This window comes from Mustela nivalis, assembly GCF_964662115.1.
Source record: "Mustela nivalis genome assembly, chromosome: 14".
NCBI lineage: Eukaryota > Metazoa > Chordata > Mammalia > Carnivora > Mustelidae > Mustela > Mustela nivalis.
The window spans coordinates 58040948-58289797 of NC_139033.1; the positions used below are offsets into that span (position 1 = coordinate 58040948).

At 40.4% G+C, this 248850-nt stretch overlaps 1 protein-coding gene and 5 long non-coding RNA genes across 7 annotated transcripts; 1 reads left to right on the plus strand and 5 right to left on the minus strand.

The window, feature by feature from the left end:
• Positions 1 to 5101: 5101 nt before the first annotated feature.
• Positions 5102 to 16341, minus strand: LOC309848253. 2 transcript variants are annotated; one of them, XR_014302923.1, is made up of 4 exons: positions 16255 to 16341; positions 13921 to 14228; positions 6230 to 6409; positions 5102 to 5339 (listed from the first exon to the last, which is right to left on the minus strand). It is a non-coding gene; the product is annotated as an uncharacterized lncRNA (long non-coding RNA). The 2 variants fall into 2 exon arrangements; XR_014302924.1 differs by lacking the exons at positions 5102 to 5339; positions 6230 to 6409 and adding an exon at positions 7584 to 7659.
• Positions 16342 to 35090: 18749 nt separating this feature from the next.
• On the minus strand, positions 35091 to 40490 carry LOC309848250. Its single transcript, XR_014302920.1, has 3 exons — positions 40377 to 40490; positions 38094 to 38317; positions 35091 to 37043 (listed from the first exon to the last, which is right to left on the minus strand). It is a non-coding gene; the product is annotated as an uncharacterized lncRNA (long non-coding RNA).
• Positions 38634 to 134960, plus strand: KLHL14 (kelch like family member 14). The gene is made up of 9 exons (XM_082699601.1): positions 38634 to 38934; positions 39707 to 40699; positions 68332 to 68453; positions 114155 to 114244; positions 121760 to 121838; positions 127921 to 128111; positions 128193 to 128351; positions 131580 to 131737; positions 134667 to 134960. The coding sequence occupies exons 1-9, from the start codon at positions 38813 to 38815 to the stop codon at positions 134805 to 134807; spliced, it is 2055 nt and encodes a 684-aa protein (XP_082555727.1). The 5' UTR covers positions 38634 to 38812; the 3' UTR covers positions 134808 to 134960.
• LOC309848252 lies at positions 66191 to 72530 on the minus strand. The gene is made up of 2 exons (XR_014302922.1): positions 69532 to 72530; positions 66191 to 67515 (listed from the first exon to the last, which is right to left on the minus strand). It is a non-coding gene; the product is annotated as an uncharacterized lncRNA (long non-coding RNA).
• Positions 134961 to 162870: 27910 nt separating the features above from the next.
• Positions 162871 to 164580, minus strand: LOC309848254. The gene is made up of 2 exons (XR_014302925.1): positions 164120 to 164580; positions 162871 to 162971 (listed from the first exon to the last, which is right to left on the minus strand). It is a non-coding gene; the product is annotated as an uncharacterized lncRNA (long non-coding RNA).
• Positions 164581 to 182016: 17436 nt separating this feature from the next.
• Positions 182017 to 212698, minus strand: LOC309848251. Its single transcript, XR_014302921.1, has 2 exons — positions 212646 to 212698; positions 182017 to 186066 (listed from the first exon to the last, which is right to left on the minus strand). It is a non-coding gene; the product is annotated as an uncharacterized lncRNA (long non-coding RNA).
• Positions 212699 to 248850: the final 36152 nt, after the last annotated feature.

The following is a 248850-nucleotide window of genomic DNA, read 5'->3' on the forward strand; positions in this document are numbered from 1 at the left end:
TTCTGCTTCTGTACCTTCGCTTGCTAACCCATGAGGAGATGGAAAAATACCAGCAGACTTTCTATAGGCCCTCTGTAACCACACAACCCCCGCCCAGAATTGAACCTGGCAGAGTGGCCACTCCCGGACCCCCACCCAGCTCTGGGCCAAGAGATAACAGACGTCTGGCACCAGAGAAACCCCCACCCAGAATTGGATGTGACAAAGTGACTGTTCCGGACCCCCCACCCAGCTCTGGGTGCAAGAGATAATAACCATCTGGCGCCCTGCAGCTTGACAGGGAGACCCCGGCCAATCCTGAGGTGACACATATTCTAGCGGTGCCAACCAAGCAGTTTGAAGAATGACAGCCCTTTGACCTAACCAATTATCTGTTCTCAGCCTTTTCCCGCTCTGTAGCACGCCAGTCATATTATAGAGTTGCTTTTTGATTTTCCCGTGGTATATGGTGATTTGTTACAAGATACTATGATGTATGCTAAGTCCCTGCCTCCCCAAAAATAGTGTATAAAAGGTGTTGTGATCCCGAGCTCCGGACCTCTTAGCGTCACCGGCAACGAGTGCGCGGAGGTCCGGGTTCAAACTCATAATAAACGACCCTTGCTGTTTGGCTTTGACTCTGGACTCTGGTGGTCGTCTTTGGGGGTCGGGGTCTCAGAATTTGGGCATAACAGCCTCTGCCTAGAAGAGTCTTTTCACATCAACATGATTTTATCTGGAATCATGGAATCTATCTGCCCTGTTGCAAGTTCCTGCTCAAATGGAAAGGCTCATGACTCTTGGCTTCTCCAAATATGTCCTATGATGCTTCTATGGAATTTCTGTCTGTCTTGCTAACGTTGTATTTATGAATACAATGAATGCCTTCTCCCACTCAGAATTAAATCTCATTTGCAGCAGAGACTAAAATGTTTTCATTGTTTCCCCTGAAGTATTTTGTATTTGTAAATAGTTGTTGGCAAAATTTTGTATTTGTAAATAGTTGTTGAGAAGCCTAACTTTAATGAAGAGCTATATGGTATTCAATGTAAATAGAAGTGCGAGGAAATTCTCTCCACTTGTAGTTGTACATAGTACAACATACCAAAATCTGAAAGACATATAATAATAATTAAGATAAAGTATAATCACACTATAATTGTGTGTGAGTGCATATGCATGTGTATGAGTCTGTATGAATGTGTGTGTATTTGCGTGCATTGGTGGAAATGTTATCTTTTCCAGCTAACAGTGGACAGCCAATTGTTGTTTGTTAATTCCAAAAAATTCATGCTTCATTTGTAATTAGTTATGTTTATTTGTGTAACAATAATTCAGAAAAATCAACAAACATCTTGTTTGAGTTCCTATAATCCAAAACACTGTGTTGTGCATTCTGAGAACCACAAAGAAGTGTAATGTGTTAACCCTGCCCTCAATAGGGAACATTTTGAGAAGTTAAGACCGTAGTACATTAAAAATGGAAAATATCGATGAAGAATTTAAAAATCAAATTGAAGGGATGTCACCAAGCAATACATGATTAATTGCCTAATGAATTATAGAGGCAATCATTGCACTAGGAATTGGATGCAGTGTGAATGCTTCCTGGGGTGGCGGTGGACAAGGCTGCCACAGGCAGAATGTATGGGTTCTACACAAAAAGCTCTCCCGGCAAGGAGGGAGAGGGGGTTAGGAGTGGGGCAGCTGAAATTTAGCCCCACTTCCACTCACACTCTTTCCCCAGATACAGCCAACTTCAGACAAGGTACGATGGGCCTTTTATTAATTCACACAAAGGCATCATATATGTCAGGAGACTGAGGAATTTTATGAAAAATACAAGAGTTGGACAAGGTCTTGGAGAACTAGTGCCATTTTCCATAATTACAGCAGGTAAAAAGTAGGTTTAGGAGCCACTACTGTGGGGAGAGTAAAGTGTAGGGTGGGTGTATTTGCAGATAAGGAAACATACAGGGAAGACATTATACAAACATATGTATACATCAATAGCCTGGCATTCTAGGCTAAAGAGTACAGGATTTATTTACTATATATTTAGAGACAATAAAAGTTTCGAACCGGTTACAAGTGGTTGTTTTTGTGGTAATGTTTGTCTAATGCAATATATTAAATAACAGACAAGAGTCAGGGCATCTCCTTGGGGGGCTATTGTAATTGTCCAGGCATGATCTGGTCTAGAGTGATGGCAACTGTCATCAAAAGTAAAATGTAAGAGAAAAGCAAGATAATTGAAATACTAAGAGAATTGGGAAATTCTGGAAGAGAAGGAGTTTTATTTTATAATAAAGATATTTTAGTTATTAAAAACAATATTTCTTTTTAAAATAAGTTTAATATACCTTTTCCAATCCCAAGTTAATGTGTTCAGTGGTCTTCCTTAACAGAATTTCACCAGTCTCAAAGTTCTTCAAAAGATCATCTTTTAAGATTTTACTTAAATCTTGAGACAAAAGTAATGAGGTTGCAGTGTTTTAAGATGGCTAGAAGCATGTCCGCTGGGACTAGTAGTCTTCCTGAGTTCCTTCGACATTCAGAGTTCTATTGTCTCTGGTACATGACCCAGTTTCTCAGGACCTCAGCTTCACCATCTGCAAAATGGGGGCAGGAGTAGGACCATGTGGCAGTATCATGAGGAATGAGACAGCACCTGGCACTCAGTATCGACTGTTGTTTAGGTCATTCTTTTCCTTATCATTTCCTGCGTTACCTGGGCCATGTCAGTCTGGGGCTAAGAAAATGGTCCTAAGGGCTACAAAACAGCATTTCTCCAACTTCTCCAGCAACGCACTTTGCAGGAATTTCAATCTGTCTCCAGTTTCTCCACAGTTTCCACTGCTGCCCATCAGAAGCTCTGTCATCGTTGATGCCTGTGTACACCAGCAATGCTTCCAACAGTCGATTTTGAGGCCTCCAAAAACATGCCACAGACATACCATGATCAGTGCCCCCACTGTCTACCCCACCTGAATGACCATCTTCCAGGACAGCATAAGGCCATCCACACCTAGCTCCTGATATCAACACCGCTTATACCTTGTGTTCATACTATCCCTCAGGGATAGAGAAATTGTTCATTTCACTTTTACTTGATCTGCTTTTTTCATGTGCCTCACCCTAAGGACCCAAGTTTATGTATATCCTATAGTTAGACTACTGGACCCTTCACATAACAAGCATCATGCCATACTTAGAATCTCTCCTCCAACTTTAAGTTTACCTTTTGTTTTTGAACTTCCTTAGGATGGGTCTTTCTGAAGAGGTTACTTGATCCTAGAGGGTAATAGCCTGACTTCTAGAGGCGCTACCTCCAGGGGCATGTCAAAATCTTGGTGAATGCAACATGGGCTCAAACTGGGAATCCCTATCTACTTGGGTGGGGTGGGGGGGGGGGCCAAGCTACATAGAAAGACCACATTTCTGAAAAGGATGAAATTCATAAAAACAAATATTAATGTGAAGAGGTGTGTTTTTCTATAACAGAAAGCTAAGCAATGAACAGGAAAAAAAAAATGTGAAGGCATTAGAGAAATAAAAGTAGTCAACATGATGCAATTTCAATCCCCTGACAATGACTGATAGATCACAGGAATAGAGTCCGATGGATGCTTGTCTCTGAGTGCATTACAAAAATGTTCCCTCACACAGCTTGTGAAGCAATCAACAGGACCAGGGGCTATTCTGGACTTAGTCCAAGGAAATGAAAGTAGGTGAAATGAATATTGTAACATGGAAGCTAATAAACCCCTAGGGGAAAGTTATAATATCACCAGATTGGAACACACTTCTGAGAATATTTGTGAATGGTAATAGAAGTATAAAAATATTGGAAATGTGGAATGAGTTTAAAAAAAGTTGATTGGAATCAACTGTTGTGTCCTATAATGGAAAGGTATACAGTGCTAAGAACATATGACATTTGCTATCCTGAAATTCAATTCTAATAAAAGAAGTCAATGTAGTCTCATAAAAATGTAGTAATGGAAATCAAAAACAATTTCCTTATTTAAAAATACTATCAGCTTTGATATGGGATTAGATTCTGGAAATTAAAAAGGACGAGAGAAGTCACAAGCGAGCTTCAAAATGTATTTAAAGCGTAGTTTCAGAGGAAGCTGTATGGAATTGCAGAAAGAGCAGGGATTTGGGAATCTGACTGGCCTGAATTCATGAGGCTCCGCAAATCACTTCTCTCATTTCCTCTTCTACACAGAGGGTGTAGGAATACCAACTTTAAAAGAGCTCTGGTTCATGGAAGAATGTCAGAGCAGTCCTGTGAAAGCACTCCCAGGGTGCGTGGCATTGGATAGCTGCTCAATAAACATCACCCCCACTCCCTTCTTCCCCCTTCATCCATTGCGTTTCCATGGCAAGAGTGTACCAGTCATTAGCTCTCCTTTTTCATTTTCTTCTTTTTTTTTCTTTGATATGCTAAGTTTTTTTTTTTAATTTTTTATTTTTTTATAAACATGTATTTTTATCCCCAGGGGTACAGGTCTGTGAATCAGCACTCACCAAAGCACATACCCTCCCCAATGTCCATAACCCCACCCCCCTTCTCCCATCCCCCCTTCTCCCAACCCCCCTCCCCCCCAGCAACCCTCAGTTTGTTTTGTAAGATTAAGAGTCACTTATGGTTTGTCTCCCTCCCAATCCCATCTTGTTTCATTGATTCTTCTTCTACCCACTTAAGCCCCCATGTTGCATCACCACTTCCTCATATCAGGGAGATCATATGATAGTTGTCTTTCTCTGCTTGACTTATTTCGCTAAGCATGCTATGCTTAGCTAGTTCCATCCATGTTGTCGCAAATGGCAAGATTTCATTTCTTTTGATGGCTGCATAGTATTCCATTGTGTATATATACCACATCTTCTTGATCCATTTATCTGTTGATGGACATCTAGGTTCTTTCCATAGTTTGGCTATTGTGGACATTGCTGCTATGAACATTCGGGTGCACGTGCCCCTTTGGATCACTACGTTTGTATCTTTAGGGTAAATATCCAGTAGTGCAATTGCTGGGTCATAGGGCAGTTCTATTTTCAACATTTTGAGGAACCTCCATGCTGTTTTCCAGAGTGGTTGCACCAGCTTGCATTCCCACCAACAGTGGAGGAGGATTCCCCTTTCTCCGCATCCTCGCCAGCATCTGTCATTTCCTGACTTGTTGATTTTAGCCATAACCTCTTTGACCTCAACCGCAGCAACATTTTCATTTTCTTCTGACTTCCACCAAGGTAGTCGTGATCCCCATTTCCAAGCCAACTCTAAGTCTGATGGGCCCGTGGGAAAGATATAAGTGCAGAAATGGCCTTGAGAGATTTTGAGAGATAACCTGTAGATAAACCACATTGTAGGAAAGTAGGAAATAGGAAAGTAGGAGGTAGGAAATATATCTGCTTTTTTGGCCAAGCTCAGTTTATGAGATGTACTCAAAATGTAATTTTATCCTGGTGTCTCCTCCTTCTTCAAAATATACTCAGGAGAAGGTTTTCCCTTGCCATGAAGAAACTCCTTCAATGGGTTCCTTTAATTCCATGTTTATTGTTTACTAATAAATGGCTCCAGATTCACTTCAGGTTCAAAACAGTGTCACATCAATAGTCACATGCCCATTGCCAGCAATTATGAAAATTCTGAACTCGGTTTACTGTTCACTCCTCTCCTTTCTACCGGCTGGGCCAGTTTCAAGAGAGCTAGCTGCCTGTCACCTGGAAGGCAGGACACACATCTTCTCTGTCCTAATTATTCTACTTTTTCCACCTGACTCATTAGCTATGGTCTTTAACCCATCCTGGGTTGAAACCCAGGGAACTATCTGGAAGCAGAAAGGCAGGCAGGGAATTTTCTCATATAAATTGCTATTGTTCTAAGCTGATTTTATGGTACCTGGGCAGAGAAGACTGTTTAAGCTGACTCTTATGCTCATGGAGGTCTTAGTAGTGAAATTTGGAAGGCCTTCGCTGGTCCCCTCCAACCACACCTCTAGCCTCTGCTTGTCCTTCTGCTGCCCACCTCTCCCTTCAGCCTCTGTTTCTTAAGTAGCCCGTTCTGTGGAGACTTTTCTCTGCTGGAGTCCCATTGCCTTTCTAGGCCAGCTTCTCTGCCTGGACAAAAAGGAGCTTCAAGCCATTCCTACTTTGGATCTCTCCCTGGTACCTGGGTTTTGCGTCTCTGAAACCAGCAAGAGAGAGGAGTTACTTTCTGGATATGATGGTGACTCACCTCAGAGCTGTCAAACCAGCTCTTCAACACGTCTTCTGCTCTTTGATTTCCTGAGCGGAAGTCAGTCTCCCTTCACTCTGGTCTCAAAGCCAGAGGAGGAATAACTAGCTCTCTCAACAATTGTTGAAGTTCTTCCTTCTTCCGTTTGACAGAAGGCTGGGGTGTCTCCAGTCCTCCTCCCTTTGGGAAAAAAGAAGCTCTCGGTGCAGCTTTCCCTGTGCAATGGTCCTCAAATGCTTTCCCCTTTCCTTTCTTAACATTTTTACATCCTCCATTTGGGTCAGTGTTCCCCTAGTGTCAAGCTCCAAATTTGTGAAACCAGCTCTTAACCTTTTGCTTTAAAATATGCGCATTTTGATTCAGGGCCTTACTTTGGTGTGCCATATCTAGCGTATGCTGAAATCTTTCTCACAACTTAAATTTTAGCATGCTAATACATACACACAGACACATTTTTAAAGCATTAGATAAAGGAAAACATCCAGCATTTTCGTATGAGGGAAACATGGCACCGAAGTATGGGAGGCTATTCAATGACACCTGAAACTTGGGCCTCCACAGACTCGTTCATTCATTCATTTAATTCTAATTGAAAAGGCATCATATGCAGGCACTGTGCTTAGCTCTGAAAACACAATAGTGAACCAAAAAAGGCACGGTCCCTGCTAATGGACTATACCGTCTACAAGGAAGACATCTATCCCCATTTTTATTTGCCCTTTTTATTTTTCAAATAAAGACTTTATTAAACCCTGTACTCTTGGTTCAATATCAGAAGTGCTCCCCTTTCGTCAATGTCAGCCCGTACGAGACAATTAAATCAACGTATATATGAGACAGCTGGTTCTTGCCAAAAAGTGGCTGGAATATATGATATGAGGTTGTTACCTAAAGTCCTTGCCAAGGTTTTGTGTTATTGAAACCTGAAAGTGCGCTTAATCAGAAGTACTTCTTGGTTAGAGCACCATGGGTCAGTAGGTGAAGCAATGGCACGGAAAGGACTCTGGGAACATGAATTTTAATTTGGTTCTGCCACTGACTGCGACCTTGATCAAGTCCCCACACTTGTGTCTCAGTTTCCCTGCTGGAAGAGCAGGAGGGGGCTTGTAATAAAATTGGCTGAGTGTTGTTGTGCTCTGTTTTCTTTACATCTGGAGAAGGCAAGTTAGCACTACAATATCTGTTTTGTGGATATTGCAACTGAGCTCCAAAAAAAAAAAAAAAAAAAAAAAAATCCAAAGATATTTCTGTATTCACATAGTAAATGAGAAGTCATGTAAAAGTTGGAACTAGGAATCTGTAACTCCCCAATCTTTTATCTTGGCAGTGTTCTTCACAATGTTAAATATGAACTCGGTTTTCAGTGGTTCAGCTTCTGTTTCCTTTTCACCATCTTTCAAGGAGAGGCTCTATACTGACTCCTTTCTAACCTGTAATGAAAGAAATATATAAGCTGACTCTTGAAGCTGTATTTTTTTTTTTTTTTTTTACTCTGGGGTTTAATGAGGACATGAGCTAAATGAAACAAAGCAGGTACCAAGGCCTCACTCTGAGCCAGACAATGATAGGTACCGAGCAGACTAGACAATGTGGTTAATCAGAGCTCATAGTTGTTGAGCGCTTACTTCCTGCCAAGTGATTTCTGTGGATTTTTCTTTTAGTTATCAAAGCAAACCCTGTGGGGCAACAAACAGCCCTTTTCTAGATGATTAAACTGAGGCTCAGCATGGTCGAACGTCCTTTCCAAGATCACACAGCTAGTAAGTGGAGGAAACAATAGTTTGAACCAAACCTTCTAACTCCAGAGTCCATATTTTTACCCACTAACTTACTCTGCCTTCCAAAGATGAATAAGATTAGATAGAACCTCTTGTGAAGAAGGTCACGGATGAATGGAGGAGAAAGATTTATAAATAACTGCTATGGAAGTACAGAAAAATGTGCAGTGACATCTGTTTGCCGATGGAGCAAACGAGTGTGTGAGGAAGTGTTGCAAAGGAGACAACATATGAACTTGAAGGAAGCAAATGAGAGATGGAGATAGGCATTTCCGAGCAAGAGCGTGGGGCTAAGGCACTGGAAATCTCTAAGATGTCCCCGGGAAGGAACTCTGAGTAGCTGAGTATGGCTTGAGCATAATACCGTTGGCTCCTTTCTTTCTAGATGTCCATCCTCTCTCAGGCTTTTCAGTGGGTTCACAGAATCTGAATGTAGGCATGAGACTTCTCACTATTCTGTCCTCCTGCCCAAAGCCCAGGGGACAGGGAGAATCCACAACTGCAAAGATATTGCCAACATCTTACCAAACACTGAGAAAAAGTTCAAGTGACTAGTTTTATTCCCCAAGGGAAAGCATACAGTTCTGAGATACCCTTTGATGCGGGAAACAGAGGCAGAAGAAAAATTATTAAACTCCTTTACCCACTGACAAGCCCTTAAAACAGGCAGAGTGACATTCCTCTAGGGACTACCTCCACCTTAAGGCTTTGTGAAGGGCAAAGGTCAATCCTAGCCTGACCAACCCCTTCCCCCAACCAGGATCCTGTAAGTCTACTTTAACAATTCCTTTGGAAACTTCCTTTATCTCTAAACCCTCCAAGTAGTGTTGACAATCATTCCCAAGCATAAGGAGCACTGGTAAGGAGTCTCACAACAAAGGTTTTATTACTGGAAATGAATAACATTTTTCCCAAAAACATCTAGCCCTTCGAGGTCTTGGAAGCCTTGTTTCCGAAATTCCTTAGGGATTTACACCATCCCTGACCCCCTCCCAACTTACAAGTATATAATGGACCACTCCTCACAACCCTGGGGCAGCAGTTCTTTCTGCCCACAGGTCCTGTCCCCTGTCCCCGTTCTTTAATAAACCACCATTTTGCACCAAAGACATCTTAAGAATTCATTCTTGGTCACTGGCTGACTTCCCCACCGAACTTATATTCTAAGACTTCATCACCTTAATCTATGGATGAGTGAGTTTTTTCTGATTGTGAAGTCAGCCGCAGACTGATGGTAGCTTTTATGTCAATGGCCTCCTGTCCCCAACATCCAAGTTGATCCCATACTCCATGTGACACCAAAATTTAGGCAACACAAATAAGTTAAGTTTTGGAAATGGATGTGAATAACGTTATTGAAAATAAGGCAATGTAGGCGCCTGGGTGGCTCGGTTGGTTGAGTGACTGCCTTCAGCTCAGGTCATGATCCCGGACTTCCAGGATTGAGTCCCGCATTGGACTCCCAGCTCCTTGGGGACCCTGCTTCTCCTTCTGACCTTCTTCTCTCTCATGCTCTCTCTCACTCATTCTCTCTCAAATAAATAAATAAAATCTTAAAAAAAAAAAATTAGGCAATGGGAGGGCGTGAGTTGAGATGATTCCCATTCCCATTCCAAGAATGCCTATTCCAAGAAACAGGCATCATGAAGAAAGAGAAAATTCCATTCCAATACATTTCTGAAGAGCTTATGGTAGTCCAGGCTTGTTCTAGCCGAGAAAATGAGGCTCTTGCCCTTTATTTGATGTTATTTTAATATTTTAAATAAAGTACTATGGAAGCTCAATGTGAAGGGAAGAAAAGTTTTTTTTTTGTAATGTCATCCAACAGTTTCTGCCTCAAGAGTCTTCCATTTATGGCTGTTTGTCTTGTTTTGTTTTTTCCCATGACAATTCATGAGAAGTAGTTAAAATAGCATTTCAATTAAAACACATTCTGGACTATTCCACAGTCAAGTATCAACAGATGCTTAAGTGCTGGTTTAAGGATTGACCACACCCACAGCAGAAAGCCTTATTAACTAGGCTTCTTTGTAGGAAATTCAAAGAATCACATGGGAACTCATTTTTGTATGGTTTTGGAGTAGTGACCATGTAAAATATTTGCTTTGTGAGAACAAGATAGAGAAGGATTTATATTTGCTCTTCTCAGGCTTTCAGTCCCTCTCCTGGTGTTTCAATCCATGCTACTAGATGGTCATCTCTGGATAGAAGCTTGGAAACCATTTTGTGGGGAGGGCGGTGTTGAACTGTATTTCCTCATAAGCTTTTGTTATTTCTGCTTATCGGGACTAATAAAACAATAAACAGAGAGTTTTTGAGAGAAGATTGAGTCACTGGGTTAAAAAAAAAATCAGTGAGAATTGCCAAACTATTAATTTTATAGAGTACAGTACTTGTATTCTGAAAAGGAAAAGGATAGAATTCCTGAATAAAAAAAATCCAGATTTGTAATAATGAGGGCTATGATAATAATCACATTTACATCTAATAATTTTACATCTATTATTTTTAAATATTGAGATTATTTGGCACTCTTGGATAGGTGTCATTTTCATTTTACTCTTGAAGAAATCCTGTCTTTGAGAGGTTAAGTATCTTACATGAGTTCATATAGCTAATAAGTAGGATGACGTGGACATGGACTTGAACTAATATCTACAATGCTCAAGACCGAACTTCAGTGCTGTTTTACTGCCTAAATTAAATGGCATATTTAATGCTTAAAGAATATGTAAACTCAGAAATCCAGGTTCACAAACAGCTTCTAAATGTTCTATTTTAATGCTCTCACAACACGCTTAATTCTTTGCCCTATTCTTCATTTAATGGAAAAATTGCCTGCTTGTGCACCCTCCCCCTGTAAACAGCTTCCGCCCAAGTTCAAGAGCCACATCTAAGCACTGAGAAAAACACAGGATCACTCAATTGATGCTTTCTGTGTACATCCTATGCCTCTTACTCAGACCTTTTGAACAGCTCCTAATCTCTTGTGGTTGAGAGATTTTGACCTGGACCTATGACTCATGTTGCCAACAACTTCTTTTTCACCCCCTGACCCTGTGTGTTCCGGAATCCTAACCTCAGTATCTGATCCCTAATGCCGGTCTCCCTGGATTCTCGTCCTCTTACTTGCTAATCTCTCCCTGAGCTGACCTCTCTGGAATTAATCAATGATCTACCTGCCAGTACCTTTTGTGCCACCAAATTCCCAGTCCTGACCCTCTGGCCTTCTCTCAGTCCATTGTCTCCCAAGCCCTGTTAGAACGTGCTTTGAGGGAATAGTCTGATATACAAAGAATCAAAATTAGTTTCAAGATTTACAAAACATAAGCCTTGAAAATAAACATATCTCCAGAGACCCAAAATGGGAGGTATGGACGTGTAGATCACACGTCCACAGAGCATGGCACCAGTCAGGAGTCAAAAGAGGAAGGATAGCAGGAGGGAGTATAGAAATCAAGGAACTACTGAAATGGTATGAATTTTCAAATGTACAATTATTTATGTCTAGCTCATCTCTTCTAACTTACAGTCTCTTTGAAAACAGAGATCTGAGTTTTATTTCATTGTAGATCTCACACAGTGTTCGGTATAATACCTGGGCCTAGTTAGCCCTTATAGAGATATATTGAATTAATTAATTGACTAACACTTAATGCATTAACTAGAAATGCTCCTTTGATCCCTTGGTCCTCTAAGACTATCTTTAGCACCTCTATACACAAGTAAACAAGGCATGTCTATAACTCTGTTTATCAGTTTACTTTCCCTACTAGATGAGGATTTTAGGATTTAAGAAAGGACTGAAATTGTCTGTGTTGTGGTCTGGCATTCATCTGCATTTTCCAAAAAGAAAGAAAATGTAAATAGGGGCGCCTGGGTGGCTCAGTGGGTTAAAACCTCTGCCTTCAGCTCAGGTTATGATCTCAGGGTCCTGGGTTCAAACCCCATCTCACATCGGGCTCTCCGCTCAGCAGGGAACCTGCTTTCTCCTCTCTCTCTCCCTGCCTCTCTGCCTACTTGTGATCTCTGTCTGTCAAATAAATAAATAAAATCTTAAAAAAAAGAAAGAAAGAAAGAAAGAAAATGTAAATAAATAAAACGAAGACACGAACAAAAAGAATAACAGGAGTCCATGCTGTTCAGCCTCCTTTATAAGAAAATAAAAATATTCCAAGAAATAATTCAAGGTACATCTGTACCTGGACAGATTAGAGTAAGTTACAACCCGGGGCAAAATGAAAAGAGAACCAAACGTCCTACTCCTAACATATATTTGAGAACACATGGAAAATAACACTGGGACTTTGAAAATACAAGGGCTGGCCCTGAGGATTTCAACCGAACTGCCTTGCCTTCTGCTTGAACAACCGAACAAAGAGCTGAGGGGCCATGTTCCGGCCTGAGAGCTCCCCACGTGTTTGCATTAGTGAGGTAAGCAACTGCAAGGAGGGGACTTAAAAGAAGACTTTGTATTGTTCATGGAGCCTTTCAAGCATGGCCAGGGTGGAATTCCATCTGTTCAGCTCAGTCTGGTTCAGTGAGCCGGTTCACTTTTAATGGTTCACTGACTTGTGACACCTAGTAGAAATTACAACCAATGTTTTAACAAAAAAAAAAAAAAAAGAAAGAAAGAAAAGAAAACCTTTACATGATCATTTTTGAAACTGTGTGGCATTTATGAAAGTTTACTTTGAAGTTTTCGGCTCCGTGTGTTTCTGATCTGTTTCCACGACTTCTTTCTCCGGTGGGGAGAAAAAAAAGAAAAAAAAGCATTAAAAAATGCCGCTGAAAAAGAGGACTACATTTGTTGAGCTCTGTTTTGCACACTGGCTTAATTTGTGCTTGATTTCAGACAAACACAGGAAGTTACAGAGCTCTCACTCAAGGCTTGCATTCACCTAACCGTGAGCTCTTTATACGTAGAAAGAGCTATAAATGCCTACCAGTCTGCAGCAGCTTACCAGATCCTCTACCTTGAGGAACAGGTAGAATTCCACTCTCCTTGCTTGAATGACTCACTGAACAATACCAAGTTATTGAGTTTTTCAGGAGCGAGAAGGTGATGGGGGAGGGTGCTCCATCTGATACGTGCTCAGTGGCGTCTTACAAAAAGCCTGTGTGCTTGCATGGACCTTTGCAGGAGGCCAGGTGCTGATCAGCGATTGTGATCAGTTAGATCATCATTTGCACTTACCTAGAGGAGAAGCAATCAAGTGGTGCAGGGCTCTGATGATGTCAAGTGATGAATGGTTATTTGCCATGTATTTTGCAAATAGCACATTGGGCATGATGAAGGAGAACCCTTGTAAGAAGTTCAACAAATAACACAAGGCATTCCCACTACACTTTAAGAAACCAAAGCTGCCAGACCTATTTCTCACAAGGTGAAGGAAGCATGCAATCTACCAGGAGAAAAAAAAAAAAAACAAATAGAGAGAGGAATGCTTAAGGAGGATTTCCACTGCATGCACTGGAGATCTGAAAAGAATGAAAGCAAATCTCTAAAACAGAAATGTAAGGTAGAAGGAAATGCAAGGAGGCAGACCACATCAGGCACCAAGTCTGGCTGATTATGCCTTCATCACTGAACGCCACTGATGGTTTTGGCTTATCTAACACACATCGTACGCTTCAGTTGACTCCAAAAAGTAGCTCCAACATTTTCATCTGATCGTTGCTGAGTACAGGAGGGAACTGTAACACAAAACGGACAGGCTATCCCTGGGTGTCAACACTAAAGAGTTTCCTGTTGGTAGTAACACTTCATCAAGTAAAAGGATCCTGATTTGTCTGTCATCAATGAAAAGGACGCCATTTAAAGTATCTCCTTTAAAATGAAGCTTTTGCCATTTTTTGCTTCCTCTACATCTCTGACATTACTTCATTTTTTTTTTTTTGAGGTTAGCTTACCATTTTACTCATTCCAAGACTGTCCCTTTAAACTGGGTTCTTGCTTTTCTTCACAGTCACCTCCGGGATTGTCATTGCCAAGTCAAAGCAAGTGGGGCAGAGGAAAGTTTACAAAGGAAGCATCTGAAGCAAGCTTGCTTCTCTGAGGTCTACTCATATCTCTGATGAGATCCTTCCCTCTAGACTTTCAGGCTGTTAGTTGCTGGATGTCCTGTCTTGGCTTTGTCCCTTTGCATTTGTCTCAGACTTCAACTTCTGAACAGTTCTCATCATCTTCCATCAGAGTGAGTGGATGGCTCATTTCCGGCCTGTTTAAGACGGGTCGACAACATGCTATTAATACACAGAGCACTTGCTATTCTTGGTTTCAACCCTTTTTAGCCTAGTTTCTCTATACTAATCTTCCTTTCCAAAGCTGCTCATTTTGAACAGTAAATTCTATTGGTCAAATTAGTCTTTATTTGATTATTTTTCAAATTATTTGAATTATTTTTATTTTACTAGGTGGCCAAGGAGGCATCTAGTAGATCAACTCTGTCCACTTTACAGATCCATTTTTCTTCTTTTTAAAAGAAAAAAAAAATGCTATAAAGTGGTTTGCATGTTCATCCTCCCCCCAAAAAGTAAGCACACATACAACACACGAAACTGTAATTGGACCTGAGTTTTTACTAACATTTATAGAAAAAGGAAATGCTTCTCCCTAGAAATGAATATGAAAATAAAGAGAGGAAACTGACAAATACACTACCAAAAAAAAAAAAAAAAAAAAAAAGATGTTTCTGAGTACTCTCTGGAAAGTGCAAATCAGCTACTTGTGTGTCTGTGGGTTAAACCTTTCTTTGGAACTATTTCAGGGGCTAACCTGGGTGGCATTTAGAAAATCACAGCATGATTAAAGATTGCTGGCATGCTTTACAAAAAGAAAAGAAGAAAAAGAGGAAGGTCAGGCCTCACTAACTTCTTGGAATTTCTGGAAGACACAGCTGACCATGGAGACAGAGAGAATAGAATGAACACCCTATTCTTTGCATTTTTTTTTTTTTTTTAAGAAAGCTTTTGATACTGGTTGTGTGAGATACTATGAGAAGTTTTAAAACAGGTGAAATCATCAGGACACGGGGAAGAAGTGAAAATACGTAGAGTTGTACCCTGGAAAATGGGTTCATCTGCCCATTCAAAAGGTAACAAATACAAAAATGTGTGTGAAAAGTTCTAAAACATAAACAGAAAATAGACACTTATTGGACACCTACTGTGTCCGAGGCATGTCACAAGCTTGCTCTCAGTGGATCTTTGCTCAGCCATGCTAGGTAGATATGGCTGTCTTCCTTTACCACATGAGGAAACTGACTCTCCATGAGACTAAGTAGATAGTCTCAAATGACCTGGCTGGTGACTGAGTGGGGGAACAGGTATTCAAACTCAGGTGTAGCTGGCACCAACCCTCAAGGTCTTGTCACTACGCTGCATGGCCTCCTGGGGAGACTGATGTTGGCATCTCTGGAGCCCAAACCCTTCAGCCTTCTTTTTCCCCGGGAGGGCTCTCTGCTAGCCTCTTCTTCCAGATCCCCATTAAACGGATCCTGGATTTCTCCATCCACAGTAAGGTACAACAATGACGGTATTTGGATTTCCCATGTTTTTAGCCTTAAACGAAAGGGATTTTGTTCTAAGAGGAAATTCTAGCATTTGGGGAATGACAGGAGGGGAGGCTTCCCATCTCCTTGTGACCTGCTCCTGGCTCTGCAGAAGGTCTCCCCTGCTCATGTATACCTTTAAATATGAGTGTGTGCAATGCACCGTGCAGAGTTCAGCAACATCTTTTGGCTAACTAGCTGACATTTTGGTGCTTAATAAAAATGGACAGAGCCTGGGGGAGTCAATTACAATGAGGGTACTGAGCTAGAACCTCGCTGGAAAGGAAGAGGAAAAACAAAAGAATAAAGTGGCTAGAATTGAAGAAAAAGTTTAACAGGTGAACTTTGATAATGGTTACATTAGTTCATATCATGAACTTTGTCCCCATAACTTTAGGATGTCTTTTAATGTTCTAGTGTCCATACCTCTCAGCTAGTAAATATTAGACACTATGTATAGTACATATACACACTAAACACATACATATTTACACACATATATATTTACACACATACACACACATACATATATATACACATGCACACACATATCTCAAAAAAGCAATCATAAGTTCAATATTTATAAGGCTTTTGAAAATTAAAGCAAATTACAATTATTAGACAGTTTTTTTTTTCCTATAATTATCCCTCGAGATTATTTTTTACATCCTGGGGTATCACAAAATCAAAGTACCTTATGCTCCAGTGCAAGAAGTATTTTGGCCTTCAGAGAATAAATGCCCTGAGGAGCTTACCAGAGGGACTTGCTTGTAAGGGAGAGTCACTTCCTGTGTTTCTTCCGGAAGTCCATTAATGATCCACCCCCCACAGGAATCCCCCACGATAGGTAACATAGCAATTTTAACGTCGTCCTTTCATGCTTACATGTGGCATTTGGCCAAGATTGTTGAGAGCCTCCAAAGAGAGTATGATTAAGAAATCAAAATCTTACCAAAAGTTTTTTGTTGTTGTTTTCTCATAATCCACACTAGTGATTCTCACACCCCTTGTTTTAGGAATCCTTTACACTCTTAAAAAATATTCGGTACTCAAAAGAGATTTTAATTACATGGATTATACCTATTAACATTTACCTTGCTAGAAATGAAAAAGCAGACATTTCAAATATATATTTATTAATTCATTTAAAAATGACAAACCTATTACATGTTACAGTTGATCACAATTTTGTGAAAAGTACATATATTGTTCAAAACAACCCAAAATTAGGGAACTGTCTGGCATTTTAAAAATATGTTTACAAATCACTTCAGTGTCTGGCTTATTAGATGACAATTGGATTCTTATGTCTGCTTCTGCGTTCAATTTGTTATGTTGCTCTGGGAGAAGCATATGAAGAAAATCCAGACTCACACAGATCTATAGTTAGAAAAGGGAGTGCATTTTTGTAATCATTTCAGCTAATTATGGATATCCTTTTTTGATACTACACCAATACTTGACAGGCGGTAGTTTCCTTTCGATCAGTTGCAATGTGAACTATGAGATTATAATAATTAACTTTCTATACTCTGTTAAATTGAATCCATTGTTTTATCTTGCATGCTTTTCATGAATCCTTTGCCCATGTATGATTTTGTATGCCAAGTATCAATATTTGGAAAATATGGTTTCATCAAATTATGTTAAACTTCTAAGTGTTGACACATATCATTGTACAATATTTTAAAAAATTATCTGTTAATTGTAGTATCACCAATTTCATAAGATAAATGTTTAAGTCAATTTCATGGTGGTGAATGTAGTTTTCCAAAATTCTATTTTTCATTAGAAAGCTCAAATTTTATCATTGGCAGTAAGTATTGTCAATTGTTTTTCTTGAAATGACAGGATTCACTTTGTTGTCAAGAGAATTTCAGCCATATATCCATGTCTGAAAATACTTCTCAGTCATTCTTTCAAATCCTGTCACATGAAAATTTTTTAAAAAGGTTAGTTTAGCTTGCAACTCAAACAGTTGTATAAGAAGTTTTCCTTAAGACAACCATTACACTTTGGTATACTGGAACAATTCCTATTTTGTCACACAGAACATTAAAAAATACATATTCAAAATTAGGATGTAACAAAATTAAAATTTTATTTATTTATCAAAGGCATTCTTAAGTGAAATTGACAATTTTTTAAAACCAAAAGTACGTAGCATTTAAGAACACAATGATGCTTGTTTTGTTTGGTACTGCTGCCTTGAATCGTCCTAAGGCACCAGCAATTTTACCACCATTGTTTTTCCACTGTCAGTAAAAAGTCAAAGTGGTAAAAAGTTCAGATAACATCTTTATTATTGAAATAGTTTTGGCTTCATGCAAAAGATTTCAGGCACCTCCAAGAGGTCTATGAACCACACTTTAAGAACTATTGCTCTATATAAATAATCTCTTGTGCTTATAACTACAAAAACTTGAGCATCCTAGAGCTATTAGAAGCTCTGCATCCTTGCCTTTAGGCTTTTTCTGACTGGTTATCTGTGGTATTGTTGATAAAGTGTGGGTAACTATGTAAGTGTTGTCATGAAATTTCCTCAAGGTGAGTGGGTTTCAGTTAGTGCTTTGTCTGCTAGCTGTTTTCACTTGCCTGATTTTAGCCCCATATTCAATAATTACTCAGGTTTTTTAGATATCTGGCCTTTCTTTCATGTTCTGCAGAGCTGAACGGCTGAACTCTTCCAGAGCAGATATTGTATCTCTTCCATTTCTGAATTTGTACCACATGACACTTGGTAAGTGCTTGGGAAAGGTTGAGGTTCGGTGAATTAGAAGATGACAGGGTGGGTGCCTGGGTGGCTCAGTGGGTTAAGCCGCTGCCTTCGGCTCAGGTCATGATCTCAGGGTCCTGGGATCGAGTCCCGCATCGGGTTCTCTGCTCAGCAGGGAGTCTGCTTCCTCCTCTCTCTCTCTGCCTGCCTCTCTGCCTACTTGTAATCTCTCTCTGTCAAATAAATAAATAAAATCTTTAAAAAAAAAAAAAAAGAAGATGACAGGGTAGTTGTCTTGCTGGGGGATATTGTTCACCCTTATTTTATTACTGTTTATTTAGGGTAAGTGGTAGATGGTGATATGAAAATTACCTAAGAATGTAAGGCAGGATCATTTTTGGATACTGTCACTCACTTGGTCATCTTTATTTTTCTCCTTGAAAATTCAGTGCCACATTCATGTTACTAAAGAAGCTTGCAGGCTATCTGAATGTGCCTATCTAGTTCCTTGCCACACCAGAATTCCAGAGCAGCTTGCTTTTGAATTACTAGGAAATCGTGCATTATTTTCCCTCATACAAATTGATAGAAGACTTTGCTGTTTCCTCAGATTTTGTGTGTCTTTGGTGCACTCACTGAAGAAAGTCATGAAATCAAACAGGCTTGAATTTGCCAAGTGTGTATTTAGAAATAGTGATTCCCCATCTCTAATTGTTTCACTTTGTTTCTGCAAAAATTAATATATTAAACCAAAATGTATGCATCCTTTTATATTTTGTGATTTATTTCATGTACATTCACATTGTTATTTCACATAAAAAGAGCTATTGTACATCGAAGATTGTCTTTTTGCCGATCTCTAGACTGGAATCTAGAGTCTCTAGATCTAGAGATCTAAACTGCCGATATCTAGACACAGTTCTGGTTGATGCTCACAAAAATTCTGTGAGGCAAATATTTTTACCGGTCCCAATTTATAGATGAGGAAACTGAGGCTCAGTGAGATAACTAACTTGGACTTAGATCTACCAAGTTACAGAAGTGGAAATCTAGCCCAGTTCTCTAACTCCAATGCTCGAATCTTTTCCACTAAAGCACACTCCTGGAAGTTTAATTTTGTTATTCTTATTGAAAATACTCCAAATTCTTTATCAGAAATTTGCTTCGAAACACTTTGGTTTGGGATTTACTGTTTTTGGAAAGCTTAAGAAAAGATTAAGAGTCTTAGGATTGATATTATTTTTAAAAGTCTCAAAGCTAAGAGAGAATATTATCAAACCCTGAAATATTTGGTTAGGATGACAGTCTGGAATATTAGTAAAAGTACTAGGTTAATGCCTTTAATAAACTTAGTGCTTAGCTAAATGTTGAGTTTTATTTTGTTTTTTAAGTTCTTTGCTTTATTATAGCCCATTTTCAAAGACAATTCTTAATTTTTATCTTTAATATAATTTTTTTAAATACTATTTAACCAAATTTAGTAAACTAACAGAGAACAATTTTCCAATTTAGGTTACAGATATAATAAAAATGGATTTAAGAACCATTTCAGGGGCATCTGGGTGGCTCAGTGGGTTAAGCCTTTGCCTTTGGCTTAGGTCATGATCTCGGGGTCCTGGGATGGAGCCCATCATCCAGCTCTCTGCTCAGCAGGGTTCCTGCTTTCCCCCACCCCGCCTGTCTCTCTGCCTATTTGTGATCTCTCTCTCTGACAAATAAATAAATAAAATCTTTTTAAAAAAGAATGATTTCAATAATTTCCTAAATATTATATTTATGTTCTTGAAAAAATTATATTATCCCATCTAATAGTATTTAATAATAATACAGAAAGAATATTGGCCTCATGAGTGTGACCCAAGAGCTATTTTGAACTTGTGCTTTCCGTTGAAATTGAGACAATAAGTTAATTTCTACAGGGCATCTGTAAGTCAATGAGTATTAACCTTTGTCAAATGTCTTAGTGTCAAATATACAGTTACAAAATTGAAATGCTCTTCATAAAGTTCTCTCTCCTTCCAAATAGACCTGATATAAAACTCCATGGATTTTCCCCCTCATCCACTAGCAAATATTATTCAAATGGTACTGTTGAACGTTATTCATTTAGATGACCATTCATTAAATAACATTTATTTTACCAAGTGCTGTTTCTAATGCGGGAAAATCAGCAATATAGGGACAAAGAAAAGAATAAAACATGGTCCTGTAACGGTTTGTTTTTGTTATTTTTTCCAACAATTAAATTGCAATAACTCAGATGGTACATTTGAATCTGCTGCATAATCAAGTGAAATTTTAAATGTGTCAGCACCTGGAAGACTGAAAAAAATACTCTACATTGTTAACTGTTATTATTATTTGTGCTATTTTAGCACAAATTGAATCATCTTATTGCCTGGTCCAGTTATCTGTAGACTGAAGATAGATGAAATAAAAGTTACATAATTAAATGCTTCATCCAACTTATAGGAGTCTAAGATTTCACTTTTGTGGAAACATTAAGGAATAGACATTCAAGTGTTCTTGGTGGGTTGGTTTGACGATATGACTAGGCTCATTCTGGAACACTGGTTCTCAAACTTAAACAGGCATCAGAATCTTCTAGAAGGCTTATAAAAACACAATTTGCTAGGCCCTGCCTCCAGAGTTTCTGATTCAGTGGATCTAGGGTGGTGGGGTTCAAGCATTTGCATTTCTAACAACTTCTCAGGTGATGCCCTTGGGGCTGGCTGGTCCAGGGACCACACTTTGACAGTCCCTCTTCCAACATAGCTAGAGTCACACCAGATGTCAGAATGTGATATCTAATAATGAATTATTTGTGTGAGTGAATCTATAGCTATTCCATTAACATATCAATAAAGATAATCATGTTAAAGGTTGTAACTGCATTTGTGGTGGAAAAAGGAGAGAGAAGAAAAAAAGGGAAAAGGCCTCTAATAAATGATTTCAGTAACTGAGCCAGCATCAGTGAAGGAAATAGAGAATCTTACTTTGCTTGCTGTATTTGCACATTATCTTTAAAGTCATGACAGTAAGTGTTGGAAGTGCTATCCCGACACAAAGATCATGACTCGATAGCATCAGATTTGGGAACAGAAGAAATAAAAATATTAATGGGAGAAAAGAAATACAATCTTTTCCTCCTCAAGGTAAAAGGAACACTTTAAGTAAGCTTCTAATGTCTTTAAGACACTGCATTTCATCCATATGTAACAGGTCTAGCCTTAAGTCTGGTAAAGGTTAACTTCATGGAGCATGGAGGGCACCACTAAGTGATCAATTGCTTTAGCAAGCAATCTAGATTCCTGCATGCACGTCTGTCCTTGGGGCTGCTGCCCTCCCTAGAACCCCCGTGGCCAACTTGCCACTGCAAGCCCATCACCTTTCTGTGGACAACACCTAGAAGCACACAGACCTTTCTGAAATTCTAAGCAAGACCTGGAGTACCTCCCTGAATCCTGAGCCCACAGAAATGTAACAAAGTGACTATTATTCAGATACTCTCTCACTGTCACAGACAATAATAATGCTTGGGAAACGTTGGGGCCATCCAAAGAGGGAGAATTTTGTCTGAAGTAAACCCATTATCCTGAAGGGATCTGCACCAGTAACTCACCTCATTCAACTCTGAGCTATAGTGAATCCCACCCCCAGGAAGGGTTTAAACACACAGCTTTATTCCGTAATGGTAGGTAGCCCAGGACCAGTGGGGAGGTTTCATGAAATCATCAGGGACCCAAGTCCCTTCAAGTTCTCTGACCCGCCAATCTCAGATGTCAGTCATGTCCCCATGATTCAGGATGAGCTTCTGAGGTTCCCATTAATATGGGCTAAGCACACTAAAGAAAAGGAAGAGAAAAGGCATGGCCCAACCCTTGAAGGAAGACATTTTACAAATCCCACACAGAAGCCTCTCTTACATCGGTCAGGAAGGTTGAAAAATGATAATTGGACAACAAGGAGCTCAGATGAAAATTAAGTGTGCCTTATTAAAAAGAAAGAAAAATATGGATACTGAGTAACCTAATAATAATTTCAGCCATCAGGTCCCAGAAAATCAAAATTCTTACTTCCTTCCCATAGAAAGGGGTAATAAAGGGGGAAACATACCAACATTATGACTGAGTGTCCCACACTCTAGGGGCATAAAAGCTCCTTGGAGTCCTTGCTGAAGTTCAGAATGCTGGTGCCCAGGAGATGCTAAGTTGACCTTCTCGTTCAGTCATTGTGATCCTGGAGGTACCCAGGGCCACACTTTGAGAAATACTGCTTTGCAGCTTCATTACCATTTGTCAGCCTTTCACCTGCTGCTGCCTGGAATGCTCTTGGTCATCCCTTGATAACAAAATGTTTTGTTCCTTTTTAACTCTCTTATTCTCTATAATTAGATCATACAAATGGGTTGGACATACTCCTCAGAATAATAGTTCTGTTAACATGGCAAAGTTGGAAGAGTAATGACAGATGGGTTTGGGCGTTGCAAGAAGCCCCTCCTTGCAGGCAGGCAGGCAGGAAAAGTCTGCCCCAGGAGGAGCTAACCCGGGTCCCAGAGTGGAGAGGCAGGGCCAGGCCTTTTGGTGACTCTAATGGCCGGAAGCAGCCAGATCAAGCACGGCAGTCAATCTAACAGTGAGTGATTAATAGCCAAGCAGGATCTCTGGAGCTTTATTCCCCAGTCCCTGCTCCGCTTCCTCTTTAACACTCAGGTAAATGTCAAAAGTGGACCTAGGGATTATAGCTGACAAGGGGTAAATGCCTTCATGTTGTCCTCCAAAGGTTAAGGTTTCCCACACTCAGTTGGAAGCCCCAATCTCCAATAACCATTAATCCACTCTACACTGGTAGGAGTGAGCATATTTATGACTGCAGTCACTAAAGGGTGAAATAAAGATTAGTTTTTAGTTAGGAACGCAAAGCTTTTGAGATCAATACAAACTCACTGCTGAAATCAATCTAAAGTTTGGAATTTTTAAGTAAAGATTTACTGGGCTTCCCTGTACAGTTAATTTTCCAAAGGGAAAATAAACTCAGAAATGTAACATAGTAATCAAATTGAGTAAACACCAGTCAGTTTGTAAACTGACCTTGGTTATGTGCATAGCAAATAAGTGTGCAAAGCAATAAAAATGCCCATAATGTGGATTGTAAATTTGCCAATAAACAGGTAAAACCAAAATACACATATAGATTTACATGATAAAAATACTAGCAGCACATTTGCTTATTTGAAAACATAAATAATCAATAGACATTAATAATGAAGTTATTCGTGCATTTCCCCATTACTGTGCATATTAAGTGTCTCAATTATTTATACTTAGTTTGATAGATAAATGTATGGCTGTATTTTGTAAAAAGCCTTCGGAAGGGATATAGAATTGTTCTTGAAAACAAAAGCTACTGCTTGAATATGAGAACAAGCAGACTGGAAATACATAGCTTGTTATACTCCTCTGCTGTTCATGTTTGATGCATGTATACAATTTATTATGCAATTTCTTGAGATTTGACAAAGTAATTGTCTGGCAAACCATAGGTTTAATGATTTTTTTGTTTCTGTTTCATATGCAAAGGCTAGGTATTTTAGGAAAATGGTTTAATAGATCAGTGCCTATAAGCACGACTTTGCTTGTTATATATCTGTAGGTTGTGGAGACCCAGAGATATTTTAGGAGAAGTGTGATTCCATGTAGTAAATTCATTTTCTTCAGCAGAGTAAGTGCATGAAAGCTTACAGTAAGCTATAAGTTCAGAAATTATTTAAGCTACCCATAGGCCTTCATAGTGGAACTGCATATCTTCTCCATTGGTGTGGGGGGAGCAAACAGGAGAGCGTCTCCAACGCGAAGGGGGTCTTGGAAGACAGGCACAGCCTCCAGTTAATTTCTGACAGGGATATTGTAACCACAGGTTGGTGTTTTCTGCAGATAGTGGACGGTAAAATGACCAGCTTCACTCTAAATGATCTATAGCTCAGACTCATCGGTCACCATCTGCTGCCTGGATGCCAGCAATGGGCGCAGAAAGCCCTTCACCTGGAGCATATTCCTTCCATTTACTCCATATCACGGGGCAGAGCTGTAGAAAAATTTAGGTTCTGAGTACTGATGTTGTACTCTTTGAAATAGTTAGAGAGTAGAGTGAAATTTTTTTAGTTGCTTAACATTGGCATCTGCCACCTGGTGCCCCACTCTGGGGAAATACACAAAGCCACTGAGCAAATGTGTATATATTCTCAAATAGCAGAATCCACGTGGGTCATAGGAGACAGGTAATATTTCTTACTCCACTAAAGCTATTACATTGGTCCTAAAACAATAGCTTAATAAGTCATACCCTCTAAAGATGGGTAAAGCAATTTTTAAGCTTTACAAAGTGCACCTATACTGTAAATAAGTACACTATGTATATCTATGTGGGTGTAGATGTATATGTATGGGAAAATATAATTCATGTGTGCACACACATACATATCTGTGTGCTCCCGTGTTTATGTACAAGAATGGATATAAACATGCATGCAAAATTATCATATTTATCCTGGTAGAGAAAAGTGGACTACTTATATTGTTTTCAGATGTTTTGATCAGCAGTACATTATTTTCCCAAATAATGTGGTGGTTTTTAAGTTACTTTAATAAATTACATTTTTATTAAGAAATTTATTTAGTTAGCACAAATACACCCTCAGATTTCTGACACGTGCCATTAGAATAAAGCAATCTGGGGTGAAGGTTGGGGAACCACCATCGTGTATGTGTATGAGTTCAAGAAAAGTGAGATTAGGAGTTATGAAACCAGAAGAGTTTTTAGTCTCTGCAGATTTCAGAAGCATATTAAGTGACAGGGTGCTTAGATGGTCCTAGAGCACCAGTTCTTCCATTGCATAGACCTCAAAGCATTTGTTCTAAGAAACAACATGTGAGGACAAAAGTCATCTCACACACAGCATTAGGTATTTTGTTGAATGAATGAATACACGCACACATACATACATTAGTGAGACCCACCTGCATACACAAGGGAGACAAACAAGTCCAACTCTTCCAGGCCCAGTGGTGACCAGTTAACGGCTTAAGTGGCTCCAGGCAGCAAGTTGGGCCCTTGGGAGCCACAGGATTCTTCCAAGTCAGCAGGGAAGGAGGCCATACAAACAGAAGGAAGCTCTTAGAGCCTCAACTCTTCATGTCACAGGAATTCCTGAAATAGAAGGCTCTAAAGGGAAATCTATATTCAGCTCTGTATCTTTGTGCATCACAGAAATCCATCTACCTCCACAGCTACTTGTTACAGACTTAGCAGAATTCTTGAAGAAGAATACATGGTGTAGATACACACTCTCTGGTGCCTAAAATTACAAATTTCAAAAAACTAGCACTACCACAAACCTTGCAAAGTCCACAAAATAACATAATTTTAGCTAACTAACATATACCTCTATAATGCTCCTTTCCATGAAATTTTGACTTATAAAGTCTTATAAAGACTTATAAAGACCTATAAGTCTTCAAAATGTACGATGGCAAAACAAACAAACAAACAAACAAATCTTGTAATACAATTTTCTAGAGGACAAATAAGAGATCAGTGTTTCTAGTCTTTCTTCTGCCATGATTGATCAAAATTTGTTTTTTTAATTTTTGATAGCTTAGAAAATTTTTTTCAGCTTCCCAACATGTATGATAAATTTCTTTCATATACTTTCATACACTAACTATATGATTTCAATTTTCTTGTGCAGGGAATCATCTTAAATACCCCCATATTTTTCAAGGACTATTTCAAGAGTACATATTCATATCACAATAGAACTCCAATCTAATTTTTTTCCTTGACAGTGTGTGAGTCAGCACAGTGGAAAGCCAGAATATTCCTAGTAGTCATTCTTTCATTGGGGCAGCTAATAATAATCTAACTCTATGTGAAAGTAATTGTGAGCACATAAATTACATCCTAATATATCTTACTCGGTTCACATTACATTCTCTGTTCAACTTCTGTTTCACCAGTGTCTCAAAAATGTTTAGGGCTCCTTCTCCAACACCATCTGACATGAAAGAAGTTCAAGTGGAAATAGAGAGAAATTTTAATTGGTTACAATTAAAATGTCTTATTTTTGAAATTTTACACATTGCTGGGACCCCTCCCAGAGCCTTGCAAGTGAAGAAGCCTTCCAGGTTCAGCTTTCCCTGATCACTGAATTCAGGCATAATTTATCTGAGGCCCCTCATAGCTTGCTTGGGTGGCCCAATCCTCCTGCTTCCCAAATTCAAGAGAATTTACCCAAACTCTGTGTTATGATTTGGGAGCCTATATTCAGTGCTTCAGTCAACATTTCAAGGAAATAGAGATTCAGACCTGGAGATTTAGAGCTAAAAAGGAAATTACTCCTCTCTACTCCATAAGTGATTAAACTGAAATCTAAATGAATCCAGTTCTACCTACAAAAAAACCCTGATTCTTTGAGAAATTAGGTTTCTTGCCTAATTTTACACAGTTGGGAAATTGTGTAGTTGAGATTCTAACCCAGTCTCTTTCCAAAATCAACATTCTTGATCACCATGTTATATCATCCTCAGCTACTTACATGGACATATCTCCTCCTATAATATTTTTTGCATTGTTTTTATCAATTCAAAAATTATTTTCACATTTATTTGCTTTCTTGACTGTTATATTGCCCTTAAAATATAAATGGTACAAAATTATTATTATCCCCTTTTACAAATGAGAAAATTGAGGTTAGAGGCATTAGGATGTTTATGTTACCAATGAATGATAGAGGAGATCTTCAAATACTTTTCTTTCAATTCTAAATCCTGTGATCTTTTCTCCTGTTCCCCCTGGGCTTATGAACTATTGGATCAACTGTAGCTACAACAGTCCTATTATGGAATTTCCAGTGTTCATCAGGACCAATAGAAACAAGATCAGGCTAGGTCTGAGATGCTTTTCCTTATAGCTTTTTCTCAATAGGCCTGTGTTTGAGTTTTCCTCTGTAGTTATAGAACTCTGACATCTTTCCTACTGAAAAGATACTGAAAAAATATTGGACTTCAGTGGCAAAGTATTCATTTTCTGCATGTTACACATCTGAAGTATAACCCTATTAAATAATAAATCTGAAGACCATTACTCAATGGCTTGTTCCTCCATAATAGCACTTGTTTATATCCTACAAAAGCTCAGTGTACTCTTTGGTCTCATCAACCCCAAAGTAAGGACACTATTTTGCCTGTTCTTCCTCCTTTCATGTTTTTCACATGTAAACCATTTAAGTTGAAATCAAGTTGGTTGGTGATGGATGAAAGTTGGAGACATCAATATGAACTCATGGTTAGTTTATATGGATGCAGATGGTTCTCTATATAAACATGTATAGATATGTGTACATACATGATTACTATACATACATATATTTCCTTGTCCTGCCTGCTGTCAGGTCTAAAGGAAGCATCCCGGGAGCAACTAGCACACTCAAGGCTCACATCTTTATTTTTTTTTTTTCAGCTCTTCATTTTTAATACCATCTCCAATAAAAAGAAGCAAAATTCTTAGAGAAATGGTTGATCCTAAGACTAAAGCATGAATTATACAAAGTGAACCTGCACTATCTTGCCATGGCAGGAAGGAAGGAAAGAAGGGAGGGAGGAAGGGAGAGAGAAAGGAAGGAAGGATGGAAATGGGGAGGGAGAAAGAGAGGGAGGGAGGAAAGGACAGTAATGACAGGGAATATATCGAGGGATACAGGAGCCAGGTGAAAGACCTCCCAATGGCTGAAGCTGAAACAGTTCAAACAACAGAATAAACTAGTACTGGATTATAACCCAAAGAACAAAAATAAATATCCATGGGTCCAAACTGATGTAAAAAAAAGAAATGATTAAATAAATAAATAAATGGGGAAGAATATATCAAATATCCTTTGCCGACAAGTTCCAGATATTTTATGTAGATACTTCCACCTCAGGGAGTTGGAGCATAACTCTTCCATTCCTTAAGTATGAGCTGTAAATAACAACTTCTTTCCAAGGAGTACAATTTAAGGGAAAAAGTTGGGGGGGGGGCGCTACCCTCAATGTGTAGAAACCTAGCAAATACTACTTCAGCCAGGTGATCAAGTTTAACATCCACATTGATAAGTCATGTTGCTCACACGTACCCTTGATATTATGAGATTAAAATGTCACCTTGTTGACCTTCGTGGTCCTCCTCCTAAAAACCCATCAAGCCAGTCTCATCATGAGAAAAACATCAGACAATTCTCAATTGGAAGATATTTTTAAATTATCAAGTCAGTATCTCTAAAAACTCAAGGTCATCAGAAACAAGGAAAGTGTGAGAAACTGGACAGTTAAAACAAACCTAAGGAAATACGACAACAAAATGTAATCTGATATTCTGGGTGGGATTCTGAATAAAGAAATTAGGTTAAAAATCAAGTGAATTTTAATAAACTATGGACTTTAGTTAATAATAGTAATGTATCAATATTGTTTATTAATTGTAACAAATACACCATACCAACATAAGTTGTTAATAATAGGGGACACGGAATGCTAGGTATATGGGAACTCTGTACTATCCTTTCAATTTTTCTGTAAATCTAAATCTATTCTAAAATTTAAAAATTATTTTAAAAATACCTCTATAGGGGCGCCTGGGTGGCTCAGTGGGTTAAGCCGCTGCCTTCGGCTCAGGTCATGATCTCAGGGTCCTGGGATCGAGTCCCGCATGGGGCTCTCTGCTCAGCAAGGGAGCCTGCTTCCTCCTCTCTCTTTCTCTGCCTGCCTTTCCAACTACTTGTGATTTCTCTCTGTCAAATAAATAAATAAAATCTTTTAAAAAAATACCTCTATAGCTTAGGGGAAAAGAACAAAATAGAATATCATATTAATAATAGTTTCAAAAGAAAATAGACTTGGCAAGTACTAACAACTACCCATGCTGAGGAATAATAACTTTGGAGATCAACAGCAAATATACACACACATTTTTACCTTCAAAATTAAACACTGTACTCATTACCTAAATTCATTATATTTGAGCTTTTCCCAACCATCGATAGCACATATTCATTAAATAGGCAAATAAGCATTTACATATGAGATTCAACTGACAACTTTTACCCACTTCAGAGATGCCATAGAATTTTGGGTCAAGAGTACATGCATTTTTACATTTATGGAATATTACAATTGAAAGCCTTTCTTGAAGATAAGAACTGCAAAGAGTTCCATCTTACACTCACAAAGGAGTGTTCCTGACATTTCTTTTGAAGCATTTGGTTTCTTTTGACTACTGTTAGAAAGCCAAGAAAATTAATATACATAAAACAAGATAAAGCTGGATAAAATGTTCTTGCCGATGAGATTAAAGTGCCTACAGGGAACTTAAACCAATCCTTATCTCAACCCATGTTACTTTAATGTTGAGCTCAATAATATGTAATGTCAAAATGAAAAGGGTCCAGTCCAGATTTACCATGTTGTCTTAGCAGCGACTGTATGTTACCATCAAATTTTGAGAAAATACATCCTTTAGTTAGTTGGTTGTCTTTTAAAAAATAGAATGAAATGAAATACCCAACAGAATTCTTGAATTGTATGTCACCTCAACCAACCAACTCCCAAAATGTATCCAAACTGTCAAACAAAACTTCAACAGTATAGCGACATCAAGCCATTGACACTGAGCAATTCAAACTTTCTGAAGTATTGTGAAATATTATATTTCAAACAAACATAATAGAAGTAGAAATAGGATTGGGTGTACTAAAGTGGGGTGCAGAAGTGGTAGGCTATGGTGAAAAAATAAGAGAGAAACAAAGAAAGATTATTCTGAAAATGGACAATTGGACAAATTTGCACTAATATCAAAGAAACTGAGAGCAGAAATAAATAGATATTTTAAGGTATAAACAGCTCATCTGTAAGGGAAATTGGACCTTACTCAAGATGGTATGTCCTTGTAAATACAATAATATTTATTGATTAAGCATATAGATACTTGATTAAAAATCTTATATCACTGTCTCTTGATTATGAAAAATTCAATGGTCTGGTGAATATTCCAACACAGCAATACATATCTTCATTTTTAAGAATTGGTAAGAGAAAGAAAAAAATTGCCACAAATAAAAGAAACATTTGAAGGGCGCCTGGGTGGCTTAGTCTGCTAAGCATCCAACTCTTGATTTCAACTCAGGTCATGATCCCAGGGATCCAGCCTGTGGGCTCCACACTCAGTTGGGAGTCTGCGTGAGATTCTCTCTCTCCTTCTCCCTCCGCCCCTCCCCCGATCTCTCTTTTTCTCTCTCTCTCTAAAAAATAAATAAATAAATTGGAAAGAAAAAGATAGGAAGGAAGGAAGGGAAGGAGGGAAAGAAAGGAAAGAAGGAAGATAGGAAGGAAGAGAGAGAAAGAAAAGAAAATTTTGAGGGTGGGAAAGGTGATGAGGATAATTTGCAAATTTAGGTCACAATTCTTTGTGATAAAGCTGCACTGTCTTGCTCATAGGGAAACATTTCCATACCTTCCTTTATTCAACATTCAGAATATGGCATTTCTACAGTAAAACAAGTACTTTTCCATAAACCCCAACTCTTGGAAATCTTTGATGCATATAAAATGGTTTATTTGTGAGTGCACATAATTTCTGTTAATACACTCAAAATGCTTCCAATTGTTTATGGTTGTATATGACTATTTCCCCAAAGATGACTTGGTAAATACTCTGGCCTCAAGCTTCTGGGCAGTTTTCAGGAGTAGGATTGTTTTCTTCTTGTATTACTTAAACCTTCATCTTATTCCTCAAGTCATGAAGAAAAGTTCCCAACTGTTCTCTGAGGAGCATTCACTTTAGTTTTATCTCAATGCAGCCCCACATGAGTTCAGTGAAGGAAATGCTCTTTCCAAATACGGGAAAACTGAGACCTGGAGAATAAAAGTGATTTGTCCAGGGTCACAGATAATGTCAAAGACAGGGGCGAAAGCCCAGCGACCTCTTCTCTCATCTCAGTCATTGGCATGAAGGCCTTTTGCCAAAAAGCCACTTTTCAGAGTCAGGCATATATTCGACAACCTATCATCAAATTATTATTAATAATAAATGACCTTACATTTTTAGAATCTCATGTCTCCTTAAGACATGTACATAGAACACCAATGTTCCCAAAGATAAAAGAATGGTGATTTTTAAAACTATAGGAAAACAAACTAAAACATAAAACATTGAAAGAATAAAGTAAAAAATAATGGTTCTTCTTTTGTTAAAGTAACCCAGTTTTCCTGGAATAGAATTATGAATTATTGCAAACCTGAGAAAAGCAGATGTCTTTATTCCTTCTATCCCATATTTGTTGGGTTCTGGGCCTAGTGTGCAGAAAAGAAAGAATAAAAGGAACACTAAGAAGTCTTTAGCTACATCAGTGTATTTTCTTATTTAACAAACATTCACATGGCTCTGCCATGTGTCTGGAAATGTTATAAACACTTTGAGAAATATTGACAAAATTTAAGCATTATGAAATCCTAGAAGGCAGGTACTATAATTATCCTCATTCTTGAATGTGGAAACTGGGCAGAGAAATGTTATTTACCCAAAGTTGCAAAGATGGAAAATGGCAAAGCTAGGATTCAAATGTAAGTGGTCTGCTTCCCGAATGCAGGCTTAGAAACACAACTTTGTGCTACCTTGGTTTAGTAATTAAATCAGTATTTCCATAAAAGTAACTATTCCCTTCAAATTTTTAGAGCACTTTGCTGAGTGATGATTGCCATAGGTGAAGGATTTGAGGGAAACTCTCATGAGGTCCTATCAGACTCTTATCAATGAGGTATGAAATAAATGTTTATTTCACAATGTTAAAAAGATATTTTTTAATTTTTAGACAGTAGATCAGTAAAATCAAGAGACTGAGTAAGGTCACATAGTTGAATGCCCAACACAGTCCCTGATTATGAAATACTACCTTGTTCGTTCTGATGTTACCCTGAAAAATTTGAAAATTCATCTTTCATCATCCATCAATATATTTATTGAGTAATTGCTTTGAGCAAGGTACAGAGCTGTGGACAATGGGAGATTTTATCAGATACCAGGTTTTTTCTCCTCCAGAAGCTTATAATCTAGCTGAGATCAAAAATATATTGACCTAAATAAGAAACAAACATACAAAACAACATAGAAAGTGGTAAACAATAAATGTCAAAAGAGTATTACAGGTAATAAGTACTATAAGGAAGTTAGAAGCCTGTTCTTTCCACTCCAGTAGTTCATTACACATACTCTTTATTAGAGCAATTATCACACTGTAATTATTCACATGCTGTGTCTAATTTACCTGCCTGTCTCCTCCATTAGAATGTTAGCCCCTTGAGGGCAAGAATGCAGTTTTACTCATCATCATATCTTCCACGTTTAGCACGTTGTCTGGGATGTAATGATACCTTACATATGCTTGATGAATAAATGAATGAAGTTCACAGAAGGCAGGCACTTCTTTTGTGGCTAGTGTAGCCGAATGGTTCTTCTCTGGAGTCAAGTTGTATTAGTCTGGATCTTAGCTCTATCTTGGAAAAGCTGTGTGGCCCAGAAAATTTTACCTGATTTCTCTGCACTTCATTTTGCTTGTTGGTAAAATTAGAATAATGGTACCTTTCTTTATTGGCTAATTTCGGGGGAACAAGTCACCCCCAAGATTAATGGCTCGAAACAACAGCCATTTATTTCACTAAGAGCTCTGCGCGTTAGTAAATTTGAGCTACGTTCGTTCTTCTGTCCCAGCCGGGCCCATTCCTACATCCTAGGTCAGCTGGGATCATGTGGTATCTCATCTGTCACCAGGCTAACCTGGGCTTTTTCATATGGACGTGGACAGGACTCAAAGAGGGGAAGCTGAGGCATACAAGGCCTTTTAAGGCTCAGACCTGGAACTGGCACAAAGTTACTTCTGGCACATTCCATTGATAAACAAGGGACAAGGCCAGCTCACTTTCAAAGGGTGGGGAGGTAGACTCCGCTCTTACAGGGAGAACAGCAGAGCCTCTTTATAATGGGGTATTTATACCAGGAAGTATAGAAAATTGGCTCCATTTTTACAATCTACCATACTCTCTCACAGGATTAGCAAAAGGATTAAGAAAACAAACATCTAAAGGATTTAGGCTAGTGTCCACCAAACAAGTAATGAGTTCAATAAGAATTAGCTATGGTTATTCTGTCCCTAGTTGCCAAGAAGAGTTTCAAAGTGGAAAGAAATCTGAGTTTAGGCTGAGATTAGGTGGGATTTCTCTAGGTAGAAAACCAAGGCCTCGCCTAAGGATACAACATAAAGATGTGCTATGAGAGTGGGGTGTATTTCAGAAAGCAGACAATAACGGACTTCCCAGAAGAGCTACAACAGTACCTGGGGTACTGGCCAAGGACTTTGATTTGACCTTGGGACAAGAGTAAACCATTGACTTTGACTAGATGCTAGCCAATTGTACCATTTCTTATCTTTTACTGTTATTTCAGACTTTTTGTTCTTCCAGAAGCTTCCTGAAGCTGCTGGTTTTGCGATATTTCTGGCCATGCCTACCCAAGTAAAAAACCTATGATTTTTCTCTCTGTTTTGCCACTCCCTGGCTTGGGGAATCTAAGGGGTCCTTCTTTGTTCAATTTTATTGTAAAATGGAAGAATTCCTCCCTTCATCCATTTTACAAAGGTAACCATCATGAAGGTCAGCCCATAGGAAGTAGTATTTACTGACCAAGAGCAACACGGGACAGGTTGGGCATTGGTGTTTCTATAATTTGGTGGTCACTCCTAAATCTTAAAGCAGAAAAGTCAAGAATGAGGAAAATAAAGTTTCGGTGTGGCCGCCCCTTCATGGGAAGCAGCAAAAACCCTTCTGGAACTGTTCTGAAGATAATCTGAAGTTCATCCAGTCCGGTGAGGTAGTCCTGAGATATCAAAGCCACTGATCCCCCCTGGGTCCCTGCCACAGGGGAGGGCTGACCAGACAAGCTTTGAGCCAAAGCTGGAGTAGAATGCTCAGCGGCAGCAGTTCCAGAATCTCTCCACTGTATATAGTTTAAATGCAGATTCACTGATGAATAATTTTGATAATCCTGTCGAAGTATGAAGACTGCTTGAATTAGACGACTACAGGATCCTATTTAGCTTTTTTCTAAGACAATTCGGGCTTCTCTTATGCCATGTGCAATCCGTCCTGCTCAGTGCTCTTCACTAGTCACGTCCTTCCTGCCATTTTAAAAACAATAGTGGCAGAGATGCAAGCTGCTGATAGTGCTCAGCAGGACAGATCAAACACACAGATGCAATTTCTGTACGTAGAACAGTGAAGTAGGATAAAATTCAAATACTTACAATCGCTTAGTAGCTAACATCTGATTGCTGCAAATTGAATCTTTCATAACGGGATTTATTGTAAATAGTGTCATATCATTTGTGAGTTCTGCAATAATTTCAGTCAAAGCCAGTGCAAGATATTGGAGGTGTGAGGCTTACATGATTTATACACCGGTTTAAACATAGATTATGAAGGGATTTTTAATCATCAATGTTATTTTTAGTTGCTTACAAAACAGCCGTAATTGTCATTTTTTCTCTGAAATCTTAAACATTCTCATGCAGTGTAACTTTAAAATCCAGAAGAAACAGCCTAGCCACTTCCTTTCAACAGCTGTTTTAGAATTGCAAGACCCCAACCCAACCCTTCTCTTCCCCTTCCACTCTCATTGTTAAATAAGCATCAAAATTATAGTTAAAATTCTTAAAATGTGCATTTCATGTTGTTTGGGAGCAACAAAGATCCTTGTAGTCGTAATTAGTGATCAATATAGCCTATTAGTAAAAAAAAAAAAAAAATAGAAATTCAAAATCAAGTTATTTTGAGATCTCAAAACACATCTTACTTCCTTTATGAGAACTTGGAAAGATGGCAATAGTTTAAGAGATCAATACTTTTATTCATCTTTGGATTTAGTTCCAAATACTTCACTGGAGGCTCATAATAGGTAAACATCAAAGGCATATTATACAAATTATACAGTTAGTGTACGAGAATTTGGTGATACTGCATGTACTTGATAGCTTTCATTGCTAATGCACAGAACCCCTTCAAAAGACACTATGTCACAATTACACAATCTTCCTTTTCAAGACCTAAATAAGAAAGGAAAATTCAAAGAAGGAAAAATTCAAAACAAATAGTAGGGCCAGAAGATTTGGATAATCTGTTCCCTTTCTTTTCCCTGCTCTAAAAATAAATAAATAAATAAATAAATAAATAAATAATCCTTTTCTATTATTTTACCATGTATTTGAGCTTTGTGTTATAAATATGAAATGTGAAATGCAGCATCTCTGCAAGATCTGAATAAAGTATCTTACTCTCAGATAACCTAGGACCTTGATAGAGAAGGACCTTTGTGAAGAGTAAATGTTTCAGTTCAATCCTTCTTCATTTATTTAAGAGCAAATATCCCACATGCATGTTAATGTTTATTATTCTAAGTGGGGAATTCCCTATTTCTAAACCAAAGAATTTTCAGTTTTCTGCCCCTCTCTTAAGCAGGTGTCTTTCCATATCTCACAAATCAAAAGGGAAGATGAGAAGACAGCCTTTCAGTGGTGTCCTGATGTGTATATTAATAAGTTTACTGATCAGAGCACATATAAATTAAAATGAATCATATTCATATATTTAATAGCAAAGAAAACTCAATTTAACTCATGTCCAGCTTTCTTTCATGTTCATTTTATTCAAGGGCATGTCTTCCTTTTTTTGCTTTCTTTCTTTCTTTCTTTCTTGGACACCTCCAACCCCCATTGACAACCGAAATGTAGGGCTATAAATGTAAGGACGCAATACATCATGAGATAAGTCCAGAGAACATGTCCTCTACCAAAATGCGCATGAATCTCTGGTACAGTGAAAATTCCAGAATCGTTTGGGGGGTCATTTTGCATGCTAAGCAGGGTCAAAAACGTGAGCTTTATGTGGTCATCCTTCTATATCAGATGAAGTCCAAAGTTTAAAGGTGACATTTGTGAAATTGCAGCTGGATTTCCTAGCACTTGATTCTGGCTCCTGCAAATCAAAGACTCTTAATTGAAAGACAAAGCTAACAATATGATCATCTTTCAATTAAATAAAAATACGACTTCTGAACCCTTATCTGTTGAAGAGCTGACACAGAAGTTTGGAGATGGTTGTTTAACCAGACAAAATGATAGAGAAAATATATTTTCCAACAAGATCATAAGGCTTGACTAGTGCAGGGAAACAAATGTAAAGCAAAGGGCTGTCCTCTGGTCCCTCTACCAGCTCTAATTCCCCCACCCCCAGTTTGCATACTCAGCCACTCACCTTTTAGGCAAGGGCTAGTGTCTTCCAAATTAGACTCAAACCCCAAATACCAAGACACTAGAAAGTGGCATCTTGGCATACTTTGAGATCAGGCGTTTTCTGCATTTCATGGTGTGGGGGGGGGGGGGAAGCAGCATACCAATGTAGTGAAATCTGGAAACAACAGCATATATACAGACACAAAAAAAAAGTTTGCATATTGCACAGAGCGCTTGAAGATCATAAATCTATGCATGAGAAAGATGTAGTGGAAATTTTGGGGGGGATTAGAGTTTATTTTTGTCATCTCTGTGAGACAGCTACTCATTCATCCAGATCACAGCTAAGAAAAAAGCTGGTCACAGAAATTAGCAGTTTCAGCTCAGCAGCGAAGTCGCCAGCCTGTGAAGGCAGAGAGAAATTGACTAATTAGCAATGCGCACTAAAACTTGACGGTTCTTTATAGAGAGAGAGAAGAGAGAGGGAGAGAGAGGGAGAGGGAGGGAGGGGGGGCTCGCTTTTTCCCCTTCTTTCTTCCAAAGATGTTTGAAATCGCAGTCATTTACGCTCGACAATTTTTACAATAGCCTTGAGCCATAATTTTGCGAGTCTCTCCAGCATCCATCCCCCTGTATGGTCTCTCTCTACTGGCCAAGCACGACCGTTTCTCTCCCCAACCGTGGATTTCCTATTACTCTCGTTACGACTCACTGAGCCCCAGGCCCAAGGATAATGATGTGTTGTTTCTTGGTAGCATAATTTGTCACACGTACATTTTTTCTTCTTCTTCTCTTGCAGAAAGCTCTGCTCCCTCTCTCTCTCTCCCTCTCTCTCCCTCTCTCTCCCTCTCTCTTTCTCTCTTTTCTCCCTCTCCTACATTTTCTTGCTGTTGCTAATTCATGGTGATCAAATGATGTACGACAAAATAAATTGTAAAGAGTGACTGCCTGGAGTTGGGAACCAGAAGGTGTTTTCCCCCCTCCCAAGGAGAGAGCAAACCTTTAAAAAGGAAGGACAATTGATTTTTGGGGGGGAGCTTAAGTGAGCCTTGACTTTGCAGCTGGTTGAAAGCAGGTAAGTTTCTGGCCTTGTGTCTGCCTTGCGTGTATTTTGTTCTGTCTTTTGGGTTGTTGGGGGGGGGGATGGGGAGGGAGTCTTTGAGGGGGGCGGTTAGTTGCCTGGCAAACGCTCATAAAGAATAAAACTCCTATTGCAAGAAATAAGCAGATAAGGGGGAAAGGCAAAGGAGGAGAACAAGAAGGAAGGGGAACAGGAAAGGATGGGGGGGGGGGCGGGAGCGAGACAACGAAGCGGGGAAAGCGAGAGAGAGGTATGACCGGGTCCACTTAAAGGGAGAGACTCTGGGAGATGTTCAGGAAACCCAGATCTTTGGGGGCCGGTGGGGGAGGGGGTCCTGCCGGGGGAGGGAGCTCGAGGGAGGTTAGGGTCCACCTGGAACAGGATGGTAAAGTGAGTCGAGAGGAGCCCAGTGTGGTATAAATAGGAAACCGGCGATCCAGGACTGGCGCCAGGCAGGGCAGAGTGAGCCGCAGTGGAAGGGGCAGGTCCGGCGGGATCCCTTGGAGCCGAGCGGCGGCGGCGGCGGCGGCGGTGGCTCTCCCGGGCGGGCGGGCGCGCGGGCGGGATGTGGGCAGAGGGTCCCTTTCTGCTCGGCCCTGGAAGGTGCAATTACAGGTTAAGGACCTGGCGTATCGATTTCGCCTTGCCTCCCCCCCATCCTGCCGTCCTCCGCCTAGATGCGGGCGGTTCAGACTTTTTTTACAGAAGTAGTTCCAGGGCCAGGGGAATGGGGGTGCCCGAGTGGGGGGTCGCTGGGGGTTTTACCGAGGGGCTCGTGGGGAAGCTGAGGCTTCACGCGGAGATGCTGGGTGGGATGCAGAGACCCTGCACGGAACCTGCCCCCCCCCTCCATTGGACAGCCCCCACCCCCTCCCCCAACACCTGCCAGTTAACTTGAACTTCTCACAGTTATTGGAGTTAAAGCCACTGTTCCTGATGCCTTGGAGACAGAACCTTTCACGTGAATCCCTCCGGGCCTCTGGGGTCCTGCTCTAAATCCACCCCAGTGGCCCCACTTCCTCCCTCCTCGTCTCCCCGGTGCCGCCCCGAGAGAGAAGGGGAGATACACGTCTGAACTTCCGCGCTTTGAAATGCGGGGGGCGGGGGGGTCGGGGGTGGGGGGCCGAAAGGATTCTCCTGCCAGGTTTAAAGGCGTCTCTGGAAAATTAGCAAAACTGAGTGGTGACGGGGAAGCCAACAGTTTGCGAAGCAGGCAAGCAGGCAGGGCCGGGGTGAGGGAAATGAGCTAGAATTGATAAGGACAGCTCCCGCCTCTGCCGAGTCCACTGAGCTGGTCCTCACCGCGCTCCACTGCACTTTCCCGGGAGAAGAAAGGGCTTTATCTGCTACCTCAGACTATTAGCCTAGGAGTTTCTCGGGGCAGCACGGATAATCGAAGGGGTTCCCAGCTTTTGGAGAGCTAAGAATCGCCCACCCGCACGCTTGTCGGGTCCCCTTTCCTACCCCCCAAACTGGACCAACTGCGAAAAGCAAAGCTGCAGGCACAAGTTGACCTGGAACCTCTGCCGACGGTCGCCTCTGCGCTCTCCGGGAACCCCCGGCTCCCCACTCCCTGGCCTTTCCCTTTCTCAGGCCCGGCATGGACACAAGCCCACGAGGTGTCTCGGCCTCCGCCGCCACTTTGCCGTCGCTGCTGCCACCCCTGTCGCTGCCAAGAGCCGAGCCAGGGTGGTTTTAGGAAAGTGAGGGACGAAGTGTGTGGGCGGTGGCGAGAGGAGTAGCAGGGAGCTGAACCAGCGCCCCGACCCCAGACAGGGTTCTTTTGGTGGCGCTCACGGATTCAGCGCCTTCAGACCTTACTCCTAGGGTCGGGGTCCTGGGGCGCGCTGGGCAGGAGCCAAGCTGAACACTGATTGTTGTTCTTCGCCCTCCCCTCCCCTCCACACCCTTCCCCACCCCGACCACACCCCACCCCCTCCACTACCCTTCACCCCTCCCTCCCATCCCCCACCCCTGTCTGCCAGGTTGGAGGAGGGTTTAAAGCCAGGTGCGCCGAGTCAGCTCGCCATGTCCAGATCCGGGGACAGGACCTCCACCTTCGACCCCAGCCACAGCGACAACCTGCTGCACGGCCTCAACCTGCTGTGGAGGAAGCAGCTGTTTTGCGACGTGACCCTGACGGCCCAGGGCCAGCAGTTCCACTGCCACAAGGCCGTGCTGGCCTCCTGCTCGCAGTACTTCCGATCGCTCTTCTCCAGCCACCCCCCTCTCGGGGGAGGGGTCGGCGGCCAGGACGGCCTGGGGGCCCCCAAGGACCAGCAGCAGCAGCAGCCGCAGCAGCAGCCGCCACAGCAGCAGCAGCAGCCGCCGCAGGAGGAGCCCGGGACTCCTTCCTCCTCCCCCGACGACAAGCTGCTGACCAGTCCTCGGGCCATCAACAACCTAGTGCTGCAGGGCTGCTCGTCCATCGGGCTGCGCCTGGTGCTCGAGTACCTCTACACGGCCAACGTGACCCTCTCCCTGGACACGGTGGAGGAGGTGCTGTCGGTCAGCAAGATCTTGCACATCCCCCAGGTCACCAAGCTCTGCGTGCAGTTCCTCAACGACCAGATCTCGGTACAGAACTACAAGCAGGTGTGCAAGATCGCTGCGCTGCACGGCCTGGAGGAGACCAAGAAGCTGGCCAACAAGTACCTGGTGGAGGATGTGCTGCTGCTCAACTTCGAAGAGATGCGCGCCCTGCTGGACTCGCTGCCGCCCCCCGTGGAGTCGGAGCTGGCGCTCTTCCAGATGTCCGTGCTGTGGCTGGAGCACGACCGCGAGACCCGCATGCAGTACGCGCCCGACCTCATGAAGCGCCTCCGCTTCGCGCTCATCCCGGCCCCGGAGCTGGTGGAGCGGGTGCAGTCAGTGGATTTCATGCGCACCGACCCGGTCTGCCAAAAGCTGCTGCTGGACGCCATGAACTACCACCTGATGCCCTTCAGGCAGCACTGCAGGCAGAGCCTGGCCAGCAGGTAGGAGACAACAAAGAGGAGGGCGGGGGGTGGGGGGGAGCAGGAAAGGCCTGAGGGAGGGGAGGGGGGCAGAGAGGAGTGGGGAGAGGGGTGGGCTGCGTGGGAGGCTCTGGCGAGCTGAAAACAAATGCAAACAAACAATTCAGACTGTGTGGGGAAAGTTGATTTCGGAGTCTCCAAAAGGTCAACAGGAAAGTGGCCTAACAGCATCCCTGAGCGCTGGAAAGCCCACGTTCCCGACATCCCCAGAGAGAGAAATGCGGGACTTGGGGGCTGAAACTGACAGGCAGTGGGGCCAAAGGCCGGGGCAGTTCCCAGTGCCGCTCGGGGACCCTCTCTAAGCAGTCCTCCCTCCAAATCTCAAAATGAGCTTCCTCGAGGAAGAGGATTCTGCAATGACAAGTCTCCACCCCACTCCACCTCTTTCCTGCCGTGGGTGAGCAGGAACGCCCTGGCGACGCTCCACGAGGAGAGCTTTCATTCTTTCTGTCAGACACTCAAGGTCTGTTGTTGTTGTGTTGTTGTTGTTGTTGTTGTTGTTGTTGTTGTTGTTGCGTTTAGTGAATGAGTCTACTGCTCCCTTTGGAAGTTAGAGCTCCCAACCCTTTTGTCTATTAGGGCCACTATCGGAAATTCTGGCATCACAGATCCAGGCAAACTTTCTGTCTTGTGGAAAGCCTTTCTTTTTCACTTTTAAAGGGGAGCAAAGCAAGAGGTTTCAGGGTGTCAGAGTGAATCGTGCCTAGCAGCTCCCAGTTCTAAGGGGAGCGCTGCTGAAAACTAGGAGGAGGGGAGTCTTCTGCCTCTCCAGTTAGGTCCTTGTGCCGGCTCTGAAGTCTCAAAGAAGTTGGGGACTTGCTGTCGCTCTCTGGAATGTGCCTGTGTGTGCTGCAAATAGGGTTTCATGTCAGAGGGGAGAGGGAAATGACTTTTTAAAATGTGACAGTTGTTCGTTTTTTTTTTTTTTAGCTTTGGAATCGACAGTCCTGTTTTATTGGCTCCAATGTTAAAACCCGTTTTAATGAGCCCTAGCAGAGCATTTCTTTCTCTTTTTAAAAAAGAGAAGCAGTATCTTCTCAGTGTCTCATGATAAAACATCACGATTTCAGATGCCAGACCACCACAGTCTAATCCACTGGAGCGTTACATGGTCTAAAAATCCATCATGGCATTTTCCCACTCAAAAGGATGTCTAAAGTGGGGAAGGGGGGCTATTTCATGCACCTTTGTGGAATTAAATATTTATTTTTTAGTCATGATGTTTCTACTAGACCCAGGTAGAAATGTAAGAAAAGGAAGATATTCTGTACAGCACTGGTGTTCAGGTGAGGCCCACAGAGTTATGGGAAACCTTAGACTTAGAAACCTTCTAAGTTGATTTTCTACTCTTATGTGAGAGATGAGTTAATGAATTGTGTCCAGAAATGACAGTAGGACAATAGCACAAGCAAGAATTCAATCCCTTGTGTGCTTGAATAGTGAGCACAGGAGTCCAGGTGTGAAGAAGAACATGGAATGTACTTTTATTTTGTAAGAGTTTTTCATTTGCCTAAAGATCGAAACTTAGTGTAGTGGGCAAATGTCACCACGCCAATGGGCACTGGTGATTAATATTCTGTTCTTAACTTTTATCACTTTCAAATAACTTACAAGTATATTTAACTTAGCATATATTATACATATTCAGGAATATATATACATATTCAGGAACTCAAACAACACAGTTATAGTCCTGAACATACATTTATTTGTATTTTTAAAAACATGTAAAATCTAGTAGAAACTCAGAAACCCAGAGGGATAATTAGATTAAGGCTTAACTTGTTTTAAGAGTGATTTTGGGATACAAGCATTACAAATTTGATCTCATAAAGAATTTCTGAAGCCCTCAATGTGCTTGTACTTAAGTATTTTCTAGGGCTCAGTATTAGAACACAATATTAGAAGGCAATATTAGAATGCAAAATCCATTTTCCACCTTCGTCTGGATTCAGCATACCAGCTGGGGCCTGCTGGTTCTGTCCTGGTGGATGGCTGAGATACCAGGCTGCCTGGCTCTGTGATGACACCTTCCAGCTTCACTGGGCCATATCATTTGAAGGATATGTAGTGGCGTCTGACCACTAAATGCTTACAAGTGTCATGGATGCTGCAGGAATCTGATACTTCTGCGGTAGGAAGAAACCTGTATTTTTCTTTAAAAGCAGAAGATACACGGAAGAAAACAGTTCGTGTGAACCTGTTGTTGATCTCAAAGTAATATAATTTAGCTTTTGTTCCATTATTGGTAGCTGTGGCATTTTAATTTGGGGGGGGGACTAATTACATTACTCCAATCTTAATTTGCAGAAAAAATGTAAGACTAACCATCAAGATCTTAACTTTACTGTAGACAAAAATGCTGGAAGTTGTAACCAATAGTATCATGTTGGTCCATTTATTACAGCATCAGCAGAATATAAAAGTGTTCTCTCAGACTTACATGTAGTTTAACAGAAGGATTAATGTGCTAAACAATTGCTTATGCAAATGCACCACTTTTACTGAAGACAACTGAATGGAGAATCATTGTATATATTACTTTTTATCCACCTATAGTGTTAAAGTCTAAACATGAAAGGAGTCCTCAAATTTAGGCAAGGAGTTGAAAAATTAAAATTGATTAATCTGTTGGAAAAAGTACAAAATATAAGGAAATAGAATCACTTCAAAAAGAATTTATTTGTTTAAGAATACATGTTCATCTGTAGAAAGTAGGGCTTTAATGTAATAACAATATTTTAAATATTTTTGAAGATTATTAAGTAATTTTGAATTTTTATTACATCTAGAAAAATAAAGCAACCCAAGCCTGAAGACTTTATAAATACCCAAATTAATATTTAATTTTTGCTCTAGTTGCCTTAGTCTTTCTGAGTATGCCATTTATGCTTAGATTCATGTTTTATTTTAGCAAATTAAGTATAAGAACAATAAATTAAAAATAAAAGACCTACTATCTTATATTCAAATATATGCACAACTAATTTAAGAGAAAAGGACTTAAAATTAAGACATCCGAAGTCTTATTTCTTATTTTCTTTTTGATTTGTTGCAAGAAATATAAAACTTAAGAAATAAGTTTTATATGCACAACTAATTTAAGAGAAAAGGACTTAAAATTAAGACATCCGAAGTCTTATTTCTTATTTTCTTTTTGATTTATTGCAAGAAATATAAAACTTAAGAAATAAGTTCTTCAAAAGTTTCTGGAAGAGTCATTTTTAAAGGCTTCTAGAGCATGAAAATTTGATTTAGTAAGTGACATCACATGCAATGTTTAGTACATTAATAAGTAAATATCAGAAGACATACAGTCTAAGTTTAGCCTAAACAACCCCAGAAGTTTCTTTTTTATTTCTATTTTTAAAACTTTAGTGTATAATTTAGTAGTTGTTCAAATAAGTCAATTTGGCCTGGATTCATTAACTTCTTTTTTACATTTTCATTGCATCTCACATAACATAACAGTTAAATAAATGCTTATTGAAAGTTGAAAGCATTGAGATTATAAAATAAGAAAGCTTCAGTGTTGCACTTCACCAATATGCTCCTCGATTGCACATAACAAAAATCCACGGAAGCTTCTACAGGAACACACCTGTAATAGGAAAGCATTGGTGAAAATAATCATATTTTTAAAAACATTTAAACACCAGCTATTACAGTTCCATGTATAGTCCTATATTGAAGTGTAGTTTTCCAGAGATTATATTTTACAGAAGAAAGCAAGCTACCTTATAAAGATTTCACTCTCTAAAAGAGTCTATTTAAAGATTTCATATAAATTAATTTAAAAATCTACTTAAACATCAAGAGCACAATTATCTATTGGCTAAAATGACTTGTAATGATTAAAAAGCCATTAAATTTCCTAATACACAGATTTGATTCCTGGCTTTGGTGCTTAGAAAGCGTTTCTTTAAATGTAGGACTGTATTTTCTATCAGTTCTCTTCCTAAGGCCTGAATAACAACCTTAGCAAAGCAAACTAATCTTGTATCCATGTATTCTCTAAATTGTTACTTCCCTTTATGTCAATTTGATACCCTCAGATTAGAAGTTGTTAGGTAGTTAGATTTTTGTATCAGAAGTTACCCAACCATTCAGAATACAATTTGTTTATTATGTGAAACAGGACCATTGATTACAAAATTATATCACAGGTATGGGAGCCAAATAGTTATATCCTACAATCAAAAGGCAATTAGAGCAGATATTAATGTGTTGTATTGGCTTAGAGGATTTACTGACAAAAGTAGACATGTTCAAATTTTAAGGACTGAGCCACCCAGGCGCCCCTGACATGTTCAAATTTTAATTCATATCTTATATTTTTTCCGTATTTATGAACATGTTGAGGTTCACTCATTACCTTAGCCAATTTCCAAGTGTCTCTATTTTCTTAACTTAAAAATGCAGTAAAAAGTACATCACTTTATTTACAACAGCTACTTTATACCAGAGGATCTTCTAAGCATTTTACAAATATTAACTTATTTAATGGTCAAAACAGGCCTAATGGATGAGTGCCAGCATTAGCCTCATTCCATAGATGGAGAAACTGGTACACAGAGAAGTTAAGCATGTTGCCTACAGTTGCACAGCTGCTTAGGGTTAGAACCAAAGTCTGAGCTTGGGCATTGTGGCTCTGGAGTTTGTGTTCTCATCCACAGTTTTCTGCTTCTTGCTATGAGCCTCTCTGTGCTAGGATATGATCTAGTGATCGTCCTTCATATTATATATAGACTTTAAGGCTATCCTTTTGGAAAGAAACTTGTGAGGGTTAAATATTAATGTGTCTGACTTTAAAAGAAGTTAAGGAAGGGTATTTGTTCTAGGCCTGGAGTCAGACATTTTTTTCCTGTAAAATACCAAATAGTAATTCTTTTTGGCTTTAGGAGTCACACAATCTTTGTTAAAACTACTCCAGTCTTCCCTTGTGGCACAAAAACAGGACAATACATAAATGAATGGGCATGGCTGTGTTATAACAGGACATCACTTATGGGCACTGAAATTTTGTATAATTTTCACATGTCATGAAATATTCTTCTCCTTTTGATTTTTTCCCCCACTTTTTGAAAACATAAAAACCATTCTGGGGGGAGGGCATATACATAAACAGGAGGCATCCCAGATTTGTTCTGTGAGTCCTAGTTTGCCAACCCCTGTCCTAGGCACTTGGGATATATCAATGAGCAACACAAAATTTTGTGGGAAGAATTTCTGCCTGTGCTTAGAAAGAATGTAAGTCTCAATAATTCTACCAACTCCAAATTAGAATTTCAACTTTACATTATAAGGCTTAAGAATTTAAATAGCTATCTCAGGAAAGTAAAGAGTAATTAATTTAAAAAGTGAACGAGCTGCTCATTTTTTTCAAGTGTACGATAAAGAGAACCAGCTAACACAGATTGGTCATTATTCAGAAGAGGTTTAAATATCACTTGTATGATATTTTAATGATTCTACTAGGAAATTAGTCAGGTATATTTAACACATTGCTAAGATTGACAGACACATGTCCAGCAGACTAATCAAAACACATAAATGAACACATGAACAATTATTTTTCTAAATGCCATCCCATATCTCCAGCTGCTTTAATCAGGGTACGTGTTGTCAGGACTCCTGACTTCCAAGTGAGTTAGCTGGACTGAGTACATCTGTAGTACCTCCCTGCCTTCTCCAAAATGAGTAATCTCTGGAGGAACACTCCTGCTGTTGTAGGTTTGGTTTAGGTGTCCGTCTCCCTCAGTAGATCAGGTACCTGACCTTGATCTAGAAATGTGAATTCAGTTTGAATTAATATTGCTCTTAAGTATAATTGAGGTGGACACTTAGGATTTGGTCAGTTAAATGTGAATTGACAAAGCCAATGTTGAAATAAAAATGGAGGTTATTTTAAAGATGATCGACACACATACAGTGTTGTTTACCAACCACAATAGTAACTGTCACTGTTGAGTGACTTCTATGAGCTTGACATAAGCTTACTTACATATTCTAGTCCTTGTAACATTTTTCTCTTCTTTTTCAATATTAGAAAATTGAGGCTCAGGGAAGATAAATAATTTGTCTAATTATATAGATGGGATTGAGTTGGGAGTCTGTCATCATCATCTGAAGAATACTCCCTGATTGTGAGTGTATTTAATAGATATGGCTTATACAGAAAGCATACTCAAATCTACAACTTCCATATCTTTGTTTTACCACATCACAGAAGAGATTAAAAGCTACAACTTCCTAGTGTTTCTTCAAACCCACCGGAACAAAAGGAGTGAGAGGAATATTTTGGAAAGCCAAAATTCTTTGCCATTGGTCTACCATACTTAATTATTCGTTCTGAGATTCAGAGGCTATATAATGGGGTTGCTGAGATTTTTTTCGCTACAAAATTAACTTACTAAAAATATGTTGAGCCAATATATTTTAAATAAATCAATAAAAATAAGAACTCTCAATTTAACTATGGAAAATAATTGTGAAAATAAAAAAAACAAAAAACAAACAAACAAAAAAGCCTAGAAGCTTGAATTTAAACCAAGAGATTTTTTTCCCCCTAGATTTCTGTGCACTGGTGGAATACTAGAGTGGTATCAGCTTTGTTTATGGGAGGGCAATAGAAAGCTCTTCATGTTGGTGAAACTTACAGGTGATAAATACAACAGGTAGAAGCCGAAATTATAAAAATACCTGTATACTCTCATAACATAAAATAAGGTTACTCTAATTGGAAATTTATTGTTTATATTTTGTTTCAAGAAAATCATTTTAACAATTGTTATGTTTATACCTTCTGTCATCACTTAGAATTTCAGAAAATATATTCACTGTTATGTCCTTTCCATTAACTTCCAAGATAATTCATCATGCACGAATTACTAATGATGATTTCTTTTAAAAAAGAATACCTCACACACAACACTATTATGATATGGGCAGGAGAACGAGTTAACCAGAGGAAGAACCCTCAGTTGTAGCATAGAAGAAACAGTGAATATATCTATTTCACTGTGAATATTAAAACGGCCTATCTAGCCACAAATAATATTAATGAAAATACGGTTAGAACTGTTGGCAACATTAGAATTAAAGCAGAAAGGTACTAGAAAAAGCCTACAATCGTGAGGAAATAAAAATAGTGAATGTTTATGATGCAAAGAGAGAAAATAAATCATAGGGAAGTGAAAAAAGAAGAAAAAGCAGCAGTAAGGAAATACAAGGAAATATGGGAACTCAAAGAAATTATTAAAAATAAAACCATCTGAAAAAGAAAGAAAAAGAGGACTAACAGTACAGGAAGATGGGCAAGGAAATTTTAGAGTCTGGAGAGTAGGTGTTCAATTATCTGTTGTACAAAGAAGTACAAATTTAGAAGCATTTAAGTCAGTACATACCCAACTAATATAGTTTACAAGGTTATCGATGGTGTTCCATTGAAAAGAGAAAAGCTAGCCCTTAAAAGAAACAAAAAAGAATGTTTCCCCAAGGAAACGAAAAAGGCCAATCATGGTATCTTCACTCCTATAATTAAATTCAGTTCAGCAGTTACATATTTGTAATCTGAGTTAATTAAGATGTTTTATTAAAAACGCTGTCCTTAAGCTAGATAATGCAGGAGTTTCAGAAGTGTCAGAGTTCGAAGGGGACAGTCTGCTGTTCCAATAGGAGGAGATGAAAATATAGCTGCATTCCTTGTAAGATCATCTTAATTTTCAATATAATTGGAACTGGCAGTGAACCTGAGAAGCAAGGCGGGCTCTTCTGAATTCATGCCTATGACTGCACACTGCCCCCCACAGTGGGCACTCCGGACAATGCGTGGCAGTATACAGCCACAAGAAGTCCTGCTGTGAGCTATCCCCCACGTTTGTACTGAACATAAAGCTATCATCCACCAAGCCCTGAGCTAGGTTCTGAGATGCAGAGTTAAACAGGACAGAACACATTGCTGACTTTGTGTGGTTTACAGTGTAAGGATAAAGAATAAAGAATTGCACAAATCAATCAGACTGGTAATACATGCTGCGGATTAGCAAACTTCTGTGAGATAAGTATCCCAGAGTCTTGCAACCTCCCTGGGGAGACCAAAGAAAAGTTTCTCTACAAAGCAGTCTTGAAAGATGAGCTATCCAGAGTGATGGGTCTGCAGGAAGGCCAGGCGGATGCCCAGGGAAAGCACGAGGTGCGGTAGAGCGTGCCCATGGGCACCAGGCAGAGAAGAGTTTGGTACCTTCCAGAAACTGAAGGAAAGTGGGTGTGGCCAGGGGTTGGGTGGGAAGGGTTGTTGAAATCAATCAGGAAGTTGTAGGCTCTGCTAAGGATTACCCACTACATGGCTGAATTCCACAGTGGAAAAATGAGCTTTTTTTAAAATTTGAACTGAGAAAATAAGCAATAGTATGGTAGAAACACTGCCTTTCAAATCATAAACCTAACTAGGTGTCCCAAATTCACTTTCGCTGAGCCCCACATCAGTAAAATGGATTAATAATTAGAGTTCTACTTGCCAGGATTTGGGTAAGGACAGGCTGAGACAGTGAAGAAAACCATATACATAGAGAATGCTATTTAGAACTGACTTATTAATTTTCAAAGATACAATAAGTCAAGTTTACCTGAATACATTTTTGCCTATCGAGAAAACTCGAGTTATATATGCGATTTCACTGGAGCACAGAATTAGTCAGAGAGTTTTCAGACCAGATGAACCAAGTTGGAGGAACCCGAAGGTGAACACAAGGGCATTAGCAGAAAGTGGGATAATAAGACTTTCTGATTGCTCTCAGTAATTTATATATAATTCTTCAAAGGGAAGATGATGGCCTTTTTAGATGTAAAAGCCTTCCGTTTCTTCCATTCGTAGAGGAGATCCCCTCTTCTTTTTAATCTCACGAACTCTGGCTTTGAGGCTTCCTTTTTCAGGGTCCCCAAGCCCCTCACGTACATACGTCAGGTCCTGGGGCTCCCAGTGCTCCCGTGAGCGGGGTGGTAAATGACACCTGCGTGGGGACTCTCCGAGCTTCCACACAGCTCAGCTGGGGCCACCGTATGGAGACTGGCTCACCGGAGGCTGCAGACAAGTGAACTGAAGAATTACAGTCGGTTTCACTTCCCTGCCTTATGTGCCTTCAGGTGCCTCTGAAGACAGGCGAGGCCTGTGAAATGGAGAGGAGGAGGAAGAGAGACAGCACCAATGTTAGAGAAGAAAGAGTCCTTGTGAATGTGGGGGCCCTGTAGAAACACGTGGCTGGGTGGCTGTGTGTACATGTCTGCATGTGTATATCCACAGACACAGTGCATCCTGCTCAGTGCCCGCTTTCTGAGTTTTCTGTACAGTGATTTCTGAGATGTGTTTTTAGCAGCCAAAGATCTGTTTTGTACGGGGGAATGGGAGCGGGACAGTCAACAGTTCCCAGTCTGGCACTGAGTAAGGAATTACTGCATTGGGAGGGTCAGTTTTTCACCCGCAAGAAAATAATGGCATTGGTAAATCCCGCTTAGAACAAAGCAGCAGACCACTGTCTGGCCTGGATTTTTAGCCCCCCTCGAAACCAACCGTATCAGACCATCCAGGGCAAATGGAAAGGATGAGAAGCGAGAATGTAAAATCTGTGCATCTGAGACAGAAACTTTGAAGGAAAAACTTTAACGTTGTAATATGCACACGAGGACTTTCTCATATGTGTCAACAGGCGTTCGTTGATACTGTGAAGGATCCCAGACAATATTGGTGTATTACATGAAGGCAGAAGTGTGTACCTCGTAGCAGAGACCAATTGGGTGGATTGGTTACTATGACAACTGGACCACTACGGTCAGTGGCAATCCCTGTCATTTCAAGGTTTTCACAAGCATTCCCTCCAAAATGACATTTATAGGTAGGAACTACAGAGTGAGGCTAGGAAATATACACATATGAATAAGAGGAATTGGCATAAGGGGAGGTACCAACAAAGTAGTTATGTTATAATGCAAAAGTCTTAAACAGTTCTATGGCAGAGTAATTAAGACCTAAAGGTCACACTGATGTGGGTCAGATCCCACCCTGTCCACTTACAAGCTGGCTTTCTTTGGGTGATTTACGTAACTTCATTTTCAGATTGCTTATCTACAAACTGTACCTAATAATACCCACTTCATTCGGCCGTTGTGAATGTTGGAAGGATGTGCATACAACACTTCACATAGTGCCTGGCTGTGGATACTATATAATGGGTAGCATTTATTTTTATGGGAATAGTTCTATTTATATCTAATAGGCTTTTCTGTTCCCTTATTAGGACTCCTAATTCCACACGATACATTCTTTCTAGAGCTGGATTATCAGCATGAATCCCAAGCGCCGCTCCGATAGTGGTAATGTCTCTGCTGAAAGTTTCCATTTTCTACACTTTTGAGTGGACGACATTGCTTAGGCAATGTCGCTTCCATCCTCTTGGTCTAGCCATGTCAGCAGTTGGAAAAGTTAGAAAAATCATGGTGGATTCACGTTGAATGGCTTTATTGAGATATAATTTATGTAATATACAATTCCTTTTACGGTGTAAAATCCAGTCATTTTAGTATATTCACAGCTGTACAGCCATCAGCACAATTAACTTTAAAACATTTTTATCACCCCCTTCCCAAAACACCTGTCTTAAGCTCATCCCCCCAGCCCTAGGCAACCCCTCATCTACTTCCTGTCTCCAGAGACCCATAGTATTGTTTGTTCTGGGCATTTCAGATAAATTGGATCCTGCAATATGTGGTCTTTTTTCTGGCTTCTTTCATATAGCATCAGGCTTTCAAAGTTCATCCATGTTGAAGGAATGAAGTATTATTACTAAATAGTTTTCCATCGTATAGATAGGCCACATTTTATTTATGCATGAACTGATGGACATTTAGGCTGTTTCCACTTTTCGCTATTATGAATAATGCTGTTATAAGCAATTTCTCTACAAGTTTGGGTATGGACTTATGTTTGTTTCTTTCGGGGGATACACCTGGGAGTGGAAGTGCCGGGTCATAGGGTAATCAGTGGACAATGAACAAATGTTTCACCTTTTGAGGAACTGTCAGATTGTTTTCCAAAGCAGCTGCACCGCTTTGCATTCTCACCAGCAGTGTATAAAGGTTCCACTTTCTCCACTTCCCCACCAACGCCTGGTGTCTGTTTTTTGACCACATCATGGCCATGATGTGCTAGTTCACTGTGGTTTGCATTTTACTAATGACTAACGAGGTCTTTTCATATGCTTATTGGCCACTTGTTTCGTTTGTTGGTTTTGTTTTGAAAAATACCTAGTCAAATCCTTTGGCCATCTCTTAGGTGGGTTATTTGTCTTTTTCTTACTGAATTATGAGTCTTTGAAGGATTTTTAGTAGTGTTTCCTATGGCTCCTAGATCACAGCCAGGGCCCATCTTCTGCAGAAACTGGCTGTTGTAGCTGACAAAAATGAAAAGAAAATGCATGCAGATTGTACAGGGGAAAACTCCAAGATACTTTTGAATGACATCTATGTCTATTACTAAAACTCTTCAGTGTTGGATGTGACAGACCATACAGGGCAAATGGATGTGGTCGATATCTGTGGTTGATTTTGTTGTTGTTTTCTTCTCCATGTGATTACTCTGGCTTTATGTTGACTTAGGCATTATATTTCTCAACTGATAGTTGAGACTCAGCTTAGCAAAACTTTTATTTAAAAAAATCAATGACTTAAATAATTTATTTAAATTTTCTTAGAGGTATATAAGACATTTCTATTCAAATTGTGTTTATACAATATTTATTTTAGGGAAAGGAGGTAAAATTCTTTGGTTGCCAAGAGTATGGAATGAGGTGACATTTTTTGGTGTCAAGACAATGATAACTCATAATGGCCACTGCAGAAGAAGAAATATGTAAAAAGAAAACAAGACTGCAAAAACAGTTGCTCTCAATTGGAAGGGCCTGCAAAAGTGTTTTTTGTAGGGATCAGCAGGGAACAGTACAGCCCAGGATTTTCAGTCATGGCTGGGTTTCAGCTAAAGGCTTCACAACACATATCACCAGCGCAGTTTCTGCCACAGTAAAGCTAAATCTGACATGAGAATAACGTGCCCACTTTCATCCTCCTTTGCTACAGTATCCTGGCATTTTTCCTCAGGGATTAAAAAAAAAAAAAACCTGCTACTCTTGACAAGAAATTACCCTTATGACTCATAGTAGGTTACATAATATTATTTCACTAACTGTTCTTTTGAGTGTATGGATATGGAAGAACATTAAGCAAATCCCTTCCTGAACTTAATGTTTATGCTTTTGGATGGACAATTTCTAATCTGATTATGAATCTCTTTGAACAATCAAATGCTTGCTTTCTGTTAAGGTTTACAATCTCCCTTGCATAACAAAGGCAATGCCAGATCTACAACTCCATCATAGATCTGGGTGCAAAGTGGTAAGGATCTTAACGTGGATTTCTTTGATACAAAGTGTTATCAAAGGTATATGATAATTTTATAGTTTCTAGTATGCACTGCCAACAGATTCCAACACAGCAGGTAACCTCTCTAAATTAGTCATTGGTGTGATGTTTAAAAGGCAGGCATCTTCTTCCCTCAGTGGAAGTCGTACTCACATAGAGAAGGTACTAATTCTAGACAGTCACTTCAGTATTTCTGGAAGCTAACAAATTTTCACTGTCCCTCAGACATTCTTATATTCAAAACTCGGAAAGAGAGAAAGCAGACAAAGCAAAACTGAAATATGTAAACATCACTCTAATGCACTAAAAAAATTCAAGGTTTATGATTTCTCCAGACATAGAAATCAGCAAACTAAACCAGCAGCAAGTAGTCTAAGTAAAACTCTATTCCTAGGAAGGGGCACCCCCTGTCCAGAGAGGAGCCCCTCAAGCCTTCCATCAGCCTAGTCAAACTGAGAGCCCAAGTTCCAGAAAACGATAGTCTTTTTGACCTAGAAAGAATAATTCTCTCAATTGGAAGGGGCTTCGAAAGTGTTTCTTATATCAGAAAGATGTGTCTGGAAAATGCTTTACATTTTTTTTATGGAAGGAGACTGTAGAGTCTCAGAGCAAAAGAAACATTGAAAATTTGTGAAAGCACAAAGAAATTCATGTCTGTGGCTTTTATAGACACTAATTAGAGTCTGCCACAAAAGCGGATGTGAATCACTTCTCTCAATTAGCTGTGTCTGTTATTAGCCCTCCTGGTAGCCCTTCCTCCACTGGAACATCATTATCCATTACACTTACTCCAGACGTACAGGATTCGAACACCAAGCAGAGGAGGAAATAAGGAGCCTCCCTCCTCACATTCCAAATTCTCTGTATAGAGTGTAGATGGCAGGCTACTACAAAGGAGAGTTATTCTGTGGTAAAATTAGGAAAACCCTTTCTCAAGGTAGTTACGCATGTTTCACCATAGAGGGCTCCTTCTCAAGTGTCAGTTCTGGAAAGTGAGTGTGGGATTCCTCGGTCTCTTTCTGCCCTGTGTTCCTTTTGGCTGGACAGTTGTAAGGAAGGCTGCATTCATCAGCTTGAGCTGCCATAGTAAAATAACACAGAATGGATGGCTTAAGTAACAGGAATTTGTTTCCTCAGTTCTGGAAGTTTCCTCAGGCTGGAAGTCCAAGGTCAAGTTGCCAGCAGGGTTAGTTTCTGGCGATGCCTCATTTCCTGGTTTACAGACAACAGCCTTCTGTGTCCTCACACGGCCCTTCCTGTGTATGCAGAGACAGAGATTTCTGGTGTCTCATTCTTTTCTGATAAGGACCACAGTCCTATCGATGAGTGCCCCACCCTGATGACCTCATTTAACCTTAATTACCTCCTAAAGACCCAATCTTCAAGTATAGTCACAGTGTGTGGGGGTGGGTTTAAGACTTCAACATATGAATTTGGGGGAAACACAATTCAGTTTATAACAAGAGCTGATAATAGGATCCAGGAATTAGAAAACAGGTTAGGGAAGCTAACTGAATTGTTACTTTTCGACTAGCTCTATAGGGCAAAGTTATATAGACAGCTGAGCAATGATCCACGTCAGCAATATATTAATAGCTATTCCAGTAATACAAAGCTCGAAGAGAAAAATGTCCTCTTTCCTCGGCCTCATAAAGTCTTGCCTAAATCGGTAGTTCTCTTAAGAATCAACAATAGAGGGACGCCTGGGTGGCTCAGTTGGTTGGACGACTGCCTTCGGCTCAGGTCATGATCCCGGAGTCCGGAGTCCCGGGATCGAGTCCCACATCGGACTCCCAGCTGCATGGGGAGTCTGCTTCTCCCTCTGACCTTCTCCTCGCTCATGCTCTCTCTGTTTCTCTCTCTCAAATAAATAAATAAATTCTTTAAAAAAAAAAAAAAGAATCAACAATAGAGATTTTTAATAAAATAGATCTTCCCTAGCCCTACCTTAGAGATTCTAGATAAATTGATCTGGAACGTGGACCCAAGAACCTGCATATGTAGCCACATTCCAGGTAGTCTTGCTACTACTGGTGGTTTGGGTCCACACTTTGAAAATCGTGAGATTAAAACAAAAAATTGCTTCTGCTTTCCAATCTGCTACATATTGGTAGAAGATGGGAGAACATGCTAACAGTAATTTACTGAAAGACAAGTTTGAGGGAAGCATGTTGCAAAATTAAAAGAAATCTGATAAACTGACACGGGGAGGGAGGGAATGAGTCACAGGGAAAGTTACTGGAATTACCAGACTCTAAGGGATTTATTTCCTGATTATGGAATTGGGGTACCTACCGCACTAGAGAATTTTCAGAATAATGCAAGCTGCGCAGAAGAGTGTCCCCAGTTCAGCCTTGGAGAATGTGGTCAATTTTCCCAGCATAATTTGTTACTGCCTGACAAAGATCTGATGATTGAAACCGATATTGTCATGGATTGGTTGATGGAGGGGGGGGGGGGGGTCTGGGAGGCTTCCACACAGACAGATGCCCTTCCCAGGGGGAACGAACGCTGGGGAGCCTCTCAGCCTCCCAAAGCCCTGGAGTTAGGGTTTACTTAAGTATTAGCCCCTCCAGGGTTGGTGAAGCAGCAAAGAACAGAAAGAACAGGCTCCCCACAGGGAGGGAGAGGAAAAGAGGAGGAGAATCAGAAATTCCTGTTTCACCCAGAGCAGCAGGGTGTCCCTAAGCTGGATCCCACAAGCCACACCTCATTGTCTCCACAGCACACACACCTCTGGCCTGCCTCAGTCCCTTGCTGCTTATCTGTCCAAAAGTAAGGGTAACCTTCTTCATTTATCTTAGCCCCAGGATGATTTCATAGGCTTGTTCTTCCCCTCAAATGCAATTCTGGGCCCTTTCAGAAGGTATCAGCTGCAACTCCCTTTGCTTGAATTGAAGATGGACACTAATTTATTGCCATGAATATTCCAAGAGCAGCCCGGAATGATATATTCGGTTACTAACTAACTTTTCTCACTGTCTTCCCGCATGGCCACTCCTGCAGTGACTCTCCAACTGGAAACAGCCTGCTTGGCAGGAGGCTGGCTCCGGTTCCTCAGAACGAGCTTTCTAGTTTCCCCAGGAGAAATCTCTCCCTGGAGTTCAGAGTAATGGATAAAACCAGGCTCTAGATCAGGAGGTAGGATCTGGCCATGGTCCCCCTCAGCGTCATCCAGAATGGCTGGACTTTCTTTGGGATGCTGATTCTGTTAATAGATTGATTTGGACTGTTGTGTCCTAGACCCTCAGCGACAAGTCATGGTAGCGTAGTATGTGATATCCTGAACTTGAATGTTCAATGTTATTCTGTGATCTCTTGTCTTTCTGCACTTTTTCTTGTGCAGCAGGTATCAGTCTTCCCACGTCAGGAAGTCACTCTTATCTTTTCGAAAAGCCGGCCAGATGGGCGCTCGGAGAGAGAAAGGGAGAGAGAGAAGTCTCCATAATGAGATTAGTTCTCAGGGGGCAGCGTAGTCTAATAATTGAACTTTATTAGGAGTTCAAAGACGGGCATTACTTATGAGTCCGTCACTAACGTGGGAGTGCTGCTTTATCTCCTTTTGTCACCAAGCTGCACAGAGCTTCAGTGGCTCCTTTGTGACAGGCTGCGTAGAACCACTTCTCTCTTGAACTAGGAGAAGAGCTTTCTCCTATCGCGCAAACGTTGGTTGTCCCTGCCAGCCCGTTCGGTAGCAAGCATCTGTGCTAGTGAGCGGTGAGATCCCGTGTCCCACTTGCAGGCGTGAGGATTAGTCCAGGAGGTAATACTTGCCACTCAACTTCCTCACAGGGATGCAGGGAGGATTAATGAGATGCTATTTCCGTTGCAATTTATGCTCTTCAGAAGAAAGGCACTAAGTACTAGGTATTAGAATTAAGGATTATATAGGTAATCAAGCAAAGAAGATATTCAACTGCTTCTAGTTACTAAAGGAAGCTTTAATCTGGGTGGTGTGGAAGGAGGGGGGGAAAGGCAGTGAGTATAAACTTGGCCAGGAGCCATGGTCCCCCAGGAAGCAGAGGACCACGGATGGAGTGTGAAGTGCTCTGTACAGTATAAACATGGCCCTTTTGTGGCCCTGAAGGCTTTTGATCCAAAGGAGAGGCCTACGTTTCTTGGATTCAGATGAAAGCTTTCTTGTCACATCTACCTCTCCCATCATGAGCCAGTCTACCGCTTTGGTCTCAGGAGAGAGTGGCAAAAGCAGCAGCAGACTGCCCCAGCCACATACAGGAAGACACAGTCACATTTCCTAAGCGCCTGGAATTCGTACATACCAGGGAGAAATCACGAAAGACCCCGGCATGCTACAGGGGCTCAGGCAAGGAGTGAGGGGACAGGAAGATACTTAGAATTGTGGTGTGCAAAGGTGTGGTCCAGAAAGAGTGGACATCCTCACAGCCGGACGTAAGCGATAGCAGAGGTGGAACGCAAGATGGTTTTCAGAGGTTCAGTTCTTAAAGTCCAGGCTTCTTCCGCTTGTTATAGTGTGTCCTCAACTATGTTTGCCTTCTCGGGCAGGATGGGAGACAATTTCAGATAGCACACAAAAAACCATTTTTAAATTTATTGTAATAATTAAGTTAGGTATTAGATTCAGTTTGAGCATGTATTAGAAATAAACAATTAACCTGTGAAGTCCATAAGTCATAAATATGATTGCTTAGAGCAGTAATTCTCAATATTGCCTGCACAGTGGAATCGCATGGAAAGCTTACAAGGAAACAAACAAAAAAGAGCAAAAAAACAGCGCTGGGGCCCACTCTCAGTCATTAAACCAGAGTTTCTGAGAGCTTGTCCCAGCCTAGATACTTTGTAAAAGCTTTCCCAAGGGATCCCAAAGAGCCTCACAGCACCGGGAACCACTAAGACAGAATGGGGTTCATTTTTTTAAGTGAGCAGTTTTAAACAAAATATTAAATAATATCATAGTGTGTGGTAAACTTTCTATCTTGGGTAGCTCCCATTCTGTGAGACAATAATAATCCTGAAGAGCGAAGAGAAAAACAGGGATATCCAATAAAAATCATGAATCTGGTGGTGGGATGACAGCTAGCCTGATTATTTGTACCTGCTCAAGGGGCATAAAAGACAAAAGCATTGGGGTGGGGCAGAGTAAAGGTAGCAGGTTAGATTTGGTTTTTTTTTTTTTTAAAGATTTTTTTTTATTTATTTGACAGACAGAGATCACAAGTAGGCAGAGAGGCAGGCAGAGAGAGAGGAGGAAGCAGGCTCCCTGCTGAGCGGAGAGCGCAATGCGGGGCTTGATCCCAGGACTCTGGGATCATGACCTGAGCTGAAAGCAGAGGCTTTAACCCACTGAGCCACTCAGGCGCCCCTAGATTTGGTGTTTGTCAATAAGACTGTTGCCCAAAATATTACCCTCTGACTCTGCTGCCTTACAGTTCAGAAACTATGGCTTTTCCTCTTCCACTTTTGCCTTCTGGTGTCCTCACCACCACACTCACTAACTGAACCTTAAAACAAATGAGCCAAAACAAACAAAAAAGATGACAAAGAGTCAGTAATGATCTTTTGAAGGTGGGGTTACCAATGACTCTTTTCACCCATTCATTCTCTTATCACATTTTCATTCATACAAGAAGCATTTATTGACCACCTACTGTATACTAAGTCCTTTCTACTCTTCAGTCTAGTCAGGATTTTTCTCATTGAGCATGAATTGTCTTTACGATATGATCCAGACAAACCATCAAGTTACTTGCATCTTACAAAAATTGAATATTGTATATGACTGACCATTCTCCGGTCACCGCATAGCCAGGCTTGTGGTGGTAGGATTAGAAGCTAAGGCATTTCCAATTATTCCTGACTCTGAGAATCACAGAAAGGGGGTGCGAGAAAACCCTAGAGACATTTCCTTCGTGAGATAGAGGAAATAAAACCCATCCTGAGGCACTGGAAAAGACGCCCAAGCCCTTTTTCCTCTATTCTTTCATCTGTTAAATGGGGATAATGATACTTTGTGTTTACCTACCTCAGAGAGGCATTATCAGGTCTATTTAAAGGTTCTTCCGATGAAGGCTGCTGTGTAATTACCAAGAACAGCTATGATAAAGAAACCTAAATACAACAGCATATCAGCTGGAACAAATTCTCAAGGGAGTTTACTTCTCTGGAAAAATTTAAGAAAAGGGTAGCAGCTCTCCTCTGGGGACTTTTGGGTACCATTCTAGGTGGAAGTTTAGGAAAGGCTAGCTGATTTTCAAAGTCTCCTCCTGGCCAACCGTTCAGGATCTTCCTCTGCTTACTTTTCCCCATGGTCTAAGCAGTTTCCATCTGAAATTCCTCTTTCAAGTTTTTTCACACCTTAACTCAGAAACTCTTTTATCCCTGAAAAGAACTGCAAGCAAGGCATTTGCCTGTGAGAGAGAAAGAGCGAGAAAATGGAAGTTATAATGTGGGGAGAATGTGCACCTCATAAATGATAGGTAACAAGAGGGACTCTTTGATAGTTTTTAAAAAGAGGACTGAAGTTGATCAGTAATGCCAGACTTTGCTAAAACTCATTTGAAAAAGTTATGGAGGGTAGAGTCAAGGGAAGCAGAAGCACAAAAAACAGGGACGCCACTCCTCCATCAGCTCAGGAGAGAGCCAACCTGGCAGATTCAGGATATTAGCAGTTTGACTGGAATATAGAGATAAACTAAGGAAACATTACGGCTCTAGACTCCTATAGGACTTAGCAAAACATTGAAGATAGCAAGAAAATGGAAGAAGAATCAAGATTATCGTAAAACTTGGTGACTTTGATAAGGTTTGGCAACATCCTTAGCATCGAGAGATTGCAGCCCAGGGAATGGGCAGGTTGAAATTACTAATGAGATCTGAGTCCATACCATCGTAGGAAACCCAATGGTTTTATATTTTTGTGAAACTTACTCATGCGGTAAAGATTCTGACTATTTATAAATATAACCTATAGTTTCTGAAAGCCTTCTAAGCAATATCAGAAAAAGCCAAATTCCAATGAGTGATTTTCACATGAATGATTGGTAAGGTTAATAATTATGCATAATAATAATAATAATAGTTACTATTTATTGATTGATTACCATGGGAACTACATACATCTTTTCCATATGCAACCCAAGTGTCTGCTGGTGATCTTCCCAGATCTGGTAAAACTGTTCCAAATCCCACCAATCTCATGGTCTATGGAAATCCAAAACCCATCATCACATCTGCGAATCCCTAGGAGTTTGTGTCTCCCTGGCTTTTCCCACCTCCCAGACTGGATGTGAAATTGCCCATTCACTGACTGCTTGTGTAAAATGCCAAGCCATCATAGGCTTTGTGAAGTCCATTGAAATCGGAAAATGATGGGAGTGAGTCATAACGCCTTCCGATCTTCTCCAGCCTCTCTGCAATGGATTATGTCGGAGGTACCCAGTGTTCTCTCCTTTCACTGAGCAGAGGCACTCATTTCCAAGGAGGCAGCAGCAGCACGAAGTACTTTTCATTTGTTAAAGCGACTGGCTCTGGAAGGTGGTTTTATTCACAAGTAGCAACCATTCATTTTTCCATTGCACGTAACCCTCACAACATTCCCACTTTACAGATGAAACAACTAAGACTTAAAGAGACGGAATATCGGGCGCCTGGGTGGCTCAGTGGGTTAAGCCGCTGCCTTCGGCTCAGGTCATGATCTCAGGGTCCTGGGATCGCGTCCCGCATCAGGCTCTCTGCTCAGCAGGGAGCCTGCTTCCTCCTCTCTCTCTCTGCCTGCCTCTCTGCCTACTTGTAATCTCTCTCTGTCAAATAAATAAATAAATAAATAAATCTTTAAAAAAAAAAAAAAAAAAAGAGACGGAATATCAGCCCAAGGATATAAACCTATGAAGTGGCAGAAAGAAAATTTAAATCCAGGCCTGGTTGACTCTTACATTAAAATTAACTTGGTGTTTAGAGGAAGGGACAATGATTATCTACTACAGTTTACTTTGCCACTTCAAAACTGCTTAGTTTTTCCATCAAATATCTATATTAAAAAAAAAAAAAAAAGACAATATATTCTTAAAGACCGTATATGAGAAGCTCTAGAGTAAAAACCCCAAGGAGTCAGTACTGTTTCAGAGAGAACAAGTCAGGATAATTAAAATATGTAAACAATGGCAATGTGGCACTATTATTTTTAAGTAATAAAACTGAGATAGGGATATAGGCCACTCGCTTGTCAAACCTGCAAATTACACAAAGAAATAGCTGACACTAATAATGGCAATGAGGAGGAGGATGGTAATGATAGCACTAACCCAGCGATACGATGAATGCTTTGCAATATTATTTAATTTAATGGAAAAAAAAAAAAACCCTGTGCCTTGACTCCATCATTATCCCTGTTTTATAAATAAGGTTTAAAAGGAAAAAGAGCCTAGCCCAAGGTCATTCACTCAAAAGAGCTAAAGCCAGGAGCATCTGGTGGCTCAGTCCTTTGAGTATGGGCTGAGTTTGGGCTCAGGTCGTAACCTCAGGGTTGTGGGTTGAGTCCCACGTTGGGCTCTGTGCTGAACAGAGAGCCTGCTTAGGATTCCCTCTCCCTCTGCCCCTCTCACTGCTCACTTGCTCACTCTCTTTAAAAAAAAAAAAAAAGCTGAAGCCAGGGATCTCCCCTAAGTTGTTGGAATTACTCCCTTAACAACTTAACCCTTAATGACTTAACACTCTGAACAACTTAATTGCTTCTAGACTCCTGTTTCCAATAGATATCCCCTCTAGAATGGAAGTAAGTGCCATGAGGAACAAGGAATTTATACCTCTTGGTCCCACCGTTGACTCTAGTGTTTAGAACCGTACCTGGAACATAGTAGGAACTCAATTAATAACTGCTAAATTATAAGTGAAAGAAAAAAAATATCTAAATCAGTAGAGAATATAAAAACATTTAAAAATAGTCACATGCTGATGTTTAAAATATTTAACCAGAAGAAATGTAGGATAGGAAAAACCTGGCTTGAAAACATTTGTTTTTATTTTTTTTTTTTGATCTGTATTCATAGTCCTCTGGAAGCTGAAGAGGAACCCGACCCTGTACTATAACAACTAAAAGACTACTTTAATTTTAAAAAGCCTTAAAATATAGATTTTATAGATATACACTTACATATATACACATATACATTGTATCACATATCATATTTGTTATTTTGTGCACAATTCTGATCACGTCTTAAAAAGGGGACAGTGAAAGTCTAGAGATTCTCAAAGGAAGTGAGTATGACGGTAGGGAAAATGGAAACTTTGTCAGAAAGAAATGAGGATTTTCGACAAAGAAGACATACGGTAACTATCTTGCAATATTTAAGGTGCTGCCGTGACTCAGATGGCACTTGCTCTTCTTTTCTCTAGAAAACTTAGGCAGATTTTTCAGCTCAGAGTAAAGAGAAAAAATATATTTAACACGACTGTCCAACATCTTTCAACCATATTTCAAATGGATTTGAAGGGGCGCCTGGGTGGCTCAGTGGGTTAAGCCACTGCCTTCAGCTCAGGTCATGATCTCAGGGTCCTGGGATCGAGTCCCACATCTGGCTCTCTGCTCAGCAGGGAGCCTGCTTCCTCCTCTCTCTCTCTCTGCCTGCCTCTCTGCCTACTTGTGATCTCTCTATCAAATAAATAAATTTAAAAAAAAATGGATTTGAAAAACCAAGGTCCATTTTGTTATAAATTGCCAAAATGATAAGAATAATTACCTGTGGAAAAAAATACTAAGAAGATCTCTACATTATGGAGAGGGACCAAGTCAGTTAACACAAGCCTGGCTATATGCTAATTAGAATCAACCGGAAAACTGTGAAACCATTTTAATTTTTAAGGCATCATCCCAACTGAATCATAATCTCTGGGAGTGGGGACCCGAGAATCTGTATCAAAAATCTGAATTGTGTAATCCCCTCAGATGATCCTGGTCACTCGTCAGGCTTGGGGGTCACTGAACTAGATTACTTCAAAGTTCTTTTCTAACTTGCTGATTTAATGATTCTTATAAGATTGCAGAATGATTTCCTTAATAAATAAATGAAAAAGATCTGTGATCTGTAAAATGTATGTAGGTCACTATAAAGTGCCAGTAGACCACCTGATTCCTTCAACAGGTTAAAATTCTCCTTGCAATCTAGTTAGTGAAAACTTTTTCCATGTATCATAGAAAGGTAAATTTTATCTGGCCTGTTTCCCAATTATTAAAGTTCCAAACCACTGAAATATAAATAAATGAGACTTTACTGTACTTAGAACACCAGTATGATGAAAAATTTGTTTACACCAGGAGGTTTTAGGTCATCCTTCAGTCATTCATCCCGGGAACCAAAGTACCTATGCATGCGCGAGCACACAGACATACACGCACGTACGCACACACACGCGCATGTGAGCGCACGCGCGCGCACACATACACACACACACACGCACAAATGTGACACATGGTAAATGTTGGGCAATTACTGAGATGGAACAAAGGAGACCTTCAAATTCCATTGCCTTTTTAACCTTATATTTTTCTAGGCAAGAATCTGAGAAGCCAAATCAAAGGCATCTAAATAACGTTATTAATCATGACATACTAAGCTCTTTGTCTCTAATTCCTTGTCTTTTAAATACGTTATTTTGGAGAAAAAAATGACTTCGGTCTAGATGGTGCTAAGTTGAAGAGTAAAAAGGAGTATTTTAAAATATTAACAGATTTGAAGAGATCATATTCACCTTGGCTAAATCGGTTCCCTATGTAAAGAGCTTCTAAAACATATACCGGGTAGCCATTTGAAGGAACTCTAATTATTGCAAAAGAACTACACCTGTAGATTTTTTTCCTAATCTAAAATTAAACCTGTAAAGCTCTGCTGGTATCATTTAGGAAAGAATAATTGAAACCCCCTTCAGCAAGTTAATTCAGAATCTCCTAATTTTACTTTTCTGGTTCACAGGGTATCTTTTTTATCATGGTGTTTTCAAATTGAAGCTCACACACATCAAATAAATAGCATGATAATCAATATCCAATACACATTCGTTATTATCTGTCATTATTGTCAGTGTCACTATTATAATTGCACATGGTAAAAAGAATGGAAGCTTTTCCACAGGAACTATTCACGTGTATTACTTTCTAGGAGTAATTGAATAGTTGACATTGCATTTATATCCAAGTAAAATATGTGATGGTTTTCTCATTTGTTTTATTCTTAAGAAATAAGAAATATAGAGTAAACTATATTAGTCCCCTTTATTTGGATCCAGAAAGGTTCGGTTTTATGTAATGTCTAAATGTGTATTTTCTTATAATAAGGCTTCAAAGATATCCAATATGATTAAAGTGATAATTTTCTAAGAACATATAAGATAACAACTGGGTAGCGAAGTCCTCTTAATTAGCTTGTATTTATATACATGAACTCAACAAGAATCTCAGTAGAAAAGATTACTTTTCTTTTTTAACTATTTCATCAGGTTTGGTATGTTTAAATGAAGCCCACATTGTTTTGCCAATATCTACAGATTAATAATAATTTCCCTTAGAGTTTACATAGAACTTTCACTTTATCATTTTATGTAATCCTCATGACAACCCCTTGAAGAGGCAAGTCAGATACTATCAATCTATTTAAAGATGAGAAAACAGAGGCTCCAAAAAGCCAAGTAATTTATACAAAATTACTCTGCTGAATAGAAAACTGGTCCTAGAAGGGCTCTCCTGGGTGACTCAGTCAGCTGAGCATCTGACTTCAGCTCAGGTCATGATCATGATCGTGGGCAGGGCAGGGGGTGGTAGTGGAGGTGGGGTGTGGGGAGATGGTGTAGAGGGGGTGTGGGGGGGTTGTAGGGGATCAAGCCCCATGGTGGGCTCCACTCAGCGGGGAGTCAGCTTCTTCCTCTCTCTGCCCCTCCTCCTGCTGGTTTCTCTCTCTCTCTCAAATAAACAAAATCTTAATTAAAAAAAAAAAAAAAAAAAAGGAAAAAAAAAATTAACCCTGGAATCCTGGTCATCTGGATCTTTTTTTTTCCCCCATCTGGATTTAATTAGTTGTTATGGTGAAATAAAAATTTAAAAAATAAACGTGACTTTTAGAAAGATCATAGGCCTGGTAGCATGAAGAGGCCAGAGTCTGAACACTCTTTATGCCATTTTATTTTACTAGGGGAGCCTTCGAACGTCCCTTTAAAATGGAGTTATTTCTGTAGCTTTAAGGCTGTTTTGACAGTCAATGGAGGAAATGAGGAGAAAGACACGTGTTCCGTGAGTCTGTGCTTCTCTCTCTTCTGTCCTCTACTCCTTCTCACATGCTTTATCCTACTTTTGGTTTCTATGTGATTCACCTTCACAAAGTCGTTTTAAACTTTACTTAGACTTAAGTAATGTTGATACAGAGTTAGAAAATTGAGTGACACCAGCTTTAGAAACAAAATAATCTAAGGGAACTGCCGTACTAAGTTGAATGAATTATCATTCGAATTATCATACGAATATAGGAATGCAAGGCCATACACCATGACCTTAAAACACGGTTCCTCCACAGACAACACACAACCGATGAGGAAGGGAGGTAGAGTTTCCTTTCCTTCCATGTGATTCTTCATCACATTCCCTGAGGAGGCTGGATGGTTTAGAGATTTATCTTAGTTTATGTGGAGGCTTTCATGGCTGCTATGCTAGCTAGCCCTCTGAATCCTCTCACTGTTGGCAGGGGTGAAGGTTGTTTCCGTTTGCCAACTGTTCGGTGGCTTAGGTATCGGGAGTCTCCGGCCAGTTCTTAGAGGACAGATGGCAGAGAGTGGCTATTTGGGCAGAGAGAACAAAGACTCTAGCTCCTGTCCTCATCTCCAGAGATGGCCCATCTCATTTGCCGTTGAAAATCACCCATGTGGATTTGTCCCGGGAAGCTGGCCTTATCAATTAATGAAACAACCTTACCAGCATCATGAAGTCACTCATGCCTCTCCATCTGTCATTCATGAAACACATTCTAAAAGCAGTACCTTTATTTAAATGTCAAAACAGAGATTGAATTAGATTGCTTCGGTCCCACTATCACTGCCCTGAGTCCTTTCCTCTCCCGTCTAACCATAGGTATTGGCCTGGCCTGTCTGCGGCCTCCACAGTCTGGCAGCAGGTAGAGGTGTCATGGCAAAACAGCCACCCAGTGGCACCTTCTCTCTGAACAGGAGAAGTCTCCACAGGGTACCCAGTAGCAGCGGCCTGAAAAAGAGTACTTGCTCTCATCTTGACTTGTCTTAGACTCACCGAGTGGTTGATTGTTTGGATTAAAATGACAACAATAAAATAGTCCTCCATCAGTCCTGTAACCGCGCATTTAGGAAATTCCAAAGAACATCAATGACGTATGTTCTCATTTCAAATTAATAGAAAGCTACTTACGACACAGAGTTTCCATCACCGCTCTTAGCAAACCATCCCAATCACCAAAATCCTCAAAGTATGGAGCTCTCTGCCATTGGATTCCGGTTTTGTTTCCCAACCACTGATCTGTAAGGCATATGGGTACAGTTCCAAAGCACCTTAAATTCAAAGAAGCAAGGGGGCTTTTTGTGCATGACAAAATCAATATTGCAAACTGATATTACATTAGGCATCCTTCTGGAAGTCCAGCTCCCCCTCTCCATAATTCCCTGATAGGAGTTTCTCCAGAAGGCATTTTTTCTACTGAGGCATAGACAATGCATTCACTGGCACCAGAGTTTCATTAAAGGAATTCTCCTGTTCCCTTCCTTCACATGGAAATGTCATTAACTGTATTAAGTTAACTCTCCGAATGTTAGGTTCTTAACCAACAAACAGTGCTTCTCCACAAGGGCATACTTTGCCAAGCGTCCTGGAATCTGAATGACGGGCTGAATGTGTCCTAACAGATTCAGAGCCCCCACCGTGGGTCGCGATCGTATTTAAGAGGGACCTTTTTGTATTTATTGAGTTTTTTCCTTTCGTCATGGTCGTTCCCTTTCTTCCACCACCACCTTCAGCCTTTCAGGTAAATGAAAAGTTCAATTATATGTAAAGCGACCGTTAAATCAGCAGGCCCCTCGTGGGGGTCTGGGCCTCCTGTCCCCGCGCCAATCGCAAGTGTGCTCAATCCATTAGCCTTCCCGAGGATCGCACATCCATCAGGTCGAGTGTGCCGGCCAGGGTGCATCTTACAGCTTTTACTGCATATGAGACGTTGCAGGCCTGTTCTCAGGAGCTGCCAGGCAGACTGGGAATCACAGTCACGGTTAATAGCAGCGAATTGCCAGCTCTTGATGGGTGGGTAGTCACTCCTTTCAGTGGTTGCCCCCTGGGGGAGAAGGTAGAAAAACAGAGGGAGGGAATTAGAGTGACTTTGCACAGTTGAGCAGGTTCATGCCGCTGGATCAGTGGCAAGCATTGGCAGGGCTCCACTCTGGGGAGGCTCAAAACAACCTCACAGTCTCATTTTTACCAATTGGTGCTGCTGTGTCGCCAGTGGTGCCCAGGGATGGGGGCGTGGGGGTGGTGCTGGGGCAGGAAAGGGAGGGGGCGCTGGAAAGGAGATGAAGGCAGAAGTCTCAGCTAAATTAAACAAACAAAAAGTCTCCCTGATACTGGTTAACCTACCCCAGTTAGCCCTGTGCTAACTAATTGTACCAAACTGGTATTCGAAGTTCCCTGGGTGATTAAAGAGTTGGCTCACAAACTCTCTGCATAACCTTAATTTTTTCAAGGTTCTTTGAGTGGAGAATGGCTTATAATAATGATTTTGACTAATACGATTTTTGACATGCAACTTTAATGCTTAACCTTAGTACAACTCCAGAGCATTTCATGTGTACTCAGCTGTAAAGAGTGATGATTTAAAGGGATAATATAAGAAAAAGGTCGTTCTAGAATGAACCTCTAACAAATTGCATAAAGGGAGCTTATTATTCCATGAGTATGGGGATATGCTGCTCTTCTGATCATTTTTCTGCTTGGTTCAAAAAAATTGTTGAGACATGAATGGGAGAAGAAACAGGAAAAAATGAAATAGAAATCTGCAAGCAAGGAACATTCTTTTGATGGTTATGATTTCGTCGCCACTAAAAAGGCTCTACAATAATGTGGTTATTCATCTCCTCTTTTGTTTTGGGTGAAGAATTCGCTCTAACAAGAAAATGCTGTTACTGGTCGGAGGCTTGCCTCCCGGGCCGGACCGGCTCCCCAGCAACTTGGTTCAGTACTACGATGATGAAAAGAAGACATGGAAAATACTCACAAGTGAGTGGCCTTTCTCTCTTTATTTACTCACCTATTTATTTCTCTTATAGCTGTCTCCATGAATTTGAAAACATGGCTAATCAAATTAGACATTTTATTGATTTGTTACCCTTTGGAGGTCTGTTTATGTATCACAGGGGATTTGGAGTAAAAGACTAAATTAACATTGCAGAGGTGGCCCATTTGGTAGACGAACGGGCCTAAATGAAACTGGCCTCAAAGCCCTGCGAGAGTTTATGTCTCTGTGACACAGAGTGGGTGGGTCACAGAGATGTTCCAAAAGAAATGCCTCCGTTCTTTTTTTTTTTTTTTGCTTATCAAAAGTGGAACGTTGGTGAATAGCCCCAGTAAATTTTCTCACATCATAAGGGGTGTTTCATTCATTGTCTTTGTAACTAACATTCATGTTGCCTTTTAGACATTTTCTGTTCATTCGCCTGTAGTCTGTGGGACTGGGTCTTAGAGAAACCCGACCCTTGATAGAGCGGTAGCAACAGCCACACAGTGTGGATGGACAGACATCCGCGGCCTGTGCCAGCTTCATTCCACTGTGCTTGCGAACTTCCACCCAATGGCCTCTTCTGCCCCCCCTGAAAGGGTGATTGTGTTTTACAGCAAACCTCTTGCCTTGGGCGGTGAGATTTGGAACTTATTGTTACATCGGTTATGATTCCCAATCTGACTCAGTCATGGAATCAAAAATCATCATTTCTTGAGTGCAGCAGGCTGTGTGCTCCGGTCCCCTCGTGGGCACAGTGGCTGCACTGGTCAATAAAACTAAATTTTAACTGTCAAAATTGCCCAGAGCTGTATAGATAAAATAATAAATGAGTAATTTTGATCCATAAATCAAAGCCATACATTTAAAACCGACAAAAGAGGAAGTTAGATTTTCTTCTGGCATGTGTCTTTTAAGCGGTTATATGTTTTATCAGGTTTTTAAAAAATCATTTCCTTTCCTCGTACTAAAAGCCCTTTAAAGTAATACGACTAGGACAACAGTTTGCCCATAAGAGCAGAAGAGACGCAAAGACATGTGAGGTGGTGCTTGAAATAATGCATTTCGGAGCTGGCTTACCCCGGTGAGACCGCCAGTAGCATCGTCCAGGATCTGCGACGAGGAAGCTCCCCAGACACCTGTACACTGTGGAAGAAGTGGGGGGATAGTAGCGGGAAGCTTAAGGAGAAGGAGGGAAGAAAAATAAGTTACAGATCCTTAAAATGGTTTTCACTCTGTTTTTTGACAAAAGGACCATTCATAGAGATTTGAACATCTGAATGAGTGACCAAGCTGTATTTTTAAAGTAAAACCAAAGAATCTGTAGGCTAGAGAAAGCCTACATAGACTAAGACACGGATGCTAGGAGGAGAGAAGAAAAAGGAAAGACAAAGATTCCTGAAGAGAGAGGACAGAGGCCTAGAAGCAAAAGAAGTGATAGGCATTCACAAACCCACCTGCTTTCCCACATACACCAGGCGAGGCCCAGTTTGCTACTGGTTTGAAGCCCTTCGTTAAAGGCAAAAGGATTAACTAAAACATTATGAATAATACTCTGAGAAAAGTCTTAGTTTCATTTGAAAGCTTGTTTGGGGAAAGAGTGATCATTTAGTCTCCAAACGGGGACACTTCAGAGCATGACATGGGGACCTACTGATTATGCTGGGACAACAGGGATAGACAGGAACGTAGGGTCACCCTGCTCAAATTTTTTACCTTAACTTAGACGGATGTGGTAAGAAGACATAAACTTGAAACAGTCAGACCTGAGTTCCAACCCATGTCTTTGACCTTGATCCAGACATGTCAGTTTCCCAAGTCGTGGCTTCTTCATTCTGTCAGCACCATTGGAGTATTTTTCTAAATAAAATTGTGTTTATAAGTCATCTAGCACATAGCGTGAGCTCAACCACCTGCAGGTGTCATGGCCATTATTATCACAACACCACCATTCTGAGGATGAGGACTGTGTGGACCTTTATACCCTAGAGGTGTCAGTTAACTCACACTCTCCATGCAGAGGGGAGACCAGGTACAGGGCAATAGATACAGCACTCTGACCCGAGGTCCCGGAGCCAGGAACTTAGTTTCCGTAGTTTTCCTACGTTGCATGTGGTAATCTACAGACTCAGCAGGAGAGAGAAATGACGGTCAGTTGACTCCATTCACAGGTTTGAAATGGAAGAAAATAAAGACTTGAATGTATAGAAAAGTTCTTATAATGGGAACATACTCAAAGATCTCGAACCTCTTTTCTATAGTCAGGCATGCTTACAGCTTTGAAATAAATGTCTACTCCACTTACACTCTTGATTTCCCTGGGACTTGTACTTTAAAAAATAGAGTTTATTACCTGCTGGGCTGTGACTACATGGCCCCAAGTGAAGGCATATTTTCCAGGTTTGTTGGAGAGAGATAGACAGTTTATCTGGATGATTTCTGCTGTGGTGTATATTTTTTAATTAAGGCATCTTATTTTGCTAATAAATAGGACTGGTCACGGACAGACTTCCATGCTATTCGGGCCATCTAACAATAAAGGAAGAAATGTTTCTTACTCAAATAGAAAAAAAAAAATCCAAATTCTCCCTAAATCCAGCGAAACATTAAGGATTTCAGAGCTTCCCACTGTCATTCTTTTGCCCCTGAAGAACCGCTAAATTTACTGGCAGGGAGATGTGAATGTCAGTTAATGCTAGCAGACAGGGCCAGGCTTCGGATCTGCTTAATGATTAAATGGCTATCCCCGTACAAACTGACAAATAAACTAACTTGCAAAAACCTAAAACCCGACTCAGCTAGAGCCTCTGACTCTTAGAATCCTTTGCCCATGTGGCTTGAACACAGATGTCTCAGCCTGTTTCATAAACACGCTCCTTTGAGAAAGATGGCATTCCACAGGCAGGCGCACAGAAACCCAGTTATGGGAACCACATGGCTGACACGAATCGGACAACAAAGAAGAATGCAAAGGAAAGGCAGTTGTGACTCTCTTTGGATCTTACCCTATTATGTGATATTTTAGAATCACAGTTTAAGGGGTACACAAATAATAATAAATTGAATGGAGAAGGGTGAGTAGAAGGGAGAACGTGGATCGACAGGACCTAAAAGAAAACAAAATCCAACCGCCAGCCAGTCAGGGGTCAGGTCTACCCAAACAGCAAAGGGAACAATTACTCCCACTGAAAAGACTGTATTGGTAACATGCTGACACAGATTGCATTTTTATCTGCCTCTTTGGAAAAATCATTTAATATAACATTATATAATTAATGTTGAGAATAGGGATGGAGCTCCGTGGTCTCTCACAGAAAAAGTATTGGGAAATAACATATAAAAATGACTGTGAAGTCCTCTTGTCAGTGTAAAATGTTAAGTAGTAACAGTAAAATTGGCATTGTTTTTCTCTCGACTGTTGATAATAGAAGGGAAGTTGGGATGCACTTTTGTTCATTTTTATTTTACAGTACTGCTTCCCCTGCATTTCTCACTCCTGCACGCAGTCTCCCGTTTCATTCTTAACTTATTAGAAAGCAGTACAGGAGACATGAATACTAAAATGGCCAGTGTAAAAAACATGCCTCCTGCACTTTGCAGGCCCTACATCCTTGGTGCAGAGATCAAACGAAACAATTCCCGTGACTGCTTTAGACATTTTTATAACCTTTTATAACACAAAGTTTTTATGAAGTCCACGTGTAGAAGACCTTTATGTTCCCGAACCCCCCCCCCCTACCCGCACCCCACCACCAAGAGACAGCACGGAAGGAGCCATGTACTTTCCTCATGCTCACCACTGGCCGAGTCCTTCACTGGTGGGGAGAGGCGTCTCTTGGGGACGGACTTCCTTCCTCCTACATTTCAGATGAGACATTCTGCTCGTTAGCGGCTTGTTACTACTTTCTGTGAATGATGAGGGGGGACAGGACTTCAAAACAAAGATCTGTCCTTCCATGTGCCCATGATGACTTCCCTTGAATAATGTCAGGATGAAAACTAGAAGAACTAACTTAGAAAGGCGTCTTCCTTCTTCTGGCCACCTTCAGTCCCTTTGCCAGAGGTGGGGGGAAATGCCTTCTTTCCTCTCTTCCTTTCAGTTGACTTGTGGCTCTGTTCTCTTCCTGTTAGTGCAGTTGGGGGCTGTGTATTTTTCGGTGGCGGGACAGAAAGGGAACCACTGTGTGGAGATGACCTGGACAGACTCCTCTGATCCCTGGAGGACATTGAATTTGTTCCCACCCACACAGGAGGGTTCTGGGGTCTGGGTGTCAGTGATTTCTTTTAGGAGAATCACAAAGATCAGAAGCTGATGGACTCTTCTTCTTCTTCTTTTTTTTTTTTTTTTTTTTTTTTATTTTTTTTTTTTTTAAGAGTGGGGAATGGTTGAGGGCAAGAGAGATTGAGAATCCCAAGCAGGCTCCAAGCCCAGTGTATAGCCCTGCCAAGGGGCTTGATCTCACATCCCCTAAATCATTACCTGAGCCGAATCACTAGCTCAAACCAGGTGCCCCTTCATTCTTTTTTTAAAATATACTTTCTGGAAACGCCTGGGTGGCTCAGTCAGTTTAATCATCTGCCTTTGGTTATGGTCGTGATCCCGGGGTCCTGGGATCGAGTTCCGCATCAGGCTCCCTGCTCCGTGGGGAGCCTGCTTCTCCTTCTGTCTGCTGCTCCCCCTGCTTATGCATGTGCTCTTTCTGTCTCTCTCTCTGACAAATAAATAAAATCTTTAAAACAAATAAAATAAAATATACTTTCCTTAAATGTTAAAGGAATAGTACCAAGAAAGCAAATCCTATAGAAGACCATGAAACTCAGTTCTGAAAGATAAACACAGGTTTGATCATACCCGATACCTAATAAGTGCTGATTATTCAGGAAGTAATAAGTCTGCACACTGATCCTTTCACTGGGACTTCTTTCCTTGGCCCCTCTGTTTTTTTGACTTCAGTTTATTTCTTTGAGGATATATGTTGGAGGGAAAGTCAATTTAGTCAAAGCTAATAATTCTTTCTTTTGATTATTTATTTAGAAAGAATTAAAAAGTAAATCAATTGAGGGTTTTATAGCTGTGGGTTTCCTTTATTTATATTATCTTTAGACCTAAACCCCACAAATTAATTTTATTTAATTTCGTTTCTAGACAGGGATTCAGATTCCATACATAGTGCATTTCTCATTGCAGGGGAACCTCAGAAACAATTAGGTGCTTCCAGAATGATTCTGAAACTGCCTGGGAAGAATTTAGACTTATTTACAGACTTCATTCCTTCATGTAACAAGCAATTACTGAATACCCACTCTGTTCTGGGTGTGGGAGGTTAGAATGCGCATAAGATCATTTTCCCTCTGAGGAACCTAAGGAAGCAATTACAATATGGAGTGTTAAGGAATAGAGCTCAGGGTGCTTGGGGAGGGGGGTGCAGAGAAAAAAGACCCCAAATATGAAAGGTTAGGGAAACTTTCCTCAAAGTGACCTTCTGTAAAGTTGAAAAAATGGATAGGAAGTATCAAGGCAAAGAAGCGGATGAAAAAGTATTTTAGTAAGAAGGTCTAGTACTGGAAATGCCAAAAGGCAAGACAGAGTTGGTGCCTTCTAGAAACTGAAATGAATTTGTGTATCTGTAGGAGAGTCTGAGGCTAGGAAAGTAGGTGGTGTGGCTGGAGGAGTCAGCAAGAACCATATTATATGGGACTCATTCACGAAATTCTTAAGATCGATTGAAGAAGTAAGAGCTGAGTGGGGTGCCGGGGTGGCTCAGTCGGTCAAATATATGACTCTTGATTTTGAATCAGGTCATGTGTTCAGGTCATGATCTCAGGACTGTGAGATCAAGCCCCATGTCAAGCTCCACACTGGGCTCTGCTGAGTATGGAGCCTGCTTAAGATTTTCTTTCTCCCTCTCCCTCTGCCCCTTCCCCCTCAAAAAAAAAAAAAAAAAAAAAAAAAAAAAAAAAAAAGAAAAGAAAAAGAAAGAAAGAAAGAGCTGAAAGAACTGAGAGGTGTTAGTGAAAACATAGTGATCTAAAAACTTTATGCAATAGCAGGACAGTTGTCCTTTCTTAGCCTGGAACTTTTTATTTCAGTTCGCAGCGTGATTGTTTCCATGACTTTGGACAAAGAAGAAGGAGAGAGAATTGTGTTTGGACTTTTTAAATATGTTAGCATCTAATTTTACCTTCAATGAGCTCAATTCTAATTTGAGATCCATGGCTGCACATTGCTATATATCTTGAATTATTTGCTACTGTGTATTCACGCACCAGTGCATTACTGGATTTTTCATAGATTTTTTTAAAAAAAAATATGTGTTGGTGGTCACTTCCAAAATACTGTATTTCAAGGTAGTTGGGTGCCTGGAAAAACTAGTTGGCTTCCTTTCTGGTTTATACCTCCCTTGAATATAGAAGTTGCTTTTTCCTCCAGACAACGGCATGTGTACAAATAATTCTGAGGCTTTCGTTGCATACAAGCTGTGGTACTTGCTACTGAGTCTAGTACACAGGGGGAATGAGTCATATTTGCTACTTAAATGTGCTCTGTGTCATTCCTAGGCAAATGCAGACTAAGTCTGGCCAAGCCAATGAATGTGAATACTGGAAGATTAGATGATCTCTTTGCCCAGCCCTCTCATTTTACACATTAATTTCATTTATTCAGTAAATGTAATTGATATCTTCTGGGTAGCGACCGTTGTTCTCAATGCAGAGAAAACGAGGCCGACTCAAAGCAAATATTATCATGCCTTCACCAGTGTTTGAGCTGGGGGGAGGACCAACATGAATAAACAATCCCAGGTAGCAATAGATAATAACAAAATGTGATCGTTATATGAAGGAAGAGCAGAAAGGTGTAAAAGGTATGTATGTAAGATCTTGTAACAGAGAGACCCGATCTAGTTTAGCCTTCTTGGAGGATGCCATCCAAGAGGTATTTGAGCTGAGAACTGAAGGATGAGACAGCTAGCCAAGTAAAGATGTGAAAAGAAGATTGTTTCAGTTAGCTAATAATGAGTACAAAGACCCTGTGGAAAGAAGATGCGTGGCCAAAATCAAAGAGCTGGGATTCTGAAGAAAGAAAGGACATGGGACAGAAGACGTTCGCAGAAACCGGACCATGTAGGCTCTTCTATGGCAGGTTCACAAATTTGGCTTTTACTTTAAGTGACTGAAAGAAGGTGTCATACCCAGAGCCACACGATGATTTAGTGGCAGGATGAGGAACAGAACACTGGTCTCTGTATTTCCATCAAGCAGTGCTGCCTCATGGACCACACCAATCTGTCTCACCAGCAAGTGCCATTAGTCAAGAATCCAAGCAGATGAATGGGTTGTAATCTGTGCTGACCCATTTCACTCATGAAAATCTAAATGGATCCAATATACTTGTCATAGTACCACATTCAGAGAATAAAACTAGTATAGGTTAATTGAATGAATATCCTAATCCTAGAGATTAAGAATATTATCTTGGTTTATGGACTAAACTGCAAGTTATGATATGTAAGTGATAAAATTTGCATTTAATATTATTGACTAGCCATAATTTAATACAAATTTCTTGACATTTTTAACTTTGAGGCAGTGTCAAAAATGGAACAACAAAACCCACCCCCTACACACACACACACACACACACACACACAAACACACAGGGCCTCATCTTTCAGGATGGAAAGATCTAAATTGTAATTCACCCCCAGGCACTGGCTGACTGAGACCTTGGTATGCTTTTTTCACCCTGAGCCTTCTCACCTGCAAAGCAAATGTAATTCTACCCATCTCTTAGAGTTATTGTGAGAATTAAATCAAATAATACCCATAAGGTTGTGTAGGCTCAGTATTGGGAAGATCGTTGTTCCTTAAAAAATTTTTATTCTACTTTAGTCTATTTTGCATATAACTAGAGCAAAGCAAAAGATTAAATCTTGCCTTCTGCTCTTATCACCAGGAGTTTGGGAAAGAAGACACACCTTTGATTCAGAATGAAATTTCTATCTATTTCTAGCATGAAGCCATGTGTATCAGTCAGGTTGGGCTAGATTATGCTGTGGTAAGAAACAACTCCAAAATCTCAGGGTCTTAAGCCAAAAAAAAAAAAAAATTATTTCTCATTCATGCTACATGTCCAACGCGAGTTGGCAGAGAACACCTATTCATCAGAGGCAGGCAGGGATCCAAGCGTGTGGGGCTGCATCTTAACACAGATCTCTACCATCAATGCAATGGGGGGAGCATATGCTGTTGGTGTCTTGTACTGGCACTTAAAAGAGACATTTAGCATTTATGCTCGGTCACAAGACCACACCCCATTTTAAGGGGACAGGGAAGCACAATCTTCCCCGGGTTCAGGAAGAAGAGAATCAAAGTATCTGGTGAGCAGTGCAGTTGCGTACTATAATCTGCCCTCCTGGACATTAAATATTCCACGTACTCTCCTGGCCATGCTCAAAGTACCCTTGCTCCTCCACACAAGGGAGAGCACCACAAATCATCAAGTTCAGTGATGATCTCTGAGTGATGGACAGTCATTCCAGTATCGGGCTCATTTGTTCTTGATCTTGATCTGGAAACAAACTAAACAATCAGATAAATTACCTAGTTTCCTCCCACATCTTGCAGAGTGATGGATTAGGGACAGGATGAGCACGAGAAGCATTTTCATCTGGAAAGAGCATAGCACTTTTGCAGGCCCACCAAACAGACATGCTGAAGGGTGCCTATCCAAGGTTCTGTTCCTTGATCTGGGCCCTCCCTAGTTCTGATCATTGTCCTTTGTTCTCCGTGGCCCCTGGCTCCACATTATAGGAGACGCTTCTTTTTCCATTATCTTCTTTGGACATATCTGAGAAAACTTGAGACTATGCTCTTCCTGGGGGCAGAAGAGTTTTTATTTTTTTTTTTTTAATTTTTATTTATTTATTTGACAGAGATCACAAGTAGGCAGAGAGGCAGGCAGAAAGAGAGAGGAAGAAGCAGGCTCCCTGAGGAGCACAGCGCCCGATGTGGGGCTCGATCCCAAGACCCTGGGATCATGACCTGAGCTGAAGGCAGAGGTCTTAACCCACTGAGCCACCCAGGTGCCCCTGGAGGAGTTTTTAAGTACCTTTCATGTCTGTAGATATTTAAATCTCTAATTTTCATAGCCTGTTTTAATCCAGACTGGGGGTCTTTTGGCAGTTAACTCCCTAGAAAGTGTAGCTGTCTTCTCATGTTATATCCACTCCATGGCCACTAACCACATCCACAGTTCTTTTCCAATATACTTCTTAGATTGCTTTTTCCTTCTTTTTTTTTAAAATTTCCCTCTCTCTCTCTCTCTCTCTCTCTCTCTCTCACACACACACACACACACACACACACCCCTTTATACTCTTTTCCTGAGTTAGAAGATTTACTGGGTATCTCATCCTTTGTTGAAACTTTCCTCCAAGATATTCTAATGTGGTAATATTACTGTGAAAGCCATATCTTTAATTTGGTCTTTGTCAGCTGAGTTGTAATTAAGCTATTTTGCTTAAAATGCGCCTCATTTTGTGTATGATGCACAAAACCAAAATCTTTTACCAGGTGAGATTCAAAAAAGTTATTTATTCCAGTACTGCACACTCCTGAATTTCTGGACTCCCATTTTTTTTCACTTCTGCTTATAAATGGGCCAACTTTATTTGTGAGATCATCTCTTTTTCTGTAGCTCTTGCCGGATGCTACCAACAGCGACCAAGGCACATTGTCAAGATTCTGTCTTCCAACCTTGGAGTGGAAGATTATGAGAGAAGCGATCTGCTGAGTAAGAGCAAGTCGCCTTTCCCAAGTGGTGTTCCGTGCCATAACACGCATTTCCACCCTTCCACCCTCGGGTCTCAGCTCTCTTGTCATCAGCCACTCTGGGCCTTCTTGATACCAAAGCCTATTATCAGTCAGAAGAGGGGAGGCTAGGCTAAGGGGTCATAACAGCAATCCCCCAATTTTTTTTTAAAGATTTTACTTTACTTATTTGTCAGAGAGACTGAGAGAAAGAGAGAGTGAGCACAAGCAAGGGGGAACAGCAGGCAGAGGGAGAGGCAGACTCCCCACAGAGCAGGGAGAATGCAGGACTCTCTGCTACCATGACCTAAGCCTAAGGCAGATGCTTAACCCACTGAGCCACCCAGGTGTCCCAACAATCCCAAATATTACTGGCTTATTTCTCTTCATGTCACCTGTCTACAGTAGGTTGGCTGGGATCACTGTTCGAGTTCTTATACCAATCCTCAGGTTCATGACAGTTCCACGATTTGACTTGTCACTCTTGCCGTGGCAAGGGAGAGGACAGTTTCGCTTGGACTCTTTAAGCTCCTACTCTGAATTTAGCACATTTTATTGGCAAAATAAATCACCTAGACACACCTAACTTCAAAGTGGGCGGAAAAGTGCAATCCTCCCAAGCTCTCAGAAGGATTACCAAAATATTTCTTTTAAAGCATTAATGATTACAGCCCATGCACCCTTAAATTCAACGAATAATTTGGTGCACCCTTCTTATCACATGCAAAATATCCTCGCTCCTCTTATGAACATTTATGAGTTAGAACAGATAGCTCGCTTCTCTGTGCATCTCTCTCTGTTCCTGTCTCGGTGTGACCTCATCAGCAGGAGCGATATTTATCCACAGAAGACTGGATGCCTCTATATTAGAGGAAATGTTTAAAAGTACATTCCAAATATTATAATGCATTAGGGATGGAATTTTTAAAATTTTGCCTCTCCTCAAATAGTTTAATTATCTCTGACTTTATGTGATTTTCACTGTTTCTACTGCTTATTATATATACGTAAACTACTACGCATCTACAATAGAGATATGCAAACATGTATATAGACAAAAATTGCATCGATACACATAATTCCCATAGAACAAAATGGTTTTTATCATTGAAGGAGAACTCATTAAAAGAAGAATTGAAATGACTTTCAAAATTACAACCAAAAAATGGAAAGATAATTGGGGTGAGTGATTATTGTATGCGAATATCTCCATCGAAATAAAGGAGTAATTAAGGCAAAGTGCAAATAAGCAAACTCTTCCTTTTCAGATCCCTGAGATCACCTTGCACTGGCGTTGGGAAGTAAATCTGCATTTCTTGATTCTCTGGCCAGTTAGAAACTGGTGTTACATATCATACACAAGACGACCTCCCGGACTGGGGAACCATCACTCTGATCACACCTTTGTATTTATTAATTATACTGTTTTTGATGGTACCTTTCGTGGAAGGTACCCTAAGAGCCTGGCCACATTCGGCAGGCTTCAACAATGGTTTTGTTGAAAGGGGTATGCTGAGCAGACACTTTTTTTACCTCTGTGTCTTGATGCCAAGGCAAACTATTGCTCCTTTCAGCGTGTGCTAATTATTAATCCTAACCGGCATGCCTTGTTTGGTCATTAAGTCTTAATTTCTTTAAAAAAAAAAAAATTAAGATTGAACTCCTGCTATTTGGCTAGAACAATAATCATTGTGAGTTTCAAAGACCAAAATCTTCCCACATTTTTATGTCGAGAACCGCAAAGTGCTTTCAGAAAACCCTACTGCTAAGGCAATGATGTATCGCTTTCGCTTTCATTATATGTTTTTAATCAGAGCATGACTTCACACTAGACAAAGCGATGCTTTATGCATGGTCTCACTTGTTTTTGCTAAAATCTTTTGACATGATTAATTTTACTTTAATGCTTTTGTCTTGTTGTAATGGTAAGGATGATGGGTATAAACCAAGCAAAAATACATGCTTTTCTATTATAATGCCTCTGAGCATTAAAAATATCTTAGATGAAAAGGGAAAAAAAAAATCACAGGAGACTGGTCCGACTGGAATTAAATTTCTTGCTACCTGAACACAGAGTACAGGAGATTAAAAAAAAATGATTCAGTCATTGTTTTTAGTTTTATTTTTGGTATTTTTTATAGCAATTTATTCATCTGTATGATTGGATCTGAAGAGGAGGAAAGAGATTGTGGCTCACAGATTTTTTGATCTCATTTGTCGCCTTGTAGCATTTACTTCCCTCTCAGTATTAAGGGACCAAAATATTAACCAATTTCATACGAAGTGTGCCTCCACCTGATGAGGGGGAAGCCTGCCATCCTTTTCCATGGTGAAGCCCTGGATAGAGATGCATTTTCAGCTATACTAATTTTCAGTCTAAAAGAATTAATACAGTATCCTTTGTCCAAATTACAGAAAAGCAGTGATGTAAATGATTTTATGAAGAAAACAGTAGGCTCTTCAGCAAGTGAGACTTGTCTTATGAGCAGCTGTCCAAGTATAAATTCTACCATAGTCACTTTTTCTTTTTTCTATAAAAAATGATGGAATTATTATTCATATTACAAGAGTATGACTCTTTTCCTTTTTCCTACACAACCTGTCCGCTTGTTCTACTTGCCTCCCAAATAAATCTTATCAACGATAAAAATATCATCCAGCATTGTCCAATAGAATTTTATGCAATGATGGAAATGTTCTTTCAAACATCAAAGCCCAATACAGCAGCCACTAGCCACATGTGGCTATTAAGCCCTGGAAACATGGCTACAGCAGAGAAGCTGAGTTTCGGGTTTTACTTAATTTTAATAAATTTCCACTTCTGTATCAATGGCACAGCTCCAGGTGACAGAAAGCTTTGTGATGCTCGCATTTACCCTGGAGAGCTGACTGCCACCCAGCTTTGCTGGTCAAACTTACTGCCCTCCATACCAAGAAAAAAATGGGTAGCCCTATGAAATAACTAGATTCAAAGAACAGGCGATGAACCACATGCAAGCCCTCTTTTAGGTACTGAGTTTCATCTTTTAATGTCTCATTTTGTTCTTCCACAAGTCCCCACTTTCTCATCTAGTTTACTGGTGCATTCATTTCTTGGAGCTGCCATAACAAAATACCAAAAACTAGATGACTTAAAACAACAAAACGTATCATCTCTCGTTGCTGGAGATTGGAAGTCTGAAGTCAAAGTGTCCCCAGAGCCACGGGCCACGGGCCACGGGCCCTTCCCAAGACAGGAGGGAGAATGCTTCTTCTCTTCTTCCTGACTTCTGACGGCTCCTGGCAATGCTCAAGATTCCTTGGCTTGTAGCTTCATTCCCCCCATCTCTGCCTCATATTTGCATAGACTCCCTCCCTGTGACACTCTCCTTAGTCCAAATCTTTCTCTCCTTTCCTTTAATAAAAACATCTCTCATTGGCTAATCCAGTCTGACTTCCTCTTAACTTGATTACATTTGCAAAGACCCTACTTCCAAAGAAGTTTATGTTCTCAGGTCCTGGGAGTTAGGACCTAAACCTATGTTTTTGGAAGACACAGTTGACCTCACTACCCCTAGCAAATGACACAGATAAGGAAAAAGCACAACACAAGAAAGAGATACTTACTATGTGGAAGGCACAGGGTCTAGTCGCTTCACTAGCATTTATTCATTTAATTCTTACAGCACCACTAGGGTATTAGGCACTCTGATTATTTATGCTTGAGATGAAGAAATGGAAGCACAGAGATATCAAGTCATTTACTCAGGGCCCCACAGATGGTAAATGGCAGAGCCAAATGTGTACCCAGAAAGACCTCCAGACCCTGCACTCCTGTGTTTCTTACTACAGGGGTAATCACAGAGTGTGTATTATAAAGAGTTAAAGGCCAAGCAAGGCTGGGCAGGCCATGTCAACACTCTGTGGAATAAAATGGAAAGTTATCTATACAAATTTAATATATTAATATCATAAATATATATATTTGTTGAACTTTCTGCTATCTCCTTTGTTACTAATTAATGATCTAAGGAAGAATATTGTATTGAGTTATTCTTGGGGAAAATCATTCTAGAATGAGGTGAACTTCCATCTTAGGGGACTTACAACTCCTGCCACCGCTCTCTTGTCTAGCTCTCCGCTGGAAGAGGTCCTAATTGTAGGATCTGTGTGCCAAGACGTAATTTGCTAAAGAGGGAAAAACTGCGCATGTCCACTTCCATGCTTGTCTGTTTCATCTTGTACTAATGACGCGGGTGGCCTCCTTTGTCTGAAGAGTGTTGGTAAATCTTAGATCTCCATTTCCTGTCCGGTCATAAATTTGTTTGAGGTGTTTCATCACTAAGTTTACCAAGTACAAGTAGCTGCTCTTATGTGCGCATAAACATTTCCTAGGATTAAATTACTTCTTCCACGTTAGAGCTTTCATTATATTAAAAAAAAAGATAAAGCTTCCTTTTTTGTCTTTCTTCTTGTCAAAAATCCAAGTCCTTTTTTCCTGACCTGAGTGATAATCAAAAGATCTAGGTGCTGATGAATTAAGAATTGTAATGGTTAGGTGCCTTCAATGTTATTAAATTTGCAAGGTCTGATATCTTACATTGTGTTTGTCACAAATACATGTAAATGGGTTTCTAGATCCCGTCCAGAAAATAACCCAGAATGGTTCTCCTATTTCGTGGACATGTTTCTTTGATGTGCAGTTCCTATGCTAACCTCCGCGTCAGGGTTTCATCACCATCTGGTCTCCGCCCTAAACTGAAAAGCTTAGTAGACGTGAGTCCAGGATGAAGCCAAAAGGGGGCACTACCAAGAGCTTTCACTACACAGAATAACCCTTCTTGACCTTTGGAAACTGTTAAGTTTCCCATACTGTTTTCAAAAAGAAAACAGAAACGTGAAATACGTATCTTTTTAAGAAGCAACTTTTGTTCTCTTATCCAAGTTTAGTCACTCACAAATATGAGAGCCAATGCCTGATTGTACCATGATCTGAGGAAAGCAAAAGATAAGGGTTTCATTCCCTCTACAGCTCCACTGGCTCTATATGGAGGGGATGCTTTTTCCAAGCCAGGGGCTGTGCCCTACAGCTTCGTATAGGCATCTGTCACTGTTGGTAACACAAGCCCACTGAAAGAGAGGATGGAACGGTGTGAATCCATTAACACGCTGGAAAATACCAGGACGCTGATTCTGCTGAAAGCTGGTTAGTGGCATCATCTCGTGCATGTTGCTTCCTTTAGAAGAACTGATGGGGGCTGGGAGGGCATAAAGCAGTACCGTCTGAGGTCATCTGAATTTCACTTGTTTGCAGTGTATGTCACCTGACAGAATGCAGACACGTGAATATAACACATTTCCCAGAATAAAGAATATCTACCACAACTTTTCCTTTTGAGAAAAAAATATGCTAGTAGTAGCTGTCTATCCAGGGGTCAATGAACTTTTTCTGGTCTCTGTCACCACTACTCAACTCTGCCACTATAGCATCAAAGTAGCCATAGGTGACACAGGAACGAATATGCATGGCTCTGTTCCAGGAAAGCTTTATTTATAAAATAGGTGGAGAAGTGGATTTGACCTACAACCTGTAGCTTACTGACCTTTGCACTCTAATCTAAGGACATAACTATTTTATTCATAAATCATACTTCTTGGTAGTGCAACAATACTTAGGGTCTCATAACTAACGTTTTTTAGACTAAGCCCTTTACCTGCATTAGCTCATTCAATCTTCACAACAATCCCATGGCACAAGATCCACTATCACTTCCATTTTATAGGGGAGGAACCAAGGCATTAAGAGGTAAAATAGGGGTGCCTGGATGGCTCAGTCAGTTGGGCATCTGCCTTCAGCTCAGGTCATGGCTAAGCTCTCTGTGTCAAATAAATAAATAAAATCTTAAAAAAAAAAAAAAGAGGTAAAAAATTGTCCAATGCCCTGAGTAAGAAGCAAAGCCAAGGGGCCCCTTTGTGGTGCAGTGGGTTTGGTGTTTGACTCTCAGTTTCAGCTCAGGTCATGACCTCAGGGCCTTGAGATCAAGCCCCACGTTGGGCTCCATGCCCAGTGCAGAGTCTGCTAAAGTGTCTTCCTCCCCTCCCCTCCCCATCCTCCCCCTCCCCCTCACTTGCTTGCTTTCTCTAAGATTCAAACTCAGGTAGTCTCGCTCCAGAGATCACACTCTTAAATCACAAACCATACTGACTCTCAGGGAATATTTTGTGAACTTCCCTTTTAACTTTGGAGATAGACTTTGCTCTGAGCATAAATGAAATACTTCCTCTGCCAGCACCAGGAAAGCAGACACTCTGTCTACCTTGTTGACTCACTTCCACTCCCCTGCTGGCTCACAGGACACAGCCCACAGACAGTGAGCAAAGGCTGAGTAGGGGGATTGCCTCTCACTCTTGCCAGCGCCACAAGCCGGCCCCCAAAGTAGCTAAACATTGGCTCAACAGCCATTTGGGTCCTCCAGGAGGTTCTCTGCTGCTTGTGCTGAGACAATGTCCGCCTTTCAAAGATAAGTCCAGCCCTTAAATGTATGCAGTTACATTTTCTGGTTGTCTTAATTCTGTCTTTGAACTTGCAAGTATCTTCTATGTAAACCAGCCTCTTTTCAGACTATATATGCAAAAGCAATAAAGGATAAAAAAGTAAGGAAGGGAGTTTTAATTTTAGCAACACCAAAATGAGCACAAACATTTTAATTGAGCATTTATTCTGTGGCCAGCATTGTGCCAAACAGATTGCATACATCTTCTTATTTAGATCTCATTTTAAGGCAGATATAACTACCCTGGTAAGGATTTAAAAACTAAAGCTTAGGATGGCTAAATAACTTGTCGAAAATTACAGTTAATATGCCAAGGCACGAGTTTTCTTTCTTTTTTTTTTAAAGATTGTATTTATTTGACAGAGAGAGATCTCAAGTAGAGAGAGAGAGAGAGGAGGAAGCAGGCTCACTGTCTAGCAGAGAGCCTGATGTGGGACTTGATCCCAGGACCCTGAGATCATGACCTGAGCTGAAGGCAGAGGCTTAACCCACTGAGCCACCCAGGCAGCCCCAAGGCACGAGTTTTCTTACACCCAAACCCGGATGCTTAACTACCATATGACACTGTCTTCAATGAGATGCTCTCTCTCAACCTCCATGACTTAAGGCTAACTAGGTGGCGAACTAGTTTTTGTAAGACATTGTGCTGCATGGGGTACTCAGCATGACAGTTTGAGCTTGGTATCATTATTTTTCCATTTATTAATAGGAAACCAAGGTCAAGGAGTGTTTCCCAGATAGTTTGGTGGAGCCAGAATATGGAACTAACCAGTTGTCTTCTACCTCTTCAACTCAATGTTGTGCTGCTTTTATCTTATTAGTATAATTTTAAGCATCAGAGTAGGCATGTACAGAGGGCTTTCCAGGATAATGGAACTTTACATGTATTTACTGGATATATTTTATCCTCATAATAACCTTGGGTGATACCCCTATCCAGTCCTCACATTTGGAAAACACGTCCAAGTCTATCATTCATTGAGTCACCCAGAATAACCCTTTGAGATCAACAGGTCAGGCATTATTACCACTGTCTGACATATGAGGAAACTAAAGTTCAGAGTGGTTAAGTGACTTGTCAAGGTCATGCAATAATTGATGAATTTGTGACTCAAACCTGTGGCTTCTGACCTAAATTAATTTAGTGTTCTTTCTATTAGGCCGTGTTCTATGAAAGCTTGTTAGGAGTTCTTTGACCTGTAACTGACATTATTTGATCTCTTCCTAACATGGTATTTTTTTTTTCCAACTGGATTATTTAGAAAAGTATATATCAGAATCTTTTAATTCACTGGAGCCATTTTGAATGGAAATTAATTAGCTCCTTGTTGCAAATTATGCAGACATGAGAGCTCACAAGGTGCCATAGGAAAGTTGAAGCATGCTTGATGAATTACACAGAATTCCAGCAGGAAGCAGACATTAAGAGCTGCCCCCCTCATGGAGTGGTGCACCCTGCTTTCCAATGCCCCCATCATTTGAAAGGCAAAAAGTGGGGGAAGTTAGCAGAACCAGGGACAGAGGGGCAGTGTTGAGGAGATTAACAGGACCTTCATTCAAACCAAAGACGTAGCCCACACTGACCCAGAAGAAGGAAGCCCGGGAAGCATATACCCTGACCCGCCTTTTCCCCTCCCCACAGTCTTCTGAAACCAAATCCAGTCAGTTAAGCATCTGCCTTTAGCTCAGGTCATGAGCTCAGGGTCCTGGGATCGAGCCCCATGTCAGGCTCCCTGTTCGGCAAGGAGTCTGCTTCTCCCTTCCCCTCTGCCCCTCCCTACCTCATGCTCGCTTGTTCTCTCTCAAATAAATTAATAAAATCTTTTAAAAAATGAAGTAAAAATTAGTGGTCTGATTCACCTTTTCCAGAAAACCCTATTGGTGTCTTGTAGCAAGAACTAAGACCGCTGTCATCGTAGTGTGGCTCACTGTTGGGCTCTGTGAGTTCCTTATTCACAGAACACCGCTCTGCTCCTGTATTCGCTCCTCTCCATTTTCCCCACATCCCTCTTGGTTACATTTTCCTCTCGCATTTTTGTCATGGTTGTTCCTACCATGTTAGACTTGAGGCTCTGTTTGTGATAAAGCAAAGGCACCCTGTATCTGAGAGATGTCATAGGTTTGAACTGAGGCTTCCTGCCTGTCACTAAATGTAGAAGGAAAAGCCATTACTGGGAGGGTCCTACGGGAGAGTCATCCTGTCTCTTTTTCAAGGTCAGATGGGTAACCGCGGATCGAAATGGTGAGTCAGGCAAGTGTGTTCCCTTTGCTTGTGCTCTGAGACAGACTATTAGAGAAGGCTTCCCAAAACTTGTGTGAGAATTAAGTGTTCTAACATTCTTCACCACATAAAGATTTTTAGATTGGTAACTGAGGAAGGCCAGCCATGTGAAAAAGAAGAGCTTGATTAATTAGCCATTTAAAACAAATGTGTCAAGGTTGGGGGAGAGGAGGCCTTCCCTCGAGTGAACAAAAAACAGGTAAAAATGTAAATTTTATGGGAATCAAGCCTGAACAAATGCTCAGTGAATGTAGATGTCAATAACGAATCCTTCTTAATGAGTATTATTAACTTCAATAAAAATCTAGTTTGAAAGTCATTCTTTTCCTTTCTTTTATCCCTTAAGTAGATGGTTCTCATTAGGAGGAGCTTACCTCTTACCTTTTGCCTCTGCCCGGTCTTTACCTCTGCTGGCAGACGCCTGCCGCACCCCCATGTCTCTCCAAGACCACCCAGAAGTGTGCACCCCTCTGCAGACTCCCAAGAAATGCCCAGGGTTTCTGTTGGCGGGGTTTTAAATATAGACTTTGCCACTTTCATTGTCCCCTGTCAACTAATGTTACCTACGTGTCCAGAGGCATGGAACTGAGTGTAAAACTGTTAGAGTGGCTTAAAATTCACCAGCCTCGGAGCACTAGCTTGCTGCTGGCCAACATGGGGGGGCGGGGCGGGGGAGCCTTCTCTTCAGAGAACACACTTTGTTCTCTGCAACTCTACTTGTCACCTGGCCACTGTGCCATAACCATTCTCCCACATTTCCATTCAATAAAACCAACGTGAAGATCATCTTAAAATACACCTGTTACCAAAGGAGAAAAATAATTTGAGGAAGAGGAGAGGAAGGGCAATTTTTAAATTGTTAACATGTGAGGCATCCTGGTGGGTGTGGGATTGAACTCATGAAGAACAAGGAGGGTTTTGCTGGGCGGTGAGTTCAATCCAGGGAGCATCCATTTGACACTCCTAGCACCTTGGTTTTTTTTTTAATTTCTTTTCAGTGTAGCAGAATTCATTGTTTCTGCACCACACCCAGTGCTCCATGCAATCCGTGCCTTCTATAATACCCACCACCTTGTTCCCCGACCTCCCACCCTCCCGCCCCTTCAAAACCCTCAGATTGTTTTTCAGAGTCCATAGCTTCTCATGGTTCATCTCCCCTCCCAATTTCCCTCAACTCCCTTCTCCACTCCTAGCACTTCTGATACATCCTTCATCTCAATGAAAGCTGCGTCTATCTGGTGAAGTCATCTTCTTACTCTGAAAAAGCAGCTTTGGGAAAAATGTGCTTTCGCAGGTGCCTCCCTGGCCGCCGCTTTCCGAGTTACTCTTCAGGTACTAGTGTTTGGCAAAACATCATGCCTGCCCTCTTCTCATCCCAAACACCCTTCCTGCATTGTGGCATCTGTGGTGGTTGGTGATAGACCACCAGTCTACGTTTCCTTCCCAGACCTCTCTCGTGATACCGACTACTGGATTTCCAACTGCCTTCACACCCATTGTCTTTTTTCTGTATTCTGTATTCGTTTTCATCTCCCCAACCTGAAAACTTAAGTTTCACCCCTGACTTGTCCTTCTCCTCTGACCTCTTCTCCATTCTGCCAATAAGTGTTATCTTTATTATCTTCTGTTTTAATCCGTATCTTCATCTCCACTCCATTGACACATCCCCAGAACGCACAAGGTGAAATTCACCTCCTCGGCATGGCTGCTTCAGAACATTGCTGCTTCCTCTGGGGTGGCACAGAGCACTGCCCACACCTACCTGAGAAAGCTTATTGTTTTGTGTGGTAGTTGTTTAAATGCCTGCCTTCCTAGACTGCAAGCAAGAATCTTGTGTCTTATTTATCTGACAGCCACTGTGTCAAGCACATGTAGTCATTATTGAAGAAAGAGCAGCTTAGCAACCCTGGCAATCAGTAAAACCACAGGGACCAAGGCCACTTTACCTTCACATCGTATTGATACACTGATCAGTGTGGATGAATGTTACATCAATTTGTTTGAGGTTTAGATAGATAGATTGATTGATTTAGATATAGACATAAATATATATATATATATATATATATACACACACAGATATACACACATATACATGCATATATATGTACATAATAGTGTTATATACATATATAATGTCATATAGGGAGGCCCCAAAGTGCTTATAGTTGTTAATGATGAGAGAAATATCCCATTTATCCAGATCTTTGAATAGTGGACTTAAGGGATATTAACATATTTATAGTTCAAGTTCAAAAATTGTGGGCAAGCTCTGAAAATGTATTCTTTCTATGGACTGTGTACTAATTTCCTATCATAGTTGCACAAAACAGATACTAGCCAAATATTTGTTGAAATAGTGTGCTTCCATCAAATTGTAGCACAGTGTATTATACATTTTGATGAAATTGGCAGGTGCTGTTTTTACAAAGTATTCATGAAAGCTCAACTGTAGCAATACTGTTGAGTATAACTATGTCACTATAAAAATACACGAGTATTAAAACTAGAGTGGAGCATAGGGCATCTGGGTGGCACAGTCAGTTAAACCTCCAACTTGTGATTTTAGCTCAGGTCATGATCTCAGGGTTGTGAGATTGAGCCCCACACTGGGCTCTGTGCAGGGTGTGGAGCCTCCTTCAGATTCTCTCTCTCTCTCTCTTTCCCTCTGTCCAACCCCCATGTCTCTTAAAAAAAAAAAAAGAGAGAGTATGAGCTTATTACAGTGACTATAAAATACTGAATTTTTTAAAACTCTGATTAGTCTAATAAATCCAATTTAAGAATTGGCTTTCTATGTAAAAAAGGCTTCTGGATAGAATATATGACACCAAATACTGATGGGAGCCTATATTCCAATTTCATTTCATTCACTAAAAATGCTACACCTCACTCTAATCTGTGCTTTGGTGCTAGTGCCTATGGGCGTTTGTATCTGCTCTTGCTAATCATAAAATCCTCGGTCACCCATTTATGTGTTCATAGCCTCGGTTCCTTCTATTTTAAACTCTAGAAAATAATCCCTGCCTACCTCACAGAAGGTGCATGGGAAAGTCCCTTGTAAACTGGCAAGTGACATACCAACGTGATGAGTTGTTATTCTGGCCAGAGAGAGAACAACATGAACAAAAGCTGAATGTGACATTGCGTTTTAAATTGAGAAAACCACAAAGAGTTGGGAACTGCTGATAGGTGGGTTGAGAACAGGTGGAAAGGATCAAGTGAAAACCATTTAGATCGTATTCTACGGTCCGTGGGGAGTCACCAAAAAAATCGTTGAGGAGGGAAATATCATAATTAAACCGGCATTTTAAAAGCCAATTTAGGGTGAATTGGAAAAGGAGAGATGGAAGACAAGCTACCCTTTGATTGCGTAACCCAGGCAGGAGATGATAAGGGCCTGATTTACAGCAATGGCTATGAAAACAATGAAAGAATGACCAAATTAGAACTCATTTTATAGAGTTAGACTTCATATGATAATGCTGGGCAGTAGGAGATAAGAGACGGTCTGGCTTGGCCAAATTGAGCTGATGTCTTTCCTCAGAAGAGGAAACCAAGAAGAAGATACAACTATAGGAGAGAATAGATTTAATCTTAAACATTTGTGTTGCCGCTTCTCTATGCATCACATCCAGATTTGTGCCTGGTACATTGTTGGTGACTATTTGGTGAGCATACGAATGAAGTATGGAAGATCTAAAGGCTGAGAGATATTAAAGGGACTGTATCCAGAGAGGACAAGAATTGGTCTATATGGAGGAGGAGAAAATGCTAGAAATACAAATTGTGAAGTTACCATTAAATGAATAGTATCATTGACATCTGCAAGGGCAGAGATGGGGTCAAAGGAAATTAATGGCTCAATTCTAAGAAAATAAGATTATGTCATATAGACCTTCTCCCTTCCATAATATTTTCTTTCCAGTTACTTAAATCTATCATCCAATTGCAGTTATTCTAGATTGTTCTTTCCTGAAGACTGCCCATTACACCACAGCAACAGGAACTTTGCGTAACACTTTTTCATGCAGTCAGAGTGGGCCAAATACAACCAAAATATTCAGTCCACTCACTTCAGTAACTGTGACCCATATATACAACATGATGCATAGGACGTTTTAGAGCTATTGGTCCAATACCTTGACCACCACTGGGAAGGCCAATTTGAAGAGTGAGGATATTTCAATCGCAACATGAGTTGATTTTGCTTGTATGAGCCCAGCCTAGACAGGCAGATGAGGACAGAAGGACAAATAATATGTAAAAAATAAATTAAACCCAAAGCCTTCAAGAGTTACAATGTAAAAGATTCATATCTATGGAAGTAATATTTAAAAAATTAAATTATAAACTAGATCTAAAATGATATAAAAACAATTTTAAATATTAATTATATACAAAGTAAAAGACTAAAATTTATTGTTAAAAGTTAAGCAATCTAAAAACTTCACCATTTATAGAAATCAAATCACCTTATCGTCCTAGTCTTTCATCACACACGCCTGCCCAAAAAGCAAAGTTTTTTCATGGCTGATACATGATCAATTTGTTCACATTTACCACTGCTCTTTGGCTTTACCCACTCTCTGAAGGATTAAATAACCAAAGGACAGGCTGAAAGGAGGTAAGAGAAGAAATAATAATACTGGAATAATATATGAACCAGACCACTGGCCATTGAATAATCATGAGTTGACTATATTTCTAAAATTATAGTCATCATTTATCATTATAGTCCAAGAAATCTCATCTCTCAGCTAATAAAAAAATTTTCCTTAAAATTACTTCTAAATGTCAGATGAATGTAATTCAAAAAATGAGAACATAAAATTAGTGTCTGTTTTCAGAAACACCATTAGGGCCTTCTAGTAATTTCACTGACTTTTTAGATTTTCCAACTGAAGATCCACCTAGAGATGTTTTTTTCGTCTCATTATTGTGTCAAGGAAATGAACTTTGAGCAGTCCTTGAGAGCTCTGAGGCCCTGTTGGTTTGAAGATGATTTTCCCCACAAAGGATGATCCTATCCATTTGCTACAGTCATCTTTGACTATTAAAGATTCAGAAAACTAACCGCTACTTGAAATGAGGATCTATGATTCATATAGGACTTAGGTTAATATGACAAGAAAGAGTAGGAGATATGTTGGACCTACTTAATCATAAAAAGATCATCCATAGTTTAAATGCATGTATTATTTTTAAAAATTGGAGAGTAATTTAAGGTAAAAGGAAGGACTATTTTTTATTCTTCTTTTTTTTTTTAACTTTTCAAGTTTTTATTTAAACTCCAGTTAGTTAACATAGAGTGTAATAGTAGTTTCAGGAATAGAATGTAATGATTTGTCACTTACATGCAACACTCAGTGCTCATCACAGCAAGTGTCCTCTTTAATGCCCATCCCCCATCTAGTCCATCCCCCACCCACCCCCTTTTCAGCACCCCTCAGTTTGTTTTCTTAACTAAAATGTTTGCTTCTTAACAGAAAGCAGGTTACTTTTTTTTTTAATTAATTCAATAAAGAGTAAAAGGTATGTTGAGGCTACTTAAAAAAAAAAAAAGAAAGAAAAGTCATCAACAGCTTAGTGCCTTTGCATATGTAAAACCCCAAGAAAGAACTTTAAGGAAAAGGTGTTTATTCTTTCAACTTCTCTAAAACGTTTGCTTCTTAAAGCAATTTATTTACCATTTAAAAATGTTGTGAATTACTCCCTAAAAAGCAAAGAAAACCCAATCATTTTCCCAACCATGTACATACTAAATAGAGAAATACAAATTTATATTGATGCATGGATCAAAGTTGCTTGTAGATAGAAGGGTAGCTCTAGATTCTAATTCATTACACCTCTGCCACAAAACACCACAGGACTTACCTGCAGATCTTTCAATTATTGGATAACCTGGCCTACTTTAAATACCCCGCCCTTTAATACTATTAACATAGGATAGCCCTGCTAAGTAGTTGTCCATATGAGTTTTTGTTTTGTTTTTTTAAAGATTTATTCATTTATTTGACAGACAGAGGTCACAAGTAGGCAGAGAGGCAGGCAGAGAGAGAGGAGGAAGCAGGGAGCCCAATGCAACTCCGGGCTTAATCCTGGGACTCTGGGATCACGACCCCAGCTGAAGGCAGAAGCTTTAACCCACTGAGCCACCCAGGCGCCCCTGTCCATATAAGTTTCTAAAAGAGAAAATAAATGATATTGCTTTCAGCACTAAGGGGTGAAGTTTAAAGATAGGTTACTATGAACAGCAAGAGAATCAAAGTGAGATTCTGGTCCATCTCATGTGTTTGGAATTACTTGAGAAAAATGAAGTGAAGAAAATAATACTGATCTTGTTCTCCAGCTTGGAGTGATCTGCATCCAAAAAAAAAAAAAAAAAGGAAACTAGGTTTTTTAAAAGATCCCCTTAATTTTTGTCTTACAGTTGTACTTTTCCTCTTTGTTTTTGCTGGCCTCACTTACAGCCCCATCTCTGAGCATAGATCTTGACGCTTTTTTCCGGGGGGCAAGCAAAGAACAGCGTACACCATCTAGTGGCTCCGTTCAAAATTGCAGCAGTCCAGGGAAGGCGAGTTTGAGCAGGCGGCCGTCATGGCCGTCTGCGGCCCTGGCAATGAACAGACAGTTCTTCCTTCAGCCTTTCTCCGCCCGCCTGAAGAGCACTGAAGTGGTTGCCATGAATTCCAGGGGGAAGCCCTCAGTGCACATAAAAAGATTCAATCTCGGAAGTTAATTTAAATAGCCCACAGTTAAAATCCTACTTTATTCCGATATGTATCTATAATTACTCTGCTTTAATGAGAACTTTTTACTTGCCTGCTTAGTACCGGAATTAATATTACTACTGTAACACTTTGTTATATCGTGAAGTGAGCAACTTGGATGAAAGAGGAAATGGGTTCCATGAGTGATCATATGCTAAGTGAACTGCGTGTCTAAATCATCATCAACCAAAGCTGTGGCTGGCAGTCTGTGAACTCTGGAGAGCCACGGGGTCATAGCCAAGGTCCTTGAATCCACGCTTGCAAGGCTCGTCCTTCTCTGTAAGCAGAATCTGTGATGTCTTCTGCATACACTGAATTCAAAACTGCCATTGAAATGTAATTAGTCAAGGAACATTACTAAATTATCAGTAGTTTATTTATTATGTCATTTTCATCAATAAATATTGGTATATCACTCTCACCTAGGAATCTTGAAAAAATATTTATTTATATTTATGTAATTTATTACTAAAAAAGATAGATTTTCAAGAAATATAATGCTCCTGGGAATGCCTGGGTGGCTCAGTCAGTTAAGCCTGGGACTCTTGATTTTGGCTCAGGTCATGACCTCAGGATCCTAGAACTGAGACCTTTATCAGGCTCTGTACTCAGTACAGAGTCTGCTTGTCCCTCCCCTTCTCCCTCTGCTCCTGTCCCCCACTCATGCTCTCTCTCTCTCTCTCTCTCTCTCTTTCCCCCTCTCTCAAATAAATAAAATCTTTTTAAAAAAATTCTCCCTCCCTCTCCCCCTGCACCTCCCCTCCTCTAAAAAAAAAAAAAAAAAAAGTATAATGGTCCTGATTTCAGTAGTTCTAATTCTAGGAATTAGTTCTAAAGAAATAATCCTATGTTTGGGCGCTTGGGTAGCTCAGTGGGCTAGGCAGCTGCCTTTGGTGCAGGTGGTGATCTCAGGGTCCTGGGATTGAGTCCCACATTGGTCTCTCTGCTCAGCAGGGAGCCTGCTTCCTTCTCTCTCTCTCTCTCTCTCACTTTCTGCCTCTCTGCCTACTTGTGATCTCTCTCTGTCAAATAAATAAATAAAATCTTTTAAAAAATAAATAAATAAAATGTTTAAAAAAATAAATAATCCTATGTTCAAAGACATAAATTTCAGTGTTGTTTATCACAGCAATGAATTGAACTCCTACTTGTGTTTGATAGTTAGGGATTATTGAATAAATTTTAGTTTATCCATAGAAAATAGCTTATTACTATTAAAAACTATAAATGAAGATCTATAATTATTGAAATGAAAATAGTTTACCATATAGTCACAGTGGAAAAGAGCAGATTAGAAAAGCGTATCTATCATAATCCATTTTTATCTCGTTGTGAGGAGGCCAAGAAAAAGAGTAAAAGGATATCTTTACTCCCAAGAGGAATAAATATTGTATTTTATCAAACATAGCATGAGAGAAAGAAGTCAAAGATGCCCCCTCAATTTTTTGTCCTAAACAAGTGGAAGGACAGGATTGACACTGACTTGGTTGGAAGCGGGAGTCATTGAAGGGGAAAGCCAAGGGTTGATTTGGTGCATGTTACATTGGAGAGCCCATCTCATACCCAAGGATAGCTGTAAAGTCATGTGGCTGGAGGTAGTGAGGACTGATAGAGGTGGGAAGAGATTTAAAGGGCAGGCTCTCGGGACATGCCAAGGTTTACAGACAGGAGATGAGAAGGAAGCAGCAAGGAGTGGGACCAAGAAATAGCCCATCGGGGAGAATGGTCATCCAGAGGGACACAGGTGGAGGAGAGAGTGATCTCCTATGTCAGATGCTACAGATCCTGTGAGACAGACTCTGAGAAGAAACCTCAGATTCAGCAACATGGATGTTAATGTAACAACAGCTGTTTCAGTGGAAGGATGAAGCTAAAAACCTAACCAGAAGGGGTTTAAGTGGAATTGAAAGGGAAAAAATTGGAAACTTTTGAGTAAAGGCAACTCTTTTCAAGGACTGTTTATGCAAAGAGAAACAGAGAATTGAGATAGGAAGTGGAGGATATTGATCCAAGGAAATTTTTTAAAAGATTTATTTATTTATTTGAGAAAGTGAGAGAGGAAGAGAGAAAGAGAGAGATGGGGGAGGGGCAGAAGAAGAGAGAGAACCTCAAGCAGACTCCCTGCTGAGCGCTGAGTACCTGGGTTGGGGCTTGATCTGAGGACCCTGAGATCATGACCTGAGCTGAAATCAAGAGTTGGACACTTAACTGACTGAGCCACCCAGGTACCCTGATCGAAGGAACTATTTTTTTTTTCAAAGATTTTATTTATTTATTTGACCGAGAGAGACAGAGAGGCAGGCAGAGAGAGAGGGGGAAGCAGGCTCCCTCCTGAGCAGAGAGCCCAATGCGGGGCTCCATCCCAGGACCCTGAGATCATGACCTGAGCTGAAGACAGAGGCTTAACCCATTGCGCCCCCCAGGCACCCCCAAGGAACTTTTTTAAGGTAGCAATTTAACAGCATTTTTCTCTGCAAATAGGAGAGATCTGATAAAGAGGGGGGAAAATAAAAACTGATGCGAGACATGATAAAATTGCTGGGAAAATACCCTTCAGTAATTGAGAGAGAATGGAACCTAGTATATGAAGGGAGGACTTGGCTTTAGAAAGGACCAGGGACAGCCCATCTATCCTTAATAAGAAAAGGAAGCAAAAGCAAAGACAGAGTATAGGTATAATGATGTACGTAATTTGGTACATATGATGCTGGGAGCCTGTGGGAGTTTTTTTCCAAATGTTTCTGTTTTCTTAGTGAAACAGAAAACAAGGTTATCAGCTAAAAGTAAGTCAAGGAGCAGATGTTAAAGAGTTAGAGAGAGAAGATGTGAAATTATCATTTAGGACAGAAGTTTTCATTTAGGACAGAAAACATTTTCTGTAAAGGGCAAGATAGTAAATATTTTATCATTTGCAGGCCATTAGGTATCTGTCACAACTATTCAACTCTGCCATTATCACATGAAAGCAGCCATGGACAATATATAAACTGATCGGTGTAACTGTGTTTTAGTAAAATTGTATTTACAATAACAGGTGGTTGGCCAGATTGGTCCCATGGGCCACAGCTTGTGAACCCTTAATGTAAAAGGATAGAATAAGGAATGGCCTAGAGAAACATGGTAATTCATTTCAGGCAACAATATCATGAATTTAAAATGAGGCCTGTTCTAAACCAGGAGCAAAACCAGCCACTTCCCCATTACACATGGTGCCTTTGGCCTGTTGGTCCCAAATCTACAGTCCAGCCGCCCTCCTACCCCAAACAGCGTGCACTGCTTGCCACCTGCTCAACACCAAGTCCACACCCCTGCACCCCAGATCAACAGGGATTCAATCTGAGACTCCCCGCTCCCTCAAATTCCAGCGCCTGTACTCAAATTTGTGTAGAGAAGTAGACACACCGGCAGAATGAAGCCATCCAAATGGTGACACTGATTCTGAGGAACTTGTAATGGATAAAAGGATTGTGCTGGTTAGGGAACATCTTCAAAGAGCCCATCAAAGAATACATACAGCATGATTCTGGTTCCTAAAAGAAACAAACCCAAACCTGGCCTTTTACATATAAGTTTGAAAATGGATGGTAGGAGGGGCTGGTCAGGACACCAGCCTCTGGGGAGGGGCAGGTGAAGGAAGGAAAGGTGAAGGAAGCTTTTCCTTGTACACATCCTTCCTGTATATCTTTTTAAGTTTCTAAGACCAAAGGTAAACTAAGCGAACAAACAAAAATCAATTAGTTAAAAAAAATAAAATAAAACAAGGCCTGTTCCCATGATGGTATGAGGGTCTCCAGCCACATTCAGTTGTTTGGGTACCGACACAGGACTGGATATAACCAAGATTTGATTTTGCACTGCAAGTATGAAAAATAGAGACAGGAACAAGAGAATAGATTATGTACACCAGAAAATTATTATGAAGATGGGCGATGAAATCTAAGCTGAGTTAGTGGGGAGATGAAGACACAAGGGGTAGAGCACTGACGGACAGTGAGAAGGAGGCGGGTTTAATGGATGAGGCCTTTCTATTAGCCTTTGATACTCAGATACTCTTCCTGAGGAAAGAGGGCACTTCATTAGCTATTTTATTGAGCTACATAATGACTCACTTTCTTGGCTCACAGTGCATACAGTAGTCATCATTCTGTGGGGTAGATATAAAATTACTCCCCATTTTATCACCGTGAGAAGAAAGAGAATCCAAATCCACTTTGGAAGTCATGTTTAAATATCAGTTCTGCTTACAATTATGTCTAGTTTCTTAGGGACTAGGACTATTCCCTCTTTTCTTCGCCTTTATTATATAAAAATTTTCTTGTCTATTCTCGCTCCACAAATAATGCTTATACCTATGGATATAATTTCATCAGTGGTCTTTCTTTTTTTCTTTTGATGTCTCACCCTCCCATTTTCTTGGCCTCTTAGCCTTTACATGTGGTTGTATTTTACATTTTCGAGTGGACTCTTGAAAGTGTTCATACTTTTCATGTTTTTTTCCCTAAAGAACTTTCTCTCTTTCACTAGAGTTATGAGCTTTAAGATGACAGCTCTCTTTATTTTAGCAGAAACACACCCAGGGGAGGAAAGAAAGTTAGCAAGATCTAAGGACAGAATCTACCCCTTGCTCACACAGTTCATGCCTTACTCACCTCCCAAAACCTTCCATTTCTCTCTACTAAGAGTTGTAGACTCTTTGGTATTTGAGGACCTCTGTGACCTTGTCTCTCGCTACTTTTCCAACTTTACATCCCATTGCTCCTCAAACTTTACTTTACACTTCCGCCCCACAGAACTGCCTAACAGTTCCCCAGCCACTATGTGTCTGTGCACACAGATGGCATGGACTGGAATTCCCTGAGCCCCTCTGCATTGGTTCCTTTCCCACTCTTTCCTTCCCAGACCCAACACACATCCACCTGTAGCTATTATTTTACAGGACAACCAAAAAATTTACTCTTCATTTGCCTTGTCTTTGTTTGAACTTTGGACGTCTATCATATCATTAACTATAGTCAGCTTTGCATTAAATGTACATACGTACTTTTGTAAATATTTTCTCTCTGGGATGTAATCAGGGGCTATGCTTGTGTTCTCTGTTTCACACACAGCACACTGTGGGTGTGTAATAGATGTGACAGAAAAGCCAAATGAAATCTTTTATACTCAAGCGGTGTGTTTTTAGGAAGTGAGTTTAAACCCCTTTAACTGTGGGGGACCCATGCCTCTTCATCCTATCCACATACTCAGATGTGATCTTCTGGGAACTACACATTCCAACTCCAATACATCAAAACTCTATTTTAAGTCCATTCTCTATCAAATCCTTGCTTTAACAATTTCGTGCCTTTATTAAGTAGTTAATATCACAAGTATTGGAACTTTGCTTGTCTGGAAATATTTTGCCTTTTGGAACATGAAACAATGTAAAAATATTTGGTGAAAGAACCAAAGAAAAGGGACAATAAAAGAACTAACTTTTATAGCTTGTCTGTAATGAGCCTGTGCTTTACATACGTTCATCCAACTTAATGGATGAATCCTCACAATAGCCCTGTAATCCACATCTTTCCTATGAGGAAAATCGAGATGCCTAAACTCATACAGTTAAAGGATATAAAACCTAGATCCATATGGCACTGTACCGTTGTCCAGCTTAAAAGGCAGATTGCCCATAAGTCTCCATATTGAACCAAACAGCTGATGTCTCACACTTAGTGAATTACTATTTCACCTTAACCAAATCGCTTTCCTTTTCCATCCAAAACGTAGACGTATTGGTTGCGAGTTACAGAAATCCAGTTCAGTATAACTTAAACTAATTTGTCACTAACAAATATTTATTGGGCGCCTACTATGTGCAAGACATTGTTCTGGGCACTAGAGATTTGGTGGCGGGCATGATAGTTGTGCACTCTGCAGCTAGTTTGTTGCCCATTTGTTAGTACAGAAGTCGTTTGTAAACAAAAACCCTGTATAATGCTGGGCATTATCGAGGGCCCCAGGAACATTAAAGCAGAGTGAACACGTGGTGAATGACAAGAGAAGCCTTTTGTAATGGGATAGTCAGAGAAGGTCTCTCTATCTAGCAGACACTTGGGTGAAGGTATGGAGTGAGCCATGAGAACACAAAGGAAGAACATAGGAGACAGAGAGACCAGCAAGTGCCACGTTCCTCAAAGAGGAATGTGTTTGTTGTGTTGGGGAGACCCCAGGGAAGCCAGGGTGACTGGAGCACCACTGGTGAGAGGAAAATGGTAGAAAAGAAGATTAGCAAGGTGGTCAGCAGCCAGAGCATATGGTCTTTCTGGCCATTCTGAAACCGTGAATGTTTATTCTAAGGATGGCGAGAAGTAAGGAAAAGACTGAGTAGAAGTGTCGTCATCTGACTTGACTCAGAAAAAGGATCGTTGTGAGTGTTCTGTGAAGACTAAGCCAGAAAGGAACAACAATGAAATCAATGATGCAGGGGGATATTGGGAAGGTCCTGGGGAGAAGGAGAACTATGGGACCACCTCGGTGGGAGGGCAGGGCTCCACTGTCCTCACATGGGACTCTGAAACAAAATTTTCAAATCCTATCAGGATTCTTTCTCTGTGAGTCTCTTCTCTCCCCGCTACACAAGCTCCTTTGTTCAGACAAAGGTTTAGACCTCCTTTCCCATTGCCATAAGCAGCTCCAGGATCTGTGGTCAGAAAGAAAAGATTGCTTCTTGTCAGCTCCAGTATGAAAATCCCTCCAAAGGGACTGGCTGGGTCATGGGACCATCTCTAGAGCAATCATTTACCATGTCCAGCACTGTGCTTGTGAGCCCAGCTTTGTGGCCCAGAGAGTGGGGTTCTCTAAGGATAGCTGGAAGGACCCTCAAGATGAAAGAAGTTTGCATTCTCTAGTTTTTTAAAAGCCAAGGCAGGTCCCCCATGAGGATGTGATGGCTGGAGAGAGATGGAAGGTAGCACACTACTACCTAAGCCAAGGCCCAAGGATTCCTTCCTCCTTTAGATTTCTTTGGCTCGATGCTCCTACACCACTATGTTACTCCTTCCAAATGGTCTCAAATATGTCTATTTAGTATTTCAACTAGGCTGTACATTTTCTGAGGAAATTAACAAGGGCCGTAGTGTTAATTTCTTTGACAAATCCTCTGGCACCTCTGATAGGACAGAGTTGGCCATTAGTAGATTCTCAGGAGAGATTTACACTTTGATTCCAACCAGAGGAACCCATGCCTCTCCAGCTAAGAGTTCCTCAGGAGTCCAGAAGCAGTCTTGTCATAAACACAGGCATCCAAAATCAGTTTCTTGAAAAAGATTCCCACATACCAGACCAACTAAAAACAACTTGGCTTTTTCCAACCACTGATTTTTCAAAACCTCTCTGTTGGATGTTGCAGCTCTCCCTGAGGCTATACCTCAGGACGTCCTTGAAGCAGCCTCCGTTACACTGAGATGTTAAATCAAAACCTTATTCTCTCAATATACTTGCAGAGTCTCTGTCTCCTCTTGTGTCGGAGATTTCCAAGACCACCTCAGGTTCAGTGACTCACTAGAAGAACTAACAGGGTCAACATACAGTTGTACTCACAGTTATGACTTATTATGGTGAAAACGTATAAAACAAAATCAGCAAAGAGAAAAGGCACATGAGGCAAAGTCTGGAGGAAACCAGGTGCAAGCTTCCAGTCCTTTCCAGTAGAGTCCCCCAGGACAAATTCATTTCCTCCAGCCTCAAATTACCGCAACACCTGTGAAATGTTGTCGGCCAGTGAAGCTCGTTGGAGACTCAGGGCTCCAAGTTTTCATTTGCCGACTGGTCAGGTAAGCCTCCAAAATTCCGTATTCCCAGAAGACAGGTGTTCAGCATAAACCACATTGTTTTTCAATTTGGGCACAAATAGCCACTCTTGGTTAAGGTAGTGGGAACTGTCCTGAAATCTAAATTCCCTGGCATAAGCCAAAGGCCAGTCTTTCTAAGAAAGGCCAGGCCTTTCTATGGATAACGGTCTTGGGCCTGGTGTTAGCCCTTTTTACACTCATGCTGATGTGAGAGTGAGAAAGGCTGGCCCGCCCTGGAGGAAAAATCAGCCATCCTGGGTCATGAGGCTCCACCGGGCTCCACCAGGGATAGACTGGGAGAGGAAGGCACAGAGAGAAAATTTCTTATTTACCTAGTGTTTTTTGAACTTGGCTTTTAGGAGACAAATGCTTTAAAGCTGACTTTGTTTTAGATGAACCGTCTTCACAGGTTCTATTCTAAACCTCTTTTTAAAGACTGCACATTAGGGGCACCTGAATGGCTCAGTCAGTTAAGCACCCGCCTTTGGTTCAGGTCATGATCCCAGAGTCCTGGGATCGAGCCCTGCATCTGGCTCTCTGCTCAGCAGGAAACCTGCTTCTCCCTCTCCCACTCCCCCTGCTTGTGTACTGTCTCTCACCCTCTTTCTCCCTGTGTCAAATAAATAAATAAAATCTTAAAAAAAAAAAAAAAAAGACATCACATTTTACCATGAGCTATCCATCACGTAGCTTCTATCAGGGTCACCTTGACCTAGCAGTAGGGTGGAGAGTTGTCTTATGACTGTCCCATTCAAGCAAGCTCCCCACACATCAGCTCAGCCTGCAGGAAGGTACTGGGTACCATTGCCCCACCAAATCCAGAAATGCGGGCCCCTTCTGCCCCAGCTCTCTCCTTTCATGCTCCTATCCCAGCAGGCTCCAACCAGCTTCTTGCCTTCACACTTCTCCTTGTGCCTTGCCAAGCCCCAAGAGACGCAGAAACATCTGGCCCAAGACTCTTCCACCAGTTTCTGTCTTTGGGGTGAAGATGGGAGGAGTGTTCTGTTCTCCTGCAGATGGAAAATGCCTGAGGCTCCAACAAATTCCCAAAACACTTTCTTAAGGAAAATTCCCATTCCCTAATAGTCTTCCACGTCATTGTATATACAGGCTAAATAGGGTGTGCTTATGGATGCACACACGTGTGCGTGTGTGTGTGTGTGCACGTGTACACGTAAAACCAGACGGAACAAGTTTAGGGGCCACCTTTAGCTAGTCCAGCATAGATGGCCCGGCATGTATCTTTAGATTAGCTTCAGCCTCAGGGTCTCAGCCTAGATTCCAAGACAGGAAAAGTGCCAAATATTCGTGCACATTCATAAATATATTTATAAGTAAATATCACTCAGTATTCAATGACTGTCTAGTTTTGCCAGTAAAAAAAAAAAATGGTGCCAAAAAAACAAGAAGAGGCAACTTCAGTATTCATCGTATTTCCCTATAAGCTTCTCTCTTTAGATCTGCACAGCCACAGTTCTCCACTTTTCCCCAGCAATACGGGTTTCAGAACTTTCTCAAGATGGCTATAGCTTTTTGCCTTTCCATGGCAAGTACCACCCGCTGTGGGCTCCTCTCCAAAGATCATGGGCTGCGCTTTCATTTCTTCTGTGTGTCATAAGCTGTTGACTTTGTATACTTGTCACTGCTAGGCTCAACTGCCCTGGTTTTTCCCAGATTTGACACACACACGAGTTTGTGTGAGTGGGCCCAGGCGCACACCATGAAATGGTCATGGGAGGAATATACAACAAATCCTTCTGAATCTTGGCAGTGACAGATCCTTTGAAGTCAGATAACTACAATAGCATAATAACACACGGAAGCAACAAGAGCACATGCGGGGAGATGTGGCCTGAAAGGAACAGAAGTATTGCGCGCAGTTCTGATAATCCTACCAACTGCTTCTAGAAATATCAGGTGACTCCAAATGTTGGGAGAGATTTATTTAGAACGGAGACCATTATTGCTGGATTGTCTAAGGAGAGACTGCTCCAGAGGGAATCTGAGATGGGCAATAGGACAGCTGCCTAAAAAGACAGTATAGATAATGGTCCATCCCTTTTATTTGTTCCCACATTCCCAAACACATTTCCTCTGGCCTCAACGAAAACAATTAATATTGCAGTATTATGATTGTAATATTCAGAACATTTTGGAAATTAATTTTAACAATCAATTTTTATTAAGTAACCTAACAAAAACAAAAATAGTATCACTAGTGCTTAGTCCAAGTTCCAGAACATAGTAGGAGCTCACTTAAATATTGGTAGAATCCATGTTCCTTTTGCTGATAATGACTTCTGCTGCTGTGACAACCTGGAAAACGGCCTTTTTAGCCCTTATGATTTAGCTTATGACCTGAAGTTCTAGTCTTTTCCTCCCTGGTGCTCCTGGTGCTTTTCTCCTCGAGCAATATCTGTGTATTGTACAGTACAATAACTGTGGATCCTGTTTCACTGTTTATATGTTCTCTTTCACTGTGAGTGCTGGAAAACAGAAACGGTGTTCCAGAGGGGTACCTGGGTGGCTCAGTTGGTGAAGTGTCTGCATTTAGCTCCAGTCATGATCCCAGGGTCCCCCCGCCCCCGCAATGTCTGGCTCTCTGCTCAGCAGGGAGCCTGCTTCTCCCTCTTCCTCTGCTGCTCCCCCTACCTGTGCTCGCTCTCTGTCAAATAAATAAATAAAATTTAAAAGAAAAAAAAAATGGCGTCCCAGAGTAGTAGTCCCAATAACTACTAGTTCCTCAATACATGTTTGTAAAATAAATGAATGAACAAATGAGCTGATAGACGAAGAATTCTTAAATGTACCTTTTGCTATCTCATGGGTTTTAATGTGAACCACTAGTGTTCACTGTCCAATATTGAGTTTATGGGATCTACATAAAAAAAAAACTGTGTAAATCCTCATTCTAGAGACCACACCCATTTCCTTTTTCCTGCCCTCAATGATCTGGGACAACTAGGGGGCCATCATCTAAGAGACTTTAAACTATTTAAGGAACATATTTGCTACCTTGTTGCTGGACCATCCACTGTATAAACAGTCCAGCTCCCTTGACCTTTACCAAAGGTCGTATTTTCACAGCTTTAAATAATATGTGCCACTCTGCTACTTCAATTCATTTGAAGAGTTTACTGTTTTTTTAGTGAGGCTTTGTGGTACAGAATGAAAGGGGCCATTTCTCACTGCTCCAGAAAGATAAGATCAGGAAGCTAACAAGGAAGGAAGGGGTTTGTAGGAAGGGGCAAACATCAAAGCACCAGCACGTTTCATCAACCTGTCCCTGCAAACAAACAGTTTATAAAACAGAAAACAAAACAAAACACAGAACTAATCATTGGAAGAGATTGTAGTTTTTATTCCCAAAGGCCTTTTACTTTCCAAAAGTGAAAATCAAACCATATTTAACTTCAAACTAACATGCCAGGAAGTCTCCAAAATTAAATAGTTAATATTATAATAACATCATCATAACTTAGGGACATATTAGTGAAAATAATCTAATTAAAATAAAATAAGACTTTGAAAGTCAGTTTTGTTTAAATAGGTAACAGAAGTCGTATTTTAAGTCCCCTTAGGTTTGCTGGTTGTTAGTGCTTCCCTAAGTAAAGTGCTCAGAGCTAAAACTGTAAATCAGCAAGGATTTAATAATGAAAGCCTTTGACCTTGGCCCAATTAGGTCTATAATAGTTCCTAAAGAAATATGTCACAGTCTTTGAGGAACTTTCAAACCTCCTTCGTTTAAAACATATGTATTGCTTACAGGGTGATATCTCTCCTAGAAGTCATAGAATCTGATCTAAGGCACAACTCCCCTTTCTTTCTTTCTTTTTTTAAAAGATTTTATTTATTTATTTGACAGAGAGAGAGACAGCAAGAGAGGGAACATAAGCAGGGAGAGGGGGAGAGGGAGAAGCAGGCTTCCCTCGGAGCAGAATCCCAGGATCCCAGGACCCTGGGATCCTGACCTGAGCCAAAGGCAGAAGTTTAATGACTGAGCCACCCAGGTGCCCCTCAACTTCCCTTTCTTCCTTCAGTCCCTCCCTCCTTCAGATCTCCTGGGACCCCTCCTATCTTGCACACCTTCCAAAAAGTAAACTCCACAGTCTCTCTTAGCTATCATCCACTCATTCATGCTACTAACATTTATTGATTCACTAATATCTTTTTAGATTTTATTTATTTATTTGAGAGAGACAATGCGTGAGCAGGGGGAGGAGCAGAGAGGGAGGGAGAAGCCGACTCCCTGCTGAGCAGAGAGCCCAATGTGGGGTTTGATCCCAGGACCTGGAGATCATGGCCTGAACCAGAGGCAAATGCTTGACCAACTGAGCCCCCCAGCTGCTCCAATTCACTAATATTTCCAATTAATGTATTAGGTATAAAAGCTCAAGCTAATGCCCGAGTCTGACCCAGGATGACATAGTCCAGCCTCAAGGAGCTCACAGATCTCTTACTGGTAACAAACATAAGGCAGGCAACTTTAATATACTGTCATGATTTGGCAAGTGTACAATAAAGGCATGAATTTAGTACCATAGTTACATGAGAGAGGAAGTATCAAAGCCATACTCATTGTCAGGAAAACTCTCCCATAGATACAGTTTTGAACTATAAGAGAGAATCAGGCTATCTTGGTTCATGCACAGTATCCAACACCTAATACACTGCCCTCTTTTCAGATTCATGTATCGTGAACTCACTTCAATAATTTTGTCTCCAGTGGGACTATGGGAACCTGGCTCCGTGAGCTCAGAACAAGTTGGGGATGAGGGAGAAAGTGTTGGTAACCTTTGGTTAATTCAGAACTTCAGCCAACTCATCACTGGACTCAGACCATGTAAATTTCTTACAGGACTTAATTTTCCAGACTAATTGTCCTTAGTGATCAAGTCATCCCCAAATATACAAACTACTACTGGTAGTTTGCAGAGATTGTACAATCCAAATATGACAAAGAAAAGTAGAGCCTTTTCTTTGAATTATTTATTCAACAGTATCTATCAAGCCCCTGCCTCATGGTTTTATTATGCATCTGTTTCTATCATCAGGGAATCATTGGCCACGTTGATAGGTCTTTGCAGAAAGAATAAAGGGTACTATTAAACTAACTAGTAAATTTTTAATTATTTATTTTCTCAATTACACTTGCTATAAAGTTGACTAAATTGTTTTTAAAAATTCCTCTATGGAAAAAAAAAATGCCTCTATGCTCCTATGGCAAGGAATATTCATTCAATATTATTAAAGTGGGGCATCTTTCCTTCAGGTTATATTTGTTTTCAACAACATGTAAATGCTATTTGAATTTGCTTCAATGAGTAAATATTTCACAAATATACATTCTAACAATATCATGCTTACAAAATGACATTTTGATTTTGCCAGTCTAGATAATGTCATAGAAAAGAACACTTCAAAAACAGAAATCACATAATTATATGTAACACAAATTCTGATATCATGAAATTGAAAACCCCACAGAAAAAATATATAAAAGACAGATTTCAGCGCATGTGACTGGCTCAGTCACTACAACATGAGACTTTTGATCTCAGGGTTGTAAGTTCAAGCCCCACATAGGGTGTAGAGATTGCTTAAAAATAAACTCTTTCAATAAAAAGATAGATCTGAAATTTATGAAAAGATGCTCAACCTTTAGCCTAATTCAATATGGGCCCATTTGTATTCTAACTTGATCCCAATTGCTCACCTACCAAAGATATCACTATAAAAAGGGATGCAGTGCAACAATATCCAATGAAATCTAAAAACGCAGCCATCCTTTGGCCCAGAAATTTCCCTTAGAGGAATCAGTCCTACAGATGAACTCCCATGTGTGCACGCTGCTTGCCTCCAAGGACACAGCAGAGCACCACTGGTAGCAACAAGCTTCCACATATGTCCCTTCTGTCCATCCCTATAGCTTTGCTTCCTGATCAGGCACCCATCACCTCCCACCCCAGCCACAGGAGGGGTGCTCGACCTAGTCTCCCTCTCTCGCCTTTCTCCCTCCCCCATCTACAGGAGCCAGAGTAATGGTTTTAAAACAGAGATCGGATTACATCATTTGGCTTAAAACCCCACCAGGGCCTTTCCATCATGCCAAGAATGGAATCCATTGCACTTACCTATGGCCTATGAGGACCCATCTACCCCGCCTCAGCCTCCTGCCTCCTGCCTTCATGCCGCGACTCTTTGGCTTTACTTACCTTCAGAGTCCCAGACACAGAGACCTCTCTGGGCTTCCCAGGCACGCCCGGTTCCCTTACGCTTCAGGCTTTCTTGGCGTGGACTCCTTGCCCTCATTTTATAACGGTGCCTCCCTCTAGCCCTTCAAGCTCTATGCTAAACGCCATTCCTTGGGCACCCCAGCTAGAGCGATAACCAGGCGCGCACTGTGTATACACAGCATCCCATTTTCTTCCTCCTTACATCATCTGTTTTCATTTGGCTGTGTTCCTGTTCATTATGTATTTGTTTACATACTTCCCTCCCCTGTCATGTAAGCTCTATGAGAGCTTAGTTCTCTGCCGCATTATCAGCAACCAGAAAAGTGTCTGCCCATAATGAGTGTTGAATAAATGCTTGTTGAATGAATGAAGAATGGAATACATTATACCATCCCCATCAAACAGAACACTGTGCAGCCGTTTTAAAAAAAAAAAAAAATGCAGGGGTGGACATTCCGAGTGTTGTCTTCTGACCGAGCCGGCACTCTCGCACCTGCCCTGCCCTTGGCCTCCCACCGAGACCTCATCTCAGATGTCTCTGTTCCAGTCTTCGTGCCATTCTCGATTCATGCCATGCCTGTGCCTCAAGGCCTTGGTGCTTGTTACACGCACACCTCTCCCCTGCATGGTTCCCTGGCTCAGCCAGCTGGGGAGGACTCACAAGTCTACTCACAAACACCTTCCCTAACCACTAGCGACATCCCCCACCCCCATCACTCTCTGTCTTCTGACCCTGCTGTACTTTTCTTCACTGCTCCTGTCATTTGAAACAAAAGTGCCTACTTACTCGTGGACATGTGGACATGCGCACTACATGCTTCCCCTGACTGGAACGTTCCTTGATGCTCTTTTCTGCCGTAACCTCCCCAGCATAGAGTAGCAGCTGAACAAATATTGGATTGGTGGAGAAAGAGGAAGTGAATGCATTCTTGAGTGCAAAAAAGCAAGGTATGCCCAGAGTATGCCGCTGCCATTTGTATTAAATAAAGGTAATGAATGACTCCTATATATAAACTCTCTAAAGGGAAATCCAAGATCACACTAACAGTGATCGCCTTTATGGTTGGAACTGAAAGGCTGAGGGGCAGGGATAGAAGGAAAACATATGGTCCTGCATATCTTGACTTTGAATAAAATTTCATTTTTACCATGGGCATTAATTTTTTTGAAAAAAATTTAAGAATTAGGTGTCTGGGTGGCTCAGTGGGTTAAGCCTCTACCTTTAGCTTAGGCCATGATCCCAGGGTCCTGGGATTGAGCCCCGCATTGGGCTCTCTGCTCAGCAGGGAGCCTGCTTCCTCCTCTCTCTCTGCCTGGCTCTTTGCCTAGTTGTGTGACCTGTCTGTCAAATAAATAAACTCTTTTAAAAAAATTTTTTTAAATTGTCTCATATTGGACAGTTTTGCAAGGTTAAGTGTTTGAAGCCAATAGAAAATCAAGGCCCCTCATAGCATTACAGCCAAATGATAAGCTTTCAACAACCATTTATCTAGCAGTCCTGTAAATTACCTCCGCCCTATTCAGTCTCTTCTTTGGATGTTGATGAAAATGTATTGTTAGGAAGGATACTTATAGTTTCTGCTGGAAGAGATATATATTCCTTAAGACAAATATGGGAAGAAACAGGGTCGTGTGGGTCTCTAACAGGATAAAACCCACATAAATACAACAAGCTTCTGCACATTTCATATGTCAGGAAAAGTGCCTCTATACCCAAGATACTTTGAATCTGCTTACAAGGTCGAAATATGACCTCAGTGTTTTTTGGTTTTTGTTTTTTTAAATAAAAACTCTCCACCAATGGACTCTACCTATCCTTAACTGGCTGATTTTTTTAGTGTTTTTCTGACCATCGGTTTCATCAAACAACTGTATCTTCCTTTGAGAAAACCAACTCTTTGAGTATCTGGATTTATTTAAAAAACAATTATAGGAGTGTCCCCTTGCTCTAGTTAAGGATTCTTTTCATTATGAAAATAGTAAACTTTTAAAATATGGTTCAATACAAAAAATTACACAGAAATTTCTAGAGCACCATCATTGAACACACAGGTACTCAGTAATTACTTGCTGGTTGGATGAACACACCTATTGAAAATCAGTAGAGTGAAATGGACAAGAGTGTGGGTTGGGATCCAGTCATCCCCGTGTTCAGATTCTCTCTCTGCCGTTCATTAGCTGAGTATGACCTTCAACAAGTGACTTAACCTCTCAATATTCCTTACAGAGATAAAACAAGTGAATAATGTCTCCTTTGAAGTTAGTTGTATTAAGTGAAAGATGTGGGTAAATAAAACCTTGATATATTTTATCACATATTGCGTTTTTTCGTGTATTATAATATCAGATATGATTTCATCTACTTAATTCCTGCTTGCCTGAATGGAAGCAAATGAATGGCAAGAAAAAAACAAAACCGTTGTTATATTTTTGGAAATACAATACAGAAAACGATACATGAATATAATTACCTATTTAATTTCTTCCTATGTATCTATAGCACCGGAACGGTGTCTGGCACATGGTGTATGTTCGGTAAATGGTGATTAGCAGAATGAGAAGGAACACAAAATACTCAGAGGGTTTGACTCTCCTTTGTCATATCCACGAAGACCCATTTTGTGCATAACATTCTCTAGGACACTTCATTGCACTGGTACAGGGAGGAGTAAAAGACTTTGTGTAATTGAGATTTTTTTTTTTATGGCCTTAAATTTAGGAGAAAACAATGAACAGGTATGTAAGTAAATTATGGCCGCTTGTAACAGTTGCTAACATCTCTTGAGTGTGTGATGATTAGTCATTCTGCTGAGTAAATACTATGACTTAATATCCTGTCCAAGTTATTTTCATAGTGTTACTTGCTTCCCACTTTCTTAATTAGAAATACTAAATGTAAATGCTTTATTTAATGTCCCAGGCTAGGATAGTATATCGGGTGTTTGGGGCAGGAAAGGGAAACGTGGTACAAATTGCTTCCGATTCAGAGACTAAACAAATGTGTTCCCTCAGGTGACGAAAGGTTTTTTTTTTCCTTTTAATTTTTTGGCTTTTCCCCCCTGCTTTTCCTTCTGGCACTTTCGGTTTGTTTAGTAAAGTTTAGAATTCTCACAAAGGGCCTTATAAACACGTGTTATGAGATTTTAAATCTGATTTGAAAGTGCCTCTCTCCTACTCCCTCTGAGTAAAGTGACCTTTTTAAATGGAGGGAAGTGGGTTTAGATGACAGTCATGATAAATGCGGTCATGTTCACTCAATAAAATAAGGCCCAGTGCATTTGAGGATAAATCAGTGAAATGTACAGCCCCACCTGTCTGTCTCCATCATTCATTTCCACTGTCACTTTCACAGTGGCTGATGGATCACAGTTGCTGTAAAATTAGACAGCCTTTAATCTCATTTCATCCTGATTAGCTTCTCTTTACCCTTTCCCTCTAACTCACTGACTGACACGCTAAAAACTCGCACCGGGCTGTATATGAACATGAGTACAAACTTCTCCTCCAAAACCCGCCTGTGAAGGCAAGGCAGGCACCCACCTCTCGAGAAATCTGGAAAGGGTCAGGCCTGGATTCCTTGTTATTTAAAAGGGTAATCAATACGTGCAGGGCCCAGTGCCATTCTAAACAGATGTTTGCTCTCGCTCACTGCCCTATTTGTTTTGTTTTGCTTCAGGTTTAATCAGAAGTCAAATTAGGTCTTTTGCAAAACTCGAACATTGATTTAATATAGATTTTTTCTAATAAATTTGGAATGTTACACACTCAGAATGATTTCAAGGAGTTATTTGTGTGTATTTATAGCCTCCTGATTCGTGGCAATAATTTAGAAAAGACAATAATTCAGGAATGAGAATACTAAAATACTCAGCCAAGATATACAGCGTTTAAGGTTTAAAAACAAGAGCAAAAAATGGGAATGCCTTCAAGTAGCCTTTATATGAGGACTTCAAAAAGCTTCTCTCTTATTTTGAAGTTTCCATGGTTTAGTGCAATAGTTGTCCTTTGTTTGCATAAAGCGGAACAATAGGGGTAATCAAATGAAAAAGAGGCTTAAGAATAAATCATGTATTATTTCCTTCACTTAATTTCTGCCTGCCTGAGTGGGAGCAAATAAACGGCAAGAACAAAACGCAAGGGTTGTTATATTTTCAGAGATCGCGTTCTATTATCGAACTGGACTTCTAGTTAAAAAGATGGCAATACAGGTTTTCCTTATTTATAAAGTTTGGGCACTGAACTGACCAAAAATTCAAATATCACAAGAGTGGCAATCATAACAGAAGTTGGTTATAGCCCATGCCTCCTACCTGCGTCCCGTGTGAATAGATGCCTGCGGATGGCAAACATGCTGGGAGTCTACACTGCCCAGATGATACGACCAAGAACTGGAGTGGCACCGGGCTGTTCCCAATGGACACAGCATCGAGCACATATGAGTAGCCTAGTTTTCTGTTGGCTCTTTGGGAACTGGCATCATCATCTAAACAATGATGATCTTTTTTTTTTTTTTTTTTTTGATGTTCGAAACCCATTCCATTTTTGTTGGTCTGCAAACTCAACGCACATTCTGCCCCACTGGATTCTGAGAAACTAGATGGTATCTCTGCAGAGCTGTATGGCTAAAAGCATTTTCCAAAGAGATACCTTAGGGTAGAGGGACAAAAGGACATTCCCAAGATGACTCCCCAAGTCAGTGACCTAATTAATGGACCATACAAATCCACATATAGTTTTCCACATTATCACAGAAATCAGGGTCTTCTATACCAAGGCCTTCTGGCATTATAGACATAAGTTCAAAAACAATGAATATTCATAGTAAAAAATAAATAACTAATAAAATAACCCAAACTCCTAAAATCCTTTAGTAAGAAGCTTAAATGATCTCATTTGCTCTTTCGGAAGCTGTGTTACAGATTTCAAAGCTATGCCTGTTCCTTATTCGTGGTATTTACATATCTTAGCCAGCATAAGTGCGTTCTGAGAAAAATAAAAGGTAGGGAAAACAAAATGAAATGAGAGATATATATCATCCAAAATAAGTTGGCTATAAGCTAGGCTCTCTGTCTTTCAGCACTGGCAAAAGAGCACAAAGTAAGAGCTGGCCCTGACTCATATTGATTTCCCACTGCACTGGTTTCTTAAGTGCTCTGTTGATCCGTGTCAAGCAATAAGTTCCCTGCCTGAACATGCACATCACCTCCCCATTTGTCCTCACCTAGATTTAAGGTGCCCATATGATGAGCTGAACAAGGACATCATTTTTCCTACTGGTGTCACTGGGTCCAAACCACCGCATGTGATATGATAACGAATTCCGCGTGAGTTTACATTTGCCATATGAGACGATAAGAGCAGAGGCCAGCGCTGTGCGGCACACGGGCTGACCGGGCTGTCCTGGCCTCCCTGTGCATGTCCCCGAAAGAGAATGTAAATGAGAACAGACAAATGCAGAGAAACCTGGCTTGGGTGGGTCATGCAGCCACCACACTGGGGCTCAGGAGGGCCGGGAGGGGGTATGGGGGGGGAAGGGTGAGACCAAGGGAATGGATATTTGTGATATTCCTGACAGTTTTTATCTTTGTTCCAGAAGAGCTCCTAAGCAGATAGATAGAAAATGTGTGATTGTGCTGCTAATGACATTGTACAGGAGATTAAGCGTATACATTTGGAGAAGGCATTAAATCAGCAGGACCTTAATTTAAAAACTTAAAACTGTATGGAAATTCAGCTTGCTCATTGCTGTGGAATAGAAAAGCTCCCGAGCACCCTGAGTCTGTTTCTGGAAAGATTGCCAGCAAACCAAGTCTGGGCAGAGCATCTTCATGGCTCCAAGTGTATGCAGGGTTATTTCCTCCAAGAAATAACCCCCAGCTCTGACCGCTTGGGAGGATCGGTCGTTGTTTTAGAATGCAATCCCCATCATCAGGCAGGTGAGGAGAACTTCAGATTCGAAAGCAGCATGACAGGTTGTCCTTGACTAATTTGCCGAATAACATTATGTAAAATTAGTCAAAAGGGGTTGGGTTTGAAATTGCCGGGAACACACACACGGCTGAGCCCCTGTGGATGGGTGGGTTCCCCGCTCTGCTGCTTATGCTCTGGTCTTCCTTCCCACTCACTCTCACATTCTGTGCCCTTTGGTGGAAGCAAATAACTAGGGCGCCAAGGTATCAAGTCCTAAGATGGAGAATTTCATGCGTCTTTTTCTCCCCCCCTCCCTCCCCAATTCCAGTTATGCCGTACAACAGTGCCCACCACTGCGTTGTGGAGGTAGAAAACTTCTTGTTTGTGCTGGGTGGAGAGGACCAGTGGAACCCCAACGGTAACTATTGAACTCAACAAGTATGTGTGTTGTGGAAGACGCCGGTAGCAGCCCGTTTCGCAATTACTGTGGAAAATAGATTTCTGTGCACAGGGACAAATGCAACAGTCGGTAAATTGGGCTGACAATTGGAGGGAGGGTCAACCATTGAGCCGGCAGAGGACACACGCAGCAGAGCATTCGCTCATTGACTGTCTGGGGATTTGGCTTCGCAGTGACGCCCCGGCCCCTCTCCTTATCCATCCCCTGAGGAACGCCACGAGCATTAAGCACAGACTCCCCAGAGGCAGGTAGCAAGCTGCAGCTATTAAGAATTCTCACCACCTTCTCCACCACTTTTCTCCCGTTTTATCAGTACAGTAAGGCAGTTTCCACAAATTAGCTTTATCTGCGGTCATAATGCCTAACCCCAGCTCAAGTTCTTTGGCCTTGGGGTGGCTGCGCCTGGTGCAAGGGCTCCTTTCGAAGACCATCCGCCCTCCTCCCCGTTCATGGGATTATTTCGTAAATGCATCACAAAGAGAAACTGAACATATTAACACCCTTCCCAAGCCAACACAGGGAGAGCACTGTGCCTTGCAGAATACACGAAATTATCGAGGTATTTTGGGAACGCTTGCGCGTGAAGGAGGAGTCGCGGTTGTAGCCTTCTGTGTAACAGAGATCATTATGACCGAGAAACCATAAAACAGCTTGCAGGTACACATTTTTACTCTAAAACCCCCAGAACATCCAAGCGAAATTACATATACTGCATATATTTTATTGTGAATGCTCTCTTTCAGCATCTGCACCAAGGCAAATTATAGAAAATTGTTACATCTGTTCACTCTAGAAAATCTTCAAGGAAAACAACCCAGGCCACCCTCTAGGAACATTTCTTTGACGAGAGCAGGATGTTCTTTCTCAAAACCTGCAGCTGTGTTGGTTCCTCTCTTCAGCGTTCCAAAGGGGACAATTCCTGAGCTTTGTGAGAAACAGGTTTAGAACAGGAACAAAAGAGATATTTAATATCTCTCCTCTAACTTATCTTTGCAGTGACAGACTTGACATGTCCCCAGAAAACGCTGGCAGATGTGCAATCTGCTGTAAACTCCCCATTTACTGTTTAACCTGTTCTCCCTTCCTCAAATCGCTGAAGGGATCTGAATTGAATAGACCCTTCGTAAGTGAACAGTGCAAAGCCATCAGGTTTATCTAAGCAACAAATCTGCCGAACAATCTTCCTAAAGGCCAGCTTAAAACTAACACGTGACAAAAGAAGGCTGCCAAGTCCTATTTCTGGGGAATGATGCCCTCTTAGCCGATCTCCTGTCCCAGGTGGAGCAGGTCTCTGTTAAAATGTCCGTACCGGTGCGACCACTTGGTGTTCACAAAACACTATGAACTTCCCATTCCTCTGAGACAGATCTTTTCAGCGGCACAGAAAACCTGATCCCGGGTTGTGCCCCCTCCTCCTCACAAGAACCTATATCTGCTTACTGTCCCGCATCTTCTCTACCAGAGCTGAGAGACTGAGTAGGCAGGGTGGGTAGGGGAGAGCGTAATGGACATATTCCTTCCTCTGGTCTAGAGAGTCTAGGTTTTAGCTCCAGACTAATTCAGACTCCCATAAAACTATGCCATCGGACCTCACCCATCTGCCTTTCTCCACTCCTGAGAGGAACAGGAATTCCGTTGAAAGCCCTCAATGAATATGCTGCAACAAAAGACTGTAGAAAATAGTGTTGCCTTCACGGCAGGGACACCTGTCACTGTCACTATGCAGTGTGCCCTGTGTGAAGAGCTATGTGACAAGTTCTTGCCAGACTGTAGCACTGAGGCATTGTGTGCTTTGGACAGTTGCCACTAATGCATTCGTGTGATTTAACGTGTCTCTCTTCTTTCGCTTTAGCCACTAGGAGGCTCAGAATTGAATTTTTAGTAAAACTTCAATTTTACGTTTACTCTCAATCTGGGGCTGGCCGCTAACTCTTTTTCTGTTAGACCCCCTTATGGAGCTGTGGGAGTCCTACCTGCAAAGCTGAGTCATTCTATCTGTCCCCGATGTGTCTAGCACATGAAGTCATTTGCATGGATGTGGGCAAATGCTGAGGAACCACTGATTTGGCTCTCCTAAACAGAGGAGAACTGGTCACGTCAGTAAGCAAGCAGGCCAGTCTTCTGTCATTGGCTGAGGCCTTCCTCCAGGTCAGGGCGAGGGTGAGCAGAGATATGGCCTGTACAGCTGAGAGCGATTCCCCAGAAAGGGAGCAGCTATAACAATGAGCGACCTGGGGAGCACAGCATCAGTCTGGTAGAGGTATTGGGGCTTGGTACCAAACACACCTCTACCACCATCTTTTAGACATTTTTCTTGTAGCTTCATATTCCAACCATCTGGGCAACCATTACACACACACACACACACACACACACTTTTTTCTTTTTTACTGTGAACAATAGTTACTGAACACTATTTCCCAAGAATTTGCTAAGCACTCACCTGCATATTTTACTTAAGCCTCCCAACCATCCTGGGAGGCCTGTTGCATGATTGTTCTAGCTTTGCTATGAGGAGTCTGAGCCTGAAGAGATGACAGAACTTGCCAGGGCACACAACTTGTACCAAGATGGGCTGATTCCGAACTGGGTCTGTCTGCCCCCATCTTCAACCATTGTATAACATTTCCCTCTCAGGCAGACATAATGTACTTTGCTAGATACTAAATAACAGTCATGCTTTTGCCTTTGATGTTGTGAAATTAAGTCAGTATTGTATCACAGTGGAAAGTGGCTCTTATTCCCAAAGAACTCCTCATCACTTCTCATTTAGAAAACCATGCAAGGGCTCAGTCATCTCAAAAATACAGGGTTTTCGTATTATAATACCTTATGCAATTAAAAAGTAAGCAGCTAATACCAAAACTTATAAAGAACAGCAATCCTATGATAATATATAACTTTAATTTCATTGCTACCAGGGAGGAAAAATTTAAAAATCCGTGAATTCAAATGCTTTGGATATGTCAGTTCCAAAGACAAAAATCTTAAACTTCAGTTCTTAGAAAATGATGCCTAAGATGCATGTCTTTGAATGAAATACAGTATTGTAAATTTTAATACATGCTCATAAACCATGTATGTACTCATAAAATACAAATATAATCTGTTATCTATTATCTTGATTATAAAACCAAAATTTGAAATCACAAAACATATTACTTATTGGAAATGTAAACAGGATACACTGTTTTTCTAGTCAGCTATAGATATTAAATCCTATTAACTCCCTTCATGTCATTAGTCTTAGGAAGGCATTATAATTTTCTAATACATATGCATATATTCCATCAGCGCCCCAGCTTATAGAAAACCAATTTACATTTGTCCTTTACTGATGGTGATGATGGACTCCCCAAAACACTGCTCGGAGGAGACTTCCTTCCCTTCCCCTTTCTTTTCTTTCACCACTGACTGAAAACTGCCGCCCCATGCCCCACTTACGCATCAGCTGAGGAACAGTCAACAGCGGTGTCTGGTGATAGGGCATCATCACACAAAGAGGAGACATTGGGGAAGGGTTAGGAAAGAAATGGAAAAGATCAGAAGAAATGAAAGGAGTGGAGTTCCCTGACTCCACCAACACTCAGCTCTTCTGATGTTCATTATCTCCTCCCCACATCCTTTGCCAGCTCCAGAATGCCTCCCTTCTTTTACTCTCCCCAGTCCTCCATCCTCACCCCTCTTTCATACCACTGATCCTGCCCCCTGGAAATTCTTTCTTCATCTTCTATCCATATCACACCAGGCCCTGCTTAGCCTTTTCTCTGAGTGAAGGCCATTACCAATACAACCAAAGCAAGCATTGCTCATTTCTACCAGAAGGCACTCTGCCCCATTCCTGAAAGGAGGCATATGTCTTCCTCCACACGGAAATTCTAAACCAGACTTCACAGAGAAACACTTGCATGTCTGGTGGGTATGCTCTACATTCCTATTAACAGCATTTATCTTCCAGTGCTTTGGGGAATTAACCTTGGAGCCTATCGAGAATTTTTTTTTTTTCTAGAGTGAAATGATTGCACATTCTACAAAAACTCCCTTATAAACCAACTCTAGATGGAATCCTTCCTTAAGCTTGAGGCTACCTTTGTGGAATCCAAGTCTTTTGGGTCATTCTCACTCTTGGAACTCTTAAACCCCCAAATGAAATGTAACTTACCACCCAATCACACCATGCAGACCTTTTCACAAGGTCCTTGGAACTCATGATATCACATCCACAAAATCTTCAGAATCCTTGAACTCTCTTCTGAATGGTCACGTCCATTCTCTTCTAGTCAAAACCTGGCAATCTTCTGAGAGTACTGTTTTCCCAGCCACTCCCTCTAACAGGCACTGGGTTCTACCCCCCGCATCTGACACAAAACTTATTATTGGAGGCAGGTAGCTTTGTACTAGCTTTTTATTGTCACTTCCACAACCTTAAGACCCACCACTTTAAAGGATGTCTTCAGGTTTTACCATCCACTGCCCCTTCACATGGCAGCTACTACTCAGCCTGGACATGACACTTCCTTCACTCTACCCTACCACTTTCTTACTGTCCATCGTCCTCTGATGTCCTTCCTTCCTTCCTCACTAGCTTTATGTTGCTCACCCACAATCACATTGGCACCTATACCTGCATCCCTTGGCATCCATCTCTCCTTCCACAATGCCTGCCTAGTAAAGCCCTGGCCAGGACTTAAACCCAAAACTCTACACACCCTCTCCCTGTACCTGAGTGACTGAATGTGGATGGAGAAAACTGCACAGTTGTACCGGCTTACTGATGAACCATACTGGCTACTAGCCAATGATACTGAATTTCCCTGGTCAGTATACTCTCCCGCCCTCTAAGTTAGCCATCTCATGTTTTCTTTCTCCCCAAATGCCTCTTTCTCCAAAACCTCCCTCCTCACTCTCAGCTGATGGCCTTGCTTCATAGTTCGTTGAGAATAGAAGCAATAAGAAGATAAAATCTTCATCTTGCCATGACTGAGTCCAATGCCAGTTATCTCCGTTGCTACCCATGTATTTTCTCTTCCCTCCTATTATTGTTTCTGCTCCAATCTAAGTCCTATGTATCATTCCCTCTGGCCTGTTCAAGGACTTTCCAGTACTTCTGGACTAAAAAACACAGCCAAACTACCCAACAAAACCTTCTCTTGATGCTCCATCCTTCAGCTATCATCTTCTCCTTTTTACGGCCAAAGTCCTAAGAAGTGTTGCCTTCCTCTTGCATCTATTTTCTTAGATCTTAGTCTCTAATGAGGGGTATCCTATGTGTCCACTGAATCAACACTTATCAAGGCCACCACCAGCCTCCATGTTGCCAAATCCTATGGTCAATTTTCAGTTGTCCATTCGTCTTTTTGAAGCACTCTTCGACATGTCTTCCAAAATATACTTTTCCTCCTATCTCTGACAATTCCTTTCCTTTGCTGGTTTTTCTTTTTGTATTCTAGGGCTCAATCCCAGGACCCATTATCTTCCATGCCCATACCTTCTGCTTAAAGGGTTTCCTTTTGTTCTATGATTTTAAATACTATCTCTAGACCAATGACTCTAAAGTTTGTATCGGCAGCCTCACCTAGCCAGTGGCCTACCACACTTCCACTTTGAGATCCTGTTGGCCTCTCAAGGTTAAGTCCAAAACAGAACTAATGGTTTCTCTTCCCAACCCACACACTGCTCTTGCCTGATCTTCCCTACCTAAGTAAATTTTCATGACCTTCCATCTGGTTACTCAGGCTAAAAATCTGGCAGCCATCCTTAATTATTTACTTTTTCTTATACCAATATTTGGAATATTGGAAATGGAATACGGAATTTGGAATATTGGATATTGGCTGTGCCCATATAATAGATCCCAAACTTGGCCATATCTGAAGCCTCCACCTACATTCAAGCCACCATCAGCTCTTGCCTTGACTATTATAATGGCTTTCTGACAGCTCCCCTGCTCTCAGAGTGGCCCCTCTATAGTCTGTTCTTCACATAACAGCCAGAGTGATCTTTCTAAGAGAGAAATTAGGCCATGGTCCTCATTAGCTCAAAACCTTCCAGTGGCTTCCTACTGTTCTTATAACAGAAGGCACAACCCTATACAAGTCCTCGAGGTACACTGTATTTGGACCTTGTTATGCCTCTGACATCTGTCCAAGTCACCCCTACATTTTGCTGGTTTTAAACTCATGGCCAACCCCAGGGACTTTCTACTCACCTGGCCGCCTGTGTGAGAGACTCTTTCTGCAGATACCTGCATGGCTGGCAGAAGACATCTGTAGGCAAGGAATGATTCTATTTAAACTAGCCTCTCCCCATCAATCCCTGCTTTTCTTTATAGCATTCATCTCTGCTTGAAAATACGTATTTCTTTATTTATTTACAAGAACAGGGACTTTTCCTTTCTTATTAACCAATATATTCTCGGAACCTAGAACACATAACACATATAATAAATACTCAGTATATTTATGTAATTAGTAATTATGTTGGATTTACATGCCTGTGTGAGCATGTACACACACACACACACACACACACTCTCTCTTATCTGTTTATTCCTGTGGTGGAGTTTGGTACCTGTATTTCCATGTGTAGTTACACATGTAAGAACAAAAGCAGACTTTCAGAGGTAAAACTTCAAGTGCTTTAGATGACTGTCATCTCAGGTGCTACACAGAAAATGGAAGGCACTCTTTTCCTTCCATTTCTTGCTTTGGTGTCAATCTGTGTGAAAAATAAGATTCATTTTAATGCCTTGGAGGCATCACCATGCTTCCAAGGCTCAACAGAGGGGATAAGCTGGTTCACCAGCTCTGGGGACTCCTGTTTCCCATTTCACATGTGTACCTGCAACTGTGCTTCCCTCAAACTCACGTGACGTGCACAAGCTAAACCTGATTTCCTTCAGCAAACTCTTATTACGCTGATCGCTATTATTTCCATGGGGAGAGAGCTGACTCAACCACTGCTAGGTTCTTGGATCATTAAAAAAAAGCAGGGGGGACTCTCACCAGAGAGAGCGCACTAAGTAGTCTCTGGGACTGATTATTTACAGACAACAACTTCATGTTTTTAAGGCCAAAAAATACCAAACCCAGAAATTTGTCCCCTAACTTTGTGGTAAGATTGGTTTGATAAACATACTTGCTTTTATTCTCATGGTTGATTTAGTTTTATTCTGACTCCTTCCAAAAGAGGAACGGAAGGAAGGAGGGAAGGAAGGAAGGAGAAAGAAAGGAAAGGAAAAAGGGAGATGAAAGGAAAGTAAAAATGGAGAGCAAGAGAAGAAAAAAAGGAAAAATAGTTGAGGGGCACATTTATTTTTCCACTGACAGACTGCTTCTCAGACTGTGTTTGATAGTCCCGCCAACCTAAGTCTTCTGTGGGTGTCACCTGAGAACAGAGACATCTTATAAACACTCTTAAATGTGCAAAACAACAAAGGAATCTGTTTTAAATGTCTCAAATATATTTTTACAGGAAAACACAGTACAAATTTTGTCAGCCGATATGATCCTCGATTTAATAGCTGGATACAACTTCCACCCATGCAAGAAAGGTAAGTGTTTATTTCTTATGTCTGAAACATTTGTGGCTGCTTTACAGGAAGCATGGATGTCGAATGGGTTTCTTTGGTAAATTATGGTAAACAGAGCCAATGAAAGACATATGAGTCAAAATGCAAATTTTGGCCTGGCCAATTTAGAATAACTACTTTGTTAACTCAATGGAGAAAAAAACAATCAAATAAGTCAATCATTGGTTCCAATGGAGGGAGAAAAAAATTGTATGGCTTGTCTTCAATTACTACATTGGTTTGGATTTTTGGCAAGTGGAGCTAAAATTGTGTCTCCTCTCCCACTTTTCTCAGTGATAATATACTTAATTCTATAAATGAAATCTAGAACGCCATTCTTACAATGGTATCCATTTTCATGCAGAAATTGCAGTATGAAATTTTCTGGTCTCACTAACTCAAATCCTGGACATCTGCCTTCTCAACTCTCCTCCCGTCGTACATTCAAGAACAGGTCCTTTGTTAGCTCAAAAAACAAAAAACAAAAAAACACCACAGTTTTGCAAGCTGTCTTTTTTTTTCCCCCTGATGTATTTGGTGTTTATCTCACCCGAGTCTCCTGGCTGCCAAGGGACAAGTGGCTACTGCCTTCATGCAGTTTGCCTCTCCAGCTGTTACCTACATGCAACTTCATCTTAACATGCACATGCAAACTCCCTTTTGTGCACTCAGGGCGCCCAGATGGCTCAGTCAGTTAAGCATCTGCCTTTGGCTCAGGTCATGACCCCAGGGTCCTGGAATCAAGTGCCACATTGGGCTCCCTAAGCAGGGATTTCCCCCCTTCTCCCTCTCCCTATCCCCACCCCCCCACACCCCCGTCCTCCACAAACCCCCGCTTGTGCTCTCTGGCGCCCTCTGCCTGTCAAATAAATAAAATCTTTAAAAAATAATAAATTTTGAGCATTCGATTCTTTTCAGATAATATTTCAGCATCCTCTTGAGCAACATATCCAACATAATAGCCATAAGCTACAACCTATTTCTTCTTCTCAAATGAATTATTTAAGAAATAATATTCTTTCCTGTTTCCCTCATGACTCTTCTTTAACATCATTTTTATAAACATTCAGTTAGAATACACTAAGATCAACTTAGAGCCTTAATATTAAATTCCAGTGAACAGGAAGTTTTCAGGTAATATCATTTATTCGAAAACGTGCATCATTGCAGGAAGACCGTATGCGTCAATGCTAGGAGAAAACTCTGTATATTAAAGCCATCTTTTGGGAGACTAAAAACTATGCATAGGAGATGATGAGGCACAAGATAAGGACCACGACACTTTTAGGAACGTGTCGTTCAAAGGTACCTCAAGAAACCATACAAAGTCAGTTAATATCCTGACAAACTTCTCCGCCCCCCTCTTGTGCATACATGCATGCGTGGAAACCTCCTGATGTGTTTCTCCAGGGGGCCTTGTTTCTCTCCCTTTGAGCTTATTTCTTCATGGCTCGGATGGTGGCTGCATCACTTTACCCTTTAATCAAAACCATTCCGAGAAGTTTTATTTTTAAAAAAATGTTAAAAATAAATATCCGTAATATGTTTGAAATGGCAGCATCTCCTCACCATGGTCCCCTTTGCTGGGGGCTGCGCACCACGATAATTAACCTTCACGCCTTGGGTTTGGGAGGCATAACTCACGTCGCGGTCAATTATCTCACTGTAGAGCCCCTAAGGACGAGAAGTATTGCTGCAAAACCTAATTAGTAATTTTTTTAAATGTGTATTGTTTACTTGATATTCTATAATGACTTCCTCTGAGGCACTATGGCCTATCATGGCAGGGTCCTACTTAGACAATTTTTAGCAGCTCATTGACCTGATAGAAAGACCTGCCATGGTCTGTCGGCGCCCGGCAGCCACCGTTGACAGGATGGACTGTTTAACGTTTCTTTCTAAGTCATTATGGTATATCATGTCAGGTCCCTAGTAAGAGAAGTTTTTTTTTAGATCTCGAACAATCAACCCGATAGACCAAATAAAGAGCTCCTTATAGAGCTGAGTGGGGAAAGGCAGATTTCACAAATGCCCAGTCAATCTTCTAGCTCCAGATCTCCTATGGGCTGATTGATTTAAGCAGCAATCCATAACTTCAAAGGAAAATTTTCTGTCATTGCCAAGCCTCCACTCTAAGTACCAAACACGATCAGTGACTGGCGTGGCTTAATTAGTGATTAAACAAAAAAAAAAAAAAAAAAAAAGAGAGAGAGAAGAAAATACATGAGATGACCTTTAGATTTAAAAAAAAAAAAAAGTTTCTTGAAACATTCAAATGAGTTAATTCTGCATTGTATCGATCATGAATCAGGTTCACCAGACGCGCCGCCACCTCCCTCCTTCCTTTGGTTGCTACCAAATGGCTGAGAAGTAGTTATGCTGAGAAATTACCAAACTGAGAATAATAGAAACATGTTGAAAACCGCCTCTGGGGTAACCTACTCTTAGAACTGACTGGACAGACTCTTAGGATGGCTCACCTAATCAGAGCTTCCCAAAGAATGCTGTAATAAAATTGCAGAATATGCCCCTCCCACCGAGTTCAGCCAGGAAATGGGCACACTGCCTCTAGGTTTACTCAGTGAACTCACAAACTGCATCCCTGCTACATATGAAATGATTGCAGGAAAATATACGTTTAAATGTAATGCTACTGAGTTGTTTCGGTCTCAGATGTAGGATTTGATTCTTCCCTGAAAAGAGGTTAAATGTTGAGACTAGGATCAATGGAAATGCTCTGGCAACTTTTTTTCCAGTAAAAATATACATTTTAGGTATCAGTCATATGGACACCATATCTCCTAGCTAGTGCAGAAAAAAAAAAAAAAAAAGAAAAAGAAAAAAAGAAGAAGAAAAAGAAAAAGCACCTTGGAGAGCACCAACAACAAAGTTTATATTTCATAGAATAAGAGAAAAGCTAGAAGCAAATACATAAAAGATTTGTTTCCAAATTTAAATATTTTGTTTCTAGAAGCCTTACAACAACAACATGAGACAATATTTTGTTTGAAAAATGTGTTGCCCTCTTTTAAACCTGATGGTGAAAGTCAAGAATTCAAGCTGAGCTAAGGTTATAGTAATTCAGCCTCATGCTTTAGGATATAAACTGACCACCCTAAGGGGTCAGAAAGAACTAGCAAAGACCTCAACAATATGCAAGGTTCAAAATATGTTTGTAGAAGTTGCTGGGAGGTTGCTGTCTCTTTTAACTTATCACAATGCACTGAATTTTGCCTCTGGTGTTAGGGAAGGAGGAGCTGGAGGAGAGAGAGATGAACAATTTGAAATACACATAGTATAATCCCATTTAAAAATCTTCAGTAATCTGGAGTTTACTAAAAAAAAAAAAAACAAAAAACAAAAAACAAAAACAAATACCCTAATCCTGTGTTCTTCATGTGGGGAGGAGGGTCAGGGAACACTCCCAGGAGAGACCTGGTATGGTAAAATTTTAGCCTGGAGCAAATGTTTGCAGTTTCTGACAGACCATGAACTATCCAGGGCTCCCATAATGCATTTCATGAATTTTTACTTTGGGCATGCAAGGGAGTAAGTCAGAGACTCAGAATCTTCACCATTGGAATGTCTACATAAAAATGCACTTTTAGTCAGGAAGTGAAACCTACTGATTTTTTTTTCCCATTTAGATCCTAATAGTGACACTGTGTGGATAAAGTTAGGAGTACATACCAAGCATCAAATTAAGAAAATCTTGCTTAAAAGAGAGCAAGTTCTGACAGGCTCACTCAGTATCACTGAGGAAGGAAGAAACCAGGACAAAGTGAGAGAACAGAAATTTAGACTGGATGGAAATTTAGACTCTACCACGAAGAGATCTTGCTCTTATTCTTCATTATCTAAACTTATTTAATGAAGGGTTTTCACGCTTGTCATGACTAACAGGCATTTTCTCTTCTAGACCAGTATATGGCACATAGAAGAACCCAACACCTTACAGCCCACATAGTCCAAATTATTTAAAGGTGGTAAAATTAGTAAAATTATTATTAGTAAAATTATTTCAGTAAAAATATTTCAGAGGCTCTAAGACTTGTTAGAGAATCCTCATATGGAAGAGGAATACTGACATACTGTTGTGTCCATGATGCAAAGAAATATCTGTGTTCCTTCAGTCTATTCCTGTAGACAGGTCAGTCTTTCCAAAGAAACATTTTAACTGAGAAGGTAAAAGCACGTGTAGGACAGTTGTGACCTAACATATTCAATGAGAGCACAACCCAAGTCTAGTCAGAGAAATAGAAAGAAGCAATGGACATCCGTGGGCACTTACCTTTGCAACTGTTTTGAACCTAATATTATATTTAACCTAATATTATATTTAAATGGGTTTTTACTTTTCTGTAGTAGGAAATCTCAGAATTTTTAAATCAATGATTTCTCTGACACAATGTATGCATAGATCCAATCACTGCAGCGTAACTTTAAACATGTTACAATTCTGTCAATTATCCCTCAGTAAAGCTGGAAAAAATAAAACAAAACTGAATCCATCACCCTCTATAACATATACCATTACCTATATAGTAATAAACTACCTAAACAAACATAAAAGAATTTAATAAATGTCATTAAGAAACGTTCCCTTGCAAACATCTTGATGGCTGATTTTTTTTTTTTTTTTTGATGTCTGATTTTTAAAAAACCTTTTTATCTGGGTAATGTTAACTGATGGTTCCAAAGCATAAACACAATGCGGGATCCTATGATGGCACTTGACATATGGATTTGCCAATAACCCTGTATGGAAAGTATCGTTAACAGCCCCCGTTACAGAGCAGCAATCTGAGGCCGAGAGGGGCTGAGTCACATGTCAAAGGTTACCCATCCCATAAATCACGTAGCCAGGCAACCTCTTCTAGAGACTAAATTGTTAATCGAGATGCTGTTTACTGCTTCCCAGAGGCTTTGGCACTTTGTAAACACAAGTTAGAGAAACTCCCGATAGAAACCTCTAGGACTCTTGATCTTACTACTCCCATTGCCCAAGAGTCTTGGCACTAATTTTTATGAAGACTATACATTCATCAAACAAGTTATATTCTCTGAGGGGCTTGGCGCTTAAACACTGTACTTATTCAGTATTGGATCTCATGTTATCCCCATAAAGTATATTATTCCAGTAGCAGCAATGAGATAAAAGGAGCAAAGGGTCCAGGACTTGCTCAACATATCAACCTAGTCATCCTAACTCCAAATTTTTTAGTCCCCTGTGAACACATGTTCTCCCTCAGCTCTTATGTCTTACTAGTTGCCAAGTCTTAGATCTTCCTTTAATAGATCTTTAGCCTCAGCTCTTGTAGGTCTTCCGTAAAACTCTCATTCAGGTCCTCAACATCTCAACCCTCCCTTATGGTCTACCTCAGAACTGATCTCCCTGTTTTCAGTCCTTTCAACACAGCTGGTGCCTTTGGCCTTTGAAGGCATAATGGGAAAATTTAATAAATTGCCACTCTTGAAAAGATACTAAAAAATATCCTGTAGCTTTGTAAGAAGGAACACCAAAAGGCATATCACTAAACTTCCTACAAGAGGCTATGTAAGAGCAAAATTTCAACACTAAATTCAGTTCACAAAAGTTTCTCTATTTGCAGTAGTACTGGGAAGGAAAAAAATGATAATTGAAGAAAAATTTTGATGATGTAGTTCTCTTATAAATTGGGAACAATGACCCTTGAAGGACCATGAAAAAAGTGAATGTCAAGATAATTTATTATTGTTACATTATCTACCTCATTTTTCACTTTGTCTTACTGAGCTGTGATACCAAATATCCCAAACATTAGTGAACACTCTTTACAGTGTATAAAAAAGCAAGATAAAAGGATCTGAAACAGAGTCGGTGAATTTCTCCTCCACTCTTACTTTAATACCAAAATGTTAACCAGAGGGGGCAAGGCATATGACTACTGTCAAGGTCTCAGATTTGGAGGAGGCTGTATGTGCAATTTCCAAGTTCCTGCCACCCTTTCTAAAGCAGGATTTACCTCCTTTGCCTGACTGAGTTCCTTTTGTGATTTACGGTGGGTTGTTGTTTTCGTTGTAGAAGAGCCAGTTTCTATGCATGTCGGCTGGACAAACATTTATATGTTATTGGTGGAAGGAACGAAACCGGCTATTTGTCCAGCGTGGAGTGCTATAATCTAGAAACAAACGAATGGCGGTATGTGTCCTCCCTACCACAGCCTCTGGCAGCTCACGCGGGAGCAGTGCACAATGGGAAAATTTACATTTCAGGCAAGTCATTCCTCTGCTTTCTGTTACCAAGTTCAGTTCCAAGGCTCTTTCTTGACTTGTATGTATATGTTTAATTCACAGGGGGTGTACACAATGGAGAATATGTCCCATGGCTATATTGCTATGACCCCGTAATGGATGTCTGGGCTCGAAAACAAGATATGAACACAAAACGCGCCATCCACACTTTGGCTGTAATGAATGATCGCTTGTATGCAATTGGAGGAAATCATTTGAAAGGTCTTTTTTCTTTCTTTTTTTTTTTTAAATCACAATATCATTTGCATCTTATGTTTCTTGCTAAGGGGGTTTCTCGTTAGATAATCATAGTTAACCAAGTAAAAAACATGTTGACCAAATAAAAGAAACTCTGTGTAAATTAGCTGTACCCTTGGGCAAGCATTTATTTTGGCTCCTCTGCAGATAGGATTATTTTTAAGTTACTGCACACATTAAAGAAATGAATAATGATGTCAACAGAAAGTAAAAAACGAGAGCATTAATAACTGAAAAGCACAAACAATTTGTTGTAACAATGAATTCAGTAAAATAAATTATTCCTTATCACCAAAGTTATAGTAATAAATTTTTTCCAGAAAATTGTTTTTTGTAGTAATCATAAAGAACTTCAGTCATAGATGCACAAAGAAGCTAATACATGATTTTTCTTAAGGAAAACATTTCATAGAATTTCATGTCTAAATTTAGAATTATTTCTTTGAAGAGTTGGATTCCAAACATTCTATGACTCTCAAATTCTTTGTTTTATTAATAAAAAAATATTTAAAACATAGTATTCTTAGAGTTTCGTCTGGGCTCCTTTCCTTCTCCATAATGTGTATGACTACAACTTTCTGTAGTTTGTGAGCGTGTGATGTTATGCACGTGCACAGCACACTGGGCACAACAGGGAAGCTAAGAGAGCTCTGGTGTTGAGAAGAGTCCCCGAACTACTTTGGGCCCTGGTCTCCTCACCTGAAAATGAAGAAACTGGTCTAGCTGATCGCTAAAATCTCCTCCAGCTCTGACCTTCCATGATCCTTGAAACTGACCCAAAAGAGAAACAGGCCATCCACGTGTGATAGCTGAGGATTTATTTTTCCATAGTACACCCATCTCAAAAAACAGGGTTAGACATAGACATTCCTTCTGGATTTCCTAATACATATGTACCCCTAATGTAATTAAAGACCACACCGGCTTAATGTTTATGTAAATATTTCCAAGTTCCTACTCAATCCTAAATGTCAATATCCTGGTCCGTGCTGCTCTCCTCTGTGCTCAGTGGGAGATTATCTTTGCCGCTATAACTCTTCCTTTTTTATTCTTTTTCTCTCTTACTGCTGCTCCTTCATTTCAATCCATACACCATTCCTTTACATCAAAATACTTGTATATAGTATTACTTTTGTAGCTTTCTATATTAAAATGTGAATTCTGCTAATTTCTTTTGCATAATAATGACGAAACATTCTAGGAACTCTTGAATTTTGAGGTTATACTTGAACAGAAAGATTTGGGGAATGACAACCTAAATGAGAAATAACACACACACACACACATCAAATTAGGTTGGCTCAGGGGCACCTGGGGGGCTCAGTGAGTTAATCCTCTGCCCCTGGCTTAGGTCATGATTTCAGGGTCCTGGGATCAAGCTCCACATCGGGCATCTGCTCAGCAGGGAACATGCTTTTCTCTCTCTCTCTCTGCCTGACTACTTGTGATCTCTCAGTGTCTGTGTCAAATAAATAAATAAAATCTTTAAAAAAAAATAATTAGGTTGACTCAGGGAATCATTACGGCTTAGAGGGAAAGGTGTGGGTCTGGGTCCCAGTTATGCACTTGGAGTTGTGTGATCTCACTCAAGACCCTCAACCTCACCTCTATAAAAGAGGGATAACTATCCTTTCCTTGGTAGTTTTTGTGAGGCTTACAATCAACATATGTAATACATGTACTGGGCACAGTGCCTTCTGTGATGCCACTAGAACTTCAGCCCTGGGAATTTGCTCCAATCTTCAGTCACGTATATTATCGTCGATAATCTTAATGATAAAGGAGAGGAATACACCCCAGAATTCCAGTAAGCCCTTTGTTCTACTGTTCCCAAAGCTATCTGATTTATTTTACATAAGAAGTTACACAAGAAGTTCAGTGGCCTGAAATAATTTGTCCACCTCTTCCAGTATGAAAATTACTCTACTTTTTGGTCTATCTTCTCAATTACTTTGAAGAGTCCAATAAGTTGATTAATTTAGTGTATGCATTATAATTGTCAGCTAGCAAATATCCATTGCATGCATTTAAATAGAGGAAAATTTTACTTAGGATTTGGTCTGCTCGATGAAGCTCTCCCTCTACAGATTTTTGACTTCCTAAATTAAAAAGCAGGGCTCCAGTAGAGTCCCAAGATCTTAAGTTGTTCTCTACAACATGCTTACTGACCAGTCACTGAGAAACTTCATCAGAGTAAGAAGCCCTCAGCAGAAGTAGCCCCTGATTCTACCTTAACCCTTAGTAGATATTGGAAACCATTCATACCATCATAATTATTTATAAACATAAACTACTGGGAAGCTGGGTGGTTCAGTCGTTAAGCGTCTGCCTTTGGCTCAGGTTATGATCCCAGAGTTCTGGGATTGAGCCCTGCATGGAGCCCTGCTTTGAGCCCCACATTGGGCTCCACACTCTGCAGGAAGCCTGTTTCTCTCTCTCCCACTCCCCCTAATTGTGTTACCTCTTTTGCTTTGTCTCTCCCTGTCAAATAAATAAGTAAAAAATTTAAAAATAAATAAGTAAATAAACTGTTAAAAAGGTAAAAGTTGCTAAACATCATGTTTTTAGTAAATTAAAACATCTTGAGAGAGTTAAATATTCATTTAGGAAAAATGATACAGTTTAGTCTGTAAGAATATGAGCTTTGAAGCCCCTTTGCCTGAGTTTAAACCTCAGCCTGTCTACTTGCTGGCTGTGTGACTTATTCAAGTCATTACCTCTCTCTATCCCTCAGTTTTCTCATCTGTAAAATGAACATAATGTTTAACTATCTCAGAGATAGGATGAGGGGCATTAAGTGAATTCATCTACATAAAGCATTTGGCAGACAACTAGCTTATTACAAGCACTTTATAAAATGTTTGCTTTTAATTATTTTAAATCTTTTTAATCCAAGGTTTTAGTAAACATTTTAAAATAAGATCTACCCCCATATAATCAACATTTACCAATGACATCGAGTCAGACATTCTTGCTTTGAATTAATTGGAAATACCCAGAGTTTGTTTGTTTGTTTGTTTTAGGTCTCTGTAACATGTCTCCCAATTTCACTAGTAAATTTATGCTTTTGTCTCTTTAGAGATACAATTAGCTATTTCTTGGCTCTAGAGCTTTTTAAAAAAGAAGCCCTAGCCTTGAATCAGGACCCTGAGAGTTCATTCTTATGTGCTTCCGTTTTGCTATGTCCCATAGGTTTCTCCCACCTTGACGTAATGCTCGTGGAATGCTATGACCCAAAAGGTGACCAGTGGAATATTCTCCAAACTCCCATTTTAGAGGGTCGAAGTGGCCCTGGCTGTGCAGTGCTCGATGACAGCATCTACCTTGTGGGAGGCTACAGCTGGAGTATGGTATGTGTCCACAGTTACCTCACCCTCCTCCTCTCTGTTTTGTTCTTGCTTTGTGTTTCCCTCCATGTGTGTTACCATCCACGCAGAAACCTTTGAAGAGTATCATGTTTGGGGCCCCTGGGTGGATCCGTTGATTAAGCATCTGTCTGCCTTTAGCTTGGGTTGTGATCTTGGGGTCCTGGGATTGAGTCCCTCATCGGGTTCCCTGTTCGGCGGGGAGCCTGCTTCTCACTCCACTCTGCTGCTCCCCCCTCTGCTTGCGCTCTCCCTCTCTCTCTCAAATAAATTTATTTAATTAAATCTGAAGAAACAAGTATGAGTATCATGCTTGTATTCAGGCTGTAAGTCACTTCAAGTATTAAAAAACAATCAGTGAATTGTGGTCGAGCTGGCTTGCTTTCTCATCCATTGATTCCCGAAATGTGTGGTTGGTTCTCCGCCTCTATCCTATGTGCCTGCCTTTGTGATTCCGGCTTTCCAACTGAAAGTGAGACACAAGTGGTTTTACAAACTTTCTGTTGAAATTGTTTGCAGAGTTCATTGAATTGTTTGAATTGTCTGGAAAGTTTCTGACCAGGGAGGCATAAAAACTAGAAATTGTTAAATATCCACAAAGTCTCTTTAGGATATATTATTTGCCATTGCTTTTGACTCTGGCCGGTCTTTATCATGAAAATTTCCAAGCTCACACACACAAAAAACGAGAGTACAGTGGACTCTCGTAAACCCAGCCTCTGGCTTCAATATCTGTCAAGATTTTGCTCTACTTTATCTGTCCTCCATTTTAAACATTTTGACTGAAGCAATCTGAAGCAAATTCTAGACATCATATTATTTCACCCTAAATGATTCGGTACTTATCCTTTTAAAAAATTATTCATGTGTTTAAACATACCATCAACACACCCAACAAAATTAACAATAATTCCTTCATATCTAATCTATATTCAAATATTTCCTATGGAAATATATATTCCAAGTTGATATGTTCAAGTCAGGATCCTATAGTCTCACTTGCATTTGGTTATTATATCTCATCCATCTCTTGCAATCTGGAAAATTACCCCACTCCACTTCTTCTTCCATACCATTAACCTGTAGAGAAAACAAAGCAAAACAAAAACCAGGGTCAGCTATCATAGAGAAGAGCTGGTGTTCTGGAATAGGCGAATGACGGCCTTGCAAGGTCATTTAAGACAGTCTCTGTCTCTGTTTGGACTATAAAACAGACACTTAGGCATAAGGACTTCATAATTAAGATCAGCTTTTTTCTGTTTAAAATTTCCTCTGTTCTTTTTTTTTTTCTTTTTTTGCCAAGAACACCCGAGGAGGTAGCCACGTAGTTGGAATTATATCACATGAGGAGACTTATAGGGCCCTGTGGTCAACATATTCATTTTTAAAATGATGACCGTCTTCATATTTTCTTAGCTATAGATTGGTGTTACAAGATTAACTGGGGGTTTATTTGTTTTGGATCAAACAAGGTTGTTAGATAAAGTTGTTTTTTTGTTTTTTTTTTTAAGATTTTATTTATTTATTTGACAGAGAGATCAAAGTAGGCAGAGAGGCAAGCAGAGAGAGAGAGGGGGGAAGCAGGCTCCCCGCTGAGCAGACAGCCTGACGCGGGCCTCGATTCCAGGACCATGGGATCATGACCTGAGCCTAAAGCAGAGGCTTTAATTCACTGAGCAACCCAGGTGCCCCTGTTAGATAAAGTTTTGGGGGAGTTTTCAGTGGATATTAGTTATAAGGAGGCAGATATATATTGATATATAGTAACTAGATATTCAGACGTGTGCTTGATCTCCGGGACACAGGAGTAAGCTCTAAAAGCGTACGCAGTTGGAACCAGACACCAGCAGTCCACTTTCAAAAACTAATGACTAGGCTGGTTAGAATTTTTGGGTTTTGCCTATGATAAAAACCAAATGGGTAAAAAAAAAAAAAAAAAAAATAGGATCTGGTTTTAGAAGGGAAACGTTAGACAAGCACTACCCCTAGACATTAACAAAGGAAACAAGATTAAAGACATTTTTTATTTCTCATGTAGCCACTTGAAAATCAATCAATCAATCAATCAATGTGCAAAGAAGTTGGCAAGCCCACTATTCCAGTTTATTTTAAGCTAGTTTTGAATGCCAGCTCTGATTCTCTATAGTAGTAAAATAAAAATGGAAGAGTGATGTAACTATTTCAAATCCATTGTACTGAAACTATTTGAAAAATTAAAGATGGGCTTGTGGGGCGCCTGGGTGGCTCAGTGGGTTAAAGCCTCTGCCTTCGGCTCAGGTCATGATCCCAAAATTCTGGGATCTCGCCTTGCATCGGCTCTCTGCTCAGCGGGGAGCCTGCTTCCTCCTCTCTCTCTGCCTGCCTCTCTGCCTACTTGTGATCTCTGTCTGTCAAATAAATAAATAAAATCTTTAAAGATGAGTTTGTTTGTTTATTTGTTTTTAACTTAAACCAGCTGGACAAATTCAAGTTTTTGGTCAATTATTTTAAAGGACTTGCTGATCATCTAGGTGTTGTAGGAACACACACACACACACACACACACACACAGATTTTGAAATCTTTTGACTCTCAAATTTCCTCTTCGAATAAAACAGTTTAAAATCCGCTGCTTTCAGGGAGAGGGTGGTGGGGTTATGGGGAGGGTACGTGCTATGGTGAGTGCTGTGAAGTGTGTAAACTGGCAATTCACAGACCTGTACCCCTGGGGCTAATAAAACATTATATGTTTATTTAAAAATTTTTAAATTTATAAAAAAATTAAAAAAAAAATAAAATCCACTGCTTTCATTTGGAACTTTTTAGCAAGAGCAGAGAATTGATGTTTTCTTTCCAATGCAAATGTGATAAATAAGATTGTTGTCACACGTCTGTGAACATTCTTCCTTAAATGCCCCCTGCTCTGCCATTACAGGGGGCCTACAAGTCATCTACAATATGCTATTGTCCGGAAAAAGGCACCTGGACAGAACTGGAAGGAGATGTAGCAGAACCACTGGCAGGCCCAGCCTGTGCAACGGTTATCCTGCCCGCCTGCGTCCCTTACAACAAATAACACCAGCAAGCCCTGAAATGGACAGTATCACATTCTAGGAGACGGTGACAGGTGACATCGCGATCATACTAGGAACAGTGCATTCTAATGGTATAACTGCCGGAATCCACCCTTGGTTTCTAACAATATTTCCAAGTAACTACAAAAGAAAAAGACCTGCTCTTGAACAGATAACCGTGTCTGGAACTCGGATCACACCAAACGTGCTGTGATGACAGATGCTTCCATTTCAGACAGGTTTTAATTCGTCCCAGCTTTCCAAAAACTCCTCACATGGATTTTAACATTCAAAAGGAGAAAGATATAATATGGAAGAGTGCCCCCAGAGAGACCTAAGATCAGTATTGTGCATTGTAGTCTACCTGCATGTGATCTATGTTGAAGTTTTGGGGATATTGTGTTCATGAATGATTCAGAATTTGACCCACTAAAATACTTACTGCATCACAGGAATTGCCACTTGATTTTATATTCCTAATCTGTGGCTACTTCACAGACTCCACAGGCAACACAATTGTAGAGAATCATATGAGATTGAAGAGGAACATGTTTGTTTCTATAGATCTTCATTTCATTTACCTTCTGCCCCTCACAACGCCCCATGGGATCAGAGAAGAGAAAGATGTTGGTTCTTGTAGCAATTGCTTCCTGCCCTGTAGGTTCTAGGCCAGCCAGTCATAACCTGTGTCCTCAATTTTATATGAAAGATTAAAACAAAATATATTATGTCACTGTTCATTCCACAGAGGCTCAAGTTTTTCTCATTTTTTACAGTATATAAAAAAGTAGTGAACACACCTGTCATTTCCTCCAAAAAGTAGGACTGAAAAAATTGCTTGTCCAATATTGAAGAGATTCTTGTTGGTTAATACATCTGACCCAAACTTAAACCATAATAAAACTGGGAGATGCCTTTCAGGAATTCAGGAATAATTTCTTTTAAGTACAATCCCAGTTGTCTCTCTGTCCTGAAGACACACAACTTAAAAGAGCCATGAGAGTGAATCATCTTTCTTAACAAATATTTCTCCCTCTTCCTCACCTTTGGCTCTAGAAATGGCTCTAGATTTGACTCTAGAAAAGCACATGACTCACCCTGATTATTCTCCAACTCATCATACTCGTTTGTTATCACCAAAGATGCCTGAGCTCAGTTAGGTGAGCAATTGCTAGTTGTTTTTAGGAGCAAGAGGAAATTAGGAGCAGAAGGTCAGGAGAGCATAAGATGGTTTTCGGTGTGGCCAGTCAACAGAGCAAAACTGGAAAGAACATAAATTTAATTTTTAAGCTCTTTGGAGCTGGAACAAAAACAGTTAGGAATAAATACTAGCCTAAAATATTTCCCCATCACCCAGGGGTGTTGTTGAATCCCTTAACAAATGTGTCATTCAAAACAACAACGTGGGGAAGCCACAGATTAAAAATGCTTTGGTGATAAGCTTTCACCGTGGAGCATGTCAAGATAGATGGGCGTACTGGCATCTAATGCCTTTTCTGCAGTAAAGTGCAATCTTTGTTGTTTTTGTATTTATTTGTATGTTCAGATCCAAAGGATCCGTTGTAAAAATATATATATAAATATATATATATATATACATATATATATATCTCCAGTGCAATCAACTTGCATTTCTTTTTCCTTGAAAACATACAATACAGAGAAGGAAAGAAAAGTTACAGTACTTTGCAGGGAAGATCGTAGCTGGCGTGCTGAAGAGAACAAGGTCGGCTTCAGAAACTTTGATTGTCAACTACTACCATTTCTTCTGAAAGTCACAGTTTATATGAGGATATTCGCCTTCCTTAGACTTGTTCTTCACTTATTTTTTATTTCTAGCCAAAATAAATAAGAGCATTTATGAGAACTGTAAGTAAAGCTTTCTCTATTTCAGAAAGGCACAAACTATTAGAAGTGAAAAGTGAGAACTTACGTCACAGAGATTGTAAATTTTGTACAGTATTAGAATGTGTAAATGAAGCTTGCTTGGAAGGGGAAAACTTTAAATAAAAACTTTATGTACTAACTCAACTGTCTCATATTCCTACCTATAAGGCATACGTATAAATCTCTATGGTGAATTGTTTAAAGGTTTACAATATGGAAGTGCCTAAACATTGTTATTCTGCTGATGTGCTTTGCAAGTTTATTTAGCTTCCTGGCAACATGTAAATGTATATGGTATGGACGATGCAAAAAATGGTGGAATGCTTCTGGAAAAAATGTTGTGAGTTCAAAATTATGACTAGAGGGGTGCCTGGCTGGCTCAGTCGGTATAGCATGTGACTACTGACCTTGGGGATGTGAGTTCAAGCCCCAAGATGGAGAAGAGCTGACTTAAAAAAGTGAATTTTTTAAAAACCATGAGTAGCATCTCATTTATCCACTGCAAGAGTGCTATGATGAGACATAAGTTATCTAAGATCTAATAATTAAATACTTATGTAGATTATAAGAAGCACCATATGTATTAAACAGCACTTGCAAAAAAAAAAAACAGTACTTGCACACTTCCTAAAGAATAAGTGAATCACTCACTAAATTAGATCGATTATCTTAAAACATAGTACTTAAGTGTATTTTCTTTTTAAAAAATCTGAAAAAGGGGGTGCCTGGGTGGCTCAGTGGGTTAAGCCGCTGCCTTCGGCTCAGGTCATGATCTCAGGGTCCTGGGATCGAGTCCCACATCGGGCTCTCTGCTCAGCAAGGAGTCCGCTTCCTCCTCTCTCTCTCTGCCTGCCTCTCTGCCTGCTTGTGATCTCTGTCTGTCAAATAAATAAATAAAATCTTTAAAAAAAAATCTGAAAAGGAAGTGCAGGGGAAGAAAGAGGCTGTGGGAGACAGTAGGGGAAACTGAGGTATGTAGCTGCAGATAGAAGTTGGACAACTTCTAGGCAAAGAGCTATGAAGGGTTGAAAACGATTTCCTGAAGCCTGCAGGCTGGAAAGAATTTAATTTTTCCCAGCTACATGGACCTTTACTGATAACTAAACTCACAATTAAAGGATCATTTGATCCCTCCTGATATTCCATGAAAGCAAGAGTAGTGGGGTTTCTCTGTTCTTCTGCTGGCTCTCCAGCTTTCCGTGCTTGCTGTCTGTGGTGGCCTCTGGTACCGTCTTCTCCTGAGCCAACTGACTAGTTGATGCAGGGCTTCTTCCAAATGCCCTGAATCCCCCAAAGCTCTAGTACTGACCAGATACCATGGCCAGTTAAGCAAAAACATCTCTTTTTCCTAATCCCAAGGAACCACCTATTTTAAGTCTGTAACTAGACTGGCAAAAACTGGGAGAATGAGCATGGGGACCAGGTTTTTTGATTAATTAAGCTGTGTTTGTAGGTTTAAAATTAGTACCTGTGTTAGTACACCCAATTAGGGCCAAATTTATATTTTTCCCAACCGTTTGATATTTAAATCACCTAACAAATTGTCATCATTATCAACATTAAAAGTATCAAGTACTTTTTTTTTCTAAGATTTTATTTATTTACTCAATAGACAGAGATCACAAGCAGTCAGAGAGGCAGGCAGGGAGAGAGGAGGAAGCAGGCTCCCCGCTGAGCAGAGAGCCCGACGTGGGGCTCAATCTCAGGACCCTGAGATCATGACCCGAGCCAAAGGCAGAGGCTTTAACCCATTAAGCCACGCAGGTGCCCCAAAAGTATCAAGTACTTATTTATTGAACATACCCCAAAAGGCATCACTTATAAATGCCAGAGTTCTCATTAAACTTGGTTCTCTAGGTCAAAGTATTTTTTAAATGAAATAGCAAGTGAGCTAAAATAAGGTTGGTAAAGCATCCCAAAGCCAATTAAAACACACTTGCAGGTAACGTGAAAGACTGATCTCCTACAGATGAGGTAGCGGGAGGATCAAGACTGATCCAGCCTGACTTCCAAGAAGCACCTGACCTAGAGGATGTTGAAACTGTGATAGGAAATAAAATGGCAGAGCACCTGGGGGGCGTGGTCAGTTAAGCATCAGACTCTTGATTTCAGCTCAAGTCATGATCTCATCGTAATGAGATTGAGCCCTGTGTAGGGCTCCATGCTCAGCGTGGAGTCGGCTTGAGAGTCTCTCCCTCTACCCCTCCTTCCACTCACACTCATGCTCTATCTCTCTAAAATAAATAAATCTTTATAAAAAAATAGAAAGAAAATAGCAATGAGAAGAAACAGAAAGGTCAATATAAAAAGATATCTAAGTAGTATGTCTTTTTTGTGTGCTTGCACTGTATAGAGCTACTCTGGTTAGTACAGTAAATACTGGCCAGTAGTGGTTGGGTTTTTTGGGGGTTTTTTTAAAGATTTTATTTATTTATTTGACAGAAAGAGTTCACAAGTAGGCAGAGAGTGGAGGAAGCAGGCTCCCTGCTGAGCAGAGAGCCCAATGTGGGACTTCGTCCCAGGACCCTGAGATCATGACCTGAGCTGAAGGCAGAGGCTTAACCCACTGAGCCACCAAGGTGCCCCAGTGGATGGGGTTCTTAATGGAGATATTCTACATGTTGAGCTTATGGCTTGGCACAGTAGCAAAATGTTCAGTTCTACAGATGAGTATGAAAAATACCCTTCAAGAATGCAACACAATGGGGGGCGCCTGGGTGGCTCAGTAGGTTAAGCCTCTGCCTTCAGCTTGGGTCATGATCTCAGGGTCCTGGGATCAAGTCCTGCATCGTGCTCTCTGCTCAGCAGGGAGTCTGCTTCCTCCTCTCTCTCTCTGCCTGCCTCTCTCCTACTTGTGATCTCTCTCTGTCAAATAAATAAATAAAAATCTTTAAAAAAAAAAAAAAGAATGCAACACAATGGTATAAGAATAAGAAAAAAGTCTACAAATTGAAGTTTGAGTGGCTTATTCTATTCTAGGTTATTGTCTGGCATATATTAAGGACTCAGTAAATGTCAGTTATTAACATTAGCATGATTAATATTAACCCTAATAGTAATAGGTAATCTAGCTCACTAATGATGCTAAAAACAGGATGATTGAAGTGAGTTAACATGTAGAACTGTTGACTCCTCAGGCTAAAAAGAAATATATAACTTCAGATAATGTGACTCCTGATTCTAACCTCCCCTTCTGTTCTTTATTTATTAGGCTAACTCTTCCTCTGTGGCCTTTCAAATCCCCCATGTAAAACAAAATGACACATGGACTGGGGAGGTAAACATTGAGCTGCAGGATGAAGTCATCCTACAGTTAGAGAGATGGAGGGCTTCTTGCTTCCAGACAAGTCACTCAGATCCAGGACATCTGAGGGGGACACCTGGGGGGGGTGCTCAGTTGGTTAAGTGTCTGCCTTCGGCTCAGGTCATGATAACATGGGTCATGGGATGGAACCCCATATAGAGCAGCCTGCTTCTCCCTCTCCCTGTGTCCCTCTCCTCCCCGATTCATGTCCTTTTGCCTGCTCTTTCAGATAAATAAATAAAATCTTTAAAAAGGAACACTTGAAAATTGAACTAAATTAGGAAAAGAGGAGTAAGAGAAATAGGGTTTGGTTGTTAATTCAAAGTTATTATGTCAACAATATTATAATAACATAACACTTCCACTGATTGAAAGTTTATTATGAATTAGGCATTATGCTGGCATTTTATACATGTTTTCTCATTTACTCCTCTGAAGAGTTCCATGAGGTAGATATTATTCATAGATTAGAGGTCAGGACAATTAGGCTCAAAAAGGGTAAACTGTGTGATAAGGTTAAAGAGCTGATTCGTTGTAGAGCTAGGAGTGGAACCAAGACTTTAAACTTAAGTCATCCTCTGACCACCATCTTCTTCCAACAAAGAGACTTCCTAAGTCAACCATTTGAAGTCATGTAGGAACTCTTGATGAATTTGTCCTAGATGAAGAAGATGCGCTGGAAGGGAGAGTGAACAATTAATGATGACGCATCATGGCAAATGCTATCTATTGCTGGTGTAAATTAACTACAGGGAAGTGCAAGACTGGGCAAAGGGAACTTGATCTGTGACCCTGGGAAGTCATTGAGCTTCTCCAACTTGAGTTCTGTCATCTGTATAGGGAGTGATAATCTCTTATGCAGAACATTATCATGAAAATCACAAGTAAAGAATCTGAAAACTCTTTGCAGCCGGTAAACTCGAAAGTGAAATATGCAGATCAGCTATTGGGACACAGTGACACAGTCTAACTTTTCCCTTGGGACACAAGATACATGAAAACCTGGCTTCTGCCTCACTTCTGGTTCAGTGTTCTTTACTACTGTGTTCACTGAGCAAGGTGAATCCTTGCTTTTCCACAAACACGGCTATGCTTTTCCATCTTTGCCCTTTTGCTTGTGTGTTTTCTCCACAGAGAATGCCATTTCATGCTCAACACTATCTATTAAAATCATGTCCTTCAAGGTCCCGTTCAAACTCCACTGCTTTCATTAAGCCTTCATGATCACAACAGTCTTGTGTGATATTTTTCATCTGACTTACTATGGCTTTCTAACTTTATCTATTCCATACTGTTTGTGAGATTTTATGTCTTACCCTTTTACTAGATTCAGGGTTCCTTGAGGGTAGAGAGAATATATGATGTGCCTTTGAAAGAAAAACAAATGCCATAAAATATTCATTGAATAAAAGTACTATTTTTTTAATTATCAATAAAATATAACCAAATTATGGGCACATGGGGAAAAACAGGGGAAAAAAGAAAAATGCCTTTAGTCCACCGTTAGCCCAGTAACTTTTCTCTTTGGGGTCTGACCTTACCCATATTTTTCATTTGACATTTTGCATTCTACACAACTGAATTTATATCTTGATGTCTTAAATTTTTTGCATTTCACAAATATGTTTCCATGTGACTAGGTGGTCTTTATAGTAATTTTTAATAATTTCATAGTGTGCTGAATGAACACTCAAGCATTAGCAAATTTTGATTATGTACTGGAATCTTTCGGATTCTCTCCCACTGATCTCACTTTACAGTTCATGTTCCACCCATTGCTAATATTGCTTCACTATAACAAACACTTTGAAATACATAAAAGCTCGGTTCTCCAGAGATATTGCTCATCCGGTTCATCTCCAGTCCTTTTCGTCACTTAACATTGCTGATGAGAAATGCTACAGCTACCCCCACCTCCAGGCTCTTCCTGAATAGTTGTGGTAACTTGTACTCTCCTTGTGAATGGACTTAGACCACCAACACCCCACTTCAGGCCAGATGGCATTCATACAGTTTGGCAGGAAGTCCTTTACTTGTCTACAAGTTTTTCTTAAAAGCAATCCAGACTATTAAAACCAGCTAGGATAGGACACCATATTAAATATATTCATTTGTTTTCCAACATGATTGGCCATGTTAATCCAACTCACAGGAAAGAAAAAAGAAAGAAAGGGAGGAAAAGAGAACTTTAAAATCAAAGGCCTTTGAGGCTATGTGTCTGATAAGAAAATATCATTCAAATCTCTGACTAGACCCTACCTAGGGTAGTCATCATTTTCTTTAAATCCTTAAAATATTTACAACCTATGCTGGTTATATAACATCAGTAATATATTTTATTATATTGATAGCATTATATGACATACTTATTACTTGTTTTAACTCATCCCTTTGATGTAGATGATATAATGCCTGAAATGTGTTTTTTCCCACAGTGCCTTTCCCATAGTTGTGTTTAATAAATGAGAAGAAATTTGATTTTTGAGGTGTTAGAACCTGTGAAGTAGCAAAGTCACTGCTCATAATCTTGAAAATGCATGCTGAACATGGGTTTTCCCAAAAACAATTCTGACTGCTGTCAATATGACAAACTCTACAATCTACAATAGCCTCTGTCTGTAAGTGTGGGCAAGCTAATTGTCTTTGTCATATTAACCATGTTTCCTCTATTTAATGACTGTGAAAGCCAAATTTTAATGCAAAAACCTTTGTTCAGTTGTATTAAAACCTTACTATCATGAAAATCTTTTCCCCAGTACCCAAATGAGATAGTCCTGGTATAATTCTGGACTCTAGCTCTGAAAACATTCACAAATATTGCTTCTCAAGGGGATCTCTTCACAAATAATGATGAATAGGTAATAACTCTTTTAGTATCCCAAAGAGTATCTCCAATATTATGCTGTCAATTTTTTGCTCCTTTATTCCTTTCATTATGGACAAAGCTCTGTGATGTGCCTGATAAAGAACATAAATGTAAGTAACTATAATGCAAAGTATGTGTGCAATACAGATATATGAATAAGGTGATGTGGGAGTTTCTAGAAGGAAGAGTTTATGTCCAACCAGTGGTATCAGGGAAAGCTAGGGCAGAGGGAATATATAAAATCAATCTTAAAGAACAGGTGGAAAATAAATAGAATTTTTTCTCTTCAGTTAATGTTTGTAAGGTAATTCTTGAAAATACAGTAACTAAGTTTCATACGGAAAACTGCTAGATGAATGATACTATAATCATCTCCAAAGCAGAGTAAAGAATGGTGGTATAAATGATGATGAAAATAAAGAAGTGTGAAGACAAGAACTTTTCATGTTTAGATTGAATGAAATAATCCACAGCTGGCCAAGATATTTGCCATGGCAAATAACAAAAAGAGAATAAGTTAATATTTTGAAATATTTTGCAAGGCATCAGTGAGAACTGAAAGCAATTGGGACTAAATGAACCAAAGTTCCAAAGAATGGAACAGTGTTTTGAAGTGAGCCAATGATGACCGGTAATTTTTTTTCTCTGGGGACATTTTCAAGCCTGGCCACAAGTTGATCAGCCTTGGCCCAGGCAGAGAATCTGTGGTGTGGGAAAGAAAAACCAGCAAACTTTTAGCTTTTATATAGAACTGGAGTGACAAAATGAAAACTTGAGGAATCCTAAATACACAACCAGTTTTCCCTGAAGGGAAACATTTGGAATTCTTGTGTTGGCCAGGAGAATGGGGAACTAGACCAAAAACTTCTAGAAGGCAGAAAAAAATTCCCACAATCTTACCGTGCTCAGGAATTAAAGATTTGCCAGGTGAAGAGTACTGTTTGAAATATATGATTCCTCATTCCCTTAAGACATTTGTGTATTTTAAAGTTATACAAGTTAGGAAGATAAAAAAAAAAAAAAATTAAGCTGAAAACGACAGGAGGGAAGAGCTGGATCTTCTTTTAGACTTCAGGCTGAAGATACAAAGACCAGACTCTCAGCCAAGAGCCTGGGAGAGACTGCCCTAAGAATAGAACCAAGAGTAGACTAACAAATCCTGAAATGAGCCCCAGCAAAGCTAAAACTGAGATAATCACCTCCTTACTCTATCGGAATAACAGAGTTAGGAGGAAATTTCCCTAATGGAAGATAAAACTATATTGAGTCACTACAGTTCTTTTATACACAAAACCACACATTCAGTCAAAAATGATTAGACAGGAGGAAAAAAATAAAGGACCATGTGACCTATAATCAAGGGAAGAAAAAGAAAAAACAAATAAACCCACGACTGATCCAGATTTTTGAGTTAGCAAATACCTATGATCAATATATTAAATAAAATGTAAGAAAAGTAGACAAAATAAATGAAAAGATGGAAAATTCTCTGAAGAATTAGAATCTGAATTTTAAAAGAATAAATTACCTATTCTAAAACTAAAAAGAAAAAAATACACATCTTAAATTAACTCAATGGAGTTAACAACAAATTAGATACAGCAGAACACAAGATTGGTAAACTGAAAGAAAGATTAATAGAAAATATCCAAATGAAGCACAGAGAGAAAAAAAGAATAGGAAAAAGTATATGTGTGCGTGTGTGTATAAATATTATATATATTCATATATATGTATACATATATATATGAAAGGAAAATATTTGTGAAACTATACATGAATAATGACCATATAAAATAATTGCAAATAGTTGTGAAATTTAAAATATATAGATAACTAGGGGCACCTGGGTGGCTCAGTGGGTTAAAGCCTCTGCCTTCAGCTCAGGTCATGATCCCGGGGTCCTGGGATTGAGCCCCGCATCAGGCTCTCTGCTCAGCAGGGAGCCTGCTTCCCTTCCTCTCTCTCTGCCTGCCTCTCTGCCTACTTGTGATCTTTGTCTGTCAAATAAATAAATAAGATCTTTTTAAAAAGTAGTAAAATATGTAGATAACTAAATTCTATAATGAGAATAATTCAAAAGACAAGAAGGAGTGGTAAATAGAGTTCAAATGTTCTAAATTTCTAGCAGTATTAGGAAATAAGTAAAATAATAATTTGTAATAAGTGAAGGAGACATGTTGTGGTCTCTGGGTTAACCATCAAAAGAATAATAAAAAATGTAAAATTAAGAAATGAATAGGAGAAAAATGGTATAATGAAAATAATTAAATCAAGAAAAAACAAGAAAGGAGATTAAAGAGGATACAAAGCAGATAAAATAAAAAGCAAATAATAAGATGGGAGATATAAAACCAAATAGATCAATAATTTCATTAAAGATAAATGGACTAAATATTCTAAGTAAAAGAAAAAGATTGTCAGACTGGTTTCTAAAAACTCATTATATGATGTTTATAGGAGAAAAAATTTAAATGTAAGAATATGCCAAAAGAAAGCTGATGTAGCTGTAATACCACTAGGTATACTATAAACATAAGTAGAATTTTAGAAGTTCAAAATGGGCAAGCTTAGCACTCCTGGGTTGGTGATATTTGGCATAATAGATGGTGTTTTACATATTACGAATCAGTTGTAACTAATCGGTGTTTTAAGAAATGATTTCATACAAAAAATATTTAATATGAAAGAAAAAGAAAAGAAAGAAAGAGACAGAAAAAAATAGATGATAGATAAATAGAGAGAGAGTGTGTGTGTATGTAAGGTGATCTTGGATATTTATTATAAGGTCTCCCAGAATTTATATTTGTGGCTCAAATTTCTAACATGACTCTTAGATCTTCAGGCCATCCTCACAGTATTGTTTCTTTAAACATGGTTCCTAGTCTCCAGCAGGTCTCCACTGCGTGTCCCCCAACATGTACCCACACAAAAACACAGCCATCTCGGTAATGTTTAGGAGAAAAAAGATACTATGTCATCCCAAAATCATAAAACTGGGAGTGGAGATGGAGGGCATAAAATAATGATAAAGGCAGGATGACATATTCTGAGAATAAAAAGAATCTTGTTTTGTAGGAAAGAAATATATAAAGAAGTATTATTTATCCCCAGATGAAAACAAAACAAAATCAAAAAAAGCTCTGTTTGGTGGTAAACTGTCAAGGAATATGTCTGATATATATTACCTCAGATATCAGTTAGATTCTTAAATTGAGGTTTAACTCCAAAATGCCAGAAGAGGCAGACCAAATGAACTTTGTGAAAAGTAAGTAGTTAATGGAAGAGGCAGATAGTGTTAATAAATTCCAAAGGGCTTGTTCCTTCAAGAAAGATTCCATTAATCTGCAGAAGCCTAACTCATAGGATCTCATAAGACACATTCTGTTAGTGTCAGTGTTCCACACCAATTACAGATTTCTGAAGGGCCATCAGAGCAAAACTACTCCCTTAATATGTAAGCCGGCACTGCTGTAACTAAGATTGCAATTGGACTGGGACAAATCTCTATGATCTTGATATATGAAAATCCAAATAGATGGTTTCCACAGAAATGAATAAAAACATTTCCAAATTACTTATTCAGAATTAATCCACTGCAGCTCTGCAAAGCAAATACATTTGATGAGGCTCAGTAAAGCAGCCAATGAAAAATAAACCAAAATCACCCAATAAGGTAGTGCTATTCACTAACATGAAATCCATGCACAGTTAAAATAAGAATTTAGACAAAGTGTTATCTTTTAATTTCAAGTATACAAATCCATAAAGTTAATAATTGGAAATACCTTAAAAATCACTGTGATACAATTTTTAACTAGATGAAAAGAGCAAAGGCTGTAGCTACTGACCCTCCTCTCCAAATCTTGATTCTGTTGTTTCCTAGCTAGGTTAACATGAACAAGTTAAATTTTTGTGTCCCAGGCTTAGTTTTATCATCTGAAAAATGGGAGTAAAAATACTTTTTTCTTGGGTGTAATGAACTAATTTTACATTTTCAGATGAAGGAAGCATAATACAGAAAGATGAAGGGTTGTATTCAAGACCATCATTAGTTAAGAGAAAGAGAAATTTAAGACTCACAAAACTCGCCTCAGAATCCCAAATCAATCCTCTTCTATTTCTGTTTGTTTTCTTTATGGTTGAGTTTCCATTTATACAAGCAAACTGAGCTAGAGACCTGGGGAATTATCCCAGGAATCTATACTAAAGTGATTTTTCTTCAAATATTCTGTTGATCCAAATCTACCACCCCCCCCCCCAAAAAAAAAGGTTTGAGTTTCAGATACCTGGCATTAAATCAAATATTCTAAAGTTTGAACCCATGGCATATATAGCACAATATGAAGTGGACTTTTTTTGTTGTTTCAAATGAAAGTTTGGGCTAAGTCCTCAGAACTGAAGACAGTAGGTATTAAGGGCAAGTATGTGTTAGTTTAGTTTCTCTAAGAATCAAAACCAAGACGTGTAGACGTGAGAGAGACATATTGAGGAAAGTGCCCATGAGGAAAAGGAGGGGACACCAATAGAGTCAGGAATCTTGAGAATGCTATTCAGGTCTGAGCCCAGTGAAGGAGAGAGAGAAGAAAGGAAAGTTGGGCAGGGAGATTCTCAGCCTACAGCAAAGATCTAAGGTTTGCAGAAGGCCAATTAGAAGCTCTGGAGGCAAAAATCAGTCTTCAGAAGAATTCTCCATTTGGTGGTAACAAGCCTATCTTAGCATCCCTGACTTACTCAGTCACTGGCTAGAAGCAATCTGTGGGAAGTGTGGATTTGGCATAAACGCAGTGACAGATTCTGAGCACAGCAGCTGGGACTGTCAGTCAAGTATGTTCCCTACAGCCGAGGCTCTGAGTGGCTCATTTTTATCGCCACTGCATCACATTTTCTATATGTGACTATCATATCCCCAGAGGACTTGCTCAGAAGGAGGCTTACTGATCCAGTGACTATAACCTTCCAACACTTCTGAAAGCAAAGACTGTAAATTAATTAGAGGGAGATCTTCAAAGGGAATTTGTAGGCAAGAGGGTGCTGAGACATTTCATCTCCCCTCAGACATTCATGGGAATTGAAGTCCTCTGATTGAGTAGAAACTGAGATCCCTACCTCCTCCTGCAAGCTGCCATTCCTACTAAAAAGCACCGCTTCCAGAGCGGAAAGCAGGAGCATCCTTGGGAGATCATTGAGTTAGGGACCACAGAGTAATCAATATCTTCCCTTAACCCTGGTGAAGCCTGAAGGTGGGATTCTTGGAGAGCCCCTGGTATGTATGTATTAGACACATCCTCTTCACATCAGATCTCTCTGTTATTTGAGAGAAAGCTTTATATAGCCTCAGAAGGGGCAAAGGCAATGCAACTGCACAGTTCATTGCCTCATCACTTTTTTCGACTTGAAGTACATTATTTTACTCTCTTGAACCTCAATTTCTTCATCTATAAAAGAAATGTAATTTCTACTCCAAAAGTCTGTTGTCAGAATTAAATGAGATAATGTATGTGATAGCCTGAGAAACCTCCACAAAAAGCAACTCTGTTCCCAAGCAAACAAGTAAATTTAGTGCTCTGTAATCCTGGCCGATTGTACAATTTTAGAAAACACAGATGTTGTCATTTAAATAGCACCTTTAATGAATTTGCTGCCCTAAAAGGAATTTAATGAACACCTGGGGATTCAGAGCTACTTAGGACAGCTCAAGAACTTCTTTCAGTACTCTTACTGTTTGAGGATGGTATTTTCAAGGGTCCCAGTGTTTTATTATTTAATGGCTGTAAATTACTGCACAGATTGCTTGAGTTAATGATGTGACAGGGTGACCAACCGTCCCAGTTGCCCTGGGATCTTTACAGTTTTACCACTGCAAGCATAGCAAGCAAACCATGACATTGGGTCAGCTCCTTGTTAAGCTCCTAAAGCACTGCCTAGAATATATTAAGCATTCAGTGAAAGTTAACATTTGTTGTTGTTTTTGTTTATTGAAATTTGATCTTTAACAGCACCTTTACGTATAATAACCCAGTTCTAGAAATAGCCAAAATGTCTCACAGGAGGTAACGTTTAGGAAACAGCCATATACCCATGACATGGAACCATAGAAGGATCTACTGATACGTGGGATGACCTCAGTAAATCTCCAGTGGATGAGGCTGGGGATCTCAAAAGATCACCAGCTGTGAGGACTTTTTATACAACATTCTTAAATGACAAAGAAATAGAGAATAGATGAATGGTTGTCAGGGGTTAAGAAAGAGGTGGGGGTAAAAGGGAAGGGGACACCGGACACCGTGAGAGTTCCTTGCGGTGAGAAACATTCTGCATCCTGACTCTATCATGGTCACTATCCCGGTTGTGATATTGTTCCCTACTTGCCAGATGTCACCATTGGCGGGAAACTGGGGAAAGGGTACAAGGGATCTCTCTGCATTATTTCTTACAACTCCACATAAGTCTACAAGGATGTCACCCTAAAACATCTAAATGACAAGAATCTGAAAGTGTAAGAACACCAGGGTGTCAGGTCAGCCTGGAGTTTATTAGATTGCTTTTTTTTTTTTTTGGACCATGTGATAGAATAAAAAGTGGAAAGTTTCAGATGAGTAGTTGCAAAAGTCAATTGAAGCTTAAAAAAAGAAAGAAAAATACAAAAACACCTTAAAGATTCTATCGTGACTTAAAATACACACATGCCCGTTTGTTTGATAACCTGTTGTCCTAGTGCCACAGTCTGTTCTTTGAGTTTGAAGCCCGGGCAGAGCTCCCAGTGTGGCTGCGCTGATCACCATCGCTAAGTCACTTCTTTAAAGCAAAAAAAAGCTTAAAGAATTTGGAACACAATCCACGTGCTCCATTTCTAGGTTTTTCATAGTTTTTTGTTTTGTTTTGTTTTCTCCTTTTAAAGGTATTTTCTGGTTATCTCCCACATGGGTCCGATTCAACACTTTTTCAAAGCAACTTTCTGGTTCTCTCCAAAGAAACCATAAAAATGAAATTACCATACTAGCAATCCCTCCACTGGGATAACTACTCTTAATACGTGGTACAAACCCTTCACTGAAGATCTAATTCCAATGTATTTTTAACTGAGGTGCATTTTTAGATGTGCTTATTTGTATTTCTTTTCTATATGGTATGTGCTGCTTTTGTAATAAAAGATAAATTGTTGAAAAATAAGTTAACATTCCTAGGATTTAAAGATCAGATAAATAAGTTCATGTTTTGTAATTAAAAAAAAAAAAAAGCGCTATCAATGTTCCCATAGTCCTCCCCCGTACCCTTCCCATCATCACAAAAAGAGGAAATTTCTGTCACAGACAAGTTTTGTATCCAATCCATTTTCCCATTACACTCACTTGGACCACCTTCCTCCAGTTTCAGGAAATATAAGCTAATTTTCACACCCACAAAAATAAAGTATGACTAGAATAGGACATATGCATTATAGGTGTCACATTCTAAACCTGAATGTAAGTGGTCTGAGAGAATTGTTGGCTCTGTTACGTTGCTGCATAGAAAGAATTCATTAATGAAATAACTAATCTGCAAAGGTGAAAACATACAAGGTATTCTCACTTGGGGAGTTAGCCTAATAGTTAAATAATTGCAGTCACTCCTTTGTAATAGTAATGGGTTGCCCATGTTTTGAAAGTGGTGTTTAGGATCACCTGGGACGTTTGTCCTTCCTTGCCTAATTCAGTCAAGCTATACAGAGAAGCCTGGTAACAGATGTGTGTGTGTGTGTGTGTGTGTGTGTGTGTGTGTGTGTGTGTGTGTATGAAGAAATCAGAAAGGCAAACATGTGTACAGCTTGAAGTAATGGACTATGTGCATCTGTATATAAAATATTGTCGTCCGTGTGTGGGTGCATCCTTGCACCTGTGGAGAAGCCTAAAGCTTTTGATTGTACATTAAGTATACATTATAGACCACATGATGTACTGGAAAAAACACAGGAGGAGAATTTGGGAGACCACCCACAAGCCCCATCTTTGACAATCCAATTTCTACGCTTGACTTTGACTTCCTGCTTCAAGCGCCAATGGCCCTGCAAGCAAACTACCTGAAGACAGTGATTTCTCAGAGGACACCCAACAGGAAAGAGGAGAAATTGACTGAAAGAGAAACAAGTGCACTCAGGATGAACCCCACCAGGGAAAACTGAATCTCAAGGTTTAGAATTTAATTTTTCTGGTAATGATGTGATTCTGCTCTCAAGTGAATCGCTCTTTACTCCACTTTATTTTGCACATATTATCTTGAAGTCACAATTTTTAATCTCTAATTATCTTACACGTAATTCAGACCTTTTATATAGCAGTAAGATACGTGTTACATAAACTAGTCTGGTGCTAAACTGTTTTGCCGGGGTACGTCTTATCCTACCCATTTTTTAAATATATCTCTTTGTTCAGAGCCCAGCTTGATGAAGCAATGCAACGGTGTAACCTGCATGACAATGGTTGTGAAAAATATTAAAACAAGCCTCCAACAAGCTGCTAAGTCAAAATGTGGGAAACGTTGCTCAGAAAGCATGCTTCTTTCTGCCTAGAGAAATTTAACACCTCTCATCCTACCTCCGAAGAAGCTAAGAGATTTAGAGAGCATGAAAGTGGATGTCAGGCAGAGCTGCATCAGGAGGAAAGAGGAGGGAAGGGCAGGAGAGAAACAAGGAGTACTAAGTGCAGAAAACAGACAGAACTGGAAAGAAGGAAGTGTAAGCAGAATCAGGACAAAGAGCATTCTTTCAGAGCGCCTGGGTGGCTCAATGGGTTAAGCCTCTGCCTTCGGCTCAGGTCTTGGGATCAAGTCCTGCCTTGGGCTCTCTGCTCAGTGAGGAGCCTGCTTCCCCTCTCTCTCTCTGTCTGCCTCTCTGCCTACTCGTGATCTCTCTCTCTGTCAAATAAACAAATAAATAAAATCTTTAAAAAAAAAAAAAGAGCATTCTTTCAGTCATCATGACTATGAGATAAAACCAATTTCTTCAGCATTTGGTAATTTCAACATTAACTTCCTCTGTTTCCTGTAGAGCATAGCATTGTGCTTACTCACAAGACATGTGCAAGAAATGAAGGAAGGAAGAAAGGACGGGGAGGAGGAGGAAGGAAGAAAGGAAGAGTTGCTTAATGACCAATCTTTTCTGTGTTTGGTGGGATAGGAGCTCTTCCTCAGGAAAAATATTAAAAATCTTCTATTCTCCTTCTCCAGGACTCCAAACAAAAACACCCAGAAAGACTCTGCTCCTCTTACTCTTTGTAAATTACATAATAAACAGAATCTCATTGGAAATTTTTGCTCATGTTTTGGGTCAGACTCTCATCTTCGTCAGCCAATCTACTGATGATGTAGATGAATCTGAATTTTTATTTAACTGCTTTTCCTTAGCATGTGAATACTTTGGGAAAATAAACTGACAGTAGATTCTAAGCAATAAACCGATGCAAATCTGCAAGTTTGGGTCCAACCTTTTACCATCCAAAAGGTCTAACACTGAATTTCCATCTGTAGTGAATTGTGTGTGGGTTTTTTTTTTTTTTTTTAAGATTCTATTTATTTATTTGAGAGAGAGTGAGCATGAAGCGAGGAGAGGCTGGGGGAAAAGGAGAAGTGGTCTTGCCACTGAGCAGGAGCCCAACATGGGCTCCATCCCAGGACCCCAAAATCATGACCTGAGCCAAAAGCAGCTGCTTAACCAACTGAGCTACCGAGGTGCCCCTGCAGTGAACTGTATTAATGCATATTTTACATAACGCAGATTGTAAGGTCTAGCAATGTAATGGAAACATTCGCTTTAAAAAGAAAAATAAGGGGTCACCTGGTTGGCTTACTCAGTTAAGCATCTGCCTTTTGGTTTCGGCTGAGGTCATGAACTTGGGTTGTGAGATTGAGACCTGAGTAGTTCTCCCTGCTCAACACGGTGTCTGCACAAGATGCTCGTGCTCTCTCCCGCTGCCCCTCCCACTCTGCTCGCTTTCTCTCTCTCTCTCTCTCTCTTTCTCAAATAAATAAATCTTTAAAAAAAAAAATAAGATGTTTGGTGCCTGTAATTATATTTAAAGTATATCCTTGAGACGTGGTAGATACTCAAAACGCATCACCATCACCATCCCAGCGCCGAGCACGTCCCACTTACTCATTTATTTAGCAGTCTCATTCACAAGTCTTGGAGATCCCATGCTCCTGCCCCATTCTTGTTTGAGGACACTCCTACTCCGGGTCACTCTGCTGCCAGATGGCTCCAACCGGCCTTGACCACTGACGTGGACTTGAGTGCCTCATCGCCTGCGCCTCCCAGTGTTTCCAGGTGCCCACTGCCTCACTGACCTCAAGACTTCTGTATATTGGCTTCCTACCAGAGTTGTGCTTAAACTGTTTCAGTATGCATAAATACTAAGCCTTCCCATAACACACACACACACATATTAGTAAAAGATTTCATTTGCAGTGAATATCGATACCAGGACATTACAACAGATAAATTAAGGAAGAAAATATTCCAAAAAATGGTGGCTCTCAACACCCATGTACGTTACTAAAGTGCTTTCTCCTCCCTCTTATTCCAGACAATCTTTTCTCCTACCGCTTATTCCAGGTAACCTTATCTCCAACACCCCATAGAACGGTCACACAGTGTGGACGGCTCCATTTCAAATTGTGTTTGTCCAACAGCTTCCCACATTTATTTCCCAATAACCTCACAAAGCTCATTCACTTATTCAGACAGCTGAAATAATTCCATCATTAGGAGTTATAATTTAGATTTATAGAATAGTTAATACACATATGCTGTCCTCTATGTGTATTATTTCATTTAATCAGCAATATAGCATTTTAAAGGTCCTCTTTTAAAATCGTATGAAAATCAGTGCATCACAGGATAAATAACCAGTACCCACTATATTTTGATCATAGGATCACATAAATTAGTACATTGTTATTACGTCCAGTTGTATACGCTTATTAACTTTCCTTCTGAAAACAGTTTGCATGGAAATACTCTATACATCTGGTTTTCCCAAGAATAACTCCCAGCTTCTCTGGGTGTCACAGTGTCTTCTCCCTGTAGGGTAAAAACTCTGATCTTCTCATCAGTGTCAGCCATGAATAATTTTATAACCTTCCAGTAGGTTATGTGCTTTGGAATTTTTCATTGGCCTGTGAAACATTTATTACATTCTGAGAACTTATTAAGCATGGTATAAAACATGGAAAAGATATAGTCCCTATCCAGTACCCTCTTCATCTAAATAACACAAGCAACCAAATAAAAATAGTGTGTCGCAAAGATTGGTTTCAATTTCCTTCATTTCTTTTTAGGATTATGATGTCATTTTTCAAAGACCATGTCCGGGAGCTTCGGTCTAAGGAGAGCCTGTGGTCATATGAGATTAGAGGCTGGTTCACCAAAGAAATGAGTTTTGAACAAGACCCACTGAAGCAGAATTTGGGCCATACATCAGAAGAAACACTGAAATGGAGCTTAGCATAAAAGAACTGAAACACCAGGTTTTTTTTTTTTTTCCTTTTGCAGAAACATCTACTAGATAAAATTCTGAATTTGGAGTAAAGAAATGTTTCAATGCTTGGTCCTTGCTCTTAGCAATGATGAAGTCCATGACCTCAGGCAAACAATTTTACCTCTTTCTACTTCTGTGTCCCCAGGTATGAAAAGGGGATACATTTTTGATCCTGTGCTATTTGCAGAGATGACAGAAGTACGTAGAATAGATACGCAGCGAGCATTTGAGACCTTGGTTGTAGGGGCCTGAGGACTTTGGTTGCTAACACTGGTTTCTCTCCTCCCATTTATAAGGTGCAGATTGGGAGAGAAGCCAGAAGCCTGCACAGGTCCAGTCTCAAGCTTGTGTGCAGGACCCGGAGGAGAGCACTTCTCCCATTGCTTCTCCCCTAGACCTTCTCCCTAGCACAGGGAGAGTGCTACCATCCCCTCAGTCATTGCACTGCACCTGCCTGGGATGGGCTGAGGTCTGTGGACACCAGCAGATGGGGAGCTACTCTGTCTGGGACCATACATACCGCTCCAAATTATGTTCACTAGCATTTACAGAAAGCTTGATCATTTATCAACACTGATTTATTTCACTGGGCTACCATAAGAACCCCAAGTGCTATCATCCAAGAGCCACAGAGTACCAGGAAACCAGGCAGGTAGTCCTAGGTTAGCATTCCAGCTTAGCCATTCACCAAGTATGTGACCCTGTGCAAAGTTCTCAGCTTCTATAAATCCCAAATTTCTGTCTACAATGTCAGGATCACAAAAAGGAATCTAAGAGGGCTCTGTGAGTATGAAGTACGAATTCAGGTAAAGCGTTTCATGTAGTGCCTGTTTCATTGTAAGCACTCTATAAATGCTGGCTATGTTTGTTTGTCTTTTATTCAAAGTTTATTTTTCAGAGCGGTTTTAGATTCACAGGAAAATTCAGGGGAAGGCACATAAATTTCCTACATATCCCCTACCTTCACCCAACCCCCCCCTTAACAAACGCACATTACCTCCCATTACCAATGCCCCTTACCAGAACGGTACATTTGTTACAACTGATGAACCCACATTGACACATCATCATCACTCAAAGTCCATAGCTTCGTTATGGTTCCCCCATAGTGTAGTATAGTCTGTGAGCCTGGAAAAATGACATGGACCCATCATGGCATCATACAGAGTATTTTAATTGCCCTAAAAATCCTCTCTCCTCCACCTATTCTTTTCTCGGGTCACCCCAACCCTAATAACCATGGATCTTTTTACTGGCTCCATAGTTTTGCCTTTTCCAGGATGTCATATAGTTGGAATCCTACGATATTCAGCCTTTCCAGATTGGCCTCTTTCACTTAGTAATGTGCATGTACTTTTCCTCCATGTTTTTCATGGATCGATAGCTTGTTTCTTTTCAGTGCTGAATAATATTCCGTAGCCTAGATGTGCCACCTGGCTGTATTTGCAATGGCCCTGTAAAACAGACACTGAGAAGTAGTAATGTGCCCAAGAACAAGTACAGCCAGTAAACAAGTCAGGACTTGAACCCATGATTCCCTCGTCAGCACTCCAGCAGTCCCGGCTCAGATGAGCCCATGTAGCTAGCAAATACAGTTAGACATGAAAACTGTAGCCCCATTTCCAGGGAGTGGTCAGTAGACTGTGCATTTCTGTTGTTGGAGAGAAATTCTCATTCCCCTTGCTTAGAAAGACAACCATTACTGGTGCCCACTCTTTCTCTCAGCCAGTCTGCTAAATCAGGGCAAAATTTTGTCTTCCTAACAAAATTCCAAGTGACACCATGTTGCTGGTCCATCGACCAGACTTTGTGAAGAAGGAGGCTCGCCTATCATGCTCTGAGAAAGAAAATGTCAATGGTTCAATAATACATCCAACAATTCTTTATGAGTGTCTATTACAGGCTAAATACTAGAAATCCAATGAAGAGGGAGGGAAAACCTGATATCTTGGGCATTCTCTAGGCAAGGACAATTAAACAAACACATAAAAGAATAACAAAAAAAAAAAAAAACAGGGCAGATAAAACAACAAAATAAACAAAAACAAAAAACCAGAGACAGACAGTGAAATGAGGATGTCCCTTAGCCTGGTTAGAGAAGACCTCTCTAAGAAGGTGTCATTAAGCTGAGACTTGAAGGAGAAGAAGCTAGCTCTGCAAACAGCAGAAGGGGAACACCCTGGGCTAAAGCACTTGTGATGTCCCTGAAATGGCAAGAGAGGAGAAGAAGAATTCTGAATTGCATTTTAATGCATCCATTCTATCTGCTGGGTGAAGAATGGGCTGTAGGGGTGGCAAAAATGGCAGCAAGGAAACTGGCCAGAGGCCACTGCAGAGGTTCAGAAAAGAAATGATGGAATTCCAGGCATGTGGGGCTGAAATAAAGCATCAAAGATGGCCTGGCAGAAGAAGAGGCTTACGTGAGGGCAAACATCCCAGACTCTTCCATCTTTGTGCCCAGCATCAAGTCAGTCTACTACTAAGACAACAACAAAGGGATGACAAAGAGAGAAACTACTCATGATACAGAAGGGCTGGCCCCATGGAGAGGACACATACCTCTTTGGTAGGAAGACTCTCCACGTAGTAACAATGATGATGCAATTAGGGCAACAGCCCAAAGTTCTAACGCTACACTATCCAGCTCCATACCCACCAGCCACACGTGGCTATTTAAATTCAAATGAAATAGCACTAAGATTGTAATGAAAATGTAATAAGATTGAAGTTCAGGTTCTCAGGCTCACTAGTTTTGAACAGTAGAGATTCACAGAACATTTCGATCACCACAGGAAGTTCTAGTGGACTGTGCTGCTCTAGATGGCTAGGATGTGAGTTAAAATAAAGGAATGATGACAGCTCATAAGCTTTTCCCTGAAGGAATGTTTGTTATTTTCTGGCATATGGACTAGACCCAGGTAGTGTGCCCTGGGGTCTATTTGCTATGAAAGTAAACAGGGGGGAAAAAAAATGTATAGTGGGGCTTTCATGGGATGAAGATTGGAAAAGCAGGTACCCTTTAAAGACAGGTGGGTAGGGAATTAAATGTGCTGATACAAGAATCATCATTCCATGGGCCAATCCAAAGGACCTAGGCCAGGCAGGAGCTTAACTAAAGCCAAAATGAAAACAAATAGATTTTGAGAACTGAGTGTGTGAAAGGAATGTGAGATCCGGATGTTGGTCAGTAATGAATTCAGTCAGTGAATGGAGCGGGAGAAGAGAAGGTGGAAAGTGAATTCAGATAAGGAAATGTCATGATCTGAAAGCTTGAGGAAGAACTAGTCCAACACGTGGTCTTGCCCATGGTGGTGATGTGGAAATAAAGATCATATTCAGGACCTGTAAGACCGGAGGGTCATCAACGTGGGTTATCTTAACTTTTTCTCATAAAAAATCTCCAGCTTATGTGAAAGTAGAAAAATGGTATAATAAGCCCCAATATACCCTTAATCTAGCACCAACAGTTAGTTAACTCAGTTAGTCTGGTCAACATGGATTTTAATGTCACCAAGACATTGGGAGGTTGTGGTGGAGAGAAAGGAAAGCGGACGCAGGCGGCAGGAACAGATAAAGGATGGGAAGTCCTCCTCCCCATGGGCAATTGTGGCAACCCAACAGAAGAGGTGAAATTCGAAGCAAGAACAGGGCTAATGCAGGAATGATGGGAAGCAGGCAGCACAACATCTGGTGGTTCGTAGAGACTCGATCAATAAGAAGGCCGAGAGGAACAGACAAGCGGGGGCAGGGGATGGCCTATTCCCATCTCCCTGTATCTGTGGGGGATTTACTCGGCAGGAGACGGACACGGGGAAAGAACAAACCCAATGGAAAAACTTCAAACTTTCAGAAAATCTAGGTTGCGGGAATGGGTACAGCCTCCATAGATTATGATAATCTGGCCAAGCCACATTAAAGCCATAAAATGTTGAGCAAAAACAACACAGCAGAGACGTTTGCTCCCTGCTGATACTTGAAAATAAAGCTCAGCAACAAAGATCTGTCTCCATGAACGGGAGACTCAGCTCTCCATCGCCCTCAGCTCTGTCCTGATGAAGATCAGTGTCACCTCTACAATGCATCCTTAAGAAGCACAAAAACTCTCCCTGAGCCAGGGAGTTACTCTTTTAGGGTCAATGTGATAGGCACAGCTGCCCATGCACAGGCCTTTGGTGCCTCAAAAAGCTTCAATGGTTTTCTGTATTTCTCTCAATTCTAACAGAACCTGTGAGTGAAGTCCACAGTTGCACCAAATCTTCCTCCACAGTTTGCCTCCTGGAGCCTTCAGAGTCCTCAAACTCTAGACACAACAAGCAAAAGGCACAACAGGAGCATTCCTGTGTGCTTAAAGCAAGACTCTAAATTTGTCTTCCCTCTCTTAGAGGAAAACACGCCACAGTCTCCCAACCCCAGAGAAGTTGATGGCTTGCTTTCCTTAGCCACTTTCCCAGTTCAGTTTGGGTCTGGAAGTGCACTGAGCTGGGAGGGAAGGTACCGCTAATACATGTGGTTTACATTAATGCTATTCATGATGTTTATCCGAACTCCACAGGAAGCGGCTCACCATATGGTATTCATGTTTGTGCATCACTAAAATACATCCAGAATCCCCATCTTAAAGAAGAATTCATCAGCTGCACCGTAAATAAAACACATGCCTCTGCATTTGTTCCTGCAAAGGCCACGGTCAATCAGAGAAACACTGCAACAACACACGGAGAACACCACGTCAAAATCACAGGTCTACCCAAGCCTGCATTGTGACGTGGGGATCAGTTGATAGCTACAAAACAAAAGAGATGCTTAGAGGGGAATTTCAAGCGAGTAAGAGTTTGGTGGCTTCAAGGAGGAGAGCCAGAGATTCAGTGCAAAAAGGGTAAATTTCCTCAGCACCTTCCTAACTGAGGACATTGTGCTCATCTCAGGCGGGTACTAAGTGGTGCAGTAAAGCAGCAAATTAGAAGAATGTAAATTCTTTAGTAGGAATTGCACGCCGGGGAAAAATGCCTCCTAATGCTTATATTTGTTTTCATGTAAATAATGTACACTCTTCCTAAAATCAGACTGGCACAGACCTAAGTAAGATGTCAAAATCGCCCAAAGATAATGTGCTGGGCTGCAAAAGGGCAGAGAAGCAGCTATCTTCCGTCTTGGGTGCCATTCTCGCTGCAAACGAGGGAGAGCTCCCCAATGTTGAAACCCAGCAGTTTTGGTCTTTTGCTTCCTCTCTTACTCTTGGTCGGCACCAGTGTTCTTGCTCTCATTCTCTCTCTTTCTCCCTCTCTCCGATTTCTTATTACACTAAATTGTATGCTAATTGGTTGAGTGATCCCAGCTGATATCATTTCTATTTTAATTGGTGTAACTGCTATTGTCATTCCTCCCTCATCCCTCTGTTTGTCGCCCTTGCACAGATCTGCGGAGGCCCGGAGCTCTCTCGGAGGTCAGAACCCCACAATCCCGCACGGACTGGTCTCCAGGAGCCCAGTGGGTGAATCCCAATCTCTTAGGACCAGGAGACTCAGGGCAGGGGCTCGGATCCCCATCTCTAAAATGTCTTTCATTGGCTTTCTATCAACCTCACCGTCTTCATTTTTCTGTCCCTAACTGTTCATGACACGTACAGACTATCTCAAAACAGAGCATCCAACTGTAATGTGCCTGTGTTGTCCACTGGGGACATTATTCTCTCATAGGTTAACCTTATCGTCCTCCCAAGAAAACTTCTCAAGGTCACACGTTGCCGAGCACAGGACGCTGCCTGCTGCCTTCTGCTCTGTCCTGTCCTTTAAGAAGGTCCAGCCCTGGCTCTCAGGGAGGTCCTGAACTAGAGCCCCAGACAAAGGAGTTAACAGAGGAATTACAAATAAGGGCGTTCAGTTAGCAGAGGGTGTGAAGAAGCTCTAGGAGGAAATGTGGGATATCTGCGAAGCCCAGAGCTCCCTGTAATAATAGGATGATATCTCAGATTTCATAGATAGAATTAGCAGGATGACTAGCAGTTAGCAGGGAAAGGATTGAGTTGGAGCCATCTCAGGCAGAGAACAAAGGTCAGTGTCTACGGGGAGATGTGCGTGGGGAGTTCAAGATCTCAGCAAAAGTGGAGGGGAAAAAAAAAAAAGAAAACAAGAAGCTGAATCATATGAGATTACCAACCTTCAACCAGAAATTTCTAACCTAACAATACATCATTTTCATACATTATGAAATTTGTACTCTTATCTTTCTTTGTACTTGCCAGTTATGCTACCTGTGATTTACTTTTACTTTAAAATATTTTCCCATAAACAGGTTTATTAGGTGATCTCTATCTAGCTGCAAGGAGGGAGGCCAGGGCCCTGATTGAGAATACTGGTGGTGGCCGGAATTTGAAAGACTCTAATGGAAACTTCACCTTCCCCATGAGGCTCTAGGCTGATCAGCTCCAGAGACTTTCTTTGTTAGAGTAATGGATATGAGAAATGATTTCTCATTGGTGAAATGAGTGGTGATCAAGATGTGTGTATCGACCGAAATATTGTACAGGCATTCCCACTCATGCGTGAACGGGGCGTGAGAATCCAGCGAGCCCAATAGCCTGTGCAATTAGGAGCGGCGCCTGAGGCTCGATTCGGAAATTGTCCTGGGTTCAGCTGCTGACTCAGAGGATTCTCCTTGTCTGAATCTGGCTGGAATGTTAGCTGAAGCCTGCTGCTGAATTATCGCCTCTTCGCCTCTAGTGAGCCGTCCATGCAAGCAGCCGTTGCCGCACTCAGAGGGACCTAGAGCTGGGACTTTATCAAGCTCGGAGTACAGGCTATATGACTCTTTTTCGTGTCTCCTGGCTAAAAATAAAAAAATAAAAGTTTGTATGTGCAGCAGAATTCGATCTGAGCCCTGCAGTCATTAAAACCTGATGTCCTGGTTGCCCCAATCTAAGAGATCTTAACCCTCCAAACTTTCTGCTGTCGAAGGCTACACTATCGTCCCCAAAAAGCTTACAGGGGATGATCATATTGGCATAAGTCAGCTCACAGCGCCTCTCCAGCATCGCGCCCAGCACAACAACAGGCATACAGCAGGGAGACTGTCAAATCATTAATTAAATTAGGGTTTTGGCACAAGGTAAGACAAAGGATTATAGTTGCATAGAGGCTAATAAGAGCAAGTTAGAAATTTTGCGGAGGAGGTTACTTCCATTCCCTCAAACATGAGACAGAACAGCCACCTCCTCCAAGAGGTTTTTTGGAGCCATAATAAGGGTGAATCCCAGCCCGGCCCAGATGTGGCACCATGGAATTAGACTCTGGCCTTCACATCTTCATGAAGACCTTCATTTCATGAAGAACGTTTCATTAACATATCAGTGGGTACTCATGATGAAAACGTTTGCATAAAGACAATAACACTTCAGAGATGAGCCCTTCCAGCCCCTCAGTTAAAAGAGAAGCAGAGACCCCACGGTCTCACTGATAATCCATGACATCCCTCACTACAACCCAGGTTGTTGGAGTCTTAGTGAGCTGCCCCTGTCACCAGACGGTGGCCCTCAAACTTGTGCCTACATCACAATCCCTGATTAAAACACAGATCCTGAGGCTCCTGGAGGTTCCGTCCATTAAGCAGCTGACTTTGGATTTCAGCTCAGGTCATGATCTCAGGGTTGGGACACTGAGCTCCGTGCTGGGCGTGGAGCCTACTTAAAATTCTCTCTCACCCTCTCCCTCTGCCCCCACCCCTCTCTCTATCTCTCCCCCTCTCCAAAAACAAACCAACCAACCCCACAGATTTCCAGGTGCACCCCCTGAATGCCTGATTCAGTGGGGCCGGGATCAGGCCCAAGAATCTTCATGTCTAACAACTTTCCAGGTGACGCTGATGTTGTGGGTTCAAGAACCACACTTGGAGAACTCTGGTACTACACCAGACTCCTTTCTTGCTTTTTCACCATCCCACACTCCCCCGGCCTCATCCAAATATACCTGTCTCTGTACAATCTGGGTCAGCTCCACTTAAATGACCTCCATTGACAAACAGAACCAAACACCTTCAAAATAGCGCCCCCATCTTCCCATGCTACGTTCTTACCATGGGCTTAGCAAATGATCCACCTTCAGGGAACTACAAGGACATGTTTTGTTTTCTTCTCTTTTCCCAAACAGAAGGATGTCTAAGAGGAAGTGATGCAAATGGACCTTGGAAAACAGGGTTCAGGACACACTGGGTCTGGAATATCAGGTTAAGGCATAGGGTGACCAACATGGCCCGGTTTTAGCACTAACAGTTCCATAGCCTGAGAAACCCCATCGCTCTGGGCACACCAGAATAGTTATTCATCTTATAAAGTATGGAGCTTGATTTGCTGTTGTAGACAACAGAACCCAGCCATTCCTTCACGGGCCCTGTGTTACCAGGCTCCCTCCTCAGCCCTCCGTCAGGCCCAGGGAGACAAAACAACACACCACTCCAGATCCTCACGGTCTACTGAAGGGGAAAGATGGGCAGACAACACAGTATCTTATTATACGCTTTGCACTTTAATGGTGTTTCTGCTCCAGAGTTAGAGAGATAGGATTGTGCTTTAGAAGTATTAGGAATCCAATCCAAGGGAGGGAGACTGAGAGAAAAAGAGAAACATGTCAGTTTCAAGACAATGTTTTGTTGTCGTTGTTTATAGTAGGGAATGCTAAAGTTGCTCACAGGCAAGAGGGTAGAGAATGCATGCAGAGGGTTGAGAATCGTTCATGGCTGGGAAGGGGAGACGCAGCAGGGATGGTAGAATCACCTAGAGAAGTTTTGGCTTTGCTTTAATGACACATCTCATACTCCTCGCTGACCCTCCATGTGGAGAGTGAACTGCGTTGGGGACACTGTGAAGCAGGAGAGACTGAAGGCGTAAAAGAGAGAGGGAATGCTTGGGAGAGCCGGTCCCAGAAGAGGCAGGAGGAAGCAGAATCAGAGCAAAACTGGAGGGGTTGGCTTTGAATCAGGGCAGAGCTCCTTCCTTCTTGGACACCCAGAAGGAAGAGTCTCTGAGATGTCCCAGTTCCCTCCGTTCAAAGCCCATTAGCTCCAGGTGCCCACTGCTCTTTCTCTCTGAATCCCAGACATACCCCAACCCTGCAGACTAAACCTCAGGAAATCATCTAACCTCCCTGAGCCACAGTTTGCCTATTTATAAAGTAGAGATAGTAATGCCTCCCTCAGCGAGACTCACAGGAGTCAAGTGAGAGAAGATAAGTCAGAGTCTCAGAGACAAGTGTCTATTTTACAGTATCTGCTCATGAAACAACTTCATTTCTTTCATTCGTGTCTTTCTCTCCAACCCCATGCAAAATCCTATTTGTAGATCTTCTTTCTCTTCCCTGTGATTATGTAGTATCTTGTGAGTTGAAAACCCCCCTCCCAAAAAGTGCTTATCAATTTTGCATACAATTTCAGGACACTGATTTACCATTTTTGGAGCCCATCCATAGGATTTTCCCAGTTTTAGAGCAGGAACCTATGAAGCTGGATTATTTTGTTTAAAGGCATATAATTTATATACATTTATGGCTTCATTGTTATTTGTGTGTTAGCATAACATATAATGTTGGTACTATAGTATACGTATATTTTAAGGTAAAGACATACATATTTGGGGGCCTTCTACAAATTCACTTAGAGGCACTCTAAAATTACAACCCCCTCGGAGGAAATGTACATTTTAAATAACTACGGTTTCAGTAATAAAAGAAATCACTAGAATTTCACAGTGACGGGTACCTGAGGAGCACTAGCAGACAGGCCTCTTAGGCCTTCCTGGAGGTCTTCGTGGTACCCTTGAAATCACCCCCACGAGGCTGCTGTCTGCTCCTTTACTGCGGAGGCAGAGTCCCGAGGGAAAGGAAGAAGAGGGTGATTGGTATTAGCCTAGCCCACAAAGACAAAGAGAGAGGAGTTATTGCTGCTCAACACTTCAGACCTCCGTAGCCTGCTAACATCCATCCCCCCTTAAACAAATGCCGGTTGTCACAGAAATGATGATTATTACTGTGCAGGCCAGATCCTCTGATGAATCAAAGCTGATGAAACACTCCTCTCAAGTAAAGAGACTAAACTATTCCCAGGTGGCCTGATTTATTCCCTGGACGTTGTGGTTTTCCATGTGGAACCCTGATCGCCGAAAAGCATTCCCTCCTGGCGTTAGGATGGAACGTTAAGCTGAAGAGTTCGCATCTCTGGAGCAGGAGCGCAGGGGCGGGCACGGGCGCCCGCGCAGGCGGCCAGAGAAGAACGCGGCAGCTCCCCCAGGAGCATCTTACGACCCCGTCCACACACTGGAATGTGCATGAGAACCTACTGGCGGGCACGTGAGAAATCTCCTGGACCCCATCCCCAGAGATTCAGATTACCATAGAACGGGCAGGGCCCAGGAACAGCTCGGCTGCTGGGGCGGCCTTCACCCTTTGGGTACAGGCATGCGTGGGGCAGAGACCCCTGACCCATGTGACACTGACTCCCTCCCCCATGGGTACCCCCTCTCCCCTGCCTCCGCCGAGCTCCTTGCTGCGGCTTTATTACTCTGCTGGTTGCTAGAATGATCTTTCTAAAATCAGAGTATATCACTCCCTTATTCAAAATAATGTTGGCTTCAAACCCTAGTGAACTCAATGGCAAAAGCCAAATGGCTTAACATAGCAAAAGGAAATACATAGTACAGCAGCCAAATTTGTTTTGTTCTGTTTTGTTTTGTTTTCAGCCTCCAATTGCATCCTGGTGGGATGCATGTGCGTCCTCTGTCCAGGCCTTCGTCTTCCTTCTATCAGAGAAAACTTGTGGATGCTCCGTCTTGCAGTTGCCACATGAGGTCCTGTCAGGAGGTCAGGGAAGTGACACTCACCAACCACGCTCTGTGTCCTGGGTTCACCTTCCGTAAGACGCCCTCCTGCAGCTCATGCTGCTATCTTGCTCTCATCAAAGCACATCCCGGCTCCATGGTTTTTTTCTTAACTTGCTTTTTTTTTTTTTTTTTAATTTATTTTCAGCATAACAGTATTCATTGTTTTTGTACAACACCCAGTGCTCCATGCAATCCATGCCCTCTCTAATACCCACCACCTGGTTCCCCCAACCTCCCACCCCCCCACCACCACTTAAAACCCCTCAGATTGTTTTTCAGAGTCCATAGTCTCTCATGGTTCACCTCCCCTTCCAATTTCCCCCAACTCCCTTCTCCTAACTCCCATGTCCACCATGCTATTTATTATGCTCCACAAATAAGTGCTTGCTTATTTTGATAAAATGCAAGCGTTTCCTTTCCCAGGAGGGTTCTAGAGATACGGAGGTCACTCCCAGCAAATACATCGTTGCTTGTCAGTACACAGGGAGGATTTAGAACACTGGCTCGCTTGGTTGTCCTTTCAAAGCTCTACTCTCACAAGTTCTCCTGTGTACCTCTTTTTTCCAGTAAGGAGGCATCAGCAGCTCTGCATTGGTGATCCTGTTAACGCTCCCACCTCATGGGGAGTAGGAGAAACTGAAACAGAGGCCTGGCTGTGGAGAACAAACACTAACTACATCAGGGTTGCCCATCAAACACCTCCAAAAGGAATTCTAGCCGGAAACCTTTTGTTTGAGTAACCACTGAAGCACCGGAGAGAAGTTGGGGGAGAGCTTTAAAAATGGGATTACATAGTTTGGATTCTCCTGAAGGTGGTCTAGGAAATCCTTGCTAACAGGACCTTCCCAAGAAAGTGTGGCCAAGCCCTAAAATTCCTGTATCTGAGACCCAGCCCTGAATCAGAACCTGCTTCCATCCTTCTGGTCCCTCTGCTGAAAATCCGAAACCCACAATTTTCTAGGAAAATCATTCAATTCTTAAGTTTTAGAATTTCTGGTTAAAATAAAAATTGTGAATATGCTTTCCTTAAAGAACAAATTGATCTGATTAAATATCTTTGAAACCTAGGCTTATTGCTGGATTTATTTAAATGCTTGTTACCTAAGAAAACTGGCCCCCCATTCATATGTCCATTAATGTACACAGGTGTATAGATATAGATGCAAAAGCACACACAACATGCCAGGGACTTAATTCACTTGCTATGTTAACAGCCTCATTGGTACTCTCTTATCTTTCAAGAATGGTACGGTTGGCTGCCTTTATGGCCTCATTTAGCATCTCAAAATGGGCACTTCTTTTTTGAGAAGGGTTACTGTATGACTCAGCCACTTAGTTAATCTGACTAATTAGCATTCTGTCACCCATTAACAGCATTAAAAACAACAACTAGGGCTCTGGATACTTCTCAGATTTCCAAACAGACCTTTTCAGTGTCAAGGACATTTGTTGCTCCCTGACCTTGGGGAACTTTTGACCTAGTTAATACCCCAGAAGGAGACCTCCTACTCTCCCTAAAAGAAAAGGCATCATTTTAAATGGCCTCCTAAATTGTCAGCCTCCTAAATTGTACCACCTTTCCAGAAATACAATTCCAAATTAAAATTCTGCGTCAGGAGGAAAACATTAACCAAATTGCAACCGTTCTTATGAGCCTCATTTAACTCAGGTGCATGAAGTTGAGAAAGCAAATTTACATAAAGCTTGTTTTGAGCTTTGATGTTTCTTTTTTGGGCATGGGTCGGGGTGGGGGGGGATTTATATATTCATAACTATGAACGGTCTAAAGCTAAAATTTAGATATAACATCACAAAATTAAAATTCAGCCTTTGCTCCAGGGCAGTGGGGAGAAAGAAAGGGAAAGCTAGCTAAATACTGAGGAAGCATAACTGTGTGGATTGTGTGCCATGCAAATTTATCAGGTTTTCCCTGATAAACTCAACAGGGGAAACTTAAAACAGCAACTTTGAAGAATTAAAAACAGATTCAAAGTACCCAAGAGTCAAAGCAGTTTTTAGCCAGTAAAACTTCTCAAAAACAGTAGTCTTTGAAATTCAAACCAAAGGGATAACATAAACATCCGATTAGACACAGATAGCTTCTAATCACCCCTAAATTTTTGCACATTTTTATAAGGAAACATGCCCTACCTAGGAGCCATTGCTATACTGTTTGAAATAGTGAAAAACTAAAATCAATAGGAAGTGTATGAAATATAATGATAACATTTTTACAATGGAATACTATTCAGAAGTTAAAATAAATGAACCAGATTTACATGTATAAATTTGTACAGATGTTTGATACATTATAGTAGTGAAAAATGTAAGTTACAAAAAGGATGAAGTATTATGCCATTTACATAAATTTCTAAACCTCAGAATACGACGCTCAGCAGTTTGCTCATTTATCTATGTTGAAAATATGTACACATGGATCAGAATGGTATGCGCCAGCTGTAGAATGTTCCTTACCCTACGAGAGGAGGGGTAGGGAATGGGAGAGTGGGATTGTAGGAGCTTCAACTGTGTCAATAATTCTGTATCTAAAATAGAATGTTTTGGGGTGCCTGGGTGGCTCAGTGGGTTAACCCTCTGCCTTCAGCTCAGGTCATGATCTCAGGGTCCTGGGGTGGAGTCCCGCACCGGGCTCTCTGCTCGGCAGGGAGCCTGCTTCCTCCTCTCTCTCTGTCTGCTTGCATCTCTGCCTACTTGTGATCTCTCTCTGTCCAATAAATAAATAAAATCTTTTAAAAAAATAAAATAAAGTAGAATATTTTAGCTGGAGCAAAGATAGCACCCATATACCAGAGCTTACTTTCAGATCTGCAGATGGGTCAGGTTCTTTTTTTTTTCCCCTGTCCTGTGCCTTTGCCTCAGCCAGGGTCCAACAAGAGAAGGAAAACCGATAGAATACATCTGCTCTATTGACCATATGACCCAGCAATTTCATTCCTACATATATACCTAAAGGAACTGAAAGGAGGGAGTCAGGCGGAGAGCTGTATGCCGATGTCCATTGTCACGTTATGTGCAATAGCAATGAGATGGGGACAACCTGTGTCTGTCCCCAGATGACTGGGCAGACACAACATGCTGTAGCCACATGATGAAACAGTATTCAGCCACGAAAGGGAATGAAGGGCTGGTAAGTGCTATAATGTGGATGAACTTTGAAACTTTATGCTGAATGAAATAAACCAGACACAAAAGGACAATAGGGTTGGACAGAACCTAAAAGTACTACAGAAGCATTTTGAAAAATATGAAAAATTTTAGTGTGTGATATCAAAATTATTAGTATAATTACCCAGTGGTTTTTAATATCACCTGACAAAAGATGTGAATTAATGTGTTTTAAAATGTTCACCATCAATTCTGTGTTTACCCTTTAAAAAAAAAAAACCTGTGGGGGTGCCTGGGGGGCTCAGTCAGTTGAGAGTCCAACTCTCAATTTGGGCTCAGATCGTGATCTCAGGGTCGTGAGATCCAGCCCCACACTGGGCTCCGTGCTGATCTCCACGCAGAGATTCTCTCCTTCTCCCTCTGCCCCTCCTTGCTTGTGCACTCTTTCTCTCAAGAAAAACAAATAGTCTCTGTACCAAGTTTAGAGCTTATATTGATGATATTAAAATCAATAAGGCACAAGACTAGGCCTCAGGGAGTTTATTCCTATTTACCTAACAATCAAACACAATTTTTTTTTAATTTTTTTATTTAATTTTTTCCCCCAGACACTAGAGGCTGGACTCCGCTGACTGGGTCTGCCCTAGTCCTCGGCTTCAGAACCTTAGGCATCAGGCTATGCCAGTTGGAAAATTTAACAGTAAGAGATGGAAACACCTCCTACACTTTCAGAACGATTACAGCCATTGCTTCCTGGTATAATTTTTTTAAAAGATTTTATTTATTAATTTGACAGACAGAGATCAGAGGTAGGCAGAGAGGCAGGCAGAGAGAGAGGGAGGCAGCCTCCCTGCTGAGCAGAGAGCCCGATGCGGGGCTCGATCCCAGGACCCTGAGATCATGACCTGAGCCGAAGGCAGAGACTTAACCTATTGAGCCGCCGAGGCGCCCCTATAATTTATTTTAATATCTTATTTATTTATTTGTCAGAGAGAGAAAGAGAACACAAGCAGAGGGAGAGGCAGGCTGCCCGCTGGGCCTGGAGCCCAATGTGAGACTCCATCCTAGGATACTGGGATCATGACCTGACATGATGCTAAACCAGCTGAGCCACCCAGGAGCCCCTGGTATTATTCTTTTCATGAAAGCTTCCCAAGTCAGAACGCCTTCAAAGAAGCAGAAGCTAGATATCTGTTTCTCACTGAGATCTCAGAAAACAATGGTCCTGGCACCTGAGGGAACTGAGGATACCTACCTATTTATCTCCTCAGCTACTTTTCATTCCTGCCCCCATGTGCTTGCTCCTGTCTTTCTTTGCCCTCGGATGCCTCTCTTTTCCTCTTCTCCTGCCCTTTCATGCCTTGGGGCCGCTTATCCTCCTGTGGCCAACGCTAAGCCCCCAGGTCACACTCCTTGTTAAAGAAAATGCCACAGTCATTCTCTAACCCAAAGGGTCATGGGATGAAAAAAAAAAAAAACAAAGCAAAGAAAAACTGTTCAAGACATGGGAAGTCTTAAAATTCAGTTGTTTGATGGCGTCAGTTTTTAGGGATGTTCCATAACTATTCATGTGATTGTAATAACAGACCACCAATGTCTTCATTCTTTTTTTTTTAAGATTTTATTTATTGATTTGACAGAGAAAGAGATCACAAGTAGGCAGAGAAGCAGCCAGAGAGAGGGAGAAACCAGGCTCCCTGCTGAGCAGAGAGCCCAACACGGGACTCGATCCCAGGACCTCGGGATCAAGACCTGAGCTGAAGGCAGAGTCTTTAACCCACTCAGCCACCCAGGCGGCCCCCCAATGTCTTCATTCTTTAAAGAAACTTCATGAAAAGACAACCCCTCCTCCAATGTTGCAGCATATTCTTTTTTAAAGCTCGGTTCTTTTTCTCCATTTTTGCCGCCTTTAATTATTGATTGCCTTTGAAAAAAATCAATAATTTGCAAACTGAAACTGTACAGTCTCCACCCTTATTGAGCATCAGGCAGCATGCGATCATGCGTGTAAACTTAATTGTGAACAAATAATTCAGAATTCTATTAAAATTAATTTAATTACACTCTCAATGTTCTTGCATGGATAGAATGTGCATCTAAGTCCTTTAGGATAATAACAGCAGTTGAGAAATCTAAGTCAGAGGAGCAAAGAGTTCTTGGTTGTTCTGTTGAAATCGTTCCATTTTTTTAGCCCTGTCGGAAGCCATTTTGTCCAAGTGAGCGGTTTCCTCGCCATGTGAGAGGATAAACTGAGGCAAATGGACTATCAGTCCAGGAGCTGTGTACCCACTGTGACAACATCGCCCCGTATCATTTGCCTTCTATGCTTTGAAATATCAGGGCAATGTTGTGTGCTGTTAGGCAACGCAGAATCCCAGCGCTGCATATTCTCTGACATTTTAGTTGAACAAATACCCACAGGACCCTCCCAGGTGGATGTAACTTGGCTCTGGGCAATTAGTGTCCAAAGCCACATTAATGTTGTCTTCCTGAGTCTGCAGCTTGACAGTCTGATAAACAATAGCACTGAGAGAGGTGTGAACTTCCACTATTTATCTCAATGGGCTGTTAACTTTGAAACCTAATTATGATCACTTAAATGCCAACACTGTTAATCATTTCACTGCTGATCACTGTACCAGAAACATCAAGCCACAGCAATGTGCTTCTTCCTGGGGCTGCTGGACTCAATTGCCATGTCCTGATGTGCTTTTTCAGAATGTCCTCTTGTTAGTAGTGTCAACCTTCGACTGTTTAAATGGGTATATTCAGTGCTTGAGCCCTTGGGTAAGGAAAGCACCTATGACTCTGGTTAAAACAAAGAAAAGAAGTGGATATCTGCTGTCCTTTCATTTTGTTTGTTGGTTTTTAAACGCTGGGGGAGATGGTTTTTCCTGATGGTAATCTCTTAAATCCCATGAGTCCGTATGGAAATCCAAATCCTTTGGAATATGGGTCATCACTGGGAATAACATCAAAAAGGAACAGAGAGGGTGATTTTCCAAAAGTCACTGGGGCGAATTCACAGTATAACTGAATTTGAGGAACTTCTGATATCATAGACTCCAACCTCCCATATAAAGTGGGAATCATTTGAATACTTTCTGGGTTAGGCAGCTCACTGCCTCACAGAAAAACCCATTGGGTTGCTCACCGGGATTTGCTTCTTAGAAGGTTCTTCCCTGAATTTAGTGTAATTCCCCTTCGTATAATACTTAGCATTTGGCCCTGATTCACTTATCACACAGAAAATGTTCATCCCCTCATCCATCTTCAAATACTTTTGTTTCCCAGGGGAATTTCTGGTCCTTCCTTAGATACTATCTATTCTAGAGAAATCATTAGCTCTCTCTGTCCCATAAAAGGAGGACATACACTGTTTGCATTCTGAAGGATGTGTAGAGTGGGTCGGGGTTGCATGTCCTAGCAAGAATAGAAGCCAGGTATGAGACAAAGGGAAAAAACAAACAACAACAACAAAAAAAAACAGCTTTTTCTCTCATGGTGTTCCCTTCAGTTTCCCTGTCTTAGGGTCTTGGCCTTAAAGTTTATGCAACTTGTTGATGTATAACACTCAGAAATTCAATAGGTAAAATCTAAGAGCCAAAGGAAACTGGTTCCTTCCCACTCCAGAGGAGGTCTGCATAACATACACTATTTTGTCCAGGAAAATTGCCTAAAAATTAGTGGGTGTTGCTTCGCATTTGAAAGGAAAAAGAAATGATGCAAGAGTAGCCGGGAGGAAGGCCTGGCCCTGAGTTCACTACCAGCTAAGGCGGGGCCACACTTTAACTGATGTAAAATAGGAATACAGTAAAAAACAAAAATCAGAAGAAGGGTCCCCTGGGAAACGAAAGTTGTTCTCTCCCTAAGGCCAAGATAGAAAATAACCTAAATATTTACCTCTCTAACAAGCTCTCCCTCCCAGCCCAGAGGCCCTGCTTAAAATCCCACAGAACGGATCTAGGGCAGTGAATCTTGAAGTCTGGTGGTCTGACCGGCAGTATCAGCGTTATTTGGAAACTTCTTAGAAATGCAGATCCTCAGGGCACCTGGGTGGCTCAGTGGGTTAAAGCCTCTGCTTTTGGCTGGGGTCATAATCCCAGAGTCCTGGGATCGAGCCCCACATCAGGCTCTCGGCTCAGCAGGGAGTCTGCTTCCTCCTCTCTCTCTGCCTACTTGTGATCTCCATCTGTCAAATAAATAAAAAATCTTTAAAAAAAAAAAATGGAAAGAAAAGAAATGCCGATCCTCAGTCCCTCCCCAGACCAAATGAATCTGACACTGTCCCCAGCGCTCCTGGGACTGAGAGAGCTAGCTCCGCACGGGGTTCAGATGTTCACCAAAGTCTGAGAACCACTAGTCTATGGAAATCTGTAGTAAACTCGCCGCGACTGCCCCAGCCAGGATTGCTCTTATTTGAAACCAGCAACCTTGTTCTCTGCATCCATTAACCATTAATCCAATTGCAAAATTAAAAAGAAGGAAATCCATGTGCCTATATTTGAAATCTGTGCTCTAATGCGCCACTGACTAGACCCTGCCTGGGAGCCTGCATATTTGGCTACTTTTTCACATAGAGTCCTGAGTAAGCCTTGTGCCTGAGCTGCTAAGCAGAAAATTTAGGGAGAGATGAGATATGTGCCTAAAATTTTAAATAGTTTGACTAAAACCTTTGGGTTCACCCTTTCAAGGACATGCCTCATGCATGCAATTTAGGTAAACATCCCTAAAATCTCCTTCTGGAAAACCAAAATTCTTTCTCTCCAAACTCTGAAAATGCATAGTAACCAGATTCATTTTATTTAAGTAAAATTATTACCATTCTCCAATCATCACTTTACCTGAATAAACGAAAAAGCATAGTTTCTCCAGTAAGCTTCTAAGATTTTCCCAAGCAAGTGTCATTTATTCCAGAATAGCTCTTCTTCTAAAATCCTGTACCTCTTGACATTAGGTAGATTCTGCTGTTGATGGATACATGTCAAACTCTAAATTAAGGGCAAACCCGGCCTGAGTGATCTTCCCCTGTGTTTATTTTAGCCGCTATAATGAGTCTATATCCCTTAAGGGCACCAAGCAAGGCAACCCAGCCATGTGCCCTTCTATTTCACAAACTAAATTAGAAGCCCTGCTTCAAGATATTCTTAAATAGAACTGTTTCTAGACTGTCCACGGAGAGTCAAATTCTCATTTATACATTTTATTTGCCATCTAACAGAGACACACCACACCTAAGGTTACTCACTATATAAACTTTTGGAAAAAATACTTCAGAACCAGGCAGTCCGTCGCTCTGCTCACAAGATGAAGGGGAATGCGAGAGAGCCTTGGAGGAGTCTCTCCCAATCATGGCGAGCGCCACAGGCAGTGGAAGAGATCATCTTCCTGGGCTCAAACCTCAGCTCATAAGTACATCACTTACTTTTTCACCTGTTTCTTCAACCATAAAATAGAGATAATGAAAGGAAGCATTTCAGAGGGTTGCTGTACAAAATAAGTGAGATAATACCTAATACATGTAAAGCCTTTTATACAATGCCTGATTTAGAGTAAGCATTTAAATGTGGTTATTACATTTCTGTTATTACCATGGCCAGGACTATTGAGGGGAATATCCTCAGATGTCACAGAATTCCACATTATAGCAGGCCCCTAAATTTTCCAAACCCTAAAGAAAATGAAACTATAGAAACTATGATACGTGATACTACATGAATTATGAAAAAACACTTTTCTTGGGGTGTCTGGGTGGCTCAGTCCTTTAAGTCTTCAGCTCTTGATTTCAGCTCAGGTGGTGAACTCAGGGTAGTGAAATCAGGCCCTGCATTGGGCTCCACGCTCATCAGCGAATCTCTTTGGGTTCTTCTTTCCCTCTCCCTCTACCCCTTCCCAACCTCAAATAAACAAATAATTTTTATTTGAATAAATAAAATAAATAATTAAATAATAAATAAATATTAATAAATAAGAATAAATAAAATAAGAATAATAATAAATAAATAAAAATAAAAGTTTTAAAAACCACATTTCCACTTATTGTAATGTTTAAGGGTCATATATATTTCTTATCAAAAAGGAACCAACAGGGTGCTTCAGTGGCTGGTGAACCTGGGTGGCTCAGTGGGTTAAAGCCTCTGCCTTTGGCTCAGGTAATGATCTCAGGGTCCTGGGATCAAGTCCTGCATTGGGCTCTCTGCTCAGCAGGGAGCCTGTTTCCTTCTTTCTCTCTCTGCCTGCCTCTATGCCTACTTGTGATCTCTCTCTCTGTCAAATCAATAAATAAAATCTTTAAAAAAAAAAAAAAAAGGAACCAGCAAAAAACAAGTGCCGTCTTGTGAAAAATCAAACCCTATTACTTCAGACTATCCTCTTCCTCCTCCTTTGTCAGCACACCTAAAACTATCTTAGTCCCAATAAAACTGAGAGAAACTCAGGTAGTGTGTTTGAATTTCAGCCAATTATTTAGTAAGGCCTGTCCTGGTGTCCTTAGACAAGATGCAGAAATCTGGTCTAGAAAGATATCTGGGCTAGAAGCAAAGGCAGGTTGGTAGATTTGTAGGAAGCTGACCATTCAAGTAAAGAACTTCGGGTAATCAGAGGCAATTTAATTACTGGTAAGAGCATGGAGTTAGACAGATGTAGAATCAAAAATCAAGTCCAGCACTAACTAGCTGTGTTCCCATTATGAAAGATTGAATGCGGTAATATACGCAAAGAATCATTTGTAATGGTAGGTACCTGGTAGATGTTCCTTCTGTTTCCCCCATTAAGTGATCCATGTCAACCCACAGGAAATGCTTCAAGGCTCAAGAGCTTTGTCTTCAACCCTGTCTTCTCCATATTTTCAATCAATTATGTGGATGAAAGTATCAGTGGCACAAAGCTGGGAGAAACAGGTAATACTGGATGGTTAAAACAGTATTCAAGAACTCCTAACAGCTTTGGAAATATGGCCGAGTTCAAAAAAACAAGATAACATTAAATAGAGATGACTATAAAGTCCTCTACTTGGTTCCAGATTCCAAAAGCCTAACTACAAATTACAGGATAGATAAACTCAGACATGTGTTCCAAAAAAAAAGTAGAATATGACTCAAAGTTGAATATGTGTTTGTGCAAAAAGTAAATTGTGGAGGTCTTTAAATACCAGGCTATGGTGCTGTGACAGTCCAGTCTGTTATCCAGATGCCAACTTTGCTTAAATCCTAGAATTTTGTGTGCAGAGCAACCATATCTAACACTATTGGATCGCTGCCTATTTTGATGCACTTTACATTTCCTAGGTGGCATGTGGCATGCAGTGCCCTTGCATTCAGCTGGGGGAGCTGGAAACAGAAGGCCTTCCAGAGGGATTCCAGTGGCATCAACCAGTCACCCTGGAGAAACGGAAGGCACCTTCCTTCCCCTCTAAGGCTGAGTGCTCCCCCTTGCCCTCAGCACCCTCCCCTGATGCTGCTGCTCCAAAGCTATTCTTACATTCTCCAATTATTAAACAATTTCATTAAAGAAATTAAATTACATTTAAATTATTGACATTTAAAAAGTCTTCATGTTAATAATATCAAATAGGAGAGAGGGAAAAGGACATACTTAAAAACCAATTATCTTGACTGAATTCAATCTTACAATTTCCCTGCAATTCATAAAACGATTTCCAGCTGTGTTTCTTTTGGTTTTTGCTGCTAGGAGTACTTTAGTGAACAGTCCCAGACCTATACTATGTCTTTCTTGATTCCCCTTAGGAATCTTTAGAGCAAAATCTCCAGTTTTTCCTCTCTGAAACTTCAGAGTGATCACATGATAAACTCAAAAGACTGTAGCGCTATTGTTAGAGATACAAAGGGCAATGGGCCTGAATCTCCCCTCTGATTTTAGAAGTGCTGACTTCAGATTCCAGAGCCTGGAGGCAAGAGGAGCTGCCTCGCATCCCTTACCCAACCATAAATTTTTCCTTCTGGTTTTGCTCTTCCTGATTCCCAGGTCCCCCGCATCTTGCCCGCTGTATCACTGAGCTCTCTTGTCAGATGTTTGCTGGTTCAGATATGCCCTGGACTCTGGAGACCACCTTATCTTCATTCTGGGGATTTGGGGCATTTTATGACAATACTGAAATTCTTCAGCATTAGAGTAGCCTAACTCCCACTCTTCCCAGCACCTTGTACCCCAGTAACTTGCCTTCTGATTCCAAAAATCCCATACTCTGCTAGAGTCTGTTTGGTTCCCCTGTGTCTGAATCCCTTTCCTCTCAGCCTGACCACCTCCCCCCAGTCCCTCTTGACTGGGATTGTCTATCATTCCATAGCTCTTCTCTCCCACCCACTCCCCCAAAGCCACTGCTGTTCTACCTTGAACTCATCAAAGTCATGAGCGGTACAGGGAGGGCTATAATCCGCTTGCTGCTGCCTTCTGAGTTCACCACACCACCCAGTGGTCCCATTCTTTGTTTTCTCCTAAGGTAATTGGTGACTTCCTAACTCCCAAACTCAATAGATAATCCTTAGTTCTCATTTCCTTCCATCTTTTTTTTCAGTATCTAACATTACTGAACACCCCCTTCTTTTGTGCTCCTCCTTCCTGACAAAGATAATCCACTGTCTTTCCAGCTCCCAAATGTATATTTCATTTTGCAATTATAGTAACACCATCCTCTTAAACATCCATTAAAAATCTAAGTCTTCCAAAAATTTTTTGCATCCACTCCATCCCCATATTAACCTGTCACAAATCCTGTTGATTTTACCTCCTAAGGGCCTGCCCCTTCTCTTGATCATCTGCACCACTGCCTTAGTTCAGTTCTCAGTGACTCCTACCAGCCTCTCCCCCTCCCTCCCATCCACCATCTCATTGTCAGAGTCATAAGTCATAGGTCATGCCAAGGAAGATCCAAGTTTTGTGAAGGCTGAAGATTATCCAATTTAGAGTTGGATAAAATAAAGTATTTCTTTTTCAAACGTGGCAAAAACAAATGGACTTGAGCACATTGCTCAGGATCTTCCAAGGGTCTTGGAAAGGTCCATGAAGATGAGGAGCTCTGAAAATTTAACATCATTACTTTCATGGTAAATACATGCCCAGCAAATGCCAGTCCTATGATGAAACCATTCAGTGGCTATCTCACCACCAGCTAAGGGATAGTATTCAAAGTATTTTGTAAACACCTATCTGGTTATCACTACAGTTGTATTATCTTTTCACTTTCCCTGACATTTCCTGCATTCCAGTCCTTTAAAAGTGTTGCCATTCTCTAAATACAAGATGGCCTTTCATCCCTCAATACTTTTTTGCAAGCTGTTCCTATATCTGTAATGTTTTGCCTTCTTCTTAACCTGGCCTTAACCTTTCAAGGAACAGGCAACTTTTACCTCATTTACCTTACTTGTGAAGGATCCCGATATGATTTGGTCTTTTTTTTTTTCTCCCTGCTAGATTTATAAAACCTTTCCTTTACCTATATTCTAATACAGCCCATTATATTGTAATTGTTCAGATTTTTTGCTTCCATCATGGTATTGTGAGGAAGAGGCCATGTTTTATTCATTTTTATTCATAACACATAGTATAGTGTTATCCCATAGAAGGCACTTAATTAATGCTTAATGAATGAGTAAATAAATGATTCTAGGTCTGATGCCTCCTGTTTTGGAACTCATGGACATCATGCTCTCTTCAGCTTATTTATGACCCCTTTCTGAACCACTCTGACAGATACCAACTTCTAGAACTGGGTACATGATGGGTACATGATGCCCATTAAATTCCCTGAATAACTTTATCACCTGCCTGGATTTCCTGCTCTCAACTACTGAATCCATTTTTCCATTCCCCAAGCACAAGCTCTAGCCTGATGAAGACGTCTTTTTAGATGTGTGTCTCAGACATTATACTAAGTGCTGTTTTCTCTCCGTTCATTATTCACAGCACATAATGTCACAACATAAAAGAGAGTGAGATGACTCTGAGAATAATCTGTGGTAGTCATCATAATGTGACTGTAATAGGGAGAAGTGTGAAGGTAATGCGGGAATTGACTCCATCCTGCCTGGAATGTATTCGCTTGTTCACTTTGGAAAACTTTACTAGTTAGAAAAAGATGGAAGAGAGTCACCTCTGCTTTTTGTCTATGGGCTTTTTTCATAAACTTGGTCATTTTACTGGCCTCTTCTCCTGTCCTTGGTCAGTGAATTGAGTTAAATGACATATTGACTGAGATCAGGTCTCTCACAGCTTGCTTCTTGGAACCAGCTATCTTTACATTAAAACATTTTTGGAGAAACAATTTTCCTTCAAACTCCATAATGGTAATGAACATGCATAGTAGAGAATGGCCTTTCTACAGAATATGTCGGTTTCACCTGTCTGGGACTCTCAGGGAGTTGTCTGCAGGCATTTGAAATCTCAGTACAGCCTCTTATGAGCTGTGTCAATATGTGTTCAACTTCCTTTTTTTTTTTTAAGATTTTATTTATTTATTTGACAGACAGACATCAAAAGTAGGCAGAGAGAGAGGAGGAAGCAGGGTCCTCGCAGAGCAAAGAGGCCAATGCGGGGCTCGATCCCAGGACCCTGGGGGACCATGGCCTGAGCTGAAGGCAGAGGCTTTAACCCACTGAGCCACCCAGGCGCCCCATGTGTTCGACTACTTGCACAAGTCATCTCCCCTCTCTGAGCCTCCTTGCTCATCTAAGGATAAATCTGTGATTATATAAGATGATTATAAAGCACTTAATGCAGAGTTTAGTAAATGTTGATTTTATTATTATTAACCTCTATGCTTTTGGCTAAATACACACACACACAAACACACACACCACTGCTTTATAGGTTGACTTAAATGCCTATCAAATAAATATCTTTATTCTGACTGCAACTGGACAAATTTGCACAACTTAAATTTTAGGTACAAAATGTATGCAAAACCAAACTCTACTAGCAAAGTTAAGGATCAAAGTGTAAAATCCTAAGAAAAAAACACATAAAATAAATAGAAGTTTGTATTGACCATCAATCTAAAATAACGAGTGGCAAAATTGTTCCTAATGGCAATTATTAAACCACTACATGTATTTGTTTCTGAACATCCACTCAAAGGAAGTTTCCAGCATTGTGTTTGGACTACATGAGCAAAATGGAATCCTCATGCTACATAAATGGCAAGGTCTGGTGACTGAGCAAGTGATGTTCAAGATAGAAAAACATTCTTGATTTTTACTATCTTTTTATTTATTTATTTATTTATAAACATTCTATTTGTTTATTTGACAGAGAGAGATCACAAGGAAGCAGAGAGGCAGGCAGAGAGAGAGGGGGGAAGCAGGCTCCCTACCGAGCAGATCCTGATGTGGGGCTCGATCCAACAACCCTGAAATCATGAGGAGCCAAAGGCAGAGGCCTCAACCCACTGAGCCACCCAGCCTCCCCTTTACTATCTTTTTAAAAGGTTTGTGTTTATCTGGCTAAATTTAATTAAAGATGTTATCTTAGAAATTTGGGTACATTTTTTTGTTTTGTACAAGGCTTTTTTGTTGTTGTTGTTTTTAAAGGTTTTATTTATTTATTTGACACAGGGAGATCACAAGTAGGTAGAGAGGCGGGCAGAGAGAGAGGAAGGGAAGCAGGCTCCCCGCCGAGCAGAGAGCCCAATGCGGGACTCAATCCCAGGACCCTGAGATCACGACCTGAGCCAAAGGCAGCGGCTTAATCCACTGAGCCACCCAGGCGCCCTGTACAGAAGTTTTTGAAAGCAACCATGATCTATTAGTACACTCCTATTAATTGACGCATACTCAGCCAGTTGGATAACTGGTAAGATCCGGTTCTTATGTTTTAAAACCTGAAGAAAAGCAAGCACATCTGAAACAGATTCTATTCAAGTTATACCCATGACTTTTTTAACCACTCCAGCTGTGAGTGGTATCCAGTTTTCCCAGCAGATCCGCTATGCCGAGAGGTTTTTGTGAAGCAATTCGCCCTGCAGAGTCCCCAGAGCAGGAAAGCCAGCCGTGAGAAGTGTTTTGAGATCAGCCTGGAGTTTGCAATGAGAGGGAAGATTTCGCGCCCAAAGATGCAAGCTAAACACAAGCTAAAAACTATCCGTAACAGGCTGAAAGCTATTTTCATGAATTTGCTGAACCTTTTGGGGAAAAAAAAAAAAAAAAAGGGAGAAAGAAAAACCTAGAATCTTTAACAATGATGAAACCCAAATTGTGTACAACTCATTTGCCTTAAAATGAAAGCTTTTATCAGCCAAGGATGCTCCATAGCGTAGGAGACACTACCTTTCCCTTAAAATTTATTCCATAGTGGTTACTGCCTTAAAATATTCATGAAATAGAGCAGAGAATAAGCCGTGTACCTCAAAGTTCCAATGAAGGATGTTTAGATTTCATCCTTCTGTATTATTACTATTATCGACTTAAGTCCCTGAGTGATAATATTCAATCAGATTTCAATCATCAAATATTTATTAAGAATGTATCTTTTCAGGGGCGCCTGCGTGGCTCAGTCAATCATCCAACTCTTGGTTTCAGTTCAGGTTGTGATCTCAGGGTCCTGAGACTGAGCCCCACACCACACTCTGTGCTCAGCTTGGAGTCTGCTTGGGGGATTCTTTTCCTCTTCCTCTCCCTCCCTCTCTGACCCTTTGACCTCCCACTCCCTCAAACCCCTCTCCAGCATGCTCTCTCTCAAATAAATTAAAAAATAAATAAAATCTTTAAAAATATAGATTTGTATATATTTTCTCTCTCTCTCTAAAAATATTTTATTTATTTATTTGAGAGAGACAGTGAGCAAGAGAGAGAACACAAGCAGGGGGAAAGCAGGCAGAAGAAGAGGGAGAAGCAGACTCCCCACCAAGCAGGAAGCCTCATTTGGGCTCAATCCCAGGACCCCAGGATCATGACCTGAGCTGAAGGCAGACATGTAACTGACTGAGCCACCCAGACGCCCCAAGCATACATCTTTAAAAAAAATATATAGAAGAAAAAAAAAAAAAAATATATATATATATATATATATATATATATATATATATCTTTTCTATGAGTTGATACAGAATGATTTTTCAGGATACATATTTTTTTTAAAGATTTTTATTTATTTATTTGACAGAGATCACAAGTAGGCAGAGAGGCAGGCAGAGAGAGAGGAGGAAGCAGACTCCCTACGGAGCAGAGAGCCTGATGCGGGGCTCGATCCCATGACCCCGGGATCATGACCTGAGCTGAAGGCAGAGGCTTTAACCCACTGAGCCACCCAGGCACCCCTTCAGGATACATTATATACTTCAGGATACATTTTAGACACAAAAGAATGTTTATAGTATGTTACCTTTTGTGTTATTAAAAAAGAGAAAATAAGAATATATAATTCTTTTGCCAAAAAGAAACACAGAAATTAAAAAACAGAAACTAATAAATTTTATGACCTATAATAAGGATGAGGGATAGGATGTGTGAGAGGAAGAGATTGGAATGAAACTTCACTGAGTAAACCTTTTTACATTATTTTGAATTTTCAATTATGTAAGTATTTTACATATTCAAAAACTAAAATTAAAAAGGATGAAAAAGTACATGCTAAATTGGAATATAAGCAAAAACAAAGAAACTAAATGTTTATCAAATTGATTAATAAACACACAAAGAATCAATTCAAGTAACTTCTTTTTTCAGATTTTATTTATTTATTTGAGAAAGAGAGCACAGGGGAGTGGGAGAGGGAGAAGCAGGCTCCCCGCTGAGCAGAGAGCCTGATGCAGGGCTCGATCCCAAGAACCTGAGATCATAACCTGAGCTAAAGTCAGATGCTTAACTGACAGAGCCACCGAGGCACCCCTCAAATAACTTTTGAACATAGTATTCTGACCATAAATTTTTGTGGGATATACTGTAAAGACAAAGAAGTGCAAAATAACCTTATGCTTTACTTGTGGATATAGAATAGTATTAGTATTATAATCTTCTAATTGTTTTATGTATATTGTAAGATAAAACAAATAAGGAAATCCATTAATAAGAAATACAGAGTTTTACTGTACAAATATGAAATAAAAGGTGGTAAAGAATATGATACTGTGGGTTAAATTTGAACTAGAGATTTCAGAAGGAAATTTCTAACTTACTTCCCCTGAAATGGTCTAGAATACTGTTTCAGAGTGAGCTCTGTGGTCTCCCTGAGTCAGAATCATAAATGGTATTTTTTTTGGAAATCTAGTCTCTTGGGCTCCTTGACAGACTTACTTAGGCAGAATCTCTGAGAGCAGGATCTATAAATACAAATTTTTAATTAAACTTTCTATATTGAGATCATTGTATATTCTACATGCAATTTTAAGGAATAACAGAAATCCCATGTATGCTTTACCCAATGGTAACATCTATCAAAGCTATAGTACATTGTCACTACCAGGACATTGACACTGATTCAGTCAAAATACAGAATATTTATATCATTTCCAGGATTTCTCATAGCCACACCCACTTCCCTCCTGTCTTCTTCCCCTCATCCCTACCTCTACCCCTGGCAACTCCTAGTCTGCTCTATAATTTTGTCACTTCGAGAATGTTATATAAACAAATTCATACAGTATTGTGCAGATATACGTTGTTATTTCTTAGGATAAATGCCCACGAGTGCAATTTTTGGGTCCTATGAATGTTATATATTTAGTTTAAAAAAAAAAATGGTGGAACTATTTCCAGAGGGGCTGTATTTACATTCCCACCAACAATGTATGTGATCCAGTATCTCCACACCCTGTGAGCACTAAAAAACAGTGACTATTTTGTAATGACAACACCCTACTGATAGGTGGGTAGTAAGCTGTCCTTGTGGTTTTAATCTGTGTATCCTTAACAGCTAATGATGTCGAATATCTTTTCATATACTTTCTTACCATCTGTATATCCCCTTTGGTGAAAGGTCTCTTCATGTATTTTCCCATTTTATGATATTGGGGTTTTTTAAAAATCATTTTTCACTTAATTGTTGACTTTTGAGCATTCTTCATATACTCCAGATACTAGTTCTTTGTCAGAAATATGGTTTGCAAATACCTTCTCCCAATCTGTATCTTTCTTTTTCCTTCTCTTGGTGCTGTCTTTTGCAGAGCAAAGGGTTCTAGTTTGGGTAAAGTCCAGTTTATCAATTTTTCCTTTTCTAGGTTCTGCTTTTAATGTCAAGTCTAACAACTCTTTTCCCAAAGATGCTGAAAATATTCTTCTAAAGATTTTTCCAAAAGCTTTAAGGTTTTATGTTTTACATTTAAGTCAGTTATACACAGTAAGTTAGTTCTTAGATAAGGTGTGAGATTTATGCCAAATTTTTTTTTTTCCTACAGATGTACAGCTGCATCAGTACCATGGAATCGCTTTTGTACCTTTGTCAAAACCCAGATGAGAGTATTTGTGTGGGTCTATTTCTGAATCCTCTATTCTGTTCCATTGGTCTATGTGTCTTTCCCTCTACCAATATAGTCTTTATTCCTATAGCTTTATAGTAAGTCTTGAAATTGTAAAGAATGAATCCTCCCACTTCATTCTTCTTTTTCAAAATTGTTTTAGCTTTCCATGTAAAAAAATTAGAATAATCTTGTTTATATCTCCCCAAAAAAATCTTGCTGGATTTTTAATACAAAGTACATCAAACATGTGTAACAGTTTAGGGAGAACTGACCTCTTTACTCTGTTGAGTCTTCCAATCGATGAACATAATAACTCTATTTCTCCATTTATTTAGATCTACTTTGATATTTTTATTAGCATTTTTCAGTTTTCAGGAAACAAATCATTTGGATGTTTTAAAAGAGCTACACCCAAATATTTCATGGATGGTTTTTTTTGAGTGATTGCAAATGGTATCGTATTTTTAATTTACATGTCCATAAGTCCATTGCTAATATTTAGAAGTGCAACTGACTTTCATGTGTTTATCTTGTGTCCCATGATCCATTTATAGCTATCTTTTAGAGTCCTTGGGATTTTCTACTGATAGAATCATGTCATGTGCAAATCCAGTTGTATTTCTTCCTTTCTGACCTAAATGTCTTTTATTTCCTTTTCTCAATTTACTGAATTAAAGCGAATGTCCAGTGTTATGTTGAGTAAGGGTTGTAAAAGCAAACATCCTTGCTTTGTTCAAAAGTTAAAGAGAATACATTGAGTCTTTCACCATTAAGTTATAATAGTCCCTGTAGGGTTTTTTGTAGATGCTCTTTACGTAAAAGTTCCATTATTCCTATTTTTCTGAGAGTTTTTATCATGAATGGGCATTGAATTTTGTCAAGTGCTTTTTCTGCATCCATGTATGATTGTGTGGTTTTTACTCTTTAGCTTACTAATAGAGTGTACTACACTGATTGATTTTTGAATATTAAACCAAGCTGGTGTCCTTGAAATAACCCCCCTTTGTTTATGGTATATAATCTATTTTACACTATGGAACTGGCTGATATTTTAAGGATTTTTGTGTCTATATTCATGAGGGATATTGTTCTCTTTTTTTTTTTTTTTTATTATCTTCAACTGGCTTCAAGAATACCAGCTTCTTAAAATGAAAAGAAGATTGTATAGAGAGAGATTGTTGAGAATTGGGGTTAATTCTTCTTCAAATATTTTATAAAATTCTCCAGTGAAACCATCTGGGCCTATAGATTTCTTTTTCAGGAATTTTCAAATCACAAATTCAATTGATTTGGTAGTTAATAGGGTGACTCAAATTATCTATTTCATTATTGGGTGAGTTGTGATAGTTCGTGCTTTCAAGGAACTAGTCCATTTCCTTTAAGTTGGTAAGTTTAGGTGTGTTGTGCTGTTTGTGATATTACCCTATTATTCTTTTGATATCTTCTGGGTCTGTAATGGTATCCACCCTTTTCTTCCTGATACTAATAATGAGTGTCTTCTCTCTTGGTTGGTTTTGATTTTGTTTTGTGGTCAACTTTGTTGCAGATTTTTTATTTTATTGATCTTTCAGAAAACCATAATTTTGTTCCACTGATTTTTCTCTAACACTTCTATTTTCAATTTCACGGATTTTTTTCTTAAACTTCTATCTCTATTACTTCCTTCTTTCTATTTGCTTTGAGATAAGTCTGCCCTCCTTTTCTAAATTCTTAAACTGGGACCTAGGTTATCAGTTTGAATCTTTTCCTTTTTCCCAAGGCATGCATTCAATGCATTTAATTTCCATTTTAGCATTGCTTTCTGGAATCTGTATTCCACAAAGTTTGGTATGTTGTATATTCATTTTCATTCAGTTAAATTAATTTTTTACTTCCCTACAGACGTCCTCCTTGACTCATGGATTATTTAGAAGTGACTTGTTTAGTTTTCAAGTGTTTGGAGCATTTCCTTTTATCTTTCTGTTAGTGATTTCCAGTCTGGTTCCATTATTATTGGAGAATTGATCATCTATATGATTTCAGTTATTTTAAACTTGTTGAGGCTTGTTTTACAACACCCCTTTTTTTTATTCAGTTTTTTTTTCTACTTTCTGATGCTTCAAGCTTCTTTTATTATTTCCTTTTGCTTAGAGAATTTCCTTTAAGCCATTCTTTTAAGATAGATCTGTTGGTGATAAATTCTCTTACTTTCCTTTCATCTAGGTTGACAGCTCTTTTCTTTCAGCACTTGAAAATGCCACTTTTTTTCCTGACCTCCATAAATTTAGAGGAGAAGGACACTTGTTCAAATTATTCCCCCTAAAAAAAATGCCAATAATAAATGTAAAATGAATGACTGAATTTTTTAAAATCACCATTTTGCAAATAACCAATATAATAATTATTCTGGTAAGCATCATTAATAAGTGATAAAATTAATGAGTGAACAGTATATACACATCTCATTATATTACCCCATAAATTTCTAACTAATTACAGAAAACAAAGGTGCTTTTACAATGGAACAACTTGATGGTCACCACCTTCACCACATGGTCAAAGTTAGCATTGTTATAGAGGAACGCTGACAATATGTGCCTCCTAACAGAATGTGATACGGTAAGAAGTGTGGACCCTCACCTATGCACTACTGTGACAAAAGTCAATCAATCAATCAATCAAATCATGAAAATTGAAAGCAGGCACTCAACCAGATATTTGTAGACCAAAGTTCATGGCAGCGTATTCAAAATAACCAAAGGGTAAAAACAGCCCAAATGTCCATCAGTGGAGGCAGGGATAAACAGAATGCGGTACATACACACAATGGAATATTACTGTACCTTCTAAAAGAATGAGATTCTGACACATTGCATCAACATGTATGAATCTTGAAGCCATTGTCTATGTGAAATAAGTCAAACACCAAAGGATAAATATTGTGTGTTTCCACTTATACGACGTGGCTAGAATAATCACATTCATAGAGACACAAAGTAAAATGGTGGCTAGCAAGGCCTGCACTGGGGCAGAATGAGGAGTTACTGTTTAATGAATACACAGCTTCCGTTAAAATGAGGAGAAAGTTCTGGAGAAAGTGGCGATGGTTGCACGGCGATGCAGATGTGGTTAATGCTCTAAAGTCACAGTGGTAAACTCCTGAGTGGTTAAAATGATAACTTTTATCTTATATGCTTATTCTAGGATGATTTAAAAAAACTCATCATGAAAATCAAGCCAGGAAATTTCAGAATGTGGGATATTTTACAACATAGAGGGCCTAGACCGTTCAAAAAAAGCAGGGTCACGAAAAATACAAAAAGATGGAGGGGAGGTTGTACAGACTTAGCTAGATCAGTTGCACCAAGTGTGAATAATTTAACTGAATCATAAATTTCCTCTTGAGAAAGCTATAAAGTATATTTCTGTGATAATTGGGGATATTAGATCTGTTGTATATAAGAATACATAGAATTATTGTCAAGTTTGTGGTAATAATATTGTGGTTATCAAGTAGATAAATGCTGAAGTATTTATGAATTATGATGTGCTCTCTACAACTTACTTTCTTTTTTTTATTTTTTTTTAAGATTTTATTTATTTATTTGACAGACAGAGATCACAAGTAGGCAGAGAGGCAGGCAGAGAGAGAGAAGGAAGCGGGCTCCCTGCTGAACAGAGAGCCCGATGCGGGGCTCGATCCCAGGACTGTGGGATCATCACCCAAGCCGAAGGCAGAGGCTTTAACCCACTGAACCACCCAGACGCCCCTACAACTTACTTTCAAATATAGACAGAGAAGAAATGTGGCCAACATGTTAGTAATTGGCAAATATGGGTGAAGGGGTAGATGGGTAGTCACTCGACCAATTTGTTCAACTATTTTGAAAGTTTGATATTTTTCAAAATTAACGACTTGGGTTGAGAAATACCATTTGCTGACTTGTTCATTACGGCAAATGGAGCAGGAGCAGGAGCAGGGAGCCCTTCCAGTCCCTATTCTAAATATAGAAAAATTCTGGATGAATGTTTTTTCCTTAATACATGGCTAGACTTGAAAGGAAGAAAAAAGGAAGCTCAAGTTCCAGAAATGAACAGAAGTGAAAGGCAAATTGTTGACTGGAAGCTGAACTAAACAACAGCCCAAGAGCATCCAAACCAGGAATAGATGTTGGAGGCTAAAGGGAATGAGGTCCCCACTCCTGTGAAGAGAGTAGCCAGGCTTAGCTTCCAGGACCCCGGAAGGTGGGAATTTTTAAAATTTAAAAAAAAAAAAAAAAAAAAAAAACTTCACCCTCCCAGAATCTATATGGCTGCCAGCTAGCTGTCTGTCTAGAGATGGGAGTGGGAAAAGAGGGGAAGAAATCTGAAAGCCAGCCCAGCCCCCTGAGTGGCTAGGAGCCATGTCCCCATTAGTCCAGAATCTATTAAATCCCAGCAAAAGTGAATGGAATGATCCCCACAGGAGCACCTTCGTCACCGATGCAACAATACAAACCAAGCCAAGGCAGAAACAAGGGAATTTATTATTACTTTATTGGGCTTTGCTTTAAAAAAAACAAAAACAAAAACAAAAACACAGAACTCTCAGCTCCCAGTAGAATGTTCTAGAATTTCCCTTGCCTCTTTGCAGGAACTAGAGGGGAGAAGACACCCAAGTGAAGGTCGCTGTGGCCTCTCCCCCCTAACCCAGCCTCTGAAAATACCAACAAGCATCAAATTTTTCTGCATGGTCCCAGTGTTCCTGATTATTAAACAATCATCTTTACTTAGAAGGGGCAATGTCAGTTTGTTTTTCATTTATCAGCAAAGGGATGCAGTTTGCTTTCTAATAAAGATCCTATTCTCTGGATCTTTCAGTCCTTGATGGAGATGCACCCTCTCTTCCTACCTTGGTTAGGCGTTTCTGAAAGTGACTTCTTCCCTGAGACCTGTCTTTTATGTTCTGATGATTTACTGAAGAATGTTTCCTTCCAGTTCAATGATCTTTCCTTATCTCTTAGCATTTTTTTCCTCACTGTTCTATAATCTACTAAGGGCTGCTTGTGGCATCTAACACGTGACAGCTTGCAAGGATAAAGGACACTGATGCACACATACCTATTTAAAACAGCACTGCTTAAAAAAAAAAAAAAAAGTTTTATTTATTTATTTATTTATTTGTCAGAGAGAAAGCACAAGCAGGGGGAGCAGAAGGAGAAGCAGGCTCCCCACTGAAAAAGAACCCTGATGTGGGACTCGATCCCAGGACCCTGGGATCATGACCTGAGTGGAAGGCAGATGCTTAACCAAATGAGCCACTCAGACATCCCAAATACAGCACTGCTTTTTACTTTTTCTTTCCTTTTTTTTTTCTTTTCTTTTCATTTTTTTAAGTAGGCTCCCTGCCCATTGTGGGGCTTGGACTCACAACCCTGAGATCAAGAATTGCTTTTTACTTCATCTAAAGCGCTAGATATTGGCCTGATTGAAATCCCATTTTGGATATGAGAGAATGGAGATTGATTTTAGGGAATGATCAATAATGATGGTAACTGTGTTTGGCTTTGTTTCCTATTCTTTCATCCGTCATTGCTCACCCCAGCACAGTGACCTCCCCTCAGGACCTGTATTCTTCTCCCAGGTCAGTCTAAATCATGGTCTTCCTTTCGAACCTTCAATGATGGATGCTCGTTGGCAAGTCTGTTCTCTTGTTAGATGATTATAATTATCAAGAAATGTGTTTTGAAAGTGATCTGAAAACTGTTCTATCATTTCCACCCGTCGATCCTAACTCTGCCCCAGAGGTAAAGCAGATCCTTATGATCTGAAGATTCATATTTGCAAATTCACCTACAAGCTAAAATTTTTCTCTATCCCCACAATCAGGACTCCCAACACTTTTGTGGTCATTTGCAGGCATGTGCAGAAGGGTGAAAATTTTGAGGAGGCCTCCCAAATGAGGTCAAACAAAGGGACACTCCGCCTTCTTGCTGCAGCTGTCACATTACATAGAAACGTCCCTTTTGCCATCTATTAATGCCATATTTTACATTTGTATGTGCTTTTTGTTGGTGGTCTCACTGCTTCAGATGGCCCCTGAGCAGACTGCTGTCCGAGTGCAAGAAGGCTGTCCTATGACTTACAGAGAAAACATGTGTGTTAGAGAAGCTTTGTTCACGAATGAGTTAAAGCACTACTGGACATGAGTTCAATGTTAATAAACCAACAAGATGTATTTAAAATGGTGTCTAACAAAAACACACATAAAATGAGGTTATGTGTTGCTTGGTTGATAAATATGTTGTGACCAGAAGCTCCTAGAAGCCTAACCCTATATTTCCTCCCAGGAGCGATGGTTCAGTATTCATTAATTCATTGTTCTTGGTAACTTCAAAGAACATCTCTCTCGTGAGTAATGGGAATTAACTGTCCTTCTTCATGCTAGGGCATAGTTTGTTCACCTGTTATCAGAGAAAATGACTCATGTGGGTTTCACTTTTCTAGAAATGGGATGAAAGGGAAAAGGAATAAATATTTGTGAGGTGGATTGGGAGGAAATTATGGTTCTAAAGCAGCTTTGAATTTCTCCAAGTTCTTATTAGGAATATAGAGTATTGCTCTCAGGGCACGATGAGAGTCAGGAAGAATTAAGAGCATTCCAATAATAGTCATCTTAACAACCACCTCACTTGTGGTGCACTTTACATTTTATGAACTATTTCCACGGACATTATTTCATTTTCTTTGCACTTACAGCCATACTATGAGGTAAGGGGTGGGATTATTCCTATTCCTGATGAGGAACTGAGAGCCTTTGAGTGGAAGCAGATCGATCAGGCTTCTCAGCTTATCCATGGCACAACAGGGGTCTGAACCAGACCCGTGGATGTAGTTTGCTCTTGCTAACAGCTTTCCAGGCAAGCCGTGCTTCTCCTACCTCTGTTTGCTCTTCCCCTTTATTAGTGCATCATTCTTGACCCTCAATTTTGTAATCCATTAAGCTAAACCCCTGTTAAAAAACCAAGCCCTAAACCTAAAATGTGTGTGTCTTAGTCGCACACACAGCAACTTAGGAACCCGATGCTGTTCAATGTGCAACTATTAAGGGCAGGTTGTAAGCCCAACTCCAGACAATGTGGATAGGAAAGTCGAGAAAATTTTATCAGGGAAAATAAAATGAACATACATAAAACACTGACATTAGTGACTTTGGTGTGCAAACCAACAATCACAACTTCAGTCATTTTACTTAGGGCATCCTGGTCATGCAATCTGGAGACAGCAGTGATTTGTTTGTTGACAAAGGAAAAGCAAGCTTGCAGTTTGGAGGTCATGGGCACCTCAATACATGGTGCAGCCAGAACACCATATAGTGCTGAAATGCACTCCAGAAAACGGGTGGGTTAAGAGAACCCACGGAGACCTTCTGGAGAACTAGTCCCCATATCATTTCTGTTGCCAGTGACCACAACCTACAATCCCTACTCAACCAGGGTTCTATTGGCTGACATTTCAAGATCTCAGGAGGCCTCAGAAATGTTCTTGTGGGGTACCTCAAGAGGTCAAGAGGACCAAGGTACCTTGAGCAGACACAAGACCACATTTACCTGACCAATGATTGCGTATAGCCCGTCAAACTTGCCTTTGAACTTGCAGTCCCTACTTGAGCCTTTAAAGCAACCCCATTTTTATTTGCCCTTTGTGAAACTATCAAATTGCTTGTTGTGAATTAAGAGATGATCATATGAAAATAGCTATTAATAACAAACAAGAGAGCCCCTGTGAAATAAACAAAGACAAAAACAGCCCCAAATGAGGTGACTTTAAGAAGATAAGGCTTTACTAGACATGGGGATTTAAAAAGCCCCAAGGTCAGCCTACCCAGCAATTTGCTGCTCAGAATGGCCCTGTAGTACACATACCCCTTCAAAACAGTACATTTCAAATTCTGCAGAAGGCACTGTACACTTTGGGAACGTATCCCCAGTTTACATTTTTTTGCTTGCGGGGCAGGGGATGCAATGTCTGAGAAAAATGTAAAAGAAAAATAAAAGAAAAAAAAAACCCAAATCTGATATAATAGATCACATTGTCCATATTCTCCAGTGGAAAGTTGGGCAAAAAGTGAAGCCCTTTATTACATAATTCCCCACTGAGGGTAGTGGACTCAAGAGACCATGTCAGTATACCCACAGCATATAGGTATTTTTATTGGCTAAAAATTTCCATCCAATGGAGCTAGGACTCAGAGGCATGAGAAGAGAAAGTCTTCTAAGTCCTGAAGGAGAAATCTCTAAGAAAAAATTAGGTGCTAGTAAAGTTGGAAAGAAGAGGACATCAGGCATTTTTACTGTTTTAATAATTTGGAAATAGTAAGATATGTATTCTGTTCAGAATTCAATGCCAGTTTGGGCACCTGGGTGGCTCAGTGGGTTAAGCCGCTGCCTTCGGCTCAGGTCATGATCTCAGGGTCCTGGGATCGAGTCCCGCATCGGGCTCTCTGCTCAGCAGGGAGCCTGCTTCCCTCTCTCTCTCTCTGCCTGCCTCTCAGTGTACTTGTGATTTCTCTCTGTCAAATAAATAAATAAAATCTTAAAAAAAAAAAAAAAAAAGAATTCAATGCCAGTTTAAAAGGCAGGCCAGTAGGAGAGCTCTGCCTCTCTGCTTCTCATCCTACCTGGGCAAATGAGGAGAGAGAAGCCAATTTCTCTGAACAGAAGATGTTTGCTGTTGCTGCAATTATTATTATTATGAGCAATCTACTTCCTGCACACTGGAAATGTATTAACTTACTCACCTGATCAAGATCATTTTGAATGTCTTGAAAAAGGGGCACCTGGGTGGCTCAGTTGGTTAGGCAACTGCCTTGGGCTCAGGTCATGATCCCCGAGTCCTAGAATCAAGCCCCACATCGGGCCTCCCTGCTCAGTGGGGAGTTGGATTCTCCCTCTCTCTCTGCCCCTCTCCCCACTCACCCATTCTCTCTCTCTCTCTCCCAAATAAATAAAATCTTAAAAAAAAAAAAAAAATTTTGGATGTCCGAAAGCCATTAAGAAATAATTAGGGGGAAATGCCCCACTGCATTGACAATGCTTTCCTTAATGTAACCAAGAGACTTCAGTTTAGTATGTCACATAGGAATGAGACAGGGATTCCGGGTCTCCCCCTCGTGAGGGGGGAAAGGAGAAGTGGGAGGGTGAGCGCCAGGTCACTCGGTTTTGCCTTTCTGACAGAACGTGACATTTATCCTTACCACTCTGTCAGATGCCTGAAATTCTCATGTCTTTACAAAATATTTTTCTATTTAGTTGAATCAGGCAGCACAACTACAATATGTCTTCTCTCTGTGACTGCCTTTCACAGCCTTTGCCTTCACGAGACTTAGATGAGGTTTGGGTGATTCATGGCGCTTAAACTTCTCCAGAGCACTTTTTCAATTGGAAAATTCTCCTAAACTGAATGCATCATCAGCACGGTTGTCCATGCATAAAAGAACTAGAAGCAAAACAATGAGCACCATTTTTTAAAACCTACGCTTAAGCCAAGAAAAACAGTTATATCACAAAATGTTAAAAGACCTTATTTTTCAGTTTCCAGGAATCTTTCATGGAGAACATGGCCTATCTTTGTCTTAGAGCCCTTTATTCTAGGCTTTGGAAATTACAAATAAAAGAAATAGTTTATATTCAGTTTAGCTTATCTTCAGGTTATTAACATGATATATAACAACACAAGTAATACCACCTGCTATATTTATGGAGAACTGATCGCCCCTCAACCACATTAATTTTTTCCTTCATTCTTTGGGAAGATGCTCAGGAATTGTTTGTATTTTAGTTGATTTTCTCATTATTATTGCTGTATTATTTATTAAATAAGATCATTCTTTTAAGTGCTTTAATGTAAAAGATAGTTTTTTGTGAAAATAGAAGTTATGCTAAAAGACCCAAATTTTTACCTGGAGCTTCCAATTAAAGTACTTGCCTAACTTTTTGATCCATAAGTAAGCACTGGACGATGGAGAGAGTATCCCAGGAGGAGTCAAGAGTTGCAGACTCTAGTCCTTTCAATACCGACTCAGCTTGTCCAAATGTAAAGTGGGCTTCGTAAAAGTTTCCCATCCCAATGTCACAGATATGTATTCTTTCACTTAAATTGCTTTCACTTAGTTTGCTGAGTACAATTATAAATCTGAAGAAGTAGGGCAGGGCACTGGGTGAGACAGATTGTATAGGTTTGAATCCAACTCCTCCACTTACATGTTATGAACTTGAGTACATTTCTCCATCTGTAAAATGGTACCCACCTCCTAAGTTTGCTGTGAGGATTAAGTGAGTCAAACATGAATCTGTAGCTGGCACACACAGTAAGCACTCAACAAGTGTTAGGCTCTATCGATATTGTTCTTACTGGTTGCTAGAGATACGAGATAAAAATATACAGCCCCTATCCTCACAAAGCTTATTATCTAATGTGAGGAGGATACGTGAACAGAGGAAATCAATCACATAATTCCTACAATAGAAAGCTATTTAAGAATGGAGAAGAGAAGAATCTTTCACTTGCCAGGACCAGCTGGAAAAACTGAAGCTATTTTGTTCTCCCCAAGTTATATCTGAATCCACAGCTAAACATGTGCCATTGCATTGGGTCTTCTTGCAAAACTGAAATATTTTCACACCAGTAGAAAGGGTAGAAATGTTTATAATAGAACTTGAGATCATATACATGATGTGTAAGTTGGAACTCTTCTTTTACATGGAAAAGAAACTCAAATCAAATTCAAATCAAAAAGAGGATCCATTGCCTTATGTAACTGAAAAACTGAAGAGTTCAGCTTGCCTTAACAAGGTCAACATCTCTTTCTCTTTCCTCCCTAAGTGGCTCCCTCTTTATTCACAGTTAAACCCATCTTCCCCATGGGCTGGCATCAGGGACCTCCAGGCTTATGCTCAGTCCATCGAGTAGCCCCAGCATGCAGAGAACTCCTCTTCCCCACTAGTTCCAGAAGAAGCCAAATCTGCCTCTCATTGGTCAGGCAGCTGTTAGGAGGATATAATACCCAGACTAGCTAGATTTTGGCCATATACCCACCTTTGGAATCCATCAGAACAACATGAAGTGAGAATGGGAAGTGGGTAGTTCCCACAAGAAGAAGGTTGGTGAGTTCTATAAACAGAAAGAGGGTTCAACACCAGGCTGTAACTTTAGTAGCTGTGTAAGCTTGGGAAGGTGCCAGAACCTTCTGGAATTTAGCTCCAACGTCAAGAAAGGATGAGTATCAAACTACATTGAACTACTTCTATTACCATTGTACCATTAAACTTCTTGAATTCTATTGTCCTACTTTTCTAGGAAAATGGTATATAGAATGTTTAAAGACATCTGTTTCTTAAAAATAAATTATTCTAGAAGAAGCAGCTTTTATGAATTTCCCAAAATGGAGCTCTGGCATAGAAGATTAAAGATGAAATGGAGTCAGATTGAGTTCTCAGGGCACAACTTCCTCTTGGGGATATCTTAGACACTACTAAAATATGACTCGATTCATTTTATATTACCGCTTCCTTTCAAAGATCCACCTCAAACCACACTCTTGGAATAATTATTCAATCAATTTTCACAGATTTTTCCCGAGGAAGACAGAGGAATCCAGTACAGTTATTTATCAATCCCATTTCACACAAAGAGAAACTGAGATAGTTTAAGTTGTATTCCAAATTGATATAACAAGCTTAATCAGTTAATGGAGCTAAAATTAATCCAAAAGTCACCAACAGGCAACATAGCCAAAAAAGCGACAAGGTGAGATAACACAAAAACTCAGGTTACTAAATCAGGCTCACACGTAGGAAATATATTTAACCTACAATATCAAACTTTTCTAATAATCTTAAGGACATAAGTGAGACTCAGATGAAGCAGAGACATGTTCAGCGCATCAGTTCAGTTTCCCGGATTATATTTTTTGCCACACTGGGTGACCTCTAGACTCAGATCTACCAAGTGATGTCTCTAAGCTTCTCTACACCTATCATGGGACTCGAACTCACAAGCCTAAGATCAAGAATCACATGGTGCACAGACTGAGCCAGTCAGGCGCCTCCCAGAAGTCATTTTGATCATAAAGCATTCCTACATAATCTTCAGTTAGTTACATTGTTTTCATAACATTTTCCAGGAACCATGCCCCCAAATCCACAGATTCTAGGTTGGTTTGTCACAAGGAATCCCAGATAACCAGGTTCACTCTGCTCAAAGCATTCTACAGTTTAGGGCTCTCCTGGGGGTAAATACCACTATTTCGATAGCAGGAAGTCTGTCATTAGACCAAGTCACCTTATTTCTTCCCAAGTCCATCTCCTCAAAGGGGCTCAATAGTAAGGGAATGAAAGGCCTGGGAAATACCCCTATCCCATTCAAGCTGATCTGAGTTGCTGGAAAGATTCTCATATTCAATGACCATTTAAATGATTCTGTCTTGACCAACTTAATCCAGGACCTTCTGAGCCGCACTGGAATCAATCCCAATATAGTCAATTCTATGTAGTACCCAAGTATTCCAGCTTTCAGGAAGCTCTGCAGTTGATGACCCACCTTGGCTTAGCCCTGACTTTAGTGAAGTGTTTATCTCTACAAAAGGTTTGTCTTCTGTATACTCAGGATAGACTCTCACTTACATGTTATAAATTCAATGACAACAAAGAATTTCAGGACCCCAAAACATCATTGCCTATCAAAGCAAGTGCTTGAAAATCTACTTTCTACTTTTGTGAGATTTATTCCTCTGAACTAAGCATTAGCCTTTCTATGCAATCATCCTTAAAGTACCTCAAAAGTAATACTTGAGTGGCTCAGTTGGTTGAGTGTCTACCTTTGGCTCTGACTGTGATCCTAGGTCCTAGAATGGAGTCCCCCATTGGGCTCCTTGCTCAGCCGGGAGCCTACTTCTCTCTTGCCTGCTCTGCTGGCTGCTCTCCCTGCTTGTGCTCGCTCTTGCTCTCTTGCTCTCTCTCTGACAAATAAGTAAATAAAATCTTAAAAAAAAAACCTCAAAAAGTGAAATTGACTGGGTCATTTACACCCATAATAAACAAATAAACCACAGCATCATCCTTAGAAATAGGACATCCCATAGTTACCTGAGAATATCAATTATCTTTAGTCCTTAGAAAAGGGTTGGGGGATAGTGAAGAATAGCAAAGGGAATATGAAGGGAAAAGGCATATTCTGAAGATAAATTTTAAATCGGTTTTCTTTATATAAATAATCATCATCTACACATCTAACTCTGACACAAAATATGTTTAGCTACAGCATGGTAAAATTTTTCTGGTTTAGTGAGATACATCAAGGGCCAAATATAAGATTGGCTAGCTATATATAATTTTTTTTCAGATTTTTTTTTTGTCCTCTGACTATTTACTATTTACTTTATTTACTATAGTAGGTGGGTAGTTGCTCTATCTTTTCACATTACTCATAGCTGGTTGTACACAGATAAGGTAATATCCAACATCTAGCGAAATCTAGCCACCATTTTATTTTACTTGCCCGGGGACTATTTGGTTTTCAACAGGCTCTAGAGATAGACTTTCACGTTAGAAGATTTTCCTATCATTCCCCCTTTGATAGTAGACATAGCTTAAGAGTATTCCCAGGAGAATTAAAATCATAATATCTTTGACATTTTTAGAATAATCAGGAAAAGAGGCGACACTTGATTTCTGGAAGATGCCACCATCAAGACAGCCAGATAGCCAAAGCAACCACTTCTTAAATCACCCATGACAACCATGTATTTCTGCATGAAGCTACAGTTAAACTATGAAAATCTGACTAGGTCTCTTAACCTATTTGTGTCCAGGTTCCCACTGTGAAACAGGGCTAATAACAACACTTAGGCCCTAGAGTTGTAGCAAGAAGCCAGTGTGGTGATCTACGAAAGGAAAGCCCTATGAAAAACATAACTTGTTGTGCAATTTTCAGTCATTAAATAGGTATTGAGTATTGAGTGCCTACTGTCTACCAGGCACTATACGGTCCACAGAAAGATCAATGTAAATAAGGCACAATCCCTACTGTAACAGGCTTTCAGTTTAATAAGGGAAAGAAACAAATGGCTTGTGGCAGTGGATTAAGTGCTGTAGGGAAGGAATTGTACGGAGTTCTTTGTGGGGCAGCTGTAGGCATGAAAACTAACCCATTTTGAAGAGATGGGCAGTGCAGGAAAAGATCTTCGAGGACTGGTGTAGAGGGGAAATGGGTATTATAGACGGAGAAGATGCAAGGTCCTGAGACAAGAAAAAGCCCCACAAATATGCAGGATGGAAGCGTAGAGTAATGAGACAAAAATCTGCAGGGGGCTGGGTCATGATTGTTTATGCTCCTCTCATACATCTGCAAGTCTTCTTGTAAACTTTCAAGTGCTCTAAAGAAAAATTGTAAACGAAGACATAGAGGCAAGACTTAAGTACTTGAGAAATATTGAGACAGAAAAGATAGGACTTGCTCATTCAACAAAGATTTATGGAACTTTTTAAATTAAAATGATGTAACTTCTCTTAATACACAAATTACATGAATAAAGGAGAAAGAAAGAAAAAAGAAAGAATTTTTTTTCAGGTGTGTTTGTAAGAAAGTTAATTTTTTTTCTTGGTATCCTCAGCAATTAAATGTTTAAATTACAGTTTATAAGTTTACCTGGGTTCCCAAAATACACGTATCAGAATCAATATTCCTCATGACATGTAATTTCAGGGCATTTGTAATACTATCTTTTCCTCCTACAGCTAGCAACATCCCTAAAGCTTTCAGAAGGTAGCCTTAGGACTCAAAGCCAAAATAACTCTTTGGAAACTGCCATTCCAGATTAAGTTTCATTGGACTGACTTTCTTTCTTTCTTTCTTTCTTTTTTTTAAGATTCTATTTATTTGTTTGAGAGAGAGCATGAGAGGGGAGAAGGTCAGAGGGAGAAGCAGACTCCCCGTGGAGCTGGGAGCCTGATGCAGGACTCGATCCCAGCACTCTGGGATCACGACCTGAGCCAAAAGCAGTTGCTTAACCAACTGAGCCACCCAGGCATCCTTAATTGGATTTTCTACTCTTTCCTGTTTGAGCTTAGATATCACTTCTTCCAGGAAGCTTTCCTTAAGCTCCCTCCTGTCCCCATCTCAGTTAAGAGACTTTCGCAAGTGTGTGTACAGCATCTGCCCTTCCTCCTCCATAGCTCTCGCCTCACCATATGAGTATTGCCTACCACTCATCCATCTCACCCACCAGAATGTTGAACCCTAAGGCTCATAACCACGTCTACCATGTTTATTACTACCCCCTAAATGCTTTGTACAACAGCTGTCGCATAGTGAGCGCGCAACACTCATTGCCTGAATATCCAAATAAGCAAATGAAGAAATAGGTAGGAATTGAAAGAACAGTCGTTAATCAACTGCCACTCTTCAATCTGTAAGTACATATAGAGCATCTACTATATGCCAGGAATAATGACACCTTCGAATTCACTATGTAAAGGACAATGACGATAATCATGTTTTTGCTGTTTTCCTTTGACCCAAATGAAATGGCATGATAATACACATGCTTTGATCACTGAAAATGCTATTTTTTAATAGTTAGTAGATAGGAAGCAGATTCAGTTCTCCCAAGATGGTCATCTTTGGAATGCTAAAAACAAAGCAATTTGGAAAACAGATTAAAATAAGGTACAGTAACCCCACGAAGGTGAGGCTACTCACAGATACCAGGTAGAGAACAGAAAGGAGGCACAAACCAAATGAGCTCAATTTTTTTTTTTTATTCTTGCAAATGATGTCACCATTAAAACTTCTTGGTGTTTGTTGAAGACTCCATTTCCAGCTTCAGTCACATAGTTCGTATGTGTTGCATCTATTATAAGGATATTACGAAGATTACTTAGGCACCGATCTAAATCTTGGATAATTAGAGACAATAAGAATAAAACAACGGATGACTGACTCGGAGCGGCAGTGAGGACGTGTGAATGAGTTCACAGAAGAAAACAGAGCACCGGCCAGCTAGGAATTAGGGAGGATATTAAGGATGGGGGAGGGGCAGTATTTTAAATTACTTGATACCTGAGCATATTTAAGGCAGCAAAGAAAGATGTTGCTGAAAAGGGAATGATGGAAAATACATAGCAGGAAGAATGTCTGGGGCATGTCCCAAGGCTAATGGGACAGGAGTAGGACGCATGTAGACAGCCATCTACACTCAGAAAGCCCGAGGAGTCAGAGAAGGCTGTCTGGTGACACATCTTGGCAATGATAGGCTGATACTTCTGGCCCAAAGTTCACAGAGCCTGGGGTCATTCCAAAGGGTCCAGGAATCCAGGGGTTAAGCAAGCTGATTGACTCAATAACTTCTCCCTCTTATATCATTGTTTTAAGCCCATAGATGCTGTCATAAATATTTAAATACAAATTCATTTGAAAGGGTGGTGAAATGATTCTAAAAATACCATGTGGCTGTTCCTTTTTTTTTTTTTTTACATTAAAAGGAATCTTTATTACTCTGAAAAATTGAAAATTTGGGTCTAGATAATGTGGCAGGGCTACTGTTAGGTTATAATGGGATGACTGCAAAGGTTTGGGGACGATTAATCTGCCAGGAGTGGAACAGGTAAATGACAGGGAGAGAACAGAGGCAGGAGAGATTCCTACACATCAACCCTCGAAGCCCTGACCAACTTTTCTCAAGCATCTCACAAGGCCACACATCGCTGAGACATAGGGTTTTTCCTGAAATTTCCTCTCTACGCCTCAAAGAAAACCGTGTTCCCAAGTACCCAGCATCATTTCAAGTAGCAAATCTATTTGTTTGTTTGTTTTTATGTCTCCTCTTTTTCTGACCATTAACACTGGCTGCAGCACAGAACAAAGGGATCTATAGCCCAGGATGGTCACAGCGACATTCGTCTTTTCTCAGGCGTGTGTCAGTCTTAACTTTCTGGAACTGCGGGTGAGCAGGCTACGGCGGCTAGCAGGCTACGGCGGCTCAGACTAGGGCACTGGTGGCCCTCTAGTGGGGCTACAAGACTTCCAAGTCGCATTGGCTGAGACCAAATGCAGACATAATAAACCTTTACAGTTTTTTGTTTTTGTTTTTTTTCTATTTCACCTATTCATCTTATAAGTGAAAATAAGAATGCCTTGAGATGTAATGAAATATTTTCTGTAAAGAGTCCGTCACACAGAAAACATAGAAACAGCAACAATAACCGAAGCTCAGACAACGAGGCTGAATACAGAGAAACCGACCATGGAGACAGTAGGCAATAAAATGGAATTAAAATTAAATAAAACACAACATAAAGATCAAAAGAACACCATCAAAGTGGCCATCTGGTCTCAGGATTGCTGACCGGACTGCCAGCATTAACAAGGAAATGGTGGTCCTTCCCAAAGGGCTGGGACAACCTGGGATACGGAGGGTCACAGCTTTTCCAGGTCCTCCTGGTCAGCCCAGCGTTTTCTCTGTGGAGTCACCCTATCAGATGCTCTGCTTGGTTCATCTGGGAGTGGCTGTTTTGTTTTATGAGCCCCCAGCTTGATCACTTTGAGAACGTTACCGTCTTCTAGAACTATCCTGGCTTTTCAGCCACAAGCTAAAAACTAACTAACTAAGGAAATTGTGATGTTTAAACTTGTCCTAGTCTGTGTGCTAATTAATACTTTCCTTAACCACCCTGTTGGGCCCGAATGCAAAGCACACTGATAGTTGTAACTCCGGGCCAGCCACCAAGCTTGCTATACATTTCCTAGGTGCATGAACTCTGTGAAACAAGAAACAAATCAGCAAGTTACACAAGAGAGCCTTGGGCCAGTGGTAATCTCCTCACAGCTCTCCCTAACCCACCCTCCCCCTGTGCTTCCATACCCCCTAGAAACCTGGTCTTCAGGCTCCTACTCACCCAGAGAGAGAGAAATCTATCCTGCCGGCATGTCCCATTCTCTCTTGTTAATTCACACCAATAAATAATTCTCACAGTCTGGAAAGCCTTTCTTATCTCTAACCTAAATCAAGAGAATTTTTTTTTCCAGTTTATTTCCTATAATTCTATCGTCAGGGAAGATAATTTAAAGCTGGCCATTGTCTTTTGTTTAAGAGCCCTCAGTGTCAAAGGAAAATTAAGTTTGTTCCTGATCTTAGGAAAGCATCAAATGTACAGCTGGAAGTAATACTAGAAATCATCTCAAGCAACGACCTTCCCATTGTCACACCCCTTCCCCATCACTGCAACTTAAAATAGTAAGGAACTGAATCCCACAGAGTTGAGGTGACTCGCCCAAGGACACACAGTTGAGCTAATCAAGGCTTACCACCGCACCGCAGATTTCCTTGGTTCCTCTAACATTTCATCATGTAGTTTTCAATTACAGATCAACTCTGAAGTTCTCTTCTAGGGAACAACCTTTACCCAGGTGATGGCAAACCCTAAGGAACAAAGAGCCTCCCAGCCATGAGCAAAGTCAGCCCAATGAGTCATGGCGGCCATGACTGTGCCAGGTCTAAAACGGACAACCCTGTCGGGTGGTAAGTACCATCCCCAGCTTTCAAATCAAGAAACGAAGAATCAAATGGCTAAAATGGCTTGTCTGTGGACTTTCGGGAAGGGAGCACCACCGACAGATTCGGAATCCAGCTCAGTGTCCAAAGCCTGCATGGCTTGTCATTAAAAACACCAGAGCTGGGGCATCTGGGTGGCTCAGTGGGTTAAGCCTCTGCCTTCGGCTCAGGTCATGATCCCAGGGTCCTGGGATCGAGCCCCAAACTGGGCTCTCTGCTCAGCAGGGAGCCTGCTTCCTCTTCTCTCTCTGCCTGTCTCTCTGACTACTTGCGATATCTGTCTGTCAAATAAATAAATAAAATCTTAAAAAAAAAAAAACAGGAGCTGTTGAAAGTGCTTTTAAAAGTTAATAGAACAATTTTTTCTAAAGTATTCCAATGATTTATTTGTAATTAAGCTTCTGCATTAAATGTTTTAATTCTTCTTTATGTAGAAGCTAATCTAAACATTGTCTCTTCTAGCCTCTAAGACGACGGAAAGCAGAAATCATGTGTTTTAGAAGGGTGCCACAGGCAAATATGTACTGACTCCATTTTATTGGTTTGAATTTGACAATGTTAAGTTAAAAAGGAACATTGTCTCCACAGTCAATATGTTCTGTTTGCGCTTAGCACCGAGATAACTTGTATTTTGAAACCACCGAGCTACACAGCTGGCCCAGATCCAGGCTTCATTCCACTCCTGCCCATTCTGCCATATTTCACATAGACTGGCTTTTGCCTTCCTGAAGTTTTTTAAAAGGTTGTTTTTATTTCTCCTCCAGATTGACACTGCCTTTCATTGTTCACATTTCCAATCTCTCCTCAAAACTAATAGGGTCACTATGGATTCTGATTCTACTCCCCAAGGATCTAGAATCTTGATGAGTCTGTTCTGCCAAGCTTTAGAAAGCGTCCTCTCATTAGTCGATGTATTTTAGTCAAGGCTCTTTTCGTTACATGGAACATAAATTCTCTCATGCTGGATCGAGAAAGTAAGAGGAGCTTATTCAGAGAATGTGAGGAAATCTCACACTCCCTAAGGACAGCAAGTAAAATAGAATATTATTTCCAGTGTATTATTATGCTTTATCTGTACTTATCCTTGAGCATTTAATGCCTCAGTCTTCCATACAAGACAGCTCACCTGAGTGCTGTTTCTTCTATCTTACAAGCTTCTAGGGAGCAGAGATTGTATTTATTTGAGGTGGGTGCCAAAGTCAAAAATGTGTCTCATGAGGACAGAAGATGGGAGCTGAAATGGGGAAGCACAAAAGTGATACTGGGAAGTCTTTTCTTCTCTCTGTTTTTGTTTTTTGTTTTCATTTCTGTCTCTTTCTCCTGTAGTATCTCTGTATCTTCTTTTCCATCTCTTAGCAACATGATAGTCTCTTTGTCTTTTTTTAGGATCTTCATCTTCTCTCTCCAAGCTGGTTTCCTATCCTTGCGGATGGATGGACTCAGTTCCTGAATCTAGGTGAACGCTAGGCTCCAGGGTTCAGAACCAGCTACCACCAACAGTCTCTCTTTTTATTAATTCCGGTTCTCAGGAGGGAGGCTGAATGGTGACTGGACAGCCATAGGATTGACTCAACAAGTCTTGGCTGAAAGCCCAACCCTGGTTTAGTTAGCCCCAATGGAGAATGGGTAAGTCGCATGTTTTAGGGGTGGTACTCCAAGCAGCAGCTGTGAGCACAGTAGCTTCACTAGAAATGGCCAAAGCAAGGTGGTCAATCACACATATGTGGCACATTCGCTTGCCCTAGAATATGCAATCCTCAAAAGCATGTATGCATACCTACATGTTCTGAGTATCCCTATTAAAGCCATAATCACATTTATTTCTATCCATCAGGAGCAATCCAAAGTCCTATCTAGCCACTGTATCCTGAGGTGATGCCATGGAGGTATTTTCTCCAGATAAAGTCTCTTCCTCTCTAGCTCCATCTCATAATCTTGCAACCTATGGACTAAATGGTAGTCACCACCTCCAAATATATATTAAGAGGATAAATAGGACATGGGGGGGGAATGAAAAATGAAAACGAAAAATGTCTACAAGATGACACCAGTTTCAAGCATGTACATCGGGGGTGTATTAGAAACTCTGCCCCATTTTCCAACCCACCCCAGACTTGTATACACACATCTTGAAGCATTGGGGCCTGTTGCCAACTTTGAAAGTGAGATGATCACCTTAAGGTAGGTTATGGGACTGGCTCAGCAAACCCCAAGTACATCAGCTTATGGATACTTCCTTAGCAAGCTAATGAGCTACTTTAAGCTTGATAGAAGAGAAAGACTGCCCACTGGGAGGATTTCCTTTCTCCAGTGTTCGGTGAGAAGGACACTGGCACGGATTTCCACTTCTTCAACACAGTAGCAGTTGTCTTGATAGATATGATATATTCTAGAGATTTGATTCAGACTTGGAAATGCCTTGACACGTGAACCTCCCTGAAGTGAAGTCTGAGTTTGAGTTGAAGGCCCTTGTCTTAGCTCTTCAGTGAGATTCCCCACAAGCAGAGCCTGAAATGGGGAATTCTTGCTCAAGGGATTTATTGGGGGAATGCTCTCAGGAGAAGGGCAGGGGACTAATGTGTGGGAAGTTAGTGTGTAGACCCCAGAAAAGGCAGCTCTTATTTATCTGAAGCAATTCCCTGATAGATACCAACAGCATTCACTCAACGCCTTAGTTCAAACTTTCAAGCAAGAATCTGAATGTTTGTTGACTAGGACAATAATCACATGGCACTTAGCCTTGACTTTTCCAGGTGGGGCAAGTTTTCTAGAAGTTCTGGGCAGAGTAAGCAATGAAATAGGCAACTATATAACATAAATAAAGTAAGGAATAGTTATTTTACATCTGTATGTGTGTGTGTGTGTCTGTGCATAACATTTTAATGGAAACAAAAATAGCACCAAGTTTCTGCCATTGAAGAGGTTTTAACCTAACTGGAAACAAGATACCTTCACTTAAAAAAAATAACAACATGTGACAAGAAATTAGAGGTTTCATGGGGCACCTGGGTGGTTCAGTCAGTTTAGCATCTGACTCTTGATCTCAACTAAGGTCTTGATCTCAGGATCATGAGTTCAAAACACACATTGGGCTCCACGCTGGGCATGGAATCTACTTTAAAAAAAAAAGCATAGAAGAGTCAGATGAGTGTATCAGAAAAAAAAAAAAAAACACTACAGGAGTTCAGAAGAATGATCACTTTAGTCTCAGAGGAAGTAAGATGTATGCTGAACTAAGTGCAGGAATCAGCATATGTTTTTCTATAAGAGCCAGATAGTAAATACTTCAGGCTCTGTGAGTCATATGGTCTCCATTGCAATTACTCTCCATTGCAAATTATACTTTGTGATACAGTGTGAAAGTAGCCAAAATAATACATAAATTAAGGAGCATGGCTGTGTTCTAATAAAACTTTATTTATAAAAACTGGAAGTACCCCAAATCTGAAATGTACAAATTAGTCATATTTCTGTTCCTGAAAGATGCATAAATCTTGAGGGGCTTTACAGTAATTTCTACCAATTGAAAAAAAATAATAATCCACATAGTATTTAAATTGTTCCAAAGAGTAGAAAATTATGGGAAGTTTTCTAATCTCACTTGCTGAGAACAGCATAATTCTTTTTGGTGGTGTTGTTGTTTTAAAATATTTATTTATTTATTTATTTATTTATTTATTTATTTATTTGAGAGAATAAGTTGGGGGAGAGGCAGAGGGAGAGAGAGAAGCAGACACAGGGCACAGAGCAGGGAGCGCCACATGGGGCTCAATCCCAGGACCCTGAGATCATGATCCAAACTGAAGGCAGATGCATTTTTTAAAAAAAGATTTTATTTATTTATTTGCCAGAGAGATAGAGAGAGAGCACAAGCAAGCAGAGTAGGCAAAGGGAGAGAAAGAAGCAGGCTCCCCACTGAGCAGGGAGCCCAACGTGGAGCTCAACCCCAGGACCCTGGAATCACGACCCAAGCTGAAGGCAGCCGCCAAACCAGCTGAGCCACCCAGGTGCCCCTAAAGGCAGATGCTTAACCAACTGAGCCACCCAGGTATCCCAAGGATAGAATAAATTCTGATGCCAATTCCAGGTGAAGAGACTACCGAAAATCCTGTTGATCAAAATAACTTATGAAAAGCCTAATAAAAACTTTAGCAAGTTAACTTTTACAGTATATTAAGGTATACTATATATAATTCAACTATGTTTAATTAAAGTGTAGAAAAATAATTTCATATTAGGAAATGCATTCATGTAATTCACTATAATATATTACAAATGAAATAACATACAGGCACCTGGGTGGCTCAGTAGGTTGGGCATCCAACTCTTGATCTCAGCTCAGGTCATGATCTCAGGGTCATGGGCTTGAGCCCCAAGACAAGTTCCATGCCTAGCATGGAATCTGTTGTCCCCCACCCCCATGGCCATTTGCACTCTCTCTAAAATAAATAAATAAATAAAATCTTTTTAAAAGATTAAATAATATAAAATGATCTTGCTAAACTCCAAAACACTTTGTAAATTAGGGCTGTTATTCCTGATTAAAACTTATCTAATACCGGAAATAGGAGAAACTTACTAAAATTGACAAAGGAGATAATATAGATATACATATATCACAAATGCCTTACTTAAAAGTGAAACATTAGAGTGGTTCACATTAAAATTATGAGCTGAAAAATACTAATAAGACTTCTATTTCACACTATTTGCTGTACCTCCATATTCCAAAATTTATTCATAAAGAGACAATAGAATCTTTATGCAGATGATGTAAGCACCTATCTAAAAATATCTTAGAATAACTAAGTGAGCAACTATTAGAGCTAATAAATATAATTTAATAATGTACTAAATTTAAGACATAAATCCATAGCTTTCCTATATGAAGGCAATAATCAGTTAAAAGCGGGAATAGAAAAAAAATTTGCCGTTCACAACTGCGTACAAAGAAACAACATCCCTAGAAATAAATTATCTTTAAAGCATACAAGAAATATGGACAGGAAATAATACCCTACTGGAGGACTTTTTTTAAAGGAACTAAGCAAAAAGAGTAGAATGCCATCATCCTGAGTGAAACATTTTCATATTCCAATGACGCCAATTTCCTTAAGGCAATTAAGTCAGTAAAATCCCAACTAAAATCCCATTGAGATCTGTTTGTGATATCTGACCAAATTATAAAATTCATCTGGAAAAGAAAATACACCAGGGCCAAAATATTTGGGGAAAAGAATAACAAAGTGAAATATAAAAGAACAATTAAATGGCATTTGACCTACTAGTTATCAAAGTTTACTACCCAAAAATAGTATGAAGCTATAGTAATACAGTGTGATAATAAAGCAGGCATATTAAAAAGATAAATAAGCCAGAGAGATTCAGAAACACAGCCTTATATATATGAATATTTAATATATGATAAACATGGCATTTCAAAATAATGGGAAAGGACATAACACTCAAGTGATCTTAAGACAAATAGTAGCTACTCATTTGGAAATTGAAATTTATGTATTGTATCAGCCACAAAGATATAATTCCAAAAATATTAGAAGCCTAAAATTGTTTTTGAATTATGAAATATCTGTGGCATAAAGAATAAACTTCACTGAGAGAGAGAGATTTGGTCTTTGCCCTAGCTCCAGGGAGGTAACCTCTATACTCTTAGAATTCTCCAGTGATTAGAGTGACCTTGTTATTTGTGGTTGGCCCCTCTGGCCACAGTTGATAATTTTTTCAATGAAATATTATTCTTCTGGCAGAAAATAAATATCCAGTATCAACAAGAAATATGATCAAAACAAGAACCTCCTGAACTATTCATAGGAGAATACTTTGATACAATATTTTTACCCTTGCAATTTGACCATATCTCACAAGATTTTGATTTCTAGGAATCTACACCATAAAATCGCTCACACATGAGCACCAAGATGTAGGTCCAAGCATGTCACTGCATACTTGTTCCAACAAAAATTAGAAACAATCTATACGCACATGCCAGGTCCTGTTTAACAGTAATGAGTTACAGACACACTTACTGATGAACAAAGAGCTCTAAAACACATTTGGTGGAGGGCAACACAAGTCACAGTACAATATGCTAAACAGACTTTTGTATATAAATTACATACTACAATATAATGTGGGGGAAACTGTATGAGGATACCTCTGAAACTGTTAACCACTGTGTCAAAGGGACTGCAGACCAGACCCCTTTGGGTAGGAGAGGTTGGAAAGACAAAAACCACTAGGGTTCTGCCTACAAATGAGGCTCAGGCTATTAGAAGGATTTATATGAGATTTAGGAGTGCAATTTCCCCGTCTGTCTCGGCTGTTTCCCCTGGCAAGCGAAGTTGTAGAAATACATTCCCACTTCCGGGTGTTGATATGCAGTTGTGGGGGAAGCTGCCACTGTCGTGGATTCTTGACTCTGGCTTTCTGATCCATGGCTCACAGCTACATATGTCCACCTTCCAGCTTGCTGGGTGTCAAGAGTCCTTTACAGAAGTGACCCTGGTAGTAGCAGAAACTTCCTGAACAGGGGTCACACCTATAGCAATGAGTTGTTGACTCCTATCTCCCATAGCAGCCTCAAAGGCAGCAGATCCCCTAGAGGGTCATTCTGGACCACTCTGGGGTCCCAGCCTATAGCTTAACTGGATTCCTCTCTCAATGATTTGTAAGCACTTAACTCCCTGTATTAAATGTCTTCATGTTGAAAATGCCTCCAGAGGTTTCTGTTTCCTGCATTTATTAGGTAATAACAGTAGGATTGGTGAAGGGGCCCAGGAGATGAACGGATATGTGTTTCAGCCAAATTCCATTTTTAGAAGAAATGCTCTAGGAAGCGTGTGCTTGTCTCTGGTCACCTAAATAGCATCTGTAACAAAATTGGGTTGTCTTTTCCTAAATACCTCAAGACTCAGGCATCTCCTTAGAGGCTTACAACAAAGATGCATCTACTAGGGGCACCTGGGCAGCTCAGTGGGTTAAGCTGCTACCTTCTGCTCAGGTCAGGAACCCAGGGTCCTGGGATCAAGCCCCGCATCAGGCTCTCTGCTCAGTGGGAAGCCTGCTTCCCTTCCTCTCTCTCTGCTGACCTCTCTGCCTACTTGTGATCTCTCTCTGTCAAATAAATAAAGAAAATCTTTTAATTAAAAAATACATTAAAAAAAAAAGATGCCCCTACTGTGTAACAAAGCCTCTAATTAGCTAGGTGAGAGCTCTGAGTTTATGGAACAGATATCAACAGAGAATTGCTGACCATACTTTGTGGAAAAGATTGCAATAAGCTGTCACCTAGACGCTTGATCCAAAATGTGAAGGGACTTGATTTGGGGTGATGGACCTAAAGAGCATTTACAGAAGAAGGATGGACGAGAAGGACAGGAATAGGTGCAGCTAAAATATCTTTCTCAGGAGGTTGGGTGCAAGAGAGGAGCAAGTTTGAAAAGTAAAGTAATGAATGATGTTTGGGAAGTCATGAATCGAGGTGTTAGAAATCCAGCAAGTCCAGAAGACAAAGATCAGTAACTAAAAAGAAGATGAGTTTGTAACAATCACAGATGCAAGAAATACTGAGATAACATAAAACCTGAGTTAAAAATCTTAATTGCACCGCATTTTAATTGTGTAATCTGTCTGAGCTTGATTTTCCTCGTGTGTAAAATGGAAACAATACCCCGTTCTTAGGTGGTTGAAAGAACAGTATGAGGCCACCTGTGGACAAAAGCCATAGTGCATGTCCCCGCCCTGGGATGGGCCCTAAGTAAATGCTGGGTCTTTTGCCTCTTCCTACTGGCTCTTGTTGCCTGAGATTTTACTACCAATCTCTATGGCCATAGAAGGAAGATAAGGACCCAGTGTTGTTTGATGTCCCTACTGTCTGCTATATGTGGGAGAGAGTACAGTGTAGCAATCAAGAGTAAGGCTACACATCAAAAGAAATGAAATCTTGCCATTTACAACGACTTGGATGGAACTAGAGTGTATTATGCTGAGCGAAATAAGTCAATCAGAGAAAGACAATTGTCATATGATGTCCCTGATATGAGGAATTTGAGAGGCAGGGGGGCAGTTGTGGGGGGGTAGGGAAGGGAAAAATGAAACAAGATGGGATCTGGAGGGAGACAAACAAGAAGAGACTCTTAACCTCACAAAACAAACTGAGGGTAGCTGGGGGTGGGGGGGGTAGGGAGAGGGCACTAGGGAGAGGGTGGCTGGTTGATGGGACATTGGGGAGGGTATGTGCTATGGTGAGTGCTGTGAAGTGTGTAAGCCTGATGATTCACAGACCTGTACCCCTGGGGCAAATAATACATTATATATTAATAAAAATAATTAAAATAAAAAAGAGTAAAGCTATAGCCCAGCTATTTAATCACAAAGACCACAGCAATCTCATCTATGAGTCCTTTACATTCTCATAAACACACTGTATCCTTGACATAGCTGTATAGACTAGATTTATTCTGAAGGCAAAAAGGTAAAGAATTATGGTATATTCCTGTATGTAGCTGTAGAGAACACTGACTACTGGTAAACCACTCTGTCTTCTGGCACATCAAACTGGAGTTTTTGTAGTCCCACCAATGAGCTCTCCACTCTTGTAATTAGCTAATTTATTAAGTATTGTATTGACTATCTACCGGGAGTAGATTCTTCAGGGAAGAAATATTAACAGCTGACTGATATTTCGAATTTTCATGTTTGGTTTCATATTAAGAAACAAGTTGCAGATGTTGGGGATTTTTTTCAGAATAGTAATCAATGTCGGTTTCTGATGCTTATGGGGGTTTTTTTTGCTTTTTTTTTGAGAACATGGAATATTTTATCTGAAATCAGTGAGCTGTCTTCATGTTTCTTGTTTTTTACATTTTCCTGAACAGTTACGAAAATTGCTTGAAATGTCACATAAAGACAAAGAATTTAGGCATGCAGTAGATATTGACTAGAATATTTTCACTAACATTTGCTGACCTTTTGGGTCAATATGTTTTGAAATTTACTTAACAAGCCACTTTAACTTACTTCAGTTTAGATTTACATTGTTTTAAATTGCCAGAATTTTCCCTTTTTTTATAAATACAAAACTACCGCCCCACTATATTAACATACATGTTTTAAAAAAACAAAAAACAAAAAAATACTTTCTTTGGGAATCAGAAGTGTCCTGCATCTTATAGGTTGTTTTTGTTGGTTTTTTTTTTTCCTTTTTCAGAATAATAGAAGCATATTTAAAATGACCCTTTGTCTTTCCCTCCATCTCATGTGCCCTTATTTCCTTTAAAGAGCTATAATGTCTAGAAAGCTGTACAAACAATTAAGCTAAATCATTTTGTAAGCGGTTCTATGAAATGCAAGAGTGATTTTTTTCTTAAAGTCCAAATGTGTAACTCGGCTTACATGAGCATATAAGCATATTTTGCTTAAATTACATTTCCATCTGACAATATTAATTTCATCAAGGAAGCTTAGTATAAAATTAATTATAGCTATCATTTACGTTATTTCATCTTCCCCTTCCATTGAAGCTTCAATGAGAATTCATCAACTGAAGGGCATGATTCACATTTTAACAACAATAATAAAGAAAATAACCAAAACCACTTTTTTCCCCCCTCCTACTAGAACTCCGTGACTAAAGACTTATCTCTAATGTCATCCAAAATGTAATAATATATTTCGAGGATCAGAGGAAATGCTTCCAATGGATATAATGAGAGCACATCTAGTTCTATTCTCTTGCTGACAAAGACCATTTCAGTTTCATTGACTTTGGTGAATAACCTCCTGTGATTGTTTGAGAAACAAGTTCTAAGAAAGAATCTGAGCAAGTATTCAAATACCACACGGTTGAGCATGAAGACAAGGAAGTCTGTTTATCCTCTCACCAATCCCAGAACACAGAAGTTTGTCAAGAAAATAACCTCCACACTTCACAGATTTTCTCCCCAGCCCAGATCCCCATGAAAGCTCATGCTGGCAGCGCAATAAATCCCTCTATGTATCAGACTGAGGATTTTATCCAGGAATCAACAGCAAAGCAGGGAGTAACATCACATACCTCAGATATCCACGAAGATGAGAGACTCCTTGGAAAAGACAGACTTTCCCAGGTGTACACGGATGTGGATAGTTGTAAGGAATTCAATTTCCATATCCTCAACTTCCATTTGTGTTTTTTCCCTAAAGCTGGTCTGCCTGAGAACCTACAGAAGGATTATCCTGGTTCTCCTTCCCTGCTCCCCCATTTCACAGAGACCCAACTGGGCCCCCACTTCAGGAACGAAAGACCTACCTCTCATCCACTGTGAACTCAACTATGGTGTAGAGATGTCCAGAACGCCAAAGAACAGGGAAATTTCAAATATCATTATGAGCGAGGCCTCCTTTGATTATAATACTGATTATATGGTAGAATGGGGAGGCAGGAGTGGAGACAACGTTCTTTTAACCTTCTCACCTCTTCTGCCCCCTACATGAGTGTCAAAGGATGCAGCACTTCTGAGGGAGGGTCATGGAAAGGCAAAGAAAAGGGTGTGGGGAAAAGCTGATGGAGTGCCACCTTATTCCACCCAGGTGACAACACCAGAGCAAGATCCCAGGTCTTATCTTAGAATTATATTTGTAAAACCAAACCAAGCAAAGTGGAGAGCATGCTGGGAAACCAATCTGCTGCAAATCCAGCCTGCCTGTGTTTTCCCCATTCTAGTGATAACTGTATTTGGTGTCAAGATGTCAGTCCGACTTCTTGTGCCCCATCTGCCCTCCTCCATGCTCTCTGGCCAACACACGGCGCACACTGGTGTCACCTCAGTAGTACCCAAGGTCTCTCATGGTCTACCCAGCTCCTCCACTGCTGCCACAAGTGACAACCAACACCCGCACAAAACAGAAAGGGAGATAGTCAATATTCCATAAGATGGCCCTTGACCAGTAGAGTAAGAGCCAGATGGTGACTACTTTTTCCGGCTGGATGATTTTCAGGCATTTCACATGATACCTCAAAGAGTCCTTAGCAGGACTGACCTGCAGTTGCCCACAGTGGTGACTCAGCCCAACTTGACATTCTTGGATTGGCTTTTCCTCCTTCCCCTTCATTCCTCCCTATCTCCTATCCTTCTATTCCTTGAGATTGTGTCTTAAAACAAGCCACCTGCTTGCAAGTCCTTGTCTTGGGCTCTGCTCAGGGAGAGAACCCAGGTCAGAGTGTCTCACTGTTTATTTTGCAACCTTTATGATTCCAGAAGAAGAAGTAAAAATTTCCATGATTACTTCTGTAGAATGACAGTATATCTTGAAGTGAAAGTAGTATTTATGGGTTCTAGGCAAGTTAATGTCTTACATTTTCTCACAGTATTCACATCGACAGAAGAAACATTTTCATTAACCTTCGCCGAAAGAATAGATCCTGTACTTAGATATTCATTTTTACTGTGAGCACAACTCTCTCACATGGCTGCATTTCTCAACTACTTCTGTGTCCATTTATTTTGGGGCTTACTATTAAAGAGATTATGTTAGAATTTTCTACCACAACTCATATACTTAGCAGTAATATTAATTCATCTCTTAGCCTGATGCATCTTTTAATTTAATATGTTTATATGCCCTAGAATTAATAGCGGCCGTAGAGTTTGGTTTTTGGGTTTTTTTTTTTTTTGAAGATTTTATTTATTTATTTGACAGAGAGAGATCATAAGTAGGCAGAGAGGCAGGTTCCCTGCTGAGCAGAGAGCCTGATGCGGGACTCGATCCCAGGACCCTGGGATAAGGACCTGAGCCGAAGGCAGAGGCTTAACAACACTGAGCCACCCAGGCACCCGGCCATAGAGTTTTTAATGTCAATTTTTATAAAAACATAAGCCTGCATTTTTAAAAACAAACTGTCCTCTTATATGCAGATGTGAGACAAAATGTTTCTAAAGTGCATCCTGGGATCTTTTATCTTAAATTCTAGAAAAACCAGCATCATTTAATTAGAATTGGTTCCTCTTTTACAGATTCAATTCTACCAAATATATAGTTTAAAAAATCATTTTTGCATGAAATAAAATTAGAATCTATTTATATGTAATAATTCTCAAGTATCATAACTTTTAAAGACTTTGAGGTGACTTCCATGAGAACTTAAACTTTGCATTAATATATAAATCTGTGTTCAAAAGTGATGGGTAAATTCCTAAAGCATGAAAGTCCAATTATACAGGGTTATTTTTCTTACCCCAGTTTTATGTAATTTTAGCACCACAAACAAGGGACCTCTAAGTTAAAGACTAATTGAATAATAACTAATAAATTATATTACTCTTTTTAATACACTTCACAGATATTGAGAAATTAAATTATTTTAATGGCTGGGTAGCAAATCTTTTTGCAAATCAGATGATTTCCAATTCTTGCCTTTTACCAAATTAAATGGTCATTATCAGGTCATCCACTGCTAAATAATAAAAAAAAAAAATACTTTATAGATTATTACATTCTTTTGGCATGCATCTCAAAAGAACTTCAAACAACGAAATGATATCCCTACATCAAAATTCCTTCCATTCCAGACTTCTGCCAGCAAGTTTCCTGAGTCCTACATCTGCTTAAGAAAGGAAAGAAAGGGGGTACTTGAGTGATTCAGTTTGTTGAACGATGGACTCTTGATTTTGGCTTGGGTCATGGTGGGATCCAGCCCCAAGATGGGCTCTGCAGTCAGCAGGGAATCTGCTTAAGATTCATTCTCTCTCTCTCTCTCTCTCTCTCTCTCTCCCTCTTCTCCCTCCCCCTGCTCCTACAAGCTCTCTCTCAAATAAATAATTTTTTTAAAAAAAGAAAGGGAGAGGGAGGAAGAGCATGGAGGAGAAGGGAAGGAAGGAGAGGAGAGACAACCAGAGAAAGAGAAACTTGAAGTTGAACTCTATCACCTTCTAATAATAAATAACATTCATCTCTAGGTTCATAAAGGGGCAAAAGCCAGCTCCATCCATCTCAATAGCAGATGCATTTTCAATAGACTTTGCATTTTATATTTAATAGTTATCCAATTTTAGAATATATTTATATGCCTTTGACCAATTTAACACAATAATTTTATAGATAATTTAATGCATAAAAAATTTTTAGCATTTACAGACTTATAATCAAAGATAATGGAAGCCCTTCAGATTTATGGGCATACTTTTATTGTCATAGCAGAGTGCCTCCAGGAAGTGATTTTAGCGTTCCAGGCAGGAGATAACTAGGTGTCCGGCTGGCGTGGCTTTAGACTTAGAAGAGACAAAGCTCAGATATTTCTGAAAAGAACCTGAAGGCACAACAATTTACAAGACAGGAGAGATGAGATTGAGGAAGTTATTTTAAAAAGACTGAAATTTTGAGTCTGGTATCTGGCAGAACAGTGATTTGGGTGACATGATTATTGTTAGTCCATTGCTTTTAGGAGGCTAATCTCATAAGGAAGGTCAAGACGAGTGAGCTTTAGCATGAGACTCTTGCTGTTGTGAGTTCGAGCCCCACGATGGGTGGAGACATTACTTAAAAAGAAAATCTTTAAAAAAGAAAAAAAGACCAATGAGTGTTCCACACAGTCTTAAGGGTGCGGAAGATGGGGTGGGAGGGAGCTGGCAGTCAAGGAGTGAAGGCAGGACATTCATATCGCCTGGTGCCTTATATTCTTTCTCCACACGCATTAGCAATCTTGAACCAGCCTAGCCACTAGGCTCTACCTACACATCATAACCATCTCTGCATTAGGATTATTAATAGCCTTGACGTCATTTTAATTTGAAAGATCACTATGATTTTTTTTCACAACACTCATTGACTAAAGCATACGTGTCAACCGTGCCCAGTTTTCCCAGAAATCCTGCAGCTTCTCTCCTCTAAAGAGAAGGTGCCAATTTTGCTAAATCTGTGGGGCTATTTTGAGTAAAGCCCTTCCCCAAGAGTTAAAATGCTAAGTCACAAGCATTTCCCTGCTTTCAGAAGTGACTCATTGTTCAACTCCAGACCTGAGAGGTTGATGCTTTTTACAAAATGTGATGCTTTTCCAAATGTATTTTTTCATAGATGTGTACATTTCTCTGGATAATGGTATACTATGTGGCTCAAGTTTGTGACGCATTTTTTTTCTTCTTCCCGGTGACATCTACTTTTAACCAACTTGTGACCATTGTTTTGGTGTCCTTTCCTTTTCAGTGACACAACCGCATTTTGACTGTACTCCAAAAAGATCTGTTACAGCTAAAGCAGGGCTGGGTACCTGGATGGCTCGGTGGGTTGGGCCTCTGCCTTCGGCTGGAGTCATGGTCTTGGGGTCCTGGGATCGAGTCCCACTTCGGGCTCTCTGCTCGGCGGGGAGCCTGCTTCTTCCTCTCTCTCTGCCTACTTGTGATCTCTCTCTCTGTCAAATAAATAAATAGATAATATTTAAAAAAAAAAAAAAAAAGCTAAAGCAGGGCAGGTACAATGGGGTTATTTCAGCTGCTATACTTTTGTGCTATTGTGGTTGTTTTTTTTTTTTTAAGATTTTATTTATTTATTTGACAGACAGAGATCACAAGTAGGCAGAGAGAGAGAGAGAGGAGGAAGCAGGCTCCCTGCTGAGCAGAGAGCCCAATGCTAGGCTTGATCCCAGGACCCTGGGATCATGACCTGAGCCAAAAGCAGAGGCTTTAACCCACTGAACCACCCAGGCACCCTGCTGTTGTGGTTTTTAGGAAAACTACATGTCACGGAACTTGTAATGGTCCATATTTGCATCTGCTTTTAATAGCCAACTTTTCCACATCCCAGGGTCTGCTTCACTAATCTGTCTGCTTGACCACAAATAAGGCTCCAACCAGAATTGTGTACTGGCCTTGACTCACTTGACGTTGAACAACAAAGCTGTGCTAAGCTCTGCCTCCAGGAACTCCAAATCCTAGAATTCTTTAAGCACATGACAACTAGAAAAAAAATTCATTTTTGCTCTTCCCTTTTAAATTCCTCAAAAATGTCACATTTTTTATGATTATCTCAAACACTTTCTTTCCCCTCCCCTGCCCTCTAATCATTCTGTGCTTTGACATAGTTATTCCATTTAACTCATTTAGTTAATTGAACCTCCACCTACATTTCTTCTAATGTGTGGTGTGACTTCATTCCTCTCCAGTTACTATATATATTTTCATTTATCAGTTATCCACCTCAAGGAGAGAAGTGGGGGGGGGGGGGTAGGAAGGAGGGGAAGGTAGACACGGATGGGAAGAGGGAGAAAGAGAGGGAGAGGCAGAAGACAGAGAGGAAGAGGAGAAAGAGGGAGAGGGATAAAAGGAGGGGGGCCATCTACAACGAACACTGACAGTTATGAATTCCTCTCCATCCGTGGGCCACTCAAAGGCCCATTCAGATGTATGCCCTTCAAATCAATTGTGCCTTATTTAGCCAAAGGCCTTTACTGATGACATCCATCTATACACGTATTTCCCTCTTATTGTTACAGACGTGAGTTATGCCTTCCTGTGCATTAGACTAGAACTAATAGAAGGTGATATTAAAAATTATTACTTTTTCCCTAAGCAAGTCCATCTTTCATGGGGTTGAGAGTAAGCTGAAATTCTACATAGAAAGAACAAAGCTTTGCAAGGCTTTGCCAACACTACAAAAGGGTTTCTTGAGGTCAAAATTATTTTAGGGACCTGGAAGCAATCGAGCTGCAATATCTTAAATTCCATTACTTACATACACAGCTGACTTAAATATTGTTCTTAACAACCATGACTTCAAAGGTAACTTCCATGGAGATTATTAAAAGCAAGAATCTGAATTTAGCTTTCGACAAAGGAGAAAAGTGATGTCACTTTAATTTACATTACATTTCTAATATCTTTAAAGTTAATTTTAATTATAAAATTTTAAATTTCGCTCCTTGACATGTCATTCTAATATAACATTTTAACAGTGACAGTTTTTGAAAGGATTAAATTTATTCTCTATTCCCATACTATTTTTTACAGTAAGAATCATACCAGTTTAAACACTCTTGCTAACTCATTCTATTTGTTTCTTTTTGGGGACTAGGAGAATTAATTTGTCGAGAAGCCAAGGACATTCATAGAACTGATGAATTTTCAGTGACGCATTCACAAAGGCCAATCCAGTAAAATTATGAAATATTCAAACTTTATCTTTACTGCCTTAGCCTCTTAGTTTTGAACATTTTGTCTAACTTTAAAATGATCCCTCCTTCCCCTGTCAAGTGCCCACTAACTTCTTGCTTGCTCCCTGTTATAACTGCCTCTTGGAACACAGTTTGGGACTAATTAACATTAGAGTGAAATGGATTGTTTTCAAGGTGTGGGGGCAGGGACTGTTCTAGTTGAACTGAAAGTTACTTTTTAGGCTAAAAGATTGTATTTTCTACGTAAGAATTTCACGGATGTACGTGGAAAAAGATGTTTGGACGTAGAGTACTTTCCCATCGTTAAAGTCAGCCTACATTTTCTAGGCCATTAGCCATGGTGCCGGCTAGTCTGCCCCACATAAGATCCTCCCACTTCTCGGGAAGATCCCAGCCTGCAGACTGTAGGGGCCAAGGGCAGGCCGCCTTAAGATGGATCACTTTTAGGGGCGCCTGAGTGGCTCAGATGGTCAAGCATCTCCTTCGGCTCAGGTCATGATCTCTAGGTCCTGGGATTGAGCCCCGTGTCCATCTCCCAGCTCAGCAGGGAGCTCACTTCTCCCTCTCCCTCTGCCTCTCCCCCTGCCTATGCTCTCTCTGCCTCTCTCTCTTTCTCAAGTGAATAGATAAAATCTTTAAACAAAAAAAAAAAAATGAGTCACTTTTGCATGATGACTATTTTGAGTTAAAAAGCTATCAAACCCCAGAAAACTCAGGAAAAGTTCTCTACCACCCCTACAACTGCCTAAAAAGAATTTAGATAGAGGACCTGCTCCAGAGAAGAGCTACCTCCCCAGAGAACTACATTATACTCTGAACTAGGTATGGTAGATAAGAAGGAATCTAGCAAGGCCTTTTTGATCAAAGTCCTCTATGTCCCATTGTTTCCCAGTAGCCCAGTAAATATTTGTTTCCTAAACATTTATTCTTTTTCATCTTCCTGTGAATTGCATTCTTTGCCTTTGGAGAACTAGACCCCTACCCTCTCGTCCTTAGTTAATCGACAAATACATCTCATCTTGCCTGTCTTTGGAATTTTCATGTCTGTTTGGATTCCCCATGCATACGAAATTAAATTGGACATTCTCTTGTTATTCTATTCCATGTTGATTTGATTCTTAGTCCAGCTAGAAGGAGATAGGACATTTTTGCTCCCCAACCTAACCTTGTTCCTTTGAATAAAACTGAGGGCATTTGCCATCACTTGAAGATTTGGGGTTGCAAAGAAATAGACATAAGATTTTCTTTTCTTTTTGTCATTTGTTCGTTCACTCCAGAACAAATTTACTGATGACCCACTGTGTGCCCGGATGGACACTAAGTGATACCAACAGAACTGTGAACAAGAAGTAGACCCTTAAAGAAGATAACTCTAATGTGGAAGGTAGGGAACAGCTAAATTGCCATACAGCAAGATGAAAGCTTTGTCAAGGAGACAGCAGTATCCTCTGGAAACACAGAAGAACGCCTAACCCAGTTTTGGGAAGTCAAGGAGGGCTTCCTGGAGGAGGCTATAGCTCCACAGAGCTCCCAAAGACCAGTTAGGATTAGCCAGACAAATAGAAGGAAGAATAATATACTGAGAAGAGTGAACAGGTAAAGGCTACAGGGTCACAAGTGATCATGTTTCACTTAGAAAACTACTACTGGGGCGCCTGGGTGGTTCAGTCGTTAAGCATCTGCCTTCGGCTCAGGACATGATCCTGGGGTCCTGGGATCAGGCCCCTCATGGGGTTCCCTACTCGGCGGGAAGCCTGCTTCCCTCTCTCTACTCCCCCCGCTTGTGCTCCCTCTCTCACTGTGTCTCTGTCATATAAATAAATAAAATCTTAAAAAAAGAAAGAAAGGAAGGAAGGAAGAAAACTACTTCCAAAACAGAGAGTGAATAGCAGAGCAAAAGGTGAAGGGAACTAAGAGTAAAATCAAGGCCCGGGTGTTGGAGGGCTCTGTAAGCCACTATAAAGGATGTAGGGGGGCTTGGGTGACTCAGTGGGTTAAGCTTCCACGTCTTGGTTTCAGCTCAGGTCATGACCTCAGGTTGGTGAGATGGATCCCGTACAGCTCCGCGCTCAGCAGGGAGTCTGCGTGAGATTCTTTCCCTCTCTTTCTGCCCCCTGCCCCAGCTTGCACAAGCACGTGCTCACATACACTCTCTCTTTCTCTCTCTCTCTCTCTAATAAATAAATAAACAAATCTGACTAATTAATTAATTAAAAAATAAATAAATGAAAAGAATGTAAACTTAACCTGGAGGCCATGGGAAACAACTGTAAGGGCTTCAACAGAAAACTGACATGATCAAATTTATTTTCTAGAAAGTTCATTCTGGCAACAGTGTGGAGATAAGATTAAAGATGGACAGACTTTAATTCAGACAGGTCAGTTAGAAGACTGTAGCAGAATGCAGGTCATCGATACTCGAGGCCTGAATTAAGTGGGCTTAGATAAGAAAATGGTCACAAGCATTATGAGGTAGTAGGATCCCCGATACGTGGTAACTGAGCAGACAGACTGGTGGTCAGGAAGGACAACGACAAAGGAAATGTAGAAAGTAACCTCCTTGATAGGAGAATCCAGGAGAACACATCGTTTTCAGAGGGGTAATAATGAGTTGAGTTTGGCTCATGTTATTTTGGGCATTCCTAAAGAAAGCCTAGTGCATATGACCACGTGTACTACCCGACATGGCGGGGGGCGGGGGGGTGCGGTTGCCAATTGCATGGACTATTATGAGAATGACCTCCCATGGAAGGGAGTGCCCAAACTGTCTAAATGTGTATGGTGGCCCTGACTGGGGTTCAGGAGAGAGACCTCCACTGAAAAGAAAGACTGCAGGGTTATCACAGAGTACATAGTATTTGAAGCTCAAGAACAGAGGAATCCCACCACCACCAATGAAAGTGTGTAAAATAATGGGGCTGATCACCTAAAGAAGCCTTGATATTTACTGAACAGGCAAAAGAAGAGAAAGCCACAAAAGAAATCAAGAGGAATCATTAAAAAACAGAAACACCAAGACCAAGCGAGAAGTACTTGCAGTTTAGGTAAATTGCCACCAGGTGGAGTGTGGTCTCTACTCAGAATTTGAAATTCCTGCAGGTGTGTTAAGCCGGCAAACTTCAAGTAGAGTATGCATAGGTCATTTGGTTCACAACTCTTTCCACACCTGTAGACAGTGGAGGAACAGGAGTTCCACACTATGATGCAAACAAAAAAGCATTGATAGAGAAGAAAGGAAATGAGTTTCTAGTCCCACTTTTTTGACTCTCTAGTAAAAAGACCTCAGGCAAATCTTCAGCTCTTTGTCCTCAGTTTTACATACACAATTTAAGGAAGTAAGGCTAGGTATTTTAAATTTCTTCCAACTGTAACTTTATAGTAAAAGACAATAACAATAACAAACATGTATACAGCACAAATCTGGGATGGTGAAATAAAACAAAACAAAAAATTCAGTCCCTGTCTTTGCAGGCCTAACACGTTAGGTGTTCGATACACTTGCAAACTAATAGTCATAGTCACGTGGCAAGTGCTATAATGGACGTACGCCCTGCTATGGAAGCACAGAGAAGACACTGTTTTCCAGTCCTCATGAAGGAGGTAACTCCTGAATAAACTTTACAGCATAAGCAGGAGTCTTTAAGAGATCATAGCAAAAGGAATCTTATGCAGATGGTATAGAATGTGCAAAGACCTGGAGATATATAACGGCATTGAGTTTTGGTTCAATTTGGCTGAATTTTTTTTTTACGATTTTATTTGTTTATTTGAGAGAGAGAGAGAGTGAAAGAGCATGAAAGGGGAGGTCAGAGGGAGAAGCAGACTCCCCATGGAGCTGGGAGCCTGATGCGGGACTTGATCCCAGGACATTGGGATCATGACCTGAGCCAAAGGTAGTCACCTAACCAACTGAGCCACCCAGTTGCAAGTGCACAAAGGGAAATAAATGCAATGGAAAAGGAACACAGACCAGAGAACTCATGGCAGGTCTTAGATACTATACTCCTATCGTCAAACCTTATTGAGTTAACAAACACTTCTTTAGAAATTGATGTGTACCAGCTACAGTTTGAAGTGATTATTTGTTTAATCCTTACACCAAACCCTATGCAATAAATGCTACCATCACCCTCCCCTCCCCATCTTACAGTGAGGAAATGGACACAGAGATTGAATAAGTTGCCCTTGTATAAAGCTTAAGCCTGTGAGGGATGAGGTTGGGGTTCCCACTGAAGCACACTGGCTCCCAAGTTCCTACTCTTAACCACACCTACACCATAAGAGGGGTGAGTCAACTAAACTATTCAACTGGAACTAATAACATCGAATTTGTACTTCCGAAGGGCCCTGTGTGGAGGCAGAAAGGCTGAGTCGGAGGCAGGGTGGGGAAGGACATTGGAGGAGGGAATGCTGTTGCAGTATTCCAGGTAAAAGGTAACGTGCGCTCAGATTAAAAAGTGGGAATTTTGAACAGGGAGAGATGCGAGATCTTTAACAAGTATCGTTTCTAGATCCGGTGACCAGCTCAATGTCAAGTAAAAGAGCAAGAGAAATCTGAAATGATGCCTGGATTTCTGGCTTAAAGAGCAGGGTGGATGGGAGTGACTTCAACTGAAATTGAGAATGAAAGAATTTTGAGCATGTTGAGTAAGAAATATGAGAGGCCATTGGATATGTAGGGTGTGGAACTCGGGAAGAAAGTCTGGGCTTCAGTTTGAGGATTATTACAGTGGATGGTGATTAAAGCAATGGGAATAAGCAATGGGTGATTAAAGCAAGAGGGAAAAATAGGTAAAAAGAGAAAAGAGCTAAAATCAGAACCTGAATGTTACTAAGAGGAAGAAAAAAATAGAAAGTGAGGGGTCTCTAGAGTAGGAGGAAGGCCAAGTAAGAGTGGTATCACTTTTTAATTAATACTGTGTTTTGTTTCCAAGAGATTGGAGTTGTGTGCCAAAATAAAGGTATAAAAATGTGATGTTACCTGTCTATAACTAGTCCCCTGCAGGCAGGAATCATAGCCAATTCATGTGTGTTTCATCATGCTTGGTATAACACAATTAACTTCAGTTAATACTTGGTAAGTTAGTCTTAATTTGTAGACATGTTTTAATAGACTTAACTTTCTCTTATTTCTCTTGTGTATCCAGACCACCTTCACAAAAGATCTCATCCAGTTTTCCAAAAGAGAAGACCAACAATATCTTGATCTTGTTTGCTAAAATACTACTTGTTAAATGTTCCCTGAATGAACACATTAACTGTAGGTCTAAATTCTAGATCACTCCTTTAAAAAAGAAAAAAAAATTTTTCACAAAGCATCTCACTACCCTTTGTTGCGCAAAATTCAGACAGAAAGAATTAGAAAAGCATACTCCCTGCAGTCAGGCAAATGTGATTTCAACCCACAGGTCCAGCAGGCCTAGCTCTCTGACCCTGAGCAAGTTGCTTCATCTTGTTATGCCTCAGCTTCCTCTCTGAAAAATGGTGATCATACACCGTATAGAGAGCTGGACGGGATGACAGAGCCCTGCAGTATTTGCTGTCATAAAACAGATGCTCAGGAAATACTACATCCTTGGCAGTATTGCAACCCTGGCAGTCATTGTCTCCGTGAGAATTTGCATTTGCAAGAAGTGATCCCCAGAAGAAGTTCAAGGCTTCCTCTGAGCCCGGTGGACCTGCAACGTCATCAAGGGCCACCAGGTGGTGGTGGTGCCTCTTAGGGGACCCTAGGTCAGGGGTTCCTCACATCAGAGAAGATAATGAACTTCCCTGGGCTAAGCATCAAGTTGTTTCCTGTATGCTGCTTCCCACAGCATTATAGTCTTACTAAAATAACAATCTTTACAGATTAAACAGAAAAGACTCCATGCGTGCCTCTAACAATAATAATATCTATTATATATACATATATATGTACTTACTAAGTCTTGTTTCAAATAATATATATTTGAAATATATATATTATACTATATTATATATATAACATATTATTTGAAACAAGACTTCATGAAATCACATAACTTCCTGAATCCCTTACACTGCTTTTAATCGTTTCTTAACTTAATCTAACCTTGGTTTTAAGTCCCTTACATTGATTTCGATCCGTCGTTAATATTGGCATAAAGCTAATAGCCTCTGAGCTGTGCTTAACCTTAGAATCTGGCAAATCACTGCGTGGAAAAAGCCCTCGGTCCTTTTCACCTGCTGGGGGATTAAATCCCCTAATTAAGAGGCTTAATCGAGCCCTCCAGCCAGTACTTACAAGAAAATCTTGGCCTCTGGCTGCCATTTCAGAGTTTGGCCCTATCCCTGCTGCCTGTCTTTGTCCACACCGAACTAGAGAATACTTCCTGAGTTCCCCACATCCTGTGACCCTCGACTTCTTTTTTTTTTTTTTTTAAGATTTTATTTATTTATTTGACAGGCAGAGATTACAAGTAGGCAGATAGGCAGAGAGGCAGGCAGAGAGAGAGAGGAGGAAGCAGGCTCCCCACTGAGCAGAGAGCCAGACGTGGGGCTCGATCCCATGACCCTGGGATCATGACCTGAGCCGAAGGCAGAGGCTTTAACCCACTGAGCCACCCAGGCACCCCTGTGACCCTCGACTTCTAACCAAACCCTGGTTACCAGAGTTACCCAGGCTTCTGTGCTGGCTCCCTGGTTCTCTGGGCTTGCTCCCAGCACTGCTGTCTGGGGGAGTCCCCACTGCCTGAGGAGTGCTCACATAGGCTCCGGCTTGGGGTGCTGTGTGTTCCGCAGTTCCTGGCATCCAGCTCCCATGCAGGCCTTCTGTTTATAGATGCACCTTCTTTTTACCTTTAATAACATTTTGAATGCTGAGTACAAAAAACGTTAAAAAAAATTTTTTTTTAACGGCATCATTGTATTTAGGGCAGTGAAACTACTCTGTATAGAGATCCTACCTACATGCCATACATTTGTCCAACCCACAGAGTGACCCCTAAAGTAAACGATGAACTTTGGGTGATAATGACGCGGCAGCGTAGGTGCATCGATCTTAAAGCCATAGCACCCTGATGTAGGACGTTGATAGCGAGTGAGGTTTGCCAGTGTGCAGACAAGGGATATGGGAACAGTATACTTTCCACTCCGTTTTGCTCTCCACCTAAGCCTGCTCTAAAAAGTAGAGTCTTTTTAAACTGTCATTGTGACTATTTTCTGCTCTGTAATGTAGGTTTTCAGGCATAGGTGAAGAAGGAAACAGGGCGCATGCTCCTTTGCATGCATACGCTTATAAGGTTATTAAGAAACATTGATTTGGGGGGGCGCCTGGGTGGCTCAGTGGGTTAAGCCGCTGCCTTCAGCTCAGGACATGATCTCAGGGTCTTGGGATCGAGTCCCGCATCGGGCTCTCTGCTTAGCAGGGAGCCTGCTTCTCTCTCTCTCTCTCTCTCTCTCTCTCTGCCTGCCTCTCCATCTACTGTCAAATAAATAAATAAAATCTTTAAAAAAAAAAAAAGAAACATTGATTTGGGGCGGAAGGCTGTGCTAGAGGAGCACAGGTGAACCAGATAGACCAAGCCAGCTCCTGACCTCAGGAATCCTGCAGTTGGAAAGAAAAGAAGAAAACTAAACTAAGTCACGTAAGTACTTAATTTCACTGAAGCAAATGCAAAAAAAAAAAGGTGCCATGAGAGAGTCTCCCAGGCAGCAGCTGAGAAGGACTGCTTCTCTGCCCTTGACATTGTTCTCATTGTTTTGTCGACATTAGCATGCTAAGGAGTTAGCAATGCAGTTGAGACACCTAGCTAAGGGAGTGGTAGCCGCCCCTCGCCCCCTCCTCCGATCACCCCTCAACCATGTCACTGACCATTATGCCCTAGAAAGCTGAAGTGTTACTACTGTGAACATCTCCAGTCTAACTGTTGTGCTGACCTCAGCTGCGCCTCTCTGAGAAAGCGCTGCCGTTCAAGAAGCTTCCGAAAGCACCTCACACCTGTGAGGATGTCTCCTGTCGAAAACATAGAAAGTTACAAGCATTATCAAGGATGTGGAGAAATTAGAACCCTTGAGGACTGTTAGTGGGAATGGAAAAGTCACAGCCACTGTGGAAAACAAATATGGCCGTTCCTCAAAAGAAAGCAAAAATCGATTTACCAAATGTTCCAGCAATTCTATGTCTGGGTATACGCTTGAGAGGACTGAAGAGGGGTCTCAAAGAGATATTTGTAACCCATGTTCAGAGCAGCATTATTCAGCACAGCTGAAATGTGGAAGAAATCCAACTGCCCATCAATAGATGAATGGAGAAGCAAAATGTGGTATCCAACCTTAAAAAGGAAGGAAATGCTGACATATGCTGCTGCGTGGATGAACCTTGAGGACATCATGCTAAGTGAAATAAGCCAGTCATACGCACACACACCAAATACTGTATGATCCCATTCATATGAAGTGTCTAGAATAGTCAAGATCATAGAAATGAAAAGAAGAACAGTAGTTGTCAAGGGTTGGAGGAGGGGGAAATGGGTCTTTACCATGTGTATAGAGTTTAATTTTATCAGAACAAAAGTTCTGGAGATGCATGGTGCTGACTGTTTTACAATATTAATATACTTAATACCTCTGAGCTCTATGTTTAAAACTAGTTAAAAGAGTAATACACATTAATGTGTATTTTACCACAATAAAAATATTTTATTAAAAAAAAAAGGCATCTAGATGGCAAGACATTACAACCTCCTTTAGATGCCCTCAAGCTTCTAATCTACTTACCCAGGAATAGCAAACTGCAAAACCAAGCGAAAGTGACCAGACCCTTTCTTCACCTTTCTCCTCTATTTGTTCTCTGCTTCTCCCGCAAATAATTTTGTCACTTGGTGTGTAACAGAGAAAGGGTAAATAGGGATATACCAAATAATAGGAAATTGTGTCTTGACATGGTTTCCATCAGACTCAGCAATCCCCACCTTTTGAGAAGACGCAGGTGTGAGGAAACCGGCAGTCTCACGCATTGCTAGTGGTAGATACACCGACGGGACTTTTTCAGAGAGTGATCTGCCACCTTCCAACAAAATAAAATCCCCCATAACTTTTAAACAAGCCACTTTACTTCTGGAATGTTTCTTTTAAAAATGTACATAGGCAGGGGCGCCCGGGTGGCTCAGTGGGTTAAGCTGCTGCCTTCAGCTCAAGTCATGATCCCGGGGTCCTGGGATCAAGTCCCGCATTGGGGGAGGGGGGGTCTCTGCTCAGCAGGGAGCCTGCTTCTCCCCCACCTTTCTGCCTGCCTCTCTGCCTACTTGTGATCTCTGTCTGTCAAATAAATAAAATCTTTTTTAAAAAATGTACATAGGCAAAAATATCCATATGGTTGTCGATTGCAGCACTACTGAATATCACAAAAAAGAAATTGATAACCCAAATGTCAATTAATCAGAGGATGGTCATGATGTGGGAATAGAAGCTGGCTGAAGCCAAAACAGGAGTTGACACCCCGCAACCCCCACCCCCCACTCCCCAGTGAGACATATGTGACATTCTTCCCGGGAAGCTCTCAACTATCTTAATGTTAATACCTTGCCAGAGGGGAAAACAGCCTTAACTTGACAATGGCAAGGCCTCAGGTATCTTGTAGATATCTTGTAGGTAGGTCCTCTTTAGCATATGAAAGTTCTTTTGAAACCTCCCTTTTCCTTACTTCTGTATCACACTGCCTCGCCTTGTTGGGCTGCCAGCGCTTTCTACCCAGGGGTCTTCTCCCTGTGCTTTAACAAACTGCCATTTTGCACCAAAGATGTCTCAAGAATTCTTTCTTGGTTGTTGGCTCTGACCTCACCTCACCAAACCTCATCTATATCTCAAACCCACACCAGTCACATAAATTATGCCTCTTCATATGGTGGAGTACTACGCACTTGTCAAAAGAGCATGAGGTGTTGGGTCCATGGTCAAAGGAACAAGATTGATACAAAGCAAAGGTCAAGCAAAGCTTTATTTCACACCAAGCATTGAGAGTCAAACTGACTGACCAGGGCCATCTCTTACAAAGAGGTGACCCCTCCCAGCCTCATAGACTATTATAGAGTAAAGACCATGTGGTTGAGCCTGGCCACACACAGGTGGCCAATTGAATTACAATTCACCCTATAGTAGCTATTTGAACTAGCCCATCACTCTGGTCAGGACTGGCGCCCAGAAGGCAAGGCCCACATTCTTTGGTGGTTAGGGAGGTGCTTTCCTGATTAGATGTCTCTACCTGGCTTGACTCATCCTTGCATTCTGGGCTCTGTTATCCCTCGCTGACCTGACACATCGTGGTATCTGGGCTCTGTTATCAGGGGCTGGTCAGCCATATTTTACTGGTTTCCCAGATTTGTTTTTAAGTATGTTCCTCTGGGGGGAGCAGGGTCAATCTAAGTTTACTGCATAAGCAACAAAATGGCTCACTCTGGCTAAGTAGGCCCTTACAGAGGTAGAACTATACAAACCAAGTGGAAAGAAGTCTTTGATATCCAAAGTAAGAACCTTAAGTTGCATGAATGATCTCAGAGTATTTAAGAATAAAATGTTCACATGGCTGTTTTTAAGGGGATTTTTAGAAGTCTGGAAGGCTGTGCAGATGACTAAAGGAAGTTGTTCCTAGGGAGTGAATTTTAAAGAAAGAAGCTTGCGTACTCTATATGACATTTGCATTTAGATTGACTATTGAGCATGTATTAAGGAGGAAAAAATTCAATAAGGCTACTTTTTAAAAAAATGTTAGCTGCTATGGACCAGGCTAGTAATAATAGACTCATCCTTAATATCACTGTGCTTTATAACAGATTACACTGTTTGCTTTGAAACAACCCCTTCCTTTTCAGACCTCCTTTTTCCCCTATATTTGGCATTCTGTAAAATCAAGTGTCTGGGGATCATAAAGATGGAAATGTAGAAAAGAATGCATGGAAGGAGACGGGGTACAAGAGGAAATTAAGGATTCATCCAAATAAAAAGCGGTCATCAAGATTATGTTTTGGAGAATTTATAATACGGTGAAATGTACATATAAAAAATACAAAACTCAAAAGTGTATAATTAATGTAATCCTAACTAGAAAAAGAAAGAAATAAATGGCTTCCCCTTGCCTCCAAAAGGATCCTGGAGGAACATAAACCAAAATGTGAACAAAGATTGACTGAATGATAAAGCTTTAGATGTTTCATTTCCTCGCACTCTTGAATTTTTGAAAATGAGTTGGTCACCTCTATCATGTAACACTTACACTTTCATTTAAGTTATGTCTATCACTTTCCAACATTTAGCCCCCCCAATAATACCACCACAAATACAGATCAGAGATCAAAGTATAGATATGTGTCATTCTACACTCATGTTCAAACCCTGTGTGTGTGTGTGTCCTGATTCTGAGCAGCCCATCAAGTTGGGAGCCTTCCCTTCTCTTTGCAATAGAGCAACTTGGAGGTTCCATCATTTTTGTTAGGAACACTGTATAAGGAAGTAAGTATCAGTGGGTTGCCTGGTCTTTGGCACTGAAAATAATTACTACATAATAGTAATTAAAAGTACAATTGATCCTTGAATAATGCAGAAGCTAGGGGTGCTAAGCCCCTGTGCAGTTAACTTTTTTTTAAGCCCCTGTGCAAATAACTTTTACTCTCCCCAAATGTAACTACTAATAGTCTACTGGAAGCCCTACCAATACCACAAACAGCTAATTAATACATACTTTGTATGTTACATGTATTACATAATGTATTCTTACATAAAATAAGCTAGAGAAAAGTAAACGTTAGGAAAACCATAAGAAAAAGAAAATACATTTGTAATACTATACTGTATTTATTGAAAAAAATCTATAAATAAGTGAACTTCTGCAGTTCAAACCCATATCCAGGGATGGGCGGTATTTTGAACCTCAGGGTGAGAACTGAGGACACAATGTAGACAGTCTTTGTTGCTTACATTTTATTCATAAAGTCAAAGTGAGGAACCCAAAGAGTTGAACAGAATTCATCTCATTTCCTCATATCCCTTGCTTTACTGAATTCCTTCTGGCCAAAGGGCCCTCACACCCTCTGTTTTCTGGTGCGAATTTATGTTGGCCTGCTTTTCTTGGTTTGCTTTGTTTGCTAACAGTCACCAGCTGTGCAGGCTCCCTCTATAATTTCTTGCAACATTTTTTTTTTTTAAAGAATAGGGCCTCAAATGCAAGGTTTCACTATAAGGTCTCAAGTTCCACATAAAATGGAAAATTTTCAGTACCAAGGCATGCCAAGAAAGGGTGGGGCTGCTTGACTCCATTGGACCATTTATAAGCCTGGAAAGATGTCATTCTGTCCTTGTAAGTCAGGTTTCCCTGAAACTGTCACACACCCAAGGGAAGATGGGCTAGTTGTTTTCTATCTTGAAATCTGCCTGAGGCAAGCCAGCAGTTCTCCCTCCCTTGATTCTTCCTGAAAACTGATCAGAATGGGATTTTCAATTCCTAATTGTATCCTTGAATATTCACCCACTGCGTTTTATAAACAATCCTCTCTACCTACCGTAGATCTGAAGACCAATGGTATATGATTTGGTTGATGTTCTTTATATGATTTGGTTGATGTTCTTATCTGAGATACGAAGTACTACTAATCCTTTTTATTACACTTTCCCCTCCTATCAAAATTCAAAACATTGTTGCTACTGCTGTTTGTTTTGCTTTGCTTTATTTTTTTTAAACAATTTTATCTACTGATTTGAGAGTGAGAAAGAGAGCGCCAGGGGGTGGGGGCAGAAGCAGGCTCCGCAGGACTCGATCCCAAGCCCCTGGAATCATACCGAGTGGAAGGCAGACGTCTAACTGACTGAGCCACCCAGGTTTCCTGCTTTGCTTTATTTTTTTTAATATTTGACTGCTAGTAGCCCAAAGGAAGGAGAGGAGACATTTATTGACTATAAAGCAATGAGCTTTCTATAAATAGAGTATGTTTTATTTTTCATTTGATTTTCATAGCAATCTGATAATTTTATAGATGAGAAACTGAAGCTCAAAAAAAAAAAAAAGGTAATTTGTCCAAGTTGAGGCCATGATGCTGTTAAATTATAGTGTCAAGTTTCAAATCAATTTCTATCCAAAGTTCATGCTTTTCAGTAGTTCTACCAGGTTGTTTCCAGCAATTAATGTGAAAGAAAACTAATAGTTATTAAGCACCTATATTATGCCAGATTTATCATAAATATTAACTCATATAATTCTTAACCGAAATCTGTTCCAGGAGGAATAGTTATCCCTACCCTTACGAAAAAACTGAGGCTCAGAGAGGTTAAATATTTGTCTAACCTCACATTGGGTGCTGAAGACCCAGGATTCAAGGATTGGTTACTGGAATTTCTGGCTCATCCACAAATACAAGGTATGCTTTATTAATTGATAATTGCGGAACTGTTTACTAGCACATCTCATCCCTCTTATCTGTTGCACCAGTGAAACCTCGCAGCTTCAGAGAAGAAGGAAGAGGGTTCTGGAGTTGTATAAATCAGGAAAGTGCGCACCGAACCGTGTGGGTGGTGCTACGGCTTTTAAGTATTCAGGCCTTCTGAATCTTAGGATGAGCTTACTCATTCTCAGCGTTCTGGGTCAGGGGAGAGCTGTGCCCAATGAAGGAATAAGCCATCCTTCATACGTGAGGCCAGGGCCACTGACCCACCATCAGGAGGGCATGACATTGGAATTGCCAGTTGAGTAATGGTGATGAATTTGCATTCATCTCTGTGTGCACTCACGGGCTCCTCTGACAAGTACCTCTGAGGGCACCAGGATTCAAGGGGCGTCGCTGTTGTGATATATGAGATTAGCAACAACCTGAGCTATCCTGGAGCCTAAGACAAAGAAAAAGAGTGCGTTCCCATGTAAACTTAAACCCTGTAAATGTGTGACCCAATTTCTCTCTGGCTTTGTCTGTGCAATTAAGGGAAGAGATAAGAAACTATTATAAGAAGCTGTGTTTTTAATGTCAGCAACAGTTCCTGTTTCCAGGAATAGGATAAAACAGAGAGCTCAAGCAGAGTGCCCTGAGTCTAGTTGGAGACAAGTTCTTTTTATGGCTATGTGTTAGATTTATATCCCTCCAACTTCTGTGCTTTATAACAAGGCCATCCAGCCTGAATGCCCTTATAGTGAGACAGATGCAATATTTCCTTCTGGTGGGAGGTGAGGAGGCAGAAGAAGGGAGAGACAGCCTTATTATGCAAAGAAGCTATAATAAAGGCTGCTTTTCACCACTGCAAGTGGCCCTTTGAGAAGATGAGTGGTAAAGGAGAGAGAGCATGCAAAGGACTAGATGCCTATTTATCTAATAAAAGCTGATTACAAGCAACAGGTGCACTAGCATATAAACTACCTTAGAGTCATCAAGACATTCTAAAGAAAGCTGCATCAACTTGCAAATGATATGACTTTCATCTAATGATAGATATTAATTATACAGGGAAGATTGCAATAGGCCCATAAAATGGGTGTTTGCATCCTCATTATTCAGTATTTCATGCCATGATGATAAAGCAATAATGACAGAATAATAAACAAGCCTCTTATTTATTTATTTCCCTTGTTGAAAACTAGACTTTGAAAGTCAAATCACAAAGTTTGTAAGAAGTGGGTAAAAGACTCTAAAAACAACTATAAAGGGAGAGTAGAGATGTCATGGTGAGAAGAATAAAAAAGAGATCAACCAACAGAGAGATTAAAAAACAACAACTTGGGGCCGCCTGGGTGGTTCAGTGGGTTAAGCCTTTGCCTTCAGCTCAGGTCATGATCTCAGGGTCCTGGGATTGAGCCCCGCATCGGGCTCTCTGCTCAGGGAGGAGCCTGCTCCCTCCCTCTCTCTGCCTGCTTGTGATCTCTGTCTGTCAAATAAATAAACAACAACAACATGTTTTTCTCTATGATTAACAGACTCCTAAAATTGTGTAAGAATTAAGAAGGTTGGGGCCCCTGGATGGCTTAGTCAGTTAATTTCACTCAGGTCATGATTTCAGCTCAGGTCATGATCTCTGCATCATGAGATGGAGCCCTGCGTCAGGCTCCACGCTCAGCCAGAAGTCTGCTTGAAATTCTTTCTCTCCCTCTCCCTCAGCCTCTCCCCCACCTGCACCCACACACATGCTCTCACTCACACTCTCTCGAGATCTCTAAAAATAATAATAATAATAATAATAATGATAAATCATCTTTTTTTTTTTAAAATAGAATTAAGATGGCAGTTTTCCCCTACTGGTGATAGCAGCATTTTCTTATATGTTTCTTATATGTTTAAAAATGCCCAAACTCAGGTGCCTGGGTAGCTCAGTGGGTTAGAGCCTTTGCCTTCAGCTCAGGTCATAATCCCAGGGTCCTGGGATCAAGACCCACATGGGCTGCTTCCTCCTCTCTCTCTCTCTCTGCCTGCCTGCCTCTCTGCCTACTTGTGATCTCTGTCAAATAAATAAATAAAATCTTAAAAAAAAAAAAAAAAAAAAGCCCAAACTCTTTGAAAGAACAGTTCCTTAATGTGATGCAGGAGGGTCGGGGGAAGGGAGGGGAACACATGAGATCTAATGTCATGTACCTTGCAGCACCTGTCCCATCAATGACTACTAAAGGTTCTACTCATTCCTGAGGGCATCGTGGAGCGCAGAGCCAGGCTGTGGGAAATGAAAGTGGGTGGGAAGAGAGTTGGAAAGAAGATTTCCAGCTGAGAAGAGAGGGCAGGAAGTGGTGAGTGGGGAGGAGGGAGTGGTCCAGGAGAAGTGCAGGGAGCAAACAAACCCACAAGCCTATGTGTGCAGGCTGAGGGCAAAGGTCCTTATCACGACAATTTATTAAATGGTACCTTATAAAAATTAAGGGCACTTGGGAAGAGGCTGTGGTGAACTGGAGAGAGAGCAGTAGCAAAGATTGATTCACCTGGAATCCAAAAATAACTCTCTCAGAAGAAACGCTGCCCCAAGGACCCTGTTTGGTGGAACACAACATAAATCTTGCTATCCAACCAGCCTCCTGCCTTGCCTGCCTCTGAGCATTTCTCAGTGCTTTGAACCCTACTCATTTTAATGTTTTGATAGATGTATTTTTCAAAACATTGGAAAGTCTTGATTGCTATGACTCAACTTTTTTTTTTCCTGATCTTAATGGAGAGGATGAAGTAAATATTCTCTTCTATTTCAAATAAAGTAAATTAATGATCTGATTATTTGCCCACTCTCCATTTTTCTTTGAATATTGCCTCTGGAGACAAAGGCAAAGGAGTCCTATTAGGTGTTTATAAATTGTATTACTTGTGTCCAGATCCAATCTCATCTAGTTTGTCTGGTTCGTGATAGGAGCATATGGAAAACCAAACTGGAAGAGAGAGATGGTAGATGAATGCGGAAAACCCTTTAAATCAGGTCCCACTAATTCAGAAATTGTGATAAATCTAACCTTGAGAAAATTCTCCTTTCATTTATTTTTTTAAATGGCAGTCCAATTAATAATGTAAGAAAGGATTGAAGAGACACTGTTTGATCTACCGCAGCAAACAATATCTCACCCTACTCAGATACCACAACTATACATGTCTAAGTTTCAAATGGGCAAAATGTAGCCTATTTTTCAGGAACACAGTCATGAAAGGAGCCAGTGGTAGACTATTTTTCTTCTTTAAAATTTGGACCATCTATCTTTTATTTACATAAAGCAAAATAAAAGTCAGCGGAGACAGAATTCTTTGTTATTTTTTAAAAGCATACTCTCCATTTGTATATAATATGTGTGTCGCTATGTTCTGAGATTAAATTTGCATTTAGCTTCTACTTAAATCCCAAGGAACACAGTCACTTTATTGAGGAGGCTCTCAAATCCCCTGACCTTCAGGTAGATGACTGCAGATCAAAAGACCTAACCAGCCTCCGGAACACTAGTTTCTACATTCACATGAAATACTTTCACAAAAACAGGTGTCAAGATGATTCAGGGTGATTACATCCCCTGAGTAGGAGGAGGGACAGCCAACAAAACCGAGGCGAGACACCGTGACATACTTGCTCCATCCCCACCCCTTAAATATCCAAACAGCAAAAATCCTCCGTATCATGGATACAATGTGCAACTCACTCTTTATCTAAATTGCCTAGTTACCCACTGACCTATCTAGATTCTGGAAGATAGGTGAGTTAGCAAAAAATTCCCTCAAGCTATCCCATATATAAGAATTCAAGAAGGGAAGCAGAGGTCCTATCTTTCCACAAAGTTATGCCTTGACTCATTCACCCCCATTCACTGATGGGTTTGTTCTATGAATATTTACTGGATGCCATTACAAACATAGTACTTGGAGAATCCAAGCTTTAGACTCCATACCCCATAAGGCATATGTAGTCTGGAGGATCTGTGTTTGGGATGGCAATTGAAACAAGATCCGAACGAAGCAAACATAACATGACAGTATGTTAAATACATAGAAAAACAGACATGCCTATTTTCTATCTTTATGGGGAAGTGAAATCAGTGGGAGAAGGAGAAAAATTACTTCTCTTGGGGGATAAGTGAGAAAATCTATAGAGGATATGGTAGCTGAGATGGATCTGCAGAATTGTTTTCAATTGGAAATAAAGGGGAGCTCTCTCTCCAAGTGAACGAGGAAAATGACATGGGAAGCTGGGAATATGGGCTGACGTTCTGCCAGTGCTTTGAGATTTAGGTACATGAAGGGAAATATTAGCAGATGAGTTTGGAAAAGTAGACTAGACTATTCATTCAATAGACATTGGTCAAGAATCTGTTATGTATCGGGAACTCTGCTAGGTACTGCAGATAAGACTTTTGTATAAAGACTTTTTTACCCAAAGTGGTACCTCCCAGGCTGGCAATATTGGCATCACTTGGGGTTTTTTAAGAAATTAATAATTTCAGACCCCACTCCACACCTAAAGAGTCAAATACGCATTTTAATGAAATCCCATGTGATTCTTAAACACCATTCATATTTAAGGAGTCTACGTTTTGGGTTTTTTTTTTTAAGATTTTATTTATTTATTTGACAGAGATTGAGATCACAAGCAGGCAGAAAGGCAGGCAGAGAGAGAGGGAGAAGCAGGCTCCCTGTGGAGCAGAGAGCCCAATGCGGAGCTCAATCCCAGGACCCTGAGATCATGACCTGAGCCGAAGGCAGAGGCTTAACCCATTGAGCCACCCAGGCGCCCCAGAAGCCTACGTTTTTTTGGAGGAGACAAACAAGCAATGTGGTGCGGTATGAGAAATGCTGTGAGAGAGAAGGGCAGGGAGCACACTGAGGTAAGTAAATCAGATCAGGTGGAAATGTCAAGGAGGAGGAAGAAGTAGTTGCGCTTAAATAAACCACAGGGTACTGTGAGTATTGAAGACATTTACCCATAAATGGAAGGAACGTTAATGTTTCTTGATTGCCCTTGTGTCCCGATATCTGTGAAATCAATTACTTTATTTAAACCTTCACCACCGCATCTGTAGTACCAGCAACCCTCATCTCTTGCCTGGACTAAGCGGCCGCCTCCCAGCTGGCTGTTAAGCCCCATCTGTTCTGCCCCTCCTCAGGGTATGAGGCTGCAACCAGAGCAACCTTTTCAAAACATGAATCTGATTTTGGCATCCCCCTACTTAAAATTCCTCAGTGGATTCCTACTGCTTCACTCTTGAACACGGGGACCCAGCTCCTGTGACATCTCCCTGCCGGCACCCACAGAGGCACCCCTGGTGCTCTCCACTCCAGCCAACAGGTCTTCTTTTCAGTCCCTTGTACACTTCACACGTCCTCCTACAATACAGAGTGGACCGTGCGCATCCCCCCCGGCCCCTCGCATAAACATTCTGCCATCTTTCCCTTCGTCTGGTTAACTCCTGCACACCCCTCAGATCCCAGCTTAAATGACCTTCCGCCAGAGCTACCTTGCATTTCCTCTCTGACCCTTGTCACATCTCCCTCTTGGAGAATTCCTTGGTAGGCCGTTTTACAGCTGCGATGTTATATCACTTGTTGATCGATTAACTGTCTTGCTCCCCAGTTCAACTTTCACCTCCATCATGGTAAAGGACCTAATCTGCTCTTGCTCCGGGATGGTGCTGGTCTGTAGTAACCACTCGAATGTTTGTTTAATCAATCAGCTAATTAATATAGAGAGCATTTCTAGGTAGAAATGCTGATTGTTATATTTTGGCAAAAAGCATGAAATGCTTCAGAGAGGTTTAGTGGATTGAGGGCTAAGAAATTCTACTGTGTTTTGTGATTAGGAGATCATGGATGGTGATCAGGGAGCAGTTTCAGGACAGTGATGTCACCAGACTTGACATGTTGAGTGGTGAAGAAATGGAGGCGGGAATGTAGATGACCTGATTAACAAAGAAGGTGGAAAAAAATTAAAAGCAAAGCTTGAGGGTACCTGGCTGGCTCAGTCAGTAGACCATGCAACTTTCAACTTCAGGGTTGTGAGTTCAAGCCCTATATTGGGCATGGGGCCTACCAAAATTAAAAAAAAAAAAAAAAAGAGCAAAACTCAAAGGAGGTAACGTGGACAATTAAAGGGATAACTGTCAACTAAGAAAGCCTTGGGCATATTCATTGGAAGGAGAAGGATCAAGAAGAGAAAGATCAACGTGGAACAAAGAAGCATGTGATCATTGGGACAAGAAGACAGGAGAGAACAAGATGACACCACACGTGAGAAATTGCTCTTGAAAAAGCAGTGCATTTTCCTTCCATATAAGAAGGAAGGAGAGGAAGGGAAGTAAAAACAGAGAAATTTTGGTTTTGAGAAGATGGAGGACCTTGAACAGTCTCTCTCATGATGCCTCCATTACTCTCCTTCCAGGGTAGATTCTTAGGGAAGGAAAGATCCTTCTTATAAATGTTTCCTCTGCCTCTCTTCTTTTAAAGCCCCTTCTCTCTACTTATTACCTTTGTCACTACTGCTAACGAACACACAGCCCTGGCTCCATGGATTTGATCATCCGTGATAATGATCCTTTCATCACTGTAGTCTAAACTAGTAAGACTAAAACCTTACTGAAGTTGCTCATCATTCATTTCTGTAGAGTAAACAAATCTTCATTAGACACTTACTCTGCTCCAGGCTTTGTGCTCGGATTTAGAAATACGAAGATGAATAAAATATGGCCCTTGCTTTCAATGAGCTTACAGGAGGGCATACAAGAGTGAGTCAAGTGATAAAGAGATGTTGATAATATAAAGGAAGTGTGTAAACCAAGGAGGTCTTAGCATACTTCACTAAGAAAGTGGCAAAAGCTGTATTTAGTCCCAATGACTTGAGGGCGGAAGTTGGGTACATCCCATTTTTCAGTTTAGCCATTAGGAGTCTACAACCTGAGGATACAGTGAGGGCTCCCCAAGAAGGATTAGAATTCATTCATTCAATAAATATTGATTGAGCTCTTAGTGTTTGGCAGCCACAGCCTCTGAAATCTATCATCAACAACAAAGCAAAGGAAAGCAATAGTATTCCCATTTATTTCCTCAAAAGGGACTAGATTTATTAAAATATAATAATAATAATGAAGATAACACACTAATAAGTGCAGCTAGCATTTACTGAACAATTCACTATGTCCCAAGCTTTGGGATAAGTGTTTCAGATGTTTTGTATCTTCTAGTACACACAAAAACTTTATGATGTAAAGATAACTAATTTATTTAACAGAAAAGAAAATTAGGCCTCATACTGCTAGTAAATAGTGTCCCACACTTTCCTGTTTGTGGTTGTCCTCCTTCCAGGCAATCAATCAAATCTGTTTTAACTGAATTTCCCATATAAATTATGTTGAAGCAAAGAATTGGGTCAGGCCTTAATTAGAAATGGCCCTCTCTAGGCGTTTCTCCATTTTAAAGAAAAACATGTCCAGGTAAAGAGCTCAATAATGTAGTTGTAGAGGTATTTTAGAGTAGAGGGGTCATCCCAGCACACCTCAAATAATTGCAACTACGGTCTCCGAGAAGTGGGACTGCCCATTCCTTCTCTCCACAGAACTGAGAGACCCACGCTGTAGTTTCAGTCACCATAAATACAACAGGTCTAAGAATCTATCTCTTTTATCACTGACCACACAAAATGTTTCATTTTTAATGGATTTTTAATAGGTCTTCAAGACTTTCCTTTTGTCCAGTTGTCTGTAATTGCTGCTTTTTGTTGCTCCTCAAGCAACTGTTTTGACATTCTGAAGTTATCATTTTGAAGACATGAGTTGCTTGGTATTTTATTCACTTCGGGAATGTTATGGTAGCTAAAATAATGGTCCCCCAAAGACGCACACATTCTAATCCCTGGAACGTGTGACTACGCTACTTTGATTAGCAAGATGGGCTTTGTAGATGTGATTACATTAAGAACACAGGATCCTGGATTAGCTGGGTGGGCCGGAAGCGGTCACAAGGGGCTTTAGAACTGAAAGAACTGAAGGAACTGTAAGAGTCAGAGAACCCTTGGCTTTGAAAACTTTTGAAGGGAAGGGCTGCAAGCCAAGAAACACAGACAACGTCTATAGCCTAGAAAAGTCAGGGCTCCCTTGAGCCTCCAAAAGAAACACAACTCTGCTGACATCTTGCTTTTGGCCCAGGGAGACGTATTTTGGAGTTCTGACACAGTAGGTTGGGGTGGGCCTTGAGAGTTTGCGTTTCTCACAGACGTCCAGGCGATGCTGATGCTCCTGGTGTGAGGACCGTACTTTAAGGCCTTCTGTTCTAAATAAAATTGAGGTGACTAATAGAAATCGCTCTTGTCGACCATTATAATAACCATATACCTGAAAAGAGTAATAAGTAAACTTTGTCAAGCAAAAAACTTATTGTTCAGATTTTGTTTCTTTAATAAATACACAGAGATAGGTGAAAAATCAACTTTCCCTTTAATATTTTATATTAGAACAGTTAACTTTTAAAATCCACCTTCTCAAACCACATTTTAGAATAAGGGTTAAAAATTGCACAAAAGGAAAGCAAATTTATTTTTTAACTGATAAACTAAAATGAAACAGGACTCCTACAGCAACTAATAAAGCATGTCTTTTAACATTTGTAAATTCAGTAATGCCACTTTAATACAATGTAGCAGTGTATATTGGTCCTCAGTTCATTAGTTTTAGTATGCCCTGTTAAAATATCTTACTTGCATTTTTGTATCTGCCAAGATGTCAGTTCTGACATGACTCTCTTCAGGCGAAATGTAGTTGGCCTTTCCTCATTTTTCGCTGACACAGAAAATGAACAATTTCTTAACATCATTTAGGATAATGCTATCTGAATCATACCAAGTTCAAGTATAAATGAGGTGCACATGTTAAGTCATCTGCAGAAAGGTACAATTTTACAACTGGCTGAATTAGTTCAGGGCATGAAAATTTAGCAGCCAGACTAACCAATTCTAGAAGTACATCTGACTTTAGAAAAATGTCCAGATACATAGAGACGACCAGCCTTTAATGTCCTCATTTCCACTTGCATATAACATTTGACTTTAATCTAATGTATATGCAAGTTGCTTCCTGCAATATTAAGCATTAACTATAATGCACCCCTATCTAGAATACATTTGATGGTTTGGGTTGGCCATTAAAATATTTAAATCGAGCACTTAAGTACAGTTTAGAAAATTATATTCTCTACATTTGAAATAACCGTAAATAAAACTCTCTTTAAATTATTATGGAAGAATAATGCTAAGTGAAAAAAGCAGAATACAAAATTGAATCTACACTGTAATTGCAACTGTATAAAATTGGTTATGCATGCAAACAAGATGGAAAAAAACGTGGAAATATAAGTGATTTGTTAAGGAGGCAGGTTGGAGGAGTATCTTTTTTAAAAATTCCTATACTTTTTTTAAAGTAAGTTCTACACCCAATATGGGACTTGAACTCATGACCCTGAGATCAAGAGTCACATGCCATACCAACTGAGCCGGCCAGGTGCCCCTATTCTTCTACTTCTTATAACATCTCTAAAATTTTTTAAATATTAAAATTATTTGGGGGAAGAAACTGTTTTTTTCTCTTGGACTGCATGTTTTCTTATCTCTGACAGTAATTTAAATTATCAAAACACGGGCACCTGGGTGGCTCAGTTGGTTAAGCATCTGCTTTCGGCTCAGGTTATGATCTTGGGGTCCTGGGATCAAGCCCTGCATCAGCCTAGGGAGTAAGGAGTCGCTTCTCCTTCTGCCTTTGCCCCCACCCCTCTCTCTCGCAAGTAAATAAATAAAATCTTTTTAAAAATAAATAAATAATCAAAACATAGGAAAGATAGGTTGAGTGTTAAGGAAACAGTTGCTGTCTTCTTTCCTTCGAAGAAAGCCCATCATGTTATTGTAGATATACTAATGCATATTTCCTTACACAGAAATTATTGTTGCCATTCATCACTAATATTACAATTATCAAAAATACTAGTCTTCCAACCAGAAATAATCATGGAATCATAATAAAGACAAATGAACTAAATTACGGATGAAGTTGAAAGTTGCAGTATTTTGATTAAACAGCCAGCAGGAATCGTCAGTCTAATTAACTCAGGGTCAAGCTACTGCTGAACCAAATGCCAGAACTATCAAAATCCAATACAGGCTATGCCCCGTTACTTCACTAAGACTACGTATTTGTACTTAAGAGTAATGATCTGATATGTTAAGAAAGTTCAGCTCAGTAAAATAACTGCTGTTGAAAACTATTTGTGCCAGGGCTGCTGTCAGCAAATCAGTCAAGTTCTAATAGTCAAGCTAGATCTCAGTTGTAAAGCTAGAGATGCCTAGCATCTTTCTTTCTTTTTTTCTTTTCCTTTTCTTTTTCTTTTTTCTTTTATTTTTTTTAAGAGAGATTTGCACCCACTGTGGGCCTTGAACTCATGACCCCAAGAATCAAGAGTTGCATGCTCTACTAACTGAGCCACCAGGCATCTCAATGCCTAGCATCTTTTTAGGAATGCACAAGTGGGACTGGGGAGGGTTGGCAAAGTTCATACCCCTGAGCATAGTTATACAGGGTGGGAAGTGGAATGACCTGAGGGCATCAGGAATACAGGAACATCCTTTTAAGAACTCAAAATTAAGCTGATAAAATATGGGCAGTGGCTCAAGGGGGAGGGAATGGCCAAAGGACTGAGCTCTTTTTCCTCAACTCCTTCATCCCCTATAGGCTCCAACTTCTGTCCCTAAAGATGACAAGCATTGAAACCATTCTGGCCTAATTTGTCTCCTTCCTTTCTTGCTTTCCTTCCTTGCTTCCATTCCCTGTACTAAAACGTTAGTCCTTCGCACGGAGAGTTAGCCAGCTTGAAGTACTGGCCCCATTCGCTAGGTATTAGTACAATTTCTTAAGCTCTTTGAGTAAGCTGTTAACCTCCCAATCCCTCTCTTCAAAAAACTAATAAACAACTGAAGTAGATTTACTTGCTTCAACGTAAGTGGGAGGTGGGATTGACTGGGACAGCAGATCAGTACTGCACACACTGAAATGGATCAGATGTGATGGGTCCGTGACGTTCAAGTATACATTAGTGGTTCTCAACTGCAGCCATGTTGTCCAGCTGTCATAAAGAGCAGGTGCCATGTAGGATGCTGCTGAGATAGCCCGGAGATGCTGCTAAAACAGCCCACGAATGCACAGGACAACCCCCTACAATGAAAAATATATATATATATTCAGCCCAGAGTGTCAGTATTGCCAAAGTTGAGAAACCCCGAGGGTACATACATTCATGACAGCTTTTAATCAAACCTAAATCTAAATTATGTTGGCTTAACAAAATAATCATATTCTCTTTTAACAGATTCCCCAGTTTTACTTTTTTTGTTTATTTTTTAAAAGATTTTCTTTATTTGGGAAGGAATGAAACCACAAGCAGAGGGAGAGGGAGAAGCAGACTCCCCTGCTGATCAGGGAGCCTAATGTGGGGCTCCGTCCCAGGACCCTGAGATCATGACCTGAGCTAAAGGCAGAGACTTAACTGACCGAGTCACCCAGACACCAGATTCTCTAGTTTTAAAACAACCCAAAGAAAAATTTAGCTACACAGAATTTGAGCAGCCTTGTAGAAGTGCCTCCACGGCCCATGCTCTAACGGGGCTACAACCTCCACCAGTAAGGTTCACACTGGAGATTTAACTCATTTCTTCAAACATGAATGTATTGATGAGGTCATAGCTTCTCTCACAGCACTTATTACAAGGTTTCCTGTGGTGTGTCCATCTGGATGTCCATCTCTGTTTCCTCCTTACGACTGTGAATTTCTTAGGAACATGAACCATGCCGTATTCATCCCAGGCTTGCATTGTAGGTGGATACATGGGCTGAACACACAGATGGGTGGGTGGATGGGACACAGAGAAATGACGCTAACTCAGCCTGCAAGCTGACGTTTAAATAATTGAGTTCAGGGGCGCCTGAGTGGCTCAGATGGTTGAGCGTCTGTCTGCCTTCCGCTCAGGTTGTGATCTCTGGTAACTGGGATCGAGCCCCCATGTTCTCCCTCTCCCTCTGCATCTCCCCCTCCTCCCCGTCTTTCTCTCTCTGTATCTCTCTATCTCACATTTTTTTGAAAATCTAAAAAAAAAAAAAAAAAGAAAGAAAGAAAAGAAAAATAAATAAATAATTGAGTTTATTGGTCATGTCTCTGAAAAAAAAAGTCATTAGTTTTAACAGTTCACAAGGACAGTATTTTTACTGTCGTAGTTAAGTTTTTTAAATACGTCACGATTTTCAAAATCAAGATGGTTTTATGGTTGAACTATGTCACCCCAAAAAGATGTATGGAAGTCCTAACCCCCAGTACCTCAGAATATGACCTTACTTGGAAATAGAGTCTTTGCAGATATAATTGATTAAGATGAAGTCATTAAGATGACTTATTCAATATGACAAGTATCCTATTATAAAGGGAAATGTAGTGGCACCTATGTGGCCAGTCAGTTAACTGGCTAACTCTTGATTTGGGCTCAGGTCATGAACTCAGGATCCTGGGATCAATCCCTGCATTGGGTTCCATGTTCAGCAAGGAGTCTGCTTGAGGACTTTCTCTCCCTCTCCCTCTGTCCCTCTGCCTGTTCATATGGGGGTCTCTCTCTCTCTCTAAAGTAAATAAATAAATATTTAAAAAAGAAAAGGGGGGGGCGCCTGGATGGCTCAGTGGGTTAAGCTGCTGCCTTCGGCTCAGGTCATGATCTCGGAGTCCTGGGATCGAGTCCCGCATCGGGCTCTCTGCTCAGCGGAGAGCCTGCTTCCCTCTCTCTCTCTCTGCTTGCCTCTCCATCTGCTTGTGATTTCTCTCTGTCAAATAAATAAATAAAATCTTTAAAAAAAAAAAAAAGAAATAAAAGGGGAGAAATTTGGACACATACACACACATACATACACCTAGAATGCCATGTGAAGATCCAGGAAGAGACCAGAGTGATCCTTCTACATGCCAAGGAAACTGAAGATTGTCAGTAAACCCCTAGAAGTTAAAAAGGCATGGAACAGATCCTTCTTCACAGCCCTCAAAGGAACCTCCCTATTGACCCCTTGATCTTGGACTTCTAGCCTACAGAACTGTTTCTTTGTTTAAGCCACTCAGTTTGTGGTACTTTGTGATGGTAGGGTTAGCAAACTAACATACCCAGGACATAGCATACACTCATTAGACAAAGTGAGTCAACAAATGGATACTAGTGTCTTTCAGATACTCTTCCATGTTTGTGCCATAAGTATATTTTTTTCTTCTAAAGTTCACACTTTCCATTACACTGTTCTCTAACATTTTTAAACATATATTATTTACATATTCGAGAGAGAGAGCACAAGCAGAGAGGAGGGAGAGGGAGAAGCAGATTCCCCACTGATCAGGGAGCCCAGTTGCAGGATGCAGTCCCAGGATCCCAGAATTATGATCTGAGCTGAAGGCAGATTTTTAACCAACTCAGCCACTCAGGCACCCTGTAACATTTCTTAGCACTCTCACCAGATAATTCTAACAATCTTTTGAGGACTTTGGTAATTAGAACTTAGATTTCATCTCCATCCTAGCTCCTATATCAGGGGAACCCATTCATCATCTTGATGGGATAGAGCTTCTTGACCTTCTCACCTCCATGACCTTTACTTCTCCTTCACTTAATCACATAATCACACATCCACTCCATAGATGGACCTTGTCACTATGCAAACAGCAAGATCTCTTCTACCCTCTTTCTGGCTCCCCAAATGAACAAAGACCTCAATAATCCTCCTAGGAGTAAAGGAGGGAATTTTTTTTTGTTTATTTCAAGAGTGCTTGGAACACAGGATGGGGAAATAAGACCCTGCTATACATCCATTATTACTAGTGAGGTCCCAACACTCTCTTAATGTACTGATCTTGGCCACACCATACTGGAGAATCAGTTTGTTCATCTCCGTTTGGTCTAGATTAAAAGCAAGAGGTTTTTTGTTTGTGTGTTTGTTTTAAGAATTTTATTTTTAGTAATCTACACCCAACATGGGGCTCAAACTTACAACTCCAAAACCAAAAGTCACATGCTCCACTGACTGACCCAGCCAGGTGGCCTAAAATAAATTATTTATTTATTTTTAAAGATTTTTTTTCTATTTATTTAACAGAGAGATAGCAAGAGAGGGGATACAAACAGGAGGAGTGGGAGAGGGAGAACCAGGTTTCCTGCTGAGCAGGGACGCTGATGCGGGGCTTGATCCCAGAACCCTGAGATCATGACCTGAGCCCAAGTCAGATGTTTAACAACTGAGCCACCCAGATGCCCCTAAAGGCAAGTTTAAACAGATTACTTCACCCTTTTTTTCCTTATACCCCACACATAGGTTGCTACATTTGGGGGAGATGTTTCGCCTGAGCGCTCCTTACTGTACCAGAAGCATGAGAGAATTACCAGGATGATGACAGAAAACAGCAGAAAGCAACCACCAGAAGAAGACAATCCAAAAGGAAAACAGTCCAGAAAAGGAGCTATCCACATCGAAGACGAGCATTCCAGGGGAATCTTTGATCTGGATGTAGCTATGGCTTCTACATAGGGTAGGACATGTAGCCCCATGCCCCCAAAGAGTTCAGGTATATAATTAACACCTCCTTTGAATACTGTTCCTTTTTCCATGACCCCAGTGGATTAACAGCCAGCTCTAAGGTCAACTGCAGATGTTGAGGTCCCTCTCAAAGGTGAAGAATAGCAGAGAAGAAAGTAAGTCCTGTCTATCCCTTTCTTGTCATTACCTTTGCATTTCCATCCTGGACCAATAAAAAAAACTTTCAACCTTCTCAAGGATCCTCATGGGCCCTCTCATCTCTTACTAATTTTTCAATTCCTTACACTGTTCCTGGCACAAAGAATGTATGCAATATACAACACGTGTATAACTGAATGAATGGATCAACAGTATCATAAGAGAAACTTCAGTGCACGTTCTGTTCCAAACACTAGATATATATTTACCAAGTCCCTACCAAGTGCTAAGTTTATGCAAATCTACTCAACATACCCTTCATTCTCCATGGAAGGGCCTTTTCTGTGTAAAAATTTTGACCTTTGCAAATATTTAGCACAAGACTATTGTATTGCAGTTAAAATAAAACTTCAAATATTCCCCTACAATCAGCTGTGCATTAGCATGCACTAGCCTAATTAAAAAGCAAGAACTGTAACAGGAGAAAGGAGATGGGCCATACACGCATTGCAAAGAAATAAAAAGAACTAAGTCATACAATAAAGAAGAGACATTCTACATTATAGAGGTCAAGTGTAAATAATCAGACTAGCTTTTCCACCTGGGCTTCTGGTTGCAGAATTGGAAACATAGTATTTTAAAAACCATACATAAATATATTATTCTTTTTGTATTAAAAAAAGGCATTTTAAGGAGGCACCTGGGTGGCTCAGTGTCTGTGTTTGGCTCACACAGGTTACGATCTGAGGTCCTGGGATGGAGCCCCGCATCGGGCTCCCTACTCAGTGGGGAGTCTGCTTCTCTCTCCCTCCCTCTGTGCCCTCTATCTCAAATAGATATATAAAACCCTTTTTTTCCCTAAGATTTTATTTATTTGACAGACAGAGATCACAAGTTGGCAGAGAGGCAGGCAGAGAGAGAAAGAAGAGGAAGCAGGCTCCCTGCTGAGCAGAGAGCCAGACATGGGGATCAATCCCAGGACCCTGGGATCATGACCTGAGCTGAAGGCAGAGGCTTTAACCCACTGAGCCACCCAGGTGCCCCTGTAAAACCTTTTTAAAAAATCCTTTCAAATGATTAAAAACAGAATGTTTTTTTCAAATTGTAGCTTTCAAATAGCCTAGACCACAAATGTCTTATCCTTTCAGGTGTCTTTGGTACCTATTCTAGGTACCGCAGTACTCAGTACCTGGAATAGGCATGTCCAAATACCCTTGTTCAGACTTGTTCTGCCATTTTCTTACTTACAGATTACATTGTTTAAAGAGGATAAGGAGACTGGAGCCTACTTTTTAGTCAGATAAGGAAAAAAGTGAGTGTCCCAGGGCAAACATCTTCCTTTGAGGATAGAACCAGAGCATATGAAGAGGCCTAAGACTTCATTCTGGGATTCAAAAATTAAATCAATATGAAACTGTGAATCTATTTATGCTAAGAATCATGGCTTTGGGCACTTGGGTGGCTCAGTCATTTAAACGTCTGCCTTGGACTCAGGTCATAATCCCAGGGTCCTGGGATCGAGTCCCACATTGGGCTCCCAGATCAGCAGGGAGTCTGCTTCTCCCTCTACCTTTCCTGCCTGCTTATGATCTCACTCTATCTCTGTATCTTTGTCTGTCTCACTCACATCATAAAAAGAAAAAGAATCATGACTCTCATCTTCATATTTTTTTAAAAAATACAGTACCTAGTGCAGGATAAAAGCTAAATTACTATATGTTTAATTATATCTTTCTTTTTTAAATTTAAAAATATTTTAATTTTCAATTTTAATTCCAGTATAGTTAACATAATATTACATTCGTTTCAGGTACACAATATAGTGATTCTGCTTGTGTCTTTTCATATTAAGAGGACAGTCTTTGGGAATTTCAAGAAGGAAAAGTTTGCTATTCTACCCTTGGAAAGCACAGCAAAAACTTTTAATCTACTATTTTTATGAAAAAATGACTTCTTTCTGATGTACAGGTATATGGCAGGCATAGTTGGGTAAGAAAGTATTCAAAGTTACACTATTATTTTATTTTATTTTATTTTTTTATTTTCAGTGTTCCAACATTCATTGTTTATGCACTATACCCAATGCTCCATGCAATACGTGCCCTCCACAATACCCACCACCAGGCTCATCCAACCCCCACCCACCTCCCCTCCAAAACCCTCAGTTTGTTTCTCAGAGTCCACAGTCTCTCATGG

Bases quoted from the DNA above. Each gene is read 5' to 3' on its own strand.
- KLHL14 (XM_082699601.1), top strand. From the start codon at position 38,813: ATGCGGGGGGCGGGGGGGTCGGGGGTGGGGGGCCGAAAGGATTCTCCT. The intron at 128,112-128,192 runs GCAAGTCATTCC...TTTAATTCACAG, and splicing joins TGGGAAAATTTACATTTCAG to GGGGTGTACACAATGGAGAA. The intron at 131,738-134,666 runs GTATGTGTCCAC...CTGCCATTACAG, and splicing joins GAGGCTACAGCTGGAGTATG to GGGGCCTACAAGTCATCTAC.